Consider the following 244,165-nt stretch of genomic DNA (forward strand, 5'->3'; position numbering starts at 1 on the left):
AGCTGTCCATTAGTTTATGACTGAAAATGCTGATATAATGAATGTGGACAGCATTGAATGTTAGGAATATCAAGTTTGTTGATTTATACTCATCTACATTGAGTATACTCACTTAAATGAGCTTGTCCATGAGAATACTCAATCAGTATACTCGAGCATGGTCATTTTGTGAAGCACTCATGTTATCCTCTATGTCTGTTAGAGAAACAACTCTAATCCAACAAAATCTCTTGACTAATCTTCCCTAATTCCTCCTAAAATCCCAAAAATCCTCATCTTCACACATCATATCCAAACAAACCAACCCTTAACTGCTAATCCAATGTGACCGTCCCTTTTAATGTAAGTCTAAAATTATCCTTTCAAAATCTAATAGAATTTTCTATTTCTTCCTTGAAAATCTCAGCGACTAAAAGAGAATTTCAGTAAAATTCAATTTGCGATTTTAATGACTTCAATGTCTTCAATGTGATGACGGTCTTAAGCCTTTTGAGAAATGTTCTCTTTTAAATCGGTATGAATTCTCAGAAATTCATAAATGTTTTCTTGTTAAAGAGAAGATATTGAGGTTTGATAAATTGAATACATAGACTGAATATTTGTGGGATTTCTGAGAATTTTGGATTGATGGAATGCAGACAGACATGAGTGGAAATTCAATAGAAATTGTATGGATTTTTGCATTCTCAGTAAAGCTTAGGTAGGATTTCTACAGGATTTGAACTTAAAATTTGCGGTTTCAATACTGGAATGGCATAATCAGTGTTAAATTCCAGGAGTAGATACCCTCATTGTAAACCTTACTGATAATCTTAGAACACAAGCTTTAAGCTCCAAATCAAGTTGGTGGATATTTAACTGCTGCGTGATAAGGATTGTATAAGGATTTATGATGAAACAATTAAGACTTCCTCGATATCGACATTTGTCAAGACCAAGACTCCGGGAAACACTGCATTGTTGTCCTTCCGGCCCTTAGCTTCATATAAGAATGCATTGCATCGCTGGAGCTCTTCTTTATTATTGTAACTTAACAGCGATGAAGATTAACTCTATAGAAGCTCAAATTCGCAATTCCCCATAAATCCACCTCAGTTTAACACGTCATTGGCTAGATTATTGTCCATACGCAAGCTTAACACAAACAAAAAATTCTGTCATTTCCCATCCCATCTCAAACTTCAAATCCCAAGTTCAAAAGTCACCAACAAAACCCATAAATTCCAAAACCACTGTCAATTGCGAGAATCTCTCCATTCCAATAAAGCATATCCAGTAAGACTCACAAAAAACTTTCATTGTAAATTAATTTTTATTACCCATTTAACTTCATTTATAAGGATAAAATAAGATTGAAAAGCGATACAGAAAAAGAATAATTAAAAAGTCATAAAAAGCCCGGCATGTGGAAAAGAAAATTGTTCTCAATTTTTATTCCTAATTTTCTAATTTGAGGCTTTTGGAAAAAAGGAAAAGTTGCTAATTTTCCAACCAACAACAACAGAAGTTTTTTCATTTCAAAGAGGAAATAAAGTAATTAAAAAGTTTTTTTTTTCGCAATTTTTTATTCTTTGTGAAAAAAAGCTCATAAATTCCTTTCTCGATACAATTTCTTAGTGTTACTGTTATGAGGGGGTCGTTCGTAAATGATGTCTAGTGTAAAGTGAGGAAATGAAGGGTCTAGGGCTACTTTTTGGAGATGATATTGAATCATATTGTGGATGCATTGGACTTCAGAGCTCAGTTGGCTAGTGTAATTAAGGGCAATATGCTGAATATGGTCAATTCTAAGTTATCCTTTGCAGAACCAATGATGCTAAGACTGCAGCACTCAAATAGATAGAGCGCGCTGAACAACTGGATGCTGCGAGCAATTAAATTGACCATGAAGATAAGTGCACATAGTGGAAGCACTATGCGCTCTTAAGGTAGCCTTCTAAGTCTCCTTAAGGTAGCCTTCTAAGTCTCCTTAAGCAGCCTTCTAAGTCTCCTTAAGGTAGCCTTCTAAGTCTCCTTAAGGTAGCCTTCTAAGTCTCCTTAAGGTAGCCTTCTAAGTCTCCTTAAGGTAGCCTTCTAAGTCTCCTTAAGGTAGCCTTCTAAGTCTCCTTAAGGTAGCCTTCTAAGTCTCCTTAAAGTAGCTTTTGATAGCATTTTAAGTAATCTTAGGGTAGCCTTAATGATACACTCCTTTGTCATAGTCAGATGTCTAGCTCTGAGACTAAGGATACTTAAGGGTGATGCCCTAGCTAAGGATACATCTAGGTCTTACTTTGGATAATGATATTCGGACACTATATCTTGGCTAAAGTTAGCCCTAAAGCGAATATCCCTAGCCTGTGCTCAAGTTCATATCAGAGTTGCAAAACAGGTGCTTGTGACAGGGAAAAACCGTACAAATTCATGATAATTTGTACAGTTTTGGAAGAAAAGCCATTCAAATTTTCAATAATTTGTACGGTTTTTGCTTGTCACATGCACCTGTTTTGCAACTCTGTTTTATACCCATCACAGCATTATGCTCAAAAACACCTTAATCAACTCATCCCTAAAAGTACAAAGAACCTTTAAAATCTCCAATTCACCATTAGACATCATTTATGCACTCCCCCCTAAACTTCATCTTCACCACATGCTTTACCATAAATTATCTTTCATCATCATCATCATCTTATCTAAATTGGTTTCATTTACTTCATTCCATTTTTTTAACTTCTTGTTTGCTTTAATACATAATATTTTTAATGTCTTATTATTAATTACTGTCTTACCAACTAAAATTCATTACAGTCACTGTACGAACAATTAGAAGCTTTACGAAAGCTTTTTTATCATTTTTTTTTTTTTTTGCGATGACGCTCGTGCATTAAATTTAATTTTTTTTTTTTTTCAGTTAATTTTGCCAAAGCGAATGAAGAACTTTTTTTTTTTTGATTCGTTATAAATTTTTTCGGTGTGTTTTTCTTGTGAATGTGTAAAGTTTTTATTATTTTTATTTTGTTTATCCTTGATTGAATGATTAGATTAATGCTATTGTATTACTTTATGTTCTGTGACTATTTCACTTATTCGATTGGATTTGAATGGAGAATTTGACAAAATTTTAAGATTCAAAAATTTGTATTTTAAGAATCAAAAATTTGAATTTTAAGATTTAAAAATTTGAATTTTAAGATTCAAAAATTTGAATTTTAAGATTTAAAAATTTGAATTTTAAGATTCAAAAATTTGAATTTTAAGATTTAAAAATTTGAATTTTAAGATTTAAAAATTTAAATTTTAAGATTCAAAAATTTGAATTTTAAGATTCAAAATTTTGAATTTTAAGATTCAAAAATTTGAATTTAAAGATTCAAAAATTTAAATTTTAAGATTCAAAAATTTGAATTTTAAGATTCAAAAATTTGAATTTTAAGATTCAAAATTTTGAATTTTAAGATTTAAAAATTTGAATTATAAAATTCAAAAATGCTTCAAATTTCCACAAACATCCTCAAAATCCAACTCTACTCTCAAAGCACTAATCTATAAAATAAACAATAATAAATGATAAAAAAATTATTCGTACAATTTTTATTTTAATATTTTTTCACAAACAAAATACATAATTTTTAATTTAATTTTAAAAGAAAAAAAGTCATGAGGAAATTTGCAACTTCCCATTTTGTGTATATAAAAAATAATAAGGAATAAGGAATAAAGTTATAAAGAGATTCATAAATATTTTAATATGTATAAATGTTTTTATATACTTTGAAATTCATACATATGATCTTTGGGATGTGATGTTCCTCGCATTTAATTTAATTAAATTAAATCGTCATTGAATTATTGTGTTGGGTGATTTGGATGGATAAGATGGAAGTTTGAAAGAATCAAAATTTGTTAAAAATTCAAATTTGAAAATGTTTAAATTCTTTTGAATTTTCTAAATCTGAAAGTTTCAAAATACTTAAATTTGACACTATTCAAAAATTTAAAATATTCAAATTTGACATTTTTGAAAACTTCAAATTCAAATTTTTTTTAAAAAAATTCAATTTGAAATTTAAAAAAAAAATCAATTTGAAATTTTTCAAAGAAATTCAGTTTGAAATCTTTTGAAGAAACTCAATTTGAAATTTTAAAAATATTCAAATTTTAAAATATCAAAGGAAATAACATTTCAAAATTTTTAAAAATTTGTATTTTGAAATTTTAGAAATTTAAATTTTTTTAAAACATCTTAAAATTCAAATTTGACATTTTCAAAAAATAAAAATTTAAAGTTTTTAATAAATTTCAACTTAAAATTTTTTGAAAAATTTCAATTTTGAAAATTCAATAAAATTTAAATTTGAATCTCAATTTTGAATTCAAAATTTCAAATTTATGAAAAATTAAATTTCAAAGTTCAAATTTATTTCTTTTTGAATTTTTAAATTTTCTTCAATTAACTTCTGCAACCTGCCCTTCCAACTCAATATTATCTTCATAATTTCATCATCAACAAACAATTTATTCTTAATTTTATTAATTTTTTGTTCTTCCTATCCGACATAAGAATGGACTTTTTTTATTTATCATTTTTAACTTGATTTTTAAAAAATATTTATCTCAATATTTTTTAAACTTACAATGTCAGTGTGGATTGAATGCAAAGTTGAATCTTTCTTTTTTTTTGTCTATTCATTTATTCATAATTTGATTTAATAATTACAATTTTTTTTGTCTTTCGTCGGCAGTTGTTAAATAGATTTTTTATTTATTTCATTATCAAGTTAAATACATTTACTGTGTGTTTTTTATTAATTGAAATTTAATTATTATTTTTTCATTCATGCTATACAAAGCTTTTTATTTTATTTCAACAGGTGTGTGTGTGGTATGGTTCTGGAAAGGTTAAATCCCCAAATGGCAGAAAACTGTTGGTCTGCTTTTTTTTTGTTTTTGTGGAAAATTAGTTTGAAATTGTTTTGAGTTGTTGACATTTTCATGCACTGAAGGTTATTATTTTAATATTGGTATTTAATTTGAATGACGTGGAAGTTAAGGGGCATCTATTGGAGGGAGTGTAAGGATGTCAAGTGACATTTAGTTAATGGAAGATTAACTGAAGGTAATTTTGTTGAATTTTTGTTCTAATTTGACTATGTTAAGGAAAGGTCTTCCTTTAAATGGTCCTTTATAGTTCTGATGGTGTTCCCGACCATTCCTATACTTCGATCAGAACTTGGTCTTTTATATGCCTGATGGTATTCTTGACCGTTTCTATATTTGTGACTCTTGGAGTTGCTAATGCAGAATTGAGTCTAGACTTGGTACTCATTTGGCAATCAATTTGAAGAATTTTGTAGATTTTTGAAGCTTTTGGATGAATTTTTTAAGGAGATTCTCGATATTGAGACTGAGAATTTTCAAAATCGAGTATTCGGGATATCCAGAGCTCCAAGACTACTAAGATTTTGCATCTAAGAGTCGACTTAAGTCATATTGACTCTATTGAAGACTTAAGTTGACTCCAAGCTTTGTTGAAATCTTAATTTTGCCTGATTTGCCTAGAATCTATTAAATTCAAGCTTTTTGCTACTCAACGACCATCTTTCCTAGACATTATAACGTATAATGACGTTTACAGGGCCTCCTAACAATATTGGTGTCAAACTAGAGATCTAATTCACTTGCATGTCATCTTAACACTAGATCAACTTATAAAAATGCCTCTTAACCATCCAAACACCCAACCAAGATGACAACAAACTCCAAAATACTCAAAAACATCCTCAAAAATCATCCACAAACCCTAACAGACAAAGAGTATGCTTTCATGGTACAGAAATACCATTACATTGTAATTTGTATGGTTTTTTAAGATCAACCATCCACATTATTAAGAAATTGTACAGTTTTTGACTGCAACGGATGCCTTTTTTGCAACTCTGACCACAACAATGTCCCTACCCATTCAACAGAACCAACCCCTCCATATGTGTATTATAGAAAAAAAAAATCTATTTTTCAGTTTCTATAACTTATTTTCTCTTTATTAAACTTTATGTTAAGGAATTATGAAAAATTCTATTTTTACTGATGATTGAAAACTTTCATTTTTTTTTAATTCTGAACACAAATAGCATTTCCTATAATATCATCAACACGAGATTTTCATATACTTTTTTTTATCTCCATTTACAAACAGAGAAAACTGACAAAAAAGACAAAAATAAATGAATATTTTATGAAAAAAGTTCTGTGACATGCTGGCTTGAATTGTGAAAAAAAATTAAATGATTTTTTTTTTGTGTCTGTTTCATGTTCAAAGTTTTTTTTATACGAAGTTTTATGTATTTTCATTTTGAGTAAACTGACATTAATTAATTATTTGATGATGTAGTTCATTATTTTGGTGGTGTTGTGTTGATTGATGGATGGGGGTTTAGTTGCTGGAGGCTTGAAAAGGGGACTGGTTATGGATTGTTAGGCATTTAGTTGACTTTAAGACTGATTTGGATTGATTGTTTCTGAATTGTGGAGCATTTAAAGACGATAAAGAGCCAAAAATTGCTGGAAATTATGGAAAGTCACCCAAAGATTTGTTCCAAGCCAAGCTTCCAAAATCGAACCAAACAACTTTAGACAGCCAGTAAGATTATTAGGCTATTGGGCTTTATAATTGGAATTAGCAATTTGAAAATTCATCCAATGATTCGTTCCAAACAGAAATCGAACCACGAAACTCTCAATTACTAGTCAAATGCTCATATCACTAAATTATTGGGCTTGACCTTTAGAATTGTCATCATGGTCATTAACCCAATGATGTATTGCAAACAGGAATCGAAGAATGCAACTCTAAAGGTAAAGTACAGACTTACTAAGTTTTTAGACTCTACAATTGAAATTGTCATCTTGGTAATTTAGCCAATGATTTGTTCTTAGCAGGAATCGAACCAAGCAACTTTCTATTGTCGGTCAAGTGCTCAGTTAACTAAACTATTGAGCCTTACCTTTAGAATTGGCAATTTGGCAATATATAAGAACTAATTTACAGTCTTTAAAACCTTGGCGCTATTATCTAACTTATCTCAGAATTCCAGTGGAAATACCTAGAATACTAAAAGTGAAGATACAGAGACTCGTCGCGTAGAAAAGATTCATGGCTAACACATAACTTGATCTGTGTTGTAAATTATGCAAAAACATCTTGATCCTTGTAGATTACGTGGCATTCCGATGAACTTCCACAAATGGAGTCTATCAAACATTAAACATGTCTGTGAGAAGCCAAATGAGTCTGTTCATAGAGACAATGAAGCCACTTAGTATTGGCAATTGGTAAAGAGCAGCCAACTATAGAGCAAGTTAAAGATGCCAACTCAGAGAGATCACGGGCTACAGCAAAGCTGTAAGATCAGAATAGTAAGTAAGAACATGAAAAAGCCTTAAATTGAGATAAAATTCCTCCACTGAGATTCGAACCCATGACTCCTTAATAATTGTAACTAACTGCAGTAATTTAATTCCAAACTACTAAACCACCACACCACTAAGCTACTTTACCAACCAAACAATCAAATAGCTTCAAAACAGTTTTAATTCATGTTCAACAATCTCTCTTGTTGATTTCGAAAATAATATGAAAATTCAAACCACACATCCCCAAAAATACCTTCCCTTACAGTCAACATATTCACCATAAAATGAACAACATCATCATCATAATTATTGAAAATTTATGCATTCGATATGTTTTCCATTACTATTAATTTTTTTCATATTTTGTGTGTGTTTTGTTGTTTACATGAGATTCACATTTCTATGATTTCAGAAATAGTTAGTTTGTTTGGTATCATTACGTCCATCATATGTCAATATTAAATTATTCGGAAAAAAAAATTGAAAAATTCAGCAAAAAGTTTAAAAATTATAAAATAGAATTTGTAATGAATTAGTCGCTAACTATCGAATTTTAGTATTTCCTTTGTTCTGCACACATTTCACATACATACATCCTATTCTCATCATCATTATCGTCATAGTAATTCTTTATTATACTTGAAGATATTCATTAGTTGTTGACTATCGACATAATTTTTTGTTATTTATGTATGTTACCTATCATCATCATCATCATCATCGGTCTTATCTATATCTATTCAATTCTTAATACAAAAAGTATGTTGAAGCAAAGAGAATTAATGATGTGATGAGTGATGGAAGTTGATAAACATTAAATGTTGTTGTTGCTGCACTATATGAGACACGAATGTCACTCTCCTCAATAAATGGACGATCGATTACATGAATAATGCCATTGGTACAAATCACATCCGAACGGAATACATTAATCTTTTTGTTGTTCCAGGTTATCGAATATCCTGCAATAATATGGAAGAAAAAAGATGGGAAAAATATTATATTAGTGATTGAAAGTGGAAAGTTTTTCTTTTTGTTATTTTGATTCTTATGCTATAATTTATGATATTGAGTAAGATGTAAAGGAGATTAGACACTTTGTAAGGGTGATTATTACTGAATTATTGATAGAATTGAGGATTCCTCATTTATAATTAATGCTGTTTTGAGTTTGTAGAGACATAATTCAAAATAAAGTCCAAATTCTATAAAATAAACCTAATTGCAATCCGAATGGTACCAATAAGGTGCAAAGACACAAGGAAGTTGAAGATTCTTGATGAATCTTGCAATTGTAGCCAAGGACTCACGCAAAATATAGTAAAAGGATATTCAGATGCTTGCCGTTATTTGTAAACCTATCAAAACACGTTTAAAAGCCTTAGATTTATATACGTTTATAAGTTAAGGATAAGTTAGCCTATCTTAGATACATTTAGCGTCCAAAACTGCAATACTAGATCGGTATAATGAGCAAAGCTCTTATTTCATATGTCGGAGCGCACTGTTCCGCCGAAATGTTTTAGAAATGCTTAAGATCGTAGCTTACCATCAAGTTTGTCGTGACACAAAAAAGTTTGGACAACCCTGTTCTATTCTATGCTCAGATTTAGAATACTATGACTATTAGCTACATCAAGAGCTGTTTTCTTGGAAAACCATAGGTTGTCTCTATCTATATCTGATGAATTCTAACTAAGGAGTTGATATTCTAACTAAGAGACGGCTTGGCTTGGTTATGGTACAGAAGCATAACCAGATTTTCAGTGGAGAAGAGTGATTGGATTTGGAAATTGGCACTCGATAGTCAGCGATAGAGCCAACTTCGAGAACCGACTGAGAGAGGCCATGGATCACACTTGATCTGTACGGCCAGCGAAGTAAGTAAGGAGTGGTTGGGATCCTGGCTGAGATTTTTTCACGATTTGAAACACCTAGTATGGCATCTAATCAGTCCACAGTTCAATTCAATCGTCAATACTTCTGTTGCTCATCTAGGAGTCTAACATGGTAGTTTATTAGGTCATGTCATATAAGTTGACCACTATAAAGTCAACTGCTCTCAATCCACTTAACCTATAATCTAGTTACATAAATATTTTTCATACTAACTCTCACTCTTCCTTACAGCTTCAATCTAACTCATCTATGTAACTCTCAATAACTTCCTAACATCAATTCCGACTTCCCCCCAGATTTATTTCATTCAATTACAACAACAAACTTTTCAATCTCCCCTATACAAAGTGTCTAATCCCATTACTAAGTATAACTATTAGAAAGTTTATTTTTTCTGTTCTATTTTTGTCCTATAATTTAAAAAAAAGTTATTGATATGTCTACATAATGCAATAATAATGTATGAGAGATGGATGTTCTATAACATTACACAACGGCGAGAGTAAAAGAAGGGATGAGAAAAAATAATAAAAAAAAGTTTTCCATTTGTGACACATAAAATGACGTCATATGGCATATTGTGCTTCATATTAAGTGTGCAATTTTTCACTGGAAGTGCCAAGAAATTACAGTGATAATGATACAATTTCCTTGTGTAATATAAAAAATATACAAAATGTTGCCACATTTATTTATCAAAAATCAATAAATAATCGTGCGTGCCTTTACATTTCCAGTGTCTTGTGCTCATGTGTGTTTATTACTTACAATGCGTGCTAATAATGATTCAATAAACGTTTACAAATATGTGCAAAAATACAGAACAAAATATGTGCTTCAATTTAGATACAAATCGTATGTAAGTAAGTTGTAAGTCATAAGACAGCAAAAAAAAAGTTTTTGTTTCTTCTTAAATTCTTCCAAATGATGCCAAGAATATTGAACCACAGCAAGGTATGGGGGGAAGGCATAACTGAACACGAAATAACTTTATATTCATTGTTAGTTTTTGTTATATAAATAACCGAGCAGAACATCTCCTTTTTTGGATGTTAAAGTAGGTCACGATGGGAGTTTGTTCAAGGATCGATTTCTCTGGTGATTTTAAGATACTGTACGGCAGTACTGGGCGATCTAAATGCCATGACACACTAGTGAGAGGTTTGTCGTGTGCAGTTTCAATCGAGGCTTCCAACAAGGTGTGCTGCAAGAAATAAAAGGTTGCCCACCATTGCTGTGCTGTATAGATACACCTTTGGTACGATGTAGCGGTATACCTGGGATGGAAAAGTGTCAATCCTGTACCGTACTGAATCGTATAATCATTAGAAAAATCAGTTCCAGAGAGGTTAAACGACATTGTTTCAAAGACAGCATTTTTGGCTGTTTTAACTCAATGTTCAAATCTGAACAGTGATGAAGCTATGTCTTAACAACAAAACTATACAGCTCGAGGGTGACATAAAGACACCAAAACGGTTATTTTGGTGTTTTTGTTATTATCAGTAACTGCCTGAACCTAGTTCAGTGATGGGCAACCTGTGTGACGCGGCACATTAGTATGCTGTCGATAATGTTTGAAAATGCCTTGAACTGAATGCCTTGTGCTGGGGGATTAGAAACTGGCAGAATTTATCTAAAGACAGATCCAGCTTTCGACGAATTGTAAAAACGGCAATGGGTGTTCTGTGCGCCTTCGCCAAGGAAGTAATTAAGTAAGTATGCCTTGTGCGCTTTCTGGCTTAGTCTATACTATTATTTACACGACAGATTAGAACGGCGACGTATCTAAGTCATAACAACTCAAATATACAGCTCGGAATAAACAATAATTTTTGCTAATCAATCAAAATGAAAGTAAATTTTTTGTTTTGTGCTGTCTATGGCAATAATAATCATAAAACGTAATGAATACTCGACTAAGTCAATAGAAATCAAGATAGAATGTTTCCATTAAGTGCCTTGTCAGTTGTTTTTCTTATGAATCTTTATGTGTGCTAATTCATACATATGTTGAATATGAAATTTATATTGAGGATAATTGGGAGATGCTTGTTGATGCTTTAATTTGGAGGATTTAGACAATATGTAGAGGGGCAAGTAGAGTCTCTAATTTAATGGCTTTAGAATATTAAGGACGCAACCTCGTTCATGTGAATTTCAGGAAATTAAGTGAATTATATGTCCTTCTGAATAGCACAAGTCAGTTAATCAATCCAAATTCCAGAACGAGACCGACATGATCCAAATCGAATCTGGAGCAATCTAAAGTTACACCAGAATTATATACGGATTTTTGATCGGATAACTGAATTGTGCTATTAGGGACACAGTTTAAACCTGGAATTAACGTCGCTGAGCCCATCTTAAGTCAATTTAAGAGCTTTAATCTAATTTTGAATTTTTAGGCCTATGATACTTTGTAATGAAGCTGTATGCTTTAAATAAACTGACTCAATGTTCGTGGTATTTGCCTATCGAGTCTGTATTGGGCATTGCTACTCACACACCGCCTATTAAATGCCACAAAGCTTCTTATCCATCAAAACATGAAACATTATTCAAATTTTCTTTGAAAGCATTTAAAATTCCATTTTTTCTTCCTGAATTCTCTTCATGAATATTAAATTAATAGTCTGCCCCAACTCCAAACTCAAACGTTCCTTTTAGGCATAAAAATAAAGCAATTTAATTCCTTTCAATTCTCTTTGAATTGTCAATTTCAATTATATTTTTTGACTTGACTTTAAGATGTCTGCATCATGAAATTATTTCAATTTAAGTACATCCTGATTAACAGTCAAAATATACTTTAGCACAGTGGTGGGCAACCTGTGTTGAGCGGCACACTAGTATATCGTCAAAACTTGTTGGAAATGCCATAAACTGTAAGTCACGTCGAGGCTTACCACCAATGTGTGCCTTCACAAAACAAAGGTTGTCCATCACTGTTCCATCTTGTCTAAAAATGAACTTAATAGCAACAAAAACTTTTTATCTTCTACATGCCAATCAAAAGTCATTGCTATATCCAAATCCGGAAGTTTATTTGCTAGCAACAAAACAATTACAAAAGAAAAAATTACAAAAGTCCTCGTGTTATTGATCGAGGGACTTAAGCGCATTTTTGTCCCAGCGATCAGTAATTGATTAATAAGTCACTTCCAGACCTAAAAAGGATCCAGATCACTTTCAAACCTTAAAACCAAGATTCAGTAAGATCCAGGTCACTTCCAGACTTAAAAACCCAGATCCAGTAAGATCCAGGTCATTTTCAAGCCCTAAAAACCAAGATCCAGTAAGTTCCAAGTCACCATACTAGAAATTTAAGAATTTCATCATTTAACGGATTTTCATAATTCAAACCTCATAACGGTCAAAAAAAAAATTCAAACATTGTTCAGTAAACATCAAAAAACATTGAAGAACACTGTAAAACAATGAAAAAACGTGTTGTTGTTTTTGTTGTTGTTGTTATGAAAAGGAAAAATTGTTAATTATAGCATTTATGCGTTGATTTAAAACTTTTAAATGGCCGGCGCCGCAATAACTTTATGGAATTGATCTTTTAAAACAATTCCGAGCTCTCTACGATGTCTAGATAAAAAGTTTTTAACGTCAGCCGAACGCCCGAACGACCGAACAAAGTGATTTATTAAGCTACCTTTTTGAAAAAAATTTCAAAAATGCGCTAAAAACTTTTTCAAAATCTATTTATAAAGCCGATAAATACCATCCATATCCTTCCATTTTATTGATCTAATGATGGACAATTTTTCACCCCTAATATCCTCATTATAGCTGCATACTTAAACATATTTCTTGTCTATAAATTTCAAAATATGTTATTGGCACTAATTCATAAGAGTCTGAAAAAGGCATAAAGCCATTATTGATATTTTTTTACAGCCATCGACGTTATTGTTATTTTGTGTTCAACTCCCCCACACCTCATTCACAAATTTTATTACGGGGCAGTGAGGCATCAAAACTCATTAAATCAAATATTGTTTTATTATGTTGAATGTTGTTTCAGACATTAAGGATGTTTTAATCATTATAGATTGGGTTTAAGTGATATTTGAGATATTGTGGATATTGTGTAGTCGTCTATCTGGTTATGAATTTGAAGGAGGGTTGTATGGATGTTATGTGACGATGAGAGGGTTTGAATGGTCTACAATGGTGATTCTACGGGATGATGACTTGGGTTGGACTTAACTTAGGGATGTAAAGTAGGAAAATGCATGAAAATGGTATCTGTCAAGGCTTCATTTAGAAATTTAGTCCTGTGTGGCTTGAATATGGATTACAAATGCAGTCTTTGTGTCGCTGAGGATATCAAAGGTTAGTCAATCAAGCTTGGAGCTTCAAATTCTATAATTTACATTTCTATGAGTCATTAAAGCTACTAATTTATGAATGGAAATGCCATCTAATCTAAGAATTTCATAAAATTAGAGGATTAATCTCAGATTTCAGTATAACCTGAGCTTGAAAATTCAACATATAGGCCTTGAAGGTCAAGTTCTCCAAGAAAGTTTCCTTAAATTGTTTAAAATCCATGCTACACTAGCTGAAGAGAGATCCGAACAGCACAACTTAGTCGCTAAGGCATTGCTATGATGACACATTAACGACAAGACTTGAAGGTGTCCTGACTGCCGCTTGATGACTGATTTAGATCTTATTTAGATACCAAACGTTAGAATTGGCTATAGTTTGCCGATCGGGAGACTAACTAAGTTATACAGGAAATAGATTCTTTAAATCTGACTTTGTATATGGTAAAAGAGCTCGTAGGCGATCAATAAATTCTTGGAAGGAAGCTATCGATAGAGACATTATTGCACTTGGTATTGGTAGTTACGAAACGAAAGCCAGCGATAAAGCCTATGATAAGGCAAGCTTTAGGCGCAATCTGAGAGAGACCAAAGACCACAATTGATCTGTACAGCCATCGAAGTAAGTAAGTCTCAGTTAGTCTGTCTCTAGTCTCTAGTCTGAGACCTCAGATCATCTAAAACAACCCCTCACATCCACACCCACATCCACACCTAACTCCTCTACAACCCCCCAATTACCAAATAAATGAATGAAATTTAAACAATCATGTAATTATTCATCTCAATTTAATGTTTATGTATATTATGGATTATGAAATGTATATTCATGTAACTACGAATACCGATAATAATCATTAAATTAATTTTCAATAACTAAAATTATAGCTTGAACATGCTTATTGATGCATAATTTTGCTCGAATATAAATAATAATGAATGTAAATGAGTAAAAAAAATATTTTTCAAAAGTTTTTCAATAACTACTTGACATTTAAATTTTACTAGATATGATTGGAAGTAGATTATGTTTTTAGTGAACAAATAGCTTTATGAATTGAGTTTTGACCTGCATGTGATCTTCTTATGTCGTTGAGTAGGATAATGCTGCATTATAATAATCATATTCATGGTGATTGGACATTGGATTTTCATATGATGTATAAACATATGGTAGATGATTCTCTAGGGGTGGCATTGGAAAATATTCATTGAATCTAGGCCATATGGACGGATTATATAGTTGAACGACTTGATATCGTCCTTCTTGGAAGAGTTAGACGATAAATTTTATATTGTATTCTGGATATTTTTATGTGGAAGATGTGTAGGGGGGTTTAACCTTTATAGACTAAACTTTGGTCAGTGATAAATAGAAAAATTGGATGTCTATAAATAGTTGTTTTTCATGTGATATTAGTTGAGTAGCTTTAATGCTGGAAGTTTCTTTGGAAAGAGATATTTCCGGACTTTATCAAAAATATTGTTTAAAGCAGATTAATAGATTAAGTTTGTATTTTGCTGAAATTCAAAACAAACAGCTTGGCTGCTAGAGGATGAGACAAACAATTATTGAAAGGGTGTAAGTTCAATTCCCACTCATGACACATTATTGAATAATTGCTTATATCTGCCAAAATATTCAATTTCAAGTTCTTTGAGATGAAAGTTCAAATTATATAAACAGATCGAATGTGGGTTCAATTCCTACTTGTCAATCCGTCTCTATCTATCCGCTTGTTCATGTATCTTTCTCATGTGTTATTAGCCACATTAAGATTCATAGTAGGTTCCAAATCTTATTACAACAAAGATTTTGAAGAAATAGTCCACTTGATAACAAAATAGTCCAAGTGAGACTCGAGCCCACGCCTTCTCGATTGCATGTCAAGTGTTCTTATTTATTGAGCTACTGGATGTTTCTAGAGAGAGTGACATAATTGTTCATTTAAATCTCCTTCTCCTTGATAAAGTCATTGCAAAGATCTTATCGTTGTATAGAACCAAGACGCATAATCTAACACGGAGGAGATTCTCCACGCCTATCTGTACAGAAGCAACTCATTAGAATGGATAATTTATAAAGGGTTCTATTTACGCTCATTAAAGGGTACAGAGTCCTTTAAAGGGTCCCTGAAAATAAGTCGATTCTTCCAACATTAATAAGACAGAGTTGGACAACACTTTGGGAGTCCAGACTCCAGAAGTCGCCTCCACAATGGAGTCATTTTGTGTTTCATTGGGTATCATTTTGTATTTAACAGCATTAAAGATCAATCCTGGAAAGAAGCTGCCAATAGAGACAGTATTGCTTTTGGCATTGGCAATTGGCAGACGGAAGCCGGCGACTGAACCATTTTAGGGGGTCCATAGATCACAGTTGATCTGTATGGTGATCGAAGTATGCAAAGTAAAAATCAATCTTAAACCTCAAGAGTCAACACCAAAACCTTTTCAAATCTCAGCTATTTGTTCATCAAATCCGTATCAAATCCAAATAAAATTCATTGTTAAACACATAATCAGCTTAAACTGAATTAAGGGTTTCGATAAGTATAAGAGACATCAAAAATTGTTTATTATATCTAACGTATAATCATAATCGATAATTCATACTGAGTGAGTGTAAATATTTATGTGAGAAAGTAGATTTTTTTATTTTTTGAGAGAGACATTGTGAGGATTTTGCTTACCGGGACGAAACTCACTAAACGAATAATCATCCTCCGCTAGATTAAAAATACATATTTTTTGATTTATATATAAAATTACAATAAAGTCATCAAAAAATTTGAGTGAAATTTTTGGAAATTCTCAAAAAAATTATAAAATTGTGTACCAAATGACAAAAAAAAAAAAAAGGAAGCCCAGTCTATAAAAAATTCATGCATGCATTTTATCCTCAATTCATTTATCCATCCCAATTTAAATGTTTTCAAGCATAAAAAAGCTTCACAAAATTTACTTTCATTTTATAAAATGAAATGGAAAAGCATCAACATCATGAATATGGATGGATGAATAACAGACAGCAGTAGGTGAGATGGATGGGGAAGCAGTAAATTAATGATTTTAATTTGAGGATCAATGTTGAGTAATTTTTTATTTTACTGTGTTCCGATAAAATGGATGATGAAGTCTCAGAACATCATAATAAAATTTATGCATGAATTTTTCAGATTACAAGAGCTTATTGATTATGATGGTGAAATTTTATTTGATTCTGAAGTATTGTTTTTTTGTTGTTGTTGGACACAGAGTTGTTGTGGGGGATGTTGGCAAATTGGATGGGAGGGATGACTCGTTTTGACATGATATGGGGGCGTTTTCTTGGTATATCTACTTAAAGGAGTATTCAGGGGATTTGTATTGGGGTTAAACCTCCTTTTTTAGTCCTTTTTTGAGAACAATCTGCATCTTTTCTTTAATCTACAGCATATCTACCTAATTGTATACTTTTTCTGCTACAGTTTCCAAATATATACTCCTTCCCTACATCTAATTAGGGTATACACCTTCCCAGGGTATCCATCTACCTAGGGATTACACCTAAGTTATACACCTACCTAGGAAATAAGTCTACCTAGAATATGTACCTACCTAGAGTTATACCAACTCAGGGTATGCAACTACCTAGGATATACACCTGTCCAGGGTAAATACCTTTCTAGGATATACACCTACCCAAATCATGCATATATCCATGGTATACACCTACTCATGGTATGCATCTAATTAGAGCATACGCCTACCCTATTCAATACTCCTAAGATATACCCTAACGTATGCACCAAGTGTGCGTGCAGGAGTTAGTGTTTACTGTGAAAACTTCTTTATGAGAATGCTATATGGTGCCTAAAGCATAAATGAACTATGTTGTAACTAACTTGAAGCTTTTGTATGTTCAATTTGCCATATTAACTCATCAAGCCTTTTGGTGACTGTTCTATTGGTGCCTAAGTGCTATACTCCTAAGTTTCTGTCAACTCTTTTAAGCTCTTAATGATTGAATCGTCAATGAAGCATCCCTTAAACCGTAGATCAAGCCCCCAGATTCACTTCTAATAACCCCATAACAACTCTGTTCCCACAAACAAAAAGGCTTCATTATGTTTGTTTATGATTATTCGATAGTATATCAAAAATACAGAAAATGAAAATCAAATTTCAATGCAAAAAAACGATACAAAATTTTGTCATGTGAATTTTGGCAAGTAGTAAATCACAAATGTGTTTATATGTGTGTGTTGATTATGTGACACTCGGATGAATATTATTATTAAATTATTCAAAGTCACTCGAGTCTATGTGTTTGTGATGAAATAAACAAAGAGTTAAATGCCATCATTTCATTTTCAGATAATACTTTTTAATTTTTGTATATTCAGCATAAATTTTTTTTTTATTGAAAATGAATTGAAGTGTCATTGGAAATAATGTTTAAAATAAACATAGACAGATAAGAGGGATGTAGGAGATGAGAGTAAACATAAATTGAGAGATTTAAAAACAGTTTTAAAAGGATTTACGGAAGAGCAAAAAGATTGAACAAAATTATATAGGATAATAATCGATATGGAGATGAATGGTTAATAGATATGATGATCGTTTATGCAGGAACACACTTTGAAGGATATTTTGAAACAGGCTGGTTAAACAATGTTGAATGAAGCTTTGGGTCACAGTTATTATTGGATGGGGGACGATTTATGGAAGGGACAATTTGTCTGAAAATTATCGTAAATCTCAAAGCTTCAATTTTGTTGTAATTCCTTCTTTTTCAAATTCGAATTTTCAAAAACCGTTGAAAATTTTGAATTTGCAAAACCGTCAAAATTCTTAAATTCTACAAAACTGCTAAAATTTTACAAGCTTTCAAAATCGTTAAAAAATTTGAATTTTACAAAATCGCAAAAAATTTTAATTTTTAAAAAACCGTGAATAACTTTGAACTTTACAAAATTTTTACTAATTTTGAATTTTACAAGACCGTTAATAATTTTGAATTGAACAGAATTCCTAAAAATTTTGAATTTTACAAAACTGTTGAAAGTTTTGAATTTTACAAAGCCTTTAAAATTTTCAAATTTTACAAATTCGTTAAAATTTGAAATTTTACAAAAACCGTTAAAAATTTGAATTTTACAAAATCGTTGAAAATTTTTAATTTTACAAAATCGTTAAAATTTTAAATTTTACAAAATCGTTTATAAACTCGTTAAACTTTCAAATTTTACAAAAAAGTTTAAAATTTTAATATTTACAAAATTGTTGAAATTCTTGAATTTTACAAAATCGATAATAATCTTGCATTTTATAAAATCGATAAAAATTTTGCCTTTAATAATTTTGAACCTTTAAAATTGTTACTAATTTTGAATTTAATCGTTAAAATTTTTGGATTTTATTTCAATTCTATTTGTAATTCTAAATAAAATCTCTTCAACATTTTCTCTTTTTAAATTTCCCAATTTTTCCATCAATCTCAACAAAAATCAATACAAAATATTAAATCACCAATAAAGGAAATCACAGACCATAAAACATTCTAATAAATTCATCATGGAAATAACTTGAAAAGCTTTAAAAACCAGAAGGAAAAATATGAATTCTTTTATCAAATATTTACAATACCATTCAAATCGATATAATAAAATTTTTCCATCCCCATTTCCGTTATTCATCTCATCATCTTTATTCAGTCAATTCTGTGATTTAATATAGAAAAAAATTTCTTTTATTGTAATTGACTCGTTTTGATTTCGAGATGAGAATTTGAGTTTGAATTTGAAAATCGATGAATTTTTTGGTATTTCACTTCCAAAATTTCCCAATAAACATAATGACGTGTGATGACGTGGATTTACAAAAGAGCAAAAATTAATGACTTAAATAAATTCATAAGTAAAATGTGAAAATAATTCACATAAATATAAGTAAATAAATTTCAGATATATACGAATAATATCCATAAATTTTAAAGATATATAAAATGAAAGAAATATTTACAGAAGAGATAAAGTACAGAACAGAAAGAAGGAAATAAATCAAGAATAAGTGTACATAAAAATTTTCCTTTAAAAAGAAAAGGAAACGAAGCTTTGAAGGGAAGTTAAGAACAAAAGATTCGTTTGAGAAAAACGATTGAAGACTTTTGTGAAGTTGGGTTGAAATTTTCTTTTTGATGACTGAGGATTTTTTCAAGGGTGAGACGTGATTTAAGATACAGTAAGCCATCATGTCATCATGATACTATGTGAGTCTGCGATTGTCTGTTCGGGAGCTTGATCGAGTTTGATAAACGGCAAATAAATCAGTAATCTGTAATATAGTCGTTGATTCAGATTAGGAAGTATGGCTGGATAGGGCATACGCTTAGGAAGAAAAATGTCATTGCTGGGACAGAAACACAAGTTTGTTACACAGCCCTTGAATGGAATACACAAGGAAGGAAAAGGCGACCAAGAGCTCCAAAATCTACTTGGCGTAGAACAGTGATGAAAAAATGTCAGCTCAGCGTGCGGACAGAGAATTTGTACAAACTAGGTGACTGAGCCAGCAACAGAGTCAGATGGAAAGCCTTCTGTTGAACATGGTTTCAATAAGTAAATAACGAATATTGTGGCTGAGGTTCCAGCTTAGGACCAAATTCAAAGGTGTATCCAAAACAATTTAAAAGAAGGAGGGTTATAAGAAATAAAGGAGAAGTAAAGTAGTCCTTAGGTGGAAGTTTTAGAAAGAGTCCATAAGTAGACCATGTACAAGAATCTGGCCCAGAATATGGTGTGTAAAAAGTAAGGAAATTCTGCCTAAAATCCATTTAAACGGCGCTAAACATTGCTTATAGGCTTGGACATTAAACCCCTATACCAAGCTTCCAAGTGGAACATGCGTTGATAAGTCGACTAAATTCAAATCCTAATCAGCATTCAGTCATCAAAAGAATTTTCAAAAATTCCCATCATACTTCACTTGCACTTCACAAAAGTACTTCTTTCAAACAAAATAACGATGTATGTATAGAAAAAGAAGGAGTAAGTAATAAGACAAAAGAGAGTAAAAGTCAATTTGTGTTACATTGAGGTATGAATAAGTTAGAGTACAATTCAGTGAAAACAAAACAAAAACAAAAATGTTTTTTTGAGAAAACAATAAGAAAAAGAAGTAAAAAGGAACGTGCCAAAAAGCAAGTATACTCACGCTTATCGTGCTCGGTAACTCTAATCTTCAATTGATCACGAACTGGTGTTAAAATAAGAGCGTCAGATGCAATGGACATATTTTTTAAATCACCCATTGTAAAGATACGATCACTAACAATCAAGTGTCGTTCTAAAATTGAATTAGCCTATAACAAAATTGGACATTATTGGACAATTTACAACATTAATCACATCCAGGGATATACTCACATGATAAGAGAAGTCGGGCATAAAGAGTTTTTTGTAAACTGATGGAAATTCGTTCTCTAAGCTTCTCCAGGCCTTGTCACGTGGCACAAAGTATGTGTAGCGAGCTGATGTTGCATTTAATTGATCATTAAATCGATTGCGTGTTCCGAGCCAGAGAGTGTCGCTGAAATGAGGAAGAAGAAAAGGTTTTTGGAATTAAAATTTTGATTTATTGTTGACTGAAGTGGATGCTTATTGACTGAAGTATGATGACTGAAGGATGATGCATGTATTGCTCTATATCATCATGGATTGAACATCACGGTACCTGGAAAGCACACGGCATTGATATGGCTGAAAATCAGGTTTTGGGCTAACTTGACTCTGGCTTGAGTTGGCTTATCAATATAAGCACCAATGTAAGGTGATAAGCCAGCCTGGATTTGGGACCAGAGTCACATTACTTCGAGGTCGGTTTACTTGACTCTGGGCTGACATCGAATCTGGCAAGGAGTCAGAGTCACGCTGGCTTGAAGAACGAGTGTCGACCATTTGTCGACTAAAGCTGAATTTGCTTGGTATTTAAGCTAAAAGTCTCCTTTAAGCTCCAAGTCCACTTCAAGCTCCAAGTCAACTTCAAGCTCCAAGTCAATTTCAAGCCACTCCAAGTCTATTTTTAGCCCCAAGTCAACTTCAGGCTCCAAGTCTTCTTCAAGCTCCAAGTCTACTTCAAGATTCTCCTCTTGAGAAGCTCTGAACGGATTGTCTCAAGATCCAGACTATCCTAGACAATCTGGACATCGAACCCATCTCGAGAATCCCAACCCAAACCTACACCACGTCTCCTCTGCTCCTATAATCCTCTATCATTCATCACAAGTGTGCTTTATAGGCTTTATATTATGAATTTCAAGCATCTCACAGCAAAAAAGCCACAACAGCATCATCACTTCCCATAAAAATGTGCTTGAATACATTTTTTTTGTTATATTCCCCCATTAATTTATGGATAAGACGTGACATTAATGAAAAGTACTTCATTAACAAGACAATCCCACTACCCAATTTTTCTTTTACTTACTTCAACATTGGATCAGACTGTAATTTCTCCAAGACCGATGTATATGGAACGCCAAGAACGTGGTCGATGATATGAACGAAGCCATTTGTAGCAGCAATATCAGACTGAATAATTGTTGCATTAACACCGCTACCCTCAACGGTTATGGTCTTCTCATCTCCTTGATTCAATACGTTAAAGTATAAGAACTTCTTGTCGACATTTGTCGGTACTTGAATAATCTGCGAATGGAAACAAAAAGATGTAATAAGATGCATAAAGAACATCGACGAGCCTTTTTGTTTCAAGGCAGGCTAAAAAAAGGGATGCGATCCTTATTTTCGCACATACTTGATTGTTGTTGGAACGTATCTTTTCCGCACTGTAGCGCTCATTCACAAGATGTAGATTCAAGATATCTCGCATTTTTTGTTTGTTGCTGTTGTTTTTTTGGTAATAAAATCATTTTTTTTTCACCGTCGTTGTCACAATCGTCATTGTTCATTGTGTTTTATGGAAGGTAAAAGAAAAGGAAGAGAAAAAAAATTATTTATTATAAAGAATTAAAGTAAAATGAAATGCTTTGAGTCGAAAATCTGCTTATGTTTGTAGATTTTCTGGGTGGTTTGAGATGTAATTGAGTCAAAAATGTTTAAGGTTGAAAAGGTACGATTGAGGATGAAAAGAATTTCACAATTTCAACGTGGATTGATTTGTATGAAACATCTATAAAGGACTAGGCATGCAAAATGGAGACGAATAAATGGCAAATTTTTGATACTATTTAGTCCAATTGTTGATTGAATAGTTTCTAAGGAACTGAGCTTGATGTCAATCTTTTGAAACTTGAATTTCATATGCAGCCGATTTTTGTATGTAGTCAAATCGACTTCAAGCTCTCTGTTTATACAGTATAAACGTTACTAATGACCATGATCTCTACGTAAAGATACAGACTGCTACAAATCGTAATAGAATCAGTTTTTATTGGTTTGATGTTTGAGTACTAAAGATAATAATTGTTTTGGATATAAGAATAGAATTTTTAGAACATTTACTGCCAATTTTGTCTTCAAAACACATATTTAAATAGCTAAAAAGAAACCAAAAATGGAATTTAGCCAGCTCAATTCAAATTGATGCCAATTGGCCGAATGATGTCCATTATAGTTCATTAAAGTTCATATAGAACTAATTAATGTCTAATTAATGACTAGTTTTAAATAATGTTTTTATGTCCAATCGGGTTTTATGTCAAAATTTTGCTTTAAAAAGGCTCAATTCATGAAAATCCATGCTTATGCCAGTTGATTGAGTTAAGTTTAGGTTTTATTTTAGATAAACTTTAGTTTACCCTAGTTCTAGTCATATTTTGACCTAGTTATCAGAGTTGGCAGGACTCTCTTTCTGGATAAAAAGGATTTTCTGGATATTCAGTGGATTCGGACTTTTGAGTCCATTTAAAATCCAACTCCGGGAGTCCTACCAACTCTACTAATTATATTCTAGGTATTCCAGGTATTCCAAGCAATTCAACAAAAGAAAATACTCGTTATGATATTATATCGTCGCCCGGTTAGCGACAAAGTCTACAAAATGCCATGACAATGCCCTAACAATGAATTAAAGGAATCCTAATGGCTGTTCTAGCCTTTTTTGCTGCAACGTGTCGCTTGGAATGTACCATAAATTTCTTAGTTATCTCTAAATATGCAAATTGTATTTTAAATACAACCTATTAAGATTTTAAAGATACATTCTAGGATCCAGTCTAGGGTAAACCAGAGAATCCGGAAAATCTACCTTGATATCCGTCTACTTATACTTCCGGGTATCAACATTCTAACTCTCTAAACCATTTTCTAAATCTTAATTATACAAAATTCCATAAACGCATTCACATATCACTAACTCAAAGGTCAATTATGACCCAACATTTTCTATTTCTATCCTACAGACTCACAATAAGAAGTAAAATCCCTTTTTTTCTCAATTCTCATAGTTTAATAGTGCATGTAATTGTGCCAATAAAAATCTCCGCACGTCTCAAATTGTCCGAATAAATAAAATTTCGATTTGTTTGTTAAGTGTAAGAATTTAGGACTTAAATGGAAGATGAAATATGCTTTTATTCCTTCTTATTGTGTGCTTTTCAATTCAATTCGTGTGTTTGTTACGCCTATGGACATGAATAAAAAGAGGAAGGCATGCCCCTTTACATTTCTAATCGCTTTCAATTCGAATTGTAAACAGAAAAAAATAAATAAATAAATGATGTAAAAGTTCCTACGTGTTTTTGACCATTCAGTACCTATCAGGCAAGGCATTCAACAAACAAATTTTTTTTTAAATAAGCTTTATGGATTTGAATGATGATACCCATATCAACATGATCATCTCTATTCTATCTAGCCGGTGTTTATTGTGTCATGTACTACTGTTGACATTATACTCGTCAACGTATGCTTACCTTAGATCGAATGGTCCACCGCTGATTCAATTTCAGCAGTCGATATTTAAAAAAGGAAGAAAAAAGGCAACGAGAGTGGTCAATAATCTTGTCAATACACAGTAGAATTATGTCAACATGCAGAAGGGGATTTTTGGGGATGTATCAAAATGAATTATCATCATTAAGTAATTTCCGCGTATGTTTCCTGATGTTTGGATGTTGGGGAATTATTTGTGATTTTTTCTTAGAGATTGAGGGTCATTCAGTTATGAGGTGACATGAAAAATCGAAATGAGAGTTTCGTAGTAAGAGAACGGCCCTTATACTGTTGCCTATATTGCCCCGTATAATATGCCCTACACTGTCTTCCACCTACTGTTACCTCTATACTGTCCCACTACACTGTCCCCTTATACTGCCCCCTTATATTGTCCCCATACTACTGCCACCCTATGCTGCATCCATAAACTCCCAACTCTTCTACCTACACAGTTGCTATATTGCCGGTGCCTGAATATCACGAAACTTCCTCAGATTTCTTAAAGCTTCCCAAAAACTTTCATATTAGATTATGAATTTAATTATGGACTGACTAAACACGAAGATTGAGATGCTTTCATTCAGTAGACATGCCAAAAGAACATTTTTACGTGAGGAAGAAAAATAACAAACTTTAATATTAAATTTCCTAGCATTAGCCTTACATCTGTCAATTTCCTAATATAGATTCAATTTTGAAGGCTGAGAATCTCATTATTTTTGTATCTGATGACAAAATGAGCCTATTTTTGATTTAAAAGTATTGATTTTTTATGGTGGGGAAAGATGATGAATGATGTCTAGGTTTGTGAGATTTCAACTTCCAGGTGGAACTAGGAAGGCACTTTTTGGTAAATTCCATCAATTGATGCTATTTTTGGGAGATTTCAACTTCCGCGTGGGACTAGGATGGTTTTTTAGGAAATTTCCAGCAAATGGCGTCTATTTTTGTGAGATTTCAACTTCTGGGTGGAGCTGGGCCTTCCCAGTTAGTTACTTTTTAGAAATAACATCAAAAATGGCTGAATTTGCTTCAAAATTCCAGCATCTTACTCTAAAATATTGTCGGGCAACCTGTGTGTCGTGGTATACTTGTATCTTTGAAAATGCCATGGACCCAATGTCGTGTTCGGTTTTGGTAGAGCCTTGTCCCTAAGGTTCTAAGGAGCAATAAAGCTTGAACAACATTGCCCTAAAATCCACTATTCAAATCCTTAAACATCATTTACAAACAACTCCCAATCCAATATTGTTCTTTCACGATTCACTGAACACAAAAAAAAATTCATTCATCTTTTTCTTCCTATTTTTAGGTGTAACGACGGAAATAAAAAGCTCATTGAGTCTATTGTACAACAATTGCTTCTTATTTATTCTCATGATTCTTCTTAAATTTGTCATGAAACGACTGAATGGAATTGAATGACAAAAAAAAAAATTATAAATAAGCTTTTTGTACTTTGTCACTCTTGTTATTGGACTTAAAGCATGAAGTACAATAGCGGAAGCAAAAGTTCATCGAATCGTAATTAAATGCTCATGTTTTACGTCAAATATTTTTAATTAATAAAAATGGATTTCATTTGATAAATTTTAATTATGCATAATAATTAGATTAGAATAGAATAGAATAGAATAGAAAGTAGGGTATGGCATGTGAATTGTCGTTGCTGATCTTAACATAGAAATAGATTTAATTCACCATGATTTATAGCCAGACTTGTTTATATATTTTTTTCGATAATTTATTGTTGACAGAGAGAAAAGAAGTAGATTTAAAGGGAAGCGATAAAGGCTTCAGCATGAAAAGGGTTAAGGAATTAACCTTTTGAAAATAAGAATGTAGGCTTGATCATGGAACATAAAATGATAATTTTTATATAGGATTTGTGATATCTGAATGTTTTTTGTGGAGGCTAGTTGTAAGTGATGAGTGCTGGAAGATAGGATTGGGGAGAAGGTGCAAGGTATTGTGATTTGAAGACTCTAGGGAGTAGATGAGGTGAGAATATAAGAAAGGGCAAGGCAAAGAAACCGAATAGCTCTAGTTTGACGGATTTTGGAAGGATCGTATCAGAGGATTGGGTCTGCCCAGAGTGTAGTATGAGGAATTGAGCCATATATAGGCAAATCTGTCAATCAGACTTCTGTAGCCGAGTGGTTAGGCAACAGACCAGTATTATGTATCACTCTTATGTTAAACCGTGAGTTCTATTCTCAACAAACTCTGATCCCTCTTAATTATTTCATGGAATGTTGTGGATATGACGAGAATTTGGACAATTTTCTTAACATTGTTGACCTTAGACATTAAAGCATTGTCTGTACATTGTCTACCGAATAGTACAGGTCAGATAATCGATTCAAAATCGAGCACCAAATCGCAATGTCCCTAGACAAGTTAGAACCAACTCTAGCGTCAAGTCAAAGTCACGCCGACCAGCTACTGAATTTTTGATCGATCAACTGATTTGTTCTATTCAGTTCTGACTTAAACACCAATATAATTATGTTTCATCATCTCCAAACAGTCCCCATTACATATAAATCCTTAATCACATTATCTAAATGAAATATTTCTACTAATTTGCATTGCAATTTCAACCAATTCCATTGTATAAATTTCCCTATAATTCTATTAATAAATCTATACACAACAATACTCAATTCAATTGTTATCCATTATTCCAAAAATGTTGTAAACAGATATGATTAAATTAGTGAGAGATGTAACGAATCCCATCAGTTATTCAATTAGCATTTAAAGTGAATTATTTGTTGTGAGTCCCCCCATCATCCCTTAAGTAAGCAATCAAGTTAATTCATTAGGTAACAAAATAAATTCATTGACTTTGAAAGTATGTAAATACTTTAATTTTGATTGTTTTGTTGTTGGATGCTTTAAGAATATTGTATTACGATGTTATTGTATTATGGTGGAAGCTGTAATTAAGCTTGAGGTGTTTTTTCGTTTAATTCTATTATTATTTAGAAGCTGATTTGAATTTTGTTGATGAAGTTTTTGGAGATTATGGTGGAAAATTGGGGAAAAAATATGCTTTAGTTAGTCTTGTAAGATAAAACCTGCTTTAGAAATTCATTCCGCACGGTAATGAGTCCAATTGCGCTCCAGCCAAAGAAGTAAGTATGTAAGTCTAGTTGTGACTAATTGCTGGAGAACCATTATTTAATTTTCATTATTTAAAGCCTGTATCTTAGATTCTCGATTCTAGCTTATCCGATGCCCGACTTTAGGTCGATTAACTGATCTGTGCTATTCCAAAGGCTCAAGACATGGAAATGACATAAAATCTAGTCATATGCTGTAGAAGTCCGAATGACGGATATCCATACCTTAATTACCGATAAATATCCGTTACCGTCAAATCTGGATTATAGATAATTTTCGGACCTCTAATATGCTAGCATGGGCTTGTCTTAAAGCTGAATTTTACAAAATCTGATCCAAAACTAGACTCACACTGGCCATGGTCCAGATTTTTCGCCATATCTACGGAATGACTTTCCTGGGACAATTGTTAGATTGAATTGATTTACTTGCAAAGCTTTCCGGAAGGTCCGGACTATGGAAGTCATCATTGACAGTGTAAATCAACCTTTTAATTAAGATTCTAGGATAACAGAGCAGTAAGGCATCAACTAAGAGTAAAATAGGGCTTTAATCCAAGACTTTTTGTATGGAACGATTGAAACTGGACAAAACAAATATTTTCAAAGTGATTTTGGCTTTGAATTTGTCAATTTTAGGTGGACCTCATCCAAAAATCCCATAAACACCTCTTTAACTTCCATACTCCCATCCTCTTCCAATTAACATTCAACAAGTATTTAATCACCCAATTTTCAATAATTAAATTAGCGAATAAAGGCACCTAATCCTTATTTTAATTCCTTATCATCTCCAATTAATTTTAATAAAACGTTTCTATCTTAAAACTTTTAATACTTCCACAGAAAAAGCCCGAAGCTTCACAAAAATTTTCTCAAAATAATTACAACAAATCCACAAACATTTCCGTCTGATTTGATTATATTTATTAAATCGATAAATTTCAGCTGCTGTTTTCTCATTCAATACCCAGCTTGTTTGTGACTGTACAGCAGCAGCACAAATTAATTAAGATTTATTACTTAACAGAAAAATAATTTTATAATTGCCATTTCAATGTGAAATTAATTATTTTTCATCTTTAGCAGCTCGTCCTGCATCATTCAGTTGAATGATTTATTTAATGGTGTACAAATTAAAGTCTTCATGGACATCAAATTAATTAAATTGTAAATGCTATACTTACCCTAAAATATTTCTAACTTCTGGACGGTTCCATGCCTCATTGCTTGGTGCAAATAATGTCACATCTCTCATTGAGTTGATTGCTTGCATAAATTCACCGCCAACGTCCATAATTACTTCGTAGAACTTGAATAGTGGACCATCTTCCTTTTCCTAATTGAGAGAAAGACAAAATTTTGGGTTAATAATTTTTGTAAATTTTTTTAATGGATTTTTTGAAGTTTTTTTGTTCTTAAAAGTTATTGGATGCAATAAAAATATAAAAATTTGTTGTAAATTTAAAGGAAATCAAAATACTTGCATAGAAAATTTAAAGCGATGGTCATTTTTTAATGGAATTTTAATGATAAAGAAGAAATTGGACTAGCTACAAAACCTTTACAAACTTAGTTCTACATATTTTCAAACAAATTTTAAAAACTTGATGAATTTTTAATGATTTATGACTAGAAATAAACTAGTCTAGACAATCCATCTTGCTACCCAATTGTCTTCCAGCTACCCAAAACTCTAGCAATGCAAACTACTAGTCCCGGAAGGCACATGGTGTAGGAATGTTCGAAAATCTTGTCCATGATCAACACGGCTCTAGCTTAAGGGCGAATTCTATTGAATTTGATCTAGGCCAAAGTCAGGTCGGCCTGGGGTTTGGACAATTCTAAGCCGTGTGCTTTCTGGGATCTATTTAAGCAAAATAGACTTAAACAGCAAGGAAATAAATTTGATCCTAAGTAGAAAAGACTGCGTTTAGTCAACCGCGTGTTTAGTGATAAACTAGCCATTTCATGAAAAATTCCATAAATGTCATGCAGAGCTTGCAATCGACTTGAATTATGCATTAAGTCTAGTCGACTCGAGTAGAATTTTCTATACAAAATCCGTGTCGACTACCAGTTCTGATATCAAATTTATAATTAGACATATATTCGACTAATTGCAGCCTGTTCTCCCCGCGAACAAGATTCTAATTCTAATCTATCCCTTTTGTTGAATAATGCATGCCTCTGACTTTCTAACCTAAACTCACAAATCTTGAGTAACACATCATGACATTGCAAATGCACCCATAACAATGCTATAACGATGTTTCATCATATGATGGTCATATGACATCGTCAAGTCATCCTAATGATTGCATTCGCAATAAATGACCATGATATGCTGTTCAGCAAACAACCCAAATTTCCATTCTATCCTGATCATCACAAAACAAACCTATCCAGCTATTCAATCTACTTTTAAATTGATATAAACGACAACAAACCGTTTGTCGGACATAACATACATTTTCCCTTATCTAAAGAAATTATAACCCAAATAACAGACCATCCTAGTCTTTAACGAGACAACAAATGACGATGAAAAAAGAAATTAAGGAAAAACAAACTTTTTCTTGTGGAAAATTACCCATTGTGTAGACATTTCCTACTCATTCCATTCCTAAATATTGTCTCGGATAAAAGTTATCATTTCTCTAAATTAAACAGTATAAAATGACCATAACTTTCATTTCCTTTTTTTTTGTTGTTTTTCTTATATCCTAAATCATACCATTGAGACTAAACAAACACAAATAAAGAATGAAATTGTAAAAAAAGTATATACTTTTAAGGTATAGGAATGATGGATAAAAAAGTGTGTGTTGACAATATGAAACAAATGAACTGGAATTCTAATGAGCTTTTGAGGAGGGGCTGTTCATAAATGATGTCGATTTTGTGTCTCACGACATTGTGTCTCATGACATTGTGTACAACATGACACTGTGGACACCATGACACTGTGTACATCATGACACTGTGTGCACCATGACACTGAGTACCATGACACACTATGTACCATGACACACTGTGTACCATGAGACACTGTGTATCATGAGACACTGTGTACCATGAGACACTGTGTATCATGAGACACTGTGTATCATGAGACACTGTGTACGATGACACATTGTGTATCATGAGACACTGTGTATCATGAGACACTGTGTATCATGAGACACTGTGTATCATGAGACACTGTGTACGATGACACATTGTGTATCATGAGACACTGTGTATCATGAGACACTGTGTACCATGAGACACTGTGTACCATGTGACACTGTGTACCATGTGACACTGTGTATCATTAGACACTGTGTACCATGAGACACTTTGTACCATGACACACTGTGTGCCATGAGACAGTGTGTACACCATGAGACACTGTGTGCCACGACATTTTGTCTCATGACACTCTGTAACCTTCTCTCTAACAAATCTCATCAACACCATACATCATTAATGAAGAAATCCCAACTTTCGTTTTTGTAATATACAAGATGAAAAGAAGCATTTGATGATTCATTCAACGGATGTGTATTCACAAATGTAATTTAATGATACAAAAAATGAAGTAAAAAAGACGAGCAAAAAGAAAATGTTTTTGATGTAATGGAAATTTCTGAGAAGAATAAATCACACAGCATATCCGTAAGGAATGAAAGTTTTTTTTCCTTCTTCTTTCATCCTTTATACTGTAGACTGTTTGTATTTCATTTGAAGCTTTACGTTTTCTTTTTTTTGTCGAATTTCTACGTGACCGTAAAACTATTAAATCAAAAGTAAAACGTGTTCTTCATTTCCATGTTTGTATGTTTAAGACTTGCCAATTTTTCAAAGTCTGTCTTCCTTCATAGAAATGCTATTTCGTGTCGACATGATAGAGATTCACATTCAATAAAGATGAGACAAGCTTCGTAATAGAATTTGAGGGGTTGATATTTATTCTTTGAGGTAGTTTTTGTGAAGCTTATTGAGGAGATTTTGAAGGAAAGTTTGCTTTTCTTGGAATGTGCAAAATAAAATTTGAGGATTTTTTTAAAAGGAAAAAGTGTGCTCAAGTTGTGAATCAACATGATTAAAGGTATCCGATTGGAATTGGAAGTTAATGTTTTTTTTTGGGGATATTGACACTTATATGCTGAAGATTTGGACAAAAGTTTACTGATTTTTCTGTAAACTTGTTGGATTTACTGAGAAGGAAGTAGATTTAATGCTTTACAATTTAGAGTGAATCGATGGATCAATTTACAGTGGATTTACAGCTACAAAGGACAAAAATGATGCCTAGGTACAACAACATTGCGATTTAATTCTTAATCTCGCTTTACACCCAAACTGACAAGGAGGAGGATCAACAGGGTTGAATAACACACATTTAGGTGAGTATCCTCATTGAGCTCACACTACAACGTGCTCGCTAAGCATTGATACGTCGCCGAATTACCGACTGGACATGAAGTTGCCTTGACAGTAGCGCAACGACTAGCTTCGACTCATTTTCATTGGAAAAATGCGATGAGCCGCATTGTGCAGCTAGGATTGTCTGTTAGGGACCTGCCCTGTTACACATGGAAGTTAGAAATTCCCTCAATTTTTATCATCCACTTGAGAATTCTTTTTGAAGACTTTAAGATTAAAAACAGAGAAATAAGCACAGAAATTGATAGAAAAAGTTGGCAAACGCCAGTCAATTGACATAATTCAGAGAATTAAGCCTTAAGAATCGAGTTATAATAAATTAATTCTAAATCCAAACTAAATTAGATAGGGAAAATGTTTGGATTCTAGAAGAAGTGTTTAACTCAGAAGAACTATCGATCCTGATTAGCAAGGATTGCGTATACCTTGATGGTAATCTGAGTTAGAACTGGCAGGACTTTTAGAGTCTGGTTCTTGAAAGGAAGCTGTCGATAGAGACAGTGTAGCACTTGATATTAGTATTTGGCAACAGACAGCCAGCGGAAGGGCCAATTTCAGACGTCAGCTGAGAGAGGCTATAGATCACAGCTGATCTGTACTTTCAGCGAAATAAGTAACTAAATTGAGATTCCGGACTCCAGAAAGGCGTTTCCCTTAAAGCACCTTAAAAACCCTTCAAAACAACTCCTAAACCAACCCCAGATCAGCTTCAGCTTCAACAAACTCTCAGCACATCCACACAAAACTGCACAAAAGATGAACTTTATTTTCGTACGAACAACATTGTGATGATAATGATTATGATGATGATAATGTAAAACTTCAGATGTTCTACATGAAGGTGATGATGAAAAACAGAAGAGAGAAAGAGAATGGAAGTGAAATATTTTTTGGCATGCAAAATGAATTCTTAAGTCATGTGAATTTGAGTTTATATGTTGTATAAGAATGCAAGGATGCTTAATTTTTTTCCCAGCCGTAAATACGTGAATATACATTTTTTTCAAGCCTTTTTATTTCTATCTTATTCATACGTTCACTTTGTGTGTTTGGCTACAATTTGCATTGCATGCATGTCGACAAAAATGAGGAGGTGTCGAGCATATTATATCAGGCAAATTTTGTTATTTTTTTTTTTTTTTGGTTATTATTTCAATCGTTCTTATTTTGCACTCGAAAAATGTTACGAAAAATAATGAAAAAAAACATAATGAAATCTGATTCTTGCCTTGTTTACTCTTTCCTTACTCGAATAATGGTAATGCCTTCTTTCCATCATCTAAAAAGCAAATGATTTTAATGGATTTTAATTCTTTTTTTTTGGAATTTTTCTCAAAACTTTCAATTTTGAATTCTAAAAAATTTATTCTAATTTTTTTGAGTTTTTTGGTGTTGTCTACAGTTAAGCATGAAGATAACTCGCAAATATGTGCTGATATAATATACTTTATGCAGTCAAATATTCATAAAGTTTCTAATTTATTCATAATTTTGTTGGTGAATTTTGAATTTTTTGGTTAGAATTTTAAATTCAAATTGAAGATTTCAAGTCGATGAATATTGAGTTTTTAAAGGTTTGAATGATTTTGAGCCTGATTAGCTACCTAGACCAAAGTTCGAATTATTGATTAATTTGTTAAACGACACCTTTTGATTGTTTTGATTTAATTCTGATGATTAAATGCTTGAGAACATGATCAATGAAGGTTGAATTATGAGTTGAATAAAGCTGCTTGTAAAGGAATCGTAGGACTCAAGGACGTATCCAAGGAGAAGGGATTTTTGGAAACAAAGCCACCCCACACTATTTTATACAATAAAATGCTTAAATTAGCTTTTAATTCATTTCAAAAATGTCTCAAATCTAAGTGTCAAATTGACGACAATTCGACTATAATTACAATCATATTTTATGAATTTTCTCACATTTTCCTCAATTTTCCATCATTTTCCACATTTTCTAAATCCAAGAAAAAATTTCCCAAAAAAAAAATTAAAATCGCTGACATTTTAAACAAATTTTTACGCCTTTAAGTCGTCAATTAATTACAACCAAATTGTTATTACACAAGACAATAATTAATTGTTCCACCTGGAACTTCCACATTATACCGTAATTACCATAATTCTAATGACAGCCTTAATTTCCCAGAAAATCATCACAAATTCCAATTTTTTTTTCATGTCTTTCAGCATAAATTTACAAGAAATGTTAAACAGATTAAGCCAAAAAAAAGTTGGCATTTTTTAAATCCTGCCAAGTCACAAAAAAAGGAACAAGAAGTATTTTTAAGTTTTTATGAAAATATACACAACTTCTACTTCCTCATACGCTAATTTACTTAACGACGTATTAAATTGCTTTTTTCCTAGAAGGAAAAAACACAAATTTTTTTTTGTGCTGCTTGACTTTCAGGCACAAAAGAAAAACTTTTTTTTCCTACCTCTTTCCATGCCATTTACGTTTACAGCATGGATGAATATACAATGTATAATTAAAGACAACAATAATTTTATGCTGCCATTAAAGAGTTTTTTGCATATCTGACGTTCTACTTTCGTTTCGACGTCCATTTAGCACAAGAAAGCTTATATTTGAGAATTTATGGCCCGCGAAAGGTTTCTATAATATAAACAGTACAGATATCTAAGAGCTATAAAATGAAGGAAGCAAATTTAGTTAATTGCTGTGAAAAAAAAAATAATGTAAGGCATTTGTAGATGACGAAGTATTTTAAGCGGCTTACATGGAACAAAACACGATAGTAGTTGGGGATGTTTACTAGTTTGGTGTGTGGATTTTTGGGTCAGATTTGAATTTGGGGCTTTTACAAGAATGATATAGATGGAATGGTACCAAAACAAGACAGAATGTGATTAAGTCCAGTCTAGAGCTAGCAGGACTCCAGGCAGTGCCATGGCCTGCACATTGGAGTCTATCCAAGCATGATCCAGTCTAGAATGGCTTCAGAATGAGAATAAAGTCTAAACTAGGACAGAACCACGACTATACCAGGATATGGACATACCAGGACCATAAATGACTTAGAATTCATCCAGATCAAGATCATTTTCAGATCAAGATGAGTATTGACGGGTTCAATGTCAACAGGATTAGTCCAGGACTAGACAAAAATGGAACAATATCGAAACCTGGACGCTGACCTGAACCTGGACTAAGAACCTGGACGGTCCAGGCTGAACCTAAGATGCGATCAGTACTACCTTAAGTACAGGCCAGGTTGGGAGCAGGACTAACCAAGAATTGCTCAAATACATTTAAGGATGTCAGGAATACTTCAAAATTGACACAATTTGCACCTAATTTCATTCCTCAAACTTCAAGACAACCTCCTATCCCATCCAATTCCACCAAAATTCACCATCAACCTCAAACTCCCATAAAACCCTTGACATCACTTCCAAACTCTCCCCTACCATTACATTCCTTCAACTTTTCCGACTTACTGTTAAAGATTAATAAGTGCCTTTTGCGACATTCTTTTTTTCTGTTGGCATTTTTACAAAAAATAAAATGAGAACAAAAAAAACGCGGAGACAGAAAGGTGGGTAGAGCGTAATTTTTTATGATCAACTTTCATGTCCCAACATTATGCCATATGTTGTTTTTTTTTGCAGCTTATTCTGTGAATGAAGGGGTTGATGGCGTTATTGTGGCAGATTGTGACAAGTTTTGAAGATATTTGGAGATTTGCGGGGTGGATTTTGATGGATTTAGTTGGGGATTGTGGGAAATTTGTGTGTCAAGGTGAGGAAATTGAATGTTGAGGACATGGCAAGCGGACTGTAGCTAATTTCAGGTAGCAACAGAGGAGGATTACGGAGCACATTTGATTAATACAGGCAGTAAAGGCCTGAATTAGTAAATTAAAAGCAAATCATCAATGAGAACTTAAAATTGACTAAAATTTGCTATAGAAAAGAAGATTCAACTTCATATTCCTCATTTTTGAGCTTAATCACTGCCTTCATGAACTGTACAGATTAATTTTGATCCATGACCATCGATAGATTGCGCCAGAAGCTGGTAGCCGCTTGGCAATCAATAATACTATCATTTCTACGTAACAACAGCTTATTAAAGCTTGATTCTTAGACTATAGCAATCCCTTGAAGCCATGACTTCAATTTCCACCCTTTCAGACTGAAATTAAATCCTTAAGAACTCCACAAACCCTAAAAACCCAACTCCACTTCAAAATGCTTCAAATCGCCCATCTTACAGCAATCCCTTCACTTTTCCCAGTCTTTAAGCATCCATTTTAATTTGCTTTCCTTTCTTTCCCTCTCGGTGCACATCATACAGTGTCAGACAACAGTGTCAGAAAGAGTGAATATAATTTTTAATGCATACACGAAGTGAAAAAAGGGGAGACAAAAAAGACAGCAAGAAGACATAGCAAAAAAAGAGATGCGGATGTGTCCCCAGTTAAGTTGGCATCGGTCAAAAGCACATTCTGCATAGAATATTAATCAGTTTGTTTGGTTTAAAAAAAGCCATGGCAAAAAATATGTAATATAATTCTTTGGGGAGATTGTTTGTGCTGCCTTTTTTGTTGTTGTTGTTTTGGTTTTCTTATTATCTTATTATTTAAATGTCTGTGCTGTCTTTATACCCTTCTTAGCATTAAAGTCTTAAAGAATTTTCCTTAATGTAGGCAATATGAATGAGAAGTAAATTATTGAAGAAGATATGAAAGTTAAAGTCGTGCTGTTTGTAGGCAGAATGTTGAGGCAATTTGGATTAATAATGCATTAGGCATATGGGAGTTGAAATTGAAGGAACTTGAAGATTTTTGGAGGTTTTTGAGTTGGAAATTGGAATTTTTGTTCATTTCTTGGTTTGTCTTTGTTCAGCAGATTCTTGAACAGCACATTGTGCTTGCTATGGCACTGCTATATGGCCGTATTACCGGAAAGATCCGAAGATGCCCTGATGTCATCAAGACGGTTGACTTTGACCCATTTTATGCCGAAAAATGTGGTTCGCCGCATTGTACAGCTCGGAATTGTTGTCTTTACTTCCAATTTACAGCACATGCTTGATAATTCCAACCATCAACATCCACAAAAACCCCTTAAAACATCAGAAGAACAATCCTTTTTAAATTCATCAACAAAACCAAACAATCCGACAAATTGCACTACATAACCAGCAACACCAAGCAATTTGTATCTTTCAGACTATTCCAGACACAAATCCCCATAAGCCAGCATATAACAATCCTCAAAAAAACCAAATGTAATCAAATAATCACTTTAAATTCAACATGAAAAATTTCATCTTGATCTCTTTATTAACTTAATGTCTCATCTTGTGTCAACCACGTCATGTCTTCTTATATTATTGATTCATGTGACATAACATCAAACATACAGACGAGAGGCGAGAAATGACGAAATATCTTATGCAATGTCTCATACATTTCATATTCTTTCATCATAACATATTTCATTAAGAATGAGGATAAAAGGAGAAGGGACAGAAGAACAATGAGAAGAATAAATATAATAATAAAATATGTGATGACAAAACAACCGAAAAAAAGAGAAATAGAGAAAATGAATGGAATCATATGAATCAGATTGTGATGATTTGTGTGTGACTATAGCGCATTTTTTTGAGGAGGAGATTTTGATTTATTTTTGGGTCATGGAACTGTTTAAGCTGTTGTTTTGGGAATTAGATCATACTGTGAATTTTGTATGAAGTCGAGTTGACTTGACTTGACTGCTCCATTGAAAATCTTCTGGAAAATCCAAGTTGACTTCGAGCTCTGCTAAGATATAGTTGGAATGTCAATTTGAGCACTTTTAGGATATCAATCTGTGTTGTGATGTCGATATTAGCAAGTTAGTTGTAGAGTTTTGGCTTATAAAGTTTAAGTTAGCTTGGATTTATTCTTAAAGATCATTTCTCTGGACCTTAAGATGGCATTATATGCTTAGCTAATTGAATATCATTGGTATCATCAGTCTGAGCGACTACAATGGCAACAACTGATTCTACAGCATCGCAGCTCCCAACTCATCATTCTAAATGCATCGATTGAGTGATGCAGTTATACCCCAAGCAGCACAATGCAACGAGTTACATTTTATACATTGTAAATGTTGGTCAACTGGTCGTTAAGATGATGTCTGGGTTGCTTTGTGCCGTCAATATGGAAACAAGAAAATGTTTGACTTTTCTAGTACTGTACGGTACGGTTGGGACTATATAACCTGGCTTTAGTATGTCCTGTAATTCTTATCGATGCTGCTTAGATAAGTCTGTCAGGATTCTGTCGAGGCTTTGAGATAGTACAACAAATCATCCTTCAAAGTGCCAATTTCAAGCTCTAAGCTCCACATATTCCATGAAGAATTCAAAAAATCATGAAGCTCCCAAAGAATCCATTAATAATCCCCAAAAAATGACACACAATCCTCCCAAGACATCAGACAATATGACCTCTGACATCGCCCAAAATCCCAATCATCCTCACAAAAAAACACGCTAAAAATGACTAAAGATGAAAAACTTTTATTTTGTTCCTTCATCTCTTTTTGCTGATGATTTATGATGTGCGTAAAGAATACACTTCATCCCAAAAAAAATATGAATGACGATTTGATGTCAACGTGTAAACATACATTATACCCTTGTTTTCCATATTTACTCTACAAAGAATACTGAATGAATACGATGCATTGACTATTGTGTGTAAAATAAGCAGGAAAAGATCTTTTTTTTATAAGGAATACGATAAAAAAGTATGAAATTTGCGTGAAGATTTATGCGTCCCAATGAGAAGTTTAATAGATTAAAAAAGATAAGGATATGACAAAAATAAATAAATACTTAAAATGTGCTAGTGGAACAGAAACAGTAATAATAAATATATGCAGCATATTGCTCATCATTTTGAATCACAGCTCAAGCAATAAATTGATACACAAAGGCTCTTTGGTGCCTCTTTATGGTGCCATGCTCCATTATCATAAAAATCAAATTTCTTAGTGCCAGCTTTCAAGCTATTAAGTATCAATTTTCAATTTAAGGATTTTAAAATTCTCTTAAGGAATGCAAAATAGCCTTAAATTTAAATAAAATTCAATTGAATACCTCAAGTCCCCAATGGTGATTTCATTTAAGGATATTGACACTCATTTAAATTCCATTTTCAATTCTCTAGCTTCATTGTTGAGGACATTGACTTTATTTATTCAAAATCTATTTTAGAATGGAACTGTCTTGGAAGAATTGACGAGAATACGCTTTACAAAAGGTAATAGAACCGTCTACGGAGGTTCTGGGTCTGAAATTTGCATTTTGTGTCAATTTTGCATTAGTCTTGGACTGAATTTATATCAAGATGTGCTTTTCAGTGGATAATATAAAGTCAAAGATCAGACACTATCGTAAATTACACCCTAAAATCACACGGCAAATAAATGACCCGAAATCCAACCATAGACCGACTTGACTCTGGCCTGAAGGTAGATTTCATCAAATCTAGACTAGAAATAGCATTAAATCGGTCTAAGGTCGAATTTTCAATCATTTATAAGCCCCTGTGTCTTCCAGGACATATACATATGCATATTTATAGCACAAATCGGTTAATTGGTGCAACATTTGGCACCAAACTGGCGTAGCTCTGACATGATGTGAAATTTAAACCAAACCATCAAACCCGGTATAAATTCATAGTTACTCGGCATCCGGTACAAATTTAGAGACCCGGAATGAAGCTAGATTCAGCACAAATTAACAACTTTCTGACTAAGTCAGAGTCACGTCGACCAGCAACCGGTTTTTTGATCAATTAACCAATTTATGATATTAAGCATACAGTTAGGGTTCCATATGACTCATTGTTTCTACTTTGGAGTTGGCTGAGTATCCTAAGTCCATTATCCTACTCAAAAACCACCCATAATTCCACTATTTCTCATCTACATCCACCACTAAAATGACTCACTTCCAGACAGTCTATAAAAAAATAATCTACTATGTCTCATGTCATTAATCCCTTTCCCAACAACACTATATGAGTCATGTTCCATTCAATTTTATTAAATGTAACTCTTGTGGCAGTTTTAATTGCAATCAATTTTAATTCACATGAACAATCAAGCCACGAGCGATTTTTTTTATAACTTTATTGTTGGACAGAATGTTTTTTTTTTATTATCCAGCATAGAATCAATTTTTTTTATGTTATGTGAAAACAAAATTATAATTGGTCATGCAAATTTTGAGTGTCGTGCTCAACGATGTCAATTTCATTGTTATTCATTGTTATGAGCTACAGAAACTTATTTTTTTTTGGCGTTTATAATGTGTGAGGTTGTAAATTTTTTTTAAAGCTGTTCTTCACTTAGGGGGTGTGGATATGTAACGGAACGTGAAAAAATTAACTTCTTAATGCCCTCCTTCTTTTTCCCAATGTAAGCATTGACCAAGTCTCGGGTAATAATGACCAAGTCTCGGGTAAGTCTTGAACAAGCCTTGGGTAAGCCTTGAACAAGCCTTAAGTAAGCTTTGAACAAGCCTTAAGTAAGCCTTGAACAAGCCTTAAGTAAGCCTTGAACAAGCCTTAAGTAAGCCTTGAGCAAGCCCAAAGTAAGCCTTGAGCAAGCCTTAAGTAAGCCTTGAGCAAGCCTTAAGTAAGCCTTGAGAAAGCCTTAAGTAAGCCTTGAGCAAGCCTTAAGTAAGCCTTGAGCAAGCCTTAAACAAACCTTGAACAAGCCTAGAGTATGCTTTAGGCAAGCCTTGAGCAATCCTTGTGTAAGCCTTCAAGCATGATAAAATCTGGACCTCATGTCTAATAGCATGACTTAAGAATTGAAAGATCCCTTAACAGCTCTTAGCATATTTCGTTCAAAGCTAAAGGAAGGGAGGCAGTAGGGTAAATGTGAGTCAAACAACAAAAATCCCGAAAATTCCACTGTTCCTTTTAATCAAAATTTCATCATTTTGCACCATAACATCCAAACCATCCCCATTAACGAGGTGTGTCAGTAATGAGCACTCGCACTCAACAAGACTGAAGAAAAAAAAAGGTCAAGAAGCGTCGTCATTAAAGTACAGAGGAGCAAACATGGTTTATAGACTTACGAAAATGAAGAGAAATGCTTGTGTACACATAAAAAAATATTTAGAAGCTTACAAACACTTCATTTAGCTCATTTCCCATAAGAAGTAAGAAGTGTTTTGAGAAAAAAAAAGTCTTGGGGGAAGATTGGAAGGAAATAAAAAAAGAAAGAGCTTTAATGAAAATTTAAAGGTTGAGAACGTGACCTGGGGTAATTTTTATATTTTTTTGGAGATGAAGTCAGAAAGCAGTGGGAAGTATCTGGCTGTTTAGATCTTAATTGAAGGAAATGACAGGGAATTTTATACTAAATTAATTTAAAATTGTAGTAATATTGTCATTTGGTGCTTTTGGGGATCGGAATTGAATGTTAGGGTGATTTGGTGGTGTTTGGAAGGATGTTATGAGCAGTTATTGGCATTTAAAGCTTCTGATTCAAGATGTCATTCACTTGAAATACTAAGAACTATTCCGAAAGTCAAGGTTCAAATCCTAGAAGCAGTAAATAGTCAGAATTGAGCTTTAAATCAAAAAACTCATCAAATTTAAGTCTGGAAATCACCCGAACAGCATAACGTGTTCTCTAGGGCATCGCTAAGTCGTCGTATTAACGGCAAGACCCAAAATTGCTATTAAGGCTCATTTAGACCCATTTTAAGGCAAAAAATGCGGTTTAGCGCATTGTGCTGCTTGATAAATTCTCAATTTCCAATCAATTATTGTCCAACAATCTTCAAGTCCTCCCAATTTTCCATCAAAATACTCTTCAATACCTCATCATTTCCACATAATTTAATATCCATCTCCAACTCATTCATTACTGTTTTTCAAATATTTTTCCCAAAACAATTTCACAATATTACATTAATTAAGTTCATTTCTATTGAAAAATTTTCATTACTTCAAAGACTCTCTCTTTCTCTGTCTCTTGCTTTTCATTTTCATTGGAGAGCAATAATTATTTAATTAAATTTCAAAAGTGCTTTTAATTAATTCGACAAGCAAGATTCATTCTTCTTATATATTTACTTTACAGTGCCTTTGAGTATTAAATATCATTCATCAAGCTATTCAAGCTGGCTGTTGTTTTTTTAGTCAAGGATTTGACACTTGGAAGCGTTAAAATTGATTAAGTTTTTAGTGAGAAAAACAGTTGATTGTGGGATATATAGTTAGTCCTCTAACGTGTAAAAAGACCGCTTTCAGGTACTGTTGTATCTTTCGGTACTATGTAAGCATGATTTTTGCTTGTTAGAGATCATATTGTGCTTAATGTGATAGAATAAATTGTGGCTGATAAGAAAAATTGTAGAATTTATAATTTCAAGTGCTGCTTGTAGGTTCGATTCCTAACGAGTAAAAGTATTATTAAAAGCAAATCGACATACTTTTTTTTTTGGTAATTTTTATATAATGCAAAGATTCTTAAAATGAGAATTTGGATGGATTGGCACGTGTACTTAGTTAATGATGGGGTTCGAAGAGGTTCAAGGTTGATCAAGGGAGATTCTCGTGATGATCTTAGATACACAAGTAAGGCCTAAAATGAACCAATAGAAACCAAATATCCTAATGAGGTCCATAAAAGATCAAAGTGGTCCAATGAGGACCAACTAGGCTCAAAATGTATCAACTGATTTCATGATAGATCAAGCAAACCCACAAGATGGACAAAATGGACAAAGAGGTTCCTAAATGGACTAATAAAGCTCCAGATAAACCAAAAATGTCCAATGTGAGTGAAAAATGGTCAAAATTGAGTTCAAAATGGTTAATTTGAATACAAAATGAATAAAGGTAGTTCAATATGAACACAATAATAGTTTAAACTAAACTAAAAAAGGGGCTCCAAGATGGATCAAGTCTTAAAAAAATGAATCATGAAGGTCTAGGTTCAACCAAAGAATTTTTAAATACCCCAAAAACACTGAAAATATATTTTTAAATTGCCAGAACCTCCTGGTTTTTATGAAAATTCTATTCATGACCCTTAATCGCCTTTGATTCATTACTTCATTCTTTAATATAACCTATATAATGTTCAATTTAATATAATATTGTATTAACCCCCCTGCAATGCATTTTTAAATGATTTATCAAAAATACCAAGCAGTGATGTGAAACAAAAGGCAACATAAAATGACATATAAAAGGCAACACAACAAGAAGCAAACATGCGATATAAAAGCAAGCATAGGCTTAGACTGTAAAGAGCAGTAGCTCACTAAATCTATAGTAATACAATGAGAATATACTTACATTTATAAACTTCAAATTATTGATATAATATCGGTTTTTTTTTTATATGTAGGAATATTCATAAGACAAAAGTTTATTGGAAATGATTGATACGTTGACAGTCGACCGTAAAATTGTCATTTTTATTAACAATATTTGATGGATTATGAAACCATCATCATTGATCGGGTCGTACATCAATTGATTGTGTTTATGACATTGAATTGGTTCAATTTATTTGCGGTTTATTTTCATATAAAAATTTCATATAGAATTTTGTGTGAGCATCCGTCATTTTTAATTAATAGATTGCATAAATTTTTATATATATTTTTTAAACATATTTTTTGTATATTTTTGGAATGGATGAAAATAAATAAAAAAAAAACAAGAAAAAAACATTTTTTTAATATTCGGAATTTTTTTTTTCGTTCACATCGCCATAATCATAAGAGAATAAAAAGGTATATAAAAAGGAAGAAAGAAAGAAAGAAAAATAAGATCATTAGTATATACATACATTCATGATAATTCAGAGTTGCTAAGTGGACGTAATTAAAATTTTTTGTCTAGAATTTTTTTTTTGATTTTTGTGGAACTAAATTGAGTTGTTGGTTTAAGCAATATCTTGATTATGGATGGTTTAAAGACTAGATTTTTAAGATTTTAAATGCAATTCTTCTCTAAGTTGCAAATATTGATTTAATCTAATGTTTTTAGGTGGTATCTTGGTGATTTAACTTATTTTCATTCATTTCATACTTAAATATGTATTCTAGGGTAATATTCATTGAATTGCAAGACAGTCTACAAGAGTAGTGCAGCGAAATTTCTCTAAAATTTGATTTGTGACTTTAACCAACTGTTTTTGGAATTGAAGAATTTTAATTAATAGGATTTTATACAAATTATGTCACGTAGAAGTGAACTTCATTCAAAAATATTTGGATTCTTTGAGGATTCTAAGGAAAATTGTTGTTAAAATGCTGCCTATCTTCAAATTTGTAAATTATTTAAGTAATATGTCAGTAATAAGTGAGCTATGCTGACTAATGTACTAATTTTAGATATTTTTCTACTTGCAAACTTAAAGAAATTGTGCAAATTTTACTGAAAATCTAGATTAATTATTAATTTGTTCGCAATTGAAGGGGAATATCGTAGGACAACTTGATAGGGCTAATTCTAAAATTAGGCGATTTTTTAATCAATCCTTAGCTCTTGAAAGAACTCGAAATTTGAAGGTTTTCTCAGTTTCAAGTCAGACTTTGTATTTAAATGCACAAAAAAGTAAAATATTTTGAACATTTTGCTCCAGAAAAACTTGTAGTATCCTTTTAGAAAATAAAAAATATTGGCTACAAGTTTTCTGTTTGAATATCTTACAATTTAAGTTGGAATATTAGAAGATTCCCGAAAGAAACCATGAAAAAATTGTAAAAATCTGGTTTCTGACTGTCATTAGTCTGATCTGAAGCAGAATTTCGTTAAATATAGTTTAGATTAGCATAACAACAGCCTAGCGCAAGATTTTTAAAAATTAATAAGTCATCCTTTCGGAAAACAGAAAAATCTTCAAAATCCTGCCACTGCCAAGCATTTAAGAGCAATAGCCGGCATGTTAACTTAACTAATTCTTCCAAGCTTCATTCCGAATTGCTTAATTGAAATTTTAAACTTTTAAAATATTGCTTAAAACAACCATGCCAAAAAATACTTTAAAATTTGTCATCATTCCAAAGTACATCTTCCTTATAACAACTCTGAATTTTATTTTTTTTATTTGCAACTTCTGCTAATTTAAATTAAATTTTTTTTTTCTTTTTTTTTTCAAACAAACAAATTTACTTTAATTAAAATAAATTTTTCTTCATTAACTGATTTGTTTGCTCTAAAAAAAATTACTTTTTTATGATTAATGAAGAGTGCAGTTTTGCAAACTAGACATAATTTAATACTTAATGTTTGAAAAGATACTTTAAAAATAAAAAAAATATAAAAAAAATTATTTCAAATGCAAAAAGATTTTTTTATATTTAAAAAAAAAATAGGAAATGAAAAAATGAGGATGAAATTTCTACTTATTTATATTATTTTTTAATGGAACTCATCAAGGCAGAAAAATATTTTTTTTTTCTCTTGTGCTGCATTAAAAAGCTTTCAAAGACTTTTGAAGAAAAAAGAGGTTTTTATGATTATAAAAAGAAACTTTTTCATAAGTTAAAGTCGATTTATAAATAGTTTGAAGAACTATAGCTTTAAGGCTTAATTTTAAATGCAGAAATTATTCATTCAGGAAGGGTTTTTGCTATTTTTAATAGGACTATCTGGGAATTTAGAGTCAATGTTACATTTTTCATTGAGTTTGATGATTTAAATCAGTGGTAGGCAACCTGTGTGCTGCGGGACACTTCTACGCCCTCATAAACCATTTCCCGTGTCCGTTTACAGTCAATGATCACCATCAAGGTGTGTCGCGCCCCACAGTTTGCCCACAACTGTCCTAAACGGTCAACGAAGCTACTAAGTGGTTTTTTATTCTTCAGCAGCTTCACCATTAAGTTTAGCATGCTACAAGCCCTTCCACACACCTTAACAACTTCCCCCTATTTAATATCACTTCCCCACCTGCATCTCAACACAACGATAAACAAAATCCATAGAGAATTTAATGCACAATTTTTTTTATGAAGGCTAAGAATAATTTATACAATATTATAAACAGTTTTAATTGCTCTAGGTAGTCTCGCTAATTGTTGTTATAAATTACTTTAAATTATAGTGTTATGGCTACGATAATAGCCAACCAAAAGGATTATAATAGCCTCAAAATGGATATAAAAAGTGTAGAAAAGTAGGTGGGTGAGTGAATGAACTTTGGGCTTGTTTTTATTTGATTTATGAGTTGTTTGTTGTGTAGAATTGAGGATAGGGAATTATTTTTAGATTTGAAGGTGAAATTTGGAGAGGAAGTGAATTATTAAAGCAGTTGAAGTCAATGATTCTCAAATTTTTGCTAGTTATAGATCTGTTTTAGAATATTTTCAGACAAATCCGAGTAACAAAAATGAACAAGGTTCTGACTTAGAATTTAAGATTTATTAAAGCCTTTAAAGTTCCGAGGTGGATCTTCCTTCATTTGAGAAGCTCGGTATAGGCTAATGTTGAGTTCAGCAAATTATTTGAGAATCTAGCTCTTTAGTAAATCTTAAAAGCAGCAAAGAAGCCCCAATTCTAAAAAGTCCCGAACAGCACAAAGTGTTCACTAAAATATAACTATGTCTCGCGTTAACTGCAATTTTAATTGCAACATGAGGGCCGATTTTGACAGTGAATATTAGGTTTTGCCAAATTGTTTGCCTTGCCGTTTGAATTGGAAGGGTAGCCAACGATAGAACCAGTTTAAGACGGCAATTGAGAGAGGCTATAGATCAGAGATGACCTTTAGGGTCAACGAAGTAGATTTGTAAGGGAGTTTGAGTAACACTAGATTATATTGTCATTCTTATCCATTTTAAGGTAGCTAAGGAAGCGGTGAAATTGACTTAATTATTGGATTTCTTGCATTTTCCTGATAAGGATCAAGTTCGACTCTCATCAAATTTGATTGCAATCTTCAAATTCACGATAATTTACAGAATCGACCTTCAATTTAGAAAAATCCTTAATAAAATGTCTCATTTCAAATATTTAAAAACTTCCAAAAGCTGCTGCATCATCCTCTTAAAACATTCCCCATATCATCCCACACAAATCTCAACCTAATTCTCTCTGACATCACAATTGTCAAAAACAAAAATCCTCTTATTCAAACTGAAAAAAAAACTTCTTCATTTTCTAAATTTCAACTATCTTTATAATTAAATCGTTTTTTTAAAAAAAATTGTCTTTTGAAATAGAAATAGAAATTCAGAATTTCTAAGTTTTGTGCATCTTCAAAGCACATAAGAAAGTCTTCTTTTGGAATGTTTTAATAGAGATAGTTTTATGTATGGCAAGCACAAAAAATAAAAAAAAATCTTCAATATTTTCTTTTCAACAAACTTTAAAGTTTATCAGATTTTAGTAAAATGCTCATTTCCAGAAGAGATTATAGAAGCTAACAAGAAAGTTTATTTTAATGCAGAGATTTTTTTATAAAAATTTTAATGAAAAAATTGAGCAATTTTGTTGGAAATTGTTTTTAGCATTTTTTTAATAACTCACTGCATGAATAAATTTACTTTACGAGAGAAAAATTTGTTTTTAATTTGATTAAATATTTATGATAGTTTTAATAAGTCGAGAGTTATAGTTTGTGAATCTTTAAGTGGGATTAATTGGAAAATTATTGCAAAAGAATGTTTAAAAGCATTGAAAGTTTTCTTATTTTTTAACAATTTTTTAAACAATTTTTGAGGTTATTTACTGACTTTTTGAGGAATATGAAGAGATTAAGCTCTAAATCAGGGGTGGAGAACCTATGAGCAATGGTAATAATTAGCTTAGTGGTAATCAAAAAACAGGTTAATTCAAAAATCGAAACCAAATTGAGTTAATCAAAACTCGACAAAAACCGATTGAAATTTGTATTAAATGTTATACTTCACAAGAGAAAGCAGAAAAAATATCCATCCAAATTTTTATCGGTTTTTTGCTAATTGGAGCAATTTTAAGTCGACTTCGACTTCTGGGACGCTCTAAATTGCTCTAACTTATTGATGTTTATGTGTTAAAAGCTAATTAAAGCGGGTTCAAGTCAATTTCGACCTCTTGATTACCCAAATTTGCTAAAACTCTTCGGAATTTAGCCAAATGGAGCTATTTTGAGACGATTTTGATGTCTTGTCTTCCTTACTATGCTTTAAATAGTTCAATTCTATTCAAAAACAACTTTAATTCCCCCAAAAAATAATCATTATTAAGATACATACTCAATCTACTCCAACTTCTCCCCACAATCCAAATTCAACCCCAAAATATCCACCCATTCAAAACTCAATACAGATTAACTACAATCACCTTCAGCAAAATATATACCTTAAATCTTCTCAAGTTTAATCACCGAATCAAATCTTATATCTGTATACCTTTTTCATCACACATTCGACACATGAAAAAAGCTTTTCTTTCTTCTTTACTTTCTCATATTCATTTGCGGTATCTTATTCTTGGGCCAAAAGGTAAAGTTTCTTCATGTCCTTCCACACTTTATGTGTTAAAAAGGATTTGAAATGAATGAAGTTCTGAATGATAAATTCTCTTGATAATAATTTTAACATTTTGAATATTTTTGGGATATAATTATCTTTATAGTATATGGAATATTGAATGGAGTAGATTGGAAAAGAGCAGGAGCTAAAACAGGAATTTGTAAAGGTGATTAAGGGTTTGATTCCTCGAATACGCCCCTATTGTAAAGGTGTGAGAAGGGAATGGGAGATTTAGAGACTATTCGTTACATTAGGCTTCTGGAAATGCAGTTGAAGCTAGTTTGGTATTACGGAACGCTTAGGAAAATTGGAGGTGAAGGTGGGAACCGAGAAGGTCATGACTTTGTTACAAAACGTTACGGGAGTGGAGAGTAGACCTAAAAATGCTGTGAAAACCGCTAATCTATCGCAGTCGAGACATTGCGGACCTCCAACTGTAATCCCAGATTTTGTCAATCCTCCCTCTTTGAGGAAGTACAACAAACTTCAAAAATACAGATTTGGTTTATAAAAGTAATTCAACACTTCCTTCAATTTCAACATTAATCTATTTGAGTTCACTTCTGCTTTTATTTTGCGTCATGATATTCTCTGCTTTGAGTCATTTTCTCATCTATTCATATGGTAGCCTTCAAATGAGTGAAAAAAATAAAATTCTGCCTTGAGTTGTCGTTTGAGGTCGTTCACAAATGATGTCAATCGAAAATTTTGCTTTGGAGACATTTGGAATGGACCGAACCATTGCTAGCAATGGTTAATTATAGTCGGATAGTTTTGGGTATGACTATCTATGGTTATGTCTAGGTGATGTCTAGCTATAAATGCTACACAAGTTGTCTATCCCAGAAATTAGGTCGAAAATCCGGACCCCGGTTAGATTTAACAGGGTTTTGTGCCGATTATGTGACAATACAGCACAAAATTGTCCACATTCCGACTAAAACAATTAAACATCATTTCCAAACGACCCCAAAATTTTCAGTTCATACATTTTGAATGCAAAACTCTTTTTAACAAATCTCTCTAATGATGCTCTGTTGATGTGAATGAATATGTAAAGTGTATGTGATGTACATACAATATTATAAATTTATAAATACATAATAACTGGATGAGTGAGAGAATGAGAGGAAACAAAGATACAATTTTAAAGGAGGAAAAAAGGAAAAATGAAAACACAAAAAAAAGGAAAGCTTTAAGGGCAAGTGTCTTTGTGTAGATTTTCTCTTTTCTTTACTTTAACAAGACTTCTTTTGTTATACTGTAATGAATGCTTCTGTACATCATGGTCATGTGTAATAAAAGGATTTGACATGATGTTGGACTATGGATTAAATCTGGATGAATTGAAGATTAAGGTCATGGGATTTTTTAGTTCTTGATTGAAGTCAAGGTTGCTGGATTGTCAGAATCAAAGCTGACAATGCTGGAAGTAAGCTATAATGCAATCTGGACAGAATTTTCTGTAGCTAGTGTTGCGTAAGTCAATGTCATACAGTATTGCACTTGGTATTGGAAGTTGACAGACAGAAGCAGGCAATAGAGGCCTTGCATCTGTACGGCCAGCAACTGAAGGTTGTAAGATAATGTCTAGTTCAATCTTTGGTCCATTAAGTCATTTATTGTCAATCTTAAAATGCCCTAAAATTCAGTTTCCAATCTTCAAATCTTGAACTAATGCCTTTATCTCATCTCATACAGTCCCTAAACTCAATAATCCAAATTTTCCATTAATTTCCCACAAACATCCCCAATAATTTCAACTTTATTAATTCTTCAATTTATCCAAAATGTCCATTCGAAGCCATCTAATAAAATCGGACACATAAGCCCATCTTAGGTTCCATTGTTTTGCTCCATTTTACATAATATGTATGAAGCTTATTGTTCAATAAGGAGAAAAAAAATGATAAAGGATAGATAACATAGGAATATCAGTAACAATAGAGATAGGAATTAGTAATGATAATATACTTTGTGGAATAATAATGACAATACCGAACGATACAAATGAAAAAAATGTCTCTGTGTGACTATCTTAAGTTGGCAAGAAGCATTCTCTCAGGAAGATTCAGGAAGCAAGCTTGCTTTACTTAAATTAGAGCTCATAGTCGATTCGAACTTTTTAGAGTATCTAACCGACTTTAGTCGAATATCTAATAGAAAATCCGAGATAACTTCGAGTTTTGACTTAAATATACTAGTTGAGTATACTAATGGGCTTTACTTTGAACTTATTCTGCTCTTAGAGCATGCTCTTTGCCAGCTATGGTCCGATAAGGCTCCGCAATGATTGTTGTAGTGAAGCCTATTTTGGCAACGAAAAAGCCAGTTTTAGGCTCCATCTGAGGGAGGCCATAGATCACAATTCATCTGATCGGCCATAAAATAAATAAGGAAGTAAGTAAAGCCAAATGAACTGCGTCACCCAAGAGCATATCCAAGAGGATGATAGGAATGAGAGGTTTGAATAGATAGCCACAATTTAGTGGATGAATGGCCATAGATTTTGGATTGATTGAAGAACTTTCTTCTAATAGGAAAAGGAGGTTAGGTGTTGAACATTTCCTTCTGAATATGCCCTTGGTGACACCATATAGCTGCCAAATACAGTTCATTTGTTGTAGGAATAGATTACTTAAACAGGAAAGCATGCACTGGTCAAGGCCAGCGATAGAGCCAGCTTTAGGCGACTACTGAGTGAGGTCGTAGATCACAATTGATCTTTTCGACAAGCAAAATAAGTAAGTAAGTACGACAGAGCCTTGACGCAGCCTTTACAGAGCCATTTTTTCATTATTATCGCTCGGGTATATTGGTCAAATGTGATTGTTACATGATGAACCAAGGATTTACTTTCTACATGAAACAATAAAATGAAAATTGGAAAAAAAAATCTACACAACCAATGTGTAATTTGAGAATGTTGATGCATTAAAGCCCAAAAAACAGAAAATGATAAGGATATATAGAAAAAGTAAATTATATGAAATCATTCCATATTTTTTGAGATATATAAAAAAATGTGTGACATTGTTAGTGATATGAAAATTATATACGAGGCTCATATATAGATTTTCATATAGTTATTTCCACCAATTCATTGCTCTATTTTTTTGATCATAATTTTTTATGGTACGGTTGAAAAGCAACAAAAAATTTTTTTGAACGCGATAATTTAATTTTTTTTTTCTTTTTGCATCCTAAAAAAACTAAATATGTATATCAATAATTTTTTTGGTTTATTTTTGGTCATGCATTGTATTTTTTCTGATTTAATATTTTAATCTGTCAGTTGCCAATTATTTTTTTTTATGATTTTTTGTGATTTTTTTAAAGATAAATTTTTTCGATTATTTTTTATGGATTTTTTGTTTTCGATTCATGGAGACATTTTATCATGAGTGAATATTGACAGCCATTTGGGGATGTTATGGCTTGATATAGCATTCATGAACTGGTAAAAGTACAATTCTGAAGAATTCTTAAGTTCGAAACATAATTACAGAAAGGTCATGGATTAATATTAATTTTTATAGTCAGTCAGTGTTGGAAAACGGTTGTCTATCGACACATTCTGTCCTACGATGATTAAAGTCCAATGACGAACATTGTCTTTAACAGTCCTTTGGTGCTAGCCGGCAGCAGCATGTCAAATAGGGTTTTCCGAAGTCTCGGTCTCAACAAATACTCGAGACCTGATCTAGACCGAGACCGATACCAAGGCTTCCCTGGTAGGCTTCTTGGATAGTCTAGGTCTAGTTCTTGTCATCGAGAACCCTTAATGCAAACTCTGAGGTCAGCAACATAAGTAAATAAGCATTTTTAGCAAGTGGGTTCAAAACCCATTTATTCTATACAAATCAAGACTCAAGAGCCTCTTAAGAAACTTGTCTAATCTTCTGATGATTCTACATGCTTTGGATACCCTCCTGCTTCCAGTATACTCTGAATTTGTGTAAAAATTCACAATATTTTAACTTTCAGATCTTATACCCGGAAAGCACATGATAATATAATGGCCAAAACTCTGTCCCTGAACCCAGAATGTCTCTGATCCTAGGCCATATTCGATGAAATCCTGCATCAGCCCAGAATTAAACCGGCTTAAGACTAGATTTTTAGTCATATCTACGCAATGTTAGTATTAATTACGTCATAGTTCACTAAAAATCACCAAACAACCCACAAACTTAAACTTCTCATAAAGATAAATGACCCCCATAAATACCCACCTAACCACATCAATACCCAAAAAAAAAACTTCTCATTTCCAAAGTTCACATCAAAAAAACAATTACTATCGTTTATCAGCATCTCCGACCACACTAAATGTGCATGAATAATTACACTGTCCCACATCATAAATCTTACTCTTACCCCAATGAAAAAGTAAGCAAGTAAGTTTAAGCAAATGTAGCATCAATTCAAATGAACTGAAAGTAAATTTGCCTACCTTAAAAAATAGACTAGACACAGCACAGGCTCCAGTTTATCATTAATCTTAATAGAACAAGACTCATCTGTTTTGATTGAAAAGAATAAGAAGCTATGCAATGGTCTGTAGAGGTTAATGGCTCTGGCAAAAGAACTATCGATCAAAATGTAGAATATCCGTATCTTTTTTTGAAGGAAATGAATTTTTGGATGGAAATTGTTATTTACTTTCTGTGTAAAGGGATTTTTGATGAAGTTGCAAAATTTAAAGGATATATTGTTGAGTCAGGGATGGTATTGAAGTGTCTTGTTATGGGTATTTGGGAATAGTGGCAAATTGTCGTTTCAAATGATGTCAAGGTGAGATTCTCATTCATTATGATGAATGCTATTGCCAGATCCTTAAATGATTCAAAGACTTGAACCCCGAAACTGCAATTATCGTCTTAAAATAACTCAATATATTTTAGCGGCTTTTCGCAGATTTTGCTTTTCGCTGATTTTTTGATATTTATAAAAAAACGCTGATTTTTTATGAAGAAAACGCTGATTTTTTATGAAGAAAACGCTGATTTTTTGCCTTCCAAAAACGCAGATTTTTTGTATGAAACAAAACGCTGATTTTCAATTGAAAAATTCGCTGATTTCAAAAGTAACATATACCGCTGATTCTTATGTATAAAAAATCGCTGATTTCTGGCATAGAAAAACGCAGATTTTGTCAGGAAAAAACGCTGATAGTGTCTTGGGGAAATGTGGGAAGAGTTAATATTTTGAGGAGTGACTTTTTACGTCGACAGAGTAGAAATTTTGCAGAATATTTTTCATAATTTTCACGTTTTATCAAAAAAAATGTTCGCTCATGCCAAGACTTGAACTCATGACCTCATGTTTCATTAACCTTAACTATAACCATTTCGCCACCAAGACATATTATTTCATATTTCCATAATGGCAATTTTTCATATATATAGATATATAAATATTTCTAGAGGATATTATTTCGTAAATCTTGTATGAAATTATATACTTCACAAGAGGATATTTTATCAAAAATTTTGTATGAAATTATATACTTCACAAGAGGAAATTTTTAAGGTTCTAACTAGGGTTTTCAATCCCGGGATCAAAATGTATGTAATCCCGGTATATAAATCAATCCCGGGATTAAAAACCCTAGTTCTAACTCTAATTTTTCCTTCTACAAAATTGCTCTTGTGAAGTACATAATTTCATACAAAATTTCTGAAATAATAATGAAAATTTACGTAAAATCTATTCTTTGACCATGTGAAAAATTAAAATTTTTTGATTTTTATTATAATTAAAGTAATTATATCAAAGAAATATTTATACATCTATATATATGAAAAATTGCCATTTTGCAAGTATGAAATAATATGTCTTGGTGGCGCAATAGTTATAGTTAAGGTTATTGCAACATGAGGTCATGGGTGTTCAAGTCTTAGTATGAGTGAATTTTTTTTTTGATAAAGTGTGAAAATTATGAAAAATATTTTGCAGAACTTCTGTCGACGTAAAAAGTCACAATCAAGCTCAGGATGTGAACATTCCTAATCAACCAAAAATGTGTTTTTGATAAAAATCCGCGTTTTTTTCCATACTAAAAATCAGCGATTTAGGTAAAAAAATCTGCGTTTTTGGAAGGCAAAAAATCAGCGTTTTCTTCATAAAAAATCAGCGTTTTTTATAAATATCAAAAAATCAGCGAAAAGCAAAATCAGCGAAAAGCCGCTAACTTCCGCGGAGTTTAAAATAGGTCAAAATCAGCCACCATGACAAAACGATGACATAAGAGGAAGATAACATACCAGGGAAGCTGTTGATAGATATAGCATTGATCTTGGTATAGGTCAGGTGCAGGTGACATTTGAGAGAGGTTATGTACTACAATTGTCCGTATGGCTATATAATCAAGTAAGAAGTAAAACGTCAGACTACATAGAGGCATTTAAAATTGAAGCTTACTGATTCAAGGACTCATAAATGACTCAAGGACTTGAACCTCAAGCGGCATATTGAGGCAAACTGCATTTATCGCCGTAAAATGAGTCAAAATTAGCCGTCATGGCAATTTGACGTCTTTCCGTTTATAAAGCGACATCAACATACACTTGCTGTTCGGGTACAGTAAATTCTGGACTCAAATGATGAGTATATCTACAAGATTCAAAAACTTCTCACTCTATCTCCTCAAAAATGCCCATTTTATCCTGAATATTCATGAAAATCCTTTGATAAATTCTATTGGAAGCCCCTAAAGCTGTTTATCAATAATTCCATAAGAATCCTTTCAGTTTCCCTTAATTCTCAACATTCATCTGAAGCATAAGATGGAAAAAAATTCAGGAAAACAAACTTCAAAGTCAATTTTTTTCCCATAATATAAATTTTAAAGGAGGTAAATCTCAACATTTTGCATGATAATCAGAACCATTTTCCCATGAAATTTCCTTTCAATTTTTCGTCTTCTTGTGAAAAATTCTTTACAGCTGATAATTTTTCCATACAGCACACTCCGTTTCCTTCAAGTTTCCTTAAACTACTCATGAAGAAAATTCATAAAATATTCAATCGAATGAGTCAGGATGAATATGATGAACTCAATTTTTTTTTGCAATATGAAATTTGATGATGTGAAAAATCTATAAGGAAGCTTGTGCTGCTCATTGTTTTATCAAGATGTGAGCAAATTATGGGAAATTGTCAATATATAAATAGTTGAATAGCTGCTTAAAGATTTATTTTTCCTAGAAAATGAGCAGCAAATTTACGATAAAATTGAATTTGCAGCTTCGTCTTTATGGATGTTGTTGACTCAAGCTGTGAATCCTGACACAAACTTTTATTGATAAGTATCAAGTTGTATGTGTGAAATTGTATCTTTTTGACTAGTAAATTGGATATTGCGAAGCAAATTGCTCTTGATACTTCAATATTGTTGTGAAAATAAATGTGTAGGATATGAAGGAAGGAACAACTGGTGAAGAAGAATGGAATATGTTTTGAAGCTAATAGCTCCTACTTATTTCTATGCTCTAAAATGCAGGAGTAGTATCTTTCAGGGTCATACATAGAAGTTTTTTGAGGAAAGGATGTGAGGTTGTTGATCTGAGCTTTATAATACACTGTATGTTGGAAAGAACGCTAGATTCCTTAATATCCCTAACTGACAAAAGGTTTCAAAGGATAGAGCTGTCTTTAGACATTCCATACGCGCAAAAATGGGCCCTCGTGCGCCCCAGCTAAGGAAATAAGTAAGTAAGTTGTTGATCTGAAGTCATGAAATCCGGCCACAGTCATACAAGCCTGTGAACCGATTCTCCACATTTTCTATGCCTTGTGCCTTACAAGCTAGTTAATATTAACAAATAAAACTGAATAATTTCAAATGGAATAGAACCCTCAACTTAACCTACAAAAAGAAGTGTTACTCAACAACTTGGCACACTCGATGACTGAGCTACTTATACCAACTTGGCTATGTGTCTCATACATACATCCTGTAGCTTTAATTGTGCCTGTAGTCACTTGACAAACCAGCAGAAGTTCCTCAAGAATAGAGACGGCTTTAGACGTTCTTTCCGCGTGACAATAGGTCCACTTGCGGCTCAGCCAAGGAAGTAAGTAGTTAAGTCACTTGACGGACTATATAAATGTCTACCCATCATGTTTGACGGGACTATTTCCTAGTTTGTCAATATTTTTCACTACTCGAACTTAAATAACACAATCACAAACTTGAAAAATGCAATAAATCCCACAACAACTTCATCACTTGATCCATGTTGCCATCATTACAGCATTTAATAAGAAAAAATTCAATTATTTTTAATCTCGCCATAATTCCTTCATTATTAACTCAATAATCCATCATACCAATCCTTATTTATATTTTCCAATAATCTACAGTATGTCCATAACTTTCCAATAATGTCCATTAAATAATCGATAAAATTCTTTAAATAAATGTTGTGCCTTAATACATCCGGGATGACTTTAATCAATGGAAATACAAAAAATATCATAGATGTTGCCAAGATACACAGATTATATGTTTGACCGGAAGTAAGTTCATGTTGCCTTTTAACACTATCAAGAGTATTAATTTGTAAAGTTTAATTAAATTTTCTTCTCTCTCATTTCTAAATTGTACAGCATAAAATGCTTCATTGAATAGTCGACATTTGATATTTTTATTAAAAGGATAAAGTTTCACAAAAGAGAGGCCAGTATATCCATTGGATATAACGATTACCTACACAAATTTAAATGAAAAGTCAAAAAAGTTAAAAGGAGAGAACAAATTTTTAGATATGGATTTGACACCTCATGTTTGTGATAATTTGATACTTGACATGAAGTTTTTGGAGAGAAAATTGGTATTTTAAAGGATTAAAAGGGAAAATTAAAGCTGGTTTTGATGTGGCTTGGAAGAATTTAAAGGTGAGATAATATTAGGTGAGGAAGAAAATATGTAGATGGAAAATTGAGATATTAGGGTTGAGTATTATAGCGAATAGAATATTTCGGGTAATAGATCCAAAATCCTGCCTCAAGCTAGTGTAAGTCTCATCATACTAGAGTCTAGCAGCGTCTGACAGACGCCGACTTTGTGTCGAATGTTGGATCGAATAATTGATTTGTTTGGCAGACTCTGGCATGTCAAGAGCCATGGTGGGAGTCACGTGAGACTTGTGTCGGATTTTTGATCAATTAATCGACTTGTGCTATCCGTGGTGTGGTGCTTAGTTGAATATTTATGTGGTTTTTGGTCATTTTCAACAGTTTTTTAACATAAAATTTAAGTCTGAGTATAAACAAGGTGTAAATTGGTCGATACTGAGTTTATCTGTCCTTATAGTGAGATACAGTGTCATATCCTGAAGGATTTTGAGTCTGATCCGTACTTTTTAGTGAAAAATCTTCAATTTGCTAGGATTTTTCGAGAGAAAAATGAGAAAATTCCAACATACCGAGCAACACATTGCTGAAAATGGTATAAATAACCATCGCGACATCAATAGGTCACCTTCATGTCTCTGCGTCAACCAGAGATTACAAGGCTTTGAATTCTAACAGCCCCGATTCCAAAAGTCTAAAATGACGCTTTTACTTGAGTCCTGCTAACTTTTGGAGCCCTTAAAATGCTCACATTCTCTAGAAACACTTAAATTCCCTACAATTACGTGCTTGGATGTAAGTCCACTCATTATTTTTTAGAAACTGATAGAAATTTCATTAACAAAGTAAATTGGCAATACCCTAGGCAATTACAGTCTCTATTCACAATATTACATTGATTTCCACCAACATTAATTGAATCATCACAATCAATGTCCACGTTTCCGATCAACAAAGTCAAACAAGATAGTAAAATATACACAAGCTAGACATGAGCAAACAAATCAATGAGAAAACTAGGTAAGTAGAGTTACTGAGGTGTGGAAAAACTTAATAAACATGCTCATATAAATAGATATCTAATGTCCACTAAGTAACTGCTCATTAATTTAACTCGAGTACAAAGGAAATTACAGTAAAGGAAAAACTTTTAATTTAAATGAGAACTTCTAAGCCAATCCTTTGAGGTTGTTGGGTAATTTATAGCTAAGTAGAATGTAATTTGACCTCAAACTGCAAACAAAGCCATTTGCATATTTTCTTTTTCAAACTTCCTTTTAATTTTTCATCGCGATTAAAATCTATCCTCGACCAAATTTAATGCCTCTTTATGCACTTTTTATGCTCAACATCTTTTAGTAGGTCAGAAACTTCAACAATGAATAATGGCTTTGCAGATTGAAATTTTATATCGTCGTCATTAAATGTGAATCTAATAAGACATTAATGTGAGGAATTTTTACGATTTTGTATAAGGAATGACACGATGCAGCGTGTCACGTATTTTATATGGAGCTATAAAAGTGGAAATCTATGAATTTATTATGGTGGAATTGTAGTAAAAATTATAAAATATGGTTTGTAGACATGTCACTGGAGGGGGATTTTTTAAGGGAATGTAGGGACGTTTCATGTGTTGCTTCCTGGAGGTGACACACTTAGGAATCAGATATGATTGTCATTTTATCAAGATTTAGAGCTAATCAAATATCCAGGAAAGTAAATGGCATGAGGAGGATACAAAATCTGACCCAGAGCAACTTTACTCTAGCTTGAGGCCTGTTTTTATCGAATCCAGCCTGAAACCAGAGTCATACTGGCTTGTAGCTGAATTTTTTGTCATTTTATTCTAGTGTCCCTTCCAGGAATTCATTAATTTAGCAATTTAAGGATGATAATCTATAAATTTTACAAATTTCGTATTCCATCAAGAATATTGACTCATTTGGAATCGCCATTTACATCTTCAGGACATCTATGAACGCTCTCCTTCTTCCTGAATCAAATTCATCTTCAAATTAATGAATATTTGCTCCAAACTTCATATAAAAAATTGTATTAACAAACTCCCACCATTCAACTGGCTTGCTCATCCTCAGCATCATCACAAGATAGGAATTTAATCCATTCCAGAAGGACTCAAAGCAAATCAATCACAAAAGGATAATTTCAACAAGAATTCAATTCAATTTATTTCTCAATAAATTTTTTTTTTCATCCAATTAACTTCCTTTCTAATCAATTTAAGATTGATTCTCGATAGATTTACAATTCACTTCCTTGATCTCTATGTGTAGAGCAGGATTGAAGTGAGGATTTTGGAGAATGACTAGCGAGAATGACACAATGGAAGGAAATGAAGGATTTAGAACGGAAAATTAGTTCTGATTGTAGATTTGTGGAGTTATATAGAGTTAGATAGTTAGATAGAGTCATGACTTGAGTTATCAATCCCGAGGATGATAAACGTTCTCAATCTTGAGAATGCAGTTTATAAATGGCATTTTGCCATTTAGTCGAGTAACCCCCGATAGCTTAGTGGTAGAGTTATGCGAACGGAAATCATAGGATGTGAGTTCGAGTCCCATATAGGATCCGTTATTCGGAATAATACTTTTTCTCGTCTATTAGACTCGCATTACCATGAGGCCACATTTTTCACTCGGGAATGCCTCTTGGTGCCCTAGGAAATATTACTGCCTGCCGCTCGGACAAGACAGTCTCAAGACAATTTGATCCCGAAACTCTATCAAAGTCGATTCTTCAGTAGCCCTTTCCCAGTAGGGTTTATAAAAACAGGAATTTTTCCTCGAAATTCCACGAGAATTCTGGAAACCCTATTCCCCACCCATTCCTTGCTACACCCCTTACAGTGATGTGTAGCGACATAGCTAAAATCCAATATCTATCAAATCAATTGACTGACTGAGGAATCCTTCATTATTTTTTCTAACAGTAAAATTCTCCATGAATCACAAAAAAAAGTTAAAAAAATTGTCAATCGAAAAAATTTATCTCAATTTAGTTTAGATATACAACAGAAATGTCATGCAATAACTATGTGCAATGGAATTTAAAATTAAAAAAAGTTAAAAAGAATAAATGAAAAATGAAGAAATAAAAATATAGAAAAGAAACATAAAATAAACATAAACAAAACGCTTTGTTTCATTTGTCTTTTCATGTCTTCTTTTTTTTTTTCAAAAAAATCGGAACTAAAAACTTAAAAAATTCTGAATGAAATTTCAGTGATAAAAAGCGTTGTGTTTGAAGAATAGAATAAGAATTTTTTCATAATAAAAAGTATAAAGAATTAAAATTAAATTAAATTTAAATATATCTTTTACCTTGAAAGACTGTAGTACGAAGTAGGTTGATTAGGTTAGTTTTTTTGTACATAAAAAATTTGAATTATATCCCGTACACAGCAGTGATAAATGTGTTGACAAATACAAAAAATTAGGATGTTTAACATTGTTGAGTGATTTGTGAGTGATTTTTTGTGTATTTTTTGTCAGTTTAATATTGTTAAAAAAAAGAAAGAAAAAAAAGTTGTAAAAAGAGAATGAGATAGAGAATAATAATTAAATGAGGGGGCCGTTCACTGGTTACGTAATTCTATTGAGGGGTCCTTGAAGTGATGAATAGGGAATTGAGGTTGTAACAGACTCAGAGGTTCTATCAACTCTGGTTAAACCGACACTTGTCACAGTCACTAAAACGGTACAATTTCTTGATAATTTGTATAATTTTGTAAAAATTTGTATGGTTTTGTAAGAAATTGTACGGTTTTTGCCTGTATCAAGTGTCTGTTTTTTTTTTCAAACAGACAAGGAGTTTGCTCACAAAATTGAGGATACTCACTTATATTAATTAGGTATCCTAATCAACACGCTCACTAAGGTGAGTATACCCCAGGTGGACTAAAAATACGTTAGAACTAGTCATCAACTGGATGTTAACTTGAAGTTTCATAACAGGTGCCTGTGACAGGCGAAGACCGTACAAATTCTTGATTTATGGTTTTTCCTACAAAACCATACAAATTATCAAGAATTTGTACGGTTTTTGCCTGTGAGGCAAAAATTATCAAGAATTTGTATGGTTTTTGTCTGTTACAGGCACATGTCTTGCAACTCTGCATTAACTTGCCGTCAGCTACCTATAACGTAGTTATGTCCACTCCGGTCCTCATTGTCTGTTAGGGTACACCTCAAAAAATACAAAATATTCCTTCTTCGTGTTAAAAAAGAGTCAATTATCTCGAGTTACGTAACCATCAAACGATCCCCATCTCAAAAAAATAAGTTGTTCATGTTCGTTGCATTAATGTTTATGTTAAAGTTCAGGCAAATAAAATTATGATTAAATAATAAATCTTTTCTGTTAACTTCTGTGGAGTTGGAGCTATGCGTAACTTTTATTTTTGCTTGCAAAATGGGTTAATTTTTTGAATTGGATATGAGTTAGTTGAGTTTTTCATTAGAGTTGAGTTGAGGGATGTCCTTCGGGGAAATGCTTGTGTTGTGCAACTTTCCGCATTTATTATTAGACTGCGGGTGGAATTAATGCTTTGGTATGGTTGGTTTTATATAAATTATTGAGATTTTGTTTAAAAATGCTGGAAGTTGAATTGAGTTGAGTTGACTCCAGCTGAGTGTCCAAACTTTTCTATACATACTTTGACCTCGGCTATAATTTAAAGGATTAAAGTCTATTCTGAGTGGACTATTGATACTAAAAGTGGTATCATGCTGACTTGAGTTGACCTTAAGTCAGCTTCATTTTAAGCTTTAAAAAAATGTTTTAGGGCAACTGACTCTATTCTACTGCATCAAAGTAATTAACAGCTGCTTTATAATCATTGCAAGAGTGCGAAAATGAAGGATGTATCCCCAAGAACTGAAATGTTTCAGAAATTTCATGTAATCTGTTTTCAGATGAAGCTTCAAGCACTACTAGAATTTGCATCCATTGAAATTAACCATTAACTACTAGAACTCATCGATTAACACTGAACAATAGCATTTCCGAGTAAACAGACTTATTATCTGACTATATGAATGCCCAGTCAATGATCTCGAGTGATACAATAGGTCAAATAACTTTTAAATGGATGCAATTACAGCACATTCAAGTCTTGTCGTTAATGCGGCAACAATTATCTTATTGAAACTGTATTGAAGCTTCCATTTTGCATTAATGTAATTTGTTCCTAGTAGGGATTTCAATCCCGGGATCCCGGACATTTTTCTGGTCCCGCAATCCCGGGATTGAGATTTTGTCCCGGGATGAAATTCCTAGTTCCAATTTAAAATAGCTTGATATCTTTGTAAATCAGAGATGGAAGGATTTGTTGAGTCTGGATTGCAAAAATCTGCCAATGATGGGCCAAAAAAGTGAAGTCTGAACTCTATTATAGGTGCTTCCATCATAGAGTCCTGCCAACTCTGCTATAAATCACTTAAAATCAACAATTTCCTCAAGAAACCCTTCAAATTAAGTTTCCTGAGAATTTCTCAACATTTTCTGCTACCTCAAGAATAAGAAAAGCTCAACCAACTCACAAACGCCATCCATAACCCATTTTAATCAAGCAATTTATCAAATTTTCTTCTAATCAAATTTCGTGCCAACTTCACAGAAGGTTCAAAAGAAATTTCCACAAATTTTTATTATTATTTGATTAATTTGTAGTATTTTTTTGTGGCATTTTTCTCTGTTATCGCACGGTGATACCTAAATAGACCGCCGAAAAAAAGGATATTTTGTTCATGACAATAAAAAATATAAAAAAAAAACTCATACCAAAAAATGAAAGTAAATGAAACGAAAAGATTTTGTATACATAAGCAAGTTTGGTGCCGTTGGATTATTTTTAGACATTTATTGATTTTTTTATATCCATACTCATATAATTATAGATATTGAAAGCCTATTAAAACTTATATATTCCATCTATTATTTGGTGTGTGATTATTTTATACTTATATTATTATTATTTGCATCTACTACGAATCGTTCTCATATGCAATTAATAATTAATTGAGTTATTACTTTATATTTGTGCATTTATTAAAATAAATTGTTAATGAAACCCAATTGGCAGTTATTCAAATGTTGTGACAATGGTGGTGAAATGGTTTACAACTGTATACTCAAGTTTACAACTGTATACTTTAGTTTACAACTGTATACTCTAGTTTACAACTGTGAACTCTCACTGTAAATTCTAGTTTACAACTGTATACTCTAGTTTACAACTGTATAATCTAGTATACAACTGTATAATCTAGTTTACAACTGTATACTTTAGTATACATCTGTATACGCAAGTATACAACTGTATACTCTAGTATACAACTGGATACTCTAGTTTACAACTGTATACTCTAGTTTACAACTGTATACTCTAGTTTACAACTGTATACTCCAGTTTACAACTGCATACTCTAGTTTACAACTGTATACTCTAGTTTACAACTGCATACTCTAGTTTACAACTGTAAACTCTAGTTTACAACTGTATACTCTAATATACAACAGTATACTCAAGTTTACAACTGTATACTCTAGTTTACAACTGTTTACTTAAGTTTACAACTGTATACTTTAGTTTACAACTGTATACTCTAATTTACAACTGTATACTCAAGTTTACAGCTGTATACTCTAGTATACTTCAGTATTCTCAGTTTACTCAACAAATTTGGCAATTTTTACTAATTGCCTGCACTTTACTTAGTGGAAGTATACCATCCTCATACATTGCTGCCATCATTCAAATGCATGCCAATCAGGAAATAGGTTTAAACACTCTAAAATGTATTTGAATAATTGTAATTAATTGTTAGTTTTCGTTGATTTATTTTGAGCATTCATGCATAATTAAAATAATTATTTGATTTAGAAACTGTTTAATCTCCAATATTTCTGAGTATTTACTCTGATTATTCAATTTGAATAATTTAAGGCTAAACACGGCACGTGCTTTTTTTTCATATTCACAGAATCGATTTTTTCAGGATATTTACATAAGCTTTTCAATGGAAAATGGTACATAAGGATTTGAATAATTCATTGATAGGCGTAGTTAAGCTGTTGAATTATTCTTGGAAAGATTTAAGAATGAACGGCAAATATTGTTTTTAAAATTGGAAGATTTTTGAGGTTATTTGCAAGATTTGATCGATTGATAAGAGGTTAAGTGGGTAGAAAGGGGATTTTTTGGTGGATTTAGATTTTTTGGAGTCTTTTAATAAAGAATTAAGATTGAGATATGATTTTTAGGAAGGAAGTTGATGATTCCAATCTAAGAGTGGGATCTGGATGTTCTGACTGAATTGATAGTAAAAATTGTTCAAAATTGCAATTTTCAGATGATTTTTTGATCCAGAGTTTGAATTTAAGACTTCAAAAGTTCAAACCGCGTTTCTTCTGAAGTCCGGATTCCAGTAGATGTGTCTACACTTAAAAGACCTATCAACTCTTGTCTAAACTCCTCAAAACCTTAAAATCATTAATTTTAAACAATTAAATCTCTCAAAAATCAATTTTCAAGTCAATTTTAAATCACATTAATTACAATTAATCATCAATATCCATTTTACAGCATCTAAACCTTAAAGGTTATCAAACTAAAGATGACTTAACAAAACCAAATTTTCTTGTTTAGAAAATTATCAAAGATTAAGGAACTAAAAAATCATTTTTTATGAACGAAAATGAACAAAAACTTTTTTACTTCCTTTCAATAGCTTTAAAAATGATGAAAATAAATGAAAAAAAATTGAAAAAAATTCATTCAAAAAAGAATTTGCAAATTTGATGTATAGATAGGATATACCAAATCTCTATTCATTATCATATTATGATCCATAATTGTGCAAATATATTAATTAAAAATGATAATTTTTTATATTATATTTTTTCGCAATTAATTATTATTATATTTTTGGTTATGGGACGCAATTAACGCTTTTGTATGCAATTATGGTATAGCAAATATGTCATGTAAACATGTGCTTTAACAAAACCTTTTCTGTGTTGTTTTACTTTTTTTTTTTTGAATAAAAATTTTGAAAAATAATAAAATTAAAATAATTTTCAATTCATTTTTGTGAGGCTGTCTGCCTTCATGTCACCAAAAAAATAGTAAATAATGCTCACATTCAACATATTTTTTTTTCAATAAAAAACTCATAAAAAGGACATCCAAAAAGGACTTAATTTGCCTTCTCGTGTCATTATTAATCAATGTCCATAAAGTGTTAGTGACAAATTTAGAACAGCTTTTACGTACCTCGAGGAATTTGGCGACTGTTGTGTCGACAACCATAAGTGGACGATGAATCAAGTGAACGACACCATTTTTAACTGGAATGTTGCCCAAAACAACTTCGGCTAAGACGACTCCGGCTGTGTGTTTGGCGTCACCGACGACTGTGTTGGATTTGACATAGGCTGGAGGGAAGGTTTGAGGTTAGAATTGATTTAAATTGAGTTTTTGAAGTGAAATTTTTGATTTTTTCAAATTTCTAGGATGACTTGATTAGCGCGTTTTTCTCAATTTTCAAATTTAGCTTCAAGATCTGAATCAGCATGTAGCAAAGCTGTCCATGAATTTACAGTTCAATGGCAATCCTAACTGCATGTTTAATTAGGCTATTTGCAAAAAATGCTGAATTTCTAGAGAAAAACGCGCTAAACTACTCGAAAACCCTTTCAAAACCCTTCAAATTCCCCAAAACCCTTCAAATCCCCCAAAAAAATCTCTTACTTTTTGACGATTTTCCATCATTTTGCGTAAAGAAAGTGGCCGTAACTTTCAAATTATCCTCAAATGCCTCAGTTTCAAATGGCTGATCTAAAGGTGCTGATGATGTAAAAATAACGTGATTTGGAATCACATGGCCATCAATTACTTTCTTATCGATTAAGTCAGGACGGGGTGGTGGCTGTAAAGACAATTTATCAACATAATTACATTTCAATTAATCAAATGCTTGATTGTATCATACCTTAAAACCTTCTTCGACAGGCACAAAGAATGTATGGAATCCATCAGCTGAATAAAGTTGTTCCTTTTTGGAAATGACAACACGTTGATAAAAGCTTCGTACACGATGTGCACCAATGTTGAATGTATTTGCATTTGTGAGGAACTGAAGAGCATCTGGATTGTAAATATCACTTGAACCTTGATTTGGTGTTAGAGGAACTAAAATGTCATCGATTACGTGAAGAACCTGGGAATAGAAGAATGTGTTAATGTACTATATGTTAAGTCTTCTTAGAGATGAAATGTGGAAAATGCTTTGAGAAAAATTTTCGTTATGCTTGACAGGATAAATCCGAATATTTTGCTATGTGCAATTCTAGTTGAGCTTTATTGGATATTTTTCTTAAAGAAAATTGAAAAAGACGATGATGGAAGGAAGTGCTTTGAACTATTGGATGGAGTATTCTATTTCTTTGACATGGATGTCTAGGAAAGCTTTAAATTAAAGCGTATTTAAAGCACAGTTGTCAAGTCTCAGTGTCTCAGTGTCTCAGTGTCTCAGTGTCTCAGTGTCTCAGTGTCTCAGTGTCTCAGTGTCTCAGTGTCTCAGTGTCTCAGTGTCTCAGTGTCTCAGTGTCTCAGTGTCTCAGTGTCTCAGTGTCTCAGTGTCTCAGTGTCTCAGTGTTTCAGTGTCTCAGTGTCTCAGTGTCTCAGTGTCTCAGTGTCTCAGTGTCTCAGTGTCTCAGTGTCTCAGTGTCTCAGTGTCTCAGTGTCTCAGTGTCTCAGTGTCTCAGTGTCTCAGTGTCTCAGTGTCTCAGTGTCTCAGTGTCTCAGTGTCTCAGTGTCTCAGTGTCTCAGTGTCTCAGTGTCTCAGTGTCTCAGTGTCTCAGTGTCTCAGTGTCTCAGTGTCTCAGTGTCTCAGTGTCTCAGTGTCTCAGTGACTCAGTGTCTCAGTGTCTCAGTGTCTCAGTGTCTCAGTGTCTCAGTATCTCAGTCTCAAAGTCACAGTCACAGTCACTACTTAATGTGTTTGGTCCGAGTCTTTAACTGCCAAGATCGGCTAACGACTAAAGTAATTTCCAGCTAATTTTGCATCATTAAATCCGCAGTCTTGAATTATTCTTTAATAAATTGCTTCCATTAAGCAAGCAAAGAAGCAATATTCCTTAATTTAATACCCACACGTGATCCCTCACTTACTACTCGACCAAATTACTCGGCAAAATTCCTTTAAAATTAAATTTCCAAACAAATTACCGTCTTCAAAACCTTAGCAATCTCCTTAAAGTTTTTAAGACTTTAAATAAACACAATACAAATGTTCCATTTCCATCCTCTTATCGTCCACAATTTTGTTGAATGAAAATTTTAAAATTAGAATATAGCCTCAAACCTCTCTCGCAAGACATACAATTAAGAGCTCTGAGAAAAAAGTGTTCCTTAGTCCTTACACATTTTACGACACGAGAGTATTCTCTGAAGCCATTTACTTTATCCTTTTAATCACCTTCTTATTCTTAACTTAGAAAATGTAGCTTCAGAAAAGTTTTCATTTCCACAACACACAATGGAATTTCCTTCGCTAGATACTCTTTCTAGATTTTCAGTTAATAATTTTTTTTTTACTTGCTTTTAGTTCCATAAACAAAATTTAAATTTATAACTTGATGCATGAAGATGTAAGGGACGAAGAATTTATGTATTTAAAGTAAAATTGTTTACCTTTGAGATTGGAGATTACATGAACACAGGAATGGGGGATTGTTTTGAGGTTTTGTAAGCTAGTAAGAAGTGGAGCAGAGGAGAAAAGGGTGGGGATAGATGGGCCTGATCTCAAAACCAAAAAATGAATACGCCCTTGGAAGAGAACGAGGTCACTCAAGACGAAGCCACGAGGAAGTGGCAATCAAAACATCATTAGATGCTTAATCTTCTCAATGTTAAAGGTTAATAGCGTAGTTTTTGTGGTTCATGGATTATGAAAGCTTAACGTGGGGTAAAGGGGTTAGGGGTTCATCCGATCATTCAACTTCAAGTCATACATACAGTTTATAGCAAGATTCAAACCACTCTTTTGATTAAATTGCTATCTGCAGCATACAAAAGGAGAATCTGAGCACAGATTATTGAATTGATTTCAATATCGACTGTAGGATTTGGTCAAAAACCACAAGACTTGTATTTTCTACTAGAAAACTGATTTTGGGATCGGGTTCTTAACCTGCATTGAATACCCTCCCCCTTTTCATGCAAGTAGGACTATGCCAGGGTAAACGACCTAACCAACCTCTGTTCCATTCATTGAATCATGGTCCTACCTACCTACCCTCTGTCCAATTCATTGAATATCTAGGAAAACATGAAGTAGAGTAGAATAAGGAAGTTAGGATAGGAGGTAAACCTAGCGCAAGAGTAAGTGGGATACCCAGGTAAGGTAAGGTATCCCGGGTAAGGAAATAAACCGGCCTAAGAGACAAACATAGCTTAGGTAGGTCATCCCGAGTAGATTAAGAATCCAGTCTCATAACTCACAAACAACCCCCACAAAAAACAAAAAAATTTTTCATATTTTTTAATGATTTAATTCTCATACTTGAAAGGACTTGCCTTGGATGTACAAAACATCATCATGTACATAATTTGTGAATATTTAATGCAATAAAGTATTAAATAAGGTATGTGTGCCTTGTGTTGTTATGAGTTTACAAGTTGCAAGCTATTTTCTCTTATTTTTGTGTGTGAATTTTGGAGCTTTCAACAGGATTTTATGTTTTAATTAAATCTGTTCATGTTCATCTTAATGATGTAGAAAGGCTAGATATGGCTATGGTTGTGTAGAGGACTAGGCTTGTGTTGGAAGGAACTGGAAGGAAGATTGTTTTAAAATAGAAATGCAGAGGAAGATTCTAGGTTAATTTTGGGTTTCAGGCTGAAAATTTGTCTGTTTTTTGAATGTGTCGCTAAATTGAAGGTTTAAATGTGTCCAATTTAAAGTTTAAGTGTGTCCTGTTTATGTTTATAGTGTGTTCGGGTCTAAGCTACTATACAAATGTCCGAACTGCACAGCAAGCTCGCTATTGTAGCTTTAGACTGTCAGTTAATACGACAAGATGAGAATTTGATCTGACGGCTCGGTAACAGCTGATAAAGATCAATTTGTACGTCCACAAATACAGTTTAAAACATTGTGCCACTTGTGCTGACTATTTAAGATTAAGAACAACGATAATTTCATACTAATTCAACACAAACTTCCAAAACTCAAAGAATAAGAATCCAAAATTGCCATTATTAATGAATTCAAAATATCGATCGTCTTTTAAGCAGCTCCTTAATCTACATCACTAAAATTCAATGTATTTTCTTTCAAAAATCCTCAGCAATAGCTACAAATGAACATTAATTTCCGAAATATTATTCATTTTACTTCAAAAAATGCTAATAAATCATGAAATATTGATGAATACATTTCATTAAGAGCAACGAGCTCAGCAGTACTGCGAATGAACAAAAGGATTCATGATTATATTTCATGTAAAATGAGAAAATCCCCAACAGTGAGCATAGCTCGTAAAACATCAAAAATTCATTCGATTCCGCTCATTAGCGCAGAAGTAAAGTGAAAATTAATTTTCATTCATTATAATTATGCTTCTTGTTACTCATTGCTGCTAATATTTACAGAATTATCCCATCAATCACAACCAAAAGTTCCAAAAAAATGGATAACTCAACCCACCTGTTTCTTTCCTTGCTCATTTTTCAGCTCGACATTGGATCTTGATTTGAGAATCATAGCATTATTGACATACATCTCCTCACCATTTGGTGTACGTTTTCGTGTTATGAAAATTGGTGGATTTCCCTCCATATCCGTAAACATTTGTTGCCTTAAAGACTCCAATTTGTTTGGTGTATTAACTGGAAAAAAGAAGTGATCATTAGAATGGATGTCAATTAGTTACGTGTAAATTTATTGTGGATAATTTTATGCTGCATAATTTAACATATTTTACATTCTATGCTGAGAGAACTGGGTGAGGTAAAGGCAGTTTATGTAAACGAGAAACCCTTTTATTCCGTGCAATTTATCTGCTTGAATTAAATTTTATCGGGGAACGCTTTGTGGGTTTTAAATTGAATATTCTGATTTTTGGGTAGGATTTGGTGATGGTGCTTGCTAATCAAACCAAGAATTTTGAATCACTTTTCGGATTGAATGTTGAATAAGCTTCATTAATCTGTATTATTGACAGTTTGATTGTGATTATTAAAAAATCAGGTTCTGATTAGAATTGAACACATAATCTGATATAATATGATATTTCAAATATTGAACCTGCTGCTGAATCGACTCGACCATTAAGGCCTTACCCTAACATTGATAGATTTACTTATATATAGGGTTGTTCATCCTTATTTGAGCAAAAAGCGGGATTCATCTCTAATTCAGCCTTTAAAAAGGAAAAAAAGATTAAATTTGACAGCTCTGTTATACTTTTGCGTCTCTACAACCAAGAAATAAGTAGCTATGTCTTAGATTTGTCCTAGGATCTAAGAATTGTTATACATGTGTGCCGCGATACATTGGAGTGTCTCCAAAAGTGATCCATATTCTGTTTAAGGTTTCTGTCGATGCTTATCATCAGTGTGAGCCGCGAAAGATAAAAGGATGTCTGCCACTGGTTTAGGCTGTTCAAAACCTTCATAATTGCTTTTAGGCTGACCTAGATCCTTCTAAAACCTTTAAATTCATCTCAGCTCTCAGCTCCCTCACAATTAAGGTTTCCCGACGTCATGGTCTTGAGACTGATCAAGAAGTCTCACTCTTGGTCTGGACATCGGAAAACCTTAGTCACTCCCGTCACTAACCGTAAATAATCAAATCCAAAATACTCACCTATATGATATAACACATTAGCTTTAAGTTCAGGATAACGTTGAAACGCTTGATTCGTTGGTGCAAATATTGTCAAACTTCGATACAAAAATAATGACTTGATGCCTGGATCTCGATCAACCAAATCAAAAAACTGTAAGGAATAAACAAGCAAAAATAACATAATAAAGTAAATTGTCTCACTTCAGATGAACAAACAATAATAATCATAATGAGAATAATATAAAATAAGTGGGCATTATCAGGCATTACATAAGGGATTACAATGTCCATAGCACTAAAACTTTCACATATACAGTAGGATAGAATTGAGTTTTAACAATCAATGATTGTTATACATTTTATGTCTGGCAATTGCCTCACATTTCTTTTCATTTACTTCCTCTTTCCAACTACTTCTGATTCTTTTGTAAACAGTCGACGACGACGGAGACGGAGACGACAATGATGACAATGTCGATGTACAGTAAAAAAAAAGTCCTTACGATGTCAAAATGGTAAAGTGAGAAAAATGTAAAAAAAAGACGATAGATGTGGAGATGGAATGAGGATTGGCATTCTTGGTACCTTTTTACATCAATTGACTTTTTAAACGATCTATTGAGGAATGGAAAAAATGTCTTTTTGTTGTTGATTGATTCAGATGGATTCTGTAAGGAAGAATGGAATGCAAGGGGGTAATTGTAGCTTTGTTGATTGAAGCTTTTTTTTGGATTTATTGTTGATTGTGCATTTATGGAAGTAAAGGGGGCTATGATTATCGGGATTAGGATTTCATTTGACTTATTGGAGCTTGTTTCACTTGGAAATAGTTCCTTACAGTTACCTCAGTTACCCAGAAAAGACAATTGTACCAAAATAACAAGAATAATAACATTGAACCGATTTGGAGCCAGCTTGGTGCTGCTTTATTCAAAATTTTGCTTAATACAACGCAGTGATGAACAACCTGTGTGCTACGGCACTCTGGTATGAAAAATATTGACGAATATGGTTTGCTGCCGAAGATTCTCAAGATTGAAGTATACCGTGACTCAAAAAATATTGCCTTTCACTGAACTAACGCCTCGCAAGCTCCAAGCGTCACTATAAGCACTTTACAGATGTTGCCATCTGTGTTTGCCATCCCAAAAAACGTCTTTAACCACCAGCAACAGCTTATCCTTATGAAAATCATTCGACCAAACTAAATACAATGCCAACATTATCAAAAAACTTTATAGATTCAACAGTTGGTGTCATTACTAGCTTCTATAATAATTAAATTTGATATCCAAAGCCACCAATATCGACATTACTTAATGCTTTTATTAGAATATGATACATTAGAACTTAAAGCAGATCTTATAGATCTTAAAACATCTTAATCCATCTTAAAGCAGCAACAAAACATCTTAAAGCAGCAGCATAATCCAAAATAATCATCAAATATGTCTCATATCCCCAAAAATAGCAACACAATCAATCAAAACTCAATTAAACTGACAAACAAACTGTGCAACTTCCTGTGTGTCTTTCTAAAAGCTCCTATATACTTTAGAATTTCAGATTTATCTCCCATTCTTGTTTTAGGGGACTGTTCACATAATAAGTAACGTTCTTAAGAGGAGGTGGGGTTGGGAGTGGACTTAGACTTTGTTACAAACTCAAGCAACCAATTGGGATGATGTGGGGGAGGGTATTAGGGTATGCAGGTAACTGAACCGATTCCTCATGTTACAAAACAAGTCAACAGCCCCCATAATTGTGAACTTTATCCCTCGTCTACCTTCCTTTTAACTACATCTCCCAATTGATATTACCGTTGATATTCAAATGAATGTTTGTATCAGCAGATAACAAGTCATTCCATTCTTCATATCATCCTGAATAAGGAATTAATTTTAATATCAATGTTACAGCATCTGTCGCATCCACCTGAATACTTCCTTTATGTGGAAGTTTTTTTCAAACTCATAAAAGTTTCTTGTTTCATTTGTGCTTTATAAGCGCATCATGTCATTTGTACGTCTACATAAGTAAACCTCCATTCAGTGCTGAAAATCGATTTTTCTGTTTCCAAAAACTTTTTTTTTTCCTTCCAACTTCCTCTCCTTTGAAACTGGGTTATGATATCCTTTTTTCTCTCTGTGTTGGCAATGCCAAAAACGTGTCCCTTTTTCTGTTTTATGTGTGTCATGCTGACAGTTACACTATAATGTAGAGCAAATGCATCAAACGGAATCTCTCTTCCTGGTCATTTTTATCTTTGGGGCATGAAAAATAAAGTTTGTAATTCATGTTCAGAACAACAGATTCATTATGTTTTGCGTTAGTCTGTGAGATTGACAGAGGGTTAGGAAATGGTGTATCTGGATTGTCCAGTTGTCTGGAGTCTGGGGAGCAATTTTTTGGTGGATGTTTTGAGGACGGAAGTGCTTTTTATGAAAATTATGGTTTATTGGACTTGTGACTTTGGGAATGAAGAGTATTTTGGAATTGTTTGGATGTTTTGTGGGCTGGTGTGGTTGTGAATGGTTTGTGGAAGATGTGAGATTGCTGGTGAATGTCAATTGTGTGCTGGTTTGTGTTGCACTTAGCCTTTAGCCATCGTGTTTCCCTGAATTTATCATTCTTACTTCCTTGGGGTAATATGCTGGATTCTAAGCCATTTTATTGGATGGAAACGATCGGGGTTAGCAGTAATAGGCAGCCTGTGTGCCGTGACACATTACTGTACCTCCAAACATTTTAGGAAATGCCGTGAAACCTATGTCATGTATGGTTTCTGTCGACACTAATCAGGAATGTTATCCACCGCTTTTTTATAGGTCGTGTTGGTCTAGCAAGCCTCAAACCTTAAATTCAAAGCCAACAATCCAAGAATTAGCAATTTTTTGAACTTTACAGCCGTATGAATCACCAAAACTGCCAATCATGCAACCAAGACACGACACTCAGTCATTTGAATCTCCTCTTCTTCTACCAATCAAATTTCATCATCCAGCAGCAATCCAACCTCCCCAAAAGCATTGTCTCATCCTTATCAATTGACCTTCCGTCTCTCATTTCCTTCTCTTTTGGCTGACTTCCAACGTCATCATCCTAATTAAAAGATGATACAATCTCCCAAAACAAACAAATATATCAGTTCAGTTTCCATTCCGTTCATGTTATCTATTAAGCTCAATTTTCTAAAGACGACATTCAATAGCTTACCAAACTCGAATATCATGACATTTATTACTTAACATTTGTTTATATCCATTCATGTGTATTTGCTGTACATATGTGGATATATAAATGGCGGCAACATATTGTATCTATCGAAATTTATTCAATTAACGCTAATTGAATGAAGTCAGCAAGAAAAAGCAGCACAAAAAAAGCTGTTTTATGGCAATTTTGTGTGAAATCCTTCCATTAACTGTGTTATCAATTTTGTGCTCTTTTTCTTCTCTCTTTTTTAACCAAAAATAACCATAGAGGAATTATTGATTTCCCAAGTTTAGTTGGTCGGTTTGCAGTTGAGTGTGAAAAAGAAAGGAAGAAGAAGGAACAAGAAAAAAAAAGTTTTTCTTTTTCCATTAAATCATTTTTGTTTCATTGTGAAGAAAAAAGGATATTTTTGACATTAATATGGCAGTAAGTTGTGTCAGGAAGTGTAATAGTTGGAAGTTTTTCTGTTAATTAATGATTATTTGAGTATAACGGATCGGCATGTATTGTAATGATGTTCATGCTATTGTCAATTGGACAGTATAGTTTGAACTAAACTGAGTCTGGATGTCAGTGAGTATTAGGTGTCTTTTAAGGGAGTAGGAGGTCAATTCCTCCATTTAGTCGACATTTGCATGTATGGTGATAGGAACGGTTGTAGATTCTTGAAGGAAATGTAAGCCTTAAAGAATAAGACAACCAAGAAGGGAATTAGGAACGCAATTTAGAAAATTGAACTAAATTTGCTAATATTCGACTCATTTGATTGAGTTTTTAGGCAACAAATGTCATTAATCTGTGATTTTGTGAGTTCGATTCCCACCAAATTTCTAAGCAGAGCTTCTCGAAGTCGATTTAATTTCAATATAAAAACCAAGTCGACTTCGAGCCCTGAAGACTCTACAGGGCTCTGTTTCTAGGTATACACTCAAGTGCATCCTAAAACCAGCATAGATACATCCAATTCCCCTGCACATCCACACAGCGAACACAACACCAAAGTAATTAAAGTAGTTTTTAAAAGCAATTAGAACTTCATGTTTAAGTCTACAAAAACTCGACATCAAAGACAAAAAAATTACACACAACCGTCACCATCCCAACATCCACTTTAAAATAATATACCAAGACTTAACTCCATCATACTCTCAATATCAACAAATTTATGCCACCATAAACTTTTACAACACAATTCAGAAAAAGGAAAGAGATCGCAATAAGTTTTTTCCTCCATCTCCTTACGAAAAATTGTTGCTGCTATTAGGAAAATTGCAAAAAAAAGGAAGCATCTCCTTACTTAATCATCATCATATTTCCTTACTGAATTAGAATCAAGAAAATGAGCTGAAGTGTAGCATAAGTTAAGTTGAGAGTCAAGTAATATAATAAATTTGTGTGGTGTTTACATAAATGCCATCAAATACCCCATTCCTAAGACAGTGGTGCACAAACTTTGTGCCACGGCACTCGCCATAAATTCTTGAAAATGCTATGAACCTTACACCGTGTGTGGTTTTGATTCAGACTAACTACCAAGATATGCTCTGAAAAATAAAAGGTTGCCCACCCCTGCCTTAAGGGTTTAATACCCACAGAAATTTATTTAGGACTTGACTCTTTTTTGTGGTATTGTTGATCTTTCTACTTCCAACACGCATATAAATACATAAGAAATATGATTTATAAGGATAAAGTTCATTGATCAAAAAATCAAGTCACAAGTTCCTCGTCCACAAAATAAATGGGAACTTTATTTGCATAAAAATATTGTCTTATGTAAGGCACAGCAGCAAGTCGTCAAGGCATGGCACAAAAAAATTTAATATCGATAAAACAAAAAAAGTTTTTTTTTGTGTCTATTGCGAGGGTGGAAAAAAGTTTTTTTCAATTCCTGCAAGCTTTTCCGTTCAGACATTGACAATCGTTATGGGAGCATTTTACTGGATCGTAAAGTGTCTATGGATTGATCGATTGATTTTTGTGTGAAGGATTTGCGAAAAAGTTGATTTTAATGCTGGCAGTTGAGTGACTTGTTGTGTAGGGAGATGAAGTTCAGATTGAGGATTTGGATGGAAGAGATGAATGATATTTGAAAAGTGTGTGGAAATGAATTTTTGGATGTTGTGAACTTAGAGTCTGAACTAGATTTGTTATCTGTGGAATAGAATAGAACAGTGGTGGACAACCTGATTGACGACATTTTGGAAGGCAACAAAAAGGGATGCAACATGGCGTAAGAAGGTAATGAAAAACTGTCATTTAGATGTCAAATCTGAGAATTTTTATCTTTCCAAAGTCGCAGCATGAATGTCTCTGAAACTAGAATGTCCTTGATGAAACCAACAATGTCCAAATTGTCCTGTATCCGAATATTTTCAACGACTGAATCAATAATCCATTGAATATCTTATAAAAATTCAGAATTTATTGCATTTGATGTCTTTTTTCAATATTTACAATTTCAACGGTTTTTTAAAATTTGAATATTCAACGGTTTTTTAAAATTTGAATATTCAATGGTTTCTAAATTAATATAAGCGATTTTGCAATTTGTTTCAAAAGTTGACTTCAATTAAATTGGAAAAATCGTCCAAAATTTAATAGAGACAAGGTTCAATTCCTTAAAATATGGATTTTAAAAAAATTCTTAACCAAGTTCGCTGAAAGTAATCTTTTTTGCTACTTTTATCCTCAGAATCCACTATTTCAACCAAAATTTCTCCTCAACAGCACTTTTTCCACATGAATTACAAATTTTATTTTTCCAGACATTCATATCGCATTTTCCTTCATTTACTCATTAATTTTATTCCATCGAGTACGTCGCTTCCCTTGTTTCATGCTCAGACGATTTAAACGAGAAAGTAAAGACGAAAGTAAAATTAAGGAAAAGATTTAATTCCATTGATTGTGAAATATTGTTTGATGAATCTCAACAGAATTCACTGATTTGGAATTCTTTTTTCTTCATTTTTATTATTGTTAATTTTGTGTCGGATATGCAGCACACTGGGATATGTGTGTATTAATAAAGGGGTGAAAGCATATTGATATGCATACATGAGTAAATATATAAACATGATGTTTATTGATAAAGTTTACTAAATTTATCCTCAACCGTTTTGAGTGAATTGGCAGTTCCCCCTTCTCTTAGTCGTTAACTCCTTTCTGTTTATTGATTGATGTAATTCTGGATGTTGAAGGATGAGTGTGTATGTTGGTGAGAATGTGGAAATCAATATTTATGTTGGTTTTGAAGTAAATTTTTAGAACTTTTAATTGATTTTGGAGGATTTTGAGGATATTTTGAATTTGATGAATTTACAGAGTTTGAGGTGAATTTGGTGAATTTTAAGGTGATTTTGTAGTGTTAGTGAGGTGAATTTGGAAGATTTTTGATGAATTTGGTGGATATTGAGGTGAATTTGGCGGATATTGAGGTGAATTTTAAGGATTTTGCTGAAAATTTGAAGGATTTTGGATTTTTTGGATTCGAACTTTGTGAAAAATTGAAAATTGTTCAACATTTTATTTGTAAAATTCAACAAAATTGAAATTTCAGTAAAAATGAAGCTTTAAATGACTAAAATATGAAAAATTTAAAGAAATAGCCTTAAATGTTTTCAAAATATTGATTCTAAATCAAATTTATGACAAACTACTCAATTTTCTCTGTCATTTTTCCTAAAAAATCCAAAAACTGCACTTCCATTCCTATTTAAATCCATACAAATTTACACATAAAAAACAAAATACCATTTAAGGCGTACTTCCGATATGTGTGGATGAGTAAACTGAGGAAAATACCATTTAACCCACATCAAGTGAAAGGAGGATCCCTTTCGAATATTTTAACGTGATGTTATTTACAATCTTCTCAGTTTTCCTCCCAATTTTTTTTCCTTCTTTTTATCTTTCTCAATTGAATTTGGGAAAATTTTCCAAAAGAAAAAAAGGAAAATCTTTAAAAAGATAGGAAAATTTGTTGAAAAGTGTGAAATTGGTTTATTGAAAAAAATTTGTTGTTGCTTAAAGATCGTTGAAAATGAAGATGGGAAAAATGGGAGTTCTGGTCATTTAGGACATCCGAAAATGACGGCAAGTTTCAAAGCATTTTTATTTGATTATTATTCATCAAGGATTAATCATGAAATTAACAGAATGATAAGATTACAAAAATCTATCAAAAAAGTTATGGGTTCAAATCCTTAAAGTTAACAAGTATGATAAATCCGTGGATTGTTTGCAACAATATAATTTTTTTACTTAAATATTTTATTGCAAAATGTTTTCAATATCTTAAAGTTTCTTGTTTAAACCAGAGTGTGGCTTTCTCAAAAACGACTGTTAATTTTTTTCAAAAAAAAAATATTTTTGTTGATAAAATTCAAAATTTGTTTGACCGTTACTCATACTATTCCTCGTAACGTAAATTTTTATTTTAAAATAAGTTGAGTTCGAATAGTTCGATTTTCTTCGACAATCAAATGTCGAAGAATTCGAATTTGAGACGGCCACACTCTGGTTTAAACCCTGAATATTTAGAGGCATAGGGAAGGCTGGTTTGGGGTAAAATGAGGAGAATTCAAAGCTTCTTACATAAACAACTCCAAAACATCTAAGCAGACAAATTCCTGACTAATTCACTGACCCCGTACCCTAAATTCCCTCAAAAATTCACAAAACACCTTAAATTCCCCTCAAATCACACCCCTCAGTTCCCCCACCCAAAATAATTTAATTTTCTCGCCTTATCTATCAATCTAAATTCAAAAATATTATTTATGATTGTGAAAATATTTTGACTCTCAATATTAGATGCGACATTAGCAATTTTTATGGCCATTTACCAGCACACGCCGTAATGATGAAATTCATACCCTCCTTTGTCATGAAAAAGACATCTCAAATCAAGATCAAAGTGCAACTGCCAGCAATTATTTATGCTGACATCTTACTTTCTTATGTTTATCATCTCCATAATGGCTTCATGTTTTTCGGAAATTGCCACGCATTTTTCATGGAACTTAAAATTAGAAAGAATTTTTCATATTCTGATTTATTTCACTTTATGTCTTTCAATTTTCCATTTTCCCGACGATGTGAAGATTTTTACAGTGATGATAAGTGTATGTGGAATCAGCATTCAACTGCTGAATCATTTTTCATACTTTTATTGCTATCCGCGAGTAAAAATGTAGCAGAAATAATGTTTTTTACCGCAATTTTGCGATACATTCAAGTGGATGTACTTAAGAGGAAGTGATGTGAATGTGAAAATGTTATACACTTTTGGTGTGAAGGAGGAATTTAAAAAGTTCAAAAGTCAATGGATTTTTTGTTTGATGTTTAAAGTTTACAGTTGGAAAGGTAATTAAAGCATGCATCAAAAGAAGTTTGCGAAGTGTTTTAACAAGTTTCGTGGGTGGGTGTTGTTGAGACGCAGTAATGATGTTTTAAAGTTCATGTAATGTGATTGTAAAGTTTTGAGTTTTCGAAATTAGGAATTTCGAATTTTTCGAAATTAGAGTTTCGAAATTGAGAATTTCAAATTTTTCAAATTTAAGAATGTTGAATTTTCCGAAACTAAGAATTTCATGTTTTTCGAAATCAAAATTTTCGAATTTTTCGAAATTGAGATTTTTGAATTTCTCGAAAATTATAAATTTCAAACTTTTCGAAATTAGATATTCCAAATTTTTCAAAATTGAGAACTTTCAAATTTTCAAAATTAAGAATTTCGAATTTAAATTTTTTCAAAATTAAGAAATTTTATTTTTTTGATTAAAAAATTCAAAACTTTCGAAATTAAAGATTTGGAATTTTCAAAATTTGCATGTTTCGATGATCTTTCGAAATTGAAAGTTTTAAATATTTTGAAAATTTCGAAATTAGGATTTTCAAATTTTTCGAAATTAAGATTTTCGAAATTAGGATTTTCGAATTTTCTAAAACTAAGAATTTCGAATTCTTCAAAATTGTAAGTTTCGAATAACGAAATTTTTACTTTTACTCCAAAAATAAAAATTTCGAACTTTCGAAATTAAAGTTCGAATTTTCGAAATTCTTAGCATTTTCTTCAAAAAAAAAAAAAAACTCACAAACTTCACTTTAAAAACATCAAAATCCTTTAACTTGTCTGCAATCCGACTTAAATCCACATATTCCTCACTTCCACACCCACAACCCATGACACATCACATGTTCCTTAATACAAATATACATTAAATGTACACAAAATATTCAAAATAACGACTCCATCCACCATTAAAGTGTTGCTCCATTTTCACCATGTCTGCATGGCAAGCACAAATTTATGGCATGTAAGAATAATATTGTTTGACACAATTTCATTTCTCAAGGTAGTTACAATTTGCTATGACACTTGAGCTCTCGGGAAAAACGGTAAAATTTCACGTATGACATCACGTTGGGATGGGAGTGGATGATGGAATAAAAATTCCAAAAAATTTAGTCTCAAGGCACAATCATCAGATCATCATAGATACGAATATGGACGGATATAACAAATGTAAAGTCAAGGAATTTTAATAATTTTTTTCATGCTTGAAAAGCGAAAGAATTTTTTTTAAGACTCGACCAAAAACTTTTTTGTAGCTGCGAATGAGTTCCGCTTGTTATTAACATTTTTGTGCTGTACACAGCAACAAAATTTGATTTTATTATGCAAAGTTTTGCTCATTTTCATTTCCCATCTAATGCTGCTACCACGCACAAATGTTCTATATTGCGTTAACAGCTATTTCCCCTTCCAAACCGACCAAATGTTGCTGAATTTCCAGTCCTTAAATTTTAAAGTTGCCTTGCTGCAGAAAAATCCCATCTTAATGAAGTTTTATGGGGCAATAAAAGATTCGATTTCAATCGTGGGCATCAAATGAAGTGGATTTGATGAGGATTTGTTCTTATGCTCAGCATTTACAGCTATAAATCAGTAAATTTAGGGAAAAAAGTTCTCTTTAATGTCTATGCAGTTCTATTCTTACATAATAGACAACATGCTGTGGCAATTTAAGGAAAAAGAGTTGAATTTTTATTAGAATTTAGTGATGAAAAAAAAATTGGGGATGATGGTAAGTTGTCATCATTAAGTTGAGGATTGTTTTTATGGATATGGGATTTATTTGAGTGTGATTTAGGGGTTAGGGGTGGCTATTTTGTCTGTTTTTGATGCTTTATGGTGATTTCTTGATGACTTTTTGAATTTTAAGTGCTGAATGTGTTATGGGAGTTCCTTTTGATTGACATTCGATGGGATTCGAACCCATGACCTCTTGGAGAAAGAGGGAAAAAGCCAAAATTGTCCAGCCTGTTGTTTAACCACTCGGCCATAAAGGACTTACTTTTGTATTGACAGATTCACTTATATATGATACAATAAGGTCAGGGACGTGTCCAAAAGGGTCTTCAGAGGGCAAATGCCTCTACCCCTTCCTAACTTATTCAGAAAATCAACAAAAAAGTCATTATTCAGTCCATTTCGTCCTACAAAATTCAAACTAAAGAAAAAGGGGGAATGACCCCTTCCTGACTCAAAAGATCCTCAAGATTTACACTCAAAAATCGCAAAAATCATCCACAAGCTGTTTTTACAACTTTTCCTATCCATTTAATTCAGCCATTTATTTCCATTTTCCTAAAACATCACCAAATATCCACAAGAACAGCACACAACAAAAAAAGGGTGCCAAAAGAAATTTCCACAAAAGTACCGCAGTTCTGCCGATGAAAAACATAAGTAATAATACTCAATTGCTTTTTAAAGAACTCTGCTGGATATTTCCATTATTTAAAGAGTTGAGATTTGTCATAAAATTTAATAGCTAAAGCACGAATAAAATTTCAGAGAAATATTAAAAATTTGTTGGATTTACAATTATTAGGCACAGAAATCTACGACATAAAACAAGAAGGAACTGTGTCGAGTATCATCTTCTGTCATTATAATGTGTTAATATAATCAGCATCATAACATTATAATTATGAGTTTGAGGAGGAAAGACGAGATGCGGCAGTGACAGTGGCAAGAGGAGGATGAAAGAAGAAAATTACAAAGTTTGTTGCTGTCTTTTGAGCACGATTTTTTGTAAGGATTTATGAGGATTTGATGGTTGTTTGTCTTTGAGGGTTGGATGTAGAATATTGGAGTCTCTTGAATGGTTTGACTGAGGCTGGAAATGTTTCTTGAAGGAATTTGAAGGTTTTATGGAGATTTTGAAACTTTTCTGTACTTATTTCAGCATTATGAAGGCTTGAGGGGTCGATGTATACTTTAGCATGGACTAAATTAGGTGTATCACTTAGTATACGTAACATAGTGCCTAGGCGAATTGGGTTTTGGCACCGAAAACTGCTTGATAAGGTATAATACCTTAGGGCTTTATGAGATATCCTTTTGAGTGGACATTTGGGGTTCTTGAGATGAAATCGAGTTCTAAACAGTCAGTGGATATCTTAATACTATCCTGAGCTCATCCGTCGAGGCATCAAGGACTCATAAAGCGTACACACTAGTGTTTGCCGAGCAACATACCTTTAAACCCTTCATAATCCCTCTTTCCAGGTTTCATCCCTACTTTAATGCCTTTAATATGATGTTAGAGCCTAAAATGTAGTTTAGTCAATATAATGCGCATTCTGACTTCCTACCATCCCCATTACACTACATCAAACTCAAAATTACTCATAATTTCATCAAATCTGTTACATTCTCCTCCTCTTTACTTTGCACTCGACATAAATTCAATTAAAAATATCAAAGAAAATGAAGTGACACGAGCATAAAGTACAACATTAGCGGGATCACATTTTATACATTATGTAGATATTGCGTATATGTTACAATTATGAACTTAACATGCTCTACATTATAACATAGCATACATTGAACACAAAAATCACTCAAAATTGCTGTCAGAATGAATTGAATGTACAATTTAACATAAAAAAAGAAGCCCTCATTGAGTCGAAAAACGATGAATGGATTTTCAATGAAATTGCTCAATAAAACCTTGATTTTATAGCTAACGCATGTGGATTGTTTTGAGATGAGATATAAAGTTTTTTTGATGAAAGGGATAATGGATGAAAGTGAATGGGAATATCAGCATTAATGATTCATCAAATATTGAATGTAAGATGATGATGAAAGGAACAATCAGATGTGAATGAAGGATTGGAATTTTAAAGGAAATTTGGATATGAAAAGTAGATTTGGTCTATATTTTTGGAAGGTGATAAATGAGAAGGCCTAATTAGGAGTGGTAATTAGCAGAGCTCGAAATCGATTTGAGTCGTCTCAAAAAAAAACCGTGTCGACTCGAGTCGAATTGGAGTCGACCACATTTGAGTCGTGTCGAGTCGACTCGAGTCAATTTCAACCATATGGTCTTCGAGCTCCGGTATTTGGTTCGTTTTTATTTAGATAATGTTGAAAATTTAGTAACTAAAAAGTGAAATTTGCAAAATTTCAACAGATTTCTAAGTTCGAATCTTTAAGCATGAACTCAAAACGGCAGTTGCATGTTATTTTTCTATAAAAGTTCTTCACACGATTATTTTTTTTTACAATTTTTATGCATTCGAAAATTATGGAATCGTTAATTTTGCAGGAGGTTTGGGAAAGGCTGCTTTAAATTTTAAAATAGTTCGAAAAAAGCTACATTAAAGTCTGGAAGTATTTAGAAACTTTCTCTTGTGAAGTATAAAGATTTCATACAAAATTTTGTTTCGAAAGCATTTGTCCAGCATTTGTTCGAATCTCAAATCAATCTTCAATTTTATACTCCATTTCAGAGTTGCAAAACAAGTGCCTGTAACAGGTAAAAACCTTACAAATTCTTGATAATTTGTATGGTTTTGAACTAAACCCGGTTTTCGCCTGTCACAGACACCTGTTTTGCAACTCTGTCCCATTTTTCAGAATTTTCACTTCAAATTTGATCTTCTTTTACCGATTCCAAATCTCCTCCATCAATACTTAAATAGACTCGTCAATTCCGAATCAATTTTAAAGATGCTTTATCTCATCAAAATTAAATTAGTTCCCATTCAATGATGCAAAACAAAGTGAACATTTTGACAATCCTCTTAACATAATTTCCCAATTTTATTCTACATTAAAGGCACATTCAAAGTACTTTGTCAGATTCAGTACAAAAAAGATCAAAAAAAAAAAATTCCTTAATATTAGTAGACAAACATACAGTATAGAATTTATTATTTAATAAATTATTCATTAGATTGAAATCCGAGAAGTATCTCTTGTGTCTCTTTACATTTCTCAGTCTTTATGATACTTTTTTATTATTATTTTATCTGTCATCCTTCGATTCCGATGTGTGCATGACAATATACGGACCGTACAAAAGGGTTTCAGTTTCACACTCCTCAATTTCTTCTTTCTCTTTTACTGATTTTTATCCTTTTTGTATAGTCGTGCATACATCAGGCGAGATATGAGACATGTAAAGGATTTGCGATTGTATACATTGTGAAATATGATAGCCATAAGGGCCGGTTTCCTATAAAAAGAGATTAATTGATAGCAAATTTTTTTTGTGTATGTGTATCTCTGTCTTTATATTGAGAATGGATTGATATGAGGGTTTGGATCAGTGTTTCGGAAACTTTTTTACGTGTGGGACAGTTGCATGTTTGTTGTGAGTTTGGTATGTGTCGTCATACTAATCATGATACATCTGAAGGGTTAGGGCAGTGATGCTCAACCTTTTATTTTTCGAGTTATGGTTTGGGGGTAAGCATCGACTAAAACTGCACATGATACACGGTTTATGGGATTTCCAAGAAGTTTTGCGGCACACTGCTATACCGCGGCACACAAGTTGCTCACCATTGGATTAGACGAAGCTCGAGTGTGCCTCGGAGTCAAGTTTGAGAAGGACTGATAAGTATATAGGACGAAATGGAAGGAAATTAAAACGATTGCGTGTGTAAATGAGTTTTTGATATTTTTGGGGGTAATATTTATAGGAATCTATTAAAAGAGGAAGGTTGGACGTATTCTCTCATCTGTATGATACCAAATATTCCTCGTTGACTATAATCATCTTTCCTAAAGTGCTAATAAGTTTCTTGTTTCCTAGTAGACCAACAACACACTCTCCAAAGCTTACTCATCTTATAGTCTAGATGAACTCTTTGCTTATTATGCTCTTAAGATCATGCTATTCGTATTCTTGGAGTTTTAAAGATATCAGCAAAAAAAAAAAAACAAAAATTTGCAGAACAAAAATATGTGGATCAAAATTTAAATGTAAACTAACAATAATTGTCATTACGAGATTCGAACTCTTGCTTTGTAAGATTTTACTAACATTTTCAACTTAATTGATATTTTCTTTAATAAAAAGTTAACTAAATACCTTAAACTACATAAACAATTTCTCAAGTTCAAATCCCACATTCCCATGCTATTCATCCTTCATTAAATTCCCAACGACCTCAACCATCACCAAAATCGACAAAAATTTTTATCCCTTAAATTAATTACATCAATAAATTAACTCGACACTTCTGGTTGGACTTAATCGCCATCACTTAACAAAAATAGCCTCTATATATAGCCTATATCATATCCCCCCATTTCACAACAAAAGCTTAAATATCAGAATTAATACGCTCACATACATAATCTAAATGTGCTTGCGTGTGAGCTTTACTGGCAATTTTTAGTGATTTTTTCTTTTCAAACAATTTTGTTTCTATTTTCATATTCCAAGGACAGGCGAAAGTCGTGTCGATAGAAAATTATAAGTCTATGCTTGTGCGTAAATAACACAGCACTTTTATTTATTTAATGGCAATTAATAAAAATCCTTTTGTACTCATTCACGCACGCAATTGTCCTTCGGTATATTTCCTTTTATTATACTTTTGTCCTCAATATTTTTGCACACTGACATCACCACAAAGTCTAATAATAATGATGATGATAATTCTAGTGTGCATGGCCCTCAAACATTCTCTATTTATCACACATAAACTAATCTTCATTTTGGTTTGATATTCACGAATAATTCTCAGTCAGCATGCATATATGCTGTATATATTGTCTTGTTATACAATAATATAAATGAGACTGCCACTTGAAGGACTTAAATGTTCTCTTTATAGTCATTCTTGTGAATGTGTGTTGAATTTATTTGTGGATGTATTGGTAGACAGACATGAGGGATGTGAATGGTGGTTGGAATAGAGTTAATAATTAAAGCTGTGCTAATTTTGTAGAATTGATGAAAAAATTGCAAAAATTTATAGGAATTTTTTCAAAATTTAAAAAAAATAAATGGTGAAAGTTATGAGATGGATTAAATTATTTTATTCAAGAATTGAGATTCGAACTCTGACTTAAGTTGTAAATTTGCATTTACACAATTTCTGACATAATCAATTTTGGTACTGACTTGAACAAATTTTGATGAATTGATACCCAAACTCAAAACTCGAAGTTCGCAATATTAATGTTGATTCAAGTCAACTTGTAAATAGAAACCAGCAAAAAAGTCAGCTTATAGCGCCATCTCAGGGAGGTCAAATATCACAATTGATCTGTACGTCCAGCGAAGCAAGCACGTAATTTGATTTGACATTGGAAATGTTGAAGTTGACTCAAATCAACTTTACTTGAGCAAGGTTGAAGTTGACTCAAGACAACTTGACTTTACTTCGACAATGTGGAAGTTAACTCAAGTCAATTTGACTTGACATTAGCAATGCTGAACTTGACTTGACCTTAACAATTTGAAGTGAACTCAAGTCAACTTGACTTGACTTTGACTTTATCAAATTTCTAATAAATGATCAATCCACATTATTTCTCGACCCCCAACAGCTTTAACCCAACAATATAACTAGCCAGTCATTATTTTCATTCTAATTATCACAAAAAGACATACAGACAATGAATATCATTCCAACAAGCTTCATACGGGCGAATACAAAGAACAAGCAGTTATGATTTGCTCATTCTTCTCCAATTCCGTTCCTTAATTTAAAATATCAATATCTTCTCATTTAGCTTCTATTCTACAAATATCATACTAAGCAAATCCAATTTTTGCATGATTATCACACCTGCGAGAACGTACGTAATTCCATTGAGATTCCTTATTATTGATAGCTGTCATGCTAATGAAATGTGAAAGACTTAGTGTAGTGTAACATTCATCCAACATCAATGTACAACCATTGATTTACGATTACGTTTACTTCAATGATTTATTAATGAGCTTGTTGCTGTTTTTGTACATTAATTAAGGCATAAGGAACAGTCATGAAATAAATCCTACGTAAATGTAAATACATGAATTTTGTGTTGTGTTATTTTTTATGTAGATAAGGCTGTCAAATGGGGGTTAGTTAGATGGGTTTGTCAGGCAGGAATGGAAGGGTAGTCGGGGAGACTCAGAGTGGTTCAATCGACTCTAGAGAAGGTACCGAAAGGCCTCCAAAAATTGTTCAAATTCCGAAATGTCTTCAATTTTTTGGTCAAACTAGCCGCGACTCCAATTTCCCCACTAACCCTCAATTTCCCCACTAACCCTCAATTTCCCCACCTACTCTCAATTTCCAAACTAACCCTCAATTTCCCCTTTAACCCTCAATTTTCCCAATAACTCTCAACTTCCCCATTAACCCTCAATTTCCCAACTAACCCTCAATACCATACCCAACCAGTCATCGACCTCAAACCCCTAATTATCAAGCTATTCATTAATGTCAAAATGCCACACATTCAGTGGAAATTTTGCAAGTGATAATTTTTGTCGCTGTTCATGCTTTGATGAGTTTTTAAAGAGCATTGAACTGAGTTGTTTTTGTGAATTGACAATTGTTTTTATTGCAACTGACATAAAATGTGAGTTTTTGGAAATGAATTAAACATGAAGTTTAATAGTGAAAGTTAATGTTTTGGAAGTTTTGGATCGTAAATTTTGTTGGTTTTCGCGGTTTTGTAATTGCTTTGTTTAGATTGAGTATTAAGCATGTTAGAGCTTGTTTAGTGCAGCCATGCGACACAGCATAGGTGATGAAGTCTGTATGGAGTCCAAACAGACTCAAAATTCCATTTGGATTGCAAATTGGAGCCTATTATCGTCCCAAAATTGAGTAAACTCATAGAAGTGAGTATGAACTGATCAAGCACATTGTCTGTCAGGGTTAGACCAGCATCAAGCCCATTAAACAATTCCAAAACACCTTAAAATCCTTTAAATTCCCACAAAAATCAACAATAATTCTTCCCGTACCCTTTAATCATTCCACAATCCTCAAAATCGCTCATTTCTCATTAAAATTCAAATTATCTCTGCTTATCACTCAATTTCCACCGCACACACATATGGACTTACCAAAAAAACAATTAATTTCACTGTTGTCTTTTCTCTTACACCAATTGTATATTCAACCCGAAATAAAATAAAGCAATTACTTATCATGACAGCTAAAGGTTATTTTTATGCCACAGCTTTTTTTGGTGCGCATTTTGACGTGATTTATATGAATTTCACGTCAATCCATTGTCAACGGTCTATCAAATTGAATGAATTAAGAACGGCTGTTTCTTTTTTGGTCGGCAAAATAATAAATAAATAAATAATTAAGTGATATATTCTTGGTTGTTGGATATAGACAATAAGAGAATTATGGATTTAGGACGGAATTGATTAGAAAGCTAATTGAATTGGAGGTTTTGAAAATTGAGGATTGATTTAGCCAATTTGTTCTTTAAAATTAGATATTGACAGTTAAGGGAGTTTCATGGTCACTAATGGGTAGAGATGAAGGCGAAAATGTCTTGAAGGGGGAAAGGGTGGTGAGACTAGAGCTGGGAGCTTGTATGGACCCAAAATTTAGAGGAGAATTTGGGATCCGTAGTGAAAATTGTAGAAATTTGAAGAATTTTCTCAGAAAAGACGTGTGGCAGGGAGCTTGATTCTTAAGAACATAACCTTATCCCCCATTCGAATCCCAATAATCTACATTATCCCCATGAAGTTGCCTCAATGATTGGCAGTAGAAAGAGACAAGTTCAAATTGAGGTTAAATTGCTAGACTCAGACCCAGGAATCATGAATTCGAGACTAATCTCTAGGATTATCAACCCTATCCATCCTTTTTGGATCCAAACTGAGTGCCATACCAACTGCCGCATTACTTTAGTGTCCGGTCAACTTTATTGGAAATGACATGATTCATGTCGAATACGACTTTGACCGTAGCTTACCATCAATGTGAGACATAAAACAGTTCAGTCAACACTAACTCAACTCATTTTCCCAAACTAGTGCTGCTTCTCAATATACCCTCAAACTCAATAAACTTCAAATTTATCTCACAAAAAAATTAACACAAAAAAATGCTCGACTGACTTTTTATGACTCACTGAGTCACAAGAGGGGATGCAAAAGCAATATGAACAGTAAGAAATCTGTTGTTATGTCTGCAATGATTCACTAAGAAATACAAATAAAAGAACTGAAAATAAATTTCAGCCACAATTGAGTGAGAAATGAGAGGAAGGAAATAAAATTTCAATGTCCCTTTGGGGATGAATAAATAAACTTTATATTTTCGGATGAGAAAAATTATTTTTTTCAATCGACCCCCGACATGAGAATCTCCTCGTACACGTTCCATACATAAAACTATTAACATTACTTGTTGTTGCCAATAGTCCGAAAAAATTCAAGTTTATTTATCTATGTGGAAATCTCAATTTTTTTATTTATTTTATGTTTGCATGTACGTAAATCTTTATATCTTCGGATTAGTTCCAATTGATAAAATTCATATTTCTCATTAGTATATGCACAGAAAGGAAAAGGAACTGGATTTAAGATAGGGTTGAGAAAAAATGGAAGGGAAAAATTTACTGAAATTAAATTGTTATCAGCCAGATGGAATTTCATGTTATTAAGTCTGTAGTTTATTCACTGGAATTTAAAGAATAATCCTCTGCGTGCTAGTCTGTCTATAAATTCAAGAATGTATAGCAAAATCTTGTAATATTTACAGCAATTCGTGTTGGAGATAATTTCATGAAATTCCGCAAGACATCTAAACAAAATGAAGAATTTATTAGCGGATGGATGAGTGTGAGGAACGGAGGAGATGACTTGAATAATTTTCTAATGAATCTGCTCAGTGCTTGTTGGATTTTTTTTTTCGTGATAATGTCTCAAATAGACTGAATTACAGTGAATAAGGAGCTATGTCTGAGTGTTTAGAGTATCAGCTAGTCTATCCACGAGTAGAATGAATTGTTAATCCAGTGATGGACAAACTGTGTGTCGCGGCATACTCATACGTTTTGCTCTTATGCGTATGCGGCTTCTAATGAAGCTTACCATCAAGGTGAGTCGAGGTAATTAAAAGGTTGTCCATTTTTCGGTTACTGCTTCAAAAATCGGATCATAGATCCGCATGATTCTGAGATTCTCATGGTATGAGTCACATCGGCCTCTAATGCTAGATTTTGGGTTGATTAACATCTTTAAGTATAACCTAACAGCCATTTGTCGAGCTAATGTCATATTCCACTGAGAGGCAAAAGTGACATATGATGTCAAAAATGTAACTTCCTACAATGTGTTTCTCGTGTTTTAAGACACTAAATGATGTATTCATCTTTAATAATAGGTAAGACAACCCGGAGAGAAGCTTCAACAAGTATGTAATCAAAATGTCAGAATATTCAAAATCTGAAAATCTCAGGCACTAAAGTGACATATGATGTCAAAAATGTTGGAAATATCTCAAACAATGTGCATTATTTTTGTGTTTTAATGACCGTGACTTCTAATATGATGTGAATTATCTTCCTTAAGATGTAAAGGTATTCAATTTTTCATTCAAATCTAGAGCTCTGAAATAATTGGAATATGTCAACAATTGAGAACCCAAAATTCCAAATATACGAAAATAAGGAAGTGTAACAAGATCACATAGAATCTTTGAAAACTTTCAAATTTTGAAATATTTCCAAAATGAAGTGGATAATCCGAAATCGAGGATAATCCACTTTAGTGAAATAGGCCGTCAGAACTTGAAGTCAATTTGAGTATTTTCTATAAGAAATTTGACCCAACTGTCTTCAAATTCCACAAGACACCCTGTCCACCCTCAATATCCCCCCTCAATAACATTCCTCATCCGCATCAACAAATAACTTATAATTCAGTGTTTTATGAGATATTTCTGAGATGTAACAAGTTGCTTCATTCCAACAATACAAAAAATAAGAATCAACATCCATTCCTAAGGGAGACTTTAACGAATATAAAAGAATGTTTGCGACACACTATTACGCACGAGTTGTTGACATTTTGACTCTTGTATCTCTTCATTCTCCTTAAACATCCACTAAATAAAATTGTGCATTGTTATCCATTTATATTGATTTTTATGTCCCTCGTGTGTCGCTTGAAATAATAACATCAACAAATCCTTACTTTTTTGTCATATAAAATTTTTTTTATTTCCTCTGTCATTTTATATGTATGCATATGTCTTATGTAATGTGATATGAATATCATTTTCGTTGCTGTCTCTATTAATTAGGTTGTATAATTTTTATTGACGGTTATTCTGTGGTGTGTACTTAGTTAATGTTATTAAGGTAGACTTTAATGGGTGGATGGGTGATGTGGTGGATGTTTTAATGGATGGCAATTGGAAGGGATGTAAAAAAATTCAAAAAAAAAAATGAATGAATTCAAAGATGATGAATAATCTTCTTATATAGGATTCGAACCCATTCCATTTCAACAGGACTAATTACATCTTTCCTCAAAGCATGTCTGGTATGTCTTGAAGTGGCAGATTCACCTTAATAAAGCAATCAAACCCTCTCTGTCCCTCGCTGTCCCTCTCTGACCCTCTCTGCCCCTCGCTGACCCTCTCTGTCCTTCTCTGTCCCTCTCTGTCACTCTCTGACTCTCTCTGTCCCTCTCTGTCCATCTCTGTCTCTCTTTCTGTCCCTCTCTGACCCTATCTGTCTCTCTCTGTGTCTCTCTGTCCCTCTCTGTCGCTCTCTGTCGCTCTCTGACCCTCTCTGTCCCTCTCTGTCCATCTCTGTCGCTCTCTGTCCCTCTCTGTCCCTCTCTGTCTCTATCTGTCTCTATCTGTCCCTCTCTGTCCCTCTCTGTTCCTCTCTGTACTTCTCTGTCCCTCTATCCCTCTGTCCCTATTTTCCTCTGTCCCTCTTATCCTTAAGATTACCCCAAATCCCTTCTGAATTCCTACCCACTAACTACCACACCAAACCACACCGCATCACATCCTAGTAAAAACAATAAAAATAGACTAAACGGCAACAAGACCAAAATGAAAAATAAGAAACGCATAATTTGCAATAGGGCACCAAAAAAAAGAAAAGGAAACAATAAATATGATACGATAGGGGAGAAGACGTCGTCGACGACAACAAATGAAAATCATAAAAACAAACAATGTGCAGTTTATACTTTTCATCATACAAAGTGCCATTACATGTTCCTTACAATTTTTATATTGAATTTTTTTTTCTCCTTCAAATAAATAAATAAGAAGAAAAATTGCGGTCGTGAGTCATCATGTATGTCGTGGGGGATGACGACGACGCAACGCACAACTAAATGACGCCCGACTGGCGCCACATAGTCGGACGCAATATATTTTTTTGGTTTATGAGAATATAAAAAATATAAATATTGGAAAAAGCAATGGGGTGACCTCGTCGATATAAACTAGTCGCTTCCGTTAGGCAATAATAATTTGTTTTGAATGAGTTATGGAAATTTCTCTTTTTCGCATTGAGTGGTTGTTATTGATTTTTTGGATGGCTGTGTGTTTCGTGGTTGTGGTGGAATAGTTTGGTTAAAGGGTGTAGCTAAGGGATTATGTAGTGACTCATTGATGGGGAATATTGAGGAATTTTGACTTTTTTGGTTTGATTCTAGACAAAGTTTGAATGTTTTTAGTGTTTTTGGTGTTTTGGGAGTGTGTCTTAGGGTAAACAGCTTTGTTTGTCTTAGGGTAAATAACTTAAGGTACTTAAGGGCAAACACCTTAGTGTACCTTGGGGTAAACACCTTAAGATGCCTTGGGGTAAACATCTTAAGGTGTCTTGGGGTAAAGATCTTAAGGTGCCTTGGGGTAAATAACTTGAGGTACCTTTGGGTAAAAACCTTAAGGTGCCTTGGGGTAAACATCTTAGGGTGCCTTGGGGTAAACACCATAGTATGCCTCAGGATATGCACCGCATCGGTTTAACCTAGGATATAGCCCTTTAGTTACCCTAGAAGTGTAATTAGGAACATTGCCTTAGGATTTGACCTCATTAAGAGTATCGCATAGTAGACCGATCAAGCAGACATTGAACCAAATCACCCAACCCCTACCCACACTCCTGATCAACTCAAGTCTATCTTACAAGTGTAGATTTATGGAATGTAAATTATGTATTCAGAACTTGAGTTCTATATTTGCCCAAAATAGAAGAAATTCTCATTCGTAATGAATCTCCTGTTGATATTCTCATTCTCCTTCCACTTACTTCTCTTTGTTATTCACTTTCACTTCTATCTTGATATCTCTTTTTTTTTCATTTGATTCCATTCTTTTCCTTTTCCGCACTTTTATTTTACTTTACTTTTTTCACATTTTATTATTTTTCGGCATTGAACGTATGAAGGCTGATGGTTTTTATGAGATGTAGACCAATGTTATTTTAGGATTTTGATCTCATATAAAAAGGAGAGAATGAGTAAAGTAATACATAAACCTTTTTTTTTGCACATAAAAAACCTTAAACATGCTTAAATTTAATACAAAAAGTACACGCAGAGAATGAATTCTTCTCGTGCTTGAAAGTTATTTGTTTTGATTCTTTTTGTGCCTTTTTTTGTTAGTTTTTCATTATAGTAATGAGTTTGGTGGTGATTTGGTTATGGTGGAGTAACGTGTTGGGTGGATATGAGAGAGTTAATGATGTTGAAGGTGATGGGAGGTTGTAGGGTGGGGTTGTTTGTACTTTTGATGATATTTTGAGGTTATCAGCATTTGAGATCATCACTTGATGATGTAATTAGGTGGATACGATCTACAATCAACCTTTTAGGCAGTCAACTTGGATTTAACCATTCTATCAACCCAAAATTCCAACCCATTCACACCTTCAACCCAAAAAAATCAATTCCTCTCAGTGTACATCGCCTCACATTTCACCATCAGGTCATGTGCACATGTACGAAAATTACTTTTTTTTTCTAATGAACTATAAAATTCCTAACAGATATTCACGTTGATAGAGGAAATTTGATTTAACGAGACTTAAATGGAGTAGGTAGTGTAAGGCACAAACAACATATACACGGAAAAAGAAGAAAGACTTTTATTTTAATACAGACAGCACAATCTGACTCATTGAAACATGCACATAATGCTTATAGGTATTTTCCTTTACCGAGGGCAAATGTTTGCCTCTAAATTAAATCAGATGATTGTACACGACGAAGGAAGATGAAGGAAAGATTTCATTATTTTGTCATAAAGGAAAGCTGACGGTTGATGGTAATGTGGTTTCGATGTAGATTATGAATAGATGGAATGATTTTGATGTTAATTCAAAGGCAATTATTGGGGATTTTTTGGGGTATTTGGGGTGGTTTGAGGGGGGTAAGATTGGGAACTTGAGAGGGTTAAATGATCAGTTTAAATTTTTTGAGGTTAGGACCGTCTTAAAGCAGACTTTAAAGCTATAAACTGGTAAAAACTACTCAAAAGTGCCCAAATCCAATAAAATCTAGCAATTTCTCCCTAAATCAACCCCATCCAACCCCCAAACCCAAAGAACATCTCAAAAACTCTTCAGCACCCATCAAATCTGTCACATCGCATCAACCAGCAACACGTCCAAAACTCAAACTCATCCCATAATGCATTCATAATATGAAGAACTTTTCTGTCTCCCCTCTGACTTTTTTATTTTGTAATTTCTATGCAAATGCGATGCGATGAAGCGTAAGACCGACTGACTCGTTTCCATCATATTCTTTGCATTTCCATTTCTAGTTTCGACTTGATTTAATTTAATTTTCAAGCAAGTATTTTACATTTTAATTATAGAAAAAAATAATAGTTATTTTTTCTTTGTCTCTTTATGTCCCGGGTGCTTGCCGAGAGCTGTGTCATTAAAATCAAATATTTGATTTTCCATTATGAGATGTTAAATTTTATGTAGATTGATATTGATATCCCGCAACGTGAGAATATCGAGTTGAATGCGTTAATAATTTTTTTTTTATTCTAATCTAATTCAGATGATATCGCATGGTTATAAATTTTGTGAGGCACATGACACGCTCGTTTGAATGAAATGATACTTCAGATTGATAATTGAATGAGTTTTCGAGTTGTTGACTTTAATAGAAGTTTGGTGTGGAGTGATTTGATAAAAAATTATGAAAATTGTTTGAATAATGCACTGAATTAGAACTTGTTGTAGTTAAGTTCTACAATAATTTTACATAATAAGGTTAAATTTGATGAATTTTTAGCATCATGAGCCGAAATTCTTATAAACTTAGGCACAAAGCGCTAAAGAAAGTCAATTTTATTCAATAAGCGCAAAAAACAATCAAATTTATCGGATAATGTGTTCCGTTATTGGTTATTTTCACATAATACGTCCATTTGTTCGATATTTTCACATAATACGTCCATTTGCTCGATATTTTCACATATCACGCACAAATGTTCACATTTTCATATAATGCGCCCAAACGGGTAAAATTTTCATACAACACGCTCATAATTTTAATGATTTCATATAATGCGCCCAAATTCTTCAACAATATTATATAATACGCTCAATTTTTCACTATTTTCACATAACACGCTCAACTTTTTCAACAATTTCACAGAACAAGCCATAAATTTTGAAAATTCATCCATAATTCGCAACAAATCTTTTCAATGCCAAACATTTAATAACGAAAATCACTTTACAGAATTGAATTTTTCTCATTATTCTAGTAATTCAACTAAATGATTCATCGTCTAATTCAATTTCATCCTTTTCATCTGATTTCCCTCCATCTAACTTACTCGTTCATTTCCATTCCATTCCATCCCACACATCATACATATATATATATGTGCAAAAATTATTCATTCAATAATAAATCCACATAATATATATAAACACATCCCCTAAGGGCTATGCATCTCAGTTATTATTTGCTATTATTTTGAGCCATTTGTTGAGCTGATAAACAACATTGGCAGAATAGATGGCACGAAATACAATTCTTATTTATTATTTTTTTCATTGAAACAAATAATTTTCTTTTTTTTCTGTGTCATTATTATTTGTCATTTACTGAGTGTCTATTTGACTACTTGAATGTCGTGTCTATTTGGCTTACAGGAAGTAACAAAAAAAATGTCCTTTTTGTGTCAATAAATTGAATGTGATGTTTATTGTATTTGTGGCTATAAATAGAGAATTTTTCGTGTTTCGAGGGTAGGCAATAGTGAGTCATTAGACCTTAAAGTAGCTAAGAACAATTCAAAATTCTGAAAAATTCCAAATTATTCTTTTGACTTCCACAAAGTCTGCTTTACCTCCTCATCTCCTTCCACATCCCCACGCAGCAATAACAATTTTCATTCCAATCGATTTTTCTTCATCTCGTCATACAGGCGCCAACGTCTCCAACTCATTTTGTAGGACGATGTGTCGATGTATTTGAGAAATGAATGTATGAATAGGATTACTGCACATTCAATTGGATTAGAATCAGAGGAGAAATAAAAAAAAAAGTTCAATGTCATTTGAGACGTGACCTGCTTTAGTGATCGATATTGTTCAAGCTCAGTAATTTCCATCAAAAAAAGTAAATTTCCTTAATCTTCATAATCCAATTCAATTGACTACTATTATTATGTGTGGGATATCCAACGACACAATAGATGGTCATTAACAGTAATGAACTGCAAATCACAAAATTTGTAGTGACAACCATGTCTGGTCACTTGACATCTCATCAATACAATGTTATTTACCGATAGTCAGTTGATCATGTTGACCACAATAATCAGAGTTATTACTCACTCAACTGCTCATGCATTCAAGCAGATAAAATATTATAAGTGCATTGACGTTATAATATTTGCGGTAAATATAGTGAAATAATTTTCGTGGATACAATGTTGTGCTTGGGTAATGGAATGTTGCGGATAAGATTGAGATGGTATTTATGGAATGTATGGAGGTGCTGTAAGGTGTTAAATTGCTTTAGTTAAGTTAAATTCTGGAATTTTTAGAGAATTATGATTTTTTTTGAGGTTTTTGAGGGCAATTTGATATGGATTTGGAGTTTGTGTCTAAGGCAAGATCGTTACAGACCATTCTGAAGCTATTCCAGAGCCTGACAAACTTGCTGGATCAATAGACAAATGACGAGACCGAGATTAGGAAGTTTCTTAGTTCTAAGAGTCGGATTAAGCTTTATGATACTATTTAGATCATTATGGAGTCCTTTAAAGCTTGTAAATGCTTTGAGAGACTTCAGTAGCCACAAGATAGCATTCTACAGTCTCTAAATCATTACTTAGCGACTATCCTCAAACAAACTTTTCCAAAAATCCAAAAAATCCTTTAAATTACTCTCAAAATATCCTTAACTTACTCAAAAACATACCCAATCTCAATAATACCTTTAGCCATTCCATTCCAACCTGCATCAAACCCCATACAAATTACAAAATTACCAAAGATAAATCTAATATTATGGAAATTGCATCAATAATGAATGTACATGATAAGTTTCTCATTCTCGTTCTTAAGTTGCATCAATTATTAAATTACAAGATTATAAATCGGATGTATTAATAGCGCTGCAGATGAAATTTTGGTAAAGCATATTCATTAGAAAATGACGGAAATTTGAGTCGTTTTGTAAATCCTGTAAAGTTTTGATTTTATTGATTAAATATTGCAAATTAGAATTGGTAGTTTGAGATTGGAGTTAAGTTGGGATTGGGCATTGGAATTGGAATGTTGACCTCGAACAGGAAGGCAAGGAGCTCGCAAATTGAGCATATTGATTGAGCAGACTCAAGACAACGCTGATTTAGGTGAAAATTATCATTGTCTTTAAGATAACACATCCTGAATAGATAGAGGAACATTAAAACTGGACATCAATTGCAAATTGAATAGTTCTGATCTAATTTTGTCGACTTGAGCATGCTGTTAATTCTTATTGCCGTAATAATTGATGAATTAACTAGAATTTTGAGATTGTTCAGTTAAATTCGAGAATCTTTCAATTTTTCTGTGAATTTTGTGACTTTGAAAGGAATTTAACCTTCTAGAAATTCTTGGAATCATTGTTGTGAAGGTAAAGCAGACAGTCATCTCAAATTACCTTCAAAATCAATTCTAATTCTCACTTAATCCTCCAAATTAAACCTCAAAAACCGCTAAATCTCTCAGCAATATTTCCACTAAATCAATTCCGACAAAGCTTCAAAAAACCCATAAAATTCCAGTACAGACTTTATGTCTCATAAATTCACTTCCATTAAATCGCATTAACCAAAAAATTGTTGACATTACAAAATCTCGTCTCTCATTACACAGTCAAGTCAAATAAAAAAAAAACAGCACACAAAGCCACTGACTCTGTGTAATCATGAAATAATTCTAATAACTTCATTTAAATGTTGTAATCTCGACAAAATTATTGACATAAACTTCATTAAAAGATTCTTTTTTTATATAAATTAAATTTTCCACTCCACCTGTACTTCTGTGTACTCAATTGGGATGGAGAATATGGTAGGAAAATAAGCATTTGCGGAATTTTTCGTTCTTTTGTGGGAGCCACAATGGAATCTTTCGTTGCTTTTCATCGAAAAACCACTAAGGAGGGGAACTAAAAAAAAAAATAAACTTTCTCGTCATTTCTCAACATTTAGCATGAATAAAAATTGAAAATTTTTACAATTTTCGTCACATAAAAGGAAAAAGGTAGAGATTTTATTTTTTTTGGAAAAGCCACATGAAAAGTTTTTCAATTCTGGTATGACTTATTTTTTGAGAGAGAACTAACTATATAGTATGTAAATTTGGATGATTTTGTTGGTAGATTGGTGGATGATGCGCATTTTTTGTCAATATTTGAATTGGGAATTTAGAATTTTAGTTAGAAAGCTTGCACGGAAGGGGCATGTCATAGAAAATATTAATAATCCAGCTTCAGAGCTCATGTGGTTCACATGATTTCTCCTAATCTGAATTTAGAACCGTGTCACGTTGACTAAGTCAGAGTCACACCCAATTTTCATCCAGATTACATAGATCCAGCTCCTACAATTTAGCTTCTCTCCTCCTTAGATCCTACTTTCTAGAGCCAGCGAAAGAAGCTTAGGGAAAGGATTATTAGAGACTATGAAACACAATTGACATGAACAGCAAGTTAAAGATAGATGATTTTCTGCCCAATTCATAATTTCCATAAGGACCGGTTCATTTATTACGCAACGACTTTTTGAACCCCGTCCCTTCACCTATGAGCCGTAACCAAATATCAAGCCAACCTTCCCCCTAAAGATTGTTACGTAATAAGTGATTGGTCCCTTAGTACCTCTCCCCTTTAATCATTATTATCTATCAATTTATGCTCTTATTATTATGGCATTAATTCATGGCCAAACTGTCAAATTAACCTCAAATCTTCTACATCATCATCCACAATCCCCCTTAGCATACTCTAAATATTCCCTAAAAAATAAACTTCTTCCAACAATCCAAAAAGTGCTGACTTACTTAATGTTCTTATTATGATATATCTTTCAATTTTAAAAATTTTACCTCCTTTTCATTTCCATTTTTAAAATGCATTTTTTTCTACTTTTTAAGTCAAAAAACTTTTTGCTCCTTTTAACTTCTACATTTGGGGGTTGATAGCATGTTCAATTTTCCCTCATTCTTACTTCCAATGCGTTCATGTTGATTCAAAAAAAAATGTGTACATAAAAATATTTATTCAACATTATTTTGACTCAGTCAGCGGCATAGACGATGATGTCGAAACAATAAAGAAGGGAAAAGGAATATAAATTTGAATATAAAAAAGGACGTAAGTATGCTCACATGTAGGGTAAGAAGTCGAAGTCGTTATAGTCGTGTGGATCAATATGGATGTGGAATTATAGTAATGATATTTTATGGATGTGGACTAGTAGGGTTGACTCGTTAAGTGGTTGAGTTTGTAAATTTGAGGATTTTTGATGAGTTATGATTGAAATTTTGGATGGGAATTGTGCATTACTGTCAGTTGACTAGTTGAACAGCTAACAATGAGGATTTTTGGCGGGAAAACAGTCATCCTTTAGATTGAATCCTTGAATAACACAATTGAAGACGCAAATTGAACAAAATCCAAACTCTTGACTAGAACATGCCATAACTACTCATTATCCAGTATCTAAACTGCATCTGACTCTATAACAAGCATCATTGAGAATTATACAACACCATACCCACCCCCACACCCACTCAAACGCAGCATAAAATCATTCTAAAGAATATTTTACGTTTATTGCCCTTTTAAATTATTATTTAACATGCAATTAAGGTGCGCAATACAGCAGATAGAGTACACAGTAGACAGAAGCTTCTATGGAAATATTGAATTATGATTGAGGTAGTTAGTCGAGGGGCTGAGGGTTCATTTTTATTGCATAAACTTTTCTTTTCCCTTCTTTCTATAAAAAATAATAATTGAAACTTATTGCTTTACATTCCTTACTCGCACATTCAGTAACAATCAGACGTTCCATTTGTTAATTTATAGCAGCAATTTGTGTGTATTTTTCAATTCATTGAAGTATACTTTTTGTCTGAAAAATGATCTGGATATGTAGGCTTGCTTTTTTTTTTTGGTAAATTAAATTACCATATTTCCTCATGTCACCTCACTCAGCATTCTCTCGGCTTTTTTTTTGTATGAAAAATGATAGTAACGAAATGCCTTTCAACCGCCACTTAAGAGCTATTAAAGTCCAATGTCGTTCATTGCGTATTGTACACAAGATTCTCAAATTACATCGCTTACGTTCGTTCGGAGAATTTTTCGCTTACGATGTTTGTTTTTCTACTTTTTGGAACTAGTTTTCGAGCATATGTGATGAATTTGTGGCGTAATTTGTCTGATTTTGATAGACTAATGGAGAGTTTGTTGGGATAGAGTTACTTTCTTATAGATTCTTTAGTTGAGATAGAGTTTATGAGTAGAATTGTAGCATTTAATAAGATACAAGCTTTATTGACTCTTTAATTGAGCACATGAACTGAGTTTTCTACTTTAAATGTCAAAATGAAAGAGCCAAATGCAAATTTTCTTAAAATTTCTCTTGAATTTGACAAAATTATAGATATTAAATACACAAATTACATGAATTGAGGCTAATGTCACTCAATATTACAATATTGACATTTCTAGTTCACAGTAATCAGTAAATTTAATTAAATACATTCTTTGAAAAATTACTACAATTTTGTATTCACAAAATGTAAACAGAAAGGGTTTGAAACTAAGTCTTACCAGCTTAACGAATGCTTTTTGAATCTAGTAAGTCCGTTATTTCAATAATAATCATTTAGTAGAGGAAATTATATAAAATTAATGATAATCTTCCGTAAAACAGTCAATTAAGTTCTCAACGGCAAATTTTCTTCAAATTCTATCCTCAATCTCTACATCCTACTTCAAAACTGCATATATCCACAGCCAAAATGCGCCAAATTCCATTCAACCTCCATTTAACCTCAAACTTTTATTAGTTTTTGACTGCAGTAGCCGTAAATTCAAATTACATTCTATTTAATGAAGCCATACGATGCGGTTCTGTTACCGCTGTACTTTTGTACGTTCTCTATTTTTTCTTTGTTTTCTCTATGCTACGAATAATTTAAGTACTTTCTAATAATATCCAAGAACAGCCTAATTGTAACTAGAATAATAACAAAATAATAGCTTTCTATGGACTCAATTATTTCATTACTCAACAAGAAGGAAGGAATAATAAAGGACACAGTGACTTATGTTCATTATAATGTCATTATGCTGGACATTTGTGTCGGCCTTTCTTTTTGTTTGAAAATTCAAAGCGGAAGTTCCTTCTCGGGAATTTTTTCCGCATTTTCCTTATCAATTTTGGTTAATCGTGGAATTAAAGGAAGTGAATTGTGTGTTTGGCGATTTAGTTAGGGTTAGTTGGACAATGAAAAATGACTTTTTGAATGAAAATGAAGACTTTGAAGTTTTTTCAAGTTCATGAAAATGAAGCCGTACGTAAATGAACTATGGGTCAATAGATATTCAACTTGATTTAAACTTGAGTTGAAATTGATTAGTCATCGGGTTGGAATTGATATTGATGCATGAATGTCTAGTAAAATGTCTATGGCTTTAATGTAATTTCATTTGTAAAGCTGGTCGTAAATTCTACAAAAAATTTCAAATGTCATATAATTTAGTTATCTGTCTATATAATGTAACAAATGCGATCAACTGGAATTGTTGAAGTAAAACCTGTTCAAATAGGGTTTGGTTGAACTTTTTTATCGATTTTAGACCACTGATGTGTAAAATGCCAGATCGTAATCATCAAATAAGAAGCCGAGCTAGCTCAGTCGGTAGAGCATGAGGCTCTTAACCTCAGGGTCGTGGGTTCGAGCCCCACGTTCGGCGATTTCTTTTTTATTACTTTTTTACATTTTTAACAGACTTTTGGATTTTTCTGGAAATTTTTGAAGAATTTTCCTGAAATTTCTGGAATTCCTGGAAAAAAAATCCAAAAAATTGAATTTCTGGAAAATTCTTCCAGAAAAATCCAAAAATCAAATTGAAAATGAAAAAAAGTATCAAAAAGAAATCGCCGAACGTGGGGCTCGAACCCACGACCCTGAGGTTAAGAGCCTCATGCTCTACCGACTGAGCTAGCTCGGCTTTTTATTTGATGATAACGTTTTGGCATTTTGTACACCAGTGGTCTAAAATTGAGAAAAATGTGCGACCAACCCCAAGGTTTTATATCAGCTATTCCAGTTGGTCGCATTTGAGACATAATATAGACAGGTGTTAGAAAAAACTATTTCATAAATCGAGTGCCACGTGGCAGCTCTCTAGCATATTTTCATGTGAATTATTCAATTTAAATTTTGAAAATATTGAGTGACGCCCCTGGTAACGTCATAGACTACATTCACCGACCATAACTCATGTTTTCTGTTGTTTTCAATACCTTACATACATTTCCATATGGATTAATAATAGCACTTTAATCATATGCTGGTGAAAAGAAACATTTTTCTCTTTTTTTCATTCAATTTTGAGTTCACAAGTGGCAACGAACTGTGAAGTTTTACATTTATATGCAGTTCGTATGTTTTTTTCATTTTTATTTCATGTTGGATATACGAAAAAAATTCTCGCAATTTTTTCACTCGCATTAAAAACATTCATTTGCTTTCTTTCTTTATTTGTTTGCCGACTATTTGTGCCGACTTTAATCGGTAACATTGTTTTAAATGCCTAGCAATTCTGGGTTATTTTTTTTTTGTGCCAATCTTTAATTTATTGGCGGAATGAATAGAAGAGATGTTGGATGTTTATGAATAAGAAAAAAGTAAATTGATTACGGGTGTGGTGAATTGTGGGGAGGTTTGTGAGTGATGTAGGGCAATTGATGGGGAGATGATATAAAAATAAAGAATACAAAATTATTACTGAAGGAAAAAGTTATAAATCGATTCGAAAAATATAAGATTTTAAAGAGGATTCGAACCACAGATTTAATGATTATTTAAGTAACACTCTGATTTTTTTTTTTCAATTTTTTGAAATACTCTCACAAAAATTGAATATATTTGATGCTAATTTAAAAGATTGCAGTTATAATGAGCATGACACCACGTCTAGGTCTTCCTCAGGAGGCGATCTTCGGGTCAAAACTCCCTAAAAAACGCGAAAACACCCAACATAGAGTGTGCTTTGGTCATACCTTATTTTGAGGATTTGCCATCAAAAAGAAACATAGTTAGTGACATATCCTGGTGATATACGTCATATCCATGCAGAATTGAAGCCCTACTCCCCCTTTAATTCTTCAATATGCTTCAATTTTTCGCAGAACTCGAAGTTTATTCAAATTTTGTATAGAATAGTCCACTAGAATTCATACTAGAGACTAAAATCCCCAAATCCTCCTACTGACTCTTACTAACTTTTGCATCCAATACGAAAAGCTTTAACCAACAATGTTATACCACTCAAATTAGTCATTCATAATCCATCAAAACCAAAAAAAAGTACAACCCAACTTTACAAACAAAATTACACGTCGAGCTCTAGTCAAATAACGTTTCTCATTCATCTTTATTCTATGTGCAGATATGCTACATGCCATGAAAATAATAGAAACAGTAATAAAAAAAAAATAGAAACAATTTTACTTTATAATTTCATTGTTGTTCGTTTGAGCATGCAGCAATTCTATAGTTTAACATATTCACAAAAAAAAAAGCATTTCTTTTTTATTCAAAAGCTAGTTTTTTTTGCTGTTTTTACTGCCATCGTCACAATTTAAATATTTCTAATATCAGCAGTAATTTTCTATAAATTCTAGTGCAAAACAATGAGAAATGAGAAAAGAAATTGGAGTGGAAATAAAGTGAGAGGTGAAGGAATTAATTCTGCCATTTTTTTTATGCATCTTGCAATAAATTTTTGATATAAAAGTTGCGGTTTTGTTGCTATTTTGCCCATCTGTCTTAATTCTTTACCGCTTTACTGTAAACTGTTCAAGTTAATGACAGTGGTTGGGATTAAAAAAAAAATATGTTGTAGCCGACGAAATGAATTATGTAATACAGAATTGCTGCATTCATTTATTCAATGCAGAATTATTATGTTGCGAACTATAAAGTATGTATTTACACAGCTGTTATTATTGATTTTTCTCATATGATATCGCTTTAAATGTGAACATTTAAGAATTGATTATGAAATTTACAAATTTGAACGATTTATTGACATTTTTTTAAGAATAAACTTTAAATTTGCTACAGATTGATAAAAATCATTGAGATTCAGAGCTACTCTGAGGCATTTCGAGCCAAATGATTGTTTAACCTGTGAGGGTACGCCAGACCACTGCACTCAGTATACCTACAGTTTACAGTGGGATCAGAAGGACTCATTTCATGACATAATTGTCTGCAGCCTATAAAAGGTGGTTGTGAGCCACGTTTCCACAGCATATGATTCGAAAAAAGACAAAGTCCACTCGATTCCATATAAAATTTAAGGTTTTATGACATATAAAATTGGCAGTATTTAAACATATTTAAATGTGTAAATATGAGAGCAATCTACTGAACTTGAAAAGATTAACACATAAACTAGTCACAATTATGAGAAGATTTTTGAAAAAATAAGTGAGTAATGCTCCAAAACTAAAGATAAATTGTTGATTCAACAGTAAAAAATTAAATTTTAATTGTAATTTGATGATTATGTTCTAAAAAACTTGTTTTAAGTGAACGGTCCCTAAAATAAATTATTAATCTGTGAATGACTGATTCAAAATTTCAATTAAACAAGATAATTCCGCAATTTTTGAAATAGAGTATTTTTTTTTTGTATGTTTAAAATTATTAAAATCATACTTAATTACTTTTTGTTCTCATTAGCAAGCAGTTGTCTAATTTTGTCAGTGAAAAATTGTCAGTGAAATTTAATGTGTGCATTAATAAAATGGAAAAGTTTAAATTCAATTATTTACTGCAGAGATACATTTTTTATGTCTTAGTTTTCAACATCATATTGGTAAAAGCAGGTAGTTATGGAGATACATTTAATTACAACTATATTGTTCAATGTATTGGCAAAAATTAAAATCAAACATTAATTGAACATTTTAAAGATTCTGATGTATTTATTGAGGGAAATCCCGATCAGCTTGTTATTGACGTAGGAAATTATGTATCCATAAATTGCACAAGTCAGTTTCCTATTATTTTGGAATCTGAGGTATCAACAATTCAACATTACACTTGCTAGAACTTAACTTTATTTAAAAATTACAGATCTTTCATTATATAGATGCAAATTATACAGATTCAGGTGACGATCAGAACGGTTATAAGAAACATTTAGAAATAAAATCTGTAAACGTATCATGTGTAGGATTTATTTATTGCATTAAAACTTCTGAATGGGATTTAATAGAATCCAATGATGATGAATATTTGTTGTTTGAAAATTCTCCTAAAGTCTACTTGTTTGTTAACGGTAGTGTAGCTTGCTCATTATCATGTTTTCTATTGTTTCATCAAAAATATTTATTTAAAGATCCTGAAAACAAGCTTTATCCAATGGATAGCAAATATGTGGCACAACAATATACAGAATTAATTATTCCGTGTAAACCAACATTGCCTGATTATGAAGTAGAGTTACTCAGAGAAGATAATAAAGAGGTAGTTGATATTTCATCAAATGAGTGGTCCTGATCCCAGTATAGACTGTAGGTCTACTGAGTTCAGCTCTGGATCTTAATGATCTGAATAGATTATGTTCTTTTATGTGTCATCAGCAATCATATTCTAATTGAAGTTATATATATTTTTTTAATTTAGATAATATTTTCAAAGGATTTTGATCCTAAATTTGGATTTACTATTTTCTTAAATAACCTAGAAGCCGGAGGAAATTTCACTTGTCGATTAGTTGACAACATTACCAATTTTCGAAATGTTTTTGTAGAAGTTCAAAAGGGAGGTAATTGTTTAATAAATAAAAACTAAATCAAAACTAAACTAAATTTTCTTAACTTTGAATAGAATTGTCTGACTATTTAGATTTGAAAATAATAGACCTTCCTAAAAACTGTGCAATTAATGGAAAATCACTTAAATTATCATGTAATGTTGAAACAAATTCTATAAATATGATTTCTTCAAAGTTTCTTTTACCAAATGGAGAAGAAGCAAAATCAAATGATAGGATGATAGTACGGTCTTTGAAGGAATATGAAAATGGTTTCTATACAATCTTGTATATTCACAATACTTCAAAAAAATATGACGAAGGAAATTACACTTGTATAGCTGGCGACATTTATAACATTAGCGTGACTGCTATTAAAACTTTCAAATTTGCTGACAATCCTATCATTCAGTTTGATTCATTAGTTTCAAAAATTGATGTTGAACTCGAAGAATACAAAAACTCGAAAATTGTATTTGAATTTACATACATCGCATGCCCTGATTTCACATTAGAAGTTTTTAAGGATGAAGTATTAATTGTTAAAGACGATGATTATGAGATACTTGGTAAACATTTGTTAGGTATATACGAAGATAAAATTAAATTCTACATTAGGTCACCTATAGTTTACGATATTGGAAATTACACTTTTGTGATGTCAAATGAAGGAGGTGAAATTAAGAGAAATATCGAATTAATAATAAATGGTATGTAATAATGATACATATACGAATATGTTTTGAGTAAGATTTTCCGACATAAGGAATGGGGTTTCCAAAAACGGAACCCATACTTGAGACCAAAAGGGTAGGTGTATTTGATAATTTTATGGCCAAAAAACGATAATTATTGGAATTTAACATAATTAATTTTTCATTTAATTTTATATTGTTACGAAATATTTTTATTGATATATTATTTTGCAATGATCAATTTACATCAGGAAATATTCAGATCCATTTGTGATAATATAGGATAAGTGAACCTATTATGAGTTTTCAAGGAATCAACCATATTTTAACCTACAAACTTTTGTAGCCAAATTTTTCATCTAGGAAGTAATGAATGTTTACTACCTAGTCTCTATCATTTTTTCGTAATGTTAAAAAAATAAAATAAAAAAATTAATTATGATAAGTTCCTATAATTATCGTTTTTTGGCCATAAAATTATCAAATACACTTAACTACATAAACTAACACTAAATTTAGTGAAGATTAGTTAATAAAAGTAACAAAAATAATCAATAAGCAACCTTTTATTTTTCGCGTCACACCTTGGTCGCAAAAGCACACTAGTGTGTCTCGTAACATAAGTTGCCAACCACTGCTTTCTATGCATATAATATTGACATATAAAATCTTAATAATTTTTCTTTAGCTAGACCAACATGTACTATAGATGATAATGTACAAACTGAACTAGGAAAAGAAATTTCTTTTTTATGCACATGTATAGCTTATCCTCTTGCTGATATTCAATGGTTTTATAAAGCTTGTGAATATGAAGTTGGTAAATGTGATGATTTTATGATGATCAAGGCACAAACATCATTAATCAGCAAGAATAAATATACACAATCTTCAAATATAACATTTATTGCATCGAAATCAGGAAGAATGAAATGTAAAGGTCAAAACATTATTAATTCTGCTAGTGCTTTCGCAGGATTGGTCATAACTGATATGTCAGGAATTTTCAATTTATTTGGTATAGATGATCATGAAAAGATAGCAATTGGTGACGAAATTAAGCTAGTATGTAGAGCATTAAGAGGTTATTACATTGATTCAATTCAATGGCTGAAAGATGGACGACCAATAAAGGATAAAAATAATATTTCTATCATCAAAAATAACACACAATTTTCTTATGGAAAAATTTTATATTTCAATGGAATCAAAAAAGAAGATGAAGGAGAATACACTTGCGGAGTGTATGATAATTATGAAAAATTTCATGTCATTACAAAACATCTTAAACTATACGATGTCCAATATCCTTCAATAATTTCAAATTTTAGTCAAAATGAAATTTCCAAAAAAATTGGCGAAAACTTAAAATTGGACTGCATGGCTGATGGAATTCCAGCTCCAAGAATTGTTTGGTAACTTCTATTAAATTTCCTAAATTAAACTTAATAAAATCTTCTAAATTTTCTCCTAAATCAGGAAAAAGAATGGAAAATTGATCAATTTTGATAGAAATGCAACAAGAGTAATACTCAATAATATGATTATGACATTAGAGTTTATGGCATTGATGCAGGAAGATGACGGCGAATATGTGTGCATTGCAGAGAATCGATTAGGAAAGGCATCGAAATCATTCAAAATTCATGTTACATCTGATCACTCAAATCAAACTGTTTTAATAACTCTTTCTATTGCTTTAATTTTCGCATTACTTTTTCTGTTGTATGCATGGTTTTATAACTATCGAAACAAAAAATTGATTGCTGAATTAAAAGCTGCTGGATTAGAAAATTTCGAGGAAGGAAATACGGAATGTATTAATCCTGACATCAATTTACATGAGCAAGCAGACCTTTTACCTTACGATAAGAACTTTGAATTTCCAAAAAATAAATTAGAACTGAAAAAGCAATTAGGAGCTGGTGCATTTGGTATTGTTATCGAAGCAATTGCAACAGGAATTGTTGTCTATGAACCTGAAACTGTTGTTGCCGTTAAAATGGTCAAGAAACAAGCTGGAAATGAAGTAATTAAGGCATTAGTATCAGAACTAAAGATTCTGATTCATTTGGGTCAACATCTTAATATTGTAAACTTATTGGGTGCTGTGACAAAGGATATCGCAAAACGGGAACTAATGGTTATAGTTGAATACTGCAAGTATGGAAATTTACAAAATTATCTTGTTAAAAATCGATCAAATTTCATTGATCAAATCAGAAACGGGAGAATTGCTCCAGTTTTTAAAAAAGATGATTCATCTGAAGGAAGTTCGAGTCAATGTGTTGACAGGTTCGGCTATAATTAATATTACATAGATTTCAATTTAATTTTATTTATATATTTTACAGCCCGAAACACATAAACATGATAATTGTCGATGACAAAACTAACCCAAAATCTAATGAACATGCAACATCCAACAATGACACTGAAGAAAGGTCTTCTTTATGTACATCCGATCTTGTTTGTTGGGCATTTCAAGTAGCACGTGGAATGGATTATTTGTCAAAAATGAGAATCATTCATGGAGATCTAGCTGCAAGGAATATTTTATTGTGTGACAATAATATCGTGAAGATGTAAGCTTTTTAGGCATGATTTCAATGCTTCTAAAATAGTAACTTTCATTATTATTACAGCTGTGACTTTGGACTTAGCAAATCAATATACAAAAATGACATTTATAAGAGAAAAGGAGAGAATATGCTTCCATTTAAGTGGTTGAGCTTAGAAGCTATATCAGATAGCATATTTTCAGTTTACAGCGATGTTTGGAGTTATGGTGTGTATAAATTATCCATGCTGAAACCTATTTATATACCAATTCCTTATATTTTAGGTATCATGCTGTGGGAATTCTTTTCACTTGGTAATGTTCCCTATCCAGGAATGGAAGCTAATGAGAAACTCTTTTACAAGATTCGAGAAGGTTACAGAATGGAAAAGCCTGAATTCGCTACTGAAGATATACATGAAATCATGATTAATTGTTGGAATGTTGTGCCTGAATCGAGACCATTATTTAAGGATCTTGAACGTAGATTTAGTTCCCTAATGGGTGAGAGTGTGAAGAATGTAAGACTATTTTACAATTTGGAATTATTAAGCTTAATGTTAGGATTTTTATTATTATTTTACAGCATTACATTGTTCTGAATGACAAATATATGCGAGCCAATCCAAGAACCGACAAAGGTGAGAATTCTAATTATTTAGAACCAATTTTATCACCATCAGCAGATGCACCAAAGCCCATATTTGGACAGAATAAGAATCATTATGTCAAGCAAAATGTTATTTCAATTTCTGATTCATCAAAGACAGATTCTCAGCAAATGAGTCAAGCAAATGATACCAACTCGATTGGGAATTTGAATGAAAATAACAAAAATGTTGAGCAACAAGCAAGGTTTCAAGAAGAGTTAAAATTGAAACTTTTGAAGCGAAATTATACTTAAAATACATAGAATTTTAAGACAGAGCTCGAAGTCGACTCGAATTTTGTATGTAGTCAATACGACTTGAGTTGACTTTTTAATCCAAAGTCCGAGTTGACTTCGAGTTGTTATTGAAATGTTAGCCTTTTAAAATGATGAAAATAAAGATAAAACTAAAATGTTTAACTATTTATAGCACATTAAGCTCTATTCCATCATCCAATTCTAGTCCCAGATTCATTCATCGTCAAGGTCTTAGTCAGGAGGCGAATTTTGGGTCAAAATCCCTTAAAAATTCAAAAATCTCCAATATCGACTATATTTCAGCTTCATCTTATTTTGTTGATTTGTCGTCGATATAGTGACGTAGCTATGGACATATCCAGGGGAATACATCATATCCAGACAGAATGGTAACCCTAATTTCTCTTTAATTCTTCAATTCAATTCTTTAATTTTAAAGTTTTGAAGTTTGCTATTCAGATCATTGAGATTCAGAGCCACTCTGAGGCATTTCGAGCCAGACCACTGCACTCAGTATACCTACAGTTTACAGTGGGATCAGAAGGACTCATTTCATGACATAATTGTCTGCAGCCTATAATAGGTGGTTGTGAGCCACGTTTCCACAGCATATGATTCGAAAAAAGACAAAGTCCACTCGATTCCATATAACATTTAAGGCTTTATGACATATAAAATTGGCAGTATTTAAACATATTTAAATGTGTAAATATGAGAGCAATTTACTGAACTTGAAAAGATTAACACATAAATTAGTCACAATTATGAGAAGATTTTTGAAAAAAAAAGTGAGTAATGCTCCAAAACTAAAGATAAATTGTTGATTCAACAGTAAAAAATTAAATTTTAATTGTAATTTGATGATTATGTTCTAAAAAACTTGTTTTAAGTGAACGGTCCCTAAAATAAATTAATAATCTGTGAATGACTGATTCAAAATTTCAATTAAACAAGATAATTCCGCAATTTTTGAAATAGAGTCATAAAAGTATTTTTTTTTTGTATGTTTAAAATTATTAAAATCATACTTAATTACTTTTTGTTCTCATTAGCAAGCAGTTGTCTAATTTCGCAGTGAAAAATTGTCAGTGAAATTTAATGCGTGCATTAATAAAATGGAAAAATTTAAATTCAATTATTTACTGCAGAGATACATTTTTTATGTCTTAGTTTTCAACATCATATTGGTAAAAGCAGGTAGTTATGGAAATACATTTTATTACAACTTTATTTTTCAATGTATTGACAAAAATTAAAATCAAACATTAATTGAACATTTTAAAGATTCTGATGTATTTATTGAGGGAAATCCCGATCAGCTTGTTATTGACGTAGGAAATTATGTATCCATAAATTGCACAAGTCAGTTTCCTATTACTTGGGAATTTGAGGTATCAACAATTCAACATTACACTTACTAGAACTTAACTTTATTAAAAAATTACAGATCTATTCATGTAATTCAATTAATACAGATTCAGGTGACGATCAGAACGGTTATAAAAGTCATTTAGAAATAAAATCTGTAAACGTATCATGTGTAGGATTTATTTATTGCATTCAAACTTCTGAATGGCCAGATGATGACTACTTGGAGCCGTTAGGAAATTTTACTAAAGTCTACTTGTTCGTTAACGGTAGTGTAGCTTGCTCATTATCATGTTTTCTATTGTTTCATCAAAAATATTTATTTAAAGATCCTGAAAACAAGCTTTATCCAATGGATAGCAAATATGTGGCATATCAATACATGGAAATAGTTATTCCGTGTAAACCAACATCGCCTAATTATGAAGTAGAGTTACTCAGAGAAGATACTAAAGAGGTAATTGATATTTCATCAAATGACGTTCTTTTATGTGTGTAGTCATTAATCAATCATATTCTAATTGAAGTTATATATATTTTTTTTAATTTAGATAATATTTTCAAAGGATTTTGATCCTAAATTTGGATTTACTATTTTCTTAAATAACCTAGAAGCCGGAGGAAATTTCACTTGTCGATTAGTTGACAACATTACCAATTTTCGAAATGTTTTTGTAGAAGTTCAAAAGGGAGGTAATTGTTTAATAAATAAAAACTTAATCAAAACTAAACTAAAAAATTTCTTAATTTTGAATAGAATTATCTGACTATTTAGATTTGGAAATAATAGACGTTCCTGAAAACTGTGCAATGAATGGAAAATCACTTAAATTATCATGTAATGTTGAAACAAATTCTATAAATATGATTTCTTCAAAGTTTCTTTTACCAAATGGAGAAGAAGCAAAATCAAATGAAAGGATGACAGTTGGGCCTTTGAAGGAATATGACAATGGTTTCTATACAATCTTGTATATTCACAATGCTTTAAAAACATATGACGAAGGAAATTACACTTGTATAGCTGAAGACATTTATAACATTAGCGTAACTGCTATTAAAACTATCAAATTTACTGACAATCCTATCATTCAATTTGATTCATCAGTTTCTAAAATTGATGTTAATCTCAAAGAATACGAATACACGCCAATTGTATTTAAATTTACATTTATCGCATGCCCTGATTTCACATTAGAAGTTGTTAAGGATGAAGTATTAATTGGTAAAGGCGATAAATTTAAGAAACCTAACAAACATTCGTTAAATATAAACGAAGATGAAATTAAATTCTACATTACGTCCCCTGTAGTTTACGATATTGGAAATTACACTTTTGTGATGTCAAATGAAGGAGGTATAATTAAGAGAAATATCGAATTAATAATAAATGGTATGTAATAATGATACATATACGAATATGTTTTGAGTAAGATTGCCCGGCAATCGGGAACAGGGTTTCCGAAAACGGAACCCATACTTTAGACCAAAGTATATTCTTTTATTAATTAAATTTTTATCAGTATACCTTCTATGCATATAACATTGACTTATAAAATTTTAATAATTTTTCTTAAGCTGGACCAAAATGTACTGTGAAGGATGTAGAAACTGTACCAGGAAAAGAAATTACTTTTTTATGCACATGTATAGCCTATCCACCTGCTGATATTCAATGGTCTTTTAAAGCTTGTAATTATGAAAAAAATGATGATATTGAAGATTATGATGTTGATGAATGTGATGATTTTATGACGATCAATGCACAAACTTCATTCATCAGCACGAATAAATATACGCAATCATCAAATATAACAATTATTGCATCGGAATCAGGAGAAATGGAATGCAAAGGTCAAAACATTATTAATTCTTCTAGTGACACTGCAGGATTGGTCATAAATGATATGTCAGGAATTTTCAATTTATTTGGTATAGATGAGCATGAAAAGATAGCAATTGGTGACGAAATTAAGCTAGTATGTAGAGCACTACCACGTAATTACACTAATACAATTCAATGGCATAAAAATGATAAATATATAAAGGATAAAAATAATATTTACATCATCAAAAACAATACAAAATATTCTTATGGTTCAATTTTACATTTTAAAGGAATCCAAAAAGAAAATGAAGGAGAATACAATTGTGGAGTGTTTGATCATAATCATGAATTTCATGAAATTACAAAACATCTTAAAATATACGATGCCCAATATCCTTCAATAATTTCAAGTTTTAGTCAAAATAAAATTTCCAAAAAGATTGGCGAAAACTTAAAATTGGACTGCATTGCTGATGGAATTCCAGCCCCAAGAATTGTTTGGTAACTTCTATTAAATTTCCTAAATTAAACTTAATAAAATCTTCTAAATTTTCTCCTAAATCAGGAAAAAGAATGGAAAATTGATCAATTTTGATAGAAATGCAACAAGAGTAATACTCAATAATATGATTATGACATTAGAGTTTATGGCATTGATGCAGGAAGATGACGGCGAATATGTGTGCATTGCAGAGAATCGATTAGGAAAGGCATCGAAACCATTCAAAATTCATATTACATCTGATCACTCAAATCAAACTGTTTTAATAACTCTTTCTATTGCTTTAATTTTCGCATTACTTTTTCTGTTGTATGCATGGTTTTATAACTATCGAAACAAAAAATTGATTGCTGAATTAAAAGCTGCTGGATTAGAAAATTTCGAGGAAGGAAATACGGAATGTATTAATCCTGACATCAATTTACATGAGCAAGCAGACCTTTTACCTTACGATAAGAACTTTGAATTTCCAAAAAATAAATTAGAACTGAAAAAGCAATTAGGAGCTGGTGCATTTGGTATTGTTATCGAAGCAATTGCAACAGGAATTGTTGTCTATGAACCTGAAACTGTTGTTGCCGTTAAAATGGTCAAGAAACAAGCTGGAAATGAAGTAATTAAGGCATTAGTATCAGAACTAAAGATTCTGATTCATTTGGGTCAACATCTTAATATTGTAAACTTATTGGGTGCTGTGACAAAGGATATCGCAAAACGGGAACTAATGGTTATAGTTGAATACTGCAAGTATGGAAATTTACAAAATTATCTTGTTAAAAATCGATCAAATTTCATTGATCAAATCAGAAACGGGAGAATTGCTCCAGTTTTTAAAAAAGATGATTCATCTGAAGGAAGTTCGAGTCAATGTGTTGACAGGTTCGGCTATAATTAATATTACATAGATTTCAATTTAATTTTATTTATATATTTTACAGCCCGAAACACATAAACATGATAATTGTCGATGACAAAACTAACCCAAAATCTAATGAACATGCAACATCCAACAATGACACTGAAGAAAGGTCTTCTTTATGTACATCCGATCTTGTTTGTTGGGCATTTCAAGTAGCACGTGGAATGGATTATTTGTCAAAAATGAGAATCATTCATGGAGATCTAGCTGCAAGGAATATTTTATTGTGTGACAATAATATCGTGAAGATGTAAGCTTTTTAGGCATGATTTCAATGCTTCTAAAATAGTAACTTTCATTATTATTACAGCTGTGACTTTGGACTTAGCAAATCAATATACAAAAATGACATTTATAAGAGAAAAGGAGAGAATATGCTTCCATTTAAGTGGTTGAGCTTAGAAGCTATATCAGATAGCATATTTTCAGTTTACAGCGATGTTTGGAGTTATGGTGTGTATAAATTATCCATGCTGAAACCTATTTATATACCAATTCCTTATATTTTAGGTATCATGCTGTGGGAATTCTTTTCACTTGGTAATGTTCCCTATCCAGGAATGGAAGCTAATGAGAAACTCTTTTACAAGATTCGAGAAGGTTACAGAATGGAAAAGCCTGAATTCGCTACTGAAGATATACATGAAATCATGATTAATTGTTGGAATGTTGTGCCTGAATCGAGACCATTATTTAAGGATCTTGAACGTAGATTTAGTTCCCTCATGGGTGAGAGTGTGAAGAATGTAAGACTATTTTACAATTTGGAATTATTAAGCTTAATGTTAGGATTTTTATTATTATTTTACAGCATTACATTGTTCTGAATGACAAATATATGCGAGCCAATCCAAGAACCGACAAAGGTGAGAATTCTAATTATTTAGAACCAATTTTATCACCATCAGCAGATGCACCAAAGCCCATATTTGGACAGAATAAGAATCATTATGTCAAGCAAAATGTTATTTCAATTTCTGATTCATCAAAGTCTGATTCTCAGCAAATGAGTCAAGCAAATGATACCAACTCGATTGTGCTGAATTCGTCATCAAATATTGCCGATTTGAAACATTTGAATGAAAATAACAAAAATGTTGAGCAACAAGCAAAGTTTCAAGAAGAGTTAAAATTGAAACTTATGAAGCGCAATTATTCTAAAAATACATAGAATTTTAAGACAGAGCTCAAAGTCGATTCGAATTTTGTATGCAGTCAATACGACTTGAGTTGACTTTTTAACCCAAAGTCCGAGTTGACTTCGAGCTGTGATTGAAATGTTAGCCTTTTGAAATTATGAAAATAAAGATAAAATTAAAATATTTAACTATTTATAGCATTTAATGCACATTAAGCACTATTTCATCATCCAATTCTAGTCACAGATTCATTCATTAATGAAACAAAAAACCGCGAAATTCCGAGTATTCATGTGTAATGTGATACTTAATGATATTTTAATTATGATTCATGTAAACATGTGAGTTCATTTATGTGTCAGATCTTCAACTCATCAAATGAATTATTTCATTTTAAAATGATTTTAAAAAATAAATTTTGACTAATGCTGTCAGTTTACTCTTGATTAAGTAGATGATATGTCTCAGTGGAATATCTCAACAGTAGTTTTTAAGAACATTTGACAGATTTTATTAAGTGGTGTGTTGTTACATAGAAGTTCTATTGTGTTAACTTGTGAATGACATGGAAATAATGTAAATTAAATTCAAATTGAGGTTTAAAGTTTTGTGAATTATTTGTCAATTTTAATTATTGTTTGTGGTGACATTTTGGAATTGTTTGGATTGAGGAAGTAATATTGTTGTGATTATTGAAGCTTAGATTGATTCATGTAAGTGATTTTGAGATATTTTTGGTAAATTAGCCCTGAAAATGCTTTGCATGGTCACATGGATCTTTAGTAGCATCTTGAGTATCAACTAGGGTTATCAATCCATGGATTGAGCCTAATATAGTCCCGAGATCAAGCCCGGGGCTCAGGAAATTCTAATTTCAGGTTCAATTTCTGTTTGTAGGACATTTTAATAATGGGATCAATTCTGGGGTTCAAGCCATTCTAATTTCGGGATCAATCTCTAGTAGAGTAAGTTCTAATAACGGAATCAATTCGTAGGTTCAGTATATTCTATTTTCGGGATCAATTTCGGTATATAGGACATTGTAATAAAGGGATCAATTCCTTGGCTCAGCATATTCTATTCCTAGAATTGAATGTGTCATACTACAATCTTTTTTTGGAGAAATTCTACAATTTACGAAGGCTCTATCTATTTTGAAAGTCACACAGCGTGATAAAAGCGAAAACTGCTGTCCTCCATGCCAACGTGACCATAGTCTAGAGTAGAATTTGCTTAAGTCCAGCGCCACACCATTCTAAAGACGCTGCATTTCAACATATCTAAGTCATATGCTATTCGGGTACATAAATGTACGAAAATTCGTCTAAAAACTCTTAGTCCACCACAATTTCATTTATATTCTCAATCCCTCAAAATACACATTTCATTACTTTAGCATTATCATCACAAAGAGCCTCACCATAGTCCATAAAAAACTAAATTAACTGAACCATATCACGATATGTATGAAAAAAATAAGCATTAAAAATTCTCTAAAAAAAATATTATCAAAATTCTCTTATTTCTAGTTCTACTTCTTCCTATTTATCATTCGCACAATGTGAGTCCAAAAAAAAACTTTCTAATTTATAGCATTTGAAGTTAAGAACCAAGTACATTAATATTCTTTTCCATAAAAAAAATATGTATAACATTTTAACTTGAAATAGATTTCCCTTGATGCCTCGATGGACACCCACTTTGTGTGTGGTTATTTCATGTTGTGTTAATTCACAATCAACACATTAAGAATGAGAGAAATTTGAGATAGACGAGAGAGAGAACACTAAGGTAGAATATTAATTTGAACATTAAAAGGTAGCTAGAACAGCAGATGTAGGAACAGATAGAAAATGTTATTTTAACTTTTGTTGATTAGAAATTCAACATTTTAATTAGAATATATTTTTGAGTTTATTTTACATTTGGTCTTATTTGGATATAGAATATAAAACTTAAAAGGCATTTATGGATAGATTTTGGGTGACTAAAGCCCGAATAACACAAGTTGGTTGATCGATCCAAGTTCAGGTACCGGGTTGATGTGACTCTAACATGATACCTGCTTTAAATCGAGTCCGACATCAAGTCAGAGAAACTCTAATCTTATTTGAACCGAATCCAACATCAAATCAGAGTCACGTCAACCTGGAACCTAATTTTTGATCGATCATCCAATTTCTGCTATTTAGAAACCTTCTGATCCTCATCATTAAGCCCAGCTTCCTTCAATTTCTTCTTAATAATCATATCAATCACAGCATCAAGAACAACTTGCACATTGCTTGTATCAGCAGCGGACGTAAAGTATGTGTAAATCATTTTCTGATCCTTTTGCTTATTAAGACTTTCAAACTTAGTTCTGATAAAAGTCGAGGCTTCTTCATATGTATTAGATCCAGTATAATCTGGGAAACAGGAAGTTAATGGTGATTTTTGAATTTTTTCTTTAAAAATGTCAATTTTGTTAAATAACAATACAATTGGTGTGTCAGCTAGTCGTTTAGAATTGCATATAGCATCAAATAATGATAATGAATCCTCCATTCGATTTATCTCTTCATTTTCTTTAAGCACCAAATCATATTCTGATAATGCAACACAGAATATAATCACGGCTGTATTATCAAAGAAGTTAATCCACTTTCTACGTTCAGATCTAGCTCCACCGACATCAAATGTCTTTAATTTTAGTCCTTTAATGTCAAAATTATCTTCTGTGATTCCTGTTGACTTTGTACTAGACATAACAACATCTTGTTGTGTTGGGACATAAGCAGATTGGGAAATTCGATCAAGGCTGTTAAGGAAGTATCCAGCACAGTCGTCCAATTCTTTAGGATGTTCTCTAAAACATTCTTGAACGCCAACATCAAGCCATAATTTTTTTATTTGGTCCACAAGCTCAGAAGTCAATTCATAGTCATAGCCTTGACTGGTATATTCTAGCAACTGTTTGGATATATTCTTATTTTCCGATTCAGCAAAGTCTATATTCAATTGACTCATTGCTTGAATTATGGTCTTTAAACATTCAATTGTCTTATAAATGATAATATACTTGGATTGTAAGCATTCCTCAACTGAATATTCTGATTCCCATAAGATTTTCATCTGCTTACACAATGTAGTTTTACCAGAGTCACTGGCACCCAGGACTAGTATTTTGAAATATGAATGATCGTTATCGTCAGGTTTATAAATTTGTTGTGAGCCAAATTCATCGTGGATATTAGAATATGTCTGACCCATTTTGGAACTGTTGTAAGGCACTAATATTTTGAAGAAGATACAGGAAAAGTCCTAATTTTGACTTGACTGTTCTATTTAATGGTTTGGCTAGTTTTGATTATACTATGCTGTTCAATGTCTTAACTAGAACTGAATGAGTTTTACATGAAATAGTCATAATTTTGAGCATATACACTACATGTCTCCTTAGTCATATTCACATCAATTTGAAAGTTGGATGAATATACTTTAGTCATACAATTTTATGACTAAATTCTGTCTGAAATCAGAGCTTACAGCCGACGAGATTTTATGCGAATATTCAGTTTCCCGAATCCCAGAAATCGTTTAATCAATCAAAAATCTGACCTCAGGCCGGCGTAGCTCTGCTTGAACTATTCGGGCTTATCATACATAATATCCGTATTTCAGATCGATTTGACCTTTGCATGCATCCTTTGTATTTGACTTTCCATACAAAATATTAGTCCTCTTCTAGCACTTGTCAATTTGACTAGCTTTAATTTCTTCAAATTGGAAAGTATTGCCAAATTTTTCATACAAATCAATGGTCTAAGTGACCATTGAACCTAAGACTGACCCACCATATGTCTAGTTTTAAACTTAACTATTCATGACATGATCCACAAATAGTAAGTTTATAACTAACCAAAATATCCACTAATTTCACTCTTCTCCAAGCAAGCCAGCTCCGCTTCTCTAATAAACATCAAAACCCACTTAAACAATAATAATCTAGTCCAAGATTGGATCCAAAATATCCCATTTGATTTAAAATATTCAATTAATGCTTTTCATCCATTATTAAAACAGCAATTCAATCTCAAATCTCTCCAAATTCAATTTAATCCCTTCAAAAAAAAAATGCACAACTTAATAATGCACTAAAATATGTTTTACAAGCCACAGAACCACATCATTGTTTATCACATTTTATGTATCTTCAACACTATAAAGCCATTCTTCAAAGTCACTTTCAGAACAGTAAAAAGAGTCGAGTTAAAACACATTTTATGTTATGGGTATGAAGCACCTTTTTTATAGCCATTCATCAAGTTATCTTAAGAGATATGAATAACAACATTTGATGTACATTCAGCCCTTCCATCTTCATACATATGATTTATTCTATTAATATTAACTATGAACTATTTATGAGATATGATTATTATATTATTTTGGCTAAAGGTACAGGAACGTAAGGGAATACAAAAAAAAGAATAAAGGATAATCATATTCATGCCTTATGTTTTGCCTTTTATTTCCCATTATTATTATAACAGAACAAAAATTGTTAACAATGGGACCTCATAGAGTCACCGTACAATAGAAAATGTTAAATAAATATTTGAAATACCCGACGTCATAATAGCTTTTTTTTTTGTATGGAGATTCGATGAATAGGAGAAATGCAATAGAAACTGTTTTAATAATGTTTGACTTCCGATGTGTTTGCACATCTTAAGTTATAAATTTATAATGTAATTTCGACTGTTTCAGTGGATTGGATGATTATTTTCGTGGGGTTGGGTAGGAAATTGAAGGAAATGCTGTATTAATGGAGTTTTGGACGTTGACTGAGCAGTTTTGGGCAGGGAAATCTGTTGGATATTGTGTCTTGGTGCAGTAAAACGATAGGAACTTTAAATCGAAGGATTACTGGTTTAATTGAGCATTGTGCAATAATTTCCTGGAACCCCAGGTAGCTCAGTAGGTAAGAGCCCTTGACAAGCAATTAAACTGGCGTCGGTTCGAATCCCACTCTGGATAAGTTACAGAAAAGTGTACTATGCCCTTTAGAACCTTAGTTATAGCATAATTCCGAAAAAAATTACTAATTTTAGTGCCAAAATTGAATAATCTACCATAAAGCACCTAAATCGCGACTCCAAACCCTTGAAGCAGCCTAATAACCTCCAACAGCCTCCCACAAATGCGCTCACAAACTCCACATCCTCAACTACATCTTCCAAAGCTAATTTTCATATATTTTTCTTAACGTTCCTTCCAACTCTCGTACTCAAGTGTACTTATTTTCATCTTTTGCTAACAAGAAGAACGTGAATGAACGTTAACTGGAAGAATGTTGATTTTACCTTCCTGTGCTGCTTGCTACATGAATAGAAATATTTTCCTTTTCTGCATCCAAAAACCATTCTCTCTTGGCAATGTTTTGGAATGTTTTTTGGTATATGGAATTATTAAAATAAAATGATATTCTGCTGAGGGGGGGTAAGGGGATGCAGAGGTGGGTTGGTTGGGGTTTTTTTGAGAGCAAATTGTTAGTTTTGTTCTAGAGACGACTATTGCCGTTATCATGCGATTTGACTAGACATAAAACTAGTCAAATTCAAGTCTATTTGCATCTAAAGTATTGTCGCTATGTCTAGCCTAGTCTGAATATTGTGTGTTATCTTGTTGAAGGATCCACAAAATTTTTACGACACTAAAACGTATTCTGAAGCATAATTAAAGCAGAATTGCTCAAAAGCAATCCAGAGATATCCAATAAATCACCCTAAAACTACATCAATCCCAGCATCTCTTCCGAAATTCCCATCCAACTCTGCACATTCAATAGAAGAACAAAAAAAGCAAATTCCAATTTTAGAACAAGTAGCCCATAAAAAGGTAAAGGTCAAGGAGGAACAACAAAATATTCATTGAGATTCAGTAAAGCTTGCAAAAAAAATTTTTCATCTGAAGCAAAAAAAAAATAAGTGTGGAGTGAATGTGAAAATTTGTTAAACTTTTCATCTGTTTTTCAACTGGAAATGATTTTTTTTTCTGCTACTTTTGAGGCACTTGCTGATGTGCTGAATTTTGAGTATTTTTGGATGATTTTTTAAAGGTGATTTTGAAGGATTTTCGAGAATTATGAAGGATTTTGAAAGGATTCGGAGATTTTAAAGGGTTTTAAGTGACGTTACAGCAGATCAATGGCTGCGGTGTCGATTTTGCTCAAATTAATCCCTAAATTGAATTCTTATCTTTCGATCTCAAACCGTACAGGATGGCAAATTTCATTTTTTACCATAAAAATGAACCAAAAACAGCTGTTGCGGTCCCTTCAAGGCACTTTCGTTGCTCTTCTTCATTGCAGCAATGTAGCAATGCTCTAGTGACGTCAGTGTGCTGCTAGGGATTGCCACTAATTCAACGCTATTATAGGACATGTTATTGCTTACTTCTAGAGCTAGAATCTTACGAATCCTAGGAAATATGAACCAAATCATGAGTAAACCTGAGTCAAAGTCGAAAGTATGAATGTAAAGGCCTATATAGACTTGCTAGGTCGACTAATCCCACTAGGTTTGAGCAAGCCATATAACCTAGAATATGATCAACCTCAATAACCAGCAATCGACCCACATAACCTCAAATTCTCTTCATCCTCTCCATTTCAACTCAAATCCATTAAATCCTCATCAAATTTAAAAATTATTCATTAAACTAATCGCTAATTTAATTCACATTTATCATTCACATTCACATTCCATCCATGTCATCCACAGTCATCTCATAAATAACTCAATTTACATCGGATTATTATTATTTAAAAAAAAAAATATATGAATCATCTTGAAAATTACTTAGTATCTGCTTACATTCAATTTAATTCTTTGTTGACTTATTCAATAAACATTTCATCCATGCCATTGCCATACATTTCTTTATCTCCATCCGATCATGTATTTTACGATATTTTGAATTATTTATTTACACAAGAATAAGAAAAAAAAAGTCGAGTTGGAGTTTGTTGAGATAATTTAGATTCGGTATAAGCTCATTAAGCGGTATAGAATGACATGAAAGATTTTTTAAAGACAGCCTTACGTTCTGTCGAGAATAAACATCAACAATAGTACTTAATGTACTTAATTACAACAATATTTGTGAATTGAATTTGCTTTAATTTCAAAAATCATAAATGGAAGTGCTTGAAGGCTTTAAGGAAGTATGAGATTAAAGATGTAGGAAGAGTTCTCAAGTTAATGATGCAATCTTCAATCTTAGCGACAATGGAATTAAAGATAATTAAAGAAGTGACGGATCTAATTGCAGAAAACTGAGCATCTCATGTTTAGCATGACTTATTTTATATCAAGATCAAAATAGAATAGTCGTAATCGTTTTATGATATTTTCTGTGTAGATGATATGGTATGGAAGATCTGATGTCATGAAATATGAGAATTGTGAGTTTATTAAGTTATAGTTAGTAGTTCTTGAGAGTATTGACTGAGAATAAAGTGAAGGATTGGGTAAATAATGGTTGTATAATTGTGCTTCTATGACAATGGTCAGTTGCTTGATCATACATTAGTCATACTTGAGAATATGACTGGATTATGGTTGAAAATTGGCTCGCCTAGCATTTAGTTATATCTTAAGGGTAAGGTTTGGAGATACTTCAAGATTTAACCAAACAGAACCTCAAGATTATGACTAATCTACCCGGAAACCATAACGTGTCTGCTAAGACATCGATGTGCCGTCGTATTAACGTTAACACGCGAAATTGCATTGATGGTACCGTGATTCATACTGTGTATCAAAATGAATAGATTAAAGTGTTGCAAGCTACTGAAAATGGAAGCTACAAGTCAAAATATGAATCCTAGGTACCGCTGTGTTGATATGATATAAGTCTTGCTGCCAAGACTTGCTTTATTTCGACTAAACGTAGATATTTTCCATTTCATGTCTTCCCCGACTAGTCACATCTAAATTTTTATTACAACAGATTTAAATGGTTGCAAATTTAACAGCAATACATCTTCAACAGTTCATAAAAACCCCAACTGACTGACATATCACGAACTATGATCATATATCACGAGTCTATACAAGATCATCAATTTTCCACGGCATCTATTACTAAATAACAGATTTACAGCATAAAAAAATCGTGAAATTTAAAATTCATCACAAATTCTCGCGCCTTAAATGTTTCCCAAATCCCATCCACATTCTCTAAATCATATTCCACACACGATTCCCATTTTAACACACATATTCCATTTCTAATTTTTATTATCTTTTACTCAATAATATTCATTATATCCCAAATCGTCCCTTTTTACGATCTGCTAAACAGCATTTTGTCGATCCGTTAAACGGTAGCAATCCACAAAAAGAAGGAGAGAAAGGAACAAAAACAGTAAAATCATTGTGGCAGATTTCTTTCAAAACACACATTATATTTTGGGGGTCTATGGATTGAAAAATGTGGTTTTGGGATTTTGGGTTGTTAGAAAACTCAAAAATTTAAATTCCGTTACAGAAAAATTCAAAAAAATTCTAAGAATTTTGTCAAAAACGAATTTATTAAAACTGAGGACCCCCAATATTCCTTTCCATACGTGTTGAAGTCAAAGCTATAATCGCATCGACACATTCATCTTCACATAAGGTTATTTTTCACTCTCAATTTTTATTATTATGACGCAAAATAAACAGTAATTCTAGAATTTCTCATTCATTTGCTTCCTATATGTTTATAATGTGATTGTTGATCTCCCTTCCGATTTTTTTCTTTGCTTTTTTGTTGCTGTAAACCGAATCCCATTTAATTTTTATTCAATCGCAGATGAATATTGGGAAGGGATTTTTATGATTATATAGATTCATTTAGAGGCATCATAAGAATCATGGCATGTATATATGTGTGACGAGGGGTTTTATCCCTGTCTGTTCTATTGTATGTAATGAGATCACAACACTGAATAATAACTTTCCATTCAATCTTGTTGTATACGCATTATATTCGATTGTTTATTTATTATATAAAAAATGTAAACATTCCAATTTAAATTGATGAAGAGAATGAGACAGATGAATGCTTAGTGAAGTGTGTGGAAATGGAATTGAATATTTAATTCTGTTCTGGATGTTTTTGGTAAATTTTTGGGAAATTTTTTAGGCGATTTTTGATGAATTTTTAGCGACTTTTGGGTTGGTTTGGGGATTTTCTAATGAATACTCACTGATTTGATGTGTATGGAACTTCAAGGACTTCTTGTTAGGTTCTCAATTTGGCTTCATAAAAATTCTTGAAGTATTTACAAAATTTCACACTTTTTGATCTGAATTTTCACTGGATACTGAGATTTTTTAATCAAAATATTGTAAATGATCACTAGATTGTTGAAATTGAATTTAGAAAATTTAATATAGAAAATGCCCTTTTGTCATATAAACGAATAACTTCCAGATAGATCAGTGAAAAGAACATGCGACCGGAAATTGAGGAACGTGGGTTTGAGTCTCATTTGCAGGATCCGTTATTCGAAATTATACATTTATGTTAGATTCTCAATTTGACGATTAGTTCCTATTGATCCACTGTGAATCGTTGAACAGGACATAAACCAGTTGAACAGGTTTCTGTTCCAGATTGAAACTTTGGGTCCAAGAGTATGATGCACAATACATGCAAGCTAACATCAATAACCTCTCGTACCCAAGTGCTACCTATGTTTGACCTTCTCGTAGTGGACTCCGTTAACCGGTTTGAATGGAACAAATGAAAAAGGCTTTACAGGCATGTCTGGATGTCTTAGCTGGCAACTTCAGCTTCAAACTAGGTTATGTGACGCTTTTAATGTCACGTGCAGTAAAGAAAGAATGTCAATTCAATGTGTGGACAGAGAATTTGTACAAACTAGGTGACAGAGCCAGCAACTGAGTCAGATAGAATATCCTTCGGTTGTAACCTAAGCTCCACTTAGGAACATGGATGCAGTAAGTATGCAAGTAACTGAAACGTTAACAAATAATCCCAAATTCATTAGTCCCAAAAAGACCCAAACCTCTTCAAAAAAACTGCTTCCAATTCCCACTAAATATCCAATTCCCAAAACTTTATATTCATATAAATCCATTAAACGTGATGTAACATCAAAAGTGTGTATACAATAGATTGCATTTATTGACATTCATAATATATTATAAATTGTGTACAGCTGTTTTCATCGTCACTGAATCGAATCATATAATATTAAAAAATACACAAACATATTTCATTGACCACAAGATGCAGCTGATCGTATAAAATTCATGATGACTTACTACTTTTTTTTATTATATTCATATCTGAATGGACATTTACATATTAAAGTGAAATTTCCGCTTCATTCACAATTTGATTCAATTAGAATTTAAGAAGAAATTCCGCGTAATTTAAGTGACTGACTGCGCTGTACGCACAATGTCATGCTGCATGCCATGCTTCTGCAGTAAAGCATAATTTTGTGAGTCATGGAAGAACAATGAACTACAATCAAGTGTCAATTAAAGTGTGCCTTCCCACTCATTTTATTGCTCCCTAGCGTACGTACGAGACATTTATCGGATCATTAGGTTTGCTGGTAAATTCAGGCGGCAAAATGTAAAGACTTAAAAGTCGATATTTTTATCTCACAGACTGAACTAGATCGTGTAGGTGTAAACTAGAAATGCAAATTGGTGATTTTGTATTTTTTTCATGAGAATTATCTTAGTCACGATTAATGTCATGCACATAAGTCGTGAGTATTTAGTAGTTGTTGACTATGTGAATTATTTAATTAAAGTGGCGGCTTTTGATCTTAGAGAAAATACAAGCTTTGAACTTGAAACGGAAGTAATAAGTGACTTTATGATGTTTTTTAATTGAAATTGGTTGTTTAGAAATGTTTAGAGCAATTCTTATGCATATTGAGAGTTTTTTTATGTTTTGAGGGGGTTGAAACTACGTACAAATGAAGATTTTTGAGGATTAAAGAGCACTACGATAAATGAGCTGTTCAAAGAAAGTGAGAGAGCATATTGAAAAACTCATGTTGCTGAAACTGCAATTAATCAATTATTTTAAGTTTAAAGGGCTTGAAACTATAAAATAGGATAATTTCGGTAATTTAAAGGGCCTCAAACAACGATAAATAAGCTATTTTGATCTAAAAGAGTCTACAACTATGAAAATTGAGAATTTTTACCATTTAGAGTGCCATACAATACAATGAATTATTTATTTTGAATTTACGGGGTCTGAAAGTATGAAAAATAAGAATCTTGGAGTTTAAAGGGTGCTAAACTACGATTAATCAACAGCTTTGAGAAATAAAACCTAAAATTACGAGAACTCTGCAGTATAGGTAAGAAAAGGGTAAGAAACTAGAATAAATGACTTTATATATTTGAAGGGGTCTACAACTATGAACATTTTAGCAACATATCATTTTATTTTGTATAAAATTGGCAATATTTCCAGTAAAACATATTCAAATATCCTCAAAACTACATCCAACATACATTGTATCCTCAAAATCCCCCTTCAACAACCTCTCCAATTCCCATAACATTTTCAAAACATTCTCATATTTTTTTTTTTCAAAAACACTTCAGACTTCATAATCCAAACTAAAAAAAAAATCATTCCTCAAATTCCCTCAAACCTCCATTTCTCATCACATAGTTCAACAAATTCCGTTGTTAATATCATACTCAGTACCACAGTACATGCTGAAACATTAATCCTCTTATAAAAAAATATCATTTTATATTTTACGAATGCATTCCATGTGCATTACTGGAAGTGTGAAATTTAAGATTTTCGAGTGAGATAAAAAAAAGAGAAAAAATATTTATAGATTACAAAGTGGAACTGATGACCGTTGCAAAATAAATTTTCGATATGCTCTTTTCATTTTCAAGTGATGTACTGTAAACAACACAAAAACATAATAAAAATCCTCAAACCCTCAACATGTTATTAATTTCTTTTTTTTATTCTGATGATTTATTGATATTGAGGATATTGAGACGATGATGATGTGTGTCTGAGTGATATCAAGATGGGATTTGGATTGAAGGAAATAAAGATTCACATGCGGAATGGATGTAAGAATGTGCATTTTAAGATTCAATTATATTTGCTGAAATATTCTCATGGAATAGGATGTAAGAAAAGGAATGAAGGAAATTGGTGTTGTGAAGATGCATAGGTGTGGACGCTATGATGGGAATTGAAATTTTAAATGAAAGCCTCTCATGGAGAAATATTAGAATTAATGCTGAAAGTAAAATTGCTTAAGTGAGACTAAGAGAAGCCTCTATTTTGACTAAATCGTAAACTAGGTCTGGAGCAAAGTTTAATATAGATTGACCTAAAAGAAAATTTAGAGGAAGTAAGGAATTATTCAGGGTTGGATCAAACCCCCTTTTAGACCCTTTTTGGGTACGCTCTGAGCTAGAATCATTTCTATTTAGAATTCGTCCAAAAATGTAGGCCTGAAGATGAAAATCGTGAGTCTGCAGCCTTGGGGGACTCAAAAGGAACAGCCCAAAGCTACAGACCTGTGTATCTTAAAATGCAGGAAATGCAGACCTACGGTTCTATGTTGAACTCAACTTCTATTTCATATATTATATTTTTTACTATAACTTCCTATTTAAAGTCTTATTTGTCGTCATATTTCACTCCAGTTTCGGACAGCATATGCCAGTTTCAGACGACATCTGTGGGAGACCATGGATCACAATTGATCTGTTTGGCCAGTGAAGAAAGTAAGTAAGTATCCCCAAAAATTTTTATTTCTTGAAAGATCCCCATGATGATTAAAACATTACAATTCCCCATCATACTTGACGAGAAACTGTCCGAGTTGTATTACTAATAAATGTGAAGCAATTGCTAGTAAATTATCAATTAATCTATACCTTATCGTAATCATTTTAATTAATATACATCATAATTATGCATACTATGCCTGAATGCCATCAAAAAGATTAATCATATGATGAGTTCATGTTACAATACCTGCAAATAGATTAGAAAAAGACAAAACATTAGTAAAAAATTCTAGAAATATAAAAAATCATAAAAATAATTCAATGTCCAATGCTCTCATTTTTTATGTCCAAAAAAAACTATAACATATGTATCTCCTTTAAGAGTCACATTAATAAAAAAATATTCATGACATTTCTCAATAACTATATTTTACATCGATAATCATAACACATTAGTTCAGTGTCTATCCCTAAAAAAAAAAAAATAAGCAGCAAAACACCAGTTACAGAAGGTAATTACACATAAATCCATTAATGCAACAAGGAGTGTTGTTTTGTTTCTTTTGTTCTATTCTGTCTGATGCATGCCCAGTGGGATATCACACATGAACCAAAAGTGCATGTCGTTTTATTATTTGTAGAAAAATGTGCACAAAATAAATGGATTTAATAATATTTCTTATGTGCTATTTACTATTGTTCATTTTTATTTATTTCATTGCCAACCGCACGCTCCATTGAGCATAAAAACATCTCGATACATGTGTGTGAGCAATGCACTTATATCATTTATAATATTTTTTAATTTATTGAAAAGTAGGACAAGGAAGTGGAATTGTTTAGAATTGAGGATTGGGTGAGGTTTGATGCGCATTCTGTTGCGAGTTAAATTAACGCTGTAGATTGAAGTTTTAAATTGTTCAAATAATAACGGTTGAATTTTTTTCAAAAATAACGGTTAAAAAATATTTGAAAAATGTTGTTTGAGATTTTTTCGGAGATTAACGGTTTAAAAATATTCGAAAAAAGTCGTTTGAAATTTTTTCAAAAAGTAACTGCCAAGAAATATTTGAAAATTTGATTTTTTTCAAAAAATAACGGTTATAAATTTTTCAAAAATTAACGGTCAATTAATTTTCAAAAATTAGATCCAATTTTTAGAAAATAAAACCGTAAAATATTTGAATTTTTCTTTAAATTCAGACTAGCTTAATATACCGGCAGTCAGACAATTTGGAAACCAAACCCAAAACTACCCCTAAAAAGACACGCAACTACCAACTTTCTCCCTGCCCCCATTGTCTATAAATCTATTCTCATTGTTCATCGCACTCATCCATACGCATCCATGTCGATCCTTCCTTTTTTAAATTGATGTAATTTTACAGCAATGTAATTTTTAAAAGAAAATATAATAAAAATTTGTACTGAAATTAAATTGATTTACTGCCGAACGTCCTCAAGGTTTCATTGTCATTATCAACATCCTATATAAGCAACAATTTCATTGTCAATTCCCTATCTTACATTCATTCCGTTACCCATCATTTCATTTCAAATAAAAGTAAAAAGCCGGTGGTTGTTGCTGCGAAGAAATGGAACTAGAGTCTATTTATGGCATGGAAGGAAGAACGACGACGTTAAGTAAATTTTCGATTGATAATTCATTTTATGCCTGAGACTATGATACACGTTTCTCAAATTATTCATCTACGATGTGATACTTTAGTGGTATTTTAGCCATCCATTGCCACTTATTCATCATTTACTTTTATTGTTACTTTTTGAAAAATTGGTTTTATAGAGCGGTATGAATATTTGATGATGATTTAGGATTTTTGAGAGGTATTTTGTTATGCTGTGGTAGGTTTTGGATTGGAATTTGAAGATGATTTGGTAAGTATTGAGGAATGGAAGTCCTAATTTGATTGTTGTTGTTAAAATATATATTTTTTCAAAATTTTGAGATTTAAAACCAATTTTTTGTTCATTTGAATCATTATATTGCGATAGCTCAGAGACAGAGTGATTGACTTCTGTACTACAATGCATGGGTTCGAATCCAAACCAAATCGAAGTTTTGATTTTATATTTCAATTTCGCTTTTTTTTTGTATTAGCATACTTAACTAGAACATTGATGATCTATCCAGCTTCCCTCTCTTACATTCCCATCTATTTTATGTTCTGACTGTCTTGAATTATCACTCGATGAATTCTAATTTGACTAGTTTATGTGCTTATTCTTAGAGAAACGTCTACATGCAACTAGTCATCCTTAGAACCAATGTTAAGCATTATTGTGTCTAATCCATAAAGATACAGTTCCAAAATTGATAGTTTCTCAACCTGAGTAGACAAAATTACGTTTTTTACTAATTGATGGCAAGTTAATGCCCAGTTGCTGGCTAGTTTTAACGTATTTTTGTTCAGTACTATAAATTTCCAGCACTAATCTAGCTCTTCGGTAGTTTCTAGCTACCAAACTACCAAAAAGTCACGAAATAACTACTGAATTCCACAACCCTCTTCAACAACCATTCTCCCATCAATCACCAATCCTAACATACCCGCAACCCCATATCAATTTACTAAATCACATACAGTAAGTAGAATTCGCAATAAAAGAACATAAAGATGACGTCAGTAACGGCATAAAAGAGATAAGTGATTTATATTTTTATGCAAACTTAATTTTCCATATCTTTATTGCTAGAAAATTAAATTTTGTAGCAAGTGAAAATAAAAATAGCATTTTCATTCCATTCTAACGCACTGGATATATGAGATATATGATTTGTGTATCTACAAAGAATTGAAAATAAATTGATTGCTTTTTTTTGTGCGAACAAAAAGGAATTTAAATGAAAAAAATTAGAAATGGCGATGAAATGTAAATTGCAATATATTTTTCGAGAGCAGTCTCGAGACTTGCTGGATATAAAGATTGAAATAACTTTTTTTTTGTTTTTGCTGCTCAATCATTCAATATCTGCACAAAAAAAGGGGTTTGTTAATTCAATTTTCGTACTGTTTTTAATTTGATACACAGTATCTCCCAAAAAAACCAGCATGCTTCATTCATCAAATTCGTATTCATGCCGGTTCCATTTATTAAATTATCCACAAAAAGCTGACAAAATATGTCAAAATTGTATCTCATCGGACGGTGGATGAAGAGGTGTATATTCTGTGGGTTTATGGTTGTTATTTTGATCACTTGACTCTTGTGACTACTTATGGATATATCATAGGGGCCTGAGATTCAAATTTCAATTGAATATTGCTTTTAATGACACTTATGTGTCCTCTTTGATGATTTTGAAGGGGTTTTATTGATGAATTTGAGTTTTTCGGAAATTAAATTTCAATTTTAATTTTGCGACTCAATCCGCAGCTTGCCATCCATTAACATTCACTGTATCTCGCAATAAAAATAAAACTTAAGAACCAGAAACTATAAAAATATAAAACACAGTATTAAAGTAAGTAATCTCATGCTGTTCTTAATCCTTTCCCATTCCTATCCCATCAAGTGCTGCCGATTCACCACATCTAGATCACATCCAGCGAGATATCTTAATCTCCAACGTAAAAACTCAACGTGTAATCCGCCAAATGTAATTGAGGTGTGGTTTGGCTATCTCGAAACGTGTTAAGGTGCTTGGAGAATTTTCTAGGAAAAAATTAAAATTTGCATTTTGATCTCTTTTTGCTTTTGGGGTATTTGAAGCCGTATGCAAATGTTTTTAGAGGTGATTCTGGGATGGTTAGGGTCATTGAGTCTAATTTTGTTCTTAAATTAATTTTTTATGATTTTTGGAATTGTAGATGAGTTGAATAGAATTAAATGGAAGATGGGAAGGCGTGGTAGGTGATTTGAGAGAGAAGTTTTGGGTAGGCTTGTATATTGGGCTTAATTGTTAGGATGACTATTCAAGAAATGAAGTTTTAAAGCGTAAGAATTCGACATAACACGATATTTGATCGAATAGGAGATCCTCTTCGACTTTGAGTGATTTAAATGTATATAGAAGTCTAAATCTTGTCATTGAGTCTCTTAGCTTGTAGCTAGGTATAATAGATTGCTAGACCTTCTTACCCTGTCATATCCAGAGTCTAGTTTGATACGCAGCGCCTATATAGCAATAGAACTAGCCTCAGACAACCTATATGGACTCTCATAAGTCTAAATTAGTCTGTATAGTCAAAAGGATAAGAAGGAACCTCAAATTAGAGAAAGAACCATAGATTCAATGTTGGACATCATCTTCAAACAACCCCCAAACCAAACAAAATCTCTTCCATTAAAAGATTCACTCAAAACTGCAATAATCCCCAGAATAAAATTTTTTAATCCAGTTCAATCTCTTATTTTTTCAATTTTTTACAAGTTCTTCGCTCTCTCAGACTTTTAAATTCTTTATTATCTTTTTTTTTTATTATTTCATTCTCCACATCAGACACATCATAATTCATCAGCTCAATTGTAGATTCTACTTATACACTCACTTACAGTTTATTTTATACTTCCATAAATCCTCTATTTGCTTAATTCTTCATTCAATTTATCTCTCATGATACTTTAAATTATTAATTTATGACTCGATAGTAAATTCGCTCTTTTCTTTTATTCTCTGTGGAATGACTGGATGTAAATTGTTTGGTTTTTTGTTATTACATCATGATTGTCTTTTCATCCATGACTTACGATTATTATTATTCTATTCATATTTTTGCGGGTTTAGAAGTTATTATTTGCATAGATTTGTAGCATGTCTGGGGTTTGGTCAGATTGGTTCAAAATATTATGTAAATTGTGATAATATTGCAGTAAAATGATAAAACTTACAAAAAACAAGAAATGTTTGAGGTTAAATTCATGTTTTATGCAAAATTGTGATTTTATTGTCAAATATTTGACTTTAGTTGACTTCTAATAGATGCTTGCCATCTTTTTGCGGAGTTTAAGCTTTGGAATTTAATAAAAATATGAGATTTTGATAGAATTTTTATCCAAAAACTTTTCGAGGTGGGAAAAAACACGTGGTTTTGAGCTTAACGTCTTATTTCTCATTTTCCAGTCATTTTCAAGGCATAAATCATCCAGTGGTTTATGTTTAACAATCTTAAAGCAATATTTCGTCAAAAAATCATTCAAAAACATGAAAAAATGCGCTTTATACCCCCACCAGTGACTTCCTAACTTGAATCTTTTGTTCAAAAGCCGCCCAATATTTTGATTAATAATCTCCGATACATTTTTATTTTTTCAATATTTATCTCGAATACTGAATGTGCAAGATGAAGAGTAGAAGCGAAAAAAATAGACTCAAATTTGTCGAGTAATTGATAAAAATGACTGAGAAAAAAATATATAAAAAATTTCCAACCAAGTCTCACGTTCTATTTTATTGAAAGTCACCAGGGTACAATGATTCACAATTTTTAGCGCATTTTTGAAATTTATTTCAAAAAGGTAGCTTAATAAATCACTTTGTTCGTGCGTTCGTTCGGGCGTTCGGCTGACGTTAAAAACTTTTTATCTAGACATCGTAGAGATCTCGGAATAGTTTTAAAAGATCAGTTCCATAAAGTTATTGCGGCGCCGGGCATTTAAAAGTTTCAAATCAACGCATAAATGCTATAATTAACAATTTTTCATTTTCACATACAACAACAACAAAAACAACAACAAGTTTTTTTCATTGTTTTACAGTGTTCTTCAATGTTTTTCGATGTTTTAACAGCGTTTACTGAACAAAGTTTGAATTTTTTTTTACCGTTATGAGATTTAAACTATAAAAAACCGTTAAATGATGAAATTCTTAAAAATCTAGTAGGATGACTTGGAATTTATTGGATCTTGCTTTGTGGATTTGGAAGTGATCTGGATCCTACTGGATCTCGTTTTTTAGGTCTGAAAGTGACTTATTAATCAATTACTGATCGCTGGGACAAAAATGCGCTTAAGTCCCTCGATCAATAACACGAGGACTTTTGTAATTTTTTTTTATTATATATTTTTTGCTTACTTACTGTCGATATTTTCATTCCCTATATTTTTTTGTATAGCGTAATCACATAGTGTCTATATATTTTGCACAGCACGGCGCACAAAGTACAAATTAGATTAAAAAGCGCTTTTATTTCTTTTGATGGGGCTATGTGACGCCTTCATTTGTATATCATTTCTCTTTTTTTTCACTATAATATTATTAGATTGTCAAATTACATTCACGTAGATATTGACGGTGATGATGCGGATGGGGGTGACATCAGCTCCACCATTTTCATCTCATCAGGATGTCGAGAACTACGAAATTTAATGAAAATATTTTTCCGTATACAGGAAAATAAGTTTATTTGTATTTGAAAGTGAAAGAAGAGATTCTCTGCGGGGTTGAAGTGACATTCTTCGTATTACGTGTTATTTAAGAATTTCGATCACGTTCCTTCTTTGACATAATTAGAGAAAATAGTCATTAGACATTTTATTTATGCTGTAAACGTAACTAATTACGTATTGTAGTTAACTTATGCGATGGAATTTACGGTAATAATTATTAGGAAAGTTTTCAATTAACAGTTATGTTAATGGAATTGAAGGTTGTAGCTATGATGATGATTGTGAGCTCTTAGAGGGTGTAGTAAGAGGGTTTGATGGGAAAATTGGAATAAATTTGAATCAAATTATCTCAATAAATTGATTTTCTAATTCTAAATAGAATTGGGTCAAGTTCTAGATATAAACTAGTCATTTAGTCAATATTTCATACCCAGCAGACTATCCCAACTTGTAATCAGACTATGTAAACATCAGCTTATAGGCAATTACTGTAAAATCAATTCAATACCTAATCTCCCTTGATTTTAATACTATTTTCTCTCATTTATCGATCAAACAGAAAATTTTCATCATTTAAAAAAATTATCTTACAACATGAGAACTTCAAACTGCGTTGAAAATGACCCCAATAATCTCAATTTCTTCTTTCTTTTCGCTTTAATTCAATTTAATTAATTAAAGTTTACAATTTTTTTTCTTCTTTCATTCAAACATATTTTTGTTGTAAGATGTTTATATGAGTAAAGTAAGTTCATTCAATCATTCGTTTGCAGTCTCGATTTTGTTTTTTATTCAATGAATTTAATGAAGCATTTCTCTTTGCTCTATGAAGAATTTTAATTTGATATAATTTTAGTGCAATTTTTTTATTATTCGTTGGAATGTTGGAGAGATAAATATTTAGTTTTGGCTGTGGTTTTGTCTGATTGTCTGGCATTCTCTTCGAAAAATTTAGTAAAATTCAAGGTTAGAATCACTATTTTTAAAGTTTTTCAGTTTTAACTCAAGTCTTTGAACTCAAAACAATTCTATTTGATGCTTGCCACTTTTTTAAACAGATTCAGCCTAAAAACTCATCAAGTATTTTACATTTTACATCATTAATCTAAAAAAAACTTTTCGAAGTGGAGAAAAACACGTGTTTTTTGAAAAATCCACAAAATTCAAATAAAAAGCGTTACAGCCAACTTGAATTAAGTTCATTCTTACTTTCCAATTTATTACAATTATCTTTAGAGTATTTTTATTATAGTTTTCATATCTATACGATAAAATGCTCTCATTTTGCAAAGACAAAGCATCGATTCAAGCGAAAGAGAAAAGTTTAATGATGCAAAAAAAAAACTGCAATTGTAAAAATTGAGCTTAACCTCGCTTCTGTGTCTTTGTGTGAGCCTCAAGCCACACTTTATTATCCTAGAACTCTTGTTTTTTTGTTGCAATTATTATTGTTGAAAATAATGCAGTAGCGAGTCATACGTTTATTGCTTTTTTGTGATGATATATGTGAGATGTGCAGTTATAATGGAAATTTCATCATCAGCATCAATTATAATCAATTTAACTTAATTTTCATTTTCTAAAATAATCATTTTTGTTGTACATTCTTGTTATTCCTTTCATAAATGAGTTGAATGAGATAGTTTGAGGGATGTGGATGGTTAGTTGGGGATAGAGCGCTTGTTTTGAGTGGATACTAGTCTTAAGCGTCAGATTCGATGATTTGCTCATTAAATTGAATGTTAAAATCCTTAATACACTCATTAAATTGCTATACTGCTCCCTAAACCCAGCATGACCCCCTCTACAATCTCACACAATGAATTATGTCCCATCTCCTTAACTTTACAGCATCATTTCTCAATTTAAATTAAATTTTCAACTCAAATTCAATATTAAAGTTCACGACATCGTCAGAACAAAAAACCCAAACGACCCCAATCTGTCTATCAAAATAATTTATTAGAATACACCCCCACATGCTACATAACAGAATCTATTCATTCATAAAAACAAATTTTCACACTAAATTTTTAATGAACGACATTTATTGAGTATAGAAGTGAGAAAAAGCGGCTCGACAAGTACGACTGTATGACAAGCTGAAGACAAAAAGGAATTTAATTAATTAAGATAATTCATAAATTTTATTTAAAACGAGAATATACAGCATGCAAGGCACACAAAAAAAAAAATTAGGCAAATTGAGGAAGCTTTTTTTTTTGTGTATTTAATTAAAATTTAATATCGTCGAGATGAATGAGGAGCTGTAAATGATAATTGAGATAAAAAGAGTTTTTCACGCCGTCGTCTTGACTTGATGCTTCCTTTTAGCAAAATTTCTTTCCACATTCCACTCTATGTGAAGGTTTTTCCGATAATTTATTTCCCAAAAGGAATTTTTCTTATCGCAAAGGAACTCAATTATGCCTGCACGCACTCACACATTTACTCAAAAGAGAAATTTTTCAATCAACTGACTGATAATACGATGATGCTGTATTTCACTCTCGATATGACATTTCATGAACCATAAATATCTGTATTTCGATTTCAACGCTTTATCTTTCAATGCTATAAGCTCAGTGAGGCAGTCAAGCAAATAAGTGAGAAAGGGAAGTTTTTTGATGTGATTGGAGATGAAGTCTTTTTGGGAGTTTGTGATGGGTGATGAGCGCATTTTTAAGAATTTTTTGGAGGGGATTTGGACAAAATTTGGATTATTTTAGCAACTTTAAGATTGTTGACCTTTATCCGTTCTGGTTAAAGGTTCTTGATACCGATATCAAGGTTTCTTAGTCTCGATCTTGAGATTTGTCAAGACCAAGACTTCGAAGAGTTTCCTTGCAATCATAGACAAGTTCCCGGTATTGATCTCCAAAATTAATCGAAATTGAGGCTTTGGAAAACCTTTGTTCTGGGTATTAAAGTCATAACTCGGAAGACACACAGTGTAGAAATGTCGACAAATCCGAATTCAAGCCGACGTTAGTCTTATCAGAAGTTACAATTCATCGAATCTGGGGCTAGACCAGAATAAAGTCGGCTTAATGACTAGTACTACGCCATTTGTATTCAGTGTGCTTTTTGGGAAGAGTCTAATGACTCGAAACGCACTTGATGTGAATAAGCTGGAAAGTAGTGTCCCCCATGCCGGGTTGGACTTTGACTTAGAGTTGGATTTGACAAAATTCGGTCCCACGCTAGAGTAGCACTGATGTGGGAACCCTATTGTAGGGATTTTCACGAAGTATTTCTGTCGAATGATATCAAGACCCAAAAAAGTCAATATTGACTGTCATCTAAGGTCTTCAATCCCACAATAACCCAAAACTCCCCAGTCAGTCCGTCAAACCAATCTCATCCTCATCAATCCAAATACATATCAATTCCCACATACAAAATAAGCAGAAACAACAAACAGCCTTAAAAAAAAGAAGAATTTCTTTCAATAATCCAACAAAATATGCTCTGCGACAAATAATTCAGAACAGAAAGAGACAAAAACGAAAATTTACATAAACGATTTCCTTTCATTCTTCTACTCTGTTGTCTTTTTTCAGTTTTCACAGGCATGTTGCGTTCGCTTGAGACTTTATGTCACACAGCTTTTTCATCGAGGCATCTTGAAACTTTTCATTTCTTTAAGAAAAATAAACAAAATAACATAAAAAATTGAGAAGTCATTTGTGTGTAAATTGCGTTCGCTTATTGATTTTTTTTTTGTTCTTAGTTCCATCTTAAATGAGACATTTCCTTGCTGTTTCTTCAAGGGACAGAAATTTGAAAACAAAATTTAATGTTATGACATACAAAATGCGTGCCTATAATGACTTCAATTATTTTTATATCAATTTTTTTGTGTTGTTGGTCGTCTTTTTCAATATTTATCATGTCATGCCTTGATGGAGCCAATCTCTCAACATTGTCATTATTTGGCCCGAAATGCAAGAAGTTACATGACTTGTAATGAGGTTCAATTTGTAAAAGAATTTGGGGATACAATGTTGCGGGCATCTGTTGGGGATTTCTGAGTAGGAATGAGAACTGAAGGAGGTATTGGAGAAGTTTGATAGAGGATCTGTGTGGCATTGTGATACAGGATAGTTTGGGCAATCTAGACCTTATTCAGAGAATTAGACATCAAACTCAAATATTATTGACCATTATTGACCTTCTTGGAGTCAGTTGTTAGCATATGGAGTTGAGTAGAACCGTGGATATCAAATCATAAGCATGCTAATCTGCTAGTGCAATTTTAAGGTTCCTGTGGCCGAGAAGTAAACCTAAAGACGGAAATTGTGTTTCGCGACAAACTAGTGAGCCGTCGAGGTTTGCCACCAAGCAGAGCCGTGGCGCAAACAAATCTTGGAAAAATCTAAATTGCAGCCTTAAAATCATACTCCAGAACACCCATACATCACTTCACAACCATTCTCAAAAGACCCAATACCCAATAAAGTGATAAAATTTGTAAACACCTAAAATGATTTTCCGATTGAATCTTCAAAAGATACTCAGCACAGAGCATTCCCTTCAATATACAGAAGAGTGAAAGGAAATGAGCATAAAATACGCACGAACATGTGTCAAATAAGACGATTGACATGATTGGGGTTATATGGCGTAACATCCACAATATCTAAATAATGTGTGGATTTATATCATCACATTTGATATTCTGAACGAGTAAATTTTTAGGTTTTATTTTTGAAGATTTTTTCGGTAATGATCATCAAATGGAAATTATTATAAACAAATATTGAATGAACATCAGTCATTCCATTCGCAAGTATGTTCATCAATCGTGATGAAAATTGTAAAAAATGTTTGAATGTATTTTGGGGTTTTTAGAGACTTTTTTGAGGTTTTATGCACGTGCTGGCTGATGTGCATTTAATTATTGACTGTCATGTCTTTAAACATCAAATATTCTGGTAATGTAGATCGAAATTGAGATGAAAATACAATTTTTTGATAGCTTTAGGGCGACTTAAAGCATCTTAAGTCTTTTGACAGCAATCAGATATGAAATCTTCATATTTACTGATAAATTGACATTTTTTTCCGTATCGATTTCATTTTTTTTGAATTGAAAAATCACGACTTTAAAGAATCCAGCTCACGTAGATACCTAACATCTAATTCAACATTGATTGAAGTATCTAGAACAACAGTAAAATACCAATAGATCATACCCATCTAATTTATAGTGTGCAAGATCAAGTATAGAAAATTACAGATCATCTTCTACAGCGTAATATTCAGCTTATAATTCCTCATTCATCTGCTGCGATTTAAATGAAATTTCTTTTTTTCTCGTCTTCATTTTTCACAGAAATTCTTTTCTCTGTTTTTTTTGAAGAAATTTAATATCTTTTTATAGGTTTTATCACGAAATATAGATCTGGAATTATTCACACACAGTTAGGATTGACCCGGGGAGTATACAGGAGTTTGAAGGTTGACATTTTACAAATTTTATGGAATGTTACGGACTAGTTCGACACTAAGTCAAGTGTCTAGTTGTCCATACTAACGGTAATATTTTTGAGTTTTATAGGTTTATGGCAGTTAAGGCTAGTTTTGGCCAGTTTCAAAAGAGTACAAGGTTTTAATACTCGGACTTGACATGATCTAGTCAGCATTATGCTGTCCTCAAGCTATGTATTAACTATAGATCTAAAGTATAAACCAGGGTAAGGCTAACTAACAGAAGCAAGTTCGATTTAGTAAAATTGTTCAAGTAGATTCAAGTTGAACTCGAACTCACGTCCTTAGATTTCGAACTCACGTTCTAAGGTCGCATGCGCCTACCACTGAGCTATAATGAGGTTAATTGACTTTATGGTAAAGTAGCATATCTAAATCTACTATCACAATCCCAACAATATACTGTCAATGGGTGATTTCAAGAGCCATTTCTTCAATATATTCCAGCAGAACCATACCCTTAAATAGTGCCTTCCATCTCAACTCCATTCCCACTGCATCTACATCTCGGTCAAAGCTAATATTAGCTCGATTATAGACCATTATTTAAATACTATTCAGTCAAATGAGGTGAATAAAATCAAAAAATATGTGCATGAATGAGTAATAAACATAAAGATTCTTTCCAAAAAAGTCTGTAATCACATAATCAAAATCTTGATTTCCATAACTAACAATTCCATTCTATGTGAATCGAATATTTATAAAATTCATACATAAAAATTCTTGTTGTGTTTAATTTAAGCAGCATAGAAAGAAGAAGAAGAAGGAATAGAAGAAATCTGTAGAGCGGCACTGTAGCATCGTAATTAATGATTCCCATTTTTAAATATTCTCAGTTTATTTATTTATGATTCATAATTCTTCATTTATTGCCCCTGATCAAAAAAAGACGAGAACCTTATTAACCTCATCATATGTGTGTGATCTTGCTGTATATTCTTCACGACATTTTAATGTTTGATAAAAAGTATAATTAGGGACTTCCTGTTGCCGCATTTACGCGCATTGAATTCTATTTTGTTGGTTTTCCTGTCGGTTGCCGGCTATAGCTTAATATTTTATTTCAATTTCAAATTTTAGTTGCTGTCCATTGTCGTAGAACATAGCCAAGGTGCACTAAAGCAATAAATCTTTCACGTTGAACGGCCTTCGTCTTCCTTTAACTATTTATTTATCGTTAAGCATTTAATTATCATGTCAACTCACCGAAAATGATAATGACTCACTTTTTTTCTTTTTATTTCTGATTCTTGCTGTTCAATGAGATGTTGTGAGAGTTTGTGAGTTAATAAAGTGATTCCCAGAGGGGACGGATGAGGGAATTTTGATGAAATTGTTCGGAATTTGATAGATTTTGATTTTTTATTGAAATTTAAAGATTTTAAAGATGCAAAAGTGATGCAAAGATTTTAAATTTGAATGCTTCGTTGAATTTTGACCGTTAATGTCAAAAATTTAAATCAAAAAGATGCAAAATTGACATTTAATTTCCAAATTTGAATCAAAAAGATGCAAAATTGACAGGTAATTTCCAAATTTAAATCAAAAAGATGCAAAATTGGCAGTTAATTTCCAAATTTGAATCAAAAAGATGCAAAATTGGCAGTTAATTTCCAAATTTGAATCAAAAAGATGCAAAATTGACAGTTAATTTCCAAATTTGAATCAAAAAGATGCAAAATTGACAGTTAATTTCAAAATTTTGAATATAAATGATGCGAAAGCTAAAATGACGTGAAACTCAAAATTCCCATTTTCTCCCCACCGGCATTCATTTATTTTATTTCAACATTTTATTGTGATTTTTATCAGCATTTTTTAATTTATGATTGCATGCTCATGTAGAGAGAGTGGCAAGTAGCAAGTATCAAGTTTTATTTTACATCCACATTTGCCCTTTTTCAGTCTTAATGTCTTCTTTTCCTTTAATTTATTTGTTTTTGTTGGACATAAAAAAAGAATAAGAAATCAACAAAAAAAGAATAATAATTTCCAATTTAAACGAGAAATTGTCGAGGCAGCAAAAAAAGAAGCCTCAAGAAATTCCATGAAGCTGCTCACTGAGTTGTTGGGTAAGTTCAAGTAAGCAGCATATAGAAATAATTGAATTAATTTAACTTAATTAATCATTTTCAATTCTTGTTTGGCTTTAAGATTCTTTTATTGCTGTTCATCTACTGTAATTACGCTGGATATTCTAGCTTTATTATTATGGATCTAAAAAGAAAATTGGTTGGGAATTGAACGATCTTTTTATGTCTAGAGCAATAAATGCGCCGACAATAAAATTAGGATTTTTACTTCCTGCATCTAAATCCACATAAATTCTGTTTTGTACCATAAAACTTATGGGAATTGATCAACATGATTAAAATTTTGACACATTTTAGTATTATCATGTCTTATTCAGCTGGATCTATAACTATCTTATGCAGTGGTGTGCAACCTGTGTGCCGCGGAACACATTGTTGGCAAGCGTCGATCGAAACCGTACACGACGTACGGTTCTAAGAATTTTCAAAAGAATTTTTGGATGTTCACTAGTGTGTCGCGGCACACAGGTTGCCCAAGGGTCAGACACTGTGTACAGTACTGTGTCATTCCAGAAAACTGGAGTATCTGACCCTTAAGATTGCCCACCACTGCATCTAATGACTAAGAATATTTATTTCATCTTATCGACCAGATTCCATCGCTGTTCACATCATATTAAGTACCTTTAATGATTTAATTTCATCTTATTTACCTTTTGGGAAAGATTTACTCGAGCAATAAAACTTAAAATGAAATCAAATCTTTATTACTTAATGTAAATAAATAAAGTTACGAGTTTGAGATGAGTTTAAGGTATAGAGACATTAAGGTTGATGTAGTAGAGACGCATTTGAGTTAAACTGTATCAATCAGGTAAAGAGCGTGGTCTCAAGACCAGAAAAAGCTAAAAACAACGCCCATGAACATGCTTAGCTACTGTATTTAAGGTTAGGAAGCTCTCGACAGCATGTTCTTAGTCTGTTACAGAATATAACACGATTAATGACTAAATTAGACACACAACTAGTCTCACAACCAATCAGCTCAATATTTATAGCTTTTATCTATTTTTAACCTCAAATTCCATTTCCTAGTCATCAATAATAGTGCTACACTGTTAACAAGTCCATTTACCATCGATTCCCCTCCAAATTTTACATCAAAAATTCCACAAAATCATCCAAATAAATAAACAAAACTGAAAATAATTAATTAACAAATTACTAGGGGTTTCAATCCCGGGACCAAATCTCAATCCCGGGATTACGGGATTTGAAAATCTCAATCCCGGGATCCCGGGATTAATCCCGGGATTGGATGATGAAAAAAATATCAAGTTTTTGGTCGAATTCCAGTGCAAATGTAATACTAATAGTTTTATTAGAAATTTTGAGCATAAAAAAATCATTTCCAGTACACAAAAATGTGGTCTAAAAAGTTAACAAAACAAATGTATGACAAAAAATTGCCAAGATTTGTGTTTTCAAAGCCGAAATCAAGATGTCAACATCATGCTTTCTCAAAACCCCAATCCCAATTCCCCGGGAAATCCCGATATCAAGAAAGCATAATCAACACAGAATTTGCCTAAATTTTTGAGATCTTTGGTACGCCTTAACAGAATTTTAATAAATTACATACTAATAAATTTAATTTCTGGCCTTTCAAAATATTAACAATTTAATATGAATTTTTAAAGAAAGTTTCAATCAATTTTCGTTATTTGATACTGTCAAGCCTCATGTTCAACTTCAACTTCAAAAATTGTGGATGAAATTACTATATTATATTATTAGACATGATTTTCAAACGTGTGGTTCTTAAATTTTTTAAAATTTTAGACTTTAAACTTGAAGTTTTTGTATCAACATCATGTGAATTCTCAATCCCGTAATCCCGGGATTGAAGCTTCTCCAATCCCGGGATTGCGGGATCGGAAAAACGTCCGGGATCCCGGGATCCCGGGATGCGGGATCCCGGGATTGAAACCCCTACAAATTACACACACAAGGAATGTCACAAAATCACACTCAACGTACGTATTCTAAAGGACTGACTTGATTCTAATGATCATTTATAATGAAGTGAAGCACGCGATTTTGTCATCAAATTACACAATTCGATTACAAGTCTCTTTATATAGAGCACATGAGGAGCTAGTTTTTTGGTGTATTAATGAAATTGTGTACATAAGTGATTTTTGTGATTTGATGATAATGCTGCTTATGTTGTGGTTTTTAGGGACGGGTAATTTTTTTGTAATTGGAGGAAGTTGTGGACGTATTGGCAGGATGGATATTGATTTTGTTGATGTTTTGAGGAAGTTTTGGTAGAGTTTTTTGGTTGGTTAGGCAATTTTTAAGCAATTCGGCAATATTAATCCTAGTATTTAGTCATAAAACATGCAATTCAGCAATATTCAGCTGTACAAAATGCAATTTAGAACTATTAAGCTTAAGAAACTGTAATTCAGCCACTTATTCAGCCAAACAGATTGTAATTCAGCACTATGCAGCTGACAAAATTGCAATTCAGCATTATTCAGCTAAACAAATTGTAATTCAGCACTTTTCAGCTAGTCGAATTGCAATTCAACGCTATTTTGCTTCACAAATTGCAAGTCAGCTCTATTCAGTTGAACAAATTGCAATTCAGCGCTATTCAGCTCAGCAAGCTGCAATTCAACACTATTCAGCTAAACAAGCTGCAATTCAACATCATTCAGCATGGCAAAGTGTGATTAAGCACAATTAAGCTAGTCAAACTGCAATTCAGCATTATTCAGCTCTATTCAGCACTGCATTTCAGTCAATATAAAACAAAAAATGCACATCAGCACCCAAAATATCACCTAAAAAACCCCAAAATTCTAACAAAAAGTACTAAAAAACCTTCCAATAAAAACAAATATTCAACATTAAAATGCAAATGCCACCTCTCATCAGCTGTCATCCTTAACAAAAATATACTTTTTTTATTTTCATAGGCAAAAGGTATCGAAAGACTTTAAGCTGTCGTAAATTTTTCTCTCTCGTCAGCTTTATCAAGGCCGTAACTCTTATTTTTACTACCTTTAAAAACGTGATGTTTTGTCAGTCACTTTCAGTTCCATTCATGCAATTATTTTCTACCCGGTGTGTCAGAAATTCGAACAACAAAAAGAATTAAGGTGCAAGAGAAATATGTCGATGTTGGGGGAAACTTCAAACATGTTATGTGACATGTTTTTTTGTGTATGCATTTTTGAAAAATTACATAAAAATAACACTAATAGCATTTAATAGTTAGCCAGAAACCTTTTGCAGTCGGCCGGAGAATGAGTAATGAATAAGAAAGCCATAGCCATATGCACATGTGTGCATTGCTCTGTGTGTATGTCTACATGCCATTCATTTCGGGTGGTTGGCAAGCAAGAGTGAGTAATTTAAACGTCCAGCGAACCGTGAACCTAATAACTGAACATGGTAACGCGATTTTGATTCCGAATAATAAAAATAAATAAAATAAAAAAAAGTTTGTAAAAACAGAATGAAAAATTTTGATGAAGAGTTTTAGAGAGAGTTGGGAAGTTTGTGGAATTTTTGTGGATTAGAGACGCATAGTTTTGTTGGGAAAGAAAAAATTGCTGCTGGACTGATGAATTTGGATCTTTAACTCAGTTCAATTGCTCAATTTGCTTTTAAGTTCAAGTTGCTCAATTTTCAGAACAAATTAATCAATTTTTGGTTTAAATTGCTCAATTTTTAGTTCAAATTGCTCAATTTTTAGTTCAAGTTGCACAACTTTTAGTTCAAGTTGCTCAATTTTTAATTTAAGTTGCGCAATTTTTAGTTTAAGTTGCTCACTTTTTAGTTCAAATTGCCCAAATTTTAGTACACATTGCTCAGTTTTTAGTTCAGCTTGATCAATTTTTAGTTCAATTGCTCAATTTTTAGTTCAATTGCTCAATTTTTAGTTCAATTGCTCAATTTTTAGTTCAATTGCTCAATTTTTAGTACAATCTGAGCAAATAATCAATTTTAGCCTATCTAGTCATTCTATCAGCACTCAATGCTTAACAGACAGCAAGCCATACCAAAACATTCTCACAATTCACCCTCAAAATAAACTTCAAAACTTCCAATTCAGCATAAAAAGTACAACACACGAAATTAAATACTTTTTTTTTACCCACCAACCAGTTAAAAAAACCGACAAAAAGGAAGTGAATGAGGAAGTAACAAGGACCTCACAATCGCGATGATGAAAAAAATAACATAAAATAATGTACGTGAATTATGTTGAAACCTTACGCGTGTTTTTGTTATGTTCATATGCTCGCTTTATTTATTCAGTATAAAAATTACAATTTTTTAAAAAACTTCATTTTTTTTGGGTCGATTCCTAAAATTCTTTTATTTTATTCATTCCATTTCCACCCCACGTCAATTTAGGAACAAAACGATGCAAAACATAACCAAAAAAGTTGTTCTGAATATTCTCCATATGACATTTTTATGATATTATAAACACAATTCTGTGAATTGTCTCTAGTTCAGTTGTTCCTTCATTCACATAAAGCAATAGACATAAAATGTATTTAAATAAATTTTATTATACAACATAGAAGATCATCTTGAATCAGAAAATGACGATTTTTATTAGAATTATGTCTTTTTTTGTTGCACATCTGCTCATCAGATTGGGCTCTTGAATGACACTTTGTGATATTCCCGAATGAATTATCTTTTTTTACGCATCATAGTCTTTATGTTATTTTGGATATCCATATGACATTTGGAATGGTTGTAGAATTGGAGCTGCTCAATAAATTTTTAAATGTTTTGTTTATGGAATTGTCTGGGAAAATTTTTTTGGAAGTTATGTTTGAAATGACCTAGATATGATGAGAATTTTGAATTTGGAATGTGATTTATATGCTGTAAATTTTCATTTGAAAGTCAAATTAAATTGATATTTAAAAGATATGGATGTGAATTTCCTGACATTACTGGGTTCAAATCCTAAAATCTAAAATATATAAACACATAGCTAATTTTGCCTTGTTTCTTTTTTTTTTTTTTTTGATTTAGGTATGCAGAGCTCATAATTGACTTAAGTATTAATATGCACTTCCTGGCTACTAGCTTCAAGCAATATCTACAGTAGTAATCCCCAGCTAACCAACACCCACAACCAATACTACCTCGTACAAATTCCCATCAATCCAACAACTCTTAATGATGCATTTCAAAGTTGATGCACTGCTGATGTTCTTATTAATTAATGCCATTCTTTCTCTTTGCTCTTTTCTTGTTTATAAGATCAGTCATAATGATAAACATAATGATGATATGTCTGTCGATATGAACGTGATGATAGGCATCATAATATGTCGAAACATTCAGTTACTTTTGTGGATGAGACACCAACACAGTCTTTTTTTGTCAATCAAATTCAATCATTCTCACGTCGTGCCCTTCTTCCCATAATTACCGCACAAGGCGATAAATTATTATTATTACTATAGAAGATGAACTATGTCGTCATGTGTGAGTGTGCGATGTGATGAATGTGTCTTTTTTCTGGATAAATATGTTCTGTCTGTACAATGGAAGTGAAATTTAAATGACACCTTCACCCCACTGTGAATTTCAATTTTTTTTTCTTCTTTCTTCTTCCTCAATTTTTATTTTAATTTCTTCTTTATTTAGCGACATATCATTATGTATAGATGTGTGTTCCTTTGTGTATTCAAATTATTCTCGCTCTATATATGCATAATTTATGTAACAAATAGAATTGTTTGGGTGTATGAGTTTTCTTTTCATGATGTTGTTTGTGCGATCAGTGCTTTCTTATTATGGATGACTGATGTATATAATTATTGTTGGATGTCTGACTTGTTTGTTTGGTAATTGTAGGGTTTTATAGGGTTAGGGACTTAGAAAATGTTATTGGGACAAACATTTGTTCATAAAGTAGATGATGGGTTATGTCGGAGCTTGTGAGCTAGTCTATGCCATAGATCACTTAAATTTATTGGACTTATGCTTCCTTAGGTTATGTTTTATTTAGAAAATGACCTAAATTGGTGAAAATTGTCAGATTATCGCATTTAAATCGATGTAGAGCAGTTTTGTTTACTTTTATGAGCCACAGCACACTTAAGTGCTAAGCTACGTTCAATACCGCACATGACAAGCTGTTCATGACATATCCACATCACACAGTTTGGACAAAACTGATCCCGAAAGTATATAACTAGACATCAACTTGACATCATCTTGCCATTGACTAGTTCTAACGTATTTCTGACCACTTGGGGATGTAGGCTATGTCTATATTCAAATTAACTAATAAACCCTCAATTCACCGACCATACCTAACCAATCCCAATTTCTAGTTTCCTACAAGAAAGAAAGAACTCAAAAAAGTAACAATAAAATTAGATTGAGAATAAAAAGGCATGAAAAATTAACATGTGAGTATTTTATTGTATTATTTAATGGCAATTTTCATGACAATTGTTGAATTGAATGTCATGCTGGAGATATTTTATGGTATTAAGGTGGTAGAATAATTTTTCAATGTGATTAATTTTTTAACAAGATGTTTTTTTGTTGGTTTATTTCTTTCTATTCATTGAGAGATTGAATGGAACTGAAATGAATGTTAAGTTCAGTTATGGTTAACTGTTAGGTTGTGATGGACTAATGTGACCGTAAGACATTGCTTGCTTGATGTCTGTGAGGTATGGTATACAACTGATTGATCATAATTGGAAATATTGACAAAATTTTATGATTTGAACTTGATATTGCACTTTTGTTTAAAGAAATATAAAATTAAATTGAAAATTCTATAAATTGATTATAAGTTCAAAGGTTCGAAACCTTAAAATTAAATTCAACGAATGCAAATTTTATCAAATGATTTTTTTTTGAATTTTTTTACGTCACTAATCTTCAATTCCTCGAATTTTCTCTTTTTAAAGCCACATTCCTCCATCTGCATCATCACATCAGACACCAAGTCATAAAGACTGTGTTAATCATTATGACTAATAGCTCAAAAAAAAAATCCCATAACAACAACATCAACACGGATTACAGTCATACAATCAACGCATCTCAAACAGCCGTCAACAAGGAGAAATGGCAATTAAAGTATGAAGAGGCGGCAAATAATGTCTGGAGATGATGAAAAAGTAAATTTGGCGCACAAAAAAAAAATTTCTTCTTGTTCACTTACGTACGTATTTTAGTGTCTGGCGATGAAAAATATTATTTCAAGCCATTGGAGATGAAATACCTTAAATTTTGTGCCTTATATAATCCTCTTTAAACTGACTGAGTGATTCAGAACAATAAAGCGTTGGATTATATGCTGCTTATTCAGTTAAACTGATTTATGTTTTTGCAGTTTTGCTTCCAACAAAAATTACACATGTACATGTACATTCTCCCCTTTTATATACGATGACGATTTAAGGAACAACATCTTCGGTATATTTGGGCTGCGTGCTGCGGATGCTGTATTGTATTAGATATTGAAGGAAATTCCTTAAGACGATTTTCGTCTTATACTCTTTGTGATATGGCTTTATAGGGTAATGTAAATGGGCTTATGAGTTTATTTGTGTATGATGTTGTCTGGGTTGATGTTTTTATGGTGTTGGAGGTTAATTCTATGCTGTTTTTGGAGTTTAAGAAGGTGTGGTGTGTGGATGGAAAAGGGTGCTGAATAGGACAAATTGGTTAGTAGATCAAAAAATTGTCTACAGGCAGACATGGCTCTGATTTGGTGCTGGATTTGGTTTTATGCCAGAATCACATGAGCCTAGTGAAAAGAAGATAAAATTGAAGTTCATTCATAGGAAATAGACATTATAAAGAGTTGTTTGCTTACAAAGTAAGGAGGAATGAACCCAGGTTCCCCTTATTTGTGCTGTATTTTAATTGAAAAATTGAGTTATTCAAAATAAGCCTTCTGTCACTAAAATTCAAAATTGAAGAAAATGATGATGAATAAATTAAAAATTAGTAAGAAGTTCGAATCCCAAATTTTTATAAATAAATTCTATTTTAGTTGCCGCTTCCCTTTTTTGTCAAAATTCCACCTTAAACTCCAACCCAGCTACCCAACCTCGTTAGCATGATAAATCTACATTCAGGTTTTCTGCTCTTTACATAAATAAAATTTTATCTCATCAATTTGAAGGAAATTATTCCTGACAAATTGCAACATTAAACCTTTAACAAATTTAATTATTTTTCCTTTATTTCCCCCTTTTTTTCATTGTCTTTTACCGTGTCTCTTAAAAAAGCTCCTTTTAATTTTTTTTTCCTCACACGAAACACGAAGCTCATGACTTGCCATCTATTTCATTCCTTATTTTACATTCTTTACTTTTTTCTCGTGTTCCTCATGATTATGGGAAAATAAGAAATATGGCAAGCAGTTTTCTATTCGACATTTTCGCTTAATTTTGGAAAATTCATTTACTTAAACTTTGCAGGATGGATGAGATGCGGTGTGTAATTTATGGATTACTGGGAGATTGGCAGGGGTAGAGTTAGTGACTTAAATAGTGGTTTTATTCAAAATTATATAATGTATTTAAAAGAGCAGCTAGTTTATACAGAAGTGAATGGATCACATTGAAATAAAGCCCTGTGTTTCGTGGGTTCGAATTCCAAAATTTGCCTTTCAAAATTAGAAACAATTTGAAAAATTCCAATTTTTTTTACTATTTTGCTTAATGCTTGCTGGATCTTACTGCCTGCAATCTACAACCTCAAGCAAATCCCATCTCTCATTCCAAATTAGTTCCAAAAAACTGCGTTCCAGCAGTTAATCCATAACACTCTGTAAATTCACCATCTAATTTCCATCTTCTTCTTTTCCTTTTTCATTTCATTTCCGGCAACAACAACAACAACTTGATTTTTCTTCTACTTTTCTTGGTCAAAATAATCTCTTTTTTCTTGTGCTGCTTGTAGATTTGTATATCTTGGAAAAAAATAAAGCAAAAAACTGTTTTTAACAATAAATCAGAATGAGGCTATAAATTTAAGCCTATACGCTCGTAAGACGCAGTCAAGAATGAGAAAACAAGAATGAAAACAACAAAATTGTTAAATAATTTATGTGAATGGATTGTGGAGCAGGCAAAAGGTTGGCGATGAAGAAAAAGAGGAGAAAATTTAGTGTTTTGTAGCAGATTTTCCTGAATGGATTGTAAAATGTGAGGATGACTTTTTAATGCAGTTTTAAGTGAGTTGATGGGTGGGGTTGAATAGCTGATGTGATGGTGTCCTTGAGGAAGGTGGATGGGTGTGCATTAATGTTGATGAGCATTAGGGTACCCACATACTTATGCAAATTTGTTGAATCAAGGACAATTAGGGATGACAGACGTATATAGGAGCATGGAAGGAATTAGGAGTCAATTCTCAGTCAATCCCTAACTCTGGTCTCTGAGGAGTATGTAGAAGGAAGGAATCGAACCCTCTCCTTGGCATAAAAGTGACTTTTGTGCTCTATGCAGTTCCCTCATTCTCTACAAATTTCTGACTATACCTTCGACATGAATTCATCAATTTCAGAATGTAGTTCAACTTTGATACCCATATTTTCACATCCAACCCACCTAAACCCTCTAATCCACCACCCCAACTTATGCTTCCAATCCACCAATCCCCCAGCAACATCTCTCCAACTTACATCCTATTGTTTTGCGTGCGAGGTCAAATGTTAGCACAAATATTCTACAGAATATAATAATCATCAACACTCTTAAAGTGGTTTTGTGAGGCAAAAAAACAAAAAAATAAACGTAAAGTCACATGACGTCACAAGTACATGCTCTTATGTTGGGTAAATAGAATATAATAATATATACTGCATGTAAGGCTGTAAATTGTGCCATTAACCTATGTTTTATATTTTTTATGTGGGGCAACATTCATACTGAGACTGTGTGGAAGTAAGAGGAAGGTTGTTGATTAGGTCAGAGCATGTACAGAGCATATTTTGGATTTTCTGCTGAATGAGTAGAGCAGTGGTGGGCAACATGTGTGCCGCGAGACACTAATGTGCCTCAGGACACTAGTAAACAGCCAAGAATCCTACGAGAAACCATAAACCGTGTGTCATGTGCGGTTTTGTTCCAATATAACCACCAAGATGTGCCATAAAAACCAAAAGGTTGCGCACCACTGCGCGCCGAGTAAAAAAAAATTAAGAAATTCAGAAAAATTATTTTTTTCCTAAATTAGGCAGATAATGAAAGCATTAGAATTAAGAATTTATAGACCCGGTGAATTATTCTTCTTACTTCAAGCGTTGAAATATTTTTTTATTCATGAGATTGTTGTCTGTATTGCTTGTGTTGCGTACTGCGTCAGTGAATATTTAATTGCTATATTTTTTTTTGAGTAAGAATTTTTTGTCGGCTTTAAGAATTTATTTTTTTATATTTTTGGACATAAAAATATGGCTTTTTATGGGGTTGAATAAATTGACATGTGATATTTTTTATTGTCGGTGGCAGTGCTCAACATTTTGGTTGGGAATTTATTTTTGAGTGGATTTTTGGTGAGATAATGGAAAATTGATATGGATTTTATTGGTATGTGCTTTAATATGCAGTAAATGTCCTTAAAATGTTCTCGTAAAGAAAACTGAGGATCGAGACAGTATTGCACTTGGGATTGGGAATTGGTGAGCGGTAGCCAGCGGTAGATTAGCCTTGACGTCAGTTTGGCGCTGGATTCTTCTCACCAGAGCTTTAAGTTAACTAGATTTTGTATGAAAAAGTCATTTTGTGTCCACTTGTGCCTTACTGTTGGTCATGACACTCTAAAGGGTTGCTAGAATGTCTCAGATTAACATACAATCCTTATGTTGCAGTCAGTTCCTCGAATATACCCAAAAAATACTCAAGTATGGCAATAGACACGCTTAGACACGTCTAGATTGCATCCTAGAGCCATACTTAAACATCTCAATCCAACTACACATCCCAAGTCCAAAAACCAACAATTCCCATCAAAAGAAAGCCAATAAAAACAGTCGCTTCCTTCAAACACATGTCCAACATCATAATTTATAGCTTTCAACCTTCTTATTTTAAAAACTCAAACTAGATAAAGACATAAAATACTTAATTTAATTATAGTTGATTTTCGGATAAGCATATTATGCATATCATGTCCATTAAAGTCATGAGAATCCCCGTCAGACCACACTTGACAGATCTCCGATCGCTAACCAAACATATCCTTTTTAATTTCCTTTACATTTCAACGTCTATTAAAATTCATCAAGCAACGTCGACGTATAAAAATAAATAAATAAAAAGTCAGGTAGTCAGTGAGTGTCATTTGACATTCATCTGTCCATGCTTCGTGGTGAAAAATGTGACTCAGCAGGTTGGAGGAATTTTTTTTTATGAATAGAATCATATCTTGTGTCATTAGAATGGTATGTAAATTTACTTGATGTTAGCTATTGTATGGCTGCATGGGTTTTTGCATTTTTTGGATGACGATTTGTTGTGTTATTTGCTGTTGTGGTGAACATTGAGTGGAGGGTATGTGATGTTGGAATTTGGTATGACCTTAGTCGTTGGACATGATTTGATTTGTTTTGTGAGGTTGAGTATGTTTTTGGATATAATATAGTTTTGACTACAAAAATCTATTGATTTTTCGAAATATAGCTTATTAGTGGCAAAATAACCTCAAAATTAGATAAAAAAACCTCAAAATTAGATAAAATAACCTCAAAATTCAACGACATAACCTTAAAATTTGATGACATAATCTCAAAATACTGTGCCTTAACCTCAACATTCTGTCTTTTAACCTCAAAACTCGATGACATAACCTCAAAATTGTATGACATAATCTCAAAATTCGGTCAAACTCTTGCCAAAAATTCAAAAGTCGGCAAAAATTCTGTCAAAATTTTAAAAATCGGCCAATATGCTTTAAAAAATTTAAAATATTGCCGATGATGTCCCAAAACTTTTTGAAATCCAACAAAACCATTCAAAATTAAGCGCATCATTCCTTAACATCCATTACTTCCCCAAACTCATTCAATGCTATTCTTTCTCTTTTATTTCATTTCGATTAATTCGAGATGCGCGCGGCAAAACTATAATCATAAAAAAAAACTAAAAGAATTTCCTCAAAATGCAGCATAAAAACAACAGCAACAAAACAAAAACAAACACTAAAATAACCCGAAAAGAATAGAGAGGAAGAAAGTGTGGATGAAAGAGACACAAACACAGCAAGTTGTGGATAATAAAAAATTGGAAGTTAATAACATATATTCATGCTGTTAACAGTTCATTCTCATTGTGTTTGTGATTCCACATATTTTTTCTTGTTAATTAATTAAATTTTCTCTAAATACAAAAAAAGTGCAATGCGGCATTTCTCCCTATGATGACTACTTTTATTGTTTTATTCCTCATGCTCATCATGACTATTCCATCTGTATCGAAATGTGGTAAAGTCGGAAAAATTCATCGGAATTGAGGAGGCATAAATGAAAAGAAAAATTATGAAGACATGCCGCTGAAATTCACGAGAAAATTAGATTAGAATAGTCATCATTAAATGTCATGCTAGGAAATTGACTTCTTGAAGCGTTACATTAGATTCATGAGTAAGCAGCTTAGGATTTACATTTGGAATTTGATATGTTTTATGACTTAAAATGAATTGCGATCTGATGTTGATTTAGTTTTAATAAAATTAAAGGTAATTATTTGAGGTTAAGAGGATTAATTACATGATGTGGGGGTTATGCACTGATGATGACTAGCATGCAGGGTATAGATTGAGATTCGAGATCCGATCATACTCTAGAGAGACAAATTTTTGACCGACTTTTTAATTTTTGACAAGAATTGAACCAACCTTTAAATTTTGACAGGATTTTGAGTAACTTTTGAATTTTTCACAGACGTTTGGCCGACATTTGAATTTTTGACAGAAAAACGTGAAAATATTGAATTTTTGAAAGAGTTATGATCATAATTTGACAGAATTGTAACCGAAATCTATATTTTGAATGTCAATACATGAAAAACTCACTTTATAATGAACTCTTTACCCAATTTCACCCAAAATCTAAATCATTCATCTTAAATCAGATACTAGTGCATAACATGATCACATCATTAATGCTTTAAACTGCTCATTATCTCCATACGCCTCAAAATTTCCAAGATATGCACTGATTTTCATACAATTTCAATTCCCAATCTAAGTATCACTTTAAAAGCCATGAACTTGAACTCACGATATTCATGAGCAATCTCTACAAACTCTTGACAATCCCTCTTGTCATCCAAAAGACAAATTGATCACCCAAACTCAACTTTCTCTCCCAAAAAACACCAAAAAAGCGCATTCGATTCACGTTTTTTTTACTACCTTAATTTTCAGTTGAAAGTAAACAACAATAAAGCAGCACCAACAACAAAAACTTTATTTCTCTTTCTCATTAAATTCATTCGCATAATTATCTCCAAAACAGACTGAAAATAATTCACCAACACAACAACACAATTTTTGCACATGTATGTGTGAATGTTTGTATGATGAGAATTTGATGCTTTACTCGCCAATTCTTGTTCGCATGTTAAGTGCTGTTGCCAAATTAAATAAGAAGACGCCAAAACTTATGGCGATGATGATGGATATACTTTTTTATGTGGAACTACACAGCAAGACATGTGGTTTTAAAAAAATATACAGGAAACTTTTTTCGCGCACAAAAATAATTTTGATCATCAAATTCAATGTTGTGCCTCTCAATTCTCTTGATGTTTTGTGTATGTCTTGCATGTGCGAGCTCCAAAAAAAAAATAACCGGTTTTTTTAAATAATTTCTCACAGTGCGTCTATTTTGTATTCAATTGGAAGCGGAAATTTTTATTTTTCTCCATCAAATGACGAACTCGAAAATATTTTTAGAATTTTTATTGGAACTGGAATTTACTTGTGTGCAAAACATATCGTAAATTGGAATCAATTATTTGTTGCCATAGATAATAATAGCTTATGATCTTCATGAATGATGCTTGATGAGAATTAAGTGTTGAATTTTTATTATTAGATGAGTCATAGGAGTTGTTTGATCAATGCTGAGTAATAAATTATAGCTGGTTATTGGAAGATATTATCATTGATTGACAGAAAAATTGGTTTTTAAAAAGGCTGAAGATTTAGGATGTGATGCTAAAGAGATTAGACGATATTATGATATTTTAGCCATATGGTGTAATTAGTTGTAGACACTGTGATCCTATCTTGTGTAGACTGTCAAGTTCTGAGCGAAATTGCTCAAAAACAGCCACTTAGATGCCGTCTTGATGCTTAAAAGTTAATTTGATGCTTTGTCACATGTTTGCAACACGACAATGTGTCAGCAACGTCGCAATCATGTTGCGCTACTCAAAAACGATCAAACCGACTATAAATGACTCAATGCTGCATCATGCAGTCACCAAAAATCCTACCTTTAACCTATAAGCCCCCTACACCTCTTTTCATCCTCATAAATATCACAATCACTTCCCAGAATCAAATAAACCTTCAAAAAGGTCAAAATAATCAGCATCTTGCGGTTCTACATGATCTCCAAAACCCCAAAACATTTTAATCCTCCGATAAATCGCAAAGTTCACCAAAAAATTCCCCAAAAAAATCAACAAACATGATCAAAATCCCAAATATGTTAATCCCTTCTAAACATTTAAATGTTAATGCATCCATGTCATCTACAAAACCCATAAATCCAGCACATTGACATTTAAAATAAAGAATTCAACAAGATATATTTTTGTGTTCCTCAATATCCGAAAGCAGTATGTAATCAGACGATAAAATGGGCCACACATTTATAATTTGTCATTTAAGATGAGTATTGGGGGGTTAGTTTGTGAGTGATGTATAGGGGTTTTTTGAGGTGGGGAAAGTAAATTTTATCAATCCGAACTAATTGGAATAATGAAGGATAGAGCCGGCTTTAGACGTTCTCACTGCTGAGCAATGGGTCTACGTCCACTCCAGTTAAGAGCGTAAGCAAGTAAATCAAATGGGCTACGTGGATTTAAGGTTATCGGCAGGAAGGAAGGTTTGCTAGTTTTTGATTCGGAATACAGTTAGCTGCAACAGGCATGACTTCATTATCACTATTATTCCCGCGATATTTAGCAAGTTTCAGAATAACCAGGATTTTCCCAGGTTTGCCCCATTGTGTCGGTAACTTTCACCGAGTAAAGTGAAGATTGTAACTATATGACACTCAAAAGAAGTCCCTAAGGGACAGTGAGAACTCTGTCATGGTTCCAAGTTGCCATATGAGCGTGTTCATGGTCTTTTTGAGATTGTCAGACATGAAAATAGTCAGCAAGAGGTCGAAGATATTTCATACCCAATTTGAGAGCATAACTGCCTATTGTAGGATGGACTCCCTTCAACTGATCCATTTCCCGACTCTTAATATGTCTATCTGCTCTCCTAATTCCGGATTATATGACAAAATTCCTAAAATCAGCAATATCCATGACCATCACTCATGAACTCCCCATAAGACAGAATCAAAAAAATATTTTTGTTTTTTTCAAGCAAGCATGAATGAATTAATGGCACTTCTTCCATAATGATCATGTGGTTTTCTACTTCCTCTACGCTACTCAACTATCTATCTCATCATCTTCTTCTTCTTATTCTTATTAATATTTTCTGTATCATTTTTGATGAACGAAAAAAATAAAGATTCTAGTAATGCACAGGAAGCATCGGTTGTTTTCGTCACCGCATGGCTGTATATTTACTAAGTCAAGCTGAATCATCGCGTTAAATTGCGGTTGTTAAATGCTAAACGCTCTCGGAAGTTTCACCTTCCTCAATGACTTTACAGACATTTTGGTTTATGTTCCTCCTTACTCTTGTGTCGGTGCCTTATAAAAGAACTTGAAAATTTAATGAAGATGAAAATTTTTTTTTACTTTTATTGCCAACAACAATTAGAATTTATGCGTGCCCGTGCACGTGTGGCTTGAAAGACACAAAAAAAAAACTTTTTTGATTTTCTTTAAAAAAAACATAAAAAAAATTCTTTTAAGCTTAATATGCTTTATATTTATGCAAAATAATATTGAGGGGATATAAAAAAAGAGGCAATAGAATAACGAGGTCACTTTGTGAAGCATAATGTAAGTCAATCTGAGAATTGATGTTATCTGCAGCTATGCGACTTTATTTTTTTGTTTGCGAGAGAAGAAGCAATTGATGTGGTGACTGTAGCCTTTTTGTCCATATTTTATGTATGAATATGTGATTTTATGGACGAGATTGTGAGGATATTTGAGGAGTGAGGGAGATTTTTTTATGATTTGAATGAGCTGAATTAAGTAGGAAAAATGTGTAGGTTGTATGAGAAATTTCTGGGTGGTAAGTCAAGAAATGACGAGCTTGAGGGCAGTTCTATTATGCTTTGTGGTGATTTAAAGGTTGTGATATAGTAGACAGAATTGAAGTTGGGATTAGAATTGGGCAAAGAGGAGCTAAACGTTGCAACACAGCCGCTAGGGCATCACCGCGTCTTCTTATTGACTGAAAACCATAAGACTAGCAAAGAGGTGCTCTAAGGGGAATTTGAGAAGCCGATACGTAACTCCAAAGTTAAAGAAATGCATGCCTTCTCGTTATTTTCCCTGTTATCACTACATGTACAGCAGACGACCGCGTCTTGAGCCAGGATATGTGGTTAGACGCTTGTTTTGATGGCTAAAATGAATATTACCACAGTGCGCCGCTCGGGGCAGTAGCCAACGATAGAATCAGAGGTTGGTTTCTAAAGCAGCACTGGAAATCGTTGTACTAGATTCTGAGTGTGAATATAATTGAACTGTATTAGTGTAAGCTCCACTAAGGTACCCTTGAAATCACTTTGAAGCACCATGCAGTATGAGATTAGTTATAACTGTACAAACCTACAACCCATCTTTTAACTAGCTTCAAGTCAGACAGCCTTAAAAATCCACTTCTGCGTTCTAAAACCCCCAACAACTCCAATCAACCTTCCCAACTTTATGACATTTCCGAGGTAAAAACAAACTTTTTTTTTCTCTTCTCTTTTAACAATTTTATGCTGATTGAGATTTTCTTGATATCCTTATGCCACATGATAAGCAAGAGCAAGAGAGAGGGAGAAAAAAAATGAAAATCTCGTGACATTTATGTAAATTTACACATTTATGAATAGATTAGCTTAGGAATGAGCATGAAAAATAAACAGCAAAATATTGAGGCGAAGGTCAAAATTTTATTTTATTTTTTCTATTCAGAAGGAAAAAAAATGTTTTTTTAGCTTCATGAATGGATGTCGTTCCGAGAAGCATGTGTTTGGTGGATTTTTTGGGATACTGAAAGTATTGGGAATTATTTGGAAAAATTTTAGAATGTTTTGAATGCTTGGATTCTGATTAAAGGTCTTGATATGCATAGATTGCTAGTAAAGTGGCTGCTTGGAAGCTTAGAATAGATTTATGGAGCATTTTGGAATGTAATGGAGTCTGAAGAGTGTCTTTAAGAATGTCCCATGAGTCTCATAGTGTCACATTAAGCTTCAATGAGTGTCATAGAGTTTTGTAAAGTCTCATTAAGCCTAACAAAGCCTCATGAAGTCTCATATAGACTTATGGAGCTTCATCGCATTTGATACAGTCTGAAAGACCTTTATGAAGTTTCATTTATCCACAGTGTGCTCACTGAAGCCTCATAGAGCCGCATGAAGTGTCAAAGAAGTATATTAAGCATAGATAGGTATTCTCAGAATCTCATAGAGTCTCTTCTCGTCTAATGAAGTTCTATAAACTCTCATAGAGCCTCATGGACTTTTAAATAGCCTCATTGAGTCTCTTAATGTACTACAAATCTATTATGAGACTGATAGAGTTTTATGGAAGCTTATTAAGCTTAGTAGAATTTTATAAAGCCTCACAGAGCGTAATAGAACCTCATAGGAGTTAATAAAGTCTCATAGAGCCATATACAGCTTAAAAGAGTCTCATAAAGCCTCCCGTGACTGAATAGAGTCACCATGAGCTAATATAGTCTCACAGAGCCATTTAGAACTTAATGGAGTTTCATAAAATCAACATAAAACCTCACAGAGTCTCATAAAACCCAATTCAACCCATCCAAAGTCTCACAACCCCTCATATGCTCCCCGGATCCTCACATCAACGACATAAAATTGAAGTCAAAGAATAAAAAGTTCAAAAAAAGGAATGTTAAAGATGAAAGGTAAGTCTTAATAAAAAGTCGAAAGCTTTTCACTTCCAAAAAACTTTCTGATGATCGAAAAAAATGAGGCACAAAAAAAAGTTTTGATTTTCAATAAACGACATTTTCTTCTCAATGCTTCAACTTTTCATTCTTATATTGATCCCCTCCTTTTTTGGCACATCGAAATAAATAAATTTATTTGTTGTGAACTCAATACCCTTACTTGCTTCTTCCATTCATTTCTTTAACGAAAGTTTACGAAAGATTTTTGGAACTTTTTTTGTTGTGAATTTGGGATTTAAGTTTTCTTTTTTTTAAGCTATTGAAAATAAAGGCAGCTTTTTTTGTTTGCTTGAGATCCGATTGAGAAGTTATTGAATTTGAGTGTATTGGAAATTTAAGAATTATTATTGCGTATCAAAGGCGCTTAAAAGTGAAAGTTTTTGGAGAGATTATACTCAAAGTTTCTGTAAATCTGGAAATGATTGCATAATTTTTAGCATAAGGTTGACTTATGGAAATTGATGTCAGGAACGAGGAGGCATAGAATATAAGATAACTAGTCATGTTGTTGAGATTAAGGTAGTGAGTCGATCCAAAATCCTGTCGAAAAGCCAATTAAAGCATAATGTAATGATCTTCCTCAAATTAGTGACAGCACTCTATGTAATGATAGCGTTTAACTGGAATTCGAAGCTAATTATAGTCTTAAATTGATAAATTTCCTTAAATATGGCTTGATACTCATTATCATGGCTCCATTATTTGGCTACATTACAAGTCACATGTCGCATAATAAAGTCATTACGGTGTTACTAATTAGCTGATTTGATGTCAAGACTTGAGAGTGGCCTAACGACATCGTCAAGAAGGATAAGATGACCTTAACAAATGTTGATTCCTTCAATATAACATGTGAGCATGCTTATGACTATTAGGATGATAATTCCTTGATTGTCCCTTCAATTTTCAATATAAAACTGCAGAAAATGCTCTTTTCAATCGAAAACCTTCCACAATTCTCCATCCAACAATCCAAAACAGCACCAGAGTCAGTTTTCTCAAACATCTCAACATCTTAAAAAGTCAAAAACAACCAACGCTAAGCTCAGCAAAAATAATCTCTCTCGAGAGTCAAAGAAACTTTCAAAACAAATTACTTTGAAATCTTTGACAGTCAACGGAACGAAAACTTCCGGATCTGGATTTGAAAACTTTATTTCTTTAAAGAATAACATATTTGCAATTGGAACATGAAAAAAAATTACAAAAGTCCTCGTGTTATTGATCGAGGGACTTAAGCGCATTTTTGTCCCAGCGATCATTAATTGATTAATAAGTCTCTTCCAGACCTAAAAACCAAGATCCAGTAAGATCCAGGTCACTTCCAGATCTTAAAAACAAGATTTATATAAAACTTCCAAAAATTTAAGAACTTCGTCATTTAACGGATTTTCATAATTCAAACCTCTTAGCGGTCAAAACAAATTCAAACATTGTTCAGTAAACACTGTAAAAACATCGAAAAACATTGAAGAACACTGTAAAACAATGAAAAAAAAACGTGTTGTTGTTTTTGTTGTTGTTGTATATGAAAATGAAAAATTGTTAATTATAGCATTTATGCTTTGATTTGAAACTTTTAAATGCCCGGCGCCGCAATAACTTTATGGAACTGATCTTTTAAAACCATTCCGAGCTCTCTACGATGTCTAGATAAAAAGTTTTTATTGGCAGCCGACCGAACAAAGTGATTTATTAAGATAACTTTTTGAAAATAAGATAACTTTTTGAAAAAAATTTCAAAAATGCGCTAAAAAGAGTGTAAAGTTTAAAAGAAGAAGAAGTTGAGAAGAAGAAAAAGAAGTTAGGAAGCCGAGTAGCATATGGCGATTGGTAGGGTAATGCGAAGTCACCGTAACTTAGTCATTGTAATTGAGTTGCATATGAAGTTTGAGTATAATCCTCAATGATTCATGGATTTATGGGGTATATAAATTTTTACCTGTTATGCTGGACGGGGTTATAATCTAGATCAGTGATGGGCAACCCGTGTGCCACCCAAATGTCTGGAAATGCAATGACAGTTTGCCATGTGCGGTTTATTCGAGACTTACCAACAAGGCGTGCCTCGAAAAATAGCCTAGTTAACAATAAGACTTGAAGTTGTCCTGACAGCACCGTGACGACTGATTTTGACCCGTTTTTACAGCTTTGCTGGTCGTACAGATCAATTGCGATCCATGACCTTACTTATAAGTCTCCTAAAACTGGTTCCATCGTTGGATTTCGTTTGCCAAGTGTCTTGCTATCTCTTTATCTAGATATGCTGTAAGCATTTGCAGCTCGGTAAAATAATCAAGAAAAAACGTAAATTTTTATCGAAATTATTGAACCATTTAAGAGTGTCTGGCTGTAAAGTTTAAATCGTGTAGATCTCTCAGATTGTTCTACAGTCAGTTTAACTGTGATCTGTGTAAATTATTGTTGAAAAAACTTTTTTTTTTGTACAGCATATTGATTCCTGAGAAGCTTCACTCATCGTAAATTGTTATATAATCCACCATAGAAATTCCATCATTGAAGACGAAACTTTTAATATAAAATTTTACGGTCAATTTACAAGCTACAGAATGCAAAAACCTTTTATGGTCTTCACGACCAACCATCAAGATTCCATTTAACATTGTTGCTAAAATTCTTCTTTCTTCATGCTTTAATTGATGAAATGAAATTTTTTTAAGCACGTCCGATTGCAATCTTGACTGTTTTTTATAGTCACAGTTATTGTTTTCATCTAGTTTTTTATGGACGCGACAGGAAAAATGGTCACAAAAAAATGAAATTAAATTTCACATGAATTATTTATTTAAAATTATCGAGTCGCAGGTAACGACTTCCGTGTGTCAATCATGACTTCTTTTTTTGGTGACATTTTTGGATGGATTGTGAAATTTTATTGAGTGTGAACTTGTTTTGGGTTATGGGAATGTCAGATTCAGTAGTTATGGCAGATTCAGCAGTTATGCTGATTTATTGGGCTGTTTTTGAGGAAGTTAAGGGGAATTGTGTTAAAGATTAGCACTAGAGATGGATATTAGCTAGCCATAGAGTCGTCATTTAGAGTTACACAAAGATTAATCAAATTTGAATGATAACCATGACTGTCTTCCAAAAGGAGCTGTTCCAATTCAGTAAAATCAGGACAGTGCTGGACAACCTGTGAGTGGCTGCACATTAGTGTACCATGAAGGATAGTCAGATGTGTCCCAAAAATGTTCTAAAAATCCAATTAAAAATTGTCTAGAGCCCAAATTTGCCCTAGCACAAAAAAAGGTTGCCCACCACTGATCCAGGGCTTCTCAAACTCTCAATTTTGACTAATCTCAAGACAAATACCAAAAATTCTTGATCTCAACATCAGCAATTCCAATTTAATAATCCAAAAACCCAAATTTCTTCCAGCCAAAACTCATCAACCTTGAAAAAATGATGCAACTTCTTCCCAAAACTGTTCTACCGAATTTATTGACCTTGCGTAAAAAATTACATACATCCAAAAATAAATGTCAAAGAGTTAAAAAGCGTAAAATTATACATTTTTTGACTCTCTTTTATCATCTAGAGTAAATATGCATGTTGACATGTTTTTAAAATGTGAAGCATAAATACTCGTTTGCGGTTTTTTTGGTTAAGGCGACTGATGTGTACTTTTCATTACAGACATTAGTAATGAGGGTAACAACATCAAAGAAGAAGGTAGAATGACAAGGTAGGCATAAAATAATGAGAATTTTTGTGTATTTGGCATAATTTTGGAATGATTTGTGTGTTTTGATTTTCAATTTGTAGGCAGACTGGAGTGGCTGAGTTGAAGATTGGGATTTAAGTTAATTATGAAGCAGAGAGATTAGGAAGAGATGTGGAACTTAGAATTTTATGGATTTTAAGAAATTTTATGTAGTTCTATAAGAAGCGTAGTCATCAGAGCCTCAGCGAGCATCAGGGAGCTCTAAATATGCCCCTGGATGCCATACTGTTGACACTTGAGAACGCAACAATGGCGTAGTGGTTAGAATGTCTGACTACCGACTCTAACGACCCAGGATTGATCACAGGGAAGGTTTAATCGAATTCGGGTGCTTTTTCGCTATTTCTAGTCACACCAATTCAGTTTGTGCGTTCGCGGCACACACAATTGAGGCTAGATACATTGCTCTGTGCCATGCAACTGTACAGCGTTGAAAAAAGGCAAAACTTCATTCACGAACCCACCAAATCTCCCAAAATTCCAATTAAACCTCAATCTTTACTACACAACCCAATAATCCCACACAATGATCTACGGACATACTTTATTAATAAACATAATTTTGATGACTCAAATAAAAAGCTGAATATTTAATACAAAGTTCAATTTTTCGTATTGTTCAGTACCTGTCACAAAACTTTATTTCGACACGAATCAGCAAATACTGAATTTCGTCATTGCTGTTATTTTACTCAGAATCAACAAAAAAAAATACTTTTGAATGACATTTTATGACGTCATAAAAAGTCATCAATGTAATAAAAATATTTTTACATCAGGAGAGAGAATATTTAATGAGTTGAGAATGCTGCTTTTTATTTAAATTGAATTACGGGGGACAATAAAGTGATAAAAATCAATTAAATTGTGGAATATTTTACGGAGGTATTATTCATAATAATTTGCAATAATACGTAATAATATGTGTGTATTAATGGGGAGTTGTTGATGAGGAATGTCTGTGATTTTTTGTGGTTCTTAAGCTCAGTTGATAAGCTGGTGATAGCTTTAGACCACGGCAATAGCCAGAAAGGGTTTTTTTTAATGAGTAGTAACTCTGGTGGATTGGATGGGTTGAAAAGGACGGTTTCGAAGAATAGAGCAGTCTTTAGACATTCCCTATGCGCGGCAATGGGCCCTCGTGCGTCTCAGCCAAGAAAGAAATAAGTAAGTAACTCTGTTGATGAGTTATTGACAATTTTAGACCAGAAAAGTGGCCAGGAAGTGGTTATTTGAGATCATCACATCCTTTGGCTGTCAATAGACCAGACTATTGTAAAGAAAATTCAAAAAAGGCTTAAAAATTTGAACAATCCCTTCTTTGAATGATTTCTATCTATTGCCATGCTATAGACTCCCTAAATTATGGACATCATTTACAAATGACCCCAAAAAATTGAAAATTCAATTATATAATAACTGACAATATTCCCGGAAAGCACACAACGTTGAAATGACAGAAACATCGCTTCCTGTCCAACGTGATTCTAGATCCAGTCCAGATTCGATGAAATCAAACCTCAGGCTAGAATCAAGTCAGTCTGAGGTCAGATTCTTGGTCACATGTGCCTTCCAGCATTTTCCCCTTTAAATCAATCCTAAATTTAATTAAATTCCCGCATTTCATCCACAAAAATTGATTATTTTTACATAAAATGCTGTTAATTCCCTCCAACCCCTAATCCACAATCAGCATTTACAAAAAAAGGTAAATAAAAATATTTAAAAAAAAATTTCATTTACGTGAAAAATGAAATAAAAAATAAAACATTTTGTGGCACCAAAATCCACATTGATATGGAAAAAAGTTATTTTTCGTACGTGCTGTATCAGTGACTAAATTTTCAGTGTACAAAAAAACAGTAAGCATTAACAAATGGCAAATTGTGTGAATTTAAATGTATGCTAATCCACATTATTCTCGTATTTGTTCTTGTTATTGTTGTTAGTTTGAATGATAATTAAAATGTGAATGGAAATTGACTTTATAATTGTCAATAAACATTAGTTATGGAAATGCTGTGGGAAAGTTTTGGTTCATGGTGAGTTGGTATGGAGGTTAGAAGGGGGTCTGACTTATGAAAAGGGTAGTCATATTGGTTTTCTTGAATATTTTCAATTTTTTAGGCATTTAGGGCTCAAAAGAGAGGTACAGAGGCTGATTCTAACTTATTTGGAGTCTTCTGGAAGGTAAAGTATGCAGTGTCAATCTCATGTCCATCCAATAAAGTGGAAATAGCTATTTAACCTAAGTAACTGTGGTTTGGATGCTGTAACTAAATTAAAGCAGCTTTAAACAACTTTAAGACACAACTTTTGTCCTTAAAGAAGCTGTAAGTACGTAAATGAAGGATCATTTCTTCCAGAAACTAATCTGACATCCTTAGAGGTACTTCAACCTCCCAAAAACACATCTGCACTCCCTATAGAACCTTAGCTTCCATGAATGAGACATCAACTCATCCAAAGGCCAGTATAACTCCGTTTAAGACACTTCAACTGCCTTAAAGACACATCAGAACTCATTTAGGAGCCTTCAACCTCCTTAAAGTCACTTCCATCATCTTAAAGTCACTTCAATCCATTTAGGGGCACTTCAATTAATTTAAGGACACATCCGAATTTCTTAAAGAGCCTTTAACTCCAATGAAACTTCACCAACCACCTTATAGACCCATCAGAACTCATTTAAGAGCCTTCAATTTACTTAAAGTCACTTCCACATTCTTAAAGTCACTTCCACCCTCTTAAAGACACTTCAATCCATTTAAAGACACATCAGAACTCTTAAAAGAGCCTTCAACTCCATTGAAGATTCACTAACCATTCTTAAGACCTGACCTGATCCCTATAGAATCGTCTCATCCCCCATTCAAGCTCTACTCAACTCCACTCAACCAAATTTCCCTATTTTCCTCATTTTCTAGCAATGTTCTCATTTGCCTTATGCCGTTCAGTGAGTTATGGCAATAATGAATCTGTGAATTTTAATGTTATGTAAATTTCGACTCTTCTTCATCACGTTGCTTATTCTCTTTTTTGTGTATATTACGACATCTAGACGAATTTTAATCATGAAAAATGAAAAAAAAAGTTTATTATCATTATCGTGACGAGCATTTTTGAGCAGTAATAAAAGAAATTGTATGAAAAAAATAAAAGAATAAGCAAGGTGATTCAGAGTGTAATGTGATTGATATGTAGACGACGATAGGGAGCGCATTTTTGATTAGCAAATTGATTTGGCAAAAGAAGAACTTGTAGTTGTGGTGTGGATTTACATGTTGATTGATTATTTTGTTGATGAAGAAGTTAAGTTGGAAAAAAATGAAGATTTTATCGGAATTGGAAGTGTTGATGGGGAATTGTTAAGTATGGGGAGTGTTTAAGTTGAGTTTTGAGTGTTTTTTAGGTGATGATGTAAGGCAGCGACTTGACTTTAGAGTCTAGATTACTCGAAATTAGCATAAAAAAAAGTATAAAATCTGATGTTGCTGTCAGCACAGCTGGATAACATTCAGAAGGCACTATGCAAAGAAAATGCAAAACACTTAGAGCCAGTCAGATGTAACTCTGGCCTAGAAGGCAGATTCGGTAAAATCCAGTCTCAAACCTGACTCTTGTCGGCTTAAGGCTGCATTTTCCGTCTTTTCTCGGCCGCGTGCCTTCCTGACGGTCTATCAGCACTTTTACTATGCGACTATGGCTATTTGACAGCCGATTGTGCAGCTTCAAATATTCCATTTCCAACATGATAACCTCCCCAAAAAAGTCAAACTCATATTTTAATCAGCTTAACATTCCATACTAATTTTTTTTTATAGTCTCTCATCTTAAAATACTAAATGCAAATCCACAACCTTTATTGACCTACTGATAGCATACCCATATATGCAATCTACTAGAAGCAGTTTCAGTAGACCATTTCAACCCTTGTCAGAAATAAAATGAACACATCTCAAATTGACATAAGCTATTGAGCATATCATGAAAATGGAAGTAAATTTTTTTTTGAACCCCATGTCATACAGTCTGATTTGGAATTCTGGAGGGGCATTTGATTGTTATGTCTATTATTTGAAATTGAGGAGTTGTCGGGCAAGGTCAGGTTTAGATATCTTCCAAGAGAGACCAGGAATCTTGAATGATTTGAATGGCGAAACTAGGCACAATACCAGAAGCAGGTTATAACCTAGAGGAAAGAAGCTAGAAGTAGGACAGAATACAGAGGCTTGAGGCCAAAAGTAGGGCTAAAACCAGAGGTACGAGGCCAGAAGTAGGACACAAGCAAGAAGCATAAGGTCATAAGTAAGACAAAAGCCAAAGACATGAAACCAGAAGTAAGGAAGAATCCAGACGCTTGAGGCAAGAAGAAAGACTAAAGCCAGAGGTAGAGCAAAAGCCAGAGACACAAGACCAGAAGCAAGTGAGCAGCTGAACTCCATTTTGAATGCTCTTTCATGGCAAGCATCTTCCTATTGTCCTAAAATCCAATATTTTCAACACACATCACTTACAAACTCCCCAAGTTCTAACTGACTGATTGATTATTACTTCAAGGTCGATGCTGACATGCAACATGAGTCTGTAAGAATCTCTCTACAGTCTCAAAGAGATGGAACTCTTCAATCACATGATCGTATCTTCTAAAATTGATCTTGATTTAAGAGCTCCGTTTTGATGAGAACCTTTTCATCATATTCAGCATAAAGGCTGACATAAAGTTGACTGAACTGTCTTGAAATCTTAAAAGATTCCAATTCAGTTCCATCCACTTAAGCTAAATTATTCAAAAAATCATTTATTCCATTCTGTCAAACAAAAATGAGTCATTTGAGGTCGTTCCATGCATACACAAAACTGTATGATTCATTTTTATGTCAATTGACAATTTTTTTGTCTCCCAATATTCATGTTCATACTTTATTGCAATGTTTTAGTGCCCTAAAAAAGAAGTTTATGTAAAATAAAACATGAAGATCAATAAAATACAAAAAAAGGAGAACTTGGATGTCTACAACTGTGCATGTACGCTGTATATGCATGAATGTTGAGAATAACGATTAAGTTCTTGTTGGAATGTTGCCAATAAGCAAGCACGACGAATGTACAAAATAATTTTTTTAAAAAAAGTCCTTCTCGTTCCTCATCCATAAACTCATCGTCCTAAATAAGCCAGTGACGAATTATGGCTTTTTTGGTTCTAACCAATTTTCTATTTCACCTAATTTTATGTTTTATGGAAAGCATGAATATAAAATTGTGCATTTCATTAAAGCCACATAAAGAAAAAAAATTCTAATGAAATTGGCCCACATTTAGAAAATCAATGACTGACTGCTTTTGTTGTGTTTCTCTCTATGCTTAATTTGCAAATTTCATTCAATTGCGCTAATTTTTTTTTGTTTATGGAGATTTTTTGTTGTTTTGGTTTTATTTTTTTGGTTTGAATAAGAAGTGTTATGTGGGCTGTGAAGGCTTAGATTTAGATTTGAATAAATTTTGAGGTAATGTTGGTAATGAGAGGCAATAAAGCAGTAAAAGTTTGGTAGTTGCTGAGTTCAGGGTTGGGAAAATCTGAGATTTGGCTGCTTACTAGTTCAAGCATTCAGCAAGTGGACCTTCTGCAAGTTGTTGGCTTGACACCTTCTGCAGGTGACACGCACTGCAAGTTGCCGGCTACCGTTGGGGGCTCTTCAGTAGATGAACACTTACCGCAGATAGCCCCTGCGAGCCTTTCGCCGATATTGGTAGAATTAAAAATTGTGTACTTCTGAATCTTGTTAGGGCATAAGCAGAGCTTGTTCTCAAACGAAAAGTAAGCTGAGAACAACACTCATAAGCATGCTGGTTGATGTTACTGGATATTGTAATACTGTACATAATGTGGCGGGATTTTGTCATTTATATCCAATTATACCTACAGCATGCCAATCTATGGATGATTTTTAGACGCTAATTCATTGAAGGAGCCATCTAATCCGAAAAACTATAGCAAATTGAATAGTTTAATCCAAAAATTGGGACTCATTAAACCCTTGAACACCTCGTCGTTCCTTTTTCTCTTTTGAATAAGGTCTTGTTGTTTAAACATTAACTAGCTTCAAATATTGACAATAAATCCACAAAAATGATCAAAAGTGAATTAATCATCACCGTATGATAGGTGCTTCTATTTGAGGATCCATTTCAAATTCATATCGACTCATCCTCCTTCAAATTTATATCCCCCAACATCTATTCATAACCTCCTTCACCAATTTCTATGAAATAAACTACCATATCATTGCTTCTTTGCTTCTTACACCTCTCCAAAAAGTCATAGACCACTTGAAAAAATATTCCTCAAACATACTCCATACCTGAAGTACACTTAGCACCAAGCATTACTGTACAATGTTCTCACTTGATACCAAAAATAAAATAAATGTCGTACATACAAAATAATCGAAAACGTCATCATGAAAATGCAATAAATATGAAATATCAAGAAGCGTTCAATGGCAGCATAGTCAGCAACAACAAAAATAAAAGAGAAATTTACAGTCGCGCGAATTTGTGATTTTTAAAATAAAAAATATTTTAAATGCTCGTGGGAAATTTTTCACATGAAAGCTAGTTCTGTTGCAGTTCCACTAAATTCAATTTATTGATTTTTTTGGGCAATTTTTATACAATTTTGATTGCCATGAAAGGCTTTATTTTTAGGTGAGGATTATAAATTATTCGGGGTGAAATATTCAATTGATGTTGATTGGATTTTTATGAATTTTCATTGATACTTAAATGCTATTGCTGAATTTAATGTTGATGTAGCTTAATGAAATTTTTGGTCTATTAATAATTTTAAAGCTTGAAGGATGTTTGTGGGGATGTATAGTTTGATTATTTAGAATTTGGGTTAATTAGATTGTTGGATAATTAGAAATATTTAAATAACATAGATTTATGCATCATATGGGAGCATAATAGGTCGATATAATGCGGTAAAATATCATTTTTTGATTGTTAGACAACTGTTGGGGTGTTATCTGGTCGCATTCAATTGTTTGTGGTATCATGGTGGCGTAGTTGTGAAGATAATGTCTACATACAACTGTTACAGTGACGTAAAGTCATTCACATGACTTTGTGACATTAAATTGACACAATATTGCTCTTAAGAACTTCATGCAACTGTTGTTGTGTCTTAGTGACATCAAATTGACACTATATTGCATTACGCGTGCCATGCAACTGTTGCGATGACTTTGTGATCAAGATGGTGCTTTAAGGACTTAATTCAACTGTTGTTGTGTCTTTATGCAATCATATTGACACCAGAGTGTCTTAAAAACTGTATGCAACCAATGCGTTGTCTTTGTGACATTAAATTGACTTGACAGAGTCTTGATGACTCCATGCAGCAGTTGTGATGTCTTTGTGACATGAAATTGACACGTTTGTTTCTTAAAGACTTTTTACAACTGTTGCGGTGGATTTGTGACATAAAACTGACGTGGTGTTTGTATTAACGACTACAAACAACTTTAACGATGACATTTAGTCATCAACATGTCCTGGATGTTGAAAAATGCGCTAAAATATCAACCTCCTTCTTGCCTCCTTCTAATTTTTCAGCCTTCTGGTAATAAAACATTGAATAAATCCCTTACGAACCTTCTAAATTCTCAGCCTAAAAACTTCTTTCCTCCTCCACAAACATAACTCCCATTGATTTCATAAGGATTCCCATACCACCCCTCCTATGAATACATAACCAAAATAACTCATTTATATATAAGTCTTCAATTATTTCACCATCATATCCCTTAATGCATGTCCATAACAATCTCATTTGATGACTCATAAAATTAATCCTAATACACTAAATAACAGTCATAAAAGACAGAAGAACTAATAGTGACTAAGACAGCATGAAACAAAAAAAAATCTATCCACTGGGACAGTCACTTACGAAGCCAACAAAAAGTCGTCATCACGTAAATATTATGCAAGAAGGAATGAAGGAGAAAAGAGAAATGAATGACATTCGCTGCTGCTACATGTGCAGTTCATATTCATTTTTGTTCATCAAAAAAACAAAAAGAAGCAAAAATGAAAAAATCGTTACGAAAAAAATATAAAATTCTCGCTTGTAAAAAAATATGGAATTTCAAGTTCAATGTCAATATGGAAGAAGTTTGTCGGTTCCGAAAAAAGAATTGTTTTTGAGTTGTATTTGGGGCTGTAGGGATGTTATGTAACCTTATATAATAGCGATATTCTGAAATTTGATGGGTAGAGCGCTTAAAAGGCAAAGAAAGTAATAAGCTAGACTAGTATGGCACCGATGCAAGGAAAGGTTAGTCATAAAATTGGAACTGGAGCTGCTTTGAGTCAAATACTCAGTTGATCTCGTTATGATAAGTTTTTAAGCTAGCAAACAAGCATGAATTTGGCTTCATGCTTCATTTTTAGAATTTTGACACAATATGATATCTGGATAAGGAGTATATTAGTGTCACTGGTGCTCATGGTTGCTCACAATGGCTCATAATGGCTCATGATGACTCATATTGGCTCATAATGGCTCATAATGGCTCACATTAGTTCATAATGGCTCAAAGAATCCCCTGAACCAATAAGATGTACACCATAGTATGTGTTAGCAACAAATTCTTGTATAACTAGCTATAAACTCAGTTGTTAACTAAATACACAAAAAAAAATGGCCTGTGATATAACAATAAGTTGAACTCTTGGGCAGTGCTGCTCAAATAATGCTCCATGGTACTAGAGTATCTCTAAATTCTTCAGGTATGCTTCTTAAAGTGTCTCAATTCACACGAAATATGTGTATTAACTATGACAATTTAGATAAAATTTGAGAAACACTGCCTTAAGGTTGCATGCCCTAGCTACTCTAGTATTGACTACATTCTATAGTATAGGTTAAGAAATAGCCTGAGTCATACTCAATAGATCATATCAGACCACCCCAGACCCTTTCAGACCATCCCAGACAATCCCAGACCATCCTAGACCATCTCAGACCATCCTAGACCATCCCAGACCATCCCAGACCATCTTAGACCATCCCAGACCATCCCAAACTATCCCAAACCATCTTAGACCTCACCAAACCTCCACATACATCACACAACATCCATACAATCCCCATTCATGGGAATTTTTCTCAAAACAAACAATCCAAAAATTTTTATATCATAATTTGACTTCCATTCATCCACTCATTATTGCCTCCACAAGAAGCACAATAACCTCATCGACAAAGAAGCATAAAAAATTCAATTTTTTTAATGCTCATAGTCAGGTTAATTATTATTTGAAATAAAGAAGGAACGAAAATAAAAGTAAAGATTAATTTGTGGATTGAATGACCTTTCTTCTCTCTCTTTTTCTCATTACATTTGTTTCCTGTCTCACCGCGCTCAGGTAGTTATCCACCAACAACAAAGGAACGAGCATAAACGCTATTAAGTTTTTGATCACTTTTGTGTTGCTCTCTATGCTGTCGTCATGCACTCATTTACTAATTATTTTGTCATTTCTAATGTGCCACTTTTAAATTCCGACTGTGATTCTTGATGTGAGGGAATTGAACTTGAGGAGGAAATGATGTTTAGATGTAATTTGGGTCATGACAGAGCTATTTGACCGAATTGTCTGGGAAATTGACAATTAGAATGTTTTTGGTCAAGATTTTATTGAGGAATTTAAGGAATTTTTAGAATAATTTGGGTAAATTGCTGGATTTCCATGGATGTAGAATGTTTTTGGGTAATGAATTGGATTATGTGTAGATGCAAATGGATTTGACATTATTTTATTAGGAACTAAGTTGTTATTTTGATATTTAGAATTTTAGTAACTATCAGGAATGCAATTCCTCAGTATTACCACATCGCTTAGTAATGTGCAATGTATTAAGGATTGTAATGCATTATTACTAAGTTGCAGTCTATAGATTTATTCATATTTAAAGGTCATATTGGAGAATAAAGTAAACGTTTATCCAAAGAAATCAGATCTAAGAAAGTAGCCCGAACAAGACACGTCAACTAATCGTTCAGAAAATTCGGTACCAGGTGGACGTGACTTGAACAGTATCAGATACTAAGTCAGTGTCACGTCGACCTGTGTAGCATCGAGGTAGCACGTCACCAGATGCATTGGCTTACATGGTACCTTACACTCCAAATTGGCAGAAGTTATCGAAAGATAAAGCTGTCTACAAGTAAGTTAGTAAGTAAGTACACGGTACCGAGACATAACGAAATTTTGATGAAATAAACCACTGGACCCAATTATACTTAAATCTTACGGAGCTGAGTCTTGGAATCTAAAAATCAAAATACCCCAATGGATCCGTAACAGACAATAGAATTCAATCTACCGCTACATCCTATTCGAATAGATTAACTTTTTTATGGATTTTGACATCACATATAGCTAATTGAAAAGCTTGTATACAAAATTGTAAAAAATATTTTTGAACTTTTTTTTAATGCAATCAATTCTTTTGATGGGGATCAAATGTTATCAAATGTTCAGGGCTATTATTAACTGTGATTAAGTAAATATTTTGGTTTTATTGAGTCACAATTTCTGTAGAATTATTGCATTGTTTTGGTGATGAATGAATTTAAATTAAGTTTAGTATCAGGATCGCTGAATTGGTAATTGGCAAGAGGTAGCCATCGATAGAGCCAGCTTCGGAAGCCAACTGAGGGAGGCCATGAATCACATTTGATCTGTACGACCAGCGAAACAGTTAAGCAGTTCAGTGGTGGGCAACTTGTAAGCTGTGACACACTAGTGTGCCGATGTTCGGTAGAAGCTTGCCATCAAGGTGTGCTGCGACACAAAAAAAGGCTGTAAACTTCTACTACAGTCGAATTGCTTAATTAGAGTTCATTCACATTTATTCAGCACATAACTAATAATTCATACCCTGAAAATTATTCAACAATCCTAAATACCTCGGCTATATTCAGATTAAGTCCATTCCAACAACTTATTCACGACAATAAAAATTCTACAACTTTTTATTTATTTCGTAACAAGCTCAAATTGTAGCTAAACTCTTAAAAAAAAGCTTCGACCTCAAATGAAGTGAGTACATTACTATATCGCATGCAGCACAGCAGTAAACATACATGAGTGTTATTTATACAAATTAATTTATTTGCATTATTTAGAAGCTTGAAAGGAGGAATAATTGGAAGTAATTGAAAGTTGAGTGAAAATGTATGCAATTTTGTGACAAGCTTGAAGCTGAAGTTAAACTAATTAAAATTTTTTTTAATTTTTCTTCAATATTCAAATTGGAAAAAAAAAGTTGTGAAATTAAAGTTTTTTATAATGAAAATATTCATAATTAAATGCAGGAAGTTTTGATGAGAATTTCAACACTTTTGCTGCTGTTTTTAGATTAATTTAAATAAATATGGTGTGAATGTCTAGATTTCTAAGAACTTTATTTGCTGATTATGCAATGTTTAAATAGCTGTATTTGAATGATTCATATTTATTAAGTTTTGTTTTTAAAGCTGACAATTTACTTTATTTGTATTTTTTGGTGAGAAATTAATTAAAAATTTATAAAACAAGTTTCAAAGCTATTAAATTAGGAGACAATAAGCAAAAATTTTGAATATTTTCTAAACAAGAAAAATTATTTAAATTAATTTATTTGCACAAACTTGATTTGAACTCAAAATGCAAAACAAGTTTTTATAAGAGTATTAGTCAAATCTAAAGAATTGTTGAAGAATTAAAAAATAATTTTCAAATTTATAAATATTTGTTCTTAATTTTCTTTAAAAATCTTAAATTTTGAAAATTCAAATTTAAGAGCTAATTTTTAAGTTATAAATACTTTTATTAGGTAAAGCAAAATTTTTAATTTTTAATTTTTAATTTTAAATTTAAATTTAAACTCAAATTTATTTGAAATTTTGAATTCAAATTCAATTGAACATTTCAATTTAAATTCAAATTTAATTGAAAATTTTATGTTAATTTTAAATTTTATTCAAAATTTTAAATTAAATTTAAGTTTTAATTTTTATTTTAAAACATTTTCTTTTATTTTGTTAAGTTTCAAAATATTTTTTCAAATTAAAACTAAAAGTTTAAAATTGAATTTTTTTTTCATTAATCAAATTTAATTTCTTTCAAATTTTCAAATGCATTGTACTAAAATCTTAATTGCCTTTGAGATTTCTTATTTGAAATTTCAACATTTGATCAAATTTTGGACATATTCATTTAAAATTGAATTTTTACTTTGAATATGATTCTAATTTTATATGCAAAAATTGACTCAAATCAATACATATACAATCATTAATATTTATGCTGATTTTCAGTTCAGATTAACATTCAACATAATATTCTCAATATGATCAGTAATGATTTATGACTGAATATTATATTCGAAAGCAATGACATACAAATATAAATGCATGCAGTAAATGAACTTGATTATCAATATTAAGATAAATATTAATCATATCTGTCATGATATGTCTCTCAGTGCATCACGTTTATTTTAATATTTTCTCACATATTTATTTACGAACAAAATCAATAAAAGGTCATAATGATGTCCATATTTTAGAAGTAGATTTATAGAAGCCGCATATGTTATTTTAGCTTGTTTAAATAAACGAAAAACAGAAGTTCTTTTGTAAATAAATTTAAATTATTTGAATTAGAGAGGAGTAAAAGTTTTGGAATTTTGAATATGGAATTTTGTGTAATTTTATAAGAAATTTTTTGAAAAATTAATTTTTTTTTATGGAAAAATTGGAAAAAAAAACTAATTTTTTCTTAGAAATTATTGAAGGAAAAAATTTTTAACAGGAATCCAAAAAATTGTAAGAAATACAATTTAAATACAAACTTTTTCACAACTTCACAGCAATAATTTTCAAAATTAAAAATTAACTAGAAAAAGATTTTTAAAAAATAAAAAAATTCAATACAAAAGTAAACGATTAATTTCAAAAATTTGAAAAAAAAATAAAAAATAAATAAAATTCAATATTTTAATAAAAACATATTTTTAATTCATTAAAAAACATAATTTTATGTACAAATATGCATGCCAATTTAATTTTAAATTTTCAATATAATTTAACTTTGGAAAATGATTCTAAAATAAAGATGAAAAATTCTAAATCAAGAAAAATTCGAATAGTTTACTTAATTGTAATACATAAATGTAATACTTTTTATATTAATTAATAGCCTCAGTTACAATACTAGAATCAAAGAATCTTGTTTATTTAAAAATTACGTCATATTACAATTTGTGGAACGATCACTTGAAATCAATTTAAAATAAATTTTTATATTTTTTTTAAAGCTTGACTTTTCAGCACAGAATTGTTTTAGATTGATTGATATAAAGTTGATTGATAGAGTTTTAGAATTTTTCTATATTATCACAAAATTTATTTTCTTTTGAATCTTGAAATTTTTATTGATTTTTTGGACGAACTTTGTCAATATTCTTCAATATAATTGTGTGCATAAAAACTTATTAAAATCTAATTTTTTTGATAATTTTATTATCTTCAATTTGAATTAAATTTGACAATATTTTAAATGAAATTAATTTGCAGAGCTTGAAATCGATTAGAGTCAGGATCATTAAATTAAATAGAAATTAAACAATTGAATCCTAAAAATCATGAAATTTAAGCTATAAGATCTCACATAGAAAAGAAATTTCAAGATTCTAACTTGAATTTCAGCCAAATTTCGTCACCAAAAAAATCACATTTTCAACTATCGATCCTCAAAAAAAAAAAAAATCCACAAAATCAATAAACAATCCTAACATCACTGTCACCACCTAATTTCCTCATAATTTCATCAAATCCATCTCCATAACATCAGATTAACTCGAATAATCAAGATTACAGCACATAATTTAATAAAATTGATCAAACAATTCCAATCAAATTATTCCACTAGATTTAATTTCAACAACAATTTAAATCCTCAACAGCAGCAGTGCTGCTTATCAACATTTACAATTTAAATTCATATCTGCACAAGCTGCATAAAAATTTGAAAAACTTAATTTAAGGAATAAAAAAATTTTCATCAATAAATGTCAACGGTAGTGAAAAAAAGAATAGAAATGCACAATGCGGAGTGGAAAGCAAGAAGGAAAGAAAAAAAAAATCAATCCACAAAATATTACACAACACTTTCCTTTCTAGTTTTTCATTTGCGATTATGTAACGGAAAAATTTTCCTTTTTTTTTGGACGTTGAAAATTTTTAAGCTATTGGACATTGGACGAAGCCATAAAATTCACGTCATGAATGTGTGAACTCACCTGTGACAAATCCGAATCATCCTGAATTTTATCAAGTAAGGTTTTCGAATGAATATCGCCGATCGATATGAGCAGCACTAAGGTCGCTAAAAGCTTCATTGCCATCATTTTTTTCACTTCTTTTATTATTTTTTTTATTCTTTTGCTTTAATTCAGCCGACTGCTTGTGAATAATCCAGAACGGCAAACACGATTAATTTCTCACAAAATTTCACAAATTTTTAATTAAATTCACATTTAGCACTTGATGGCTGTTAAATCCACTAAAATTATTATTATTTTTTTTTTCGATTTTCTAACTATTCTTATTAATTTATATTCATCCACAGAAATACGTTAAATTATTATTTTAAATTTTTTTTTTTATGTATATATGTATGTACTACACAACACGAAGCGTGCCAGAAAATAGCAAACGTACCGGTCGACAGACGAAAGACGAATGTTATGTGTGAGCTTAAAACTTTCAATGAAATCGCAACAACGAATGTTTCAATGTTTTCAATGTTTCAATGTTTCAATGTTGATCAAATTGCATGCGACGATGAAGAAGTTGAGACCATTGCATCTATGACGTCATCAGTTTGTGCCTCTCATTGTCTGCTGTTGTTGTTTCTGTTGTTCATTGTTGCTCTTTTTACACTTTTTTTTGTTTGTGCTGCTCGCGAGAAATTAAAGAAAATTGCCAAACATTTTATTATGCTTTTGTGGATTTAAATCATTGGATATGAAGTTGATTAAATTTTATGACTTAATTGAAGTAAATTAAGAACGGAAATTAAAAATTAGAAAACTTAATTTTTTTCTTAACCATCATAAATTTATGCTGTATATTTTTTGCCAAGACATTTTTTTGGATATAAATTGAAATGGTCGTGCATATAAAATGAGAATAAGGTGGCCCAATTTTAAATGATCTATTTGCTTTTGACCTAAAATTTGGAAATCTATGGAAAAAAGTGAGTGAAAATAAAGATTTTTTGGTCGTGATTATTTTGTGTTATAGTTTGATTTATGAGATCCATTAAGGTGGCTAGCTAGTACATTAAGATTTTGGATATTGATTTCGATTTTATGAAGGTTTGTGTAGCTTTCTTTTGGGGAGTTATTAGAAAATAAATCAATTTATTAAGTGAAATTTTTGTAGATTTTTTTTTGAGTAAATCTTGAGGGTTTTAATGCTTAACTGAGTAGATGGATGCGGTAAATTGCATGCTTCGTCGCAAAAATAGATCAAAATCAGCTATTTAATTGACTTAAGGGCAATTTTGCTTCATGACATGAACACGGCGACGTAGCATTGCACTAGCGAATACTTTGGTGCTATTTTTAATTATTTACTCAATTTGCTGGCCATTTGTTGAACCAATTGTTATCAATAGCATTTCTTAGATGTTAAAGCTGCCTTTTCAACTGACTTTACATTTTTTTAATACTTATTTACAAGTTCAGCTCAGTTTGTTTGAATAATTTGAAAAAGAACCGATTAATTAAATAATTTGAGTCTCGAACCCATGCTAGGTCGTTGTAAAAGTATTAGAACCCAAAGATTGAAGCCATCAAGCTGGTAATCCATTTCAATTCACAAATGTAAGTTTGCAGTAGTTATAATACATGATACAGAGCTAGAATGGCAAAAATTTAGGGTTTTTTGAGATTTTTCTCGAAATATTGAGATTCTTTCGTAAATATTCAAGGGAGAATTTGGCGTTCAATTCAATTCCCCCTGAATAGGTTCCAATCCAAATTATTCATTGGCCTCGAGTTGGAAACAAAAAACATTTAAAAAGTTTCAATCCATTTCCAAAATTCTGATTTAAATGCCAAAATAAATCCAATCAAGAAATTTTTTACATCCAATTAAACCTTAATTGCCACCAATTCAACAACCTACATGATCAAATAAAAACATCCAAGTGTGTGGCACATCCAAAAATCGAAAAAACATTCCAAATAATTCCATCAATTACACTCCAAGAGTTCATCTACTTAACAAATGACGCCGATCGTGTGTTAAACCAACAGCATCAATTACATAACCATCTATCCGTTCATTGGCAGCATCAAGTTTTATTTTCTCACATTTCATAAAAGAAAATAAATAAAAATATGAAGAAGTTCGATTTTTCGAAAAAATAAACAGTAAAATAACCACAAATTTTCAATCATTAGTTTTATTCATTTCCTAACCACTTCTTTCCTACATTCTATAGCTTGCAAGTGTATGAAAATGAAAATAATTAAAAAATCTTCAATTTCTCTTGAAATGGGAAATAATTTGAAATCATTTAACGGGTTTTTATTCGATTAGAAGCGTGGAAAGAATTCTGAGTGTTGGGAAGCAATTTTTGGGGGTTGTCCTTAAGTGATGTCACTCAATTAGGTGTTTTTGGAGGTCTAAATGCTAATTTGAATACCAAAATCATTTTTTTTTTGAAAATTTAGCTCCAAAAATCCAAAAATTCAAATTTCTTACTGACGTCATTGACAATCGACCCCAAAACAAATTTCATTGTGTATTTTTGAATTGTTGCATTAGAATCGCTCTTATTAAAAGCAGTAACAACTCAAAAATATCCCAATTGGGTACAACATTACCACAAAACATTGAACATCAACATGCAACATTGAAAAAACATTCAAATTCAAACTTTCTAACAATATAAAAAGTTTATTATGAGACGTGGAGACATAAAATGTGACAAAATGCATCATGTCAATAAAATAATTTTTGTTTCTCATATTCCATTTTTGTGATCTGAATGCACAACTATTGTCTATTATGCTGATACATATAAATGACATAAAAGTGTCATTGTCGATGGCTATAAGTTTATTAATAATTAGGTGCGGCAACATCAGAATGTCTTTTGAAGGCCATAAAATTGTGCACTTATATTGAGAACATAACAAATATGGAATTTATCTCATTAATCACAGCTATATTGACAATTCATGCTGATCCCATTGAAATATGGAATTAAAATGTTTGCATGCACTTTCGATGATTTTTTTTGGTCGCAAGTCGATTTCATTTTCAGTCATACGGTGCATGTTTTTTGATCATTACATGGTGCAAAAAAATGTATTTTTGTCAAGTGAGGGAACAAACATGAAAGTTGGAAATTTTTTGGAGTTGATGTGGATTAGAGCGCAGTTTTATACTATCAACAGCAAGCCTAAATAATCTTGAGTAATTTAGAATTTTTGGTTCGAAATTCACATTACATAATTCAAACTTTGGTAGAAAAGTTAAAATTGATTGTCAAATAGCTCAAAATTCTGGTCAAAAAGCTCTAAATTTTTATTAAAAAGCTCGAGTTCTTGTCAAAAATCTCAAGTTCTTGTCAAAAAGCTCGCAATTCTTATCAAAAAGCTCGAGTTCTTGTCAAAAAGCTCAAAATTCTGGTTATTAAAAAGCTCGAGTTCTTGTCAAAAAAGCTCAAGTTCTTGTCAAAAAGCTCACAATTCTTTTCAAAAAGCTCGAGTGATTGTCAAAAAAGCTTAATTTCTTGTCAAAAAGTTCGCAATTTTTATCAAAAAGCTCAATTGCTTGTCAAAAAGCTCACAATTTTATTCAAAAAGCTGTAAATTCTTGCCAAAAAGCTCAGGTTCTTGTCAAAAAACTCAAGTTTTCTGTCAAAAAGCTCAAAATCCTTCCCATAATACAAATTCACCATCAAAAAGTTCACCAACTCCCATCCCATCAAATACTCAAGCTAAACTAAATTATCCATAATCTTCCACAAGACCAGCAACAGCACACATGTGAATATAAAATTCAGTCATACATATAATCAAAATATTACTGAATGAATAAACGATAAACCCTCAAATAAATAGAAGGTCACCGAGCAATATAAACAGATGAAATAAATAGAAAGGACAGATAAGCTACTTTATAGACTATTGTATTGGTTTAATACCCAAAAGGAGCTTTTGGCAAATGGAAGAAGATGAAGCGATGATCATGAAGCTGTTGTGGACAACTTGTGTGTTGGGCTGTGCTAGTGTGTGGACTTAGTGTATGCTGTGTGTGGTTTCAGTCGTTGCTCATCACCAAGATGTGCTATGACACAAATCCAGGTTGCTTACCACTGTCATTAAGACATAGACACATGGACAACATAGGCACATGGACAGCACAGTCACATGGACAGCATTGACACATGAACAGCACAGTTACATGGACAGCATTGATACATGGACTGCATTGACACATGGACAGCACAGTCACATGGACAGCATTGATACATGGACTTCATTGACTCATGGACAGCATTGACACATGGACAGCACAGTCACATGGAAAGCATTGACACATGGACTGCATTGACACATGGACAGCACTGACACATGGACAACATAGACACATGGACAACACAGACACATGGACAGCATTGATACATGGACTGCATTGACACATGGACAGCACTGACACATGGACAGCACTGACACATGGACAACACAGACACATGGACAACATAGACACATGGACAACACAGACACATGGACAGCATTGATACATGGACTGCATTGACACATGGACAGCACTGACACATGGACAGCACTGACACATGGACAACACAGACACATGGACAACATAGACACATGGACAACACAGACACATGGACAGCATTGATACATGGACTGCATTGACACATGGACAACACAGACACATGGAAAACATAGGCACATGGACAACACAGACACATGGACAACATAGACACATGGACAACACAGACACATGGACAGCATTGATACATGGACTGCATTGACACATGGACAGCACTGACACATGGACAGCACTGACACATGGACAACACAGACACATGGACAACATAGACACATGGACAGCATTGATACATGGACTGCATTGACACATGGACAGCACTGACACATGGACAGCACTGACACATGGACAGCACTGACACATGGACAACACAGACACATGGACAAAATTAAACCAAACCCAATAAAGCATAGATCAATGCCTATTTTCCACTTCAACTTACAGACGAAAAATATGCTAAAATAATCGCCACACAGTCTACATGCTCACATTTTTAATTGAAAAGGCGCCAAGTTCATGTTGAGACAATTAAACTTTCCTGAGCATTTTTTTCATTTCCAATTCCTTCTTTTTGAGGATGAAAACAGCAAAAATGAAAATGAAAAGTTTTTTGCCTCCTTTTGTAAGTCTCGCGCACAAACATACACACACATTAACTAGTACAAAATATCGCTATCAGGAACTGGGGGAGGAGGAATAAGTTTTTTTGCCCGCAAGGCGTCTCGTGTCTCGCGTGAAAAAAAATAACACAAACGAAGCTTGGGGATGGAAAGAAATGGTTTTTCTGGGTTCCTTTTTTGCATAATCGTTGCTAATGTTTTAAAACACACAGTTTTTTACTGGGAATATTTATGAGCTTAAAAGGCTTAATGTTGGATATTTTTAAAGTTTTTGTAAGCGAAAAGATAGTGTGCGGTAAATATTATGATTGTTAAGGATTAAAGGGAGATTTGACGGAAGGAACTAGAGCTATATTATAGTTGAAATATTGTTTCTTATCAAGTCACAGTAATTTAAGGCGGTTAAGTGCCTTAATGGTGGAAAAGGCAAAGTTCTTGACACAATTTTGGTATGAAAACTCAAAAGTCGTCAGTTCAAGTCCCAAACATTTCCAAATTTATTCTTTTGAGGGAATCCAAACACAACGACTGATTAATGTACGAGATCAAGCCTAAATTGAAACTCTGGGAAACGATGAATTACGGAAATGTGCCAGGAATTTGGTGTGTCAAAAAAACAAAGGGACAAGAGCTGCTATACTATCTGAAGTTTGCAATATTGACAGAACTGGTCCTGAAAGGCATCACGTTATGTCTATTGGAGTACTAAATGAGAGATTTCAATAACTCTGAAGAATGTGCAATTTTATCAACATCATCTGTAAATTTAAATACTGACAATTAATCTAAAGCTCAATTTTGAATCCGATGTCAAAAACCGCTCGAATTGGAGTCAACTTCGGCTTCTTCATCAGAATTTTTACATCAATGTCCTTCAACAAATCAATTTATTACCTTTCGAGTTTAATAATTCATCAAAATCCCACTCCAATGGCTCTATTTTGCCAGCATTATGTATTGTGGCACACAGAATACCACCAATTGATCTAATCAGTCAAAAGTCCATTTAAACACCTTTTTGTAATTTTTTTGCTAAGGATTCTCAAGACGAGATCAAGATATTACGGAAATATCTTGATTTTGACCCCAAATCTTTTTTGCTTATCCATAAAACTGCAATAAACCCGAATGAAACAACATGCATGCTAGGGTACCGCTAAATCGCCGTATTAACGCTAAGAAGCAAAGTTGCATTGACAGAACCATGACGGCTGATAATAGATCGAACTATTTTGGAAAATAATGCATTTCACTGCATTGTACTGCTCAAAAATTACATTATACCCTAACAGACATAGAGCATGCTCTTAAGAGCATAACGTAAGCATACTCTTTGCCTGCTAGGGATAATCCATCCAAACTTCAAAAATACATCCTTATTGACATTCCACATCCAAAAATGTCCCTCAAAAAAAGTCCAACAAATAGTTCATAGCCTGCAATATTTCATCCAATTACTAAAAAATTGTTTACTCTAATCGAGCGACGCGAGAGTATCGATTGCATATAACCATTATTCATAAACTTTTCAATATTCATAAAAAATATTTGCCATATTTCCATTAAAAATAAAACCAAACATTATTTCCTGTGTAAACATATACAAAAGATTCCAAAGTCATCCACCCCATAATTTTGCAACAGAAAAAAAAAAAAATTGCCTGCCGCCAATAACAACTATCGATTCCGTTTCTAGGAACAGCAGCAAAAAAAAAAGAGAAATTAAGGACGATGGAAATAAGTGACGCATATGTTGGTGCTATCATTTTCACGAATCGACATAAATTGAATGGAACTTGAGTCTATTTTTTTTCATTATGGGAGGCAACACAGGCACAGACAGGTCTATGTCCATCAAAAATGACAATAATAATTTTATGGCATTACATGCGGTAATGGAACAAGAAACTTTCGTATTCAATTAATTTGAATTTTATGTCCAACTATTATTGTGGTACAATCGACATGATGGGGCTATTATGAGGAATTCTTTAGTGCGTATTCTTGATTTATAGCATATGCTTTGGTGGTCAATGTTTATGGAGATGTTGCGGTTTGTCTTTATGGGATTTGATGATATTTGAGAGAGTTAATTTTGTGGATTTTGAGGAAGTTAATTGGTTTAAGAGTGGCGCTTTTGTCTGCATATTTGTCTGCAAATTTGTGTTGTGTGGTTAAAATTGTAGCTTAACACCTGACGGTTCGTGCACTTATTACATAACGTGAAGTGTAACAAAATCTCAAATCCTTTCCTCTAGAAGCGTTACATTATAATTAAATGGCTCCTTAGCTTAAGGACAGTCGTCAGAATTGGATTCTTAAAATTGACCTTTTGACTGGCCATCAAACCAGCTCTTGGTTTGGTGCTTCAACAGCAACATGGCGTACAACAGCAATGCGAGAATGATAATTAGATTTGGAAACAGAGAATTTCTACAGGTTTTGTGAAGTGGCCAGCAACAGAATCAGATGGAAAGCCTTTTGTTGCATAAGGTCCGAGTCAGAGCAAGGTTCCAGCAAGTAAGTAATGGCCTAAAATGGTATATCATTGAAAGTACAGCAATATACTTGTATATAGCAATTATTCATTTATTAATCCAGGGTGCGTTGGTCTAACAAGCCGCCATCCTTAAATACAAGATAAGAGAACTAAATAGAGAGTCGAACTGGAACTACTATTGCAAATTTTCGTAAAGACGAATAAAAGCTTAATGTCTGCAATAGTCCCCAATAGTTATGTGGTAGTTCCATGAGACCGGCTATCATAGGACGTGGGTTCGAATCCCATTCTGGACCCATTGCTCAAAATTATACTCTTTCCCTAGTGTACACAAATACATTAGCTCTGGTCATCAACTGAGCATTACCTTACCATCAACTAGTTAAAATTTATTTGTGCCCACTCGGGTTTCCGTTAGATCCAACAACAATCCTCAATAATTCGTCTTTTAACCTCAAATCCATCACATTCGTCATGACTTTCTACACTCAAATTGCGTGCAATTATTTATGACAATTTTGCATGATGAATACATGTCAGGATGAACGTTAAAGTAGGTAGTCGTTTAAAAACATAGCTTTTTTTATATATCCTTATCATATCCATCTACAGCCCTTCCATATTCAATTAATATGTTGCTTTTGAGTTGATTAATTAGAGTTATTAAACACAAAATTACTTTCATATTTTTGGGGTAAAAGCACGGACTTGTTGGATCATTTTTATGAGACTTAATAAATAATAAAAACGAAAAAAGCTATAAAAAAATGGTTTGTCTGTATGATAATAATTTTGAATTTGTGACGAGTGGGAGAGAGAGCATGTAGACGTAGAAATAAAATAAAAAAATTATGTTTCATGTTGATAGTCGTTAATTGAGTGGTAATGCACATAAAAATATATATGAAATTTCTAATAATAAACATTTCAAGTATCTTTGGTAACTATTGGCAAACAAAAGCAGGCACAAAAGCAAATCAAGGTGAATTAAAATTATATTTTTTTTAAAAATAAAATATGAGGGGGAAATTAAGCCTGTTTTTAAGGTTGTCTAGCGGTCGCAATGCATTTTTATATTGATTTTATTTTGTCGGTAAGGATGATTGAGGGATTTCGACAGGAAGTGCTTTGTAGATATGGAAATGAGCCATGGAATGAACATTTTCAATAATAGAGAACTTAGACTTTGGAATATAAATGTTAAAGCTGATGGGAATTGTGGATTTGTATGGAATAAGTATGGTTAAGAAAAATGAGTTTGTAGATTGGAATGGAATGGGATTTTTTTTTGTGGGAACATAGTTAATGGATGCTAGGCAGGTGGGGAATATTTGCTGGAAAATAAAGTTGTGAACTGTGTTTTGAGGATAATGAATAGGCTTAGGCATGGATATTGATGAAGTCATTAGAAATTTTAGCATTTAGACAGTTCATAATAGGGATAATAGCTACATTTTAATAAATTGTGTTAAGAAAGTACCCCGAATATGCACTAAACGTCGACTCTAGACTAGCGTGACTCTGACTTTGAGTTTGATTTAAAACCGGTACCTTGCCAGAGTCATGGCGATCTGATTCTGGATTTTGGATTAATTAACCAATTTGTGGCATATTGATTGGCCATGCCTGTAGATAAATCTCTTCAAAGTCTGCAATAAGCTGTAAATCAGAATTAATTTCACTATTTAAGCACTATAGACCATTCGACGTCATGAGATAGGCTTAAATATAGAGTTTGCCAAAAACTGCATGTCTGCATTTTCTATTGTTTTAGATGGCCAGGCCTGCTGTAGACCTGTATTATTCTGCATCTAATTTTGTCATAACCTTAACATTTAATGTCTCATTTAGGGGAATCTGTCAGTGCAAAATTAAGACATCTATGGCCAATTGAATAGGCTACAGTTCAAGAATCTATAAAAATAAAAATAAACATTAGCATTGCAGACCTTAAGGTCCATAGCTGCGCGTTTATATGCGTTTCATGGCTATTGGTAGTTTAACGAGGGAGGATTCGCCAGATCTCTCGCTCAAACCTAGACCTACAGTTTATAGTGGAATCCGAACCACTTCTTTGATGACATTACTGCCTGTAACCTTCAAAGGGAGGCTGTGAGCCGCGTTTCCACTACATATGATTCGAAAAAGGACATGTGAAAAATTTCCCATGCCGAGTCTCGAACCCATGATCGCTAGATCGGTGTTGCAATAATTATGTACCGAAGTACTAAACCATTCCGCCACCGAGCCACCTCGACTCATCTCAGAATCTATAACTCACTATAACTCTCTTCTGTGTAAGGACGTGGATCGTGAATACAAATCATACCTGAATCATATTTTTAAATCATTATGAAAGGTAAATGACACTATAGGATGTAGCAAACCTTAAATTCAGTTAATCTAGACCATTTGTTTGATACAGGCATTTCCAATTCCGATTGTATACAACCCACATAAATGTCTACCTCAAAAAATAACCCACAACCTTTAAATTCATGCCTCAACAATTCAAATTCCAACCATTAATCCACCACTCTATAAAAATCACTGCGTTAATGTCATCTTAATTCCTCGTCCACGTCCTTCTCAGAATATGTCCTTCAGTTAAATTACTTCCTCATTAAATAAACATTGTTACAACTTACTAGCCTGCCAAAAAGAGAAAAAGTGTCTCCTTTATTTGTGAAAATTGTCTTCAAATTAATTAGACTAATTATCATTAGACCTCCATTTCCGCTTTCATTACTTTATGGATTTAATAAAAGAAACTTTTTTTCATTTTCTTTAGTTTCCGACCTCAATTTTTCACTGACTCGCCTTAGTCGGTTGGGATGAACAAACAAAGAGCAGGATGGAAGATGGCTGAATGTTCCACTCAATTACGCAAATTGCATCATTTTGAAATTCCCAGTTGCAATTTTTCACAAATAAAATTGAGAAATTTTTCATTTTTTTTATCATAAAATGTGAAAAATTCCAACAAATGAAAATTCATTATTCAATCACCACATAAAGATTTATGTCCGTGCCATTAAACTTCACATAACTGTTTCATATTTTTAGCTGGTTATTTCAACAAATTAAATTAAATTAAAAACGGTTGCAAAAATTTACTCATTTTTTTTTGTTAATTAAATTTAAACAAAAAAAATTAATATTTAACACTTTTGATGTTGTGTGATGCTGCGGGTGCCTTGCAGAGGTGAGTTTTTTGGGGATGATAAGGTTAAATTCTGGGTAAAATTGGATTGAATTGGTTGGCTGAATGGTATTTTAGTCGAAATACTAGGTCTATTTTTCATTATGTGAGTTGTCACTGAATCCCACTTAGTTAAGTCTAGGTATTGTCCATGCATAGTGTCTCTAGATCATCTCAAGAGTGCAGAACTGATCTATTGCATTTTTATAATTTTTGGTAATTTCCATCAGTTCTACAATCATGCACTAGGAGATTGTTCGCTTATAATGTTCGCTATTAGAGGATGGAGAGGGAGTCGGAGTCGGTTCTATGATTTTGTAACAGCCATTTGCGATATGAATGAAGAAACTTAGCCTAAAAAAAATCCATTCGTGTAGGCAGTCCGAAAGGCTGAGTTGGTAAGGAAGTTATAATTCTCAATATCCCGAACTGACAGAAGTTATCGAAAGATAGAGCTCATCAGGTCTTATGACTTGCTCGTGTTTTTGCAATGTCCAGAGCTTGCAAGTAGTTCGGATCCCACCATAAACTGTAGGTCTAAAGGGTGTGGTACAACAGATTTAAAATTGCAGTGCCTCCAGTTAACAAGACTGAGCCCTTCAAGCATTATATATAGAGCTGGCTAAAAATGTTCGCAAAATGCTCCAATGGACCCCCGTGCAAACTGTCCAAGTAAGCAAGTCCGAAAGGCACATGATGTAAAAATGGCAAGAACTCTAGCGTCAAGTCATCGTGACTCTAACTAGATTTACAATAATGCTTCCAGGGAGGTTTCGATCAAGTCTAGACAGCTAAAATCCATACCAGAGACTCGACACTCAGCTATAGACACCTACCTATCTACTGTGATCTTCTTTCCATCAATTCTCAAAAGTATAAAAGGTGAGTTGAATATTCGCTGCTCTAAAATGAAGCAAATTCTCTTCCTTCAACCGTTAAATTAAAGAATTTTTCATCGAAGGTATTTTCCCTATTGATAGGATTCACAAGCACAAAACTCACCCAAATAATAAAATTGTACAAAATAAAAATATTAGCAATAAAAATATAAAAAAAATTTCCATACATAAAAATAAATTTCATCATCAATCAAGGGACAAGTGGATGGAATATATTGGCGATAAATTAATGAAACGAATAAAATATTGAAGTGGGTAGGAATTTTCAAGTTTAATAAAATTCAATTTATTCAAATCGCCTCGAGCGAAATTCTTTTTTTCATTTAGAATGATTTTCGTTGTCGTTGTTGTCGTTGCTACCCCTCCAGGCATTTAAAGCTATGATTATGAATATTAGAATAGCTCTTATTTCATGTAAATGTTCTGTGTTTAGGAATATTATCAATTTTTTGATGAGTATTTTGATACTTGAGAATGATTAAGAGGGATTAAGAGGATGATATCAGGGGCGTATTCAGGCAGGGGCATATTCTGACAGGGGCATATTCAGACAGGGACGTATTCAGGGTCGAGGGGGGATAGGGATCAAGCCTCTTCTAACTATTTTGAGTTAAAAAATAATCAATTTTGTGAATAAAATCCTAAATCTCCCTAATTTACAAAAACTTGTTCTCCCCGTGAAGGAGAAGATGCTGACTATGTTTTTCAAGAAGACAACGAAGTTCGACCCTACACTAGTGTCACCCAGGCTTAAGACACTATTTTCCAATTCTTTCACGCCTTGTACCTTTTGAATTTTGATGCAATCTTCAAATAAGAGTCTGTGTCTTGATTCTGATGCAATTTAGGATGTTCAAGTGCTTGTTTCTATATTAACTGAATTTAAAATATTCTTAAGTAATCTATGCTGGATTTGTATTTTGGTCCAATACAACGATAAGCGCTGTGTAATTAGCACTGTATAGAAAAAGACGGTTTAAGTGTGTTTTGTGCCACGCTTCCTACAGCGGGGGAAATAATTATGGGCGAGCTATTTTTTCAAAGTTTTCGAAAATCTAAACATCTTTCAGTAAATTTGTTATATGAGAAATTTATGCAGTATTATATGACAAATACATCAGTGAAAAAAGTTTTAATTATATTAACCATTAAGAAAAATAACGGTCATTTTTTGAAAAATATACCTTCTGCAAGAGGAAATAATTATGGGCGAATTAGGTAAAATTAATTTTTTTATTATTTATAGTCAAATTTTACATAGTTTTTAAATTCTTTTAGATAATTTAAGATAAAATGAACCTAATTTACTGAACCAAGCATAATATTTAGTCACTAAATGTCCAAAAATTATTAAATAAGCTGACTTAAATTTTTCTTCAGTTTTTCAGGATTCTACTCTATTATTGTTATATTCTATGATTCTAATCAATACTGATAATATTGAATATATTTTATGATTTCTAGCAAAAAAAACTGCCAGAAAATGCCAAGAAAGGTGAAAAATTCTAAAAATTGTTTCAAACCTCATCACTACAAAATGATTATTTTCAAAAAATTTGTGTTTAATTAATGTTTACAATAGAAATTTAAGTTGATTCAGACTTTAATTTATCTAAACAATAACTTCTACAAAAGATTTGAGGCATAAACATGCAGATTTTGACAAAATTTGCAAAAAGTTAAGAAGATATGGTAAAATGAACGGTTTTGTATGAAAAAACGAGTTTTTTAAAAAAAAACCGTCAAAGCTTATGTACTTTCAGTTTTTTGCAAATTTTGTTAAAATCTGCATGTTTATGCTTTCAAATCTTTTATACAAGACATAGTTTAGATAAATTAAAGTCTGAATCAACTTAAATTTCTATTGTAAACATTAATTAAACACAAATTTTTTGAAAATAATCATTTTGTAGTGATGAGGTTTGAAACAATTTTTAGAATTTTTCACCTTTCTTGGCATTTTCTGGCAGTTTTTTTTGCTAGAAATCATAAAATATATTCAATATTATCAGTATTGATTAGAATCATAGAATATAACAATGCTGAAATAGAGTAGAATCCTGAAAAACTGAAGAAAAATTTAAGTCAGCTTATTTAATAATTTTTGGACATTTAGTGACTAAATATTATGCTTGGTTCAGTAAATTAGGTTCATTTTATCTTAAATTATCTAAAAGAATTTAAAAACTATGTAAAATTTGACTATAAATAATAAAAAAATTAATTTTACCTAATTCGCCCATAATTATTTCCTCTTGCAGAAGGTATATTTTTCAAAAAATGACCGTTATTTTTCTTAATGGTTAATATAATTAAAACTTTTTTCACTGATGTATTTGTCATATAATACTGCATAAATTTCTCATATAACAAATTTACTGAAAGATGTTTAGATTTTCGAAAACTTTGAAAAAATAGCTCGCCCATAATTATTTCCCCCGCTGTAGCAACACCCGGTAGTTCAGGCACATTGATAATCTTGATTGGCAATCTGAGGACATGGGCTCGAGTCTCACTCGGGCTATACTTACTTCCTTGACGAAGGCGCACGGGGCCCATTGTCGCATTTAGATAACTTCAGTCAGTTTCTAATTCCCAGCACTTTTACACCGTTGCCCAAACAGCAATCTCGGGCTATATTGTGAGAAATTGTACTATTTACTCTAGAGCCTAAGAAGCAGCAAGAGCTAGAAGTTGACTTGAATTTTATATGAAGTTAAGTCGATTTAAGTCAAGTTGAGTCGGTTTTTTGTATGGAGTCTGATCGACTTGAGTCGACTTTTTCATACTAAATCCAAGTCGGCATCGAGATCTAAGATACTAAGAAGTAATAAGTTTCCGAGCAATTTAATCATTCCTTATCCAACATAATCCCTATTACCGAGAATAAACCTTTCAACAACCTCCTTCAAATCTGATATATTCCTTAAAGATCCAGAACAATTTAGTTAAATTCCTTTTAAAATTCCCACATTAAAAAAGGATTAAACTTCAATTATTCAACTTACAATCAAGGAAGTATTCACACACTCCATAAAATCTTAAAAACAGTTTAAAGACCTTAAAATTGAAAGACACAAAAAAAAAGATGATAAATGATTTCGTCATCCTCGTCAGCACAAGAAAAAAGAAAAATGTCAAGATAATGTCTTCAGAAAAAAATACTTAAATCCATGCCTTTAGGCAACTCCCTCAAGTTTCACCCATTACATTTCATTTCCGCGTAGACATCCGTTTTGTGTCTTCATCTGTTATTCCTTTAAAAAATAAATGTTTTGCGGTATTTCCATCAAATTTCATCCAATAAATACGCGAAAAAATCGACAAATTTGAAGGAAATTAAAATGTTTTTTTTTAGGGGTGTAAATTTATGAGACATTATGGTTGTTGACATGACGACATCAATTCATCCGTGCATATATATAAAAAAACATTCATGTATAGTATAGTACATAATGTAAATAGCAATTATCCATGCGACAGAACGAAAAAAAAAAGTCGTGTAAACAATGCAGCACAACATAACAGATGGCATCGTCCAATGATGATTATAGGCCTTAATGCCTTGATACTCGAACATTAAAATTGCAATAATCATTTCATTATGCAGATGTCATCATCATTGACATTCTGTACATCCCACGTGATTAAATTGAATTTTTTGGAATGTAAATATTTTCGGGGCTGGATGCCTTTAGGACATGACCTTGCTTAAATATGCGTGTAAGCTGTAAAGTCGGAAAATCTTTAAGGTGAAAGAATTTACGCTTCTGTGGTATTTGAAGGAATTTTTTGTGCCTTTCCGTGTATTAAATTGTGGGAAATAAGGAAGAAGATGAGCTGTTTTTATGGTCCATAAAAATTTCTTGCCACGGCTTATTTTTGGGAATATGAAAATTGAAATTAAATTGCAATTTTTATGGATAGTACTTAAAGGTAAAAGGTTTTTGTATTATTTATTATTGACTGTAAGTTCATTATTCAATGATTTTTATTGGAACATTGGCTATGAAAGGGATTTTTGTGGTTATTTTCTGGAGCTACAGGTAGTTTAAGGAATCACTTAGAATTTTAAGTTTTCTTTTGGCAGTTAAAGCTGATTTCCAACTGTAATGTTGTGAACATTGTGCAAAACCTTATTATATTGGAGATATCTGTCTCTTGTGAGAATTAAACCGACGTCCTCAAAATTAATATCCAGTCTAATGCCTAGCAACTCAGAAAAAAAGACCCTAATATCGCACTAGCAGCAACGTTTTTTCGTGTGGACAAAAATATGTTTTAATTAGTTGATGTCAGGCTAATTACGAGTTTATGACTAGTTCTGACATATTTTTGTCCAATCCGGTTTTGTCCACTCCGATACAGCGACATAGCCAGAAATGTTTTGAAGGAAATTTTGACATTTTTTGGTAAAGATTGTAAAAATTTAAAGGGATTTTTGAATTTTTTCATGAAATCCTTTAGAAAATTGAAGAATTTGTCCCAAAAAAGGTGGATTTTACCCCAAAACTTCACCTTAATACCCTTTGACTCGATATCCTAGATTTCACTTTGGTTAGACTATAAGAAGAATAATTCTTAAATTCAACTTAAAAATAGTTAGCTCCCTGTGATATAGATCCGGTTTTATAACTGTCTGTAAACTTGTAACTCTCATAGATTTAGACTCTTTACTGTCCAGATCAATTGGATGTCTAGGTAAAGACAATAGCTGCCGTGATATAGCAGAGGAAACTCTGCACCTATCTAACAACTCTGTATTCCTGAGTATGATTATACATTTTACATAATAATGCCATCTGTGTACCTCCCGATACATAATTAATTCCCCCCAATTTTTAAAAATTTGTCAAATCGATTTTTATTGATCAGGCCCAAAAGGTACTTCCCAATACTCAATTAATTTTCCATTTGTTAGTGATTTTATCGACAAAATGTTGGTAATGATAACAGTCAGTGACGATAATATAAATTGAAAAATGCCATTAAAATATTTTTCAGTGTCGTTCCTTAAACATAATTTTATCAAAAAAAAGAGAGTAGCAAGTTCCCCTCGTCAAAAAAAGAGACTGCTTGCCATTAAAATCGCACGACGATGAAGACAAATTTTTCTGTTCAGTTTCTTTGGTTTCCTTTTCATTTTAATACAATTTCCCAAGGAAAAACAGCATAAACATGTTTGCTTCTCTACGATACGGTGGTGTCGTTGTGTGTTTATTCCGAAATTCATAAATACATTAAAATGAAATAAACAAAATCATTTCCTGTCTGAAATTTCGTTTTTACTTCTTCACATTTTTAGTCAAAAATGGCGGGCATGCAATTTTCTTGTCATCACTGGAATTGTTATTTAATTTAATACTGTTAAACAGCTCTTTGATGTACTTGATATGTGCAGGAATATTTATTTGATGATAAGAGTATTTTTGTTTTTTTTTTTTGAAATTTTAAGGAAATGAATTTTGTGTAATATGTTTTTTGAAGATTTCAAGCAATTTTTGTGCTTGTTTGTCTAGTTGATCTCTTAAAAACATCCCGAACAGCACAAGTTGATTAATACATGCAAAATCTGGCCCCAGACCTGTATGACTCTAACTTGGAGCTATATTTGGTTGAAATCTGGTAGAATACCAGAATCAAGTCAGCCTGATGCCAGATTTTGAATCAATTGACCGACTTGTGCCATTTTGGTTCGATCTCATATGGAATATGTTGCGATTTTTCAAAATTATGTTCAACTATACATAAATTCTTGTAATTCCAACCTAATTCACACTTTCAAGGAAGATTCGTTTAGTCTTAGCACTATTATCTGTCAATAAAGACCTAATGTTTCCTTTCAATTCATGATTAACGTGAATAATCCTAAAGAACATCAAATTTCAACTTGCGCCTGTAACTTATGCACTGCATGTCGATATTTTACACTTTACTTTGGCTTGCATTGATAAGCATTTGCACCGCGAATAGAAAATGCTGCATTTAATTAAGCTTAAGTCTGGTAGTTAACTTGACATTAGTAGGATTCATCATTAAATTAACTTATGATAAACAAATCGCAACTAGTTCCATTGGGAACCTTTTTTTAAGTCCCACAATAATACAATCCTATCAATAAAAACTAATTCCAAACACAATATAGACGTGCGTCAATGAAAGATTGACTTTAAATTAACAAACTAATTTCTAAACAGGTAATTGTTTTAAGCCATTTAATCACTTAAGAGCTTTATCTAATGATAGTAAATTTATCGTCAATCTTTAAGTTTTTTTGGAGCGCATCAACTGATTAGAGAACTTGTCATGGTGTAGATTTTGGATATTTATAACGTTTTTGATCCTTTTAAAGCAGGTCGTTTAATACGTTTTGGATCCTTTAAGGAAGGTAATCATGATCCAAGCCACGACTTTATATTACTTGTTGAACGTTAAGGAAAGTCATCTTGAGACTAGCTTATAGCTATCAATGGGGTTGATTTGATTAATGAGGCTAGACACGATTTGCATTTAAACCTGAGCAGATCGTCAGTGTACGGTAAATACCCAGCTACCACAAATACGGCATCAAATCAGTCTCAAGACTGTTTAAAGCTGCATTGTGACTAAAATTAATTGTAAATGTGCACAGCTCTCTCCCCGGACCACATTTTGGATATGTATGCCATCCAGGATACATACCTAACTGATCTATTTCTTCGAAAAACCATCAAAAATCAGTTCCTTAAAAATTATTTTGGACTACAAGACAAATCCTCATCATACGTTTATTCATCGTATAAAATAACAAAGTATTTCAACCAATCAGCAACAGTGCCTTTAATCTCAATAACTAAGAACAAAACCTTTGATTAGATAAGCAATCCCTATAAATAATAAACTTTTTTAACTAAAAAAATTAGTTTTGTGTATCTAACTGAAGACTTCAAATCCATTAACAAAATGTTCAAATTCGTTGCATTGGTTGTACTCTTGGCCATCTCAGGCACCCAAGCTTACTGGTCACCATGCCCAGGTATCTTAGGACCAACCACCCTTACATCACCAGCTTGCTCTGGATCAGCATGTACAGTCGTCCAAGGAACAACCTCAGTCTTCTCATCAACAATCAACTTCACCAGAGCTCACTCACACTTGATGACCCGTTTGACAGTCTTCATTGGCGGAGTCGGTATTGTTATCCCACAAACACCACCCCATGACAACGCTTGCAACGCTTTGTTCCGTGACGGAGTCCAAGTTGGATGCCCAACAATCCCAAATGTACCAACAAGATACGACCTCACATTGACAATCACAACAGGAACACCAGTCACATCCGGTGCTAATGTCAGATGTAAGTATAATCTTTGTGGATTAGGGTAGACTGAAAGTTCAACCGTCTCAAATATGGACTTGAGTCTTGTGGATGTAATTTTGAGATTTTAAGTCAAAACTAATTATTAATTTCTAATTCCAGTCGAACTTTTGGAAAATGGAGTCGTTGAAGTTTGCGCTAACATCGTCGCCAACATTGTTGCTGCATAAACGGATTATCTGATTAATGACATCAATTTAAGGAATAAAAATTAATTTTGAAATCGAAAAAATTCAGTTTTCTAACTTTAATTGAAATTTATTAAGTCCTTAAGCTTACAGGTTAAGTTTCTACTTAATTTTAATGAAGTTTTTTAATGACATGCTGGGAAAGAGTTGAGCTGAGATCTTACTTAATTTGCTGGCCGTACAGTTCAATTGTGATCTATCGCCTCCCTTAATTTGCTTTTGAAGCTGACTGTAACGCTGGCAACCGCTTGCCAATTGACGATGTAAAGTGCATTACCATCTCCATCGACAATGTCTTTACATGAGTTCTTAGGACGCTCGCGTAATAGCTTGCCTTCTATAAAATCAGACTGTAGACTTTATTAATTGGAACTTCAACAGCTCCAATTGAGCTGTGGTCATCTGGTGATATTGCAAAAATTTTAAACATTGACATTAAAAATTAAATGCATTATGGAGCTAATTGTCAATTTCCCTGATTTATTCCAGTCAATACTATAGCTTAAGACATGAATATGTCCGAGAAGGTTTTTTAGATGCAGACATGCATAGTTAAATTTGAATCAGCAATTAAATCTCTAAGGATCCAGTGAAACAGTACATAATCATAGCTTCTATAAGAGCTCCAAGTCGACATCAATAAGATTGACCAGAATCGACTAGACTTGACTTTCTTCTGATGATTCTCTGCTCTGTTAAGGATAATTGCCACGAAAAATTCATAAAATGATAAGAAAAGATCAATCTTTTATCAGCTGCAGATGGCCAATCTATAAAAATAGTTATGCAATATTAACGATAAAGCTACAAATGCTTCAATCCATAACCTAGTCCAACAGTAGAACTTATCATTCATTTTATACCAATATACCTCCAACAGAGTTAAATGGTCCAACACACTTTCATTTAGACCATTTGATAACTTTTACTACTGATAATTTATTATATAGCTGGTTGTTATCTTAACAGTGCAATACTTAACTTTACATAACATTATCCACTAATAAGTCCGATAATTTCGCGAAAATTCACTTGATTAGATAATTTTAGGGTATAAATTTGCACTTTCTCTGAGGAATAGACCAGTTTCGTGTTTTAGCTGAATACTTCAATTCCTTAACAAAATGTTCAAATTCGTTGCATTGGTTTTACTCTTGGCCATTTCAAGCACCCAAGCCTTCTGGTCTGGCTGCCCTGGAATCTTAGCCCCAACCACAATCACATCACCAGCCTGCTCCGGAGCATCATGCACAGTCGTTCAAGGATCAACTGCCGTCTTCTCATCAACAATTAACTTCACCAGAGCTCACTCACACTTGATGACCAGATTGACAGTCTTCATTGGCGGAGTTGGTATTGTTATCCCACAAACACCACCCCATGACAATGCATGCAATGCCTTGTTCCGTGACGGAGTCCAAGTTGGATGCCCAACAGTTCCAAATGTACCAACCAGATACGACCTCACATTGACAATCACAACCGGAACACCAGTCACATCTGGAGCTGATGTCAGATGTAAGTTTTGATTCAAAATGAGTCCATGAACTGGGATTAGAGCTGAAGATTCTCAAATATGAACAGTCTTGTGGATGCAGTCTTGAGATTCTAAGATAAAAATTGATAATTTTATTTCTATTTTCAGTTGAACTTTTGGAAAATGGAGTCGTTGAAGTTTGCGCTAACATCGTTGCCAACATTGTTGCTGCATAAACGGAATATCTTAATAAAAAATAATAAATTACTTTTGAAATCATAAAATATTCAGTCTTATCATAATTGTGTTCCATTACATCTTTCTGATTACAGATTTAATTTGCAGCTTCTTAAAGTATTTGTAGAGAGTCAAAGTGGCTCGGTGACGTGGATACTTCATTCTTTTAGACTCAATCATTTCACATCACCAAGCGTTCAGAAGTTTAAGACTCGAATTTGCAAATTTCTCGAATATTCTTTTTTGAATCGTTTTCACTAGAAATTCAGCTCACAGCCTCTCTTTGCTAGGCAACAAACATGAATGCCATCAGCGAAGAAGTTCAAATCCCATAATAAACTGTAGATCTACTGAGGGCAGAGGTCAAGCGCATCGTTAGACTGTGACTAGCCCTGAAGCGCATACCTGGACACATATAACGTGGAGTCAAAGTATTTTAGATCATCATGCAGCGATTAAATTGCCACGCTGTCTTCTAGTCGATATGGTAAAGATTTAGTGACTATATTTATTGTCTGTTAGAGTAAGATAAGCGTAACATCCTATAGTTGCCAGAGGAATTACAACGAATTAACAATCATGGTTTCATTGATGGGAATGGTAAATTACAATGAACGGTCATGTCTCCAAGTACTAAGTAAAGCGGTGTATGGACAAAATTTCTACTAAAAATCCTTAGTTCTTTGGGATTTTATCCATAACCTAGTCTAACAGCAGAACTTATCACTTAAAAATAAGGAGGTATTCCTCCAAAGGTTGCAACAAGTCAACAGAATTAAATTGACCAACACACTTTCATTTAGACTATTTGAAAGTAATTTAATACTGATAATTTAATATATACCAATTCAGGCATTTAAACAGTGCAGAACTCAACTTTACATAACATTATCCACTAATAAGTCCGATAATTTCGCATTCAATGGGACGATAAGATAATTTCAGGGTATAAATTTGCAATTTCTCTTAGGTATCGTCCAGTTTCGTGTTTTAGCTGAAGACTTCAATTCCTTAACAAAATGTTCAAATTCGTTGCATTGGTTTTACTTTTGGCCATCTCAGGTACCCAAGCCTTCTGGTCTGGCTGCCCCGGAATCTTAGCACCAACAACCATCACATCACCTGCATGCTCCGGAGCATCATGCACAGTCGTCCAAGGATCAACAGCCGTCTTCTCATCCACAATCACCTTCACAAGAGCTCATTCTCACTTGATGACCAGATTGACAGTCTTCATTGGCGGAGTTGGTATTGTTATCCCACAAACACCACCACATGATAACGCTTGCAATGCTTTGTTCGTTAACGGAGCACCAAGTGGATGCCCAACAGTTCCAAATGTACCAACAAGATACGACCTCACATTGACAATCACAACAGGAACACCAGTCACATCTGGAGCTGATGTCAGATGTAAGTCTTAATTCACAATTCGTCCTTCTCAAATATGGACAGTCTTGTGGATGCAATCTTGAGATTTAAGACAAAAATTAATTATTTTATTTCTAATTCTAGTTGAACTTTTGGAAAATGGAGTCGTTGAAGTTTGCGCTAACATCGTTGCCAACATTGTTGCTGCATAAACGGAATATCTTGAGATAGTTATTAATTGTAGTGATTAATGACATCAATATAAGGAATAAAAAATTATTTTTGAAATCTAAATACAAACAGTCTTATCATAATTGTGTTCAATATTTTAACGTTTCAAGATTTGAATAATATTTATTGTGCATAGTTGGGAACCCCTTTTTATGCAAAAGTTTAGTGTGTTTTTGAATCACGATAAATAAGCATCGTCGTGAATAAATATATCCGTTAGAAATTCGTTTTAATTAAACTACATTTATACTATTACATAAGTGATGATGCGCACAACAAAAAGGCTCTAGAAACAGCATCAAAAAGTGAGAATTTTGTGAAATTAAAAATTTAACTACATTTACAAAAATTTAAGATGGCGGAACGTGAAAACGCATGTTCGAGGAAGGATTATTCAATTAAATATAGATGATCAGTGAGAATTTCCATTATTGAAAGCTTGAACTAGAAGGTTGAAGTCTTTGGAAATATCAATTGGTGCTGAAATAAATTTAAATCAAATACATCGAAGTTAACAGTTACAATAAATTACAAAACTTCAAGATCCAGTGAAATACAATGTTGTTGGAATGGAATTCAAAATCAGAAGAAAGATGCATACAAACAACATCCAGTGAAGTAATAGAACACGTGGAATAATTGAGGTATTACACCAGAGTTTAAAATAAATAAACAGAGTTAAATTGTCCAACACACTTTCATTTAGACCATTTGATTTGACCGAATATTTTAGTAGTGTAATACTCATCTTTACATAACGTTATCCACTAATATGTCAGAGGATACCAATATTTTCACCCAAGTTCACCTGATAAGATAACTTCAGGGTATAAATATGCATTTCTCCGAGGTACTGTCCAGTTTAATGATTGAGTTAAAGACTTCAATTCCTTAAAAAAATGTTCAAGTTCGCGTTGTTTATACTTCTGGCCATATCAAGTTCCCAAGCCTTTTGGTATGGGTGTCCAGGAATTTTAGCGCCAATAATTATCACATCACCAGTCTGTTCAGGCACATCATGCAGAGTCGTTCCAGGAACAAGTGTCACCTTCTCATCCACAATCAAATTTACCAGAGCTCACTCACACTTGATGACCAGATTGACAGTCTTCATTGGAGGAGTTGGAATTATTATCCCACAAAATCCACCACATGATAATGCTTGCAATGCATTGTTTGTTGATGGAGTCACAAGTGGATGTCCAACAGTTCCAAATGTACCAACCAGATACGACCTTTATGTAATGTTTTCAAGTGGAGTACCACCCTCAAGAACAGATATCAAATGTAAGTTTTAATTGAAAATTCGTTCATCTAATTTTAAGACAAAACTACATTTATTTCTAATTTCAGATGAACTGTTGGAAAATGGAAAAGTTGAAGTTTGCGCTAACATTGTACTTTATATTGTTGCTGCATAAATCAAATTCAGAAGTTGATTTAAATTTTAAGGCATTTGAAATGTTTGTAAATATCTGTTTTAAGATAATTCCTCTAATAAAATAGCAATTAGCACACAAAGTTCCTAATCTGATGCTTGGAAGGAAATTCAGTAAACAAAAAGAAACAAATTTGAAGTATTTGATAAGATAAGGATGAATGCAAGTACTTCTTGAACTCCTGCAAATATGAAAAGTTATGAGATATATTTTTATTACCACTTGGTCTATAATTTTTGTGAAGAAAAATTGATATGATTACGACTTGATATGACTTATTTCAAGGTCAGTGTGGTTGTGAGTTACTGTGTCGCAATCTTAAACAATTTGAAGTCTATTTTTAGCTGCGATCCACTTGGAAGACACACGGTGTAGATATGGCTGAAATATAGGCTTGAAAACAATTTGAATATGATCCGAGAATTGATTCAAAGATATGTAGCATCACTCAAAAATCAAGTCAGTCAATGTCCATGCAGTCTAGATCGGGAGTGGATCATCTGATAGAAACTATGGATTTTGTGGAATTCATGGGATCAATGGATAAATTTATGGAAATCGTGTAATTTCCATAGTTTCTGCTTGGTGATCCGGACTCGTCTAGATCCGAGTGGTTTTCGTTCTTTTCTATGTTGTGCTTTCCGGTCATATTGATTAAAGAATCTTGAATGCCAATCAATTGTTTAAATTAAGAATTGATGAACAGCAGAACTCGAAATCGATTCTGAATTTGTAGTGTAAAGTCGATTCGACTTCAAGCCCTGTATGATAGCTCGAATTGAAGTCTTTGTCTGATCATCGACTATGTGATGCTAATATTTTTACATCTAGAACCAAAAATCGGCTCAAATTTGTTTAAGCAAAGGAGTTTTCTTATCAATTTCCACTGAAGACGTACATTTGTGTCATGTTTAAGACATTTTGAGGTTCTAATCCAGTATCTTGGACGATATAATGCGGCGACTTGCATTTTTCGTCGTAAAAAAGGTTCAAAACCCGCCATCACGTTCATGTTAGGGCAATATCACATCCTACAGTTAAAGCGGAGTCGCAGCGATTGTTTAGCATTTACTTCGGTTGTTTAGCATCGTAGATGATTACTTTTCAAAACATTTTTAATTAATAAGAGAACATTGAACCAAAGCGTAATTAACACTTATTTTCTAATCATAGTCAACAATGAAGTCAATGAATTTCAAATACAGAGTTTATTTCGACGCACAATTTGAAAGATTAAGGAGGATTATAACAAATGTGTTTGTTTAAGTTATTAATCCTATCTAATTGAGGCCACATCATCAAGAGATTAAACTCTTCATAATTATCCAATAAGTTCAAGATTGATAAAAGAAATCAGCTCAAAGGTAAGCACTTCAACTTATTTTGTGAATTTCTTGATAACTTTTGTTTCGTCGTTGGGGTAGTCAGGTAGTCATTATCTAGTAATCAATTGACTTAAGAGTTGTTTTTGTTTTTAGAACTTTAATCCATTTGTTTGGTAAACAAAAACAGCAGAAATGATTCATTTTGAGCTGGAAATTTCCATTGTTGTTGAATATTTAGTCCATAAGCAGCCAAAACTTCACATCTGCAGTATCAAAGATCTAGCAAATTAATTTATGTCACCACAAAATTCATGTAGCAATAAATAAAGCCACAAAAAAAAATTAATAATGTCCAGAATGAAAATCAATTTTCATAATTGAATGTCCGCATTTAGCCATCCTTTAACTCTGTTGTCATTCCATTCAGTGTTCCTTTTATTGTACGTCCGTTGACATTTCAATTTAACTGTGTATTAACTGTCATCACTGTTTATTCTTCCTTATGTGATTGTTGTTACACTTTTTGTTTATTGTTTGGTTGTGGAAATGGGCAGTACGCTGACATCATAGCTGCCTTTGTTGAACACAAAAAAAAATTCTATTTAGGAAATTGGTGAAGGAAGAAGACACACTTCCGCAGAATAGAAGAAGAAATACATTTGTTGTTGAGCAGATAAGCTGAGTTTATTTGTTGGATTAAAGCTTACAGCCTAGAATGATGTCTTTATGATTTATTTACTGACATTCTTATCTATTTTCGTACACTTTTTTTTGATAAGAATTCAGAATTGCGTGTTTAAAACGTGAACTTATTTGCGTCTTAATGAGTGCAATTGAACCCGAACAGCATGATGTATTCTCTAGGGCAGTAATGGGCAACCTATTGTAGGGTTCATGGCATTTCCAGAATTATTTAACAGCACTCTATAGTTCCGCGCCACACAGGTTGTCAATTGCCACACTAGGGCATCACTACGTCGCCATATTAAAGGTTAGTCGCAATGTTGCCTTAAAACCACTCCAACGACTGATTTTGACCCAATTATTCATCAAAAAACGCGATTCCCCGCATTGCTCAGCTCGGGAAATAAAAGAAATCCTGACATTCATTCCAAAAATAACCCAAATCCAGCTCCAACCGGCAATATCAAGAATCTCACACCATATCTAATCCCATAACGAACTTAAAACTTTGTTTCCAATTATATCATAGATGGCAACCACAAGAAAACGTATCTGCCATTGACGCAATTTAAAACCTTATCAAAATCGTACAATTAATATTAGTGCTTTGCAGGTGTAGATTGATAAAATAAGAGTGAATTGATAACATTGTAGCTCATAAGCCATTAATTCAATGCTTATTGATAACTTGAAGGCAATTGCAGTTTTGGACTTATTAGATAAGCAGTTTTTTTGATGATAAATGGAGCAAATCTTTAAGAGTAATAATTTTATGATAAGAAAGGTTTATGGAAATGATACTAGGTAAAAGTTTGAGGATTTGAGATTGGAATGAGTAACTAAGGGGTATTGAAATTGAGTCATCATTGGGGATACTGTTGGGATAATGTGAGATCAGAAGTGTTCTTGAAAGGAGGCTGTTAGCACTTGGTATTAGCAATTGGCAAAGGGCAGCTAATGATAGAATCAGTTCTAGACATCAACTGAGAGATGCTATGGATCACAGCTGATCTGTTCGGCCTGCGAAGTAAGGGAGTATCCCTAACTGGCAAATTCATACGGAAAGATCACCATGGTACCTAAAAGGAGTCTCTTTTCCTATTTGGGAATCGAAAGTATTCAGTCATAAGAAGGTGATCTACAAGTGGTTATGTCGGAGATGTTCAGAAACTTAATCTCATGAATAAGTAAAAATGAGTCGGAATCTGACGTTACGATACTGCCAGGGTAACATTGCATCTCACAGTCAATACTGCGACGTAGCGTTGCCCTAGCAACCATAATATGCTCTTTGGAACTCAATTCTGCATTGCTGATTCTTTGAAATTGATCCTTATTTACTAAGGTCACTTGCCATACAAATCAGCTGTAATTCATGGATTCTTTAAGTTTGCATCTGAATATGGCGCTATGGCAGGCTGCTTTGTGCCAAAAAGAATAAGTCTAAAGCTGATTTGACCATAAAGACTTCAATTTAAATTTGAAAGAATCTAAAGGTGATTTAATAAAGTTCTCTAACAATCATACCAATCTAACATCAAGTCATTATCAAATCCAGCAACAGCACATTCTAAATTCTCAAAATCAAGACACAGATTCCTTTAAAAAAATTCACATCCTCATCATTCCACCAACAACAAAAATATTCTAAGATAAAGATTTTCATCATCAATTTTCCCGTAGCACATCTGACATGCAAAAAAAATACATGAAAAATCATCTTCAACTGCGTCAGCAAACACAGCACAAGCACAAAAAAAAGGAACTTAGACAATAAATAAAAAAATTCTCTTTTTATTTCCGATTTTCTCTCATGACTTTTATTGATATTTTTTTTTCATAAGAAAAGATGATGTCGAAACTTTCAATCGATTTTTCATCGTCAGTGCCTTCTCGCCCAGCATCTTAATGCCAATTTATTATTTTCATGCCTTTAAATTTTGTGCTAGCAATAACTTAAAATAATGCGAAATAGAAAAGAAAACTTGAGTACGGATGAAAAAGGAATTGACTGAGCTTTACAGTTTTTCCATCCCATCTCGTTTACATGATTAAGAAGGCACAAGTAGCTCACTTATCATTTCAACTTAATCTCTCACTTAATGTTGGGTCTTGTTACTGTCGACGATATGTTGATAGTCTTTTATTGTTGCTACAAAATGGAATAGGCGTACAGAATTATAATGTATGTAGCATATAGCATCACATACATACATCCATATACCGTACCGTATGAATTGTGAATTAAAATATGTTTGGAGGATGAAAGAGAATTGCGAAAAAACTTTAACATTTTTATGTTGGCTCGTCTCCCTTTCATCCGTGTAGCTGTACATCTATGTGTGTGTGTGTGTCGGTGCATGTCTTTGTGAATATATGAATGAATTAAATATTAAATGCTTTGCATGAAATGTAATCAATTCCTTCGAGCACTTTTAAAGTTGAATTTTTTACTCAGTCAGGTTGGCTTTTTGGAATGGAAAATATGGGAGGAATAAGTTTGAAAGTAATGAGTGATTAAAGTAAGTATTAAGTGTGATATTAAGTCTTTTGTAGTTCTGTTTATTGCATGTTAAACACTCCTTTATTGTTTTATGCTCTGTTAATAGACTGGGGTAGAACTGACTTAATGTGATCCCTTCTTTTGGTGCTTGAGAATTGTAAATTCATGAATTTTGAAAGGAAGTGCCACGTTTTTAAAGACCCTTTTGATTATTAAAGCTGAATTTTAGTTGGGTGGACAGGGATCTATATGATTAGTTGTATGTTCAGTTCAATTGATGGTTCTTGATGCAATTTGTCATCTTTAAACCTTGTCAAAAGCAAAACGACTGCAGTGCGTCAAATGAACTCTTATCCGATCGGCGCAAGATCTTCTTGGCAGCCAAAACGCGGCAACATGGCATCCAAGTGACAATTTACGACAGTAAACACAAAAATTGCGACTTGGACGTCATATGACAGACACTTGGACGTCATATGACAGACACTTGGACGTCATATGACAGACACTTGGACGTCATATGACAGACACTTGGACGTCATATGACAGACACTTGGACGTCATATGACAGACACTTGGACGTCATATGACAGACACTTGGACGTCATATGACAGACACTTGGACGTAATATGACAGACACTTGGACGTCATATGACAGACACTTGGACGTCATATGACAGACACTTGGACGTCATATGACAGACACTTGGACGTCATATGACAGACACTTGGACGTCATATGACAGACACTTGGACGTCATATGACAGACACTTGGACGTCATATGACAGACACTTGGACGTCATATGACAGACACTTGGACGTAATATGACAGACACTTGGACGTCATATGACAGACACTTGGACACCATAAATAGCTGCCGCCAATCAGGTTGGTAAGAGGCTGTTGATATCGCCAGTTTAGCATTTTGTATTGGAAGTTTACAAAAAATTGCCAGCGATCAAGTCAGCTACAGACGACAACTGAAGAAGGACATAGACACAGTTGATCTGTACATCTAGCTAAGAGAAGAGTAAGAGAGTCTCTAAATCCATCCTAGATCCACCAATTGGCATGAACATTCTATAAATCTCCAACCATCCATACTTAACACCCTGATAAAGACAAACGGAACTAACTTTTACACTCCCTTTTACATCTTAATTCGCTTAAAAAACTTCCACCAAATTTTCTCTCTTTCCTCATCGTATGCCATGCCGACTTTTTGAAATAGAAGGCTATGTGAATAAATTCAAAAGAGAAAGGTTTTGTACCTTCGAGCAGTCAAAGAATAAAAATTTATTCCTTTTGTGCGTTTATGTCTGAATAATAATATTTTTTTTTTTTGAATGGAAGGAAAGTAAGTGGAATTATTTTGTTAAAAAAAATTCTATTAAACTAGTTTTTTACACAGGTTGTGGCATTTATAGGGTATGTAGTTCTTTGGAAATTGGATGTTATGTATTACATGATAGGGAAATTGTTAGGAAATTTGATGTGGATGGTTATTTTGTGGTGGTTTTGTCTGAATGGGGACTTCTAGGAATCTTAGTAAGGATTTATCTATGGTTTGTCTATTCATTCTTTATATTAAATGGTATTAAACCTAACAGACAAGGAGACTGCTTTTAGTTACCATAGTGATCTTTCTGTACCATGAAAGCATTGTCTGTAAAGGAAATCGATTATTAGTTCAAAACTGCAGCTCCATGCACACATGACTCAGACTTAGGGCCAGAGTTACATTATCTTGGTGCCAAATTTCAGATCTATTAATCGACTGGTTTTGCATGGGGATATTAGTATTTTACTTGATCCAGTCACCAAATCAGGTCAATCTGACCTATTTCTCTTGGTTTCTTTGAAGCACTGCCATGTACTCTCTTTGTTTATTTGCAAAACTAGTTTCGTCTTATGAAGATTAGTCTCATGACGCCAGCAAAGGTGCACCAAGAGTCAAAGCATTGACGCATGTTCCATATGGTTCGAATGAAAGCGGATCAGAGTCTTGCAAAGAGTTCAAGATACACATGTCTGGCTTGTTATACCCTTGACATGCTGTTTGAATGATCATTAAACCTAGTTGATGTCATTATTTACAGCCTAGGTCCATTTGAATATTAATTTGACTAACCGCATTGTGACACTCAGACATGCTAGTGCCATTCAGGTATACTAAACATTCTAAGTCTTACAACTCAAAAGCCACCTAAACTTAAGACTTACAGTCAATTTAAAAGCTCAACAAGCCATTCATTGAACCGAGAAATAATTTATTCATAAAATCTTTCAATCTTTCTTTCCATCTTGTTTGACTTTCAATCCCCCCACGCCTTCCATGCACTTGTTTGCATTTCATTCAGCTGCATCAACCATTGTTGAAAATCATAAAGCAATCGAAAAATCCATTCCACCCCATAATACCACGAAGAATGAAGTTATAAAATTTTTAAAGTTCATTGTATGATGTAAGAAAGGAGCTGAAAAAATGGGAATTATTTCAATCTAGCATGAACGAGAGGAGAACGTCGAGTAGACGAGCGAATGAATAAATTGAAAATGCTTTAAATACTGATGAAAAATATCAAGCAGGATAAAAAAAGCTGCTTGACGTGTAGTTAAAGGCAATATGTTGCTCTAGTTACTGCACAATTACTCTCATGTGACATCGTTCGCTTGTCGCTTTTATTGTGTCATTGTACATGAATATTCTTTGATGCTATGCATTATAACGGATTTAAATTCTGGCATCGACTCTTTTTTTTATATTCATTGGAATTGTACTTAAGGTTAAGTGAATTTTTATTGGAAATTTTGTTTTAAGGTGAGATGATTGGAATTTAATGAGAATTCGCTCTTTTTGGATGTGGATTAGGTTGAAAATTGGGAAATTTAAGAGCCAATTGACTTTTTAGATGATAAAAGAGCGAAGAAGGCATAAGAATATTTAGCAAGAAGCTATTGATTGCACTTGGTATTATAAATTAGCTGAAGGTAGCTAACAATAGCTGGCTATATTGAGACGTCTACAAATGAAGCACATAGATCACAGTTGATCTGTACTGTAAGAAGTAAGTGATGAAGTAAGCAAGTGAAATATTGTTCCATCAGAAATTAACTTTATATTGCCTTTCCTTAGTGACGTTAAACATTCCATACCGAGCTACTCTCAAGATACACTTTATAGAAAAATTCAGGGACCAGACCATATTTTAAGAATTGGCAGTTGTTATTTTATTTTGGTGAGAAAAGCAAGAAGAGCTTAGACTAAATGTAAGGATCTAATTCAATTACACATTGTATGCCGTGTATGATTTCGATAGAAGCTTATCATCAAGGTGTCAGCAAAAAATAAAAGGTTGTTCTAAAAACCACTGTTCTAAATAATGTCTGGATGAAGTAGAGCTCGAAGTTGACTCGAATTTTGTAAGTAAAAGTAGATACAAGTCGATTGAACTCCATATTTTATTCGAATCAAGCTCTTTAAGATTCAGCAACCTACCCGGATGGCGCAAATCGATTAATCGATCATAAATGCAGGCTCAGGTCACCACGACTCTGTCTATATGTCAGATTCTGTTTAAATCTGGTTCCATGCCAAAGTTCATCAAATTTACGTCAGAGTCATGGCGGTGTGACGCTGGATTTTGGATTAATTAACCGACATTCGATCAAATTGTCATATTCAGGCTAAATTTTTAATACTGATATGTGAAACTTCCTGTAGCTGTTTTTAAAAATTCTCAGAAATTCATTAATAATTCCAACTTAAATAAATTGTCAGTATGAAAACTAACTAAATTCAGTCCACCAATAAATTCTTCATACCTCCGAAAAAATTCTTTCATAATTTCAACAATAAAATATGAAAATTATAATTCATTTTATCATCATTTCATTACCTCTGTCCTTACTTAATATTCATCCCCTGTTCCTGTTCATTCAAATCGCAATATATATCCAAAGTAAAAGAATAACATTTCATGTATAATATTTATTTATCGAGGGAGTAAAGCATTAAATTATTTTTTCTTTTATTTCAAATTCTATATTTTATATTTGAGTTACTACCTGCCTTTATATGTGTTATATCACTCCTGTGTTATTTTTCTGAAATGTAAAGTTTGGCACTAACAATTCAACGTATGCGCAATTTAAATAACATTAAAATATATACGTGCTGTAGTTTCTCCTTTTCTCTGTTATTTTTTTGGGAAAAAAGTGCATGCATGACTGATAAATTACGTTTGATAAGCAGATATAAAATATATAACAATGAATAAAAAAGAAAGTCATATAATTTTTTGAATGATTTAGGGGCTTTTTGACGCATAGCTTTGTGGTTGTTCTATCTGTTTGGTATAGTTTTTGATCTTTATGGCTTTTGTCGGGCATTTGGTGGGTGAAAATTATGAATTTGAATCAAAATGCAGAAATTATTGTAAAAATCATTTAATTGTGATTTTGGTTGAATTAAGGGTTTATGCAATAAGAATGAGATATCCCAAGATTGATATGGTCTCTAGCCAGATACGATCTTTGGCACAGATCGATTTCTAGGCCAGCTTGATCTCTAAACTGACTCGATCACTTTGCAAAGACACAATCATGTACTTTTGCCTATAAACTTCCTAAACCTCGCCTAATTAAGAATATAAAGCAGTATTATTCAAATTATACCATTTAACACATTGTCACACACTACCACCACATTTGGATGCATAATCTACCTTCTATCAGAAGCATTTGGAATCTAGAAACCAGCTAAAGAGCCAGATTTAGAAGAATTCTAAAGGAGGTCATGTATCTGACCAGGAACAGTACTTCATAGTGATTCAAAGTGGATCAATAGCAACCAATCATCATTATCATGGATCGCAATTGAACTTTACAACCTGCAAAGTAATTATGCACGTGCTTAATCTGATTTTATTGCAATAATCGAACTTAAATTAGTCAACACCTTAATGACAATGTATCCATCAAATTTCACAACAAAGTTCAAATCTTATCATTCATACACAGTAGCTATCTTTTAAAGTCGAAGGAAATTTCCACAGAAATAAACTCAAGTTCTTCTTATCAGCTTACTTCTTTCCAAAATATGGCATATTTTTAGCACGGTCTATAAATTTTATTTGAATTTCCTTTCATCTTCAAAACATTTGACTTTTAAATTATTTTTTCATATCCATTTCCATTTTGAAAATAAGAATAAAATTTAAAGTCTCTACAGAAAGTGAAAACTCAGCTTTTGGCTACTCAGCACAAAAAATATGAAAAATCCATCTACCCTTCAAATATTTTCTACCTTTCATTCCACACCGCATTCCTTTCCAAATTTTTTAATGTTTACTGTTGCGACTGCAAAAAATTATGTCGTACATGACAAAAAAATTTCTAGTCAGGTAAGAAAAAAGTGTGTGTGTGTGCAGAAAGCAGTAAAAAAAAGCAGGACAGGTGCGTCAAATCGCCATAACAAATAATGTTTCTAAAAAGCCACGAATAAATGTTTGGGGAGGCTTAGATTTTTTCAGGAAATGTCTAAACTGCATTCGAAGCATTTTTATGGGAGAAGCAGTTTTATTTGAGATGATGGTGGTAGTTTTGTGGCAGCTGGTATTGATTAGGAACGGTGTGCTTGAGAGATTTTTATGAAATTGGAAAGACTTTAAGTGCTTGAAGGGAAATTAAGTCAAAATGATTTATTTAGAGGTGCATGTAGATGGAGCCGGCGATGGAACCAGTTATAGACGACATCTGAGAGAAGCCATGGATCACAGTTGATCTGTACGGCCAGCGAAGTAAGAAGTAATGTAGATGGATCATGTTCAAATGAATAGCCAAATCTGGATGATATCATGGCACAGTGTTGAATATTTAAAGTACTGGGAGTTTCTTTAGATGAGTTGAATTTTTGAAAAAGAGCTTTTATAATCCAAGGTTATTTGAATTTTAGTAATAAAAAGTGTTTTCATTAAAATCTCTCCTAATTTCATGTTTTGAAAGTTTAAATTGACTTTAAACAGTCATTTATCATTAATTCTTGATATACTAGTAGTTATTTCACATTAAAATGCTAAATAAAGACGAAAATTTGAGTTTTTTTGAAAATTTCATTTGGTATTTTTCTGCACGGATTAGGAAAAAAAAGCTCAAAAATAACTCGATCACCAAAATTTATTTACGAAGAATCGAAATATCTCTTTAATTAATGAATAATGGCTAGAACTAAGAGCATAAAATGATAGATTTAAGAACGTTTTATCATTTGGTACCAGTCATTAAACTGTAGCATTTCTAGTTTTGTCTATTTTTCGATTCTTCGGATGCAAAAAATAGAAAATTCCGATTTTGGTGATCGAGTTATTGACCGAAGAATCGAAATAACTTAATTAATCCAGCGTTTCAGTATCCACAACTAAAAAAATATGATAGTTTTCGGCCTAATGAATTAGTTAAAACAATAATATGAAGCACTTTAATGGAAATATTTTTCAAAAAATCGATTCTTCGACAAAATTTTTCAAAAAATCATCCAAAGAAACTCCCTACTTTCTGTTCACTTTAAGTTTAAGCAAATGAGCACCAAATGCAATGCTATCTTTATCGACAGTTGTTCTCCATGAGTTCTTGGAGATTGAAATTCTGATTTAATTCTCTAAAAAAATAAATGAAATGTTTCTAAAACAAAAAACTTTTGCAGCTCTCTCAAATCATCATCAAAATTTCGTTCTCTCTTTACCAATTCTCCTGTAAGTTATGCAACCTACAAAATCATGTTACATGCTGATACAACATACAATTCATGTTATTCTAACTCAGAGTTGTCCAAACTGTGTGTCGCGTCACACTAGAATGTCATATTCTGTTGGAAATGTCATGATCCGCTTGAAGTATGCGGTTTCGGTCACAACTTACCACCAAGATGTGCCCTGACGCACATAAGTTTGCCCATCACTGCTCTACCTCATCCAAAAATATGCAAAAACCCGTAACTTCAACTAAGCATCAAAATTAATTTTCAATGTAATTAACTTAATTCCAGTCTGTTCCTTTGTAAAAAGTGTTCAACATCAAACAAGTTCAGGTCATTGAAAATGTGTTCATCCCTTAAATTATTTATTTACACAGTCCCGAAATAATGTACCGTGTGAGTTCCAACAAAAAGACATGTAATGTGTAATGTGTCAGAAAATTTATTTGAGCATCAAAAAAAAAAAAAGTAAATTTAACTTTAATTAAAACATACAAAAATATGTTAATTCCACATGCGGTAGCACACATAATAATATCAACAATAATCAAGGGGTTGGAACTCCCGTGAACTTGTGGTCTGACAAGTTTTTTCCATACAAACTTGCGGTTTCACAAGTTTACCAGTTTTTTTCAAGCGAACTTGTAAACTTGCAAGTTTACAAGTTTTTTTAATATAATTTTTGGAAATGAATAAAATATGTTAAACTGGTATAGATTGTTATTTGAATTTTTTGTAATTTTGATGATTTTAGTGAAGATTTGGCGATATTTTTCGACAAAAACAGAATGATTTTTATGAGAAAATAAATTAAAATGAAGCAAATTTTGGACTGTATTGCTTACAGAAAGTGTCTTAAGAATCGGAAGTGGTTTTTCCTAAAATTTTGGAGATTTTTCAAGTGAAACACTAGTTTTTATTCCCGGAAATATTAAAAGAGAACGAAAACTGAACATAAACTTGAATGTGGGTTTTAAAAGATTTTAATTTTTAACAATATACTTTGAAAGCATTTTTATGCTTAGATATGGATTGTATTAAGGATTTTTTAACCTTAAACCTTTAAACCTTAGAAAGTGAACGACCACATTCCAATGTACTAAAACCTAATTATTACGATATTAATTGAATTAAATGCGTTTAAATTTTCATAATTTTGTAAATTTACTGAAAAGTTCAAAATTGAAGAATTTGGACTACTTTTAGCAAATATGTATTGTTTAAAACCAGGTTTTTATTATATTATATAGGCATATGGTTATAAAAGAAATCTCAAAATCCAAAACTTCTAGAGATTCCTATCCAAAAATAGTTTATAATCAAAATATTTCAAAGCTTAGACAAAATTTTAGTTTTTTTAAACAATCGTTGCTAAATACGTGCTAAAAAAAGCTTATATATGGCTAAATAATAGGAAAAATATAACACGGAAAACCATAAATTAAGGTCTCATACCAACATATTATTGGTTTAAACAGTTTTCAACTTTAAATTTTTAAAATTTTAAAAAAAAAATTATTTTTTCAATTTTCAAAAACTTGTGGTTTTACAAGTTTTTGGGAACAAACTTGTGAAACAACAAGTTTTACACAGAAACTTGTGAGTTTATATGAAACTTGTAAAAACTTGCAAGTTTTCGGGAGTTCCAACCCCTTGACAATAATAATAAAATTTTCAATATTTTGTCAGCCTGTGACAACATCTGCCATAACTTACGTGGTGTCAACTTATATAGTAAGTCATTTATTTATTTACAAAACGCACGAAACTCTTTAAATTTTTGAAGATATTTATTCACAAAGAAAACCTGAATTCTCTTGTGGGTGAGAAGATGCTGGAAAAATTTTTACATAAATTTTCTTTTTGTGGTTGGCATGAATGAATGAATAATGGAGTGTGGATGGGGGGATGTGGTAAAATCTGCAAAAACATGAAGTTTGGGTATGTGAATTAATTTCTAGTTTTAGTGAGTTTATGCTTCTCATATTCAATAATTATGATCAGAATCTGGTATGTAATCTGAAGACTATGATGTAAAAATTATTAGAATTCCCTCTAAGGTCATATTTAGAAGTTCAGCATCAGAGAATATTTAGTAAATATTCAATCTCTAATTTTAACTTGAGCACATGAAGTATGTTGAAATGTAGCGGAATTAAGCCAAATTGTTCCGAAGAAAATGTCATTGCTGGGACAGGATCACAAGCTTAGTTGGAATCCGTAAGGAAAATGACAGCCAGGATTTTGAAAAGCTACTTGGCGTAGAACATTGATAAAAGAATGTCAGCTCAACGTGCAGACAGAGAAATTGTACATGCTGCGTGACAGAGTAAGCAACAGAGTCAGATGATGAGCCTTAATTGCAACCTAAGCTACACAAAGAAGCATGGTTATGGGGAATCAAACCCATGTCCTACTATTTCCGTTCGTATTCACTTAGCTATCGGGGTCACTTGAAATGATTTGCAGGAAGCTAATTTAACTATCATTCTGCTTTGAAGGATTTTGGACAGTGTATAGATCTTCACCGTTGACATGGAATGTTTTGACCCAAAGAACCCTGACAAATTGAAGATTTTCTTTCAAAATGAGAAGAAAGTGATGATTGTCGACTCTCAAATTGGGATTGGGAATTGGCAAACGAAAGGCATCGATAGAGCCAGTTTCAGGTGTCATCTGAAGAAGGCAATCGATCACAATGGATCTGTACAGCCAGCGAAATAAGCAAGTAAGTCAGAGATATCGAGCAGCAATCTATAAATAACTCTTTAATTTCGAACAGAAGCAATTAGCTGCTACAAAAGCTTCAAAATTCACCACCTCCAAAATTCCCACACACAAACACAAACACAATGTTCCACTAAACTAGGAAGTTACTTCCTCTAAAGAAAAGAACTTTCAATGTTGAATGAATTTACTAAAAATATTCTTTTTATCAAAAAATAAAAACTTATTCATTTAAATATAAAATACAAAAGCTCATGATATCAATAACTTTATTCTATTGTTTTGTATATAACAAAATATTATAATACAAAGGAGAATTGCTTACATGTCATGACATGAAACATTTTTCTTGTCTGTGCTTTTTAGTTTTTTAGTGATTCGTTATAGTGATTTTACAAAAAGTCAAGGGTTGGGGATTTTTTTGTGAGTTTTTAACTGAAAATTGAGGAATTTTTACTTTTGGCTCAACTTGACTTGACTCTACTTGACACTCAAATTGACACACGACTTGGCACTAGACTTGACATTCAACTTGATACTAGACTTGAGTCTAGACTTGACACTCGACTTGACATTCGACTTGACACTCAACTCGACATTCGACTTGACACTCGAACTGACACTAAACTTTACCTTCGACTTGACACTCAACTTGACATTAGACTTGACACTAGACTTGACACAAAACTTGACACTAGACTTGAAACAAAACTTGACATTCGACTTGACACTTGACTTGACATTTAACTTGACACACGACTTGACACTCGACTTGACACTAGACTTGACACTAGACTTGACACTAGACTTGACACTAGACTTTACACTAGACTTGACACTAGACTCGAGTCGACTTGACTCAACCTTAATTCGATCAATTTACCCCAGATGTCTCCAACCCTTATTCCAACCAATACAATCTATAAAACATCATCTTCTGCATGTCACTCATGTAAAATCCTTAACAAGAAGAAGTAAAGATACAATTCATATAAAAAATATTATATTTTATTTATGAAGTAGAAAAGAACTTCCTCGACAATGAAAAAAAAAGAAGCAAAAAAATTATTGATCGTATGACATAACAATGCAGTAAGAAAGTTTCATTGCTCTCAAAGGGAATGGCAAAAGTCTAAATTATTTAATATTTTACAGCATAAGAACATTTCTGATTCATTCACTTTTCAATAATGTGTAAAAGTTAGTTCCAACAAAAAAAATATTCTTTATCTTAAATTGCGGAAAATTTTTATTGCAAAGCATAAATTTTCAATTTACGAATTGCGATGAATAGGAAAAAAAGTTTATGCTGTTCATTATAATGGAATAGTTATTCTTGGTTTGCAATTTGAGTTTGTGGAGTTTATTTAAAAAATAATAATAAATGGAATAATGAACGTGCTCTTGTGGGTAATGGAAAGTTGAATGGAAATTATGGATTTAAGAAAATGCTCTTTAAAGTCCTGATTGTGTATTATTGTCCAATGTTGGGTTTTCAATAATAAGTTTCAATAAAACGAATTCAGTCGATTTTATTTCAGGAATTGAGAAATCTAGTTGAGACTATTCTGAAATATTATGATAAATATCGAGTTAACTTGATAAATTTATGTTAAAATCTATAAATTGAATTCTAAGTCGACTTACGATTCTATTGTCAAGCATTGAAAGAATGAGAATGAACACCATTCTTGGGTTTTTTGGGAAATTGGAGAAGTCTGACTTCGAAGATAACCTATCAAGTGTATACCTTTTCGTAGTATTTCTGATATTGCCAAATACACCACTGACGATCAATCTAAGTGCATAGATAAATACATCCAAAAATGGAATAAAAGCCTATCCAAAGTACCTATATGAATGGTGAAAGCTTCAGAATCAGGCTAGCGATGATAAAGCTTACAACCGATCATTTCCGAAATTACTATTCTTGGTTAGTAAGTTCAATAGGATGCTGGAAAAGAAAAGATTCTTTATAATTCGGCTAAAGTCATGCAAAACTGAGGTTCAGATCTGAAAACGTATCCTGGAAATTAGAATATATATTAAAAATACCTGAAATTTGGTTCAAAATAAGAACTAAGCTACAAATTGTTAAACGATCGTTGCATTAATCGACTGTTCTATCTACAATATAGCCTCAGATCAGCGTGATTCTGACTTGGTATCAGGTGTCGATTTGTGCAATTAGGGATGAATCTTCTTCCGTATTCCTACCGACAGGATAACTTGACATAATGTCAAGTTAATAACAAGACTTATGGTCGACTAATGACATATAAATGACAATGACATTCAGTATCAAGTCGAAGTCACTCCGCCCTGGTGTCAAATTTATTATAGATTACCCAACTTGTGATATTCGAGCATATCATCAAGGTTGTTCATCTGTAAATAATTCATTCAATTGAAAATCTCATTCCATTTCCTTAAAATCTCATTCCAACCTTAAATACTGATAAAAAACATTGGCAAAAACCAAAGAAATCAATATCAATAATAACTTTCCAATAATGCAACTAGTTAGACTCATCGGTGCCAAATAGTTGTTGAACATCTCATAATCTTAATTTTCAATTCAAAGCATTTTGATAAAAGTTATATAAAAAAAATAATAATTTTATTAATCATTTCAGCACAAAAAAAAATTTAATTCAATTAAATTAAAATTCATCTTATTTGTTCATTCCAGTCAGGAGAGTCCAAGGCTTGTTGAAATGTAATTACTTATAATATAGTGTAGAATGAGTAAGAAAAACAGTTTTCCTTATAAAAACTAAAAACTTTGCCAAGCAATTTTATCCTTAGTCTATAAACTTTTTTTTAACTATTACAACTGTTGAAAACTTATGAAAATTTTTTTTTTTTATTCTTGTTCCTTGTTCCTTGTTTGTCATTTTTTGAACAAACAGCAGCAGCAGCTTTTTGCCAACAGCAGCGGAACGAATGGAAAGTTCATAAAGCTTTACTCGTACTTCTTTCCATTAACAATGACATTTTTATCTTTTATCGTTTCCTCATTGTTGTTTGATAAAAGTTGTTCCTTTTGCTTCTCCTTCTGACGCTTTTTGTGATCGTCGATGTAGGCGTTTACGTAGAAACGTCCGAAGAGAACCTAAAAAATTATTGATTGAGACATAAAGATTAAGGATTGTAATTTCTTTGTAAATAATTGCATATGAATGGATTGTTAGCAAATATAGAGGAATTGATGAGAATGTCCATCATTTAATAGTATTAAATTAATAGCAATAGCAAATAGTAATTTTGAATTGTTTTGAGACTTGTTCATAAATGATGTCGATTGGAGGACGATTGAATACAAGTTGAACTCTTGTAAAGAGGTTTTTGATAGCAGATCTCGAAGTCGACTCGGATTTTGTATGGAAAAATTTACCTGAGTAGACTCAACTTCATTCTAAATTCGAGTCAAGTCGACTCAAGTTAACTTTTCCATACAAAATTCGAGTAGACTTCAAGTTCAGGTTGATAGAGACAGTGTACATTTTGGTATTGGTAATTTAGTATTGGCCCTTTGCCAATTGAGCATCCAGCGATTAAGTCAAATTCAGAAGCTGACTAAGAAAAGCCATGGATCACAGTTGATTTGTATGGTCAACAAATTAAGTATGCAACGAGACAATTTGCAGTCAGGTCACTCGGGATATTGCTGTGCTTTGTGAAACCTATCCTTACCCAACATTTTGGACCAAACTCTTCAATTTTCTTAAATTTTTTAAGCACCAAGGCTCTTAAATTGCTTGGTCATCATTAAAACAAAGTGGCAATTTGTTTATGTTTGAGCTACTGATCAATGACTTGCAAAATTCGCCTCTTTCCCGAACAGACAAGAAGCAGACTGATGAGTATGCTTTTAAAATTGAGTAGGTTCAGTTCAATTCATAATATACTCTTGAGCTCATTCATTTAGATGAGCATACTCATCGTCAGTAAGAATGTCTTTAAACTTAATAGCTTTTCACGAATTTCCACACACTAAACTTTCTATTTTCCTATTCAATAAATTTATCGATTTTTATTCCGCCAATAAAAAATAACATAAAGTCTCGTTTCGTTGGAGACTTATGTTTTTTAGAGAATCATAAGTTAATAAGGAGAAAAATATGTCAAGAAAAATGAATGAACAATCATGTTATTTGTGGGGGGAGAAAAATAAGGTCGATTGAGAAGAAGCATGTCAAGTTGTATTGAAGAAAATTGTTTTTCATTCACATAATGGTTTTTAAATTGCTCATCCTGATGGTAATGTCTTTGAAGGTTCATGCTTGTACTTTAAATTGTATCATATATTCCATTAACACATGTCGGTTAATCGATTCGAAATCCAAATCCAGGTTAGCGTGACTTTGATTTGTGGCCGGATTTAAACCAGATCCAACAGATAAACAGGGTCATGCTAACCTGGAGCTGGATATTACATCGATTAACCATTTTGTGCTATTCGCTTTATCAAAACAGCAGAAGTCAATGAACTTCGAGTGTTGCTCTTAAAAAAGATCAAGAACAGCTTTCATGTTGTTGTAAAGAAATCCTTAGGGCATTAACATGGCTACGTAATGACATCTTAGCGACTAAATTGTGCTGATTGAGATACAGCCCATTAAAAAGCTAGTTTAAAGTAAGACAAAGCTAAATTTAAAATTTTCGAGTGATTTGTCTAAATATGCGTCAATATCTAAGATCCCACGCAAATTCTACTCTGTTTTAACACAAAATTCAATAGGGTTTCTGAAAAACGGCATTTTTAAAAAACGGCCGTTTCCGTTTTTTTCTGAAAAACGGCCGTTAACGGGTCCGTTTTTTTTAATGGAAGGGAAACAATACGTTGCATTCAAATTGAAGTCCTCTTTGATTTGCCAAGATATGTAAACGAAAAATTTACTTATAAAAGTATACTGCAGGCCAAAAAAATTGACGAATATTAATTTTCTTAGTTTAAATTATTATTTAAAAATTTTTTTGAGTCGAAAAATTAATAAAATTTTTGAAAATTTTCCAAAAATTCAGAGAAAAAGTCATATTAAAAAACGGAAAAACGGCTATCAAAAAACGGCAGTTTTCCGTTTTTATTTTTTCGAAAAAACGGCCCGTTTTCCGTTTTCGTTAACGGCATCAGAAACCCTAAAATTCAATGAATTCATTGCAGATCTCATCTACCAGGAATTCATTAACATCAAATTCTAGAAATTATTCAACAAATGACGTCAGACTTCGAAAATATAGGTCAAAAAAATGCTCATTGAATAAATATTTCTGAGAAAAGTTTGCAGCATATTGAATGAAATTGTATATTCAATGAATGAAAATCCTGATGAATGAAAAGTCCATTAACTTCATCATTTTACTATAGTACATTTTACAAATTTAGGTCAACCTTGTCATTCTAAAATTAAATAAAATTCCATAGCTAATTCTAAAATCAGAACATATCAGAATTAATAAAAATTGACAGTTTCTATATCCATTTCAACAAGCTACAAGTTAAATGTAGCTATCCGCAGAAAATCATTCAATATCCCACAGATGTATTGCAAGTCATGCCAAATATACAGCAACGAAAATTCATTTATTTTTAGATATGGACAAATTCGAAGCAGATATCAGAACTGATATGTTAAAAAAGTAGGACAGATAAGCTGAATTCTGATTGATTCTGTGGATGTGATCAAAATAGATTTGAGAAATAAAAGTGCATTTTATAAATAATATTGGAGAGTATTTTAATTGGCAGATGGGGTCACTGAGTTGTTGTGTGCAATAAACATGTGGGAAGAGCCACAGAGAGCTATTAAGTTTTTATCAAAGCTTCGTAGTAGTTTTCTGTTAATTTGTGTCGTTCAGAGATTGGATCTGAAGTTGATTATCTGTAAATTTGAAGTTATAAGCTTAATGAACCTTGAAATCGAACTTGACTGACTTGAAATGGTTTAAGCCAAGAATTATAAGACTTATTTATGGTTTTTAATAGCTTTGAACTGGATACTAGCCTAAAAGAGCTCAACACAGCCTTTAGAACATCGCTACGTTATCGTCAAATCATCAAAATGACATAGAAGTGCTTTTATGACTTTGATATAGCTATTTTTAGGTTATTTTGATGATAAGAAGTTTTATTAAGTGCTTCACTCTTCGTAGAAGTCAGAATCGCTCATAAATTAAGTCTCAAACTGCATGGAAATTATGTCGCAGGTCCTATCAAGATAGAATTAGTGCAGTAATTAGGAAAACTGGCTCGGAGCTCATTTTTTGCCATCCAAGTGGGAGAGCAGTCACCACAATTTCAATAGGATACCTCAAACCCATATTCAGGTTTTGTCGTTAACCCCGATAAGCACACGGCTTAGAAAATGAGAAAAATTGCGTCTCAGGATAGAAAAATGCCGGAATTGACCTGGATTTTTCTTTATTCCTAACCATGTAGTTTCCAGAAATCCAGTCATTTATTGGTTATTTTAGCGACTATGAAGCATAACTCGAGTTTCTTTCCTCGTCTAAAAAAGACAACTAAACTCAAATTCTCCAACATACATCATTTAAAAACAAATCCCAACCTAAATTCCTCATCACGTCCTCAATAAGAAGGAAACATTTCAAATCTCACAAATAAAAATAATGCAATATTAAAAAAATGTTCAAAAAAAAAATCTCTAAACAGAATCCATAAAAAAATTGATTTAAGGAGGTGAGAAAAGCACTTACTAAGAACGATACCATATATCCGCAGAGAGTGTATTGCATCCATAATGGAAACTCGCAATCAATACGAAGTCCATTGAATCCGAGAATGAGAGCACCAGCAAATTGTATCTGAATACATGAAAGGAATCAATAAATCCACAAAAAAAGAAGAACTGAACATCCTCAACTTACCAATTGAATAATTGTCAAATACTTTTTCCACCATAAATATTTGTTCATTTGTGGTCCGATCGCGGCCAAGCCATAGTATGTGTACATCAACACGTGAATAAATGAATTGACAATGGCGGGAAAGGCGGCTGTAAAAAAAGTGATAGATTTATGTAAAATTTATGGAATGGATTAACATTCGATTTTTGTACACTTGCGGTCAATTTGAATGCACAAAGTAAATTGCTTTTAATTTTAAAATGCGCATAAATGCAAATTTATGTGTGAAAATATTTAAATTTGTTAGCAATTGACATAATCGGATTTACTCAAAAGTTGAGCTTGTTCGAACTGCAAAATTACATTATTCGCTGTGATTTTCAATTTTACATACAATTTTTATGACTTTTACATCAAAAAAATATCCAATAAATCACTTATCCGACTATAAATACTCACTCGATCCACTTGGCACCCATTTGATTCCAATCCACCAAAAGGCAAACATCGTTGAGTGATGATAAATGTGCAAAAATGACAATTGATTGTCTTTTTTACGTAGAATGAAGAATAATGTGTCACTGAATTCCAATAATTTTGAAAAATAATACCACCATACTGCATCGACGATCTATATAACGGTGAGAAAATAAATCGAATAAATTTCAATATTAGAATTGTGTCATTGATGAATTGATTGAGATATAAATCAATTATTGTGGGGATGCAGGGATGTGGCTAGGAGTTATTTAATGGCATGTTTAGTACTGGGCCAGTACTACTGGTTGGTTAATTGATCCAAAATCTGGCATCAGGCAGGTGTGACTCTGGCATAATGTCAAACAAGTGTCAAATTCCCTATCTGGCAAAGAGTATGCTCTCAAAATACAGAAAGAACACTCATGTACCTAAAAGCAGTATCTTTGTCGATTAAGGATTTTAGCCGGATCTGACACCAAGTCAGCGTCACACCGGCCTAGGGTTAGATTTTCAATCGATTAGCCGATTTGTGCTACTTGGGAGAAGGTCTATTGCTCATTTTGAGGTTCAAATCTCATTTTAAGTTAAATTTTTAATTTTTAAAGAAATTGAAGGTCGAAGATAAAATTTTAATTTTCTTGGATGTCTTGTTCTTAATGAAAGAGACAATCTATGTGAAGGATAGTGAAGATAAAGGAGAATTGGATATCCCTGTAGATATATCTAAGATGTGTTCAGTCTATCTGAGATAATAACAAACTCAAATAACACAACGTGATTGCCTGGACATCGCTTAGTCGCCGGATTAGCGGTAAAACGCTATGTTGTCCTGACGGCTCCATGACGGTTGACCACAACCCATTATTTTGATGAAAAATCATTTCTTCCCATAGAACCGCTCGAGAAAATTGAACAATTGTCAATTTCACGACTGTAGCTGTAGATTGAACATCATCAAAGTCTATGTTTATAATTTTGTCGTTAATGACACTCCAAATTCGAATTTCCAGCAATTTAATTTCATTTTCACTTTCAAAATTACATCCATTTCCTCAACAATCCTCCTTACTACAAACAACCTTATCAATGCCATCAATTAATTATTCACAAGCTTTTAATTAAAATCTCTTGATTAAGTTCACATCCTTGACGCTTAAAATGAATACCTAAAGTAAGATCAAGAAGTCAATAATAGCATGCAAATTGATAAGACTTCATGTTTACACAACAGCATCATCAATATTCAATAGGAAAACAAAGTAAGCTGTTCATGAGCTCATTTTAGCATTGAACCTTGTATTGAGATCCTTTAATACTTCATTAACTGTTCATCCCACATCCAATAGCCTTAGTCATTAATTACCTGCATCTCATCCGGCGTCCATACTTGCCGACATGGTTCACAGAATATACTGTAATTTAGTCTAAGTGATGCTGTTAATAATTGCCAGAATATATAGAAATTAAGTGCGGCCATGGCTAGGTTGTAAACGACAAGTAGATTGTTAAGTTTGAATGGCTTTCGACTGTGGATTAAAAAACAATAAATTAGAGATTAATATTTCAGTCATAATGTGCGTAATGCATCAATGAGCCACATGACACTGTAAAGGAACTAGAAAAATAATGAAATATCATCATTTAATGACATACGATGACCTTCTAGTGAATTACTGAAAGTTTTTAATGACAAAAACTCTAAAATGCAGCTTCTAATCATCATAATTTTTGCATTGAATTAATGCTCAACTATTAATACGGTAGTGTAGCTGTAAAGTTTATAGTTAGATATAAGGGAAAAACCGCAGGTAAAGTTTTGCTTAATTTAATTATTCAGAGTAGGAGAAAATTAATTAGGATGTGAAATACGGGCGTCGACAAAGTTAAATACGTCGAGCATGTAGAGAAAAATTTGCATGAGAAATTTCTAAGGAAATTGTTGCTGTTAGGAAAGTTGGAGATGAATAATTGGTGTTTCTGGGTTTTTGTTTGAGTCTTAGAAACTAGTTTAAGGTGGATAGGAGATAAGATGGCAATCTGAAGGGTTAGTTGACCTTAAAATTGAGTGAAATAAGGTTACTGCAAATCAGTGACAATCTAGTTCAGAGCAACACAAATCAGAATTGTTGGAACTTTGATGAGGCTTCGTCAAGGGTCAAAAATTCAATTTCACCTCAGCGTGACTCCAACTTGATTCTGGAATTTGTCCAACTAACGGCACCATGCAAGAGTCACGCTGGCATTGTGTCGGATCTTAAATCAATCAATCGACTTGAGCTATTCGGGAAAACAAAACATGATCAAAGAGGATGATCAATGAATTTTTGGAAGGAAACTGTTGATTGAGACAATTTAGCACTTGACATAAGGTAGCAAACCAAAGAGCCAGTTTTAGGTCAAATTATAGATAGCAATGTATTGCAACCCAGTGATAGAACCAGTTATAGGTGACATCTGAGGGATGCCATTGATCACAGTTGATCTGTACGGCCAGCTAAGTAAGTAAGTAAGTAATGTATTAAAAATCAGTTCGGCAAGCGAATAAGAAGCTTGAACAGCACAATGCAGAAATGATCTGGAATCTGCAGTCAAGTAGCCGTTATCACACTCTTAAGTTCGGTTCTCGACATATCGATTAGTTTCTCATTATTATCAAATTTTGATGTCAATTTTCTAAAATTCCTTTTAATATAATCTCCAACAAGCTCCTAAACTTCCAGCATTCATTAAATGAAAATTCAATCAATAAAACACAAATTTGATCACAAAATCCTTGACTAATTTCCCTCAAGATTTAATCAATATTCTCGTCAACTTAATATAAACGCTTTATATTCCACCCAGGAGAAAATTAAGCACTACAAATGCCTTTATCATTATCAATTCATATTTCTCACGCTTAATGTGTCTCTTGTGAATCACAAGTTGTGATCATAAAAATAAACCGATTAATTTTCATCATTTTTCGTTGATTCACCTTGCTGCGCTTCCAAAACTAATTTTATGGCCACAAACATGCGGAAACGAGATATGTTGATGACAAAAAATAAAAGATTACAAAATATTTTTTATGGAAATTAGTTAAACATGCAGCACAATATCATGTTACAGCACAAGATGAAGAAACATAAAAGTGCATTTTAACGGTTCAGCTGTTGGCTTTTTTGGAATGCATTTACACAGTCATGCAAGTGTCTCAAGGTTAATATATTCATCAATATTACTTACTTTCTCATGATTTTTGGTCCGAAATAAACGCTTGTGAGGTAAATGACAATACCGCAAAAAGTGGGCCATGGTGAGTCGACTAGAAGCCATCCTTTAGATCGTGGATCGGTAAGTGTGAGTGTCCAATTGTAATAATCTTGAATTCTTTTTATTAAATCCATAATTTATTTATTTATGTGTAGTTACAGCTGATAAGGTCAATTTGTCACGCAATTTCTTTTTATTGCTGATGTTTTTTGCGTGGATTTTTTTTTTGTAGGAAATTTTCGATTTTCTCAATTATTTTGTTTGTTATTCTGTGAATGTAAAAAGATGAATAAAATTTTAATGATGCAATATATTTTTTTATGAACTTTATATGTGAAAATGAATTAAAATTTATTGCAGTTCTTCCAACTGCATCGACTGTAAAATTAAAATTGAATGTTTTTAATCAAGTTGATAATAATTAAGGTAATTAAAGGAAATGATGAGACTGTGATTTATTGGATAGTAATCAGAAAGGAAAGTATACAATGGAGTTTTGAGGGTCAAATCTACATCATCCCTCTTTAAGTTTCTTTTATTTGCTCCAAGCTGTACATTGTAAGCTATTACTGTTACTTTGCTAGCTTCCCTAAAAGAAAAGAGCATGATTTTATGATACAGCGATATCGTTGCCTATTAGGGCTACTTCTTTGAGAAAAAAATAAAAAAAAAACCATTCCTGACCCCAAAATTTGTATTTTATACAAAAATGCCCCTTATCCCTCATTTCTGACTAAGTCTTAGCTACTTCACTAAATCTCATTTCTCATAGTTCACGATTATTAAATTAATAAAATTCAAATTTACATCAATTAATTTTAATTGTTTTAATTATTACACATCTACAGTAAGATTTGAGATAAATTTTTAAATTCATAAATGAACAAAAGTCAAACATCATCTAATTAGCTTTTTGATCTTTTTAATTAGATTACTATCAACAAAACTATCTAAAACCGGATAAATCTATTGAACAATATTCATATACAAGTAATTATTTAAAGCAAAAAGTACTAATTTTCATAAATTATTCATTGCAGTCGGGTGACAATTTTCATGGTAATTGTCATAAAAATTGCCACTTGAATGCTTGTGCCGATCGGGATTATCATTGTATCTAATTGATCTTCATTTTACAGTAGTTTCAATCTGTCATCAAATGACTTAAAAGCCTGCTGACAAGTAAACATGTTAACATAAGTGCTAGATAATTCGACATCTTATGCTCTGTCTCATCTTCCTACAAAACATGTAGAAAATTTAAGAAATGTAAGAACTTCTACGACTTAGTTACAGCAAAATCACTAAAATGTTAATGTAAATTCAAACATTTTAACAAGAAAATCTCTGACCGGCATTTTTCGTTGTATCTAGTTACAATGGATATAATGTCGCAAAAATGATATGCAAATTTATTCAATCAAAAGAAAGATTCAAGCTACATAGGAAGAAGACTAATGAATTAAAAATTCGTTAAAAGACGATCAGGTGTCTGAGACTTGCTGTCTATTAAGAATGAAAATGTTAAGATCATAAAAGTTTATGACATCACGAATGGCTTACATGGGTTACAGATAAACCCGAGCGACACAAGAGCAATTTTTGGGATACATGAAGAGGCTTTGGTAGGCATATAGACGGCAAATGGAGGCAGATTCTATTCGGTGTTGAAAAATGTGATGCAGCAGAGCATTAGAAGCTTCGTGGTGGAGCTTTCTTTACTTTTGTCGCTCGGGTAGGCACACAACTGGTTTAATATCCATTTAAGAACATTCTAGTTCTGAATAGAAATTGGCAAAATCCCAGCAAGCAAGTTGTTATTGATTTCCTACGAATTTCAAAGCCCTTATTTCTAATTAATTATGCAAAATCACAATGATTAGCCAACTTTTTTTCCCTTCCATCATTGTTTACCGAAACTTTGTTTCATAATCTATCGGAAAATCATAATGACTGGTCATTTCCAATGATGCTTCCTTGAATTTTAATGGATTTTTCTAAGCATAGCAACAAAATTATGCATAAACATGATTTGATTAGCGTAGGTTATGGAAATATTTCACGATCATCAACCAAATGTTTGTGACGAAATTCATCAGTAGTGAGCATCAAGCAGCAAGTTTTTCGTAGGGCAAGAGAAGTAAAAAAATATTTTGTGAAGATCCGTTTCGAGACTTTTTTATGATATTATTGTCTCTAAGTTCATTTTTTCAAGGTTTCGGTGACATTTAACTTAAGGTTCTTGGAAGTTACGATTTAAATTTTCATAATTTTTTATATTGATGCTGGAATTTTGAGTTTTTTATGACATTTACGCATATTGTAGGCTGTAAGTCATCTGTTTGTATTATTTGGGTATTTCTATAGAATTTTCGTGCGTAAAATTCTACGATTTTTTTTAAAAATATTGTTATTATGGCCACAATCATCCCGGACAGCTAATTACTTGCTTGAGTATCATTAAGACTTCAAAGCTAAGGCGCAAATTGACTCTGTTCATACCGCGACTTTTGATTTGACCCATTTTAGGGCCAAAATGTGGTTTGTTACATTGTACTGGACAGAGATGATCTGATCATGAACAAAAATGAGCCTTCGACTAATTCTCAATTAAATCTACAATTCATCTGATGATTAATCCATTCATTACCAAATCAAATCCCGAGACTTGCAATTATTTTACTCGAAAACGTCAGTGCTACACATACACTCAATTACCATTGCATGAGATACTCAACATTACATCTGAGATACTCTCAACCGGTTCTTAATGATTATAAAAGTTACGAAATTCATGAATTTACTTTCAAAATGCCAACAACAATGAGGAGAAGAAATTAAGAAAAGTTTTACTTTTCAAGGTCTTTTGAAGTAGTTCATTAATGATGTTCGTTGAGAATTGGGACTTTAAGTTTTGTTTTATGAGAACTTGTTGGCAAAATTGTGAACTTTTTAATGCCAAGTCGTTTGAAAGTATTCTCTTGACTACTTGCTTTCTAACTAGAAATATCTAACATTGTATTAAGCTATCCACAATGAGATTCAGTCAACTTTAAAGCAACATGCAAAAAAAGTCACTTACAAGCATGAATAGCTCAATCTCAAAATAGTTCAAACAAACTCATCATAATCGTCAAATATTGAAGTGTGTAGCTTCAAAAATTTATTTGCAATGTAAATCGGTTCGTGTGATGTTCCAAATATTTAAAGCGTCAATATTGTATTCAAGCTGTATTTAATTATTTAAATAGAACTGAATATTTACTTATTGAGTGTAATTCTTCTTCTTATTGATCAATATTCCGAGCAGCACAATACGGAGAATTGAATTTTTCGTCGTAAAAAAACGGGTCAAAGTCATCTGAAACGGCGTAGTTAGGGCAACTTTGCGATTCTATTGTAACTAAAGCTCTATTGTTAACACTGAATGGAAGGAGTCTCCATGTGTAGGTCATTTAGATGCCCTTTAGATGCCATCCGGAGACGGCTTCCAGTTGGTGTTAATGAAAGAAGTTCACTGAAGCCTTTAAAGCTCTGTGGCAGAGTCTTCTTCAACTTTATTGCTCTGACCGCGACGCAACAGTGCTCTTACAATGACTTTATGCTTAGCATTACCCCAGCAATCACATTATGCTGTTCGGGTACACTAAAATTCTTATTCTTCATCCACAAGCAGACTTTATCTTTTCCAAGAAGATATTTCCAACCAAAATAATCAGACGTGTCTTGAAATCTAGATCAAATTCATCTCAATTCCCTAATAAATGATCCATCCATTATTCATAATCAAATCCACAACGATTATTATATTAAATGTGTCATAGCATAATTCCTAAATCCATAAGCCAATAAAGCATCCCCCCAAAAAAATCTATGTCGAGTTCCAATGCCAATAGACACATAAAAAGATGTTGAAAATTATGAAATCTATATTATGCTAAGGTCTACAACATATGTTTAATCTCCACTGAACCAGAAAACATACTCGCCATTGAGATGAGATGATGCGACACTGCAGTCACATGTTAAGTTATTGTGTCATCTATTTTAGTTGATAGATTTGATTTTTGGGTATTATAATCATGTGATGAGGCTTAATGTGCGAAAATACCAAAAAATGGGAGAGGAAAAAGATGTAAAAATGTTTTGACTTATTGTAAGATTTTTAAATGGCTTGACAATAGCCCCAAACAACGCATGATACTATGAATAATGGATTGGCTTTTTTGGGTTATTTCATATGTTTGATGTGTTAGGCATTTGTATAGACAAATGAAAATTTTTATGTAAGTTATCTGGTAAATTGTGCGTGCGAAAGTATTCGAAAGTTGCAAAATTGTCAATATTTCTCGCTCATATGTAAATTTGAAGTCTAATGATTAATTAAGCTGAAAAAGTGATCATCATAGGCCAAGTAAAACAAACAGACATGGGCAACTATTTAGAATTCATATTTAACACATTTGAACTTCGTTAGGCTTCCAAAAAGAGTTCCTCTAAGTCTCAATTTCGACTGATCTCGAGACCGAAACTCAGTCAAAAGAACCCTTACATGAAAGTAGCTGTCATAAAGACTCTTTAACTATCGGTGAAATGATTTCACCAAAATTTCATTAAATCAGTGGACACGCTAGAGTCACGTAAGCCTTTTCAATACAAAATACAAGTCGCCATCGAGCTCCGCTGCTTTAAGTCATTAACTTTGGGTTTAATTAAGCTATTTTACTGTAACGCCAAGCTTCACTTTCTGTATTTACATTGAGGTTTTTTCAAAGACCTCGTGATGAAATTTCAGATCTAGGCATTATCATTGATAGTCTAGACTAGACTTACATACGCATTTAATACATAACACGCATCTTTTTAGCATTCAAAACTTATTGCAAATATTCCATTGTTAAACTCTTTAAACACGCATAAATGTATAATTAACAGCACCACATAGAAGCTGCTTCAATCCATCCAAAAAACTTTCATTTCTTTGTTTTTAAATTCTAGTAAGTTTTCGCTTTTGTTCCATAATTTTAACATTTTAATTGCAGATATAGCACCGGCTGTAACAGCGAATGAAATAACAGACATAAAGCTCAAGCCAAGCAGTTACTCATGATAAAAAAATGTCATTCAAGAAATTTGTTAAATACTTCTTCATCAAAATGACAATGGAACGAAAGCATAACACTGAATTTTATAATCGCGACTGCATGAACTAGATATTATGTCGCATAAATTATGTAAGTCTGTAATCAAGAAAATGTTTTTTTGTTTTTTCGGAGGTGCTGAAGTGAATTAAATGGCCAAAATGCACTTAATTTGCCCGATCGGTACACTTTTGGGAGTTGATCATGTGGTAGCTTAATTGAAGAGTAACTTAGTTTGTACCCGAGCAGCAAACTATAAATAGATCTCACATTTTGTAGTTAAAATGATCAAAAGCAGTCGTTAAGTCTAGTTTGTGTCATTTTACTGTTAAGTCTGGAACGAAGTAATGAACGAACAACTGTTTTGTGTTGCTCGGGTTGGTCTATTGCACTAAGTGTTCATCAATTAATACTTAATGACCATATGTCTATTACATGAACGATTTTTAGAATTTTGAAAGATTCGTCCGAAATTGTAAGCTTGTAACCTTACACGAATTATAAAATACAGCCGAAAACTGCAGGTCTGCCCATCTAAAACACAAGAAAATGCAATCCTGCTCATCAAAAACACCGGAAATTCAGACCTGCGTTGCTTGACTGATTCCTAGAATTCTATTGATCTGGCTAAGACTTTACTAGCTTTAAGAATCACCTTTTTATGAATTTTTGGTCACTTTTAGTCACAAGATATGGCTGTTTGTCACATAATCATTTTTTTGCTGTCCAATTAACTCCTGGGAATTTAATTTCTTGATTAAATTGAGTTTTTTTGAAGATTATATCCAGAAAGTCACTATTTTTTGGTATTTTTGGATAGTTTTGTAGGTTATGTGCTTATATAGAACTTTATAATAAGCAGCAAACCACTAAAAATCTTAAAAATTCCACTTTATCAAAAAATCACTGCTTAAAATTACTCAAGCAGTTCCTATCCTCTCCACGATCACTTTATAACTAAACTTAATTTCCACATATATCCTTAATATTCACTATATTTTCTTGATCCACCGCAAGTGTTAACACAACGATCGTTGATGATCGACTGAAAATCTTTTTCTTTCCCCAACCTGAAGCTGCTGTTGTTTCAGATGAAAAAAAAGGTAAAATTGCAAGTCGCGCGACAACTTTTTTTTTCTTTACTTCCAAAAATACAAGAAAGAGAAGAAAAATTAGCAACAGCATAAAAATTTTCGAAGGTTGAAGATGTTGTATAAAGGGACTGTGTCGATATATAAGTTTTAAGAAATAATGGATGATAAAGAGGCCAACCTCAACGAGAAATTGTCTGTGGCAACTTTTTCCCTTTCAGAATTCATGTTTTGTTTAATGGCTGTGTGTGAGACTACGTCTGTCGTATGATAAGGTCATTTATTGATGATAAATTTACTATGTGGAATTGAGTTATAGGTTAAATATATTAATTATAAAATGTAAGGTAATCAGTGAGCTTTATCGATGGAGGTTAAATCTGTAAGGGGGAGCAAGGTAGCTTGGGCTATATTGTGTTCAGCATTGGTGGATATTTATCTGTAGAATCTGAATTTAAGCTTCAATTTAGTAGATTAATATTGCATATTTACATATTCTTCAAATTTGCATATCAACTTTAATCTTAATTCAAGAATTTAAAGGAAATTCCCATCAAATATTCATAATTATCTTAGAATCATCATCAATGTGCAAGTATAGCTTGTGAATATTTACAATTTCTGATTCTACTTACCTACTTACTTACTTATTTACATATGTTGCTAAACGTCGATTTGGAGTTATTTAGCTCAAGTTTATTTGATTTTATACTAAATTCGAGTCAACTTTGAACTTTGTCTACTTGTTAGTCACAGGCTAGAATTTTCTGATGTGTCAATTTTATAAAATTTTAGGATCGAGATGACTCTGGAATCGAAAACTTGAAATTGACTCAAATGTTGTGTGGAATCTAAACAAAACCCGAGTCGACTCTGTCTTCAGAACCTTAGTTAGCAGCTTTTACTCCAAATTTGGGTTTCTTGAACTCTTGATTTCATTAAACTTTCAAAATTTCAAACTTTCAAAATACAAAGATTCTTACTTTAAATTCCGATTTCATTCTTATTAACTTACTTCCTTATCGAAGGCGCACGGAGGCCCATTGTCGTATTTACAATTCGTCGGAAGCTGAATCTGTCTTTAGATAACTTCTGCCAGTTTCTAATTCCCAGCACTTTTGCATCGTTGCTTACACAGCAATATCAAGAGCTCTTTGGTCTACCTAAAAATTTTTTTCCGTCCAGAAAGTCATCAGTTGACCATTTTCATACATTAGCTTTTATACAGCATTCAAGGATTAAATTATGCAATATCAAAATGCATTTAGGATTATTTTATGTTGCTAACTCACTCTACAATTAAGGATAAGATTAAATTACTAAACATTAAGTGAATATCAGAGTCTTAAACTCAAAAAGCATGTAAATGCCAAAGTTCACTGTAAAATAGCTTAAAAGCATCATTTTACAATCCAAAAATGCCAAAAATATCCGAAAATCTTCAATTATCTTTAAATCGATGCTCAATTTATATTGTACAATACTAAATCTACTTCCAATTTACACAATCCAGCTTCAATTTTTAAATTCAACAAAACAAACAAAACAATAAAAAATTTCACTCCAAAAAGGCTGCATGTAATGCACACGTCTCTTAATTTAAATCGAAATAATCTGCAATCAATGAATTTTGAGTCTTTCACATTTTGAAAGTATGACATTGAAATACTTTTCGCTGACTCTTTTTTTGTTTCTCTTCATGCACTCGCAAATGTTACGAAAGACATGCATATAAGTGCATATTGGGCTAGGTCCATTCGTAAAAAAAAATGTTGAAAATGAGAGTGGATGAAAGTCTTTAAAGCAGGGCAAGGAAAGGTGTTGAATTCGAAAATTGTTCATGCAAACCGGTTTGATTGCATATTAATGCATGGCTGAGCTTGTGTAAATTCCTTTGTGGAGATGATCAAAAGTTTTTCCTCATTAAATAAGATCATAAAATTCTCATACATCAAATAATTTCCAACATTTTCCATCTATCATCCACAAAATAAAAACTTTTGAACATAGAAAAAGTTGTCATCATGATGATATTCATGGACTAGCCACTGTGTCATCTCTAGGAATGGATGAGTTTTTTTTTATGATTCAAAGTTTGACATAAAGGAAATAATGATCACAAGTGGAAAGTATTTGGTATGTCAAAGAGTTTGGGGAATGAGTTTTATGACGTAAATGAGAAGTCATGATGAATTTAATGAGTTTTCAGGATGTTTCGTTGGTTTTTTGCAGTTTTAAATTACTTTAATTTGAAAGTCGAAATAGGTCAGTGACAAACTGCATCGACTTATGGGACTAATTGTTATGTTCACAACGACACATTAATCATGAGTTCGAAACTCTTTTGCTTCATTGCTGAATTCAAGTCCCCTATCCTGTAATTTAGTAAAATAAGGATTTGTACTGAACTTGTTTAATTTATAAGAATGCATAGAAAGTACAATACTGTACATTGTGGAGTGTCTAACCGATGGGATAAAGCTGGCTTAAAACATTCGTTAAATGCAACAATCGTCATCCTTTGGCTCTAACTTATGGTTCTGTAGTTGGAATTTCAGGGTCATTTCGATCTCAAGAATTCATTTAAGTCGACACATCACGAATCCTTGTTATGGATACATATTTATCCAAGCAGACAAAGAGGACGGTCAATTATTCGATTCTTAAATCAAACTTTATAACTCGAGTGGCACAAATGAAGAAGGCTCAGCCACTGAGCTCTTTAGGCGCCGCTGAAGTTCATTTATTTACAGAAAATGGAAGTCGCCTCTAATTTGCTGCGAAAGCTAACATGAGTCGCCTGTATTTCACTCTGGAAGTCACTCCGACGATCAATCCATTTAGTGATTATAATAGAGATTTAGCTGATTTTTCTTCGTTTGGTTCGCTTGGGCAAGATATCTTTAAAAATACTAAACCACTTACATTAAAACCTCCAATATAATCCACAAACCAACGATTCCTTCCCAAATTACCTCATTTCCATCACAAATTACCCACCAAAGAAAAGAATCCTCTGCATAAACTTAATTTTCTGCATTGCAATACTTTTAAGTTTGTCTGAGTTCAGACAATGTCCTCCATCAACAGAATATCTACAAAATAAAGCGATGATGATGATAATTGCGTAACAAGTTGCTTCATCATCCGATGAGATGGAGAGAAATAAAAAATATAAAATGAGAGTTACTGCTATTGTCACTGTCATGATAAACTTTAGTAGACTACAATAAATGAATGAGCGTGGAATGTAAAACCTTTTTGGTTTTGTGTGAAGCATAAAGGAAAATGATGTTAATGAAGTTGAAAAAAAGTTCGACATTTTTTACTGACAATGTATGATGAAAATATGCAAGTGTAATGCTGAAAAATTAATTATAATACAAAATGAGATTAAAGATGAAGAATTGCAATTGGATGGAAGTTAATTTTTATCAATTATTCATTTATGTCGTTTTCACTTTTTGCATGATTAATGCAATTTAATTCGGTTTGATGATGAAAATTGATGTGCTCGAATTTATTACTTTGTTTTCTTTTGTTTGTAATGAATGATTTATTTAATAATTTAATGAAAAATGAGGCTTGCATCTGTTTTATGCTTATTATTCAGTTTGTTGGACATACAGATCAATTGTAATCCATGATCGCGACATTTATAGGGGATAAATGATAACTCTATTCCTAACAGGCATAGAACATACTTTCATGGTACAGAAAAACGATTACGGTACCTAAAAGAGGTCTTTTTCCCTTTTAGTGAATGGATGGCTACCGTCCGCAATTTTGAATACCAAGAATATGTCTCGTCATTTCAAAAACGTGACTCATGTTAAGCTGCACCTTCAAAAATTCGGTTTTAGAATCATTTCTATTCAATAATTAACTTTAAAATGACAATCCATAGTCCATGGCAAATAATAATTGCTATTTACTTGAAAAATGCAGTTCTTGAATTGCATAAGTCAGCTAATCGATCCAAAATCCAACATCAGTCAAGATGTAAGTAGTTAACTCTAACAATTCTAGAATGAATCTAGCTATTAAAATTTTAATGTTGAGGTCTCGAACGACCTCTTGTCCCTCTCTCATTGGACTGATTGTGTCTACTAATTGGCAAGTCATCTACTAATTGCCAATCAGTCAAATAATTAATAAAGTTTCTTCATACTACCAATGTCAAGCGACATGTGATTCATTTCTGTAACTTTACTGACAGATTGACCACCAGGTAGACAGACAACATTACAACATAAGTCGATCGAGTATGAATGTCATCATTTTAATCTAATCTTGAGTTCCTATGATAAACATCTACTAATCAATACAATAAAATAATTAAACCGATCGATATTACTAAATACAAATTTTTCCTGTACATTCTATAAATATCCTTGTGTAATATTTACAAAATTTCTGTAAACATTCAGCTCATCAAGCTCCAAAATTAATTTAATCAACCGAAAGAAGAAAAAAAAATGTTTTTCATAAAAAGCTAATGGAAAAAATTTTCCCAATAAACATAAAACATTTTTGTGTTTTCAGTCAGTTTCAACTAGTTCCAAAACATATAACCATGACTAACTTTTTTGAATAGACATTACAGCCATAACATATTAAGTCTCAATGCCTTAATGAAATAACGGCTTACAACAGTGATGGGGAACCTTTTGCACACATTGGTGGTTATTTAAGGCAAGATCCGTACATGGTGTACGATGTAGAGCATTTTTAAGAATTTTAAGTGCCGCAGCACACAAGTTGCCCATCACTGCCACAGTTTACACCATTTTTCCATCAACCCTCACATTTTCCATTCACCACTGAGTCGCATCATTATTAATTAACTGACAAAAAGGAGTGAACTTTATGTACACAAATTAATAGCAACATCCACTCATGTGACATATTTTCTCACGTTCAATTGGAGTGATTTTTCATAGCTCAAGTGAGTAAAAAACTGATGATGAAGCACAGAAGCCTCAATGAGTTGCCATAAATGAAGAAGAACTGAAAAAAAATCAATAAAATTGTGTGAAGCACAAAAAAGAGACATTTATTTTCAGAATATTTCAGCATGTCGACAGATATTCTATTATTTCTCATCTATTGCCTTCATGTCAGCATGTACATGAGTCACAGTGCCATCGCAGGGGTTGGGTTTAGTGGATATCGCGAGAATTTAGGTGGATTTTGGGATTTTTTCATGAAAAACCCCTAGAAAATTGAAGAAGGGATGGGGTTTGACCCCATCTACCCCGCCCCTACCTGAATACACCCCTGCATCAGTCAGGAACATAAGAAATTTCTTTGTATTTTTTCTTTCATGTCACAAATCAATTCTGATTCTTCTATGAATTAAATCAGCAGAACATCAAGTCAATCCTTAAAGTCTGACTGCCAATTCGATTCATTCTTGTCGATAAGCAGCTGCTGCCAAAATTCACAACTGAAAAAATCTTTAATGTTGAATAAGTTTTTATTCCATTGCATTTAAGAGCAACAACATTGTAGCTCAGTCAGTTGAATGAAAAGAATGCTGTTGTGCAATGCACGACCTTGAAAAGCATTTATTGATTTTACTTGGCTGTGCTGTGTTGGATGTTTGGAACTGTTTTTTCGGCATTTTATGAAAATTTCTTGTGAATTTGGCAATTTAAGGAATTAAGATCATCAAAATTTTACAGTTAATAACCTAATTTAAGTATGACTGGATATGACTACGTAAACAAATTTTTATTGCTGGATCTACAAGCCATGACGACAAAAAAAAAATCAATAAAGTTCATGAGCTTTTTTAAAATAGCATGTGAATAACTTATGATAATGCAGTAAACACTTAGTTTTTGGTAAGGCGTTCAACCTTTTGGCCCCTTTTGGTAGTGGAGCTTGTGTAAATTAAGTGAATATGCTGCATTGTAAATTTAGGTGGTTTTTGGGTTAAATTTGATTGATGTGGTCAGAGAATATGAGAGAGGACATGATCAATTAAAGATGAAATAATGTTCAATAAATGGATGAAATTTGAATAGATATATTATTTTTTAGAGGAGCATCAGTGGCAGATAAAGCTTCTTGATAGCAAAATTCTTAATCTCGGTCTTAGTCTCGAGGATTAATTGAATAGGAGACTTTAAAAAACCTTATTTGCAATTAAAAATTGCCAAAGCACACTCAACCTTAGAAAATTTGTCACGACCCCTGAACGACCTCAATGTGTAACATCAGTATGCTTGAGACATGAATTTTCAGACACAAGAGATTAAACACTGACGCAAAAAATCAACCAGAAATACACACGTCTTCAAAAAGCCGGAAAAAAGTGTTTTGAGGCTTGCATGACTCTAGCGGTGAACCGGAATTTACTGAATCTAACCCAAAGCCAGAGTGACGTCAAAGCTTTGAGAACAACATTTAAATGTCCAATTTAGTAAGATTCCATAGTCAACTAACCGCCACAGTGTAACCTGAACCATTTACGCATTTAAAGTTCGTCAAATGCTGGATAAGTCTTCTGCCAATTTCTAACTTTCAGCATTTTGGAATCAATGATTGCTCATACAGTAATCCCATGAGCTCTTAGGTCTACCTCGATGATCAACCCTATCTACTCAATATAAAGTTTAAAGTCTTATCAATACCCATTCCTATCAGTACCTAAAACATTACCAAACAGTGAAAAAATCACAGCATCACAATGCTAATCCATAACAGAATCAACTAACTGATAACAGACATCAAAAAGTAAACAGCACATTCAGCTCGCTCTTCAAACATTTGCCATCATAAGCTTCAAATATTAAGCCATTTGCAACACATTTCTAATGCTCATATCGACTTATGTCCAGGCTGATGCCTTAATACTCGAAAAAAAAATTAGAACAGCACTTTACTCATAAGCCGATTTTCAAATGATGATAAATCAATAACATTCATCATTTTAGTCAGAGACGACGATGAAGAAATGAGAACTAAAGGAAGAAAAAAAATGTAGAACATGCTGATGATGACGTCATCAATGAACAAATCGAAAATTAAAAAATTTGTGCATTGCAGAAGAATGTTGAGGATGTGCATAAAAACATGCGCAGATATTTTTTTTTATATTTTTAATGTTCAAAAACTACTTCAAAATTATGTTTTTTTATTCTTGAATGTCCTTGCAGGTTGAAACATTGAAAGTGCAATATTTTGTGTAAAGTGTGAAAGGATTGACAACGACTGGATTGATAAGGAAAAAGGTTCGATAATTTATGTACCAAAAAGGACAATTTATCAGTGAATTGTAAACGAATTTCCATTTAATTTAACGGTTATTCAATTGTGGATACACATTGTTGTTACATCATTGCTAGCTGCATGACGAAAAGAGACGGAAAATGTCGATTGCATAACGCTCCGTGACCTTGAACTTCAAAGAGCACAGAATATATTTTATTTTATTGCTACATTAATTTTTTTATGACACAAAATAAATAAAAGAATTTTTTTTTTATGATTGAATTGAGAAATGCTAAGGATTTTAATTGAATTTACTAGGGGTAGAAGGTAAAGGACGGATTTGTTGAGTTTTACTGTTTTGATGATTTTTGTTTAGGCACTTGGAATGTAATTGTAAGGATGTTTGGTTGCAAATGTGAGATGAAGTGGGTCGGTGGCGCATTAGTTTAGTACTTCGGTATCCAATTATTGCAATACACTGACTCAGCGGTCATGGGTTCGAGACTCGGCAGGAGAAATATTCCCACTAAAACGCGACTTACAGTGTTCCTTTGATGGTTACAGACAGGAATGTTTTCTCAAAGGTCTGATTCTGACTTCACTCAAAACTGGATGTAACTGGATCTAATGAGTGCAGAAGGCTGACACATCTTTACTCGTTCAAAACAATAATTTGCCGCAAATCACTCTAGTGCAGCTCTGGATCCTTAATGATGTGAATTCTTAAAGGTTTATTGCTTTTAAATGGTGGCATTAAAGATGAATCGACAAAATACTGTAGTTTGTTGAATTTTTAGTGCCTTTCTGATTCTAAATATTGATGAGAAGTACTTAATTTACCTCTACAAGGCGATCAGATGAATGTCATCCTCAATTTGAAGCATTTACACTGTCAAAAATCTTTCTAAAAATACATATCCTCGACGATTCAACAACCAGCACCTTCATCTCCTCCTTCCCTCTTCCTCAATTTTCATCAATCCCCTTCATTATCAACCACTTCATCATCCATAAATCCACATGTAAAAATTCCTTCTCATCCAATAATTTTTTGATTTTTCAGTCAATAAATTTCACACATTATTTAATTAGCACTGCATACATAACATCCAATGGACATAGACGTGTAAAAAAATTCAAAAATTCCAAAACAGGAAATTGCTTAATTTTTCCCTCAATTAACTAGAATAAATAACATTTTGACGCATTCAAGTTGAAAATTAACAGGATTTTCAATTAATTTTCTCATCATCATCAAGGACACTCGAGTCCAATTATGTCTAAGCAACAGTCAAATTTGTCAGATTACCCTTCATCCCATTGTCAACTTCGTCATCATAATTTTTAAATTGAATTAAAATCACCAAATAGGTTGTACATGCGGAAATTATATTATAAAATAGCGACATGTCAATCGAGAAGAAATTATTGGCTG

At 32.6% G+C, this 244,165-nt stretch overlaps 6 protein-coding genes, 2 non-coding genes and 1 pseudogene across 10 annotated transcripts; 5 read left to right on the forward strand and 4 right to left on the reverse strand.

The window, feature by feature from the left end:
• Positions 1-4,317: 4,317 nt before the first annotated feature.
• Fas1 (fasciclin 1) lies at positions 4,318-181,004 on the reverse strand. 2 transcript variants are annotated; one of them, XM_070634310.1, is made up of 13 exons: positions 180,582-181,004; positions 71,434-71,566; positions 70,273-70,454; positions 66,553-66,780; positions 66,312-66,489; positions 65,835-65,995; positions 33,365-33,415; positions 28,893-29,044; positions 22,437-22,524; positions 22,107-22,327; positions 21,047-21,209; positions 20,835-20,982; positions 4,318-8,354 (listed from the first exon to the last, which is right to left on the reverse strand). In XM_070634310.1, the coding sequence occupies exons 1-13, from the start codon at positions 180,687-180,689 to the stop codon at positions 8,140-8,142; spliced, it is 2,028 nt and encodes a 675-aa protein (XP_070490411.1). In that variant the 5' UTR covers positions 180,690-181,004; the 3' UTR covers positions 4,318-8,139. The 2 variants fall into 2 exon arrangements, with proteins under 2 accessions (XP_070490411.1, XP_070490413.1); XM_070634312.1 differs by lacking the exon at positions 33,365-33,415 and having other exon boundaries at positions 4,319-8,354.
• On the forward strand, positions 103,349-103,421 carry TRNAK-CUU (transfer RNA lysine (anticodon CUU)). Its single transcript has one exon. It is a non-coding gene; the product is annotated as a tRNA-Lys (tRNA).
• Positions 103,607-103,679, reverse strand: TRNAK-CUU (transfer RNA lysine (anticodon CUU)). The gene has a single exon. It is a non-coding gene; the product is annotated as a tRNA-Lys (tRNA).
• On the forward strand, positions 105,367-111,660 carry LOC139086406 (vascular endothelial growth factor receptor 1-like). Its single transcript, XM_070634855.1, has 13 exons — positions 105,367-105,402; positions 106,820-107,024; positions 107,085-107,212; positions 107,372-107,513; positions 107,576-107,745; positions 107,914-108,211; positions 108,885-109,440; positions 109,528-109,611; positions 109,676-110,491; positions 110,551-110,781; positions 110,842-110,984; positions 111,042-111,277; positions 111,343-111,660. Exons 1-13 carry the CDS (start codon positions 105,367-105,369, stop codon positions 111,658-111,660), a joined length of 3,363 nt encoding a protein of 1,120 aa, XP_070490956.1.
• On the forward strand, positions 113,384-117,451 carry LOC139086407 (vascular endothelial growth factor receptor 1-like). Its single transcript, XM_070634856.1, has 9 exons — positions 113,384-113,488; positions 113,583-113,724; positions 113,789-114,424; positions 114,610-115,360; positions 115,425-116,240; positions 116,300-116,530; positions 116,591-116,733; positions 116,791-117,026; positions 117,092-117,451. The coding sequence occupies exons 1-9, from the start codon at positions 113,384-113,386 to the stop codon at positions 117,449-117,451; spliced, it is 3,420 nt and encodes a 1,139-aa protein (XP_070490957.1).
• LOC139086465 (guanine nucleotide-binding protein G(i) subunit alpha-1 pseudogene) lies at positions 119,433-120,700 on the reverse strand (annotated as a pseudogene).
• An 18,258-nt stretch (positions 181,005-199,262) lies between the features above and the next one.
• LOC139086468 (uncharacterized) lies at positions 199,263-201,681 on the forward strand. 2 transcript variants are annotated; one of them, XR_011544020.1, is made up of 3 exons: positions 199,263-199,711; positions 199,835-201,438; positions 201,566-201,681. XR_011544020.1 is itself a non-coding variant. In XM_070634927.1 (2 exons), the coding sequence occupies exons 1-2, from the start codon at positions 201,045-201,047 to the stop codon at positions 201,631-201,633; spliced, it is 462 nt and encodes a 153-aa protein (XP_070491028.1). In that variant the 5' UTR covers positions 200,994-201,044; the 3' UTR covers positions 201,634-201,681. The 2 variants fall into 2 exon arrangements, 1 of the variants encoding a protein (XP_070491028.1); XM_070634927.1 differs by lacking the exon at positions 199,263-199,711 and having other exon boundaries at positions 200,994-201,438.
• Positions 201,682-202,604: 923 nt separating this feature from the next.
• Positions 202,605-203,305, forward strand: LOC139086469 (uncharacterized). The gene is made up of 2 exons (XM_070634928.1): positions 202,605-203,047; positions 203,150-203,305. The coding sequence occupies exons 1-2, from the start codon at positions 202,654-202,656 to the stop codon at positions 203,215-203,217; spliced, it is 462 nt and encodes a 153-aa protein (XP_070491029.1). The 5' UTR covers positions 202,605-202,653; the 3' UTR covers positions 203,218-203,305.
• Positions 203,306-221,637: 18,332 nt separating this feature from the next.
• LOC139086536 (very long chain fatty acid elongase 4-like) lies at positions 221,638-229,411 on the reverse strand. Its single transcript, XM_070635001.1, has 6 exons — positions 229,251-229,411; positions 227,386-227,548; positions 226,002-226,173; positions 225,564-225,691; positions 225,393-225,500; positions 221,638-221,787 (listed from the first exon to the last, which is right to left on the reverse strand). Exons 1-6 carry the CDS (start codon positions 229,409-229,411, stop codon positions 221,638-221,640), a joined length of 882 nt encoding a protein of 293 aa, XP_070491102.1.
• Positions 229,412-244,165: the final 14,754 nt, after the last annotated feature.

The sequence above is a fragment of the Chironomus tepperi genome, unplaced genomic scaffold (assembly GCF_022539635.2).
Source record: "Chironomus tepperi strain 1889 unplaced genomic scaffold, CSIRO-AGI_Ctep_v1 contig_85, whole genome shotgun sequence".
NCBI lineage: Eukaryota > Metazoa > Arthropoda > Insecta > Diptera > Chironomidae > Chironomus > Chironomus tepperi.

Coding starts and splice junctions, on each gene's coding strand:
- Fas1 (XM_070634310.1), bottom strand. CDS start 180,689: ATGATGGCAATGAAGCTTTTAGCGACCTTAGTGCTGCTCATATCGATC. Junction 71,567..180,581: donor ATGATTCGGATTTGTCACAG/GTGAGTTCACAC, acceptor TATTCCTTACAG/TTTTTTGATTTGGTTGATCG. Junction 66,781..70,272: donor ATGAGCAAGGAAAGAAACAG/GTGGGTTGAGTT, acceptor TTCTATTCCCAG/GTTCTTCACGTAATCGATGA.
- LOC139086536 (XM_070635001.1), bottom strand. CDS start 229,411: ATGGATTTAATAAAAAGAATTCAAGATTATTACAATTGGACACTCACA. Junction 226,174..227,385: donor GGACGCCGGATGAGATGCAG/GTAATTAATGAC, acceptor ACCGTTATATAG/ATCGTCGATGCAGTATGGTG. Junction 221,788..225,392: donor GATATATGGTATCGTTCTTA/GTAAGTGCTTTT, acceptor ATAATTTTTTAG/GTTCTCTTCGGACGTTTCTA.
- LOC139086468 (XM_070634927.1), top strand. CDS start 201,045: ATGTTCAAATTCGTTGCATTGGTTTTACTCTTGGCCATTTCAAGCACC. Junction 201,439..201,565: donor ATCTGGAGCTGATGTCAGAT/GTAAGTTTTGAT, acceptor TTCTATTTTCAG/TTGAACTTTTGGAAAATGGA.
- LOC139086407 (XM_070634856.1), top strand. CDS start 113,384: ATGGATAGCAAATATGTGGCATATCAATACATGGAAATAGTTATTCCG. Junction 113,725..113,788: donor TGTAGAAGTTCAAAAGGGAG/GTAATTGTTTAA, acceptor AATTTTGAATAG/AATTATCTGACTATTTAGAT. Junction 116,531..116,590: donor GACAATAATATCGTGAAGAT/GTAAGCTTTTTA, acceptor TTATTATTACAG/CTGTGACTTTGGACTTAGCA.
- LOC139086469 (XM_070634928.1), top strand. CDS start 202,654: ATGTTCAAATTCGTTGCATTGGTTTTACTTTTGGCCATCTCAGGTACC. Junction 203,048..203,149: donor ATCTGGAGCTGATGTCAGAT/GTAAGTCTTAAT, acceptor TTCTAATTCTAG/TTGAACTTTTGGAAAATGGA.
- LOC139086406 (XM_070634855.1), top strand. CDS start 105,367: ATGAGAAATGAGAAAAGAAATTGGAGTGGAAATAAA. Junction 107,213..107,371: donor TCAGAGAAGATAATAAAGAG/GTAGTTGATATT, acceptor TTTTTAATTTAG/ATAATATTTTCAAAGGATTT. Junction 111,278..111,342: donor TGGGTGAGAGTGTGAAGAAT/GTAAGACTATTT, acceptor ATTATTTTACAG/CATTACATTGTTCTGAATGA.